The sequence below is a fragment of the Magallana gigas genome, chromosome 1 (assembly GCF_963853765.1).
Source record: "Magallana gigas chromosome 1, xbMagGiga1.1, whole genome shotgun sequence".
In the NCBI taxonomy this organism is placed as follows: Eukaryota; Metazoa; Mollusca; class Bivalvia; order Ostreida; family Ostreidae; genus Magallana; species Magallana gigas.
The window spans coordinates 11076803-11333030 of NC_088853.1; the positions used below are offsets into that span (position 1 = coordinate 11076803).

The 256228-nt window shown below is 32.5% G+C and overlaps 7 protein-coding genes, 4 long non-coding RNA genes and 1 pseudogene across 15 annotated transcripts; 8 read left to right on the plus strand and 4 right to left on the minus strand.

Annotated features, from left to right (window-relative positions):
- The first annotated feature begins 2410 nt into the window (after positions 1–2410).
- LOC105348378 (protein draper) lies at positions 2411–6671 on the plus strand. 2 transcript variants are annotated; one of them, XM_066082676.1, is made up of 5 exons: positions 2411–2466; positions 3153–3290; positions 4803–4935; positions 5748–5885; positions 6180–6671. In XM_066082676.1, exons 1-5 carry the CDS (start codon positions 2419–2421, stop codon positions 6398–6400), a joined length of 678 nt encoding a protein of 225 aa, XP_065938748.1. In that variant the 5' UTR covers positions 2411–2418; the 3' UTR covers positions 6401–6671. The 2 variants fall into 2 exon arrangements, with proteins under 2 accessions (XP_065938748.1, XP_065938751.1); XM_066082679.1 differs by lacking the exon at positions 3153–3290.
- A 385-nt stretch (positions 6672–7056) lies between these two features.
- On the minus strand, positions 7057–26051 carry LOC105348381 (uncharacterized). The gene is made up of 6 exons (XM_034463877.2): positions 25694–26051; positions 18395–18485; positions 16296–16481; positions 12622–12704; positions 11772–11853; positions 7057–9899 (listed from the first exon to the last, which is right to left on the minus strand). The coding sequence occupies exons 1-6, from the start codon at positions 25985–25987 to the stop codon at positions 9676–9678; spliced, it is 960 nt and encodes a 319-aa protein (XP_034319768.2). The 5' UTR covers positions 25988–26051; the 3' UTR covers positions 7057–9675.
- Positions 18762–23185, plus strand: LOC136269769 (uncharacterized; annotated as a pseudogene).
- A 19253-nt stretch (positions 26052–45304) lies between the features above and the next one.
- Positions 45305–119172, plus strand: LOC105332267 (receptor-type tyrosine-protein phosphatase alpha). Of its 3 annotated transcripts, none has more exons than XM_066082629.1 (23): positions 45305–45425; positions 46809–47027; positions 49645–49869; positions 50213–50362; positions 51471–51608; positions 52035–52161; positions 52616–52677; positions 52762–52916; positions 53873–53966; positions 54060–54127; positions 54219–54255; positions 54352–54449; positions 55990–56121; positions 56378–56526; positions 57059–57194; positions 57545–57694; positions 58032–58125; positions 58217–58290; positions 58406–58540; positions 58874–58984; positions 59538–59677; positions 118773–118908; positions 119014–119172. In XM_066082629.1, exons 1-23 carry the CDS (start codon positions 45365–45367, stop codon positions 119155–119157), a joined length of 2835 nt encoding a protein of 944 aa, XP_065938701.1. In that variant the 5' UTR covers positions 45305–45364; the 3' UTR covers positions 119158–119172. The 3 variants fall into 3 exon arrangements, with proteins under 3 accessions (XP_065938701.1, XP_065938713.1, XP_065938709.1); XM_066082641.1 differs by having other exon boundaries at positions 58250–58290; XM_066082637.1 differs by lacking the exons at positions 118773–118908; positions 119014–119172 and adding exons at positions 60738–60873; positions 63453–65563 and having other exon boundaries at positions 45306–45425.
- Positions 67784–69981, minus strand: LOC136274887 (uncharacterized). Its single transcript, XR_010713340.1, has 3 exons — positions 69683–69981; positions 69191–69290; positions 67784–68789 (listed from the first exon to the last, which is right to left on the minus strand). It is a non-coding gene; the product is annotated as an uncharacterized lncRNA (long non-coding RNA).
- On the minus strand, positions 83788–85654 carry LOC105334275 (uncharacterized). The gene is made up of 2 exons (XR_004600233.2): positions 84954–85654; positions 83788–84419 (listed from the first exon to the last, which is right to left on the minus strand). It is a non-coding gene; the product is annotated as an uncharacterized lncRNA (long non-coding RNA).
- LOC136274892 (uncharacterized) lies at positions 94005–95853 on the plus strand. The gene is made up of 3 exons (XR_010713343.1): positions 94005–95107; positions 95277–95414; positions 95565–95853. It is a non-coding gene; the product is annotated as an uncharacterized lncRNA (long non-coding RNA).
- Positions 98059–98460, plus strand: LOC136274895 (uncharacterized). The gene is made up of 3 exons (XR_010713351.1): positions 98059–98126; positions 98229–98265; positions 98368–98460. It is a non-coding gene; the product is annotated as an uncharacterized lncRNA (long non-coding RNA).
- Positions 119173–125836: 6664 nt separating the features above from the next.
- Positions 125837–167843, minus strand: LOC136274858 (uncharacterized). 2 transcript variants are annotated; one of them, XM_066082610.1, is made up of 4 exons: positions 167760–167843; positions 131250–131878; positions 130479–130526; positions 125837–130167 (listed from the first exon to the last, which is right to left on the minus strand). In XM_066082610.1, the coding sequence occupies exons 2-4, from the start codon at positions 131842–131844 to the stop codon at positions 126689–126691; spliced, it is 4122 nt and encodes a 1373-aa protein (XP_065938682.1). In that variant the 5' UTR covers positions 131845–131878; positions 167760–167843; the 3' UTR covers positions 125837–126688. The 2 variants fall into 2 exon arrangements, with proteins under 2 accessions (XP_065938682.1, XP_065938686.1); XM_066082614.1 differs by lacking the exon at positions 167760–167843 and adding an exon at positions 163823–164809.
- Positions 167844–170797: 2954 nt separating this feature from the next.
- LOC105332268 (receptor-type tyrosine-protein phosphatase epsilon) lies at positions 170798–201242 on the plus strand. Its single transcript, XM_066082806.1, has 26 exons — positions 170798–170935; positions 176379–176500; positions 177070–177282; positions 179592–179816; positions 180032–180169; positions 180614–180751; positions 180929–181066; positions 182902–183039; positions 183272–183392; positions 185933–185994; positions 186165–186316; positions 186559–186652; positions 186914–186984; positions 189013–189049; positions 189192–189289; positions 189541–189672; positions 191942–192090; positions 192519–192654; positions 195675–195824; positions 195934–196027; positions 196329–196402; positions 198045–198179; positions 198504–198629; positions 198768–198922; positions 199670–199805; positions 200083–201242. Exons 2-26 carry the CDS (start codon positions 176440–176442, stop codon positions 200155–200157), a joined length of 3048 nt encoding a protein of 1015 aa, XP_065938878.1. The 5' UTR covers positions 170798–170935; positions 176379–176439; the 3' UTR covers positions 200158–201242.
- Positions 201243–208755: 7513 nt separating this feature from the next.
- LOC109619279 (multiple epidermal growth factor-like domains protein 10) lies at positions 208756–228114 on the plus strand. Its single transcript, XM_066085121.1, has 13 exons — positions 208756–208793; positions 209092–209131; positions 210322–210423; positions 211083–211295; positions 212744–212962; positions 213140–213277; positions 215009–215146; positions 215371–215508; positions 216132–216269; positions 216409–216549; positions 216983–217120; positions 227790–227913; positions 228045–228114. Exons 3-13 carry the CDS (start codon positions 210366–210368, stop codon positions 228112–228114), a joined length of 1515 nt encoding a protein of 504 aa, XP_065941193.1. The 5' UTR covers positions 208756–208793; positions 209092–209131; positions 210322–210365.
- A 659-nt stretch (positions 228115–228773) lies between these two features.
- On the plus strand, positions 228774–239079 carry LOC105332547 (receptor-type tyrosine-protein phosphatase C). The gene is made up of 14 exons (XM_066082819.1): positions 228774–228824; positions 230213–230249; positions 230354–230451; positions 230703–230834; positions 231220–231368; positions 231916–232051; positions 232158–232307; positions 232422–232515; positions 233215–233288; positions 233495–233629; positions 234013–234138; positions 234552–234706; positions 234916–235051; positions 235251–239079. Exons 3-14 carry the CDS (start codon positions 230389–230391, stop codon positions 235365–235367), a joined length of 1467 nt encoding a protein of 488 aa, XP_065938891.1. The 5' UTR covers positions 228774–228824; positions 230213–230249; positions 230354–230388; the 3' UTR covers positions 235368–239079.
- The last annotated feature ends 17149 nt before the right edge of the window (positions 239080–256228 follow it).

The window sequence follows — 256228 nt, forward strand, 5'->3', positions numbered from 1 at the left end:
TAGTATTGAAAACAAACGAAAGTATAAACCCCCCCCCCCCCCCCCCGAAATTCTTGAACACAAACGTAAGTATTGAACACGCACATTAGTATTGAACACAAAGGTAGGCATTTAACACGAAAGTATTAAACATACGTGTTAGTATTAAACGCTAAAGTAAGCATTAAACACTGGCATTTATTGTTTAACATCATACTGATTATTTTTACTTAGAGCATGGGTAAGGACCAATGCATCTGGTCAGTTAAAAAATAAAGTATGTCTATGGGAACGCGTTTTGTATGAACAGTTTTATTAAGAGGTTTTTATTTCTTATTTTGAATGAATATTGATGATCAAGAAAATTCATTGACAAAAAATTGTCTACTTCCTCATGGATGATATTATATCTTTGCCACACGATGTTCCAAGCAAAACAACGCATCTTTTTGCAACTTTGACCGATCTGTCAAAATAAATATTTCTCATACACAGTTACATCAATGATTTAACTATTACTTGCTGATAAAAATTTGTACATATGATGATATTATAATGCAATATTTCATATTTTTCTAATCCTTTATATCTTTTTCTTATACATTTTTTCCTTTACATTGCTTTGACTGTCTGTAAATGTTGTTATAAAAAAATTTTAAAATTATATTTAAGGCAAAAGTCTAGGAAACAATTGGAACAAATCATGTTTGTTATAGTATCGCCATTGCCAAACCTTACTGAAAAAAAACATGGTCTGCTTTCTGTGTCCGGTCATTCGTCTCTTTTGGGCTGCTATGGCGGACCAGATCCCACCCAAAGCCGACCCTAGGCCAATCCAAAGTAGACTCAAAACGGACATAGAAAGCATTTTCCGATTTAAAAAGCAGACCCTCAAAGCGTTACTAAAAATGACCAAATGTATCAACATGTGTGCTTGGTATAAACAAAGGGCTGGTTTACATTCGATAAATTAACAAATCTAGTTTAATTAAAGGAGAACAGTTTTACAATAACACAGCACTACTTCATTTACTACTTAGGTGGATCAAATTATAAGAACACTGTCTGACTCCTTAATCATAAAACTTAAATACTTCTCATAAAATCATTACATAGGGGGATCACCTTACAAGAACACTGTCCGACTCCGTGGTTACTCTCTCCGTGTGTCCAATGATACCTCTGTACCTCCTCCAGAGTCCTCGTGTTACAATGACACAGGAATCGTCACACTACCCACCATTGTAGAGGAGGACTGTGAAAGAACAGCTCGATACATCTGGATTCATCAGACAAATAAAGGAAATAAAGATGAATGGTGTCCGATGCTAGAAATATGCGAAGTGCAAGTTTTCGGTGCGTAACCATGTACAACGATGAAAAACTGATAATATGCACATAGTATTTTGAAACAATAGAAAATCTGTCAATTATACAGCAAACCGGGTTTTGTTTTGTGTGAACAGTATTCATCTCTTTGCCAACCCTAAATTGATGAACACTACCCATCTAGAGAAATGGGGTACTCTATTTGGTTAATTTTGCCAAAAATGACTAAGTTCAACAGCTGGTATTTCTTTTTACTAATAAATTATCAGGAACCAGGCATCCTTGCAATATGCATATTTAAGATATTTGTATAATTGCTCTGCAAAACAACAACTTCCTATCTTGAAAACTTTAGGACGAATAATCCCGCCGGAATGACCAGCCCCCCCCCCCCCCCCCCCGGGCCTTTTTTCAACATTTCAATAACAGGATCTTTTCTTTTGAAAATCCGGGTATAACATATTTTGAGACACAAAATTGTTAACTTCTAAAACATTTACATTATAACACTGGGTAACGGAGAAGAAAAATAACTATACTTTGTTTTATACTAGCATAATAAGGTTTTATAACAAGAAAAATTATATAAAACATGTTACTTGTTTTACATTTAATTAAATCGCTCTCTATTGTAAAAATAGTCATATAATTGCATACAATCAAGTATAACATTAAAGCATTCAATCATTACAAAAGTGGTTGGCAGAAAAAATAGTGTATACTGAAAAACAATACTCTTTCCAGGTTTTAGTTAAAAGATATGGGAACACTCTCTCTTCAGTATACTTTAATATAATTAAACTTTCAATTTCACTGCTTACTACCTTATTTTCAAATCAATTTACATGGTCCTATAAAAGAGGGGGGGGGGGGGACTCCATGTTAATTCAATTTTTTCAATTTTATTTTGTACCTTAATTTTTGAAAAATCTTTAAATCTTTGCTGTGCTTAAAGGGGAAGGGGGAGGACACCCCCACCCCCCCCCACCCTCCCCGATGCTACGTGCCTGATACAGTATTAGTGTAAGTAATATTTGACTGCAATTCTTTACAGGATGTGATGTAGGATATTATGGTGAGAACTGCTCGGATAGATGCTCGGAGACTGTGATGACAGTGGATGTGTTAACCCCGGCAAACAACCTCCACGATGCAAAGGTTTGAAAAGGAATAGAGATGTAAAAGAAAATAAATTTTTCCTCATTACTATTCACCTCCTGTTATTTTCGACCTCGTCGTCAGGAATCGAATTCAATCATGAGCGAATTTAAATATCTCAAATACCTAAGTATATTTTCACACTTTGATGCGCAGACCGAAAATAACTCGTATAAAGCAATTCTTATGATTAATAACAGGAATTCTAATAAAGATTAATATTGCATTTTTTTGATCGTCTTGAAAAAAAAAAATGAAAAGAAGACGTATAAACTGAAAGTTGAATTTTAAAAAGCGTTAAAATACTGAATCTTTGATATATGATATATTTGGTCATAGTCTTAAATTAAGATAAGAAAAGACCCAAGTATTTTAGCTGTAAAGTTTCATCATTTTCTTGTTTCTTTTTTCAGAGCTTCATTTTTTCTATGATATTAAAATACCATACTCTCTAACAAATAACAAAGAAAACCGCTTATGTTTAAATTAATAATAAATATGTAACTTTACGCCTTAGAAAAATCATAAAATGACCATTCTATGAAATATTTTCTAGACTTTTGCACGATGCATAATTGGTTTGTATAGAAGTGTGAAAACTGCAGCTTGCATTTATCAACAAATGACTTTACTCCATACAAAAATCGTCAAATATATTCTATTAAATATCTACTGTACTTTTGAAGGATGTATCATTGGTATGTATGGGATTAATTGTGAGAACAACTGTAGCTTATATTGTGCGTACGGTGATTGTGACAAAACAACAGGCACTTGTTTGGACGGCTGTAAGAGTGGATTCATCGGACGTTTCTGTAACAAAAGTAATGCTTATATAATAAAACAAGTATAAACTTTCCAAATATGAACTATTCTAAAGTTTTTAAAGTCAACTGAGTCACTTACGTGTCCTTTTGCTATGGTTTTTTGTCCGTCGTTCGTCGTACGTCGTTCGTCGGTTGTAAACTTCTGAACTTTTTAAGTTTCTTCTCTGGAACCATCGGACCATTTTCAACTAAATTTAGCATATAGTATCTACGTGTAAGGGGATTAAAAATTGCGAAATACATTGCCACCGTCACCTTGGGGCCTGACGGATGGAGGTTAAACCATTAAATGTAACGCAATCTTAAAAATAATCTTCTCTACTCCTGGATATCAAGCAGTGAAACTGCTCGTATAATTGTAATAAACTTTGAGCTCTCTTTCGAAATCCTGAAATCCATTGCAGCTGGGTCAAGGATTCTGGTGTTAGGAAGGGGATCTAATGATTAAACAGTGAAAATACTTTAACTCTTTGAAAATTTTCTCCTCTGCTCCCGAGTTTTAAGCCCATGAACTAAGTATATAGTTATGAAGACGAAGTATGCCTCTTCCAAAACTGTGAATTTCTTGGCCCCTTAGGTCAGAAGTTATGGTGTTAGGGTGGGTTTATATGATTGAGAGAAATCTTTTCCTCTGCTAATGGATATCAAGCTCAATATCTAAGCATATAGTATTGATGAGGGAGAATGCCTCTTCCAAAATAGTGATTTAATGGTCCAAGGGCTTCTTGTGTGATGGTAGGGCTCTTATGATTATAAAGTGAAAATGCATTAATTCTTTTTAAATCTTCTCCTTTGCCCCTGAATATTTAGCAGATGACAAAGTACAGAGTTATGATAAGGAAGAGTGCCTCTTTAGAAATTAAAGTTCATGGCCCCTAGGGGTTCTGGTGTTAGCGTTGGGATCTAAGCGAATGCAGTTATTCTTTGAAAATCTTCTCTACTACTTATGTATATTAATCTGATCAATTAAGTACATGTATATAGTTATGATGAAGAAGCGTGCTTCTTCAAACATTATAAATCCTATGGTCCCTTGGTCAGGGGCTCTGCTGTTAGGACAGGGCTTTAATGCTTATATACGGTTAGGTACTATAATTTTGACCGATTAGTTTTTGTACTTAATTAAGTCAATTGATTTATGTCACTCTATGTTATGCTGCAATTTTTAAATATTTTTTAGAATACAGAATGTTTATTGGATTAAACAATCCCAGACTATTAATATGCTTTCAATAGCCCTGTAATTATAATGAACATAAATATACATTGAAATAACCATACTGCATTTACTCCGATGACTGACAGGCCTCTTGTTTAAAAGCATCTTATTTGTTTAATGATATTACTTATTGCGTTGTGAATAAAGCTTCAGATTCTTACTTCTAGCATGAATATATATAAAAAAAAATAAGTTTAATTTATAAATGATACTAGTATTTATGTGATTTTCCAGCCGTTATTGTTTATTGTTGAAATTATTTATGCAATTACGTGTATTATTTTTTTCAGCTTGTTCCGTTGGTAAATATGGCAGCCAGTGCAGTGAAAGTTGCGGACACTGTTAACTCCACTTGTTATCATGTTGATGGATCGTGTAAGGCCGGATGCGAAGCTGGTTATAAAGCATCTGCTTGTAAAACGCGTACGTTATTATTTCAACTCTAAACTTATAACACTTAAACAAACTAGATGTACTGTGAACAAGCTCACGAATGATACATGTACCCCCGCTGGAAAACATAAGAACTTCTCTATTGGAAAGAAATGGATTATTTTCATATAGGGACTTTAAACTTGAATAAAAGAACAATGCGCAGGATCATGAGATATTTACAAATCATAAGCAGTCTTTGAGCCAGATTTTAGATTGCAATTCTTTCCTATTATATGATATGGCTTAGAAGGATTTATGCATTTTTGACAATGACCTTGATCTTGCATGACTGAACCTGGATCAAATTCATGACACACCCTCAGGTCATAAGCAGTTTTTGATGTAAAGTAGGTACGTCCAATATTTTTCCAAAAGAAAGGTACAGACCTGACAAAATTCTCAACTTTTTCTTCCCAATGACCATGAACTTGCTCAATGACCTTCGGTCAAATTTATAAACCCATAGTCAAACAATGTACGTGAATAGTGGATATTTGTTATTTTTATCATCCTCAATAGTTTGCAATACCTATATTTTTTTTTGGTGACAATTGATTTAAATAAAAATAAATGCCGATGGATATATAAACATGTGTACGCGCGATTTTTGTATTTTGCTGTAGTTCATTTGATTTTTTGAAAAGCATAAAAGATTTTTGAGATCAAACATTTACTAGTTATAAAAATGATTTCATACTGGTATAAGGTTGATCTCTTAAAGCCCTAAGTGTAAAATTGACGTTGATGACTTTGCATGCTTTAAGTATGTTTTAGTTGCCTCTTCTGTTGTTCAATTTTAGCCTGTGACGACGGAGAATATGGACAAAATTGTCAGTATATGTGTACCGGGAACTGCATTAACGGGGAAGCGTGTGATAAAGCTAGCGGACACTGTCGATCCTGTGTAGAAGGGTATCAAGGTTTTAAGTGTGACAGAGGTATGACATTTTTCTTAGATACGAAGCATCGGTTTTGCATTTTGAATGGAAAGGGAGGAAGGGGGGGGGGCTTATCAATTTTAATAATCGAAAAAAAAAATTCGAATTCGTTTGACAAATACCAACTTTCTTAACTCTTAATTATTTGTGTAGGGTGTTAAAATGTATATGCTAACTTTATTTCATGTTAGTTAATGGTTTCATTTATAATATCAAAATAGCTCATTGCCATGTTGATCGTTCTGTTTATGTATTATCCTAGTATATATAACAAGAAGATAGTATATACTACAGATATCAGGCAATCTCCAACAAGTTCGGATACAAAGAAAAACGACGTTGATGATTTGAAGATGAATAAAATGATCCTGGAAAATGAGAAGACACAGAAAGAGATTCAGAAGTTGGAAGAAGAGATAGAGGTTCTACGTGTTAGAAAGAACGTTTTACTAAGACTGCAAGGAATACTAAGCGAACTCTCTCAAGTTGCAACTAAACTGCTGAAAGACAGTTAATTCTAACGAATGTGCTTCCGAACGATAAACGATCGTTAGGTTTTATCGTATAAGTTAACTTCTTAAATACTTATTTTTTCTCGATTTATTAAGTATATGTGTGAACCTTAACCATAAATGATCCGTACAATTAGATGTGCTAATGCCCACTATTTACATGGTTCGTGGATAAAGGTCAATATCTAGTAAATGAAAAAATACTAACAGGTGTATAAGATTCAGTTGTCCACTAGATCATAGCCCGCGCAAGTGCGGGAATTAACACTATATACATGATGTTGAACCATTTTTTTGTACATACTTTGCCCGATTTTTTTCTTATCTTATTTTTTGAAATTGTAATAAAAAACAAACTGAATTGTTGGATATTTAGAGAAGCGCGCAGTGATGAAAAATCTAAATTGAAAGGGGTAATATAAACATGTACGTGATCTTTTGTGAAGTCAAAAAAAACCAAAACTGAATTGTTGGATATTTAGAGGAGCAGGCAGTGATGAGAAATCTAAATTGAAAGGGGTAATATATATATATATATATATATATATATATATATATATATATATATATATATATATATATATATATATGTACGTGCCTGTTGTGAAGTCAACCTTTCGTTAATTCTATGGTCGATACAACGACCTCGTCAGCAAATATAATCTTCCACTAGATCGCATGCTGACTGACGTTTTTCAGCCTAATTGTTAGACCATAATTAATCATCTTTTTGTCTATGGACTTTTCCGTTTTCCCTGATTAGGACAAAGAGTACACGGCGGGTGTGACCGGTCAGCAGAGGATGCTCGCTCTTCCTGGTCACCTTATCCTACCTCTATCTTTTAATAGGTCCGTATTGCTCTGGTTTGAATTTGTATCTTGTTTAATGGATTGTTAAGATGGTTGACAGTTTGCTATTGTCATTTTTATTGAATATTCCAAAAGGGAAAATCGGTCCAGTGGATCAATTCATATTTTGATACTTTCTACGACAATATAAAAGTAAAATATAGGAGATGATGTTCATAAAAATTTATTAATCTAATATGAAACAGCTCTATTTGAAAAATTTATATAAAGAACATCCAGAAAACTGCGAAGAAATGTAGACCAAAGCATAAGAAGGCAAAATAAAGAAATTGTTTTCCAATATTTAACTCATTTACAATCGACAACATATAATACAATCAATTTAATGGAGTGTTTTTTCATGTACATATGGTAAATATAACTTTAAATGGTGTATAGAAACAAAAATTATTAACATACAATATAAAATATGACAAAGTTCTCATTTTAATCATGTACGTTGTAATTTCTGTGGAAAAATTAAAACGACGAACATACAACAAACTACCAATTAAGTGTAAACAACAATTGGTAAACCATAGGTAATGCAAGGCTATCAAAGCACAATTAAAACGTGATTCGCCTTTAATCGCAAGTGCATAATACCATTATTTACTATTAACAGGTTATATTTTCATTATGTCATTGGAATCAAAGTGGTTCCACAAAAAGGTGTTTTATTTCTATGGAGGATATAGAGAATTGATCGACACATTATATACATCTGCCATTAACTGATCATTATCTACCCTTTTTTCATCGGTAACTGTTGCTGATTGGTGTAACTTTATTTCACAACTCTAAGGGGCATGCATGCACATATATGTATATGTAATATTTTGCTATTAGATAATTAAATCACTTTCAATACATATTCATTGAATGTGAATATGAATTAACTTCAAGAGCAACTTGACATGTATATCCTTTGCCATCTCTTTTTTTTAATTTCACTTGCCCAAAAATCTTGCAATGTAACATGTGACATGTATATCCTTTGCCATCTCTTTTTTTTAATTTCACTTGCCCAAAAATCTTGCAATGTAACATTTATTTACAAGCACATTCTAAACTAATCTATTTCACTAATACGTTTCAAATTTGCTACCAACACCCTGTAATTAATGGTCTTGATATTAAGTTATCAGTTTATCTGTTAGTGGTCGAAGTTAAGGTCACTGTTTAAAAAACAGAAGTGTTAAAAACCGTTAGCATAAACAAAATTCCAAGCCATGAAACATTTAAATAAAAAATATTCATAAGCGTTTGGTAGAGGTTTGAATACACTGTATATGATTTGAAATAAAAGAACACAAACAAGAGGATGTAAGACGTATCTAGAAGGCAAAAGTATGCTAAACTGTTATTGTTTAAAGGTCTGAATGTTTTAAAATACCTGAATAGGGATGCTTAATCAAGATAACCAAAGAATGTTGGCGCTTAAGATGTAGATTCGGCAGGAATCTGGGCGCACAAGGAGAGTGAAAATGTTATCAATTAATTTTGAATATTTTTCGAATTAAAACCGTTATTTGGTTTCTGTTGGATGTGAAATGAGTGGAAAAATATTTGAAATGCAAAATGTTTCATTATAATATGGGTCTAAATATAGCAACACGATGCAATTCATGCAAAATCCTACTTATTTACAACTGTTTTTAAATGATTTTGTTGTCTCTGGGTCTTCTCTCCACAAATTTAAAACGTGTAAAGATATTTCAACATTAAAAATGTCGCTTTTTAACAAAAGATGGAGATATGACCCAGAGATGACTAATTTTGTACTTGTTCAATTTATTTTTTGAAGGATAAAAAACTTAGTCCATTGATATGACAGTGTTGTTTCAAACAGTACTTTATAGAGCATATATCATGTATATTGACAAGTCTCGCATGGCTCAGTGGTTTCGTCCTGGATTAGTGAATACAGACATTCAGAGTTGTTTTAAATGTTTGTTATTATAACATGATGTTGAATTATAATATACCGGTATATTTTAATTTGTTGTTATTGATTTCTAGATCTGCTGTATGAACACTATAAAAACATTATTTTCTTATTACTAGTTTTTTTAGGATATACACAATATAACTTCATTAAACAATTGTTTGCATTAACATTTCCAACTAGTTATCGGTTTACCTTTCATTGCCATTTTTTGAAAGCTTTGTGAGATTTTTAATAACCGGAATAGCCATGTACTTCGACTCTCAACATAATATATTTTTGTTGAAACCTGTACATAGCCTTTCAGGGTTATAGACATTTAAATCCCAATTGATTCGTGTCGAGGATTCCTGCAAACTTACAATCTTGTGCGCTCACTTTCTTTGCATAAAATTGCTTACAGTCTTGCATTTATGCACACAAAAATTAATGGTGTAAAGTATCTGAATTGTGAGTCAAACACCCTCTTTTCTTAATGACCTTAGTTGTGTATTACTTTTTCACAGATAGGGATAAGAGTTTGAGAGCATTTAAGGTCACTCCAACCATTGTAAGTCAACGCCACACAATTTTCAATGGTTCCCCCGTTCGGTTGTCCAGGATTCCACAGTGGATTTTGAGGGGCACTTCGCGAGTGAGACCAGAGCCACGTTCCTTCATTTTCCTGATCTGCCAAACCAATCCAATAGGCTCCATAATCTGGAACTGGTGTAATAAAGCATTGTTAACCTTCTTGAATTGAAACAATTTTGTCATTTATTCTTCGAGAAAAAAAATGCGCAGCGCTGTTAAGACGGTAAATAATTGCTAAATGAAAAGTGCTAATCAAAATGATTTTGATTGGAATCACTGGCTATACGTTTTTTTCTGTTATGTAGGAGTTACGGTCTGCATAAATTAACAAAACAGCTATGTTAGAAGCTTAATTTACTTTGATTAAAAATGCATTTAAATGTCTAAGAGACCGACTGTTGTTTTCAAACTCCATTATATTTTTTTTTGTGTTTCAACAACACTTGTGATTGGCGTTTATCATGAGTTTAATTGTTATTGATTGACAACTTACATGTATTCATATAAGTGAAATGTGTTCATTTAATGAAAAATATTCAAATACCTTGCAAATGAAGCGTTTGCAATAAAATTCGATCACAGGTTCTTCCTATGATGAATTACATTAAATACACACATACCCTCCTTTTAAATAGCTATTTTGTGTAATATTATTTTGAAAGTTTATCTGTGTTGTAATAACAGCTATACTGTTTCAGGAAGTTCAAAAGTACTGCATATCATATTTGCTGCATTTGATACTTAGCACTTCAAATTATGAGATAATATTAACATTCAATACTAAATTATTCAGTATAAAGTAAAGTATACCAATCGTAAAAAAATGTTGTAAATAAATTATAGCATGGACATGTAAGTAACAGGATTTCGCAAAAAAAAAAAAACTTAAACAATTCTGAAATATTCAGCCTTCCAAATTTTCATCATTTTTGTACCTACATATATTCTTTGTGTTGCATACTTGTAAGAGTTACGTATATTCTGCATTTTTGGGTCGTTATCTATGAATAATTCTCACATTAAAATGATCTTAACAAAAGGTTTAAAAGATTAATATCGGTATTGGTATGCATTAACGTGTACTAGTCGTTAGTTTTTATCAGAACTACGGAAAAATGTGGGGATGTGATGGTCATGGCCAGAGTTAAACAATATTTTCTCATTTAGAGTAAAGAGCTCTATACAAAAGACGAGATCAGAGGCGACATCACTCACCTGAACAACAATTGCAATAACTGTTTATATCATGTTTTAACATTTAATATCAAATTCAAAATATCTGGACAATAAAGTACACTTTTATCCACATATTTTATGGTAAACGTCAGATCCCTTTTGTTGATTTAGTATTAGTGAGAAGATCTTACTCTATTTTTAATCAACCCCACCCCACACCCATTTAGCCCCCACACTACTCAATAATACTCGGACTAATTTTTTTAACTAAATATTAATTTTCATATCCTGTGGTTTTCCACGAGTTTTGGCATTTTTGGCTGAATGGTTTTCAAATAGAAGAATTTTTCTATATATTCATACATTTATGTCTATCCTCTCCTCCACTTTATAGCCTGGTCCTATCCCCGAAGAGATTATGATTTGAATAAACATGAGTCTACACAACATGAGGATGCTTAAAAACAGGAAACAGCTTGGGGTTTTACACGATGTTTAATGATTTTTATCCTTTTTTTGATATTGGATCGATATTTTTCTTGGGGATCTTCATTTGAAAAAAAAAACCTAGAGCTTAAATTTACACTACCTGAGAATGTTTCCACACAGCTTAATTTGGAAAATGGTTTTTAGAAGAATATTTTAAACGGTTATTCTATCTTTTTATGTCAACATTCACCCCCCATTTAGGCCCTAGTCCTACCCATTTGAATAACTTAATAATGCTTTGTAATAAGTTTAGTTTATATTGGTCCAATGATTAATAGTAACAAGAGGAACTTAGAAGAAAAATATGAATGAAATAAAAGGAGAAAAAAGATAGATTACTTTTACTTAGTGAAATTATCCGACTTTGCTCCTCAGCACTTTCTATTTCCACCAAATGCCAAGTATGTCCATGACAATAGTCCTTTAAAAAGAAGAAACATTAAAATAACTGACCGTTGTATTTACAACATTAATTCTTAAGAAGCGAAGACTAAAAATGATATAGCGGTTGGCGTTAAAGTGATAAGAATATTCTTTCTCAACCGAAAATTTTTTTCGCAGCATAAAAGTTACTATAAAGGTCTAAACAGGATTTAAAAAAAAAAAATTATTGTACATACATGACCATATAAGTTTTTATTTTTATCGAATCATCGGAAGATTTATATTCTGCAATTCTTCCAATATGTCGTCTTTTTTAATGTAGAAAAGTTTACAGTAGGTGTTATATTCGTTAGTTTATTTGATAGTATAATACGTGTCAGGGATGACTCCACTGGAGGGTTGAGTGACAAAGTATCACTGTATATTTCCTAGTTTGTTGCACCAGTTTAAAAAAAAACAATATTCTTTAAATTTTCTATTCAGTCTTAGCTGGTTAGACTTATAGACATGGGGAAACACTTATTATCAAATAAATTTTAATATGTCGTTTATTTGTGAAACGCCAGAAAATCTGTAAGTTGAACAGTATTGTTTGTTTCATTTTCCTGAGTATTATGTTAATACAAGTATTAACATTCCACAGTCTTTGTATGTCTAAAACGTAAAACCGATACTCTAGTGCATTTGTTCGCTTCATTAATAATCCTGTATTAATCCTACATTGAGCGAAGAGACAAAACTACCATTATGATAAACAAATATACGCCCCTTTTTATATCTGTCAAATAAAATATCAAAAACAAACCTTTGCCGCTGTCCAGGTGATGTAATGCTCAACAAAACAGTACATTTTCCCACCGTAGCTGTGTATTCCTCCATAAACGCAATCTGAATTAACAATGTATTTCAAATTTGGAACACCTCAAAGACTGCTAGAGTTGGGTATTCTACAATATTACCATCATAAAATGATGATTTTAGAGTTAAAGAGAAACTGGGTACACATATTAACCTCCCCCCCCCCCCTTCCCTCCAACTTAAAGCTATCAAAGTGTCTATTATGAATTTCCTAAGAAACACATAGTACAATAAATCAAAGGTCTGTTAAAAAAATATAATATATATATATATTTATAACGGCTCATTGGGTTTTGTTGTTAGGCCAGTAACTGATACGCGCTGTTGTGAATAAACGCTGTTTACAGTGTTGAGTCCTTAGAGTGGACATTATCTCAGTTACACAGTGGCAGTAGACATTGGTTCGCTTAATGGTACATTTGTACTTCATCTAGTCTATGACTCATCCGCCAAGTTCAGTGGATTCAGAAGATAAGATAAAGCCATATGACTTTAATTAGAACTTAATTCTTCTGAAATAATTCTGTTTAATTTACATTATAATGCACACTTTCCCTCCCAAATAATACAATTGATAATAATATTAAATCTCTCAGTGTCACTAAAGGTTAATGAAATTAAAATTGTAAACAAAAAGCACTTCCTCATTTTAGTGGACTTAATTAGAAAGTACAATATTTTGTGTTGTTTACTCAAGGATTCAATTACAATTTTACACAATCACACAATGAACTGTAGTTTAGATTTTGCATGATTCCTTTCCTTGACCATGCTGTTATAGCTAATTGAACATTATACAGAATTTTTCTGGATTGAGTTTGAATTTTAGAATATTCCAGATTTCCGGATTCGCTTTTGTTGTATGGATTTTTCGCAGGGCACGAGCAGTTTAGATTTTTCCTCGTCCCTGTGCTGGTCTTGTGCTGAATACCATATTGATAATAATATTAGGTCTTTCTTACTAGGATTTCAGATGATTTTGTATTTCCCGTTTTAGACAATTAAAAGACAAAGTTCATTTTTTCGTACTGTCTTTCTGATACGGATGTAAACATTCTTTAAACTTGAGAGTTATCTTTCCTAAAAATGTTAAAAGTAATATTCCCATTTTATTATTACTCCTTTCCGATAATTCCAAATGAATTATATTAAATTGAATGAATTGCAACACACGTCAAAATCTGGAACTGCTCTCTTAAACTACCGATATTTGAAAACAGAAGATTGAAGGAGCGCCAAAATTTAACGATTTATAGAAATATTTCTCTATATTTGTGCGATTTGGTGAATCGTAAATGCAATTTAAAAGCGTATGACTAGGGCTTCGTTTCGAAAATCAATAAAATACAATTGTTGTGGTACCTTTTTTAAGGTAAATTATTAAACGCGCTAAATAAACTTTGTCAATGTAAATTATTCCGTGATATATAGGATCACTGGTATTTAACAAAAGAAATGAGCCATAGGTACGGTATTAGTTTCTATCTTTACAAAAAATATCGTTTTCTGTTCCACGTCTGAAATTTTAGCCCAAGCACAGTAAACTTTTAGGTTCTAGTTCTCATAATGTATAGTGATTAAAAGAAAGTTTTACAGTCGTTGTCCGAGCAGTATGGGTTAGGGACCCATTCATTACTTTATTTTTAAATTTTATTTCCAGTATACTTTCTATAATACGATATATGTTCTTTATATGCGTTTTTTTTTACAACCAGGGACATATTAGCCACTATCGAAAGTCGCGAGTGACGCGATTTCTGAGGTCGTTTTATGCACCAATTTTCCTTTGTTCTATTGAAAACATTGACACAATATGTTTTAAAAAATGATTAATGTGCTATTTTACTTTATTCCCGCACATGGTCAGAATTACAAAAATTAATTCTCACATATGCCGTATCCAAAATGACGTTAAAATCGATTAATTCCTAATATCTCATTCAGTTTTGAACATGATAATGAAAAAAAATATTCAACAGATTCGTATCAACACTAAATGTTACAAATGCACATGTTCTTTGCAAAGAACGAACTGCATCTACTTAGCAGTACTTCTCCCACAAGTGAACCATTTCCTATAGATGATCTGGAAAGGCAAACGCAACATGATTTGCTTTGTTTTTTTACGTGGCACCTGTCTCGAGTAACATAGAGTGAATGATTCTTTTCTTCAAACAAAGCGCGCTACATACACTAATGTATAGTTACGGTTGATTGCTTTCAGTTTAGTTCATAATTTTTCATAAACGACTTAAAGCTGACATGAATTCATAAATACGCATTATTTCCCTGTTATCTCCGACTACCGTCATATTAGTTGTCGATCTCTATTGTTCTGCTCATTGCTACACACCCCCTATATACGGCCGAGAGCATTATTCATGCTTCAACGCATTCAGGTATTTCATACACCCGAACACGTTATCTTGGACGAGTAGACGTGTAGAAACGCGTTTTGAATAAAAAAAAATATAACAACCACTGCACTGGCAAGGTATATCCAATAAACGACGAAATAATACAGACTAAAATCCATGCACAGATACTTAAGAAATTCCTCGAAAATTGTAGACCGGTGTTTTCAAAAAGATGCAGACGTTATGCACTCTGTATGAACAGCACACGTGTTCGATGTGCATGCCAAGTAATGCAGCACTGTCTGTGCAAAATAATACGGATTCGTTGGAAATTCTTTCAAAGAATAAATATATTTTGTATTTCATTAATTGTTGTTTCCATTATTCTCTATTGCAAACATTTTACTACAATGTGTAGTTCACACATTTAGAAGTCTGAATGCCTCGATCGGAAAACAACCGACCGTAACTTTCTCAACTGGTATATATACCCAAGTGGCGGTAGAGGAGCGATCGAAACTAATATGGCGACCAAATGCTTCTATGAATTCACGTCAGGTTTAAATTTGTAAAGCAAACGTGCATTAAAGCAAGAAAATCGAAGTAAAATACAAAATGCACAATAAAAAAGGGTGTTTATCCAAACCGATAACTTAAAAAAGAAGAAAAATCATGCCAGCAGTTTGAATCGAACCCAGAAACACCCCAAAAAACCGTTTGATATGCGGTAAGTAACAGCGGTGAAACCAATTGGGCTATTCAAACCTTACAGGTGTAACATATATATTTAGACTACTTTATCGAAACAAATAATTGTAAAACTTTTTGTAGGTTTTTGCATATTTCGACCTCAGGGCAGGGTGCCCCTAAACAATCTTAATTTATTCTTTTGATCAAAACCTATCAGAATATCTTGTGCTTTTTAGGAGCAAGCCTGCTTTGATGGGCTTTAGGCCAAAGTCATGCAGAAATAGACCGTTTTACTACAAAAATGATGTTCTAGCAAACTTTGATGGTTAATTTAGAAATTACAAGCGCAATGTGCTAGGTTCTAAATGAAAATTCGAAAAATTTATACATATGTACCGTAGAAAATATCTATTGAACTTTAATTTTGAAATTTGATTATTTCCGGGAAATCAATCTCCCCATTAGGTCAATTCTTTTGTTATATACAAGTGGTCCTTTTGACATCTGGTATTACGGATGGTTTGGCGAAGTGCTACGTCGAAATTAAAATCTCAAGTAACCATTTTAAAAAAACCTTTTGCAAAATCATCTGGTACACAGCTATAGACTGGTGTTTTCCACATCTTGCCAGGCACACAGATGGAAGTGTTGTTTCCTACTCCGGTGTATCCCGAACTACAGCCGTATGTCACTGATGGTGGGGAGAACGTCTTTTGAGCGATGTATGCATTTGGAATTTCTGGTACAGGGTCAACACAAACTTAAAAAAAGGAAAACAACAAAAGCTTAAGTAGAGAATATATAGTAAATTTTCACATTTTTCTAAACATATTCTGAAGATGAACGTTGAGCTCATTTCGTTGTTTTAGTTAAAAAGAAGATTTTACCGGTTTTTTTGCATTAATTCACTCCATTGTGGCCCCACTCTATCTCATCTCTGGGTTGATGATTCGAACAAACTTAGATTTACAACAAATTAGAATACCTCCACACAAGATTCGGCTTTTCTGGCCATGTGGTGTTAGAGTATAAGATTGTAGATGATTTGATTTTTTTTGCATTAATTCACTCCATTGTGGCCCCACCCTACCTCTGGGTTGATTATTTGAACAGACCTAGATTTACAGATTTTGAAAAGAAGGTTCTAAAAGATTGTCTCTATATATTCTTATGTAAAAATTCGACTCCCCAGAAGTGACCCTATTCCCCACCTGGGGATGTAGAATCGAACAAAATTGAATCTTCACTACCAGATGATGCTTAACCACAAGGTTCAATTTTTTGTTGCCAAATGGCATTAAAGATTTTTTTTAAAAAACTGATTTCAGTCATTTAAATTATCTCCCCTTTTTGAGGGAGTGGCCCTTAGTTATAACAAAATTGAATTTTTTAACCAAAAATGCGTTGTGCGAAGTTGAAATCGACCTAGGGGTTTTGGGAAAGAATATGAAAATTTATAAAGGTTTACAACAACTTTTGATCAGAGAAGCTGAGTTGAGCTCAAAAGTGTCAAAGCTCCGAATACTCCGTTACAAATGTTAAGGTATATCACTTTCTTTTGTCGTATCAATATTATCTCCAAAAGTATATTAGAAAAATAACATACTTCAAAATACATTAAGGGGGCATGCTCACGATTTCGGTCAAATTTTTTTTTTCCAATTTTAAAATTTTACAATGCTTCAGAAAGGCATTTTTAATAGGCAATCAAAATTTGAATAACATTTGTTGAGTTATAAGTGAGTTACTGAGCTTGAAATTCTTCGCTATGTAAACAAAGCGTTTGTTTACATTTAAACGTTGAAGTAAAAATTTCAGGTGTAAACCTAAAATAAATTTGCTAAACGTTAGAAACTGTTTATCTATGCTTAAAATAATAGAGAGACAAATAAGCTGGAAAAAGATTTTTACTGGTATATTGAACCTATGTAAACAAAAACAAGGCACGAACCTTGTTAACATGACAAAGAAATGTGAGGCCTGTATCTTGCTTATAACTCTACGAATGACTCTCAAATTTCATTTGATCATTAGAAATGCATTTCTAAAGCATTGTAAATAATAAAAACCTACAAATAGTATTTGACAAAATCGTGACCATGCCCCTTTTTATAAAAGTGTTTACCCTTCTGCCTAAAAGCGCGTGTAATGTGATCGTTTTAGCTCTTTAATGTTGATGACCTTCATTGCTACTATTTTTCACGAAGCATGTATCAAGTATTCTTTACAAAATTAGCACGTAAATAAAACAATAAGAAATTGAAATTAATTACACATTTTTAGTTTTTGTTTTTGATTTTGTGTCACTGGGCATTACATGAATGTAGGATATGAACCCTGAAGAGCAATCACGAATCTCCTGAACTAGATATAATTTTTGATTTTTATATGCGTTTGACCCATGTTATAATTAGTAGTCCTAACTTTGAATAATGGCATTGCACCATTTGGGAGACTTTACAATTGCATTTTTTTTTTCTGTGATCTATCCTTATTATGAAGTTAATGCCACCTTGGTCAAGGTTTTAAGGCAACAAAGCGGGGCTATTTGGCCTTATAGTTATAATGTGTTAAATTCTGAAGAACTATTTTTTCTACTCCAACAACAAGGGGAGATAACAATTTTAGTTATTAAAAGAATATTCGAGATTGGCATCCGAAAACGAAACTCACAGATAGGCATACACACAAACTGATCGAACGTTGTGCGGATACACTTGGATTGTAGATTACAGGTCACAGCAGTTCCACACGTTCTGTTTTTCTAGGTTGAATAAAAAACAAAAAAAGAAAGTTACAGTAGAATCAAGATTATTGATTTAATACTTTTTGAACGTAATTACTTTTTGCATAAACAAAATATAAAATAGTTATAACACACAAATTACTTTCTTTAGAAGTTGACGTGTTTGAATATAACAACGGGCTATAGATTACATTTATGGTAGCTAAATCAAGGCTTATACTTTTATTAACACAATACTAACATAAAATTCTCATAAAAGTGTAGAAAGTCACTGCAGTTATAACACTGTAACACATGCAGGGTACTAAAAAGGTAAATACAAAGTTTTATTATGACGTCACAAACGTTGAGCGATGTATAATGCAACGTCACAACCGAAAAAACAAAATTCACACTGGTTGCTGTTCCATTTATATGAAGTTACCCTTGGTATAAAATAATATTTTAAAGGTATAAATCACATCTGCAGACATCGCAAGAAGTAAGAAAAAATGTTTATATAAGCATTAAATCATTTTTTTTAAAGGTATAGTAGTTTTATAACTGCAACAGTCTTTGCATATAAATTGAGTAACGCGCGTTTTATCTTTAAAAAATGATTCAATGCTTAAAAGTCACGTAACGGCGATTCAAATAGTTTGCTAAAGTGTGTGTACGATTGATTTGTTTGAATACCACCGTATCATAATCGCTCAGTAGTAGCTCAGAGTATTTGGCTTCTGAAAGGCAGGTCTCGATGTGTTCATATTTTATAGTAAATTAAGGATGACGTTTACTCAGAATGAAAAAAAAAACCATTGATGATAAATAAAAACCATCTAGTGTATGTTATAGACCTTTGATTGTAGTATTATTTTTCACTTTCAAAAAAAGTCAATGACCTACTTTTTAGGTTAATGGGCATTGAATATTTTTTGAAAAACCAAGAAAAATCACATAAATTTTAAACAACAAATGAGAATGTCTAATTGTAAAAATATTACAACACTTTAAAAAATGAAATACAGTTTATGAATGGTAGTGGCACTAAATAGATAAAAGCATGAAGATTTCAGCAACAATTAAAAAAAATTCCCACTCCGAATTTCCTTTACCAGTTTTCAAATTTCTACCAATTTTTGACCCACTTTTCAAAAAAGAAAATGAATGATGAGGTCAATGATTTAAATTTTGAGATCTGGTGTCTTTTTAGTGGTTTTTAAGCATCTTTCAATATTTTTGCAACTCGTGCCATACGATTTGTTAATGAATAAATGAGGCAAAGCAACAGAAAATGTGTAACATTTTATAGACTAAATTATAAAATTTTAACTTTCGATAGTAGAGTACTGCCAAAAATGTTTAAGCGGAACACATAATCTGCAAAATTTAGTCCGAATTTTCTCTGTTTGGCTAAACGTCTATTTTTGTTTGAATCTATTTCCATAATAAAATTAAAGAAAATATCGAATGTTATGTCAAAAATTATTCATTTCATTTATACATTTTGTGTTTAGAACAAATTTTAGCGATTATATTGAACTTTATAACGATCCAAATTTGAAAACTAATACCCTGAGTAAATAACACCCTTAAATTTTGGAAATCATATTTTCCCTTCAGCTTCCTTCTTTCAGCTTATTTGATTGAATATTTCACATGAACTATTCTACCTTTTATACTCGAGTGATTTCCTGCTGGTTTGGAAAAAAAAATATGAAGAATTTAAATTAACCTTCCACATAACTGAAAGACAATTCATTGGCGACATATTTATGTAAATGCAAAACAGAATAAATGTTACTAATTCTTCAACTTTTAAGGTCATCTATAATATTACATCAAAAAAGGAAGGGAAGAAAATAGGAATTAAATAAGTTTAAAAAAGCAAACTTGTTATCACTCTTTGAGTAATACACTGTAAAACTCTCGTACCGGGTGTACAATTTCATTAATAATTTTTTTTTTATAAATTTCCTTAGTACCATCAAAGGGTGAAAAAACATACCATCAGAGATAGTCGCTGCAAATAACACCAGAGACCTTTAGGTCTCAGGTGATCACATGTAGTGTGATGTACCATAATTTATGATTATTATTTTAATCTTTTATATTTTGGTAAATTCATGCACACTACATTTGCCATTATAATCAACTAGTTGATTGTGGGCATTACAAGACAAAAGCAGAATCTTTCTTACTACATATTTTTTTTTATATTTTTTATAATACAACGGATATAGAAGAACATGGAGAAGATGTGAACTCAACAACAGAAACTGAAACATCAAACAACACCAGCAGTGGTAACAACATATCTATACAAACAGAAAAACCTTGTAAGCATTCAAAAATTTCCAAGTTACCTAACTTAATTTTGTACTGTTTGTTTAGCAAGAAACGGCTTTGCATAGGTTTTGAAAAAAACACACAATTTTTCCAGCATAGTGGTCAGAAACGGAAGGTCGGGCTGTATTCTCTCCACAAAGATATCTTTCTGTGTGAAAACAACAAAATTACAAAATTCACAACCTGTGATCATGAGTTGGCCCTGAATTTGTGCATAATGTGCATGATTTTTTTTCAATGTGATTTCATTGTTTTTACACAAAATGAATTCTCGCTCTTTCTCGCATGCTTCCGCAATTGTCATATTCCTAGCAGAATATGAACATTTTATTTCGATAAGACCGCAGTGACCATTGTCGCACACTTTACCATCGGGAGTTGCCCCTAAAGGGCAAACTCCTTGTTAATAACTAGCCCACAGGTGTGGATGTGCCTAGCTGGAAAGTCATTTAAGTATTTAGATTTTGCATCCCTTTCGTGGATTTTACCATATTCTAAGGAAGGAGCGGAAATCTTTTACATGTTTAATATGCTTCCCAGAAAGTTTTCATTAGGGGTCGACTTTCTTTGCAAAATTTTCCCAAAATTAGATGCAGTCAAACGATTCTTTCTTTCATTGAACCATTGTGCTGAATCACTATGTTCTCGTGTATGCTATTCAATTTTAATGGGATCACAATCTTTGTATTTCATATTCAAATCCATATACATGTACTCTTGTGGCAATGGTAAAGGGGCTGGGTGGAATACATCAGTATTGCCATAACCATATGAGATGGGTGGCTCAACCTCCTTAATGTTATTCGTCTGGAAAAAAAACTCCACTCTGTATAAAACTGAAATAAGTGTAAGTAAGTATCAGATTGAAATTAATCTTTTATTTTTTTAGGGATTTCTCCATTTGAGATGTTTGCAATGGCCACTGAGCTACACGTGTTAAGAGAGAAAGAGAAGCAGTACGAAGCTACAATCTGCACTCTGAAAGAGGAAATGAAGGATTTTAAAGACAAACTATCATCTGACGATCAAAAGCCATCGTTTGGAGTCGAAGAAGTGATAAGAAGAGAGGAAAAATTGAAAAATTTGTTCAAATATTACACTGGCATTGTATATAAAAGATTTGCTGGTCTTTTGGCATTTTTAGTCTCTGATGGATCATCAGTAAATTATGAAAAAGGTCGAAAAGACATTAAAATGTTGTCACTGCAAGATGGACTCTTTTTAACTTTATGTAGACTGAGACATAACTTTGGTTTGAAAGATTGGTCAGTTAGGTTCAACCTATCACTGCAGTCATCTTGAATTGTATTTAATACATGGATTTCATTGATGTATTATAAGTTGGCCTCATCGTGATGTAATTATTAATAACATGCCTTAAGATTTCAAAAATGATTACCCTACTACTTTGGTAATAATTGATGGTACTGAATTTAGAACACAAGCACCATGTGCACTTGGTTGGCAAAGTCAGCTTTACAGTGATTATAAATCTAGTACTACTTTGAAAGCTTTAATTGGTTGTGATCAAAATGGTTCAGTGATTTTTGCATCTGAATTGTTTACAGGATGTATATCAGATAAACAAAATTGTAAACAGTCTGGATTTAACAATGTTCTTGAATCACTTAAATTAGCAGGTTACGTAAAAGATGGGGATGCTATTATGGCTGTTAAAGGGTTTACTATTAGAGAGGAATTAAGTAATTTAAATTTGGTATTTAATATTCCACCAATGGCTTCATCTACATCCCAGATGTCAGTCTCAGACACTCTGCTTACTGAGAAGATTGAAAAACATCGTTTGCACATTGAAAGACTTATAGCAAAGGTTAAAACTTACAAAATGCTTTCTCTTCGCATTCCTACATCGTTATTTCAAAACAATAACAACATTTGGTCCGTATGTTGTCACTTGACTTTATTCCATGATGTGTTTGTCACAGACAGTAAAAATTGTAGTAAATAACATTATTTATTTATTGAAATCTTTACAGAAAAAAAATCAAATTGTGACCATCTTTCTGTTAGAAGTGTTGAAGAAACTGAATGCTTCATATGTATAAAGAGCAGTTTTTATCCAATGAGAAGAAGTCTGGGGTAGCTTATATATTATATAATACTGTATAATAACATGATATTGATAGTCTTGTACAGGTGATGCTCCAATTCTGTAATCTGTGTAATATGTCAATACATATGTTTATGTACTAATTTTTGTACCTGATATGACAATATTGAGCCTATCTGCACATCACCAAGGGGGATGTTTACAAGTGGGTGATCTGCTGATATTGTATACTCTAGAGGGGTTCCCTTTAACATACTCAGCTGCATTATGTCAGTTGTGGACACTTTGAGAAGTTTATTATTAAAATATAATAAATGAATCAATATTTGTTTGTTTTTTTATCTTATAATGAAAACTTATCATTCAACTTAATATGTATATATATTGTTTTACAATATCTTGAATTGTATCTACAGCAAAACTTATAACGAATTTCAAGGGACCATAGAAAAAACTTCGTTATAGCTGTAATTCGCTATAAGTTTATAACGACTTCGTAATAAATATTATAACGAATTCGTTATAAAATAATTAAGGGTTTTTTCCGGCTTACAGTTTTCTAAACTATCGTTTGTTATAAAATTAGTATTACCGTCATTTACAAAAAATGTCAATATAACCATTTCATTTCAATTTTTAAAAACATTCCGTATACTATTTGAATTTGAGTATTTTATATATGCATCTTTAAATTGCATGTTTCTTCAATGGAATTTGAAATGGAAAAAGTTCGTTATAAAACTGATAAAATAGGTTAAAATTTTACCAGCGGGGGTCTTTAAATTACTTCGTTATAGCCGCAAATTCGTTATAGCCGTGTTCGTTATATACATCAATTTTCTATAGGTTTATATAAGAATTTTGCCGGGACATGAATAATAATTCTTTATAGCCGTAAATTTGCTATATCCGTGTTCGTTATATTCGAGTTTTGCTGTACATGTAAACAAGTGTAAAATGCAATGGCCAAGAACAGAAAAAAAAATTATCTAGGATTTCACATACTCTTAATCTAAGTCAATCTGGCATGTGACAGGTTTTCTTTTTCGGGATTCTGTGGGCCTTGCCACCACTAAATGGTTAATTGGATCAGGCTTAATTTTAGAACCCCTGGGCACATGCCACTGCTGTGGTATACTTGTACAGCTTTGCTGTTCGGGTACATTGGAAAAGTTATGAAGTTTGAATCCCTGCAAACTTTTTATAAGGCAAATTATATGATAGCAGTGACCATTTAAGCTGTAAGAAAATATATCAGACTAGCATGAATATTTGTCAATGTCTATAAAAAATTATGCATGATTTGTCTACAAAAAATGCTTTGGCAACAATTAAAAAAAAACTGGATTAGTCAACTGTTTCTGTTTAAAATCATGACCTTATCACAATAAATTCGGTAATATATTTACTAAAAATTGCACACTCGAATCAGGAAATGAATTACGAAATGAGACAATAAATTGTTTTATTATGCTGTATTACATTAAATGAGTTTTTCATCCATAACTCTTGCAACATCTGTCGTAAAAGATTGCGTCACTACAGTAATGTTTACATTTTTTTCAATACACAACTGCCGTTTCATTTGCATAATGTCCTTGTGAAATACGTAAAAAGTGAGTAGTACTTGTAATTTTTATTGAACACATACCCAACTTTACAGGAACAATGTGACTTGTTGGTTGAATCATATTTGATTTCCAAATGAAGTCGATGCGGAAAAATCAATCCCTGCATCGATCTCCAGCATCGTGCTGCGGCTTGCACGGACTCATCGGAGTTAAAAATCTTATTACCATGAATGTACCCTTGCGTAAAGTAATTTAAACCCTTTTGCAAGACTTTTTCTGACAAATTTGAGCTATTTGGCAAATATTTCACACACAAATCATCTGGAATAGACTTCAGGCTGTCAGTCGCGACATTCGCTGATGTACCCGGCATCGCCATAATGTGGGACTTAGTAAGAGTTACTAAGGTGGGCGGGGCATCGGGAGACGAGTCGGACCTATGAATTAATCGTGCAGCCTTAACATAGCCGCGAAATCAAAATTCACGCTTGTGTTTGATACATTGGCTGTTCCATTTATATGAACTTACCCTTAGGATTAAATAATATTTTGAAAGTATAAATCACATCTGCATACAGCGCAAGAAGTAAGAAAAAAATAAAAGTATAAGCATTAAATCATTTTTTAAAAAAAATGAAGTAGTTTCATAACTGCAGCAGTCTCTGCATACAAATTAAGTAGCGCGCGTTATATCTTTAAAAATATTGATTTAAAGCTTAAATGTCACCTAACGGCGATTCAAATCTTTTGCGAAATTTTTCTGTACGATTGATTTGTTTGAACTCCACCATATCGAAATAGCTATGGGGTTAAAGTATTTGGCCTCTAAAAGGCGGACCAAGAGGTGTTCATATTTTATAGTTAATCAAATTTTAAAAAGCATATTCTCCCTACACCTTCTTTTTCCGGCTTATTTGATTACACGTTCCATATGCACCATTCTATCTTTCATAATCTAGTGATCTCTTGCTGATTTGAAACAAACATTCTATTTAAGTGTAAATTCATTTAGTTTTACAGTTTTTTCCTTTTCTGAAGATTTTAAATTAACCTTCCACGAATCTCGGAAAAATGCATTTGCAACACATTTATATAAATGCAAAACAGGATAAATATTGCTATTACTTTACCTATGAAGATCATCTATAACATTTTTTAAAAAAAGCGACCAAAAATAATTTGGAATTAAAAAGAAAAAAGCTGAAAAAGAAAGCAAACCTGTAGTCACTCTATGCATGAGTAAATACAATACATACCGGGTGAAATATCTCAGAATAAACATAATCTTGGTCGGTGATCAAGGAAAGGGATTCGTTCTGTCCAACGCTGTTTAATTCACATTTCAAAAGTTTACGATAAAAGTTTATGGAATAGCACAAAGAAATTGCTTCACATTCTTTGAGACACATCTTCATCCCGAAGTTGTCTAACACCATAAAAGGTACCACAGGTAACTTTTTCCCATGTTCAAAGGGACTTTCACCTGCTTTAGATTGGCAAATATGTGAATTTAAAATAAGAAGAAACCCTGTAATTTTCAGCAATTTCATCTTTCTTTTTTTACATTCAGTCGACCCTACATTGGTAGATAAGTATTTTAGTACTCCTCTATCGATAACGTTATCATCATTTGTCTGTTGTAACAAACATGAGTTTAAATATACATCTGTTATAAATAATTTACATTTCATGATAAAGCGTGAAACTTATCATCGATTTGCATCGGGCTCCATTGACTTTTTTGTACAACACTGCTTTTTCAGATTATAAATTCATGAAACAATTGTTTAATTAAAATAAAGAAAAACAAATAACCTTTTTCTCTTTATTTGTAAGACTGGAGCTTTTTATAGTTTTTTTTTCAAATACTGGTATTCATAGAACTTAAAAACAATGAAATTATAACTGTTTTCGACATTTTGGTATTATTTCGCAACTTTTGATTGACAAACATGTGCCATGATAAGAAGAAAGTTGACAATGTTTAGTAATCATTTTTAGTACTCGTTATTACAATGTGTCTTTTGTATCAAGTTTGAGTGTATAGGGGCATGGTCATAATTTTAACCCAATGTTATTTTTCTAATTTTTATGTTTACAATGCTTTTGTTCGGCATGTTTAATTGGAAACCGAGATTTTTAGTGCCATTCGTTGAGTTATTAGCGAGGTACAGAGCTTACTATTCTTTATTATGTAAACAAATGAATGATGATCAAATTCCAGTTTAACAAGGCCGGGTCTAATTTGTTCCTTTGCCCTAGATTTTTGAATAATTTTTTTTTACATGAATTTCTACTGATATAATTATCTTTTTAAGATAAATAAAATAAGACATTTACCACACCGTTTGTTTAAGGGGTCATTTCAAAGTTTGTTAATTTAACATAGGACCCTGTTGGATTTTGCTTGAACTGTATCAATTTTGGACATTTTATATATATATATTTTTTAATTTCTGCCCTAGGGATTTCTTTTCTGTTCTGCATATTAAAGTTATTGCTAAAAGGCATAAAATGGTCAAATAAAAAACGCTTTTACCTCCTGGTTTGTTCCAGGGGTCTTATCAAAGTTGTTGTTTTGTATGCTAAATTTCCCAGATATGTCAGATAGTGGATATTTTTTTATCTGACAAAGGTGGAAATGGTGATCTTTATAGTATTATTAAAACATTCAGACAAATTTAAGCAATATCAAATATATAACATCACATATTAAGGGTCATTAATATAAAATACATGGTTACTGTCTTGAAATATATGACTTAAGCTTTATTTAGTCAGGTTGCTAGGCTTGCTGAACCCTCTTCAAGTTTTCGACCCGAGCCCAAATATAGCTTATACTTCGAGACAATTATGTTTATTTCACAAAATAATATCAATTTACGCATCAAACGAGCTATTTTCAACCAATTTCGCTGAATATCTGCAGATGAAACTATCACATAATGGCGTCAACCAAGCAAAAACATGACGTCACAATTCAATAAAACGCTGCGCGAAAGCGTGCGTACTCGATCTGTACTCTGCTTTGTTAAGACACAAAATAAATGTGTCAAACGTAAGGAATTGTTTTTTGTGCTTAAAATGAATAAGAAAGAAAATTCAGTTTGAAAAGAATGTTTACTGGTATATTGAACCTATGTGAACCAAAAAAGGCACGAACATTGCTTACATGCGAAAAAATTGGGAGACCGGTATCTTGCATATAACTCTACGACTGTCTCCTAAATTTCATTTGATCATTAAAATGCATTTGAAAAGCACTGTGAATAGCAAAAACAGAAAAAAAAAACTTGATCGAAATAGTGAACATGGTCTTTAAAAGATGAAAAATTATGATTGTTAGCCATGTATCTTGCTTTAGTTATAACTCTACCAATGACTTTAACGTTTTATTTGATCATTAGAAATATATTCTGTAAGAATTGTAAATAATAAAAACAGAAAAGTAATATTTAACATAAATCGTGACCATGCCTCTTTAAATATATATGTGTTATACATATTTTCAAATGATAAGCAGAACAGTTGTCATGAAGTTGCATCAGCTTTATCGATTCCTTTGTTCATTTCTTTCTTTTAGATGATAAAAAATTCACAAAATTAATAATAAAAACAGACAAGTAATATTTGACAAAAATCGTGACCATGCCTCTTTAAATATATATGTGTGTTATAAATACTTTCAAATGTTAGCAAAACAGTTGTCATGAAGTTGCATCGGCTTTATCGATTCCTTTGTTCATTTCTTTCTTTTAGATGATAAAAAATTCCCAAAATTTATAATAAAAACAGACAAGTAATATTTGACAAAAATCGTGACCATGCCTCTTTAAATATATATGTGTGTTATAAATACTTTCAAATGTTAGCAAAACAGTTGTCATGAAGTTGCATCGGATTTATCGATTCCTTTGTACATTTCTTTCTTTTAGATGATAAATAATTCACAAAGTTACTGAACTAAATAATAGGGTTTTGTTTTCATGTGTATAGGCTGACATTTTTAAATGTTTATATTTTCGTTAAATATGCATACAACCCTTAATACATGATACGGTAATGACAAAGGACTTTTTTGATCAATTTAACTTATTGTTAAACATGTGGTCGACAACCTTAAGCCGTGACGGCTGACAATACCATAACCAGTACACTATGGTTCACTGATACACTATTTGAATCTCATGCATTTAATAAAGCTTTATACCTATCTATACCTTAGCCCCTACAAAAAAAACTTAAATATAAAATATGACAATGCATCCTTGCCCCAACCTCAAATCTTGCCTTTACTTATATTTCGACTGATATCTTCAATTTTAGTTAAGGGTGTAGTTTACTCAGAATGATGAAAAAGATCCACTGATGATAATAAAAAAAACCATCTATTGAATGGTATAGACCTTTGATTGTAGATTTTTTTTGGAATTTCAAACAAGAGGCCAATTGGCCTTAACGGTCACCTGAGGAGCATACAACACATACACAAACATGTCGAAGAGTCTCATATTATACAATTATTTAATGCTTGAGCAGTCAATAGACCCAAATATTTTTCCCGAGGTGCAGGGAACAGCTCAGTATGATCTATTGCCCGAGGCCAGCGGCCGAGGGCAATAGATCATACTGAGCTGTTCCCTGCACCAAGGGAAAAAATTCTGGTCTATTGACTGTTCAAGCATTAAATAATTGTTTTATTACCTATTTTCTTTTTTAGTTTTCGGGGTTTACAGTTTTGCAGATGGTTTTCGTGCCATTATGCAATATACTAAGATTTTTTTTTCATCTTTTATATGCAAAAAACCTGTTGCATGCATTACAACATGATTACATCTCAATTTAATATTAGTTTACACAAAGAAGGGGGAGTCTTCAACCCATTAGATTTTAAATACATGTAGTCTTTTACCTTATATGAGGCTTTAAAACTGTTGATTATTTGACACTCCATTTTAATAACTTTGAATTTGGTTTCACCAAATACATGTACTAAAAACAGAGTCTATGTAAAGGAATATACATTCCCTGAGAACTATCGAAAGGATGTAACATTAACATACCCGCGTTATGAAATACGTTGCCGGTCCAATAGATCGAAGTCTATTGACCGGCGGTCCGATAGATCGCAGTCTATTGACCGGCGGTCCGATAGATCGCAGTCTATTGACCGGCCGTCTAATAGATCGCAGTCTATTGACCGGCAGTTCAAAATAGACGCAAATATTTCATTTATAATAAAACAACAAAATCCCTTTGATTAGGTAATAAATGCAATTATTTAATTAGGTTTCATTCTGTAGTAGAAAAATTATAAATTTGTAAATGACGACCACCTCCCTGCCTGAAATCTTTCAAAAAGAACTATGAAACCTATAATTTTGGTGAGAAACTTTAAGATCTGGTCTACAAAATCATGAATTCAGTTTTCCATTCCGGTGTGTGGGAGTAGAGAAGATAATTTTTAAACAGTATGTGCATTAACACCAATACATCCATTTTGGCACTGCCCTAGAGTCAAAACCCATACTACAGGGGACATGAAATTTAAATTTTTTTAAAAATTTTTAAACATAATATGCATTAACACTATATTGCCCCCCCCCCCCCCCCCCCCCGGTCCTGAACACCTGACCCAGGAGCTATGAATTTCACAATTTTGGTAGAGGAGTAAGTGGACATCATAACAATGTATTCAGTTTTTTGCCAACATGTGTGGGTGTAAAGAAGAATGTTTTTTAAAGATTTAATACATTTTTACTATATGGCCATATTGGCCCCACCCTAGGGCCTGAGCCCCTGACGCAGGGGTCATGAATTTCACAATTTTGGTAGAGGGCTTCATGGACATCATAATTATGCATTTAGTTTTTAACAAATTTATATGGGTGTAGAGAAGAAGATTTTCTAAGATTCAATACATTTTTACTAAATAGTAATATTTGCCCCACCCCAAAGCCTGAACCCCTGGTCTGGAGGCCATGAATTTCACAATTTTGGTAGAGGGCTTCATGGACATCATGACCATGCAACCAGTTTTTTCCTCACATGTATGGGAGTAGAGAAGAAGATTTTTGAAAATTTGGCTTTTTTTCTTGCATATCTTGCCCCACCTGTGGTGCCCCGGGGGTGGTAGGGCCATGAATTTCACAATTAAGATTTCTCTAACCATGGAGATGCCTCTCACAAAAAATTGTTACAATTAGCCTTGTAGTTTTTAAGTAGAAGTTAAAAATGTAAAATTGTTAACGCACGTCGCTCGACAATGGACGAAAACGGATAGAAATTGGTCACCTGAGTCTACTCAGTATAGTATTGAACTACGTATATTGACCTTATTCTGTTGGCATAACATTTATATGAGGTGAATTATCAAAATTTTGAGATATGGTGTCTTTTATCGTTTTTAAGCATTTTTCAATATTTTTGCAATTCGTTCATACGATTATCTTAATGAATAAACAAGGTAAAATCAATAGAAAATATGCAAAATTATATAGAATAAAATATAAAATCTTCACTTTCATTATTATTATACTGCCAAAAATATTTTGGCGCAAAACAAAATCTACTAAACACAGTCCAAATTTTCTCTGTTTGGCTAGAAGGTCTATTTTTATTTGAGCCTAATTCCATATCGAATAATTTGTCAATAATAGTTCATTTCATATATGCTTTTTTTAAAACAAATTTTGTTCACTACGTTGAACTTTACAACAATCCGAATTCGAGAACTTAAAACCTGAGCAAACAACACCCTTAATAAAACTAGAGGTACTGTGAGCAAGCTCACAATTGATACCCCCCGCTAAGAAAAAAATCATAACGCGTGTATTTTTGCTATTATAGAAAATATTGTATGAATCTATTTCACTGTCCATTTTCTATAAATAAAAACTGCTTTATTTTTGAAAACTGTTAATTTTTAGCTTCTAATATTTCCATTTATACAAGACATGACACAGACAGAATTTAGCTTTTTTGAAACAATGACCTTGAACTTTCTCAATTGACCTTGGGTCAAGGTCATGACACACCCTTTAATCATAAGCAATCTTTGTGTAAAGTAAGAACTTCCAATGTTTCCCCTTAAGAAAGATATGGACCGGACACGAATTTTGCATTTTTTCTGCCAGTGACATTGACCTTGCCCAAATGACTTTGGGTCAAGGTCATGACACACCCTTAGGTCATAAGCAATCTTTGTGTGAAGTAAGAACTTCCAATGTTTCTCCATAAGAAAGATAGGGACCGGACACGAATTTTGCACTTTTTCTGCCAGTGACCTTGACCTTGCCCAAATGACCTTGGGTCAAGGTCATGAAACACCCTAAGGTCATAAGCAATCTTTGTGTGAAGTAAGAACTTCCAATGTTTCTCCATAAGAAAGATATGGACCGGACACGAATTTTGCACTTTTTCTGCCAGTGACCTTGACCTTGCCCGAATGACCTTGGGTCAAGGTCATGACACACCCTTAGGTCATAAGCAATCTTTGTGTGAAGTAAGAACTTCCAATGTTTCTCCATAAGAAAGATATGGACCGGACACGAATTTTGCACTTTTTCTGCCAGTGACCTTGACCTTGCCCAAATGACCTTGGGTCAAGGTCATGACACACCCTAAGGTCATAAGCAATCTTTGTGTGAAGTAAGAACTTCCAATGTTTCTCCATAAGAAAGATATGGACCGGACACGAATTTTGCACTTTTTCTGCCAGTGACCTTGACCTTGCCCAAATGACCTTGGGTCAAGGTCATGACACAACCTAAGGTCATTAGCAATCTTTGTGTGAAGTAAGAACTTCCAATGTTTCTCCATAAGAAAGATATGGACCGGACACGATTGCACAGACAGACGGACAGACAGACAGACGGACAGACGGACGGACGGACAAGGTGATTCCTATATACCCTTCCCCCCCCCCAAACTTTGTTTGGGGGGGGGTATAAATACGTCCACACTTCATTTCATAACAACACATATTAAAAACACCCTTTAATTGCTTTGCAGCGCACTTTAATATGCATTTGTCAATAAAAAATTGTAAATAATTTTGTTCAACGATGACATCTTTACATTTCAAGGAACTTAGTTCGTCAAATCTAAAAAACCCCGCAAAACTTATCAAAATCATAGCTTAATTTCGAAGCATAATAACACCCGTAGTATTTGTATGCAAAACGAACAGTGTCTGTAGCATCTGACGGTCGACGGAATCCTTTCTGCGCACTGGTCTACCCGTTAATCGTTTAGCCAACTCTTGTAGTCATTTCACAAAGGAATTATCTGTGGGATTTGGATAACGTCTGATTTCTCACTGTGTTCGTGGTCATTTATTAACATTTTTCCATCGTTGAAAACCATGTTTGTAGGTCTTGTTGGTACTGTCACTCTTTGATGATAAAAGGTACCCACACATGTGCTCGCTGAAAGTCCCTAATTTGCTGTCCAATGAAACGCCGCTATCGGTAACTGCTTTGTTTATATGTGACTGTACTCCTAGACCTTGAAAAAATTAGTCATCACCAAGATGAAAAACATTTTTTTAAAAATATTATGAACATGTTTTTATTTCTAAAACTGTATTCTCAATACCAACATCTTAAACTTTAGTGGAAATTTTGCAAAAACTGATTTTATACTCTTGCCATGCGTTATCAATTTTTTGTCACGTAAATAATAACAAAAAATTACAAAACTTTTAGAACATGATGACTTTCATTCCAGAATAATCAATGTACCTGTAGACTTCTCTGCTATCATTTTGTTAATAACTCTGGGTATATAACTGGGCGGAGGAACTAACCAGTTATTTTCACTTACCCAAACCTGGGTAAACGCATCAACTACCTTTGTACCAGGACACAAATATTTAGAATTAAACCTTTCACACTTTTTATTGTAATGTATAGCAAACCTATCAACAGTATGCATACCCCATAGTTTTTCGTAAATGTTTCACACATCATATTTTGGCTTCCATACATCACTTACTTGAGTGCTGTTTCGATGCAAGTTTCAAATATCTGGCTTGCAATGATTTGTAAATATGGTTTTCTGCTTCTAACTTGCATGATTTTTGCAACGTTTTTACTGTCTGATATACCATGTAAATTTGAATTTCTTATACTACTGACTTTACTTTTCATGACCCTGTTAACAGTTTCTGATTCTCTCCATGTTGAGCTCTGCATCGCTTCTTCTGCTGTCCAATTTCCTATTACACTCTCCATAAAAACATTTTCATTGTTATCATTGATACATTCAAAATAACCACCAAAGCCTACATCCGAGGCGTCACAATATAAGAATAAGCTGCATACATCTGTTGCACATACAAAATCAATGGAACAACCGTTTCTATTCAAAATATAAACACTTTTTCGCCAAAATTCAATTTTTCTCAAAGCATCTGCTGTTATTTTACCAGAGCTTCCCAGCGAGCCTTGCTTGATATGCAGTAATACAAAAATCTTGTTTTCATTTTAACAATATCACCCAAAACAACTTTCATGGAAATAATTTGATATACAATATATTTTTCTGTACCTCACCATGTATAGTATCTAAACACAAATTTAGACGATAATTTCTGTCGTTGCTGATGTGAATTTTACCTTTCTCTGTATTCCAATGCAGACTTAACCAATCACAGTTTTGACTTGGAATCCAATTACATTTGTCGTCTGAAAACAAGAAACCCAAATTTTGAAAAAGCATTTTTATTGAATAACTTACGTTTGATGTCACTTCGAATCTGCTACCTGCAGTTATACCGTCGTCTAAGAATGTTATAATGTTTATTCCGTCTAATCTTATATGCCTCACCGGTTCTCTAAGAACTTTTGAAAAAATGTACCCTGCTGTAGAAATTCCAAAAGATAAAACATTGTATATGAAATTTTGCCATTTTCTTCTCATGAGAAACCTAAATATTGTCGGTGTTCCTCGTTAATCTCTATATGTTGATAGGCTGATTTTAAGTCAAAGGTAAAAAAAATCTCCCATTTTAAGCATTTCTTTTGCAGTGACAGCATCTTCGTATCTAAACTTAAAACTTGCGCAAATGATGATTCACGTGCCTGCAATCCAGTACCAACCTTCGCTTACCGTTTCTATTTTTGGCCAACGTCAAAGGATTTACAACTGTTGGTTTTTCCCTTACCCGTGACACACATCCCTTTTCTATCAAATTCCTTATCTCACCTGTGACGAATTCTGGTTCATCTCTCGCTGACCAATTGTTGTTTAATTCAATAGAAGAAGGATTTGTTTTGAATGGAATTTTATATCCTGACTTTATAATATCTAATATTGTTTTACCTGTCCCAATTTTCTTCCATTCGTTGTAACGTTATCTTAAACGACCAACTGGAGATATGATATTACTTATATCATTAAAAAGCGCCAATTTTGAAATAGGCAAATTTTTTTTCTAAATTTTCACTTATCTTGTTTACTTTGTCATCTTTCTTCGTACTATACCGACTCCAATGTCCCTTAGCACTGCTCGTTGATCTTTCATGTCTCCATGTGGGTGACGGTCGCCGGTTTCTTCTGATAGGGTTCCAATCTCTGACGTTTTCTCCCGTTGAAAACATTGCGCTCGGCTCTAATCTGTGCTCTGTACATCTTCTCATCATCCGAATCGTCTGCTATGGGGTTGGCCTGATACTCTTGGACTGCTGAGACGAATCTTCCAACTTAATCACTTTCTAGCGATTTTTAACCATTTCAATACCTTTAGCGATGCTGCTCTTTGTCGACTCCACTCCATCGATGCTTCTGCAATTTAAATGTTTCCTGGCCTTCTCTAACTTCGTGAGCACTCGGGCTTCATTCTTATACTGATTCTTGTTTCCTTTTTTACGAAACACATTATGTTCATTCAAACTGTCCCCAATCTTGCTTATTTGAGACGCGGAAATTTGTTGAATATTTTGCTGAAAAACTGATAAACAACTGTCCATCATATTTTGCAAACTGCTTAACAATTCAGACTGCTGACGTGAAACAACTCTGTTTACTTCTTCTGAAATTGAGCTTTGTATCTGTCCGGCGTCCATGATGAAAAACACGACTTGCTCGGGACGGCGTGCGCTAGAAAGTGAACCTTAGTGACAACCCCTGAATCAATTCGAACACGTACAGTCAATACTGAAATTTCATTGGCTAAATACTCAACAACAATGTAAACTTGGTAACCCCACACTTTTGTAATTGTTTACCTGTCGTCAGGACAATTATTTTTCGCTATACTTCGTAACGCGAAGATATTTTATTATATAGTTATCTCTCTTTGCTTCTCTTCAGTGTTGGAGTTGAAAAGGGTACAGTTATGCCCTATTGTGTGAAGAAGGTCATGAAAGGCGAATATTGTGTAAGAAAGAAAATGTAGTATTTTGGAATTAATATATATTGAACGTGTAAATTAATATATTTCATAATTGGAGATATTCATAGAAAACAGTCTTAAATGCAGTTTTTCCTCATTTTTACCTATCGAAAATAAGTGTGCCACATTGCCTTATTTGCGGCACCTTTATACAGTTTGTTGATATGCTGCTCCTATTGACTCGGGTATTTATGTAATACAATATTATTTGTATATTGGAAGTTGCTGATGTCATGTAAAAAATAGGATAGATTTTACATAGTTGTTTAAAATGCAGACATAGCAATCTATGTATTAAATTTTTCACCCCTATATTATAAGAACTTATACATATGTTACATGTATGCAGTAGGTTATACAAAAATATTTTACATAATATATTGATTTAGATACGGAGCAATGCGTGTAAATTGTCTAAATGCATCACTCATGTATCTTTACTAAATGCTTGATTAAAAATAATTAAATCTATCCAGAAAACAATAAAAGAAAAATTAATTTAGCCTATAGATATATTTCTTTTATGATTAATTAAATAAAAAAATGTTTTAGGTTTATGAAGTAAATGAAAAAAAAAATAACTCGGGGAATGAAATTGTGCGAGCTAAGAAATGATATCTATGTTTTTAACACAAATTTATTATTGGACTCAGTACACGTAAGATAGACTAGTGTAAATTCCTTAATTTACGAAGGTACCTAATTCCGCGATTCACCCGTGTTTCAGTCAACCGCGAGAACATATCCATGTAATCGTGAATGCCGAATTCAATCATAGTTTCATGTAGTTTACATATGTCCAAAAAATAAAAGTGAGATTTTAAAATTCGCGAGACGTGCTTCTTGCGATTTTACGCGGATATTAATTCCTCACTTTTAATTTGGAATCTTCATTATGCCCGCTTTATGATCGTTGATTTTCTTCATTAATAAGACTTAAACAGAGAAAATTGTCTTTTGGTCATAATGCTCACCATGTTGACCCAAGTAACCCTAATAGCATGACCTAAGTAAAGTGTTTTTCGTCACAGCCAGCACATTTTTTTTTATAGATTTAGTACGCATTAAAGGTCATATGAAACGATTTTTAACACTATGGTTTTCTTTCATAAATATAAAGCTTGGTATAAACAAATGTTAAAATACGGGTTGTAAGATTTTTTTGCCTTTGCATTACTGAGAAATAACCGTGAAAACTGAGCACCTGAAAAAATTCTTCCCCGCTTATCGTTCTTGATTTTGTGGATTTATGACGTCACACAGACCCACCGATGTAAACAATGCATTAAAACTAGTGTAATTTTAAGGAAGTTTATCAATTAAATTTTAGTAATTTTTGCATATATGAACGTGTCTTTCTTTTCTCATGAGATCATTTGATTTCTTAGTAGCCTACAGATGACTTAGTTTTAATTGGTCGTTAATGAATAAATCTAATATCAGCTTCTCACCAGAGTAAAATCATGATGAAGATCCCGTACTGCAGTGGAAATTTAACGAAAGAAATGCTCCAATATTAACAGCTGATTAATGAATTATCCTTATCCTTTTGAAATAGAAACACCATTTTCTTCTTCGGTACGTTATATGATTGAGCAACATTTAAAGGGAATTAAAGCATTTTAATTGATTTGATTTATTTTATCACATAAAAAGTATAAGACAGGCCAATGAAAATATTTGAGGCATTGTGTACATAGTTTGTATTTAAGAGCTGCTATAAACTGCCACAAAATTATTCTTAAATTTTATTTTGAAATAATACAAATTTTTGACTTGTTGATACATACATGTAGCAATATCTTTATATCAGAAAATACTTTGTGTACACGTGTATTAACGTTTTATTAAATTACATCGCGGAAATATGGCATTTAAGGATTCAGAAATGTATCGGTAAAATAAATCGGTTGTTTGATAAAAATAGTTGTGAACGAATGTGAAGATAATCAAAAAAATTTTATTAAGTACAAGCATCAATAATGATAAAAAAACGAAAGAAAACATTGCAGAAGAAAGTGAGATAGAAGGGATCTGTGAGTAAACACCGCACATACACGTTGTAAAATCAAAACACCGCACATACAAGTACACGTTTCAAAAACAAAACATTTGAAGATATTTCTCTTAGACTAAAAATAATTAAATGGTAACATATTTGTGAATTTGAAAGCGAAACAAACAATATAACCGTGAAGCGAATGAGGCACCACGAGGCCTATAAGTTGTTTAGAAAAAAAATCCTAATGAATTGCATGAACGTGCAAATGGGAAAAAACGATCAGTTATTTTTTAATTTGTCAATTTCATTAAAAAGATCGAAATAAAAAATATATACACGCATATATTAAAATTATAATATTATACTTGCATGTGGATCTATGAAGAAAATCATTCATTCTCCGTGCAGTCTCGAAACTGAATATGTACACACTATTAAATATAAACGCACACGATTTCATTTCTTGAGAGAAAAAATACTGACATGGTTGATTATTGTAAAATTATACAAGTTTTTATATAAAATTGTATTTTTTTTCTTTTAAAATGCTGCAAAATGACATGGATATTTGTATTCACAACATAGCATTATAAGGCTATTGGGTCTTACTGACGTCATAAGCAAGGGAGGTAAGCCGCGTAAGTCAATGTTTCTTTTCCCAATTAAGTGATTTTGATCGACTGTGGCGCTCACATTTTGCATAAAATATCCACAAAAAAAAACAATGTCAGTCTTATTAAATAGGCACTTATGAACTCATTCCCGTATATAACTCAATATGGTCAGGATATCGTTTCATATGACCTTTAATTATGGAAAAATGTTTTTTTGTTATTGACTTAAACAGCGTAATTTAAGTGAAAGTCATATCTTTAGATAAAGGAATGAAGCAAATAATCAGATTCTTATATTATTAATCAGTAAAAATACGCCACATATACCTATAGTTTTACTTCCTAATCTTTACGGTGGTTTTGTTTCACCTGCAAATTAAAACATATTGATAAAATGTGAAGTCTTTTTATATTATATTACATATTTGATGTAACATGTAAGATACCTATAGCCTTTCATAAAACAGCGCGACATAGTAAACATCACAAAGAATCCTCCATAGTTGGCTGCTCGAACAAGAGGTAAACAAAGTTCAAAAATTAGTATTCTCGCTACATGTCGCGATTGTACACCCACATATATTTTGTCTATTATGTCTAAAGTGTATGTAGAACAAAGCTAGCTGCAGGTCTGTAGCTCCCAGTTTGAATAAACATTTGGATAGACGACCTGGGAGCTACAGTGCCACACACTAAAAAAATGTATTTATTGCGCGCAAAAACCTTCGTTAGTGAATATATAGTGGAGGGATTAACATTACTTACACGCAAATGCAGTGAAAACAAGTAGTACCTTAGATTCTTCATGCAATGTACTACTAATACGTCTTTTCTTGTCTCAAACTTTCTCAGGAACACGCTACCTTTATAGGAAAATCATGTCAAATTTACATCGAGATCGAGAGTCGCTATAATTTACTTGTAAACAAACTGGACAATTTTACCTTACGGAACTTGTGATGATGTTTAAAAGACTACCAGATCGGTTCATTAACTTGAAAATTGTCAGTGAAAAATGACCTTATTTACCCAATAAATGCATCCACATGGACATAACATACATATATTCGCTAAGTGAATAATTAACGGGCTACGATATGAGGTCATAGTTCTTACCGGTAGATGTAGTTGGATATAGTACATTTCAAGGAAAATACGAAGTCAGTAACCTTGTTGTAGTAATTGTTGTTGTAGTATATATAGGGGGGATTTGATTTTTCTAATGTTTCTTTGAAGTAATTTTGTGCAATGAATGTAGAATCATGTTTACATTATAGTTTAATTATGTACATGTAATAACGGATTTTATTAAACTTTCATGTTAAATACTAACTGGCTGGCTTAGACGCAGTTGATAATCTGTTCTATCACCCTCAGCGTTAGCAACGCACTTGGCAACACAACGAATTGTTACATGCGCGTAAATTATGCGCGTACGGTTCGCCGAAGAATTCATGTCATTTTTATTTAAAAGCAGGAAAATTTTCTCTAAAATTAAGTCATTCAGTATAATAAAATAATTAGTGCTTGTTTGGGAGGGTAACTGTTGAAATTGACACCCCTCGAAAACCATTGTCAACCTCTGCTTCGCGTCGGTTGACAATGGCTTTCTCGGGGTGTTTTTTATACTGGATATTCTAATGTTTATAATCTAGTCTATTTTCTAATAGGATGATTTTATATCTTTATCATCTGTTGAGCATTGCAGTTCTCAAAAAGATCCTAAACAATTGTTTATATATGGGATATTTACCTACATCAAACAATTGTAAAATTGGAATTCCAATGTGCCCCCACCCTACTCCTCAAGATTTTGATTTGAAAGAATTTATTTCTACATTATCTAAGGTTGCTTTCAGTAAAGGTACAGCTTTTTTAGGCATATGGTTTTTAGAAAAGATATTTTTTTTAAAAATGTTTTATCTATATTCCTATGTATATTTTGCCCCCCCCCCCCCTTGTTGTGACCCCATCCTACCCAATGATTTGAAGATATTTTAATCTACCTTACCTAAGGATGCTTCCACACAAGTTTCAGTTTTTCTGGCTTAGTTTTTGAGAAGATTTACTTTTTATATTCCTATGTAAAAGTTCAACCCCATTGTGGCCCCACCCTATCCCCGGGGTTATGATTTCACCAATTTGTATTTATACTCTATAAAAATGCTTCCAAACAAGTTTCAGCTTTCCTGGCTGATTAGTTTCTGAAAAGAAGATATTTACAAGTGAAAAGCTGTCAATGTGACAGCAAACCGGGTTTTCTTTTATGTAAACTGAATCCATGATCCATGTCAACCCTGAATTCTTAAACACTATCTACCGTATCCAGTGGAATGGATAAACCTAAATGCAATATTTTGCCAAAAAATGACTTAGTTTAAAAGCTAGAATTTTTTTTTTACAAATTATCAGAAATCAAAATCCTCGCAATATGCAACCTCTAATATGTGTACAATTGATCTGCAAAAGAACAACTTCTTTTCTTGAAAACTGTAAGAGTAGTTATCCGTACAATAAGGGTACCCTATTTGCAATATTTTGCCAAAAAAATTAATAAGTTCAAAAGCTAGTATTTTTTTTTTTTTAGAAAATATCAGAAATCAAAATCCTAACAATATGCACTCCTCTGATATATTTACAATCAATTTGCGAAAACACAACTTTTTATCTTAAAAACTGTAGGAGGAATTATCCGTACAATGAGGGTATCCTTTTGGCAGCCGCCCGCCCAACCGCTATTTTCACCATTTCAAAAACCGAATTTTTCCGTTTAAAAATTAACTCTTTGTAAAACTTCGACCCCCCCCTTCATTGTGGCCCTACATTACCCCCGGGGACCATGATTTGAACAATCTGGTTTCTACACTACCTGAGGATGCTTCCACACAAGTTTCAGCTTTCCTGGCAGATTAGTTTCTGAGATGAAGATCTTAAAAATTAACTCTGTAAATTTTTGACCCCACCCCCACCCCCGTGTGGCCCCACTTTACCCCCGGGGACTATGATTTGAACAAACTTGAATCTACACTACCTGAAGATGCTTCCACACAAGATTCAGCTTTCTGATTAGATTTACACTATATATTTATTCCTATGTTAAAGGTCAACCTGCCATTGTGGCCCAACCCTACCCTTGTGGGTCATGATTTTCTTAAACTTAAACTTAAAATTCACACTGCATGAGGATGGTTCCACACAAGTTCTAGCATTCCTGGCTGATTGGTTTCTGATAAGATTTTGAAAGATTTACTCAATGTATTTCTACCTTAGTTACCTTGTTTCAGAACAAATATGCTTATAGAATCCTTGTTGTCCTGTTATACTAAAGAAACCGGTTATGTACAGAATTTGAAGCATTGTTAAACTTTAAATTAGGGAGTATGATTATTACATTAGTCGGGTTTTATTTGTAACTTGTTTACAGGTTTACCGAACTCGTAAACGGAACTGTATTCTTGCCATATAGACTCAATAGAACTTGTAAGTGTTCACCCAGTATAATGTACTTCATATATAAAATAAGCACATTTGTTTGTCTTGCCGTCAGGGTGAGAGATTTCCACTTAATTTTCATATTGATAAGAACGATGCATTGACAATGCCCTCATGCTGCGACTAGAAATGTTTATCTTTGCTTAATTTCACACTTTTGTTTGAATTTTGCTTAGAGGTTTTAATCTGTTTTTAGTTGCCGATGAAAATGATATTACGCTTACGAAATTAAAAAAGTTATTTCAAAAAATCGTTTCCTTCGGATTGCTTAATATTTAAAACAATGTCGAGGTCAAAACCAACAGCAAATTTAAAGTGAGTACACTCTCTTTACTTAAAGACTGACTACAAGATTCACATCAAACGAAAAGATTAATTGCTCTCCACTGCTTACAATATGCACTGAGTGACCCCTCCCCCCCCCCCCCCCCCCAAATCAAGCCTTCGTAGTGTTTCATGGGACAATGAGCAAAACGTTATATATTTGGTGAAGCGTGACAGAAATTCCGGAGGTCATAACTCCATCAAAAAAGCAATAGATATTATTGCAATATTAAAAAAAAGTCCATTACCCGGGTAGAAGAACTGTGTACCAGGATGACGGACGTATGGTCATTCTGTGTGACCTGAAAGAGAACGACGTCTTAGTAATTTTAGACTGAACAATGAAGTACTTGCCACAGGTATATCATGAGAAAATGAAAGACTTTTTTGATCAGAAATGTATGTGCTGCAGTATTCAGAGATCAAAATAGAAGCTTGATTGAAAGCTGATGTATAAATAATGCTTTTGTACAAAATAATTAGCATAGGTCTGTCAAATAATTGTCAGTTTATTTGCCCACACTGCTGGATATATTTCGTGTGTATGACATTTAAAGGTTTTGTTGTTTATTTTTACTCTTTTTTACTTGTAACACAAGACTTTAACTCACATAACGAATTATGTATATCAAGAATTCTTTGCTGGTCCTTTATAACTAGAACATACACAAGTAGCTACTAAACAACATCTGCCATCCTATACACTAAAAATAGAAAAATGAACTATGACTAAAATAGTGATCTCGCCCCTTCTAAGTATGGAAAATATAATACCATTCATGCTTCCTCTAAATTTTTGGTATTTTAATTGACAATAAAAATATTTTAAAGAAATTATTACATTCCTACCCTTAGTATTTGCAGACAAGATTTTTCGAATTATCAAAGACTGTACTGAATAAGAACTGAAGAATTTTGATGAATATTTGAATAACATTGTAGCTCTTCCCCGCTAACATCGAAAAAAACCCTTATCATGCACTGAAATATGACGGCATTAAAATGTTATAACTTTTATCCTCAATTAAGCTGCAGAAGAATCCCCAAGAGAAAATGATAGAATCCCTCCAATATCCTTTCCATCGTCAGACACAACGATAGGTCTTAACGAGCTGTACCTCGCTTCATATGAAGGAACATATGTTTTCGCGCTTAAAATTTAATCATTTGAAGACGCTTGGCTAAAACGTGTACACTATATGTTTGCCAAAAATGCAAATGTCATAGGAACTACAGATGCAAGCGTCTTAGAAAGCAGGTCATCGACGCTGTTACAAAGGAGAAGCTAATCGCGATTGAAATGTTTTATAAACATTTAGAAGATCTGAAGAGACAACAAAGTCACTTAAAAACTTGCATTGAGAATTCAGTGAAAGAACTGTCGAACTGGAAAGAGTGGTGAACTAACCTTTAACTTTGCACAGCATTTCCAGTTGCCACATTACTCCCGTGAAATGGTTGAGGATCGAAAGAAAAATAAATGTAAGCCGCCTATAAATGAATTAATGTTCATCATAAAAATGTTATAACCAGTACATGCTAGCATATTTATGTTGGCGAGCGATGGCGGATTGACATTAATAAATTTGGTATTCCATGCAAATCCCTGGTCAAACAAGGTAAATGTTTTTTGACCTGCCATTTCCATGCAGTCAATGGAATCTGACGGTTTATCACTCTAAGTTTACGGTAGCTGGCCCCTAGCTGGGCCCTAGACAGTGCATTATATAACGCCCCGTCATGCCGGGGAGGAGAAACCGATGTCAATTGAGAAGAGAGAAGCAACTCCTTTTGATGCCATGGAATTTCTAGAAGAGGTTTCCCCAGTCCCCCTCCCCCTGAATTTACATTATAGCGGCAAAAATATATGTACCTGACTGTCCGTCCATATGTTAGACGTATAGAACAGGAAGAGTTTTGCCCAGCACCAGATTATAGATGGACTTTCCTAAAGTGATTTTCCGAAATAGTGGATTTATGGTACATTGCATTGTTTATTTTTTTATGTTTAGTCATCTTTTCAAATGTATATGCTGAAATAGTATTCGCAGTGTATAAGACAGATAATCGTCTTCATTTATATCATAACACGCCCGTAAATGGTTACATGTAGTAATGCATATCTATCATTATTAATGTTTTCAGGGCATATTGATTTCAAATCTAAAATAGTAATGTAGATTCCTTATTTTACGCGAATTCTTAATTCCGCGTTTGAACGGTTTTCCAACAAAGCGCGAGAACCAAAAATCGCAAATGTCGAGATATTATCATAATTTCATGTAGTTTACATGTGGCCGAAAATTAAAGGCGAGATTTTAAAATACGCAAGACAAGCTTCTCGCGATTTTACGCGGATATTAATTTCTCACTTAATTCGGAATTTACAGTAATCACAAAATGGCCATAGTGTGTAACACTGGTGTATATTATATCTATCATATTTTACTTTTTTGCTAACTTTTAAAATCTATCGCCCATCCCACCCGCCCACCCCCGAAAAAAAATGAAAAGTAAAACACATCAATCTGTCGTAAATTTTGTTATTTTTTACCTTTATGTAAATCATAACCAGATCTCTATATTCGTAATTCTGGTTAAACAACGTTCGTGAGAACCATACAAGTTTGCAGGGATTTATTAGGAATTCTGCGGGGGATTATACAAATCTTTGAATTTCGAAACATTCTTGTTCGTACTAAATGTACTTTACTTTCTTTAGAAGATTTTTACCTACCAGAGATGAAAAGCTAGAGCTACACGTCTATATTTAAGATACCTGAGTGTAAGTACAGATAAAACGAGTTTTATTCACTTGATAGCCAGACAATTTCTCATTTCAAGCAATTTTTTATAACAACACCAAAGAATGGAAACGGAAGTTGTTACGATACACTTAAGTGTAAGTATGTGTACTGTTTAATAACGCAATAGATATGCTATACAAGTAGAAACATCTCCAACGTATCACTTAGGACGAAGTGTTTTTAAGATAATGTTGTACGCCTTTGATGAAAACCCGGAAGAATTTGCCGAATGGTAGAAATGCAGTGAAAAGGAAATGTCATCGTCTGCAGTATATTCGAATGGATAAAATATGATCGGTATATTTTCTCTGTGTGTTTTATTGCATTTTTTTCGCGGAAATCTGGCTTTTAGTAAGTATTTAGTTTACTTAAATATCAAAGAAATAAGCAGCCAAGTATGGTAAATTAATAATTTAATAGGAACCATAGAAGACATATATTTATTTTTTATGTTTTTTTTTTACCATTTCAGTGGAATAAATTAACAACTTTTAAAAACTTTCAAACCGACCCTCTAAAAATCGCTAAAACGTCAATATCTCACGAACGGAAATAACGTCATTAAAATAAAAAAGAATATATACGGCTTTAATCAATATCTACAAGATCTGAAATTTTCACGAAAACCGGTCGAGTCGTTTTCAAAAAATAATAATAATAAATAATAAATAAAAAATAACAATAATAAGGTCGCTGTTATTGCTTTAGTAAACAAGCATTCTGAGAGTATTGCATAAGCAATACACGTCCCCTACCGGTTTGTATTATTCTATGAAAGCTTCCAAGCACACAACTATTTCAGAGCTATTGTAAACGAGATGTCATGCTTTAATCCGAGATAAAAGAACAGAGGAAATTAAAACTATAAAGCTGATATAGAAATAAAATACAAAATAGGTAAAATAATACTCTTTATTTCATCTCCTGTAATTTCGCCAAGTCTATTCTGTATTTGCTGGTAAAAAATTTACCGTCTTCTGTACCCCGAATCAAACCAAACAGTTAAACAGCCCAACCCGAAAACGAACCCGATTGAAATAATACAAAAAAACCCTGCCGATTAAATTTACAACACAATGCTTGTCGCTATTTTACAGAATTCATTTGTTTGTTACAAATTATAAAAGGAACGGTGCAAGTAACGCACGATATCATTACTGACTACATACTAGCCTCGTTTATTTAATACACACCAAACTTGACAACGAACCCGTCTGTCTATCCCACCTCAGATTTCCACACTTTTTTTCTTTATGCGTTTGAGGAATAATATGAAGTTTGCTGAACAGCTTCAAAATGTCAAACTACAGATCAAGTTTACACTTTTGTAGCGTCTGGTTGACATATTTTCGAGAAAATTAATTTTTTATATTCCAATTTTTTAATGTTCGGTTTCGATATTCTGCATAACAGTGCATTGTTTTCACAAGTTCCACAAACCGGTAGGGGACGTGTATTGCTTATGCAATACTCTCAGAATGCTTGTTTAATAAGAAATACTTGTGACTATTCAAGAATGTCGTGACAATTAAAGAAAGTCATCATTGCTTTTTTGAAAGAAAAAAAAAGAAAAATCGAGATATCGATCATCCGTGAAATTAAAATCACGTTGAAAGGTACCAACGCATCAAATTTTAATTTTTCGACTTGTAAAATTGAAGACGTTTACAATATGATGACAGTAAATAGCTATGTTTCATAAATACATTCCAAACTGTTTTTTTTTTATTTCAGCCCAATTAGTGGGCGACACGACAGTAGCAATCAGCAGCACAACATACTCTAAGCCTAAAGCACATAAAGCATCGCGAGCTGTGGACGGTAATACCGACCAGGATATATCACGTTGTTTTCACAGTGATGTGAGGAGTGATATTACAGAGGCGTGGCTACGTATAGACCTTGGAGAAGTTTACAGTGTCAAGTCAGTCAAGTTCTGGTACAGGAGGGATAGTATGTATCATTAAATATAAATAATTCAATAAGTATGCATGCACCTTATTCGGCCTTACAGTTTTATTCGATCGCATGAAAATTAGCATTTATTAGGATTTGATTAAAAAAATATTTAATTGTGTCTTGTTATGTAGTTAAAGCTGTTTGGTCCGATTTTATATCAAATTTTATGCACGCCTTTAAACGAAGGTTATGCTGAGCATATCTATAATAATAAACATTGCAGTAGTGTTCCTAGTCAATTAAGCCAAATGAAGAAACATACGCACAAAATTTGCCAACAAAACAAACGACAAAAAAAGATACCGCATTATTTCGCTTCATGTTAAATTTAATCCCTGACGACGAGACGGGTATGGTTGTATAACGACTTTGTCATCGCTTTGAAAAAAGGTCAAAATGATCAGACAAATTTCAAATTAACATGTGTACGTTTTGTTCGCTAATATTTCTGAAGTTTGCTTTCTTTACAATCGATGCATAGCATGAGGTTAAATAATCCCGATCATTCGGGGGACAAAACCAAACGGTTTCTTTTTCTAAACATTCCCATGATGCATTTTGGTTTGTTTTTTTCGTTTGCCCAAAAAAGAAATTATTTTTATTTACATTGAATATTTCTAACTTTGAAAGGAGACTGGTTCAGCTGGTGTAAATAGGAGAAAGTCCACAACTTTCTTAAATGAATGGTTTGTTTGGAAAAACTTTTGATACTGTAATAAGCAAAAAAAAAAATGGACCAAGCAGCTTTAAACATTAGTACATATACATTGTTAAAAAAGACATTTGTAAGACTTGATAATGACGGCAAACAATATTCAAACGTTTCTTAACAGTGTTTGTTTAAGAAATAAGGTATCATTTTTGAATGTATATCGAGATATAAATACGGGTTCGGCACGTGATCAAATCCCCAAAAAACCCGAAAGGCTTTATGGAAGATTTGATCATGTACCAACCCGCATTTATATCCCGATATACATCAACAAATGATATCTGCGTTTGTTGCAAATTATGACAATAACAATGCTCCATACTTCCTTTTTTCTGATGACCTAGAAAGCCGCTTTGAATAAGATAACGTCACAAAAAATAGTACAACAATGTTGCAAGTGTTTGATTATCATGATAAATATGACACTACTTTTGACAAGACAACACTTTGATTATAATAAAGTGAAACAGGAAAGAAAATTCACTTGTACAATAAAAAAAAAACGATTGAAGCTTGGCGGATAAATACCACTTCTGTTGAAGTCGCAAAGCAGATAGAAATTTGAAAACGAAGCGAATGAAAGTTGAGTTAGAGCCTACTTAGGAATTTTTAAGGGGACACATTATCGCAGAATCAGATTCAAGAGCATAATGGTTTTCCTTCGACATTATAGAGGAAAGCAATTTTAACTTCTAAGATATTTTCACGGAACAAAACGGACAGAGAAGCACAAAAGAGTTGACCGTGATTAGTGAATCGACTAAACACGAAAGGTCGGTGACATTGCGTTTCCGATATTGATTGAAGCTTGTCATAAAATCAGAATTGAATTCTAAATAAATTCACTACTTGACAAATTGAGATTGTGATTTTCAAGAACGCCTTGTTACAATGTCGATCCATAAACATTATTCTGTTCACAGGCCTATTTTACATGATCATTTATCCCCCGCAATTAACGTTAGATTTTTTAAGAAAATGAATGAATGAAACTTCTTATAAAAAATTCAGATACGTTTTTTTTTGAATTCCTATATCATGTTTTCATTAGGATATATGATAGGTGTTTCAGCACAAGTCGGTTAGTTTGGGAACATAGAAAAAGTAGTGACCTTTATTATTCATGAGCTACTTTGACCTCTTGACCCGTAATTTTGTTATGCAGAATATCAAATCACTGCGCAAACAGTGTCAAATAAGAGAACACATTTGCAAGTGTAAATATTTAACAATAACTAAATAATTGAGCTAATTTTAAATCAACTCATTACTTAGTTGTTGGTATGGCTGATGATGCTAAGACAACGAAAACACCAGTGCATTAGATAGAAATGGACAAATCGTTGCTTATTTTTAACAATCCAACTAGAAAAAATATAATATCAACTTAAAACTGTAAATAAGATTTTGAAAAAAAAATAAAAACCAAAAACAACGCCTTTTATGTTTAAAAACAGCAAGATTAATCTAAACTTTTTGTTTTGAAAGCAACATAATTTCCATTTTAATTCTATGTATCTATTGAACTTCTTATTTTCTTTGCTGTGTTAAATTCTAGTATAACAAATCACCGGTAGCGAAGAAATCAATGTGACCCATTTCTAGAAATTCAATTAACATATGAGGATCAACTAACTACAATACATTACGACTCATAAGTCACTCTCTCCATGTCTATTATAACACAGCTGAACCATCAGAGCGCTTATATTAAACAGGTCCAGGGAATATATCCCAGCTCCATTATACTTTGAGAAAATAGATCAATTCGTCTTAATTTATTATTCCAATAACTATGATAATGAATAAAACCAAATTAAAGAAATGTGAAGTTCAAATTTTTTATATGTTTATATGTTCTCAGTTTTCAACAACTTTCAATGATTTGTTTCTTTTAAGGAACAGCGACAAGACTCCGTGGTCACTCTCTCCGTGTGTCCAATGATACCAATGTACCCCCAGAGTCCTCGTGTTATACAGACCCAGGAAACGTCACATTACCCACCATTATAGAGGAGGACTGTAAAAGAACAACTAGATACGTCTGGATTTATCAGACTAATAAATCTGGGGATGAAGGAGACGTGTGTCCAATTCTAGAGATATGTGAAGTCCAGGTGTTAGGTATGTTAGATTCTAAATCTTTTATACTATTTATTCAAAAGAAACTATTTTGAATGTTAATGTATTTAGCATAATGTTGTTGAACATAGGCAATTTTCAGAGGAAAGACAAAGTATAGTGTTCTAAATAATTAAATTTGCAAATAGTATAATGAAGTGACATCAGCTTAATCTTGTTTTGTATATTGTTTTTTATTTCTTTATCAAATATAAGGATGTATTATTTTAATTTACATTTAGCATGTTGAAATTGTTTCAAATAGCACTATGTATATTAAGATGTGATAAAGACTTTCGGGCCTAAAAACAGCATGATTTTTTTTTTTTAATTTGTCCTTTTTTAGGATGTGAAGTTGGATATTATGGTGAGAACTGCTCAAGGACATGTGATCATTGTAAAAACAACGCTACTTGTGAGGTAGAGAGTGGAGAATGTGACAAATTTGGTTGTGCAACTGGATACATAAAGACGAGTCCATCTGAAACCTGTGAACGTAAGACAATATAAATACTTGTAGGATAAACTATTCAAATAGTTCAAATTTAGCCTGATGTCCTTTACTGACATACCGCGACCAAACCACTGTGTGACCACTGGTGTCTGAAATCAGATACCCTGATACATGTAGCTGATAAGGGAAAACCCCTTAAGTTTTGAATTCACAAAGATCTAGACTGGATCCTTATTTTCCATAGGCTGACTTGACGGGACCTTGCATTTACAAATATTTTCTTTAAAAAAAAACCCCACTACTTTTTAAAAAATAAATGATGTCTAAATATACTCTGTACGGCCTGAAAGTAGCCAGATATTTGTCAACTGACGAATATCAGGATGTTGTTAGGTTAAATAGACAGGAATTTTCTCAGGGCTTGTAAATGTGAACTCAGGTTGTTCAAGAGTACATGTAATTGTGTTTGTGCACTGAATAGGTTAACTTATAATACAAAAAAAAGATTTTTTTTAAAAATTACCATTTGCTGTTTGTTTAGTAACATTTTGATTAAAAAGCAAGGAAAAAGTATGGAAAAGTATTCTGTTTAAAGTGCACCGATATATTCAATGAATTGAACTGAAATACATCATTAATTACGAACCCTAATAAGTTGCATAAACTAAAATTTAAAAAAAAATTACTTAATGTTTCCTATACAGCCTTATCCTCGATTCTCGTAAATTTATTAGAACGTTGTTAGGTAGATATGGTAGACAGACTCAATGGTATAATCAGGGTTTGTAAGTGTAAACTAATGATGTTCTGGACTACATTGAATTGTGTTGGGACACAGTATTGTTAACTAACAATATAAAACATACATTAAATCCCATGGATGATTTATAATTTAAATGCATCGAAAAGCCAAAAACTTCAGGTGAAGTCTATTCCTTGGTTTATATTCTTATAAAAAAAACCTGTGCACCAAGAAATTCAAGGAACTGAACTTAAATATATCATATTAGTGATATATATTGCCTCTTGCAAAACAAACAGTTAGAACGGTATGTTAATATTTGTTTTTATAATTGTCATAATACATTTATAAATAGCCTAGAATAATGCAATGCTATGTATAACACTTTAACATAAATCGTGTGTGTAGGTTGCAAACCCGATTGGTATGGAGAAGGCTGTAAATTAATGTGTGGTCATTGTCTGGGGTCAGAACCTTGTCATCACGTAAATGGCAGCTGTCCTCGGGGCTGTCAGGATGATTATATAACAGACAGGTGTTCCACGTGTAAGGAATATATATTATTTTTTTTTTATATATTGATGATTTACCTAAATACATTTTTCCGGTTTTACTGTATATTAAATTTACTTATTGAAATATTGCTATTCAAAAATATGTCTATCATATCAAATTTTCTTTCTGTTGCGGAGGATCTGTAAAAATGACGAAGGTTATACATGTACATGTAATTGCTGTTTGATAACATATCTAATGAAATGTCTTAAATGCATGCTGCTATTAACAAAGACATATTTTTGTAAAACAGTTTTTGGACCTTAATGAGACCCACTTTAAAGTGTATTTTTTTTAATTTCTAGAATGACTTTAAATACAATTGACTACAAATCAGATATCTTAGTATGTTCTTTAAAATTTTTAAATTGCAACCTGGAAGCTATGATTTAAAATAACTTCACGTGTGTGTTGTAGATTTACTTAATGTTGAGGTCTATAATGGCAATACACCAGATCTCACCATTGTGTTCCTGATAGTGGGTCCTTTCGCTGGTCTATTGGTCATTGTGCTCTGTGTCCTTACTCTGACGTGTTTATTGAGGTAACAGCTCATTCTATTAATTGCAATCTAAATGTCTGTCATACAGAAGTTAAAAAAACAGATTCCATTCTCAGGCGGGATCATAAAAGAATTTTACATTTAAGTGTTAGGTTTTTTTGTTGACATAAATGCTTCATAATAGCAAAATGAAGTTCGGATTTGCAATAAAAGTTTTGCGGTGTCGCGTAAAGTAGCTTTATGTCAGTCTCAATCTATACTAGAATATAAAGCAAATGATGAATAAATAAATATTGAACTTAAAATTTAGAACCTATTCTGGTTTTTGACCTCATATTGTTTATGCTATCTTAAAAAGCAGTTCGAGTACATGACTACGTTATAGGGTCATGTATGGTTATTTCGTGTGACTTCATGGTTATTGATTTATTGCATCGAAAAAAATAATTACTCTTAGCATGTCACCAAATTTTATAATATACTTTCTCATTTGTAGGCAATCAGGCAGGAAAGGAGGAAAACAAAATAATGACATTTGTCAAGATCTTATAGAGCAAGGTTGAATGCTTTCAGTTCCGTCAATTAGTGAAAAAATCGTGAAAAATCTGAATTTAATATTTTAAAATGTTTTTGTTAACACAGACCCAGATGATGACGAGTCTCCAGAAACTTTAGATGACACCATACTTTACACAACAGTACAAATCCGCTCTAAAAGCGTAAAGACAACTGATCTTCCCTCTGTCATCAAAACGTTAGAAAAGGATACCGATAAAGGCTTTACTGAAGAATTCAACGTATGACATAGTGCTCTATTTTTTCAGTATGATTTCTTTTAAAAAATGATACGATCAGAAAAACTGTTAAAAAAATAAGATTAAATTAAATCCTATGGCTTACTTTACATTATTTTATTGAGTGTGTTTTTGATAAAGTTTGTAAAATATTATCACTTTTGAACACATTTTACCCTGAGATTGATTTCCGTTATAAAAAAAAAGAAGAAAAGTAAAAATAGATCATAGCAAAAAAATACTCTTACTAACAAACATGCCAAAATTCTGTGATTTGCGATTTTACTATGCAAACATCCTAATTCAGTGTAGATTCTAATTTGTAAAAACTGCGGTAATTTGATTGATTCTTCAAAACTCATGTTCTACTAAAACCTTTATTTAACAATCTAGTATATTATTTTTAAAACATAATAATGTGAAATGTTTTTTGGCAATTCTTTTATTAGTCTGAATGTTAGGACTCAATTAGAGGTCCAGGTTTTTACATCGGATTGTATTAGGGGGAAATAAATATAATCTTTGAAACAACAATACACAGTGAAAATTAAATAATATTATCTTGATGAAGATTGAAATTTAACATAATTTTTTTTTTTACACTAAAAATTTGCTGTTACGGTGCAGGTATAGTTTATGTGTATTACGTGGCTGTCATAATTGAACGTGACGTAATTGAAAAAAGTCAACCAACACGATTTAAATGTATATATATATGACAAATGATAAAAAAAGTCTTTTAACATTTTTTTCAATTGTAATATTTTCAAATATCGAGTATGTAATAAATGTACACATTTAAAGGGTAGATTTTAATTTTGTTCTCCAATCTATGCAAATGACAATCATCCAACCCTGCGCCGTTTTCGCAGCTAAAGTTTCACTTTAGAAATAAAAAAAATTAGAGCTGTTGCTTATCTGAGCCAATGGGCCTCATGTTTATTTGGATTTTTTTGTAGTCTATACCTTATGGGGAGCAATCTGACATCAACTGCACAGTAGGCAAACTTCTACAAAATATTCCAAAGAATAGGTTCAAGACAACCTTTCCGTGTAAGTATACCTTATGGCAAATAACATCTAAAATCTTTAAATATTAATGCAGTTATTTTTCTTCTGATGAGCAATTAACATTTGTTTTTTTAGATGACCACTCTCGAGTTGTTCTCCAGTCATCAACAGATGGAGATTATATCAATGCCAATTACATAAAGGTTTTAAACTTACCCTATTACTGTGATTTGTCATAGTTATTTTTTTTTAAAGTATAACAATCTGTACATTAAAAAAAACCTATTGTTTCAGAATACTGACGACGATGTAGCTTACATTGCATCTCAAGGTCAGTTGAAACCAATATATGTGTTAGATCACTGATATTAAAAGTAAAAAAAATGGATATGTATTAAAATAAAATGACGAAACATAATAATAACAGGACCAAAACCTAAGACAGTTGGAGACTTTTGGCAAATGGTATGGCAGGAAAATGTGTTTGTCATTGCCATGGTTACCAACCTAAAAGAGGGAAAGAAAGTGAGGAAACGCAAATATGTGAAATAAAAAAAATGTCATAATTCATTTGTATTATGCTGATTATTCAAGTTGCTCTTGGTGGATCCATGCACATATTTTACATCAAATACCATAAATATGCATTAATTATGTAAGCTCACAATACACATTTTATATAATTATACTGCAAAACAAAGCATTTGATTGTGCATTATCTATACCATTACTAAACTGAGCATGTAGTATTTTTTTCAATCGGGATCAAATGTCAGTTGATTCTTATTTCAGATATAATGTCAATCTTTTTAATAATTTCTGTTAAATTGATGTATTATTCGGCATTTAAAAAAAGGATCCCAATGACGAGAACAATTTACATAACAGTTCTATATCATTGCACCTTTAAGCTGAACACCGCTCGTAAATAGGCACCGTCACTCGGGTACCTGATTTATAAACCTTTCGATTTCCGCACAACCGATTGCACACCTGAAACTCGCGGTCGACGTGTAGTATTCTTTTCGTCTTTGGATTTTATGCATTTAATTCTTCTTCTATATGCATATTATCGTTGTAAATGTTATGTTGACCAGTTTATTTGATGTTAGTATTCTCCTGGCTTGAAAAGAATGTGTAAAACTTGATAATTTCATTGCAAACGATGTATGTCCGCACAGGTGAGACCACTAGAGCAAAATACTTTAAACTGCTAAGAGGTCTACAGGTTATCTAGGGGTTGTAGGGATAGTGGTGATAAAAAAAAAATGGCGGACAGTGCCTATTTACGAGCAGTGTTCAGCTTTAACAAAGTAAACACGTTTTGTTAAAAGTTTTCATCTGTATGAAGAAAAAAAAAATGATTAAAAAAAAAAATAACTACTTACTTCATTGATATTAGTGTTTATATTAATGTTATACAATGCCATAGTACACAATAGCATAAGGAATGTGTTTGAATTTCTTATATCCTAGCATATAAATGCTACAAATTATTACGTATCTATTATAAATAAAAACATTGAACAGCATATACTATCATAACATATCACAACATTGCACAATGTATGCTTTGTATATATTTTTAACTGTAGGAATGTTACCAATTACGGCTTGTGCTAGTGTATCACTACCAAGTTCCGAGTTTTTGTTTTGAGGATCTATTGTTTTATTAAATTGTTCATTTAGAAAACCTACAGGTGAGCTTTTTCACAACGAGCTTGCATTACGGATCACTTTCTTCTAGCATAAATAAAATTGTTAAAGCATCGTCTAACATATGTCTAATTAAAGTAGATATTATACTGCAAACTTATATCTTAACATGATTAACATTGTTTGACTCAGTTCTTTGTTAATAAGTGATAATTTGAAAATATACATACAGTGGTTTTAGCTCGATGATAGTATGACCTGATGTAAAATTGTTAAAATGAAGGTAAAACATTGGAAGTCGACCTATAATTTACGAAAATAAGACCCTTTCCAGAAGGATTCAAAATAAGAATGGCATCATGCATAACTCCGATTAAAATTTAGTCAAATCATATGCATCTTATTTCAGATCAAATGTGAGAGATACTGGCCACTTTCTGGAAACAACAAAATGCTGCTAGAAACATTTACAATCCAAATGCTGTCTGAGAAAGCATATGCCAATTTTGCAATCCACCATCTTAAACTGATTAACAGAAAAGTAAAGTATTGAGGGGAAAATGGATTAATATTTAATTTGTTTTAAATAATGCATCATTGTTCGTATCAAATGTTTATTCAGCAACTGTTTTTTTTATTGATTTGAAGGTTTTGTGTAAAAGTAAGGTGTAAAAAATTGATAAAAGAAAATTATAGACTTTATAAAGAATAACAAACATGATGTCAGTAATAAACGCTTCGTATTTGCTTAAAATGCATTCATTTGACAAAAAACAGTGATCGTATTTTTACTTTAGACCCATGAAATCCGCCTAATAACACATCTACAGTACACGTCATGGCCTGACCATGGTACTCCTAACCCTCTGGAACTGCTTGATTTTTATCGTTATGTATCAAAGGCTATGGAACAAAATTCCAAAGAGAAACTGATTGTGCATTGCAGGTTTGATTTTGCCTATATATTTTGTTTCACTGTATTCTTGCCATGGTATCGGCCATTTTATTATATTAAACATGAATAAATTGTCAATCTATGATCACATGTGTTAATGTGTTTCATACATTGTTTTCAAACGTCAGACATCAAGTTGTTACTTGTAACATGTACTTAAATAAATGTACATGCAGGATAAGATGTCTTTGATGTTTAAATAAATAAAATATTTTAAAATTTGTTAATAAAGCACTTAACAGTTTAACGATTGTCTACAATTCAACATATTTAAGGCAAACATTTTTAACTAGAAACAAAACAGTTGATGCTACATGAATTGTGGTTTCATGTAGTTCGTCGATGATAATGCTGTTAACTATCAATTACAAAAACCCAATCTATGCCATGCCGTTATAAATAGTTGAAACTTATCGTTCAAAAAGTTTCAAATCAAAACAATCAAAAATTACAAATGCTGTTTTTTTAATAAATTTTAATCGGCATCATACTAACATATACATTATCTTTTCTGTAATTTTAGCGCTGGTATAGGACGTACCGGGACATTTATAGCCCTTGATGCTCTACACAGACAAGGGGTCAAGAAAGGCAAAATAAACATTGTGGAGTATGTGCATACCATGAGAGAAGACCGAATGAACATGATTCAAAACCAGGTACACTGTATATAAACTTCTGTTATGATCTAGCCTATTTTTTCCCATGAACTATATGAGGCTTGAGACTTAGCTCATCCTTGTGATTTTTACTATTTGCCTAGTCTGTACATTTTCATACTAGCCTTTAACGTTTGAACAAATGAATAAACCGCTAGGTTTTTAACACTCTCAATATATTGAATTATATAGTTTTAAGATAATGCATTTGTCAAACCTATTGTAATCTATTACGTACATAGTGTTTTGTTTAGTGTTTGATAACTGATAAAAATGATTTATAATATTGATATTCCAGAACATTGATACATCAACATATACTTGGATAAATTTTTTTTTACATTTTAAAGAGCCAATACAAATTCCTTTATCGTGTTCTGTACGAAAGCTTCCGAACTGGAAGTCACCTATGGCCGAGAAATAACTTTGTTCAAGAAGTCGGAACTGAGATGCAAACAGATAAAGCTGTAAACTTATCCAACTTACGAAGAGAATTTAAAGTAGTTACAAAGCTTGCATATGTTTTAACATTCTTTGTTACACAATCAATTAAATTATATGCATCACCTATTGTCCATTATGAAATAAATCAACTAATAATCAATTATTCTTGCTTCATTTAGACACATCTATATTGATTTTCATGTAAAAATTTTATGAATATATTTTTCGTGCGTTAAACAGAAATTGTATTGATAAAAGAGGTACAAATTTTGTATAAAATTCGCTTTCAAATTTTTAAAATTTTAATTTTAAATTCACAAAATAACAAATTAAAGACGGTTATATTTTATGGCCAAAAAATTGATATTTCATTTATTTATTTATTTCATACAGGATTTGGAATCTTTGAAAAAGACATTTGATGAAACAGAAACACAGATTGGACTCCAAAACTCTTATTTAAATATGACTCAAAATGTGCTACCAGGTAAGAATTTCGATGACCAGAAATATCACACATGCTGTTGAACAGGACTTTTACAATCTTATACTAATAAAAATTTACTGATTGATTTAAGCCGACAATATGAGAACCATTTTATCTTCCCCAGCAACAGGTCGAGGTTCCTACTACAATGCTGTTCCATTTTCGGTAGGTTTCTATGACATCAGTCATGAGCTTAAAACATTTAACGAAGTTAATTTATTGTGAGCTATTGATAAACGTTGTTCACAAGAACACTTATGTTCATAATCATTCATTTAAGAGCTTTACAACAAAAGGCTGCATCATAGCCGGTCAGTACCCGGTCCAAGGGGCGGGGATTGATTTGATCCGCCTCCTTGTTGACCAAGACTGCAGTTCTCTGGTCTTAACATACCCACTGTCTGAAATACCACACGTAAGATGATACTCTTTTAATGATTAAATAAGCAAATAATGTACAAAATAATAACATCTTCCGAGGTTTAATTATCTGATTCAAAATAAATGATAGTGATACATGTAAAAATTCCTAAAAAAAAATCTTTGTTTACCTTTTTTTGATTTTGAAAACTTGCAGCAAATCATATATATACTAATTTGGAAGCATTAACTGATCATAATTTTAGCTTATATGTTATATTGGGTAGTTATTTGATTTTGACCCAAAACAATTTGACTTTTTTTAATGAATTACTTATGACAATGAACATGGTTTAACATGACGCATTCTTTATCATTTCTAAATTAGAGTGCTGAATGGTTTCCTAAATCATCGATAAATTATCGGGTGGAAATAAGTCCTTCAACGAAACTGACTGTTGATGTTAACAAACAAACAATCAAAATAAAGGACCAGTCCGTACGTATTGTGTTACACTTTATTTAATTTACAATGGTACGTAAATATTTACATACACATTTAACTAATCCTATTTCAAATCTAGATAAGTTGTAATAAATCTTTGATATTTGAAACTGAAAAGTTTAGAACGAATCTTAATAGTATTTTATGTGATAAAAAGAATACAATTTCATTGAGTTTCTAAGTCTCATGACCATTGTTACCAATCCCATATTCATATTTTTACAAAGAAAGTTGTCTTCCGCTCCTTATTTGTAACGTCACAAATTCAATAATAACGAAATGCTTCTGATTGTTCAATTTAATAAAATTATACTAAATATTTAAAAAAGTACTCTTGCTAAAAAACCGTGTAAAATTTGCACTGTCTTTAATTGTTCAACATGAACAGCTATGAAGACATAATATATGACTAGCTGCTCGTATTGTTGTGTAAACAATTCTTTTTATCTTATTTATGTCATACTTTATTTGTCACTGATATTTTGATTCATAAAACATAATACACTCGTGCAATATTTACTAATTTGATTACATCTGTTTTTTAAAGAATGACAGTTGGCGCAAAATTTCAATGTACGAAATAAAAGCTTGGAATGAAAACCTACCACACGTGTTACTGTACACCATCGGAAGTGTACGATCGAGGGACCATGTCGACCAAAATAACAAACTAGTCGTTTTATCCAGGTACTCAATGCATATATATATATATATATATATATATATATATATATATATATATATATATATATATATATATATATAGTGGCATCATGTTTTTTGTTCCCCATGTTTCAAAAATTGTACTAGCCTTGTCTAATGCCATCTTGATAATAGCAATATTATTTTTGATATTTAATATTTCAATAATAAATAATATTCGACTCCGTTTATGAATGAATGATTTCATAAAACTATGTTCACATGGAATGAATACACACCTAAATAGACAATAAAGACATTTTATAAACATATCAAACATGTTCTTATCCACTTCAGGCATCAAAACTATGACAAAAACCGCTTAAATGCTTTGTAACTTAAATTCTAATAGAGTTATGGCCGATATCAAAGGTCATTATTCTCCGATTTCTTTGAACGTCATCAGTACATCATACGATCAGTAAAATCATTTAAGTACAGATTTAAAACGTGACAAACTTTAAAGAAAAAATTAAACCAGGTCGATCTTACGTCTTAGTGCGAACAAAAGCGATTTGTATTGCGTTAAATGTTTAATTCTATGAGCTTACTACTGATGTTCCAAGGAGCTCACCAGCATATTTTGATACGATTAAAAAGAATCATTTATTATATAATATACGTATTAAATAACTTTTTTAAATTTTGAGGAATATGATTTGAAGATATTTCATCAATTATAAAGGTGTTTATGTGATCAAAGAAGAAATATGTCACTTTTTTATATCAGTTTTATCAATAGCTGTACTATAGCAAAACATTTAAAGTTAGGAGGAACAGTAGTCTAAATAACAAAGTCTCTCTTTAGGAAAAACGATCAGTGTAAAATCAAAGTTTTAAGCTGAATACAAATAAAGTTCTTGTAATCGTGAATGTTGAAAAACTAAACCTTTAGTAAAATGAAAAGTTTAAATTGGTTTTAATACAAATAACTTAATTTTTGCTTTCTACTCTTATTTAATTTTTTTATTCTTCTACATGTAAGGAATATACACAAATATGAAAAAATTAACAAATTCAAAACACTTTTGTTTGTTTTCTTCAGGGATGGTGCGTCCAGATGTGGGGAGTTTTGTGCTGTGTATAACGCCATACAACAACTACAACAGGATCAGGAGGTGGACATGTTCACCATTGTCAGACAGCTACAGAGTCGACGTCCGGAAATGATTTCTGATGTGGTATAATTTTTTCTTTTTTTTTTCAAACTTTCATGTACAGATTATTCACATCTTCTTATATGTTTAGTTGACAGTGCATAGACATCACATATTCACTTCATTTGAGATTTAGAATATAAGTATAATATAGACACAGTCACATACCGAAGATAAAAAGCACATGTACAAACAAGTGTATACACCGACAGACAGACATATATATGCACAAACAATCTCGAAAACTTGCTTTTATCACCTATGAATTGGGGGTGGGGGGTGGGGGATGAAAGGGGGTGGAGAAAGAGTGGGGAACACCATAACTTTTAATATGTTGATCATAAAGTATGAATTCAACATAAAAAGCAACAGAAACATTCGAAAGAAACTAAATTTTAGATAAGCTAATTCGCACCAGTTTAAATGTAGATGTTATTTTTTTTTAAATATTAAATTGATAAAATTTATATAAATGCTAAAAACTTTTTGAAAAGTTAGTGTAATCTTGAACTCTAACCTATTTACATCCTATATATATATATACGTTTTTGTAATTTATAGCATTTAATGTTCAATATGAACCATTTGAAGTGTTACTTAAAGTGTATTTTCAGTGGAAAATAAGTAATATCTTATCATCTGTAATAAAAATGAGGTCTTACTTGCTAGTACACAGCAAAGAAGTACGAAATTGTCATATGGTATTGACTTTTAAACAGACCGTCAACGTATGTAAAAAATAGATCTTTGTATCGATGTTGCATGTCTATATTACAACGGTACCGCTAATGGGTGTATTTACATACAACATTTATTTTATTAGGTCTTTCCACCTTTCAGGTGAAAGACCTTTTGTATTTCTTATGTTTTTAGGTCTTTCCACCTTTCAGGTGAAAGACCTTTTGTATTTCTTAAGTTTTTTTATTTTTTTTCTTCTCTTTTTTTCCAGGGACAGCTTTTTTATTTCAAGAGCTATTGAAACAATTTTTTCTTTATGTTATTGGCCATTAAAAGTTATGGTACCAAATGACCCTTTGCTTGATAACTCCCAGAACTTATAAAGTTATTGCCCTTGTGTACGAAAAGCTTGTTATCGCTACTCCTCTGAAACCATAAGAGATAGAGACTTGGAACTTTTACCAATGTCTTCATTACACTTAGAGGGTTCTTCAATCTACTAATACCGAAAGGATCCGAGACCCCCTTCTATCAGTTATTGCCCCTGGAAGTATTTGAATTTCCATAGAATCACTTCCTACTTTTTTATTATTTATCATAGAGACCACTTGGGATGGAAGCGTCTACATTGGCCGAACAAAATAACATAAAGGTCAAAGGTCAAGGTCAATTAGAAATCTGTTAATTCATGAGTTTTTAGATCTCTTTTGTTAAGAGTGGTAGAGAAAAACTTTTTCATGGATGTATAAGGACATCTTAAAACATTTTAAAATATAGCCCCTCGGCTCATACCTTTGAATAAATACAAAGTTATTAAAAGTTATGGTACCAAATGACCCTTTGCTTGATAACTCCCAGAACTTATAAAGTTATTGTCCTTGTGTACGAAAAGCTTGTTATCGCTACTCCTCTGAAACCATAAGAGATAGAGACTTGGAACTTTTACCAATGTCTTCATTACACTTAGAGGGTTCTTCAATCTACTCATACCGAAAGGATCTGAGGTCCCCATCTAGAAGTTATTGCCCCTGAAAGTATTTACATTTCCATAAAATCACTTCATACGTTTTTATTACTTATCATAGAATTTTCGGACCACTTGGGATGGAAGCATCTACCTTATCCGAACAAAATAACATAAAGGTCAAAGGTCAAGGTCATTTGGAAATCTCTAAATTAATAAGTTTTTAGATCTCTTTTGTTTAGGGTGGCAGAGAAAAACTTTTTTTAATGTATTTAAAAGGACATCATAAGACATTTCAAAATGTAACCCATTGACCCTTGCCATGTAACAATTATAGAGTTATTGCCCCTATTGTACAAAATGCTTGTTATCGCTACTCCTCATTAACCGTTAGAGATAGAGACTTGAAACGTTTACTAATGTATTCAGTACACTTAGACACTCCTTCAATTTATTCATACCGAAAGGGTCCAAAGTCCCTTTTTAGCAGTTATTGCCCCTGAAAGTTTCAAACATTCATTAAAAACACAAATAATTTCTGAATCAATAATCATAGATACATCGGACCACTTCGTATTGAAGCGTCTACCTTGTCAGATCAAAATGACATAAAGGTCAAAGGTCAAGGTCAAGCAAAAATGCAAACTTAATCGTTTGACACTTTTTTATGAAGTAACGCAGAAAAGATACTTTATTCTATTAAAGCAATCTTATTTCAAACATAAAAAACAATAAGGTGGAAAGACCTCTAATTGTTCGAGAACAATTAGTACACTAGTTGTTTTATTTCTTTTTAATGTAAATTAACCTTAACTGTGCTTATATATATATATATATATATATATATATATATATATATATATATATATATATATATATATATATATATATACGGGGTAAATATATATTTATTGTACATGTAAGATGATTTTAGTGTTGATTCATTTTCTGGTTGTTTCAGAACGAGTACTTGCGATGCTGTCAGATTGTCGCTGACTATATAAAATCAGAACCAGAGGACACCGAGTGTAGATCAACAATGAAAGAAGAAAATGTATATGCAAACACTTGATTGTATTTACTTGTGTAACAGCCACAACAAATTAAGAAAAGAGTGGTTGAAAATGGATCTCTTGTGTTCCGTTTTTTAAGATTTCAGTACTGATTGTTATATATTACAATTTAACTCTTAAGATTTTCTTTTAGCACCAAAATATACACATAAATATTATATGTATTCTGAAAATAATAGATAGCATTTTGTGTATTATTATGATAATCATAGTACCGTATATCAGTTTTTTTCCGTGTGTATCCAATTTTCGCTTTGTTCGCGACGATTTTCGAATCCCGAAAAATATATCAGCGTAAATTTGATGCAAAGTGTTGTTCTTATAGTATTATATAAAAGTTCTCTCTTTCTTTATGAAGTAATCAGGTATGTAAAAGTACAATGAACTGTGTTCAGTAAGTTTAGAGGTAGAAATTGCGAGATATGAAGACAAGCGCCAGATAACAGGAATGTAAGCATCGTAGTATATTTAATAATCAAGTGACAAGCTTATTAAAACGGTCACTTCATTTCTGTAAACCAGTCTAATTATACCTGAGCTACTGGTATATGTAACGGTACATGATCTATTTATTTATGACTGTTTGCGTCTCTGAAAATAATAATTGGTAATCATTTAACATTAAGGAAATCGTGTTTAATTGTCCAACTATTTCATTATAAAGAACAGGAATTCAAATACGATTACCTTCTTACTTCACAGGTTTAAACAATCTTGAATTATATTTTCACTATGACTTTAAAATCGTGAAAATTTGATTCGCGTAAATCTTATATACCGTTCTTGGTTCCGAATCGCGAAAAAAAACATGAAACCCCTGATATACGGTAATTCAATTTTCTTTAGCAATATTGCGTCTGTATCTTTGATATACTAATATTAACATACATATGCTCAAAACTGTAATTACTTAATTTACTCTATTTAAAATTGTATACATTGTATGATATACCACAATTGTAGCAAATCCTTGGTATTAGGTCAAAAAGAGTACTATAATTTTCTTTTAATGGTACGAAGTGCTATATTTTAAATCATTAAATTCAATGTAAATTATAAATTTAAGGTATTCAAAGTATTAAAAGTAATTGATTAAATTTATATTACATAAAGATCCGATGAATATTACTTAATAAATGAACATTAGTAGGCTAACATTTAATCCTCAGAAAACATAATGTACGGTTATTGGTATGGAACATGTGTCTAAAAATTGTGGGAATATTTCTTAACAAACATTACAAACAGTGTATACCTCTACATCAGAATTGCTTCAGCAACTGAATGGAATGCCACTGGCAAAATATTTTGGTACAAGACATTATTTCTTGTTTTCAAAATTTTACATGGATTAACTCTAAACTATCTAAACGTTTTAAATCAATGAAATATACACAAGATCAATAGATTAAGCCAAACTAATGCCTGTACATCGCCAATAACCCCCTCCCTTTAAAAAAAAAAAAAAAAAAAAAACATACAAGCAAAACAAAAACAAAAACACAACCCCCCCCAAAAAAAAACAAAAAAAAAACAAACAAACAAACAAACAAAACAAATGAACAAAACAAAACCAAATACAAACAGAAACAAACTTACACAAATTGTTTAGATCATGTATCATATACGGCGCTTATTTGTAGATAAAATAAACGCTGTTTTTTTTTTTTTCTCAAAACTGGAAATTTTTAAATATGCTTATTTTAGATATTATTTTTATTTGATAATCTTTGTATTTTACTTTAACTGAGGTTTTTGTTTTGCATGTTTATTTTTAGGCACATAGTTTAACTAACGATAAATGAATATTTATCTCTTAAAAATGCTTATATGTTCTCTCGGTTTCTTTTAGAAATTGTAATTATTACCTTCAGGACCACAAGTTGAACTAGATTAGTGACTAATTGTCTTACTCAGTACAGATGAAGGACATACTACTTCATTTTTATGTCGACCACATTCTATACCTTGTAAATAAATGACCCAGTTTTTTTACTTATTTTATCATGCTTTTTTTTTTAAGGTCGTATGTAATAAAAGTACTCACCCAAAAGAATTTTTATTTTTTTTGTTATTGTCCAATTAATTGCACATTGCATGAAATACAAAGCGTAGCGAGAGGCAGGCTAAGCTTAAGCCCGCCTCGTGATGCGAGGATTAATGGTAACTTGTTATTATGTAAGAAATTCAGTGAAAAATGAAAGTTGAACATGGGTACTAAGGCTAAAAAAATTCTTCCAGCCCTTGGCGCCGCCAAATTGGCAGCCCTGTTGTTTTTTAAAAGTTATTTCGGTCATTGATTTACGGGTACTTATCGATGTTTATTGTCCCTAAACTCGCTTAAAAGTTCCAGTGTTTTATCAAAAGGTAATTTGAATTAAAAGATATTAAAAAGGAAACCAGAAAAGTTTCAGTAGTGCTTCAATCAAGAAACACGACTTGTTTTATGTATGATGAGAATGAGAATTATCAAATTCTCAGATGGAAAAGTAAAAACATTAACATCAAGGAGCCGATCTTTAGATACTGAATAAAGTATTCAGTTTTATAACAGTGGCATTCATTTAAATGAAATTCATGAACAATAAGGGAAAACATAAAAAAAAAAAATCAGAATCACGTAACTCTCTTCAGCTTTTTCCAGAGACAAAACTTATAATGTAGACTGAGCACACGGCATTTAGTTTAACTTTGACGAATGATTTGATCGAGTAGGCAACCAGGCGGATCCTATCGTGTGCGTTTCAAATAGATTTTGTTATACAAAGATCAAACTGCACTGTGTTAAATCTGCGCTCTGTGCAACGGTCACACCGTTTAAATATTATTTTAGACCAGAGACAGTGCCTGTTTTATAACGATAATATAAACATATTCTAACACTGGATGAAATATCTGGTTTCAGCGCTGCGGAAACCCTTTGGAAACTCTGCGGAAACTTAAGGTTACTTTAAGTTTCCGACAGGTTTCAGCACGGAAACTTCAAGTTTCATTAAGTTTCCGCAGTGCTGAAACTTAGGCTGTCCATGAATCCAAATGGTTTCCGCAACGGAAACTTACTGAAACTTGAAGTTTCTGCATAGTTTCAATCTCCATATACGTTTGGGATACATATTGTTTACAAATGGTTTCCGCGACGGAAACTTACTGAAACTTGAAGTTTCTGCATAGTTTCAACCTCCATATACAATTGGGAAACATATTGTTTACAAAGGGTTTCCGCAACTGAAACTTACTGAAACTTTTTATATTTTTGCTTTCACAAAAGCTGAGCAAGGTTTCTACTTTATGTAAAAACAAAACAATTTCAAACAGTTCCAAATTTATTTTGTTCAAAAATCTGAAATTGTTTCCAATAATAAATAAAATACAGTCAAGATACAATAATGGAGAAACATCCATATGGCAATTCCCTTATTAGGGACTTTTATTTAAAAAATGATAAAATTGCACAAGAAAAAAAACTCCCATAGAAATCTTTACATTTGTATTTTTTTTCATCTCGATTAAATGCCTATCAGATCTCCCTTTAAAAATGCAACAAAGATCTTACTTTTTAAAAAATATGAATGCAATTTACAAAATAACTGCACTTACATGAATAAACAAAGAAAACTTCACTGTTACATGAACATGATACACTTGTCTCAATTTGTTTTGAACTACAATGAATATGTACACCATAAAATATTTTTCAAAAGTCTAAAGTATCCATCTTTAAAAAAAAAAAAATACACTACAAGATAGTAGTTGACTATAGAGGTATGACCCAGATTTGATTTGAATATGTCAATAAATTCCAAAATGAGGTCAAAGTGACCCACTTACAAGTTGGGATAAACCTTTTCTTTGTTAGTAATATAATCTAATGTTTTACAATAGAACAGGATTTGATATCATTTTTTTGATAATCCATTAAGTCCAAAGTGAACTTTTCATTTCCACCCATGATGTACCAACTGATCAGATTTTAATATCATAAGCCTGTCAGTATTTAATAGATGACCCAGAGGGGGATATGAAAAGCTTGTTAGCCAATAAAAAGCTAACAATGGAGCAGTCTGTCAAATCGTGTGCAAAAATATGATATACACATTTAATTAATTATGCTGATTGCAACACACTTCATTCCTGATGAATATTCTTCTTTACACATGGTTTACCTTCCTACATTTCACTACTTTACCTACATTAATATTTTTAAATCCAAGACATGAAGTAAAATATACATTGTTTATATATGACAAGTATTACTACATGTACATGTACTTGCTTTTTGTAGCATGAATGTATAAAATACAAAGTATCACACAGATCATTCACCTTACAATTCTCATCAATACCAGCATTTTACTTATGATATAAAAGCTAATTCCAATTATATATTAGTTACATAACACAGATTAGAATAAAACCCACATGGAAACAACTTTCCATCCAAGTTATTTTGTTATATAAAAATTGTAATACATGGGGTATATGTTGTCTTTATATATTTTCATATACGACATAATTGAATATTGTTTGGTGTATTTTATCATTTCTATGACCCATGCATTCATCTCCTAATGCAGTGTTTTTACATTTAAGATTGGTTTCTTAATTTTTCATATATTACTGCAAATAAAAACTAAGTTATCAATAAATGTTTAAACAAAGAAAATGGAAAAAAAAGTAGTTAACACTTATCAACTTGCAGGTGTGAGGATATATGTTACATGGAGTCTAATATTTTATGCAATATTTGCAAATATAACAAATTATTTAAGAAAATGAAAGTTAATATCTGCAAGGTCTAATCAATCATTTAATAAGTCAAAACCATGTGATTTTCTAAGATTCTAGCTTACAGACAGACATTGTAATATACTGGTATTTGATCATATAAAAAAAGTACTTTTATAGTTTATAGGTTTTTTGAAATGAGAATACTTTACAGTTAAAAAGTCTTGTTCTGCAGAGGTTTAGTCGGGTCGTAGAGATGTGTCCATTCGAATCAATAAGGAGTGTCCTTGGCTGTTGTTGATGTAACCCGAGTCGTAGTTTATGGAAATAGGCCTTTTTTGGGGACTTTCGAGCATTGTCCAGACCGATGAAGCACTCATATGATCACATCATGGCTACAGCAGACTTAGTAGTTCTGGACAGTGGTAGCATTAAAATTCTTCTTCTTGCGATGAACTTGTTCCTTTCACTGGGCTGTACTTTATGTCTGTTTTATTTATCTTAAACATGAATAATAAAGTTTCATTTAGATTTTTAAGCAATAAACATAAGTCATTCAGCCTAACATGTAATAAAAGCATTCTGAATAAAATTCTGAATACAGAAGCTACTATGCAGATGCCAGTTGCTGTTTAAACTATGTCATATAATGACTACAGTAGTATCTGGTCTAAAATGTTTCATTTTATGTTTGAAGCTATGTTATTTTCATTTTGATTCAATTATTGTTTGTTGAACAATGGAAAAACTTATCAACAATAAGTGTGTTTCACCCCCCCCCCCCCATCAACCTCCTTTTCAAGAACTTAGACCTGGATTTCCCAAAAATTACTACAGTAAATTATAAACATCCAACACATGTATAAGTTAATGGTGAAAATAATCAATTTCAAACCAATACCTTGCGTTCACATCGTCCAGCTGGTCAAAACATTCACCCGAATCACCAAACAGAGGATGCAACTAATCACCGGAAACATTGACTTTGTATGCTGTCAATGCTGAAAAAGAAAAACGTGAAAGATTTCATTTTCCGGATTTAATTAATAAATTTTTGTCGTTACATTTAGAGTTTGTAAATTGTATAATGTGCGAAAGATTCATTGTTCGTCTTGTTTACCAACCAAGCATTCATATATTAGGGACGTTTATATAATTATGTATGTGTATACCCTGGATAATCTTGATTATCATGCATATAAAGTTGGTTAATGGTTAACTTGGTCATAACGTATATTTGAAAGAGATACGGTAATAAAAATTAAAACGCCAAACCAAGTTTGAAAAAATGACGCCATCTTGATTTGATGGCGCGAGATCTCGTTTACAAATGAGAGATAAATTATAGCCTTGAAAATGTTATTGGGAGTATCTATATTGTGAATTAAGTTACCTTGACATGAGTTCTTCGTTCCTGCATTATCTCCTTATTGTAGAGGCTATTAATGCTTCTCAGTTCTCCATTTTACAACAGCACCTTCTTGTCCATTGTAACCTTCGCTCGGAATCATAAAGTGCGCCAATACTGACCAATCAGAACCCGCTAAATCTTGGAAAAGTGCATCTTGGGATAGTTTAAAATGAATAATGTTTAATCAAAATTATCATTTTTTACCGAATAGTATACTTTTACATGTATATTTATTTTAAATAAGAATTGTCGGAGTCAGTATTTCCTGGTTAAATACGACAAAGTATTGGCGTGTGTTTGTTACACTATTGTATTTGTAACACGTGATTAACCAAAAAAAATAAATGGCCGACCGTTTGTTTACAAATGTCTAATGAAATTAAACAAGTTTTAATGAGACATATGTATCAGATTTTGTCTTTAACTATATTGTATTTTCATGTACTGATGATTTTGCCAAACTAAATATGATAGAGCCATATATAGTTTACTGACAAGTTAGTCTTGACTTGTCCAATTTTCACCGCGATTCTAAGCACGATCATATTCTTATTCAAATTATAGAGGTGTGAAAATATTATGTTCATCACAGAGCAGGTTCTGCATGAACACACAGAAATCACAAATATAATTAGATGCCGATCAATTAACGGGGTCCGGTTAACAGCGTTTACCCGTACGGTGAATTTACAACTACGATGAATTGATGGCAATTATTTTACAGTTACACATGTGCACTTATTGGTCATGCGATGAACAGTACGTTAAGAATACTTACGAAATTAAAATACAAACGCGTTAAACAAGCCGGGAAGTAAGACGTACACGTCGGACTGATATATAAACAAAATATAATCTTAATTATTTGGTATACTTTCTACATCAAATGTATACGAATGTATAATCAAATTTTAAAAATGGGATTAAAATCACGTGCACCACATGGCTAGTGCTGGATTTTAAACTGATTTTGTAATATAACGTATAACTTCAGTAAAATTATAAATAATGCTTATTATATCTTATAACAGAAACATGTGCATGTTTCATAAACATGTATCAATATCTGTGTTTACAGTACAGAAAGAAAATACAAAGTATAGAAATGCACGAATCACATAGGCGTCGAACCGGGGGGGGGGGGGGGGGGGGGGGGGGGGCTTAGTGCAAAGTTAGACTATAGCCCCCCCCCCCCCCACTTTTTCTCGCCGGAAATGTAATTGTTCCTAAATTTACCTTGAAAGATTGAGAAGTTGGAGTAATAGGCATACTAGCCCCCCCCCCCCCCCCGACTCGAGTTAGAAATTTCATGATTTTGGGGGGAAAAATTTGGGTAGGGAAATATATTTTCGGAAGTATATAGTATAGGTATACCCCTCCACCTCCCCCCACGGATTAGGATTTCCATGATTTTGGGAATTAGGGTTTTTTAGGGTATTTCCTCAATATTTCTGAGGATTAGTCTAGCCCCCCCCCCCCCCCCCCCCCCGCTTTCAATTTGCTTCCGACGCCAGTGAATCATGATACAGTCATACATGCAGTAAAGTCTGAAATGCATGTAAATAATTATACAATTATTATATTAGACTCAAACTCCAAGTGGGTTTTACTTGTTATTATCAACTGTAGAATTTTTAAAAAAAATTCCTGTGTACATGTGTTGGCGTGGTACATGTATTAAAAAAGAAATGAATTAGCTCTAAACTTCAGGTTGTACGAATATTTGGTACGATTTGTAAAAATTTACAACGACTTTACCTTAATTTGTTTGCTTAATTAGTTAATGTACCTCAAGGTTCATTCAAATGATAACTAAATGATTTAAGAAGGAGTCTTACAAAATAGGTATATTAATTTATTTTACTAAATAATTATAATTTACTTATCAGTTTTACTAACTCAGGTACACACAAATTGAAAAAAAATTCCCGCCGGGCTCCAGTTATAAACTCACGCTTCGTACTGTGTATATGTTATGTAACAGTCTTTTGTTCACTCCTGACAGAAAAAACCCTGCAATCCACACAGAATATACAGGCAAATCACAGAGGAGGTCACCTGGACAAAGAATGTATACACATGTATACACGTGCCCGAGTACCTATAATTAATGATTTCATCATATGCATTAAACAAGATCAGACATCAGTTTTTCTTTTAAAATTCAATTAATTACTTATATAGTAAGGTTCTTAATCGCCTTATTTGCCACATTTGAAGATAGTTACATGTATACATATAGTTTCAGTCACGCTGAAACCTTACTATACATTTTAGTATGTACGGATTCATTATCATTAGTCTAGAATTAAACTTAAACCTGTTGAAAATAAATGATATCACTATTAAACTCAAATCAATTTTAGTAATAGTTTCAGCAATGCGTAAACCATTTGGAATCTTAACTTAAAGTTTCAGCATACTGAAACTTAGCGGAAATGTTCTGAAACTGATTGATATTTCCATAATAATTTACACAACTTTTCACATGATTCAAATTTAGTTTCCGCATTGCGGAAACCATCAGGACTCTTAACTTAAAGTTTCAGCATACTGAAACCTAGCGGAAATGTTCTGAAACTGATTGATATTTCCATAATAACTTACACAACTATTCACATGATTCACATTTAGTTTCCGCATTGCGGAAACCATCAGGAATCTTATACTAAAGTTTCTGCTGACTGAAACCTAACGGATACTTGCTGAATCGATATAATGGTTTCCGCATTGCGGAAACTATACATGAAACTTCAACTTCAAGTTTCAGCAAGGTTTCCATATAGTTTCAGTTTTGCTGAAACTTGATTTTTCATCCAGTGTAAACTTCATAAAAATCGTTTGTTATATATATACTAGCATATATATATATATATATATATATATATATATATATATATATATATATATATATTTATATATATATATATATATATATATATATATATATATATATATATATATATATATATATATATATATATATATATATATATATATATATATATATATATATATATATATATTAAATTTTATAAGAAAGCAGGAAGGCTTCAAAAAATTTGATTGCGTTCAACCGACCAATTTCATATCTCAATCAATTTCATCTTGCTGATTATTGCTTTCTTTTTATAAAAGTCTTTAAAAAAATATATTTGCTGATAGAAGTAATTTAGAATGGAAACAACAAGATCACACATATGGAAAATTTTGTATACCGTAATCGAATATCCCATTATCTTTAACTTTCATAGATCATTGACGCTATCTATTTTAAAACATTGATTCAATTTAGGAAACATATTTTTGTATAATAGCTGAATTTGTTTTATGAATAAATTCCAATGTTTCAGACTCATGTTCATTGCATCGAATAGAAAGGATGTTCATGATAAAAGACAAAATACTGCATCTGAAACTTATACTCTATATGTGAATAAGTAGCATCGTTTGATAGCACATTAAGGCGAATTGCTGACTTTATCTAAAGTAGGCACCCTTTAATGTTTCGTTACGAAACCTCATAGGAAGAATGCTACATATTTTGATTATCATAGCTTGCTAAGACAAACTTCCGCAAGTTTGGTTTCTCTCTTCAAAATACTTTCAGACGTTCATGGCTGAATTGAGGAAACAAAAATAATATGCAATCTTAAAACTATATTTTACATGGATATTTATTTGATGTATCATAAAGTGTCCAATAAAAAAAATAAACTGAAAGTCTATTTACATGAACATGCAAACCCAGAAGAATTTGAAAAAATGTAAGGATCTTGATATAAAAAATTAAACTGAAAAAAGTCTCATAACGATGGAAATGACAGCCTTACAATTTCTTTGTTTTCAATGCTTTTCTTTGCCCGAACGTTGACGTACGGTAAGACAACTGTTCTTGAACAAATCTTTGACTATATCCCAGCTAACAGCAAGCTAATTATACGTATCTTGTCTTAAATACGTTCACTTCGATATTGCTTACATCACACCATGTTTCGCCTTGACGTTGATTGTATATTACCAACATGCGTGTGATGACATCCATAAATATAATACATTTTACAGTAACATTAACAATATTTTCATTTAGAAAAGCTTCAAGTAATAGTTAAAACATGTTGTTATATTCTGTTTATAATTATAATTAGGGTTTTTTCATGTTAACGATTCTTTTGATTTTTTCAAAACCAAAAACGAAGAGCAATAAAATATAATTATAATAAACACTATTTTTTTTGGTACATATTAAGCGTTATTTAGAAGACAAAGCTTAACAAAAATACAAAGCGGATCAACAAAATGTAAACCCGAAAATCTACCATTTTGTCATTGTAAACAAACGTAATACAACGTAACGTAATATAACTTGTATTATTAAAACACTCTCGTATGAAAATCTGATAACAATAAATAAGTAAAGCTTGAAAGATAAATGGAAAAATATGCACTAACAAAACAGTAACAGTCATTTTGCGATTTCAACTGCTTTACGGTCAATTTGTATTTTCTTGTTTTCGACTTTTGTGAGATATAATGTTTCAAAATCTGTAACTTAGACATAATAATTTTAACGGTGAAAAGAATCAAGTAGAATAGGCTTGCAAAATCGGTCAGTGCCAGCCCAGCCTCTGCCGATTTTTACAAGGAGCGGATGTGACGAGTAAGTATCACATTTATCAGCAGATTTCAACATTGCCAAAAGTTAAAAATATTTACTCATTATTGTTAACACGTCGACCAGCTTCACTAACGTTCTATCCCTTAGTAGTGTCTAATGTTTTATCTGTGTACGATGCTTTCAGGTGTCAATTTTCAACTACATTGGAGAGTCGTACTCTTAATCTACACCGCATTAATTACCCAATCTCTTGATCATTCATCTATATTTTTTAGCCTGTGTCGGTCTCAAGGAATTACCGTAACAATTGTAGACGTTTTAAGTAATGTTTTATCCTTCAAATCACACGGGCTTGCTTAATCTAACTTTTCTTGATATTTTTTGTGTTTTCTTTGTTTGTGCACTTCAAATCACAATATCTGGTGGGTCATTTCATAGATATATGTCAATAGCACTCAACTTCATGATATTGTTTTCAAAAATGGCATGGCGTCTGCGTTTCACGGTATTTGAAACATCAGTATTGATTTTGCATCGAAAAGTGGGGGGGGGGGGATAAAAATATGCATCAATTGAAACACGAGTTTTTATATGAGTAAAAATTCCATTTAAATAGAGAGTATGACATCTTTTAAATTGAATTAATTTTCTAAAAACAATGAACAGCTAACATTTAAGGATAACAAAATATATGCGTAAAATATAATTTCCACCAGGCACCACGTGTGCCGACGGAAGAGGACCTGACACCTGAATCGGTGTTTCGGGCACATTTTGGGAATGTTCCAGGGTCTGCTGCTAGTCAGAGGTCCAACCCTAATGAAGTTTAAATGTAGTTATACAAATATCTAAATATGTTGTTTCATGCTTTCTATCTGCATATTAATTATGCAGCCTCCTTGTTCTTTAATTTGCTATTAATGATGAAGACACTCATTTTGTTGTCAGAGAGAATTATTATTCTCTATATTGCGAGCTCTTGGAGATAAGCTCATGTTACATTTTTGCAAAGGTGGTTATGTTGAGTTTGCTGATAGAACTGCAGTCGATGTTCGTTGGCATCGGGCGGGGCAGTCTATCACGTCATTGTGCTGGGGGGGGGGGGGGGGGGGAGAGAGGGGGGGGGGGTTACAGCGCATAGTGTGAAGTCACTCTGGCTGCCCCGGAAGACCGCGTGTTGGGTTATTGGCAACCACGTGTTTATGTTTATATTTGCTCTTTATATTCCTTGAAGTGTTAAGTGTAAAGCAATAATATTGAAATTAAAATTTGTATAATTTTTTAATTTCAAAGTCAGAGCAATAAACGATATTGATATCGGTATTTTAAGACAACGTAGGGACCGGTAAAAACCAAAATTGAATGGCAAAACAGTGGTTCCGTTATAAAAAAAAAAAGAAAAAAAAAGAGGTATATACATTTGTTTACAATTTTTGGTAAAACACGAATTTGGATTATTTCGACATATATTTTGTTACAATATATAAGATTTAAAGATTATTTGCAATTTCTCCCCAAAATGTATCTATGTTGGACGTTTTCTTGTATATAACCCATATATATTCATCATCCTCTGCTTCTATCGATGTGACTTGCTATTACTTGACACATAAAACTAACTGACTTCGATGATTGCAGTTCGAACAAATCATTGTAAATCCCGGTCGATTCTGATCATTAGTCAAAATATTTTATGAACAACTTGGCTTATGAATAGTTCAAAGGTCGCAACTTTATGATAATTTCTGATGAAAATCCTGCCTTACTCAATACGGTTAATCATTTTAATGAATAGTGTCTAAACAATACTCGGAAGTGCAGAAATAAATTCAATTTAAATTCAAATAATCGTTAAAAAACACTACGAAATTTTTACACTTCTGGCTTTAAAACCCCTGTCCGTAAGAAAATCTCTGTTTCCCCTGTCACCATCTGTGTTTTCACTGTCACCCCCTGTACATCCCCTGTCTGCCCCTGTATACCTGCCATCCTCTGTGCGCCCATGTACACATCCCCTGTGTGCAACTATAAGCCCCTGTAACCCCCTATACGCTCCTGTCATCCCCTGTAAGCCACTGTTTACCCTTGTATTTGCCACTGACATTCTCAGTACGGTTTTTGACAGTTTTTGTTTTCAATATTTTTTTTTATTTAACTATTCAAATCACATGTGTTATATTTTGAGTTGTAAATCAATTTTTGCACTCAACTGCGCCGAATCACAAGACACTATTATCGCGAAATTAGAAATCACAATGTTAGTTAATAATTTATTTATACCTAAATAATCATCAATGCTTAAATGCTAACAACTAAAAATTGAGATTCACCGGGTGGTAAACCTCAGGTGAGGGCGAGGATTATTTTTTGATATTAGGTGTGAACGCCCATAGGGCATGTAGTCCTTTAGAGTTCGGAAACATCGCTCTTCCCTTGTGTTTGAAAAACAGACATAAAAAATAGAACATATAGTGTGTGAACTAGACATAAAAACACAACAGAGTGATTTTTTTTTCATGGTCTACATATATATTTACACTTTACTTATAAATATCTTAATCCTATAAATCGTATGGTTCATGATAACAAACAATACAATAGAAACTAAGATCAAGTGCGGCACATGGTTTTTAATTTTGTATAAATCTAAACATAGAGCTGCGCACTAAAACCAATAAAACAGTCAGAATGTAGAATTTATAAGCAGTCGTGTTACGATAGAGTACACTTTTCTTCTTTTTTAACCCAGTTCTTGGTTATATCTTTATTAATTACCCGTGAATAGCAAAAAAAAGCTTCAATAGCTGTTATGAATTTGCCTAAGAAATTTCTTTAGTATATTTGTTTAAATTTTTTTTCTGACTAGCCTATTGGACTCTTGAATTGAATTTAAACTGAGGATTTATTCTCATAATCAACTTCAAAAAATTAATTCCATATCTTTTTTTTCTGCAAAGTGGAAGATATCAAAGATAATTTAATAAATTGCAAGTGAACAGAAATCTGATGTCAAGGTCAGAACATGTAAATGTGTGTTTCTATACATGTATGAGGTAATATAGATGTTCAGAAATTAAAAAGAAACTGATTAATCATAAGAGAGAGAGAGAGAGAGAGAGAGAGAGAGAGAGAGAGAGAGAGAGAGAGAAAGAGTTTGCATTGATTTTTAATTAAAAGTTACTCAAAGTTTACCCCAGAATTAATTTCCTTATAAGTATTCAAACAATCTTAATTTATTTTTATAACCAATTTTTTTTAGACTAACTTAGAGCTGTCAAATTGATTTTTAATTTATTAATGTTTTATTCTACACCAGATCAATTGATCAAAAAACTTAAAAAAAACATGATTAACAACTAGCTGATTGAAGCTACAGTTTTCAAAGGAGAGGATGTTGACAAAAATGTTGGAAAAAGAGGTGATAGGCACACGTGTACATGTATATATAAACGCACTTCCTAAGATCTTAATGGTCGGTCAGTGATTATATAATTATATACTGTATAAAGCCCTTCTTGACAATTTGCAGTATACGGTAACGAGATTGGGAAAAATGAGGTGACAGACACACGTGTACCTGTATATACACACATGTCCTCGGTTCTGGATGCTCGGTAATGGTACACAATAATGCAATATGTTGTTTAAACAGCCTTTATGACTTTTTCCCAGTTTGTAAAGTAGAGAATCAAGGAATTGAAAATTTCAATTTTTCAGTTCTGAGAATTTCAAGCATGAAAAGAAAGAGCTTTAAATTCAGAACATTACTTTACGGAAGCCCGTTGGTGCCATGTAGGAAAATTATTTTATCTGGCGGCCGCCACTTATTATCTATCGGCCGCCACATAATTATCTGGCGGCGGCCACATAATTATCTGGCGGCCGCCAGATAATTATGTGGCGGCCGCCAGATAAAACCTGGCTTCCTGATGCGTGCGCATTTATAATGGGAGCTTTTTAGGGAGTTGTGGATACACTCTTATTTATTAGTTTTATTAATTATTTCTGAAACTTGACATTAAATATCAATTGCAGAGCTTAGGATTTTGAAAAACTGGTTGAGTTGAATGTATAGAAGACTTTGTTGTTACAATCTAGAATGAATTTTATATTACTTTGTGCCTTGTATTATACATGTATGTTGTAAAACATGGTATTTTAGAGTTGATTCTGAACTTTTAAAACTGAACTTAACACCAGTTCAGGAAATCTTAACATTAAAAAACCTTAACTTGAGAGGAATGTTATGTAAACATGTATAAGTAAAGGAACGCACTGCCTTCTATATGTTTTAATTTTGGTATAAGAATTTACCAACGCAGATTAAAGTTAGCTTTATTGACCACGACAACTAGTACAGCCAATATTATCACGAGAGCAGATCCATCTATGACTTTACAAGGATAAACTAGGATAATTGTGTACTAGCATCCGTGGCCATAAAAATGAAACTATTTAATTGATTGTGGTGTTAAACTCTTATTCTAAATCACATGAAAGGCAGTACAATAAAAAGACCGTGATCGGCCACAGTCTCTCTGGGTAAATCAAAGTACTGAGAGTACTAAAAGGCGGGGTCTTGAAAGTTTGAATTTGTAATTGTTCACGTTTTCCTCCATTATGTTCCAAAAATTATGAGTTTGAATTAGTTTTTTCAATCTATATGTAGTATGCTAAAGTTCGGCTTTTTGAATTGCCTGATACTTTGTAATAATTTTGCTAAATCCCGACCGCGACTGTTCTTCATAATTGTAGAAAATTGACACAACAGTATAGTATTATGTAAAATAAGACCCCAAGAAAAATTAAAAAAAAAAATTACAACTAACCGGGAAAATTAAAACAAATATATTTAGGTATATAATTTAAATCGTTATATTTAATTATTTTGTGATCAAAGGGAAAATCTATAAGTCGGACGGTATCTGTTACACAAGGTTTATGGAAACTCCGAAAACTCTCAAACTGCCCCTGTACAGAGCCTCTGTACACCCTAAAAAAAATTACCGAACAAAGTTAACATTTGTATACCGATAACAAACACAGGCATCTAACATTAGAAATATTTCTCTTTTACAATAAATTTATTCCAAGTACTGTAACAATAAAAAAATGTTATCGCAGTAGCCATTTTGATTTTTTAGACCTTCTTACCTGTCATGATTTTTTTTTTTTTTTGCAGCGATTCATATAAAATTAATAGGTAAAAAAAAAATTCGTTCGCCACTTACTACTTTTTGTGTAAACTCGTGCATCATTAACACGAATCACGATACAACCGTTTCTGAAATTTCATTAAAAATCATACTCCAAATTCAGTCATCTGCTTTTCAAATCGATAAAACAAGAAAATGGAGACCAACAGTGAATGAATCACGTCATATTTTGAGGAAGACCTTTCCTGATTGGCTGTTATATATGATAACTGTAGATTGTTAATTTTAGCTAATAATTCAGATTTATTTAATATTTAAATTTTTAAAATATGCAAAGTTAACGCTTTTAACAGTAAAATTAACAGATGTTGTAGGACATTGTCATTTCAGGGATCTTTGTCCTTTAAATACACCCTCGTTTATTAAACGCCCAATTTAATGCGTGTCTTGGAAAAATGAACTTAATTTCGAAAGCTATTTAATTTCAAATTTTTCGAGGAGCTACAATTAAGGATTTGTAAATCAGATTTTAAAACTATGATAAAAACTTACTTTTTATCTTTTTAAAATTGAAATAAATCCTATTCATTTACATGTACTACCACACAATAAATTAAAAATTTAAAACATAACAACCATGCGTTATCTCTGAATTCATAGGTCTAATATTGGTGCGAGATATTTATCAATGGGAGAGAGATCAGCTGAGTTTCTGATGAGAGGCATTAAGATATTGATGAAGAATTCTTTTAAATCATGAATATGACTGGTTTTGTCCGTTATAAAGTATAGAAAATGTCTCATAACATTAAAACAAATTACATGATTTGTATATTCCAACTAAGCCGGACAATATGAAGATTAACATTTAACTTGGTTCTTCAATCGATAAGATTGTATATATCAATTAATCTATTGGTCATCCAAAATGTATAATCTATATAAATTTTGCTTACAATGTATTGTTCAAAATCTAAATTCAGTTTAATTAACTAAAGAGTCAATGAACGAGAAGGCAAATTCAGACTTGTTTTTATTTTCTATGTACAAATTGTTTTTAGAGATGAACAACAGTCATAACGCGTGTTAACTGGATACCAATGAAACACCTATTTAATATGTAGGACACCTGTGTATTTTAACCTCGGCTCGCGCATGAAGTTCGGTTATGGTGGCATATTTCTGCCCCTAGTGTGCAAGTTATTTTTCTATCAAATATGTCGACATGCAAGATAAATATGTTGACATGCAAGATAGTTATGTCAACAGGCAACATAACTATGTTGACATGCAAGAAATTGCAATCTTCTGATATGAATTATACAAAATCTCAAAAAATCGACAACCTGTGACATCCAAGATACTAGATGCTATCTTTCTATGTCGACATGCAACTTATTTATGTTAACATGCAAGATAAATATGCTGAAATGCAACTTATTTATGTCAACATGCAATTTATTTATGTCGATATGCAAGTTATTTATGTCGACATGCGAGATGAATATGTCAACATGCAACTTAGTTATGTTTACATGCGAGATAAAAATGTTGACATGCAACTTATAAGTTGCATGTCAACATAACTAAGTTGCATGTTGACATAAATATGTTGCATGTCAACATATTTATCTTGCATGTTAACATAACTAAATTGCATGTTGACATAAATAAGTTGCATGTCGACATAAAGAAGTTGCATGTTAACATAAATAAGTTGCATGTTGACAAAAATACGTATCTAGCATCTTGGACGTCACATGTTAGCGATATTTGAGATTTTTTATAACTCTTATTTGATTGCAGTTTTCTTGCATGTCAACATAGTTATGTTGCATGTTGACATAACTATCTTGCATGTCAACATATTTATCTTGCATGTCAACATAATTAAGAGTAAAAATCAACAAGCATCAAGCATTCCATGGAAAGTGGAAAAATTATTTTTTGAAAAGCTGCTTGTATATTATTGATTTTGGTCTCCTTAACACAAACACCCTGATAAACAATGATTTTTGTCATACTAAGGGACTGGTATCCAAGGAAATTTATTTCCTTAGTTACGGGTGCACAAATCTTTGAAAATAAAACAATGATTTTAGCTAAACATCTACGTAAATTATTCCTTTACATGATATCATATAGTATTTTGGTTTTTGTATTTATTATAAGATTGAGTTTTCCCATTTTTAGGAAAAAATAAATTTTTAAAATATTTCATTGTAATTGTTGCCATGACAACAGGAAGAGAACATGCATTTAGACGCTTATCAATTTTCAAAAATTGCACATCTTTATCACTTTATATGCAAAATCTACAACCACTGCTGAAAAAATGAATTATGTATTTCTGTTAGTGATCATCTGTACTATATATATGCAAAATAAAATCCATAGGCAACGTTGAGGGGGAAAAGTTGTACAAGGTTTAAAAGTATATCAAATTTGCATTTTAAGCTTTTACACAGGGGTAAAGGTAACATAAAAACCAAGTATTATTAAATTGAATACATCATATTGTACCTTATTTTTAAAATATTCCATGGTTAAAGATGCACAATAAGTCACATTTTCTATTTTATAAAGTTGTTTTTTTTAAATGACATTTAAAGATCATTCATTTTATCTAAAATTAGAAAACATGCACACACGGACGTAAGGGCAATTATAAGGTGAAATACTAATTTCATTTATAAATGAGGTATTTTACTCCTCAATGTGGTTGAATCATAAATTTAGTGAACATCTGTGTACAAAACAATCATTTAAAATATTATGTACCAAGAAAAACAAGGGAAGGAGGTCAGGCTTTACCCTCTGTGTTCATTTTATTTGACCTTTTTGTACTTAAAGTGCAATTCCCAACATAATGAAATATGACTTAGATATTCTTGACAAAAAAGTAAACAATAACATCATATACCAATATTGTTCTTCATTATATAAGTACTATAATGATGGTCAGAATGAATATATAAAATATATATATGATATATATTTTGTTTAAGTTGCATCTTTCCTGACCTTTTTGTACTTAAAATTATCCAACGTTTAATAATATTAAGTGTGATTTGAAATAAAAGCTTTCTTAATGTTTAGATTTCTTATGATTTCAATGCAGTTTTCTAGATATTTTTTTTTCAATTCATAAATAAGATATCATATATCAATGTTTAGAAAGAGAGCTTTAAATGTAAAATTCTTACAAAAATGGCTTAAAATATTCCAGGTTTTTTCTTTGTATTTGAAGCAGTTAACACTAAAAGTCTATTACCATTAAAGCTCTCTGAAGGGTGCATAATTATTTTAAATGACCTCAGTTTAGAAGAAAGACATGCTCTTCATCTCTATATGTAATATTGAATCTCCAGTCTACTCTAACATGTCTAGGAGATTTCAAGTTGTTCTGATAAAATCAAACACCAATAATATTATTTGGGGGGGGGGGGGGGGGTGGGGTGGGGGGTGGAATGGAAGTCCATCATAATTCATTTTTCAATATGTATATTTAAGAAAAAACATTGCTGCATGAAAAAGTATGTGCAGAGATGTTATTCAAAAAGTGAAGGTCAGAAAAAGAAATCAAGGAGGTAACTTATTCCTCAGAAGGCGAAATATCCAATTTAAATGTTCATCTGATTATCATAAAGATTTTATAGTTGAACACAGTCACCAATAGTTTCCTTCTTTCAGTGATATCAGCCCAAATCGTATTTGATGTAACTATAACAAATAAATGACAATAATTATTTCAGTTAAATTGGTCATATCCGCCCCCTCCCAGCACCCACGCATGCAGGAATTTCACATAAGAAAATTTGTCTCAAAAGAATAATTCAATCAACAATATATGTTTATGCTTCCTTTAAGAACTGATGTACTAAGCCATATTTAAAACGTGTTCTCTCCATCTCCCTTATCGATCAGTAATTAAACTTTTTTGTCCTTAAGATGGGGAAATATTTTTTCTTCAAAATCTAATAATCAATTATTTTACATAAAATTGAATTGGTCTGCAAAAAATTTAAATGATTTAATTTGTATTTAAAATCCAGGTAATTCAGAAAAATATTTTGACAGTCAGATGATATAGATAGTACAGTAGTCTTAATATCAATATGTGAATTGTTGGTTTATATTCATATGCATGAATTTATTTCCTTTTTAGTCTTGGTTTTGTCAATGTGATCAGGGCAGTTCAAATAGCTTGACATAAACCTGTATTACTGCTTTCACTGCAGAACTTGCTGAATGCTCTATCTAACATGGATTTCCTTCTTTATTTAACAATATAAAGTAAACACAAATAAAAAAAAATCTTATGAATATCAACTTTAATTTTTACCATCATTAATTTTCTTGTACATTTATTCAAGATGTAATAATTTTCACTGAAAATAATTCAACAACTCAAATGATCAAGTGGTAATAAATCATTATGCATCAGCATTGATATATGAATACATTTTATTTTCAAAAGTAGACAGAGTATAAGTCAGGCACACATTTGCTTTGAAATAGTTCAGAAAATACTTGTTTGTACCTTTGTATTTAACCCAAATTTCCCTATATATAATTATATACAATTTTGAATTCTATTTGATACGATTTTCAGTTTTATTTGAAAGCCAGCTCTTCTTTTCTGTGGAACAAAGAGGCCAACATAGCTGTTTATCTTCAAGGATGAAAGAAATTCTGCTAAAGAAAATCATCCCTTGTCAACTTTAGTTTTAATTTGTTGCATTTGTTGGTCTGTTTTTTCATAATTGCACTTTCACCCTCTTCTTTTGCAAAATTTAAATATTTCATGCATTGTCTCTGAACTGTCTGGTGTGAATATTTCAATTTTTATGTAGACATGGTAGATTTTAGTGTCCATCCTCGTTTAAGTTGATTCATTTGGCTTGAATGTGACACATTTTCTGTTTATAACCCACTAAGTTATCTGTAATAAAACAAAGAACCTGTTACAACTAATACACCTTTCCATTCCCTATTTAATTAAACTGTCTTGAAAACCCATACAGTAAAGTATTTTACTGTTATTATTCATTAAATATAGGTGAAAAATCTTGCCTTTTTCAAGCAATATGGTACAAATAGTTGATTTTATGTGAATACAACATTGATTATCAACATATAGAATAATAAGAAGACTGATCAATTATTCACACAAGATACATTCAAACATGTACTTGTATACTACATGTACCAAAATACATGAAGCTACCATAGTCTATACATGTATGTTGATATATTTTTCATTAAAAGCTTGTTATTGTCCTTGATGCACAAACACTATGTATACTAAGCAATCACGTATAAATTTTCTTTGTCATGTTTAAACTATTATTTATAATGTTGTGTGCATTGACATGTTAATCCGAATTTTCACGAAGATCTACAGCATCCACTATTTCTCCCGTTAAAGAAATGTTTGCTAGTAGAAAATAAGAAACCAGTAAAAGTTGTCACTTACCATGATAATGAACTAAATTAACACTTCTATAATCCAGAAACTAAAATAATCCATAGTCGTCTCATTTCAGCTCCGTAGAAATATTGGATGTAAACAATGTAAACAAAATACCGTTTTTACCTCTTTCGTAAGAGAGTCTTATCAAAGGGAGGTAATTAGAGTAAAACTTGCACGTTTCCAGGTGTATACAATCGGTATTTATTTATAAACGGGTGACTTGCCTAAAGATTTTTTAATTGATTCTTCTAGAACAAATCTCCTACTATAAATATGTGGTGTTAGTTAACCTTGACATGGTTGTAGAATTTTATAAAAGAGCACTGAATTGACTGGTGTTTGCATGCAAAATTAACAAGATAAAACGGGTATAAATATCAAAGGATGAAGTAAATGTAAATTCTTAATGATGTTTAAATTACAGCAAAGTGTTTTGTAGTATAAAAAATTATTGATAGAGTTTTAAGATGATTTAACATAATATTGTATTTGTATATACAAAAATTTTCATGTTAAAATGAAGTACAAATCAGTCAGTCTAAAAGCACGTGGTTTCCATAGTAACAACACGAATAAAAAAAAATTACCCAAATATTTTTAATACAATCTTCATTCTGATTATCTTAATATGTGTTTTTATCATTATTGTTTTTATGTCACTTTCCATATTTTTCACAAAATGCTTGATGCTTGTTGATTTTTACTCTTAAGAGAAAAATAACTTGCACACAGGGGGCAGAGATATGCCACCATATACTTGGAATAATCTTATTGTAAAAAAGAAATATTTCTAACGTTACATGCTTGTGTTTGTTATCGGTATACAAATGTTAACTTTGTTCGGTAATTCAACAGTTTGAGAGTTTGACAAAGTATCAGGCAATTGCAAAAAGCCGAACTTTAGCACACTACATGTAGATTGAAAGAACTAATTCAAACTCATAATTTTTGGAACATAATGGAGGAAAACGTGAACAATTACAAACTCAAACTTTCAAGACCCCGCCTTTCAGTACTCTCAGTACTTTGATTTACCCAGAGAGATTGTGGCCGATCACGGTTTTCTCATGTGATTTAGAATAAGAGTTTAACAACACAGTCTGTTAAATAGTTTCATTTTTATGGTCACGAATGCTAGTACACAATTATCCTAGTTCATCCTTATAAAGTCATAGATGGATCTGCTCTCGTGATAATATTGGCTGTACTAGTTGTCGTGGTCAATAAAGCTGACTTTAATCTGCGTTGGTAAATTCTTATACCAAAATTAAAACATATAGAAGGCAGTGCGTTCCTTTACTTATACATGTTTACATAAAATTCCTCTCAAGTTAAGGTTTTTAATGTTAAGATTTCCTGAACGGGTGTCTAGTTCAGTTTTAAAAGTTCAGAATCAACTCTAAAATACCATGTTTTACAACATACGTGTATAAAAAAGGCACAAAGTAATATAAAATTCATTGTAGATTGTAACAACAGTCTTCTATACATTCAACTCAACCAGTCTTTGAAAAATCCTAAGCTCTGCAATTGATATTTAATGTCAAGTTTCAGAAATAATTAATAAAACTAATAAATAAGAGTGTATCCACAACTCCCTAAAAAGCTCCCACTAAAACATGCACGCGCATCAGGAAGCAAGGTTTTATCTGGCGGCCGCCAAATGATTATGTGGTAGCCGCCAGAAAATTATGTGACGGCCGCCAGAAAATTATATGGCGGCCGCCAGAAAATTATGTGGCGGCCGCCAGATAATAAGTGGCGGCCGCCAAATAATTATCTGGCGGCCGCCAGATAATTATATGGCGGCCGCCAGAAAATTATGTGGCGGCCGCCAAATAATTATCTGGCGGCCGCCAGATAAAATATTTTTCCTACGTGGTACCAACGGGCTTCCGTATTATTTGGCACAATGATATAAATTAAAACTGTATATAGCTCTCTTATAGGTTTTATTTTTCAAATCAAATCAAACTTAAATAAATGTATAATATTTTTCAAATCCAAAACCCGGAACATTGTTTAAGATTGCATGTTTGTATATAAAATTATGTTTCCCCGTTACCAGCATTTGTATACATGCATTAAATTGTTCATTAACTGTAACATCGGTCAATATGCATGAGGACAATTCTATACAATAATGCATATACATAACTTAACTTGAAAATGCACACTGATAAATGCTAAAAGTGTCAATGGACTGGTGTAATCCCCCTTCCGTAAAAAATCAATTCTCTGTCTCTCTGTCTCTCTCTCATGATTATTTACATACAAAAACAATGCTGACAACAAATATCAGCGATTTAAAGTAAATATACCCTCCTGTGACGTCATACATTTTACATAAACCATGAAATCATTAAAATTCTTACAAGTAGATTTGTAATTTCTATGTTATTATAGGTGCGCATCAAAAACTCAAATCATTGTTTACTTGGAAATATTTAATAAGCGTTTTTCATCCTTATATTCGACATAATTCAATAATGACAAAGGGAAATAACTCTTTTCTATTTTCCTCCAAGTGATATATCTAAAAGCTATATTTTTTCTAATGTAAACAATTTTTTCTTTTTTCTTAAATTAATTTTAGTTTTCTGGCATAGTAAGCAATGAAATTTAAATAGAAAAAACAAGTATCCATCCACTTATATTTAATTTTTAAACAAAAAAAGTGTGATTTTCAGATGATAATTTCAGCATTTGGTTTTTATTACCTTACATCTTAAATAGTATGGATACATATTTATTTTATTTATTTTTTTATGAAATTCAAGTCCAGTAAGTTAAAAAAAGTTAAGTTTTTTAACTTTGAACCCATAATTTTATAGGTACGGAGTTACCTTAAATGACTTTCATAAAGACTATTTAATTCTATGCATCATTATACTGGGCTAAACAGTCAAAATATAGGTGATCATTTCATCACTTCGATCGGTGTGTGGTTATTTGCACGTGCTGATCATGTTGTGTTATTATGTGCTTTAGCTCAGGCAGTTTACATGGCACAGAACATTGCAGATTTCACGAACTCCTCTACTCATTTTTTTTACAGTTTACAGAACACGGTCAAGTGTTTAAATGCATGTAATAAAATAAGCTGTTCATCAGTATACAAAAATATCTTGGTTTGTGTCAATGTGAAGTCAAAATTTTCACTATAATATTGCACTCTATGAAATGCAAAGAAAAACAAGCACCGTCTTTAAAAATATGAGTGCTAAATATAAATGTTTATGAAATCCGAATTGAGCAAAGCTATTTATATACTTTAGCAAGCAGTAGAAGACCGTACATGGGATGTCAGGGGCATGCAAAGGTATATGCAGTGGCTTACAGGGGATGACAGGGGCATACAAGGGGTAACAGGGGCGTACAGTGGCACACTGGGGATGTGTACAGGGGCACACAGGGGATGGCAGGGTGTACAGAGGCTCTGTACAGGGGCAGACAGGGGATATACATGGTATGACAGTGAAAACACGGGGATGACAGGGGAAGACGGAATGTTCATACGGACAGGGGTATTTAGAGCCAGTTGTGATGTTCGCTAACTATTTCTGTGAAACTGTATGCAATTCTTGTTTATAATATTTTCGAGGAAAATATAATAAACAAGTATTCCTTTTAAAGGAATGATCGGCAATAATGATATATAGATAGCTAGAAGCAATCAACATGATCAGTTTGATGTAAAATAATTAAAAAAGTACTGTATTTTTCCTAAATATAGAATATTTTGAATCATAATTTCATCATTATAAACCCTCAACAAATTTAGTTTTGAAATAAATTTGGGCAAATCCGTTTGTAAACTCCTTATCTAGTTTTATATTTTTAACGTAATTATTAAATGATAATGTTTCTTCTTCTTCAGAATACTGAGTAGGGCTCTTCAAAGAGCATCTACACGTATACAAAGAAAGAGTTGTATTAAAATAATTTAATGCAACTGAAAAACATTTAATGCTATCATAACTTGCTATTGAGGTCGCATTATAACGTAACCTTGTTTATAAATCAAGCCGTCTTCCTAGCTACTATTATGCAACATCAATAGTTCGAGGTCAGTTCGTGGAGCATCTCCTTAAGATCGAGGTCAGTTCATCGAGGTCAACTGCATTACTGAATGAATCTTTCGATCGAAATTCTTACGCGTGAGACAAAATGTGCATTCTTGAATTAACAGGTCGAAGTGTATATAATGTATGTTTGCATCTCTTAAGGTAAATGAATTGAAATAAAACTGAGTAAAATGTTATATAAACTTCAAGTTTTTATAAGAACTACTTATCCAAGCGGAATATGTGCGCACGTGGAAGCATTTGCCGGATGCCTCATATGGACACAACAGTGACCGGCCGAAGCCGATCACAAAAAAAAATGAAATAAACAGCAATGTTAGAAAGTTCACCGAGATATGAACTTGGTTGGTCACGTGATCAAATCCTGTGAGGACCAAAGGGGCTCTCAGCAGATTTAATAATATCCCAGATATCCTTTTTGCGTTGCTGTTAATTATATTTACGCTTAGAAAATGTCTGCCGTTTAGAATAATACAAAAAACCACGTGATTACGTATATTTTAACGCTACCATAAGAGATGATGATTGCGTCAAATAAATGAACTCTTCCTCCATGAATAAGTAAACCCAGATTTGAATATGTTTGTCTTTTTATAGATTTATATAAGGACTTGTATGTTTATATTTGAGAATATAAAAATTGAAGATTTCTAAGACAAAAATTTATTAATATTAAACCCTTTCCACCCCTAAACATATAAAATAAAAAAAAAGTTAAAACAAAACAAATCCTATGTAACCCTTGTTTACTTAGCCTTTATCAATCATATATAAAAGTTATTGATTCAATTTTAGAAACATACTTAATCATAACTGCCAATCCAAAATCTTGTTATAATTGCTTTTTATGCTTTGATGAATGGATTTCAATGTTACTCATGTTCAGTGTACTGAATGAGTTTATGGTTATTGGTTTGAAAAAATGCATCGGAAATAATTACTAAGTATGTATTAGTGGCATCGTCTGATTGCACACAAAGAGGATTTGTAGACTTATTCTTAAGTGCACATACTTTACTTTATGTACGTATAAGTGGCATCGTGTGACTGCACATAAAAGCAATTACAGACTTCTAAAGTACAGGCTTTCTAATGTTTCGTAATGAAGCCTCATAGGATGAATGATAGAGATAAGGATTATCTTAACTGGTTAAAGACAAACTTCCGCAATTTCAACTTTTTTCTTCAGACGCTCATAGCTAAATTTAGGGGACAAATTAATGGGCAATCTAATTATTGCTCTTGAAATCATCTTTTACATGGATATTCATTTAATGCATCATAAAGTGTCTACTAAAAAGGAACATTTCTAATGAATTTTTCAACGTCTTTTTCCGTGAACATCCAAACCCTGAAATTTTTTTAATAATGCAAGGATTTCTTGAAATAAAAACATAAACTGCAGAGAGTCTCATAAAGTTGGAAATGGCAACACTAAAAATTCTTAGTTTTCTTGTAATTTTCATTGCCCGGACCTTATCGTATTGTAAGTATGCTGTTCTTGATCCTATCAGCGAAAAAAAAAGATTGATAAACATTCATATATTCAGTGTTTTATTGCGTGTATTCGTTAAAAATTATGACGCACTTCAAATGTTCGATTTGAAATGCAATTGTTGTGTCTATTGTGTTGTGTCTATTTCTATTCAACAGCTTTTTTTTGAAAAAAAAAATAATTGTTTCTTGCCGTTATTCATTATAACTGAACGACACCCGTTAAATGATTGTTTACGGTTTTTTAAAAACCTGTACATATCAAAACTCCTATAACGTTATGTATGCTTATTATATTTGTTTACGTATTATGCGTCTAGTATCTTTGTTTTTTAACGTTCATGAAATGGTGTTATTTAATACACTTATTATAAAACCATCCATCTTGAAAATATCTATAGCAAATGTGTTATAAGAAAAACAGAAAACAACCAAGGAGCATTTAAGAAACATTTTTTAATGTACTGTTGCAGATTTTTAATGGCCAAACCATCCATCCGAAAGAGTAAAGCTATTGTTTTTTTAAGAATATACATTATTTTTTTTTTGCTTCTGGTTATATTATGAAATGAATAGTGTAAAACACAGATGAAGCTTTACCATAAAATACAGCGAATGTTAAAAAAGTAAGAAAGGTGACTGAAAGGCATACTCTCCTCTCAGTTGACTGAATGGCAGAGTTTATTCCGGAGAGAAATATTGTGCACAATGATTTATAATTCTAATCTTTATAGATGATCCAAGAAATTTAGAATACTTTTGTTGTAATCTCACTTCAATTTCAGTCCAATTTGTCGATAAAAATACAGACGCAGTCAGCAGCTCCACATACTACAGTCACGATGCATCGAGAGCTGTAGACGGCCATTTTGATCAAAACATCGAAAACTGCTCACACACGGATGATATTTGTAGAAATGACGAACATGCATGGCTCCGTATCGACTTGAAGCAAGAATACAGTATCAAATCAGTCAAGATTTGGTACAGAGCTGACAGCAAGTATCATATTTTTTATAACTCTTATCCATAATGATTTAAGTCAGCTAGGTTTGTTTTGTTATACGCGTTATGCACGGCACATTAAGGTTGACCAAGAAGAAAACAATGCTCTGCATCTATTGGGAGTCATTGTGCAAGAGTGATATATTCATCATTGAAACTTTGCCACGAAATTAATGATTTTCTAAGCTGTTAATATATCAGTCACTCGTTAGTCAACTGCTTGGCAACGTATTTAAATAATATTTTGTCAGATTTAATGTATGAAACTAGATGAATGCTTTTAAGAAAACAATGCTTTATTTCAAAACAAACATTTTTTAGTCATGGGAATTAAAGTTAGGACTTAGTCAAATAAAATCAAAGTACTGAAGTACTGAAAGCCGAACTCTTTTGATGTGTCTTTATGCATGTTGTGTAGTTAAGACTGAAAATCTCTCTCTCTCTCTCTCTCTCTCTCTCTCTCTCTCTCTCTCTCTCTCTCTCTCTCTCTCTCTCTCAAAATCAGCTTCACTTCATATGAAATACACAAAACTGTACTATTAAGTAGAAATAGTATAAAGACTATGTAATATGTTTATATAAACGTTCAAATCATTATTATGTTACATATGTACATATGTTGTGAAATGAAAAAACCAATAAAAAAATGATAACCGTAAAAGGGAGGGAAAAAAAAGAAAGAAAGAAAGAAAGAAAGAAAGAATGAAAGAAAGAAAGACACACAGAGAAAGAAAGAGAGAAAGAGATATGTCTAATATTTATAACTAATTTAAACACATTTTTTATAGGAGGACATTCGTATTACAATACGGAGCGACTTAGAGGTTTCTCGATCCGTGTGTCGTCTGATACTAATGAACCACTTCCTCAGTCGACCTGTTACACAGACTCAGGAAATGTCCAACTTAACATCACTACAGAAGCAGACTGTGAAGGAATAGCCCGATACATCTGGATTTTTCAGTCAAACAAAGCAGATCGCGACAGCTGTCCGATGTTAGAAATCTGTGAAGTACAGATTTTTGGTATGTAAGAAATCAACGCTCGATTATAATAATGAACAGATACATTTGGTACAACAAACGAATCGATCGAGTACTATAATCGATTATATATGAAACTAATTAAAGTTGAAATACACTTAAATGAATTTCTAACAAAAAAAAACATATACTTTGTGACATATGTTTGACATACAAATTAAAGATGGAAGAATATGGGTATTTACTTGAGTTAAAGTGTTAGATCTGAGTAGCTGAAAATAAAAATTAATAAAACCACCCCATCAAACAAATAAGAACCCTTTACTTTTTTTATGATTTTATATGAAATATCAAAATATGACAGAATGTTGAAGTCTTTATTTATACAGAAAAAATATTATTTTAACGAAAATAGGAAAGAGAGAAAAATTTGTTTTTTACTAGGTTTCTAGAATTTTACTAGTGCACATGTGTTTTTCCTAGTTTTGATTTTAATACTGTGTTTTAGGGTGTGAAAAAGGATATTATGGCGAAAGCTGTTCCAATAAATGTGAGCACTGTATAAACGACGCTACATGTAGGATTCAATCCGGACTTTGTGATAATCTCGGCTGTGCTCAAGGATACAAAGCCACGAAAAAATCTCCGTACTGCAAATGTAAGACAAATGATATCATAGTCAATCGATTTTAGATATGAGAGAATTGGTAAGGAATAAAAACTTTGAGGTTAAGATTAATAAATCAAAGAGCTTTTATTGAATTTTGAGGTATTATTCTTTTGAATGAAATTCCTTTGGAATTGCATAGTTTTGTCAAGTGCACCTGGATTAATTCAAAGACAAACACAGTATCGAGATTACTTCCCATATCACTTCAAATGGAATGTTTAGAAAATGTTTTATTTTGTACTTTATTTTCTTAAAGTCATAAAAAACAGGAATAGATATATTAGATTAATAATGACGTTTACATATCTAACCGAAAAAAGATACGTTTAATCTATTTACTAGATTTTGGCATTTTAATGCTTTATAAGCAAAATATATCAACCTCAAATTTAAACATACAGTACCAATCAGACCCAACCTAACAGAAAGTAAACCCCAACTAAACCCCGGGTTTACTTTCTGGGTTTACTCTGGGTTTACTCCGGGTTTACTAGAGTTGACCCAGAGTAAACACAGAGTGGACAGAGAGAGAGTAAACCCGGTCAGAGGTATACCACTGATAGCTAACTGTATATTAGGAATGCACAAGGGACAAGAATTACAGGCAGTAGGTTGGGAAGATAAAAGACAGGTATGCTTCAAACTTCAGTGCGTACAGTTGTTCGTAAAAGGAATTTCCAAGGAAACCCCGAGTAAACCCGAAGTAAACCCCGAGTGGAGCCATATTTTCAAACAGTAAACCAAGAGTAAACCCCAAGTAAACTCCAAAAGTAAACCCGGGGTTTAGTCGCGCTTTATACTGGTGTTCGGTTAGGTCTGATTGGTACTGTAACTTCAAAAATTATGCTATATTTATAACCAAATAATTATTGACGCTATAACTAATGTTTCAGTTTTTTAGGCGGGCTCTGCTAAAAGCAGAGTCCTGGCTGTAAGCAGGCAAGTCACCATTGTTACTATAAATAGCACAATTTCAAAAGTAAACAAAAACCGAACAGTGTCAAAGAAAAAGCTTCCGCTATTACAAATAGTTACACACGGAGCCACGTTTTGTCAAAAGTGATTTTTTTTTAATTTCAAGACTATTGTGTATCTTTTTTTAGTTTTCTTATTTAATACGTTTTAAAAACAAGACTATGCGTTTTGGACACATACAGTGCGCACGAATTTTAATTACCTACCTTGCTGCGCATTGAAGAAATGGGGATTGAATTCATAACGCTTGTTGCAAAATTCAAAGCAGCAACTGTTGAATTTATACTACTAGACAGACATATTTTTGTTTATAGCCGCTTACAAAATTTGGTCGCTCTCTGACGCTTTGCCGATATTAAAGCATGAGAGAGAGAGAGAGAAAGAGAGAGAGAGAGAGAGAGAGAAAGAGAGGGAGAGAGAAAATTTTCAGTCTTTACCACACAATATGCATAAAGACACATCAAAAGAGTCCGTCTTTCATTACTTCAGTACATTGATTTCTAAAAGCACGCATGACGTTTTCTCTTTGAAAATTTGAAAGAGAATAAATATATAACACTTTATCAAAGATATTTTTTATATTTTGTGAATAATCTTAAATACATAAGATTATGTGTTAAGTATATAGGATTATTTCAGGAAAAAAAAAACGTTCTTTCATTTCCAAAGTAAATAATGTGCATGTAATAAGATACTGTTGTCATTTTCAATGATTATTTAATGGAGAGTAATGGATCTTTTTTCAGATCATTGTTTTCACTAAGAGTTCAAATAATATATAACATTTGACATTTATCAATGAAGCTTGCAAAGAAGGTTGGTATGGAAAAGACTGTGCATTTAGGTGTGGTCATTGTCTTAGGAAAGAACCTTGTCATCACATCAATGGTAGCTGTCCTCGGGGCTGTCAAGAAGGTTATACAGAAGAAAACTGCTCTACTTGTAAGAAGATTTTTTTCAACAAATGTTATTGCTGTTTTGAGGTTGAATAAACATATTTAACCATTTAAATAATATGTACTGTAATACGTGTTGATTTTATCAATATACATACATGTAAAAAGAATAATAGAATTTTACAACATCATCAAATAGAGTGTTATCTATGTAGCTTGCGAATCCAATCAGAATGGAACAAACTGCTCGTTAACCTGTGGTCATTGTTTGGGATCAGGATCCTGTCATCATGCCAATGGGAGCTGCCCAATGGGCTGCCAGGAAGGCTATGAAGGAGACATGTGCAACACTTGTAAGAATTTTTGTATACTTTAACTGTTTGTTAGGTTCATTCAACAATATCTTCTTTATTATTCTAGAGACCGGTAGAACTGCTGATAACGTTTTGGAAATTTTTTAAAACAATGTTATCACATTTTCACAAAAAGCATTTTATATGAAGCTTGCAGAAACGGTCAATATGGAGAAGACTGTGCATTAACCTGTGGTCATTGCCTTGGGTCTGAACCTTGTCATCACATTAATGGTAGCTGTCCTCGGGGCTGTCAGAAAGGTTTTATTGGAGACAAGTGTTTGAAGGGTATTTTTAAAAAAATATTGTTTTGAGTATTACCGATCAGTAAATATAGTAACTATGTCTTTACTCTTTACTCGATTGCTATTCACGCCTAGATATAAATTGATTGCTATATTTCCCCAGTTGAGTGTTTTTGGATTTGTCGTTCACAGGATGAACCTCTGCCATTCAGTCAACTGAATGTTAATGGAATGGTCTAAAAAAGTGATTGAATAGCATAGCTATGCCATTCAGTCACCTTTTAGTTACCAATCTGTCACATTTCAGTTAACTGAACGGCAGAGGTTCATTCTGGGGTTCTTTTTTTTTCATTTAAGGGTCATACTAGTTTTTTTATGACGTTATAAAGATTGTAAAGAACAAGAAATAAATATATTTGTATTCGATATAGCTTTGCTGCATATATGAAAGTTAACAAAATGTATTATTTTTCTATATTGATTTTTTCGTAAGTGGTCGCAAAAACTAAAATCACAACACCGAACTTATTACCGAACTAATGATTATTTCAATATAACGTTTATAGTTAACCCTTAATTGAATTTCCTTTGAAAATACCAAACAAATCATTAAATCCATCTACATACAAAATCATGTTGTAATTGATAATGTTTGGTTTTGTTTACGTTGTTAAATATTGTGCTTATGTTTAAAGATCGTTCTGCTATGGATGTAGTCAACGACAATTTGCAGCGTTTCACCATCATTCTTTTCATCTTGTGTCCTGTTGTTGGACTAATGGTTATTTCGCTGTGTGTTCTCACCAATGTTTACATATCAAGGTATTTAATTTATCTTATAGCTCAACTGAACTTAAAGCTAAAATTCATTATTTTTTTCTGATTTATGTTTGTCAGTTAAGATTGTCAAGTACATAGAGAAATAACATGGCAAAATATGTTACATTCTATAGCTTCTCAATATCATATATCATTACAAATATATAGTACATGTATTTTTTTTTTATCTCTATATTAGATAAAAATAAATATACAGAACGACTAATTTGTATTCATTATCACAGACATGTTTGACTACTTTGACTACTTTTACTTTTGCTTGCTTCAATTACTTTAAAAGTTAAAAGATCGTTATTTGATATTTTGAACGTATACAAAAATTAATTCTGCTTAAAGATATTTGATTTCTATTGAAAAGACCAGATATGTTTAACAGATTCACATTTAAAATGATATTTGATATTATTTTCTGAAATTAAGAATATGGATTGAACCTAAATTAGTAAACAAAAAAATAAGATCATAATTGATGGTTTTCGCGTGGTTTTTGTCTTTATAGAAAACGGAAAAGAAAATCAGAGAGAGAAGTTCAATCCAAGTGTCAAGATACAGAAGAACATGGTTTGGTGTATTCACTCATTGTTTCTTTTTTCTTCCAGTGTTTGAATATTCTTGATTTTAGCCGTCAATGTTATATTCGCTTTAGTAAACACTGATATTGAAGACGAAGAATCTAGGCAATCTTTAGCCGAGAACTCGCTCTACGCTACAGTACAAAGGAGTGCAAAAAACATAAAAACAAATGATCTTTTAGCTGTTATCAAATCAATGGAAAACAATAAAGACAAAGGCTTCAGTGAAGAATATTACGTAAGAAGTACTTTGTTTAAAATTGTTTTTTTTAAACATTAAAAGAAAGTAAATTTAAAAATGAGATTGATATTTAATTCCAGCCTTAAAAATGTCGTAGTGGTAATATAATTTTTGTAATCGACAATTTCCAAATCCTATTCTTATTGAACTTCACTTCTTTTCATTATTTTTTCAGTCTATTCCCTATGGAGAACAATCTTTCATCATTTGCAATGTTGGCAAACGTCAAGAAAATATTCCTAAAAATAGATTCAAGACAATATACCCATGTAAGAATATTTCATGAACGTGCCTAGTGAATCCTTCGAGTAAATTTCAATGATGGCACATATCTGCTCCTTGTGTGCAAGTTCTTTTTTTTCTATCAAATATGTCGTAATGCAAGATAAGTATGTTAACATGCAAGAGAGCTATGTCAACACGCAACATAACTATGTTGACATGCATGAAAATTGCAATCAAATAAGAACTGTAAAATAATTCTCAAAAAAAATTCAAATATCGCCAACGTGTGACATCCAAGATGCTAGATTCTTCTTATTTATGCAAACATAGTTATGTTGGATGTTAAGATAACGCTCTTGCATGCCAACATATCTATCTTGCATGTCGACATAATTGATAGATAAATTACTCGCACACAAGGAGCAGAGGTACTAGTATGCCATTAAATATTAGATCATCCTTTTGAATTACTTTTCTAATAGTCAATGAGCGATAACATTGTAACATTATCATTATTTCAGACGACCACTCAAGGGTTGTGTTGCAATCATCAACAAATGGAGATTATATTAACGCAGATTTCATAAAGGTTAAAAACTTACAAGTACAGTATGACTTTAATTTCATTTTGTCATAGAACCGAAAACCGTTCGAATATTTTGTATTAGAATTTAAATTGTTATTGTTTCAGAATACTAACGGCGATACGGCGTACATTGCATCTCAAGGTGAAAATAATACATTTATCAGATTTCTATTAGTCGATGCATGGTATTGTATACACTTTAAACTTCAATTGGGGAAAATTGTAATAAAATTGCATAACACAGGTCCTAAACCTAAGACAGTCGGGGACTTTTGGCAAATGGTTTGGCAGGAAAACGTGTTTGTTATTGCCATGGTAACTAACCTGAAAGAAGGGGATAAAGTAAGTAAACATTCTTTTTAAAAAAGTGTTTTTAAAAGGATTCCATTTTTCTTTAATGTAGGTATTCAGTCAGAGAAACTGTTATCATATACTTTGGAAACATTGTTTTTACTTTGCAAAGCAGATATTTCTGTTTTCAAAAAATACAAATTGTTTGTTTTTACGCAAAACTTCAGATACATGAAACTATATGTCTCTCGATCAGGCAAAAAAGTATAAATTGGTGAAATGTTCCTGTTTTTTTTTATGAATTGGATGTATTTTGTATTTTTTCTGATATTAAGATAAACCCTTTAAGGCATTTTATCACATTAAAAAAAAATTTCACAAATCTAACAACATTTCAATGAACAATCATTTTAAATGAAAAATCGGCATTTTTTTAAATTGCATTTCAGTTTAAAACGGAAAGATAGAATTATTGTAAAAAACGAAGGTACATTTTTAACCGGGTTTTCCAACGGAAAAATCCGGTTATTAAAATGGTGAAAATGGCGGGCGGGCAGCCGGGCGGGCGGCTGCCAAAAGGGTACCCTCATTGTACGGATAACCCCTTCTACAGTTTTCAAGATAGGAAGTTGTTCTTTTGCAGATCAATTGTTCATATATCAGAGGTGTGCATGATGCTAGGATTTTGATTTCCGTTATATATCGAAAAAATACCAGCTTTTGAACTTAGTCATTTTTTGGCAAAATATTGCATATAGGGTACCCTCATTGTACGGATAACTCCTCCTACAGTTTTCAAGATAGGAAGTTGTTTTTTTTTTTTTGCAGATCAATTGTACTTATATTAGAGGTGTGCATATTGCTAGGATTTTGATTTCCGATAACTTATGAAAAAATACTAGCTTTTGAACTTAGTCGTTTTTTGGCAAAATGCTGCATATAGGGTTCTCCATTTCAGTGGATACGGGTGACATGGATTATGGATACAGTTCGCATTAAAGAAAATCCGGTTTGCTGTCCCATTAACAGCTTTTCATTTGTTTTCACTATGTGCCCTAAAACTCAAAAGTTGTTCAAATCTCATAAAAACACATATACCATCTTGAACATGTGTGTATATAAACTACCTTGTAATGCACTTTCATCTTGTTCAAAAAATTACTACGACTTTTTGGTTAATTGCTAGGATTTGGTAACAAAATGAAAATGGCACATTTTCTAATAGTTTTTTTAAAAGAGAAATATGTGTCAGCAGCCGTCTCCCACAACGAATTTAATATATTTTGTGTAATGTCACATGATAAAGTTACAATGCAAGATTCATTATGGGCAAAAGCTGCGGATATATTTTGCTTTTTAAACAAACTATAAGGAACTGGTGTCTTTTGCTCAGTTTTATTAAAATTACGGGAAAATGCACTGTTTATGACGTCAAAATTAACCTTCTGAAAGTTTAATAACGTAACTATTTATAGGTTCCTAATGTATGAGTATTTTTGTTAAACTAAACCTTGCTATTCCATTGATTTTGATATTTTTAAAAATCACTATTAAACATGGCAAAATATGACTAAAATTAAACCTTGTTCATTATTTGTTTAAACATGTAAAGTATCATAAAATATCATGTAGCATTTGTTTGAAATAAATCCTTTTTTATGAAAACAAAACAGTAAAGAAGTGTGGATAAACTTTAAATTTAGTTGAAAACAAAATACAAACCCTTCAAGTTTAAATATTGAAGCTCTTTTATTATATTCCAGCGGTCAATATTATTCAAAGATATACATACAATTGGCCTATTGAAATAAAAATATGACTGTATTGAAAAAAAATATGATATTGCAAAAAAGAAATACCTTGAATATAATGAATAACAACAAACATATATTTTACATACCTAGGTATGTATATTGGAATTCCTTTTCTCTATCCTTTTTTTCTAATTTTCAGAAAAAATGCCAAAGATATTGGCCTCTTGCTGAAGAAAATGAAATGCTAATGGGTACATTTTCCATTCAATTGTTCTCTGAGAAAACATATGCCAATTTTGAAGTTCATCACCTGAAAGTAACTAACAAAAAGGTAATATGATGATAGAAAAAAAATGTTTATATTTAACAAGTACAGACAGAACATGCTCTGCAATTTCGGCAACTTTTTAGACGTTTTTTTAATTTTTTAATATATTTATATTATGATAATTGAAAAATTAAACATCAATAAAACTGATATAATTTTAAGAACGATTGTCAAGTTTTTAAAAGTCGTTTCAGGAATATTTTGTAGCTTATTTACTTGATTTTAAGATCCAGGAAATCCGCCAAATAACACATCTACAGTACACATCATGGCCAGACCATGATTCACCTAGCCCTCTGGAACTACTTGAATATTATCGTTATGTGTCAAGGGCGATGCAACAACACCCCGAACAGAAACTTTTAGTGCATTGCAGGTTAAATTTTTTTTGGATATATATTACTAAATGAACTGCTATGCACTTTAACTTTGTGCTATCTTATTTGCTTTAAGAAATGATTTGTGTGAATTTTCTGAAAATTCGGCTATGTTAAGGCTGTCCGAGGCTAAATATATATCGAAAAATGATACTATTTTAATTATCGAAAAATACTTAAACTGAGCGAGTTTCTTTAAACTTTTATTACATAAATTAACAGTAACATTCAACACTATATTTGATGTATTTTTGTGACGTCATATATTTTTTTAAGCACGTGACGGGTGTATTCTAACACGGTAAATAATCTATAAAAATCGCATCGGCGCAAGTAAATGATGACATTAAATCAAAAATATTTTTTTATGAATAATCCTTCGATAAGTAATGCGTTTTGCAGTTCTTGCTTGGGGTTCATATCAATATTTCGTTCATTTGAAATATTGTCAAAACATTTCGCAACGCCATCGAAATTCGGCACATTTGTACCTTTTAGGCTCGATTTACACAAAATCGGGTCAATCGGTATGTTCCCCCCAGCAAGATTCACATTGGTTCTTATTTTCTTTCCTTATTTCACGTAAAATATACTAAGATTTTTTTTTATCTTTCACTTGCGCCAAACCGCTTTTTTAAATGCCTATACATATCACCATTCATTAGATTACACGTAGCAGGGGGAGTCTCAAAACCTTGAGTTTATAGATAGTTATTTACCAATTACCAAGCTTTAAAACTGTTGATTTTTTTATACTCCATATCAGTGATATGAATTTCGTATCACTAGTATTTACAACAGTAGCTATGTAAAGGAATGAAGCGGTTTTATTATGCACAATGAATATCACTTATTACGTTACGATACATTTCCTAAGAACGATCGAAAGGAATGCAGATCGTGAGGTCAAAGTTAACTATGACGTCATATCTTATGAAGTACAGACAAGTGACTTTCTACATATCGCTGTGCAATTAATTGGACAGCCTTAACATAGCCGTGAAGTTGTGTATTTTAATAATGTCAAATCGTCTATTCAAATATGTATAATACAAAGAAAAGTAAGATAAATGATGTATCTGGTATAGGTTTAGTCAGTATCAATAACAACTTTATAATGGTTGTGAGAGGAACATTTTCGCGATGATAATGTACTAGATGTAACTGATATTTTTTGAACTAAAATACAAAGAAGCCTTGTAGATTTTGCCAATATTACAGAAAAAATGTAAATGAAAAGTTGTCTAGGTTAGCAGCAATCTTAGTATATTAAAACGTGTGGTAGAGAAACAAACCATCTTAATGCATTATATAAAAATGATGTGTTTGCTCACAAAAATAAATGATTTCTATTTGTAAAGTGTCAATATCTAATACTTTCCAAAGTTGGAAACTAATACACCTAAATGCTGTTACCGTTGTATGTGTATATACACCTTGAAAGTATGATGTTTAAAACACAATATGATGATTGCCATTTTATCAATTTATTCATTTTATATAATAAACCGTAGCGCTGGTATAGGACGCACTGGGACTTTCATAGCTCTAGACGCACTACACAGACAAGGCGTGGAGAAAGGCAGAATTAACATTGTAGAGTATATCCACACGATGAGGATGGACAGAATGAACATGATTCAAAATCTGGTGATCTGTTTTTTATATACAGTCAAATTTCGTTATCTCGAACTATATGGGACTGTTTAAAAACTTCGAGATATTCGGGTATTCGAGATATCAAGGGTAAAATACTTAAACATTAAGTGGTTTGGATTTACAAATAACTTCGACAAATCCATTTTATTTTATTTGTGATATAAGTGTTCGAGATATCATATATGTATATGTTTTGATATTTTATCATACCTAACTGTTAGATTTGTTAGCTCACCTGAGCTGAAAGCTCAAGTGAGCTATTCTGATCACATTTTGTCCGTCGTCCGTCTGTCCGTCTGTCCGTCCGTCCGTCTGTCCGTCTGTAAACTTTTTACATTTTGAACTTCTTCTCTGAAACTGCTTATCCAATTTCAACCAAATTTGGCACAAAGCATCCTTATGGGAGGGCAAATATAAATTGCAAAAATTAAAGTCCGATCTGTATTCAAAGCGGAGAAAACCTTGAAACTGTAGAAAAAGGGGGGTGCATTTTTAAAAATCTTCTTCTCAAGAACTACCGAGGCAAATTCAACGTAGTTTAGCATAAATTATCCTTATGGGAAGGAAAATATAAATTGCAAAAATTAAGGGGTAATTTTGTTTCAAATCGAAGTTATTACGAAAATAATAATAAAGGAAAGGCGTGTTTCAATCGGGCTCGGCATCCGGTAAAATGGGTAGGCAAGACTTGGTCTGGGCAAAACAAAAGATTGGCAGTTACTAATCTGCTAATCTCATTAAAATATCAGGATATTTGATGGACTAGTATATTTGTATTCGCTGTAGATATTGCTGCAAAATAATGCGTATTTGGAATTGACGATTGCCGATCTGCCCCGGCATTTATTTTGCCACGGCCCGGGTTTGCATACCCATTTTACCAAGACTCGTATTCCATACTTCTAAAACGAGGTTCTTTGTTTAAAGCAGCCATGACATTATACGAAAAAGTGTCGATCTGACTATGATGAATTTGCTTGTTGTGCAACAGTTCGCGTATGAAGGGAAGTTTTGAAACATGAAAAATATATTGGTGCCGATTTTGTGAAGTAAATTGAGGTTAAATATTTCAATGCGTTGACAGTTTTCACACATGACGTTGGTGTTAGCTTTTTCTGATTTTCGTTTCGTTTTCATTATTTATGCTTTGTAACCTGGAAACTATCGTCTGTATTTCGTGATTTTTACGTACCAAATCAATCAGAGACTTCGGTAAATCAAACAGTTACGTTAACTGTTTACCTGCGCAAATTAAGCAAAATCTGATGTAGGGGTACTGAAATACATTTTCATTCTATCGTTAATTCGGCATTATCTTTTGCGTAATGGTAGATTCATGCAATAGGTTTTGTTGAGATGCTCGGCATTTTCTCTAGTTTATTCAGTTTAAATAGAGTTTGATATCGCTTACGGAAATATGTAGGTATATCCATGTATATATATATATATGATTCATTTCGAAAAAATAAATTGTGTTCTTTATTTGTTATACATGTAGTGCATGTTGTTTACAATTTCTATTTACTAACCATATTTGAGTGTTAAGCTTCGAATTATAAGCAAGATACAGAGATTTGCTCACAATTCTATGTTTGTACACAGATCTTAAAAGCTAAAGATTAAAAAAGTATAAAAAATTGTCAATATTTATTACGAAAATTTTCAAAATCTGTTCTTCCAGAAACCCACTTATTGAATTGTAAACTTAACCTTTTTAGCTCACCTGAGGATGGGGCCACAATGGGGGGTCGAAGTTTAACATGAATATATAGAGTAACTCTTTAGAAATCTTCTTCTCAGAAACTAATCGGCCAGGAAAGCTGACACTTGTGTGGAAGCATCCTCAGGTAGTGTAGAATCAAAGATGTGAAAATCATGACCCCTGGGGGTAGGGTGGGGCCATAATGGAGGGTCGAAGTTTAACATGAATATAAAAAGTAAATCTTTAAAAATCTTCTCAGAAACTAAACGGCCAGGAAAGCTGACATTTGTGTGGATGCATCCTTAGGTAGTGAAGATTCAAATTTGTGAAAATCATGACCCCCGAGGGTAGGGTGGGGCCACATTAGGGGATCGACGTTTTACATAGGAATATATACAGTAAATCTTTAAAAATCTTCTTCTCAGAAACTAATCAGACAGGAAAGCTGACACTTGTGTGGATGCATCCTCAGGTAGTGTAAATTTTAAAGTTGTGAAAATCATGACCCATGGGGGTAGGGTGGGGCCACAATAGGGGATCGAAGTTTAACATAGGAATATATACAGTAAATCTTTAAAAATCTTGTTCTTAGAAACTAATTCGCCGGCAAAGCTGGAACTTATGTTGAAGCATCCTCAGGTAGTATAGATTCAAAGTTGTGAAAATCATGACCCCTGGGGGTAGGTTGGGGCCACAATGGGGGATCGAAGTTTAACATATGATTATATACAGTAAATCTTTAAAAATCTTGTTCTTAGAAACTAATTAGCCAGGAAAGCTAAAACTTGTGTGGAAGCATACTCAGGTAGTGTAGATTCAAATTTGTGAAAATCATGACCCCTGGGGGTAGGTTTGGGACACAATGGGAGGTCGATGCTTTACATAGGAATAAACAGAGTTATTCTTTGAAAATCTTCTTCTCAGAAACTAATCAGCCAGGAAAGCTGAAACTTGTGTGAAAGCATCCTCAGGTAGTGTAGATTCAAAATTGTGAAAATAATGATCCCCAGGGGTAGGGTGGGGCCACAATGGGGGGGTCAAAGTTTAACAAAGGAATATATAGGGTAAATCTTTAAAAATCTTCTCAGAAACTAATCAGCCAGATGATTCAATTCTTTGGCCTCACGAGAAGGTTCGGAGTTTGATGAACGTTTATATCCCATATATAAACTATTGTTAGGGATCTTTTTTAGATCTGCAATACTCAACATATGATATGACTATAAAATCATCCTGTTAGAAAAGGGACTAATGATTATAAACAGAAGAATATCCAGGGGAAAATGGATTTTATTTATACAGGATTTACATGAATTATTGAACATTGTCCAGATAGTTTGTATTATGACTCCATTGAGCTGATTTTATTATACCGCTTGTTCCTCAGGTGAGCGATGTGGCCCATGGGCCTCTTGTTAACATATGTATGGTTTTTTTTTAATTTTCACAGGATGGATGACTATCTTTAAGTTCTCCTTAAAGATAGCTTAAAGTTGCTTAAAGGTAGCTTAAAGACAGTCTTTAAGCCACCTTTAAGCTATATGTATTGCTTAAAGGTGGTTTAAAGAACGCGAGGGTGTTAAGGAAGCCTATGGGCAATTTAGCGTATTTTGACTGTTATATTTAAAATCGTGAAATTAAATAACTATTTTGAATAAGATCAAAAACTGAGTATTATCCTATAAAAAAGATGTCAGGCAATAAAATCGGGTAGTGCATTACTGTCACATTGGTGCATTATCACGTAACAACTATAAATAGCTTACGTATATTCCTTAATATAAAATGATATAGAACAACACTACCCGGCGGTTTCCAAAATAAAATAAACATACTAAGTAAAGGCAAAACATCTCAGTTTAATTAAAACCGCTGCTAGAATTCTATGTCCTTCTTGATTAAATAGTTATTCACCCGGCTCTCGTAAAACCTATTCAACTTCTATAAAGGTTGCACGGAAAACGGTATCAAAAGACAACACACGACTCTAGCAGCACTTTTAAATTTAAGCATTTATCATCTTAACGATATGTATAAAATTTCAAGTTCAATATTTACGGGGTAGGGTTGTTCTTGTCGGATTTTTATATCGTAAACAAAGACAGAGGAGAACCTGGCCGAGAAATACAAGCAAACTGACATACCTTTTAGCGAATAATTGAAAAATCTATCATCTTTCCCAGTATTCTTATGTTCAATTACCAATAAATCACACCACAATACTTTATAAGAGTTCTTAGATTAGTTATATTTTAAATATGTATACAATGCCTTCCGAACAAATTCACACGTCATTAAACTTTTATTCATGAAGTCATCAATGTGTAAATCTACGTAATACAAATTAATTTCTGCCAAAAAATGGTCTTCAATACTTTTTCTTTGTTTTTTGGTCTACGTTTCGTTGCTTAGATATTTGAATATGTACATAATAACTAAGATTTGTGATTTTACGGAATTACAAGTAACTCAGATTCCATATGCTTCCTTAACACCCCCGCGAAAGCGTAAAGATGGCTTAAAGGCAGCTTAAAGACTATCTTTAAGCCACCTTTAAACCACCTTTAAGGACAACTTATAGGCCCTTAATGTCAAAACTTCTTTAATCCACCTTTAAGCTACCTTTAAGCCACCTTTAAGCAACCTTTAAGCCATTTAAAAATGTTTAATTCAATGTTGTGCTGAATTTACCAACAAAATATATTAACTTTATGACAGAAAAGGTATTAAAAACGGTGTTTGTTCTAGAACATAAAATGAAAAAAAATAATAATCAAAAGGCCCAGGACGAGAATCGAACCCGTGACCCTTTGTTTACCAACATCACCTCACTTCCTCTGCACCACAGTAACTTACATATTTGCAGGTGGTTTTTATATCCTATATATCAGTGGATATTTAATCAATATATTGAATGTGTATGTTTTACTTGAAAAGATTTTAACAAACCATTCAGTATGTAACAATAAATTATATCTAATTTATAAATTACATGCATGCATGTAATATTATTTACAAAATGAAATACGGAACTTGGTATTCAGTGAAAACAAATATTATATCTAAATGGAAATCGTTAGGTTCACTAGTAGACCTTCTGAGTTAATACATTTAAACCGAGTAGATTTACGTTCATCTAATTCATAGCTATAAAAATGCAAGAAAGAAAATGAAATCATTTCTTTTATTAAATGCATTTAAGGTATCCGATGTACAATTGAGCCAGAGAGCTCGGGATTTTCCGTGATGAGCTCGGTAGATTACGGAGCTTGAAATAAATTTTCAAAAGGTTGCACTATTTTTGATCTAACATAATAAACAATAAAGAATAAACAATTGATGCATAAAGTCAAGCAAAATTTTTATCTTTATTTTAAAACGAGTTATTTTAACGTTCCCCCTTTACGCTGATTGTGACGTTGTAGCAGATTTACGTCATTTGCCGTTGTATGACGTAATTTTTTTTTCCGCGGCGCTCTTGCAAGAACGTAAAGAAAAAAATCCTAAATTATAGAGGAAAGTTTGCAGTGCACAAGCAACGTATTTCGTCGGAAAATACTGAGTAAGTCGTTTTAATCATCGATTTCGTAGATATTGTGACTGTGCATAACTTAAATTGGGGTAATCTGGCAATTGTATGGCCCTATTTAATTTGTTCAATTTTTTGTATACATTATTTCATTATACATACAGAGTGTTTCGGACCTAACGTTTGTATAACGGCGTATTTGCTACTAACTATTTTTAATAAGAACCATGCATACGGATTTCGTGGTTCAAATGCTTGTAAACGTTAATTGTAGTTATTGTGTTTAAACATCTCCTTGTTATTTTTTGTAAATCAAGTTAACAAGAGTCAAATAATGAAATTTCTAATCATTGATGTATTTTGTCATCGGGATTCCAAACAATTTTCTTCTCTCGCATTTCATATTACATGTATGTACATGAACGGTACATTTTTTACTCTTTTTCAAATCGCTGGATTTTATATCATTCAAATAATACTATTAAATACTGATTCCGACTGCTTTAAAGTCATTCGATCGTTTCATTTTGCTGTTAACATAAACGAGGCGCTTCACCATCCAATGAAATCAAAACTCAAAATTTGATTGACAGGTTCAGCCAAATAGTCTATGTCCGATGTTATGTGTGGTATTTGTACACAATCTTCCACAACGTCATTTATTGTTGATTCATATTTTGTTATATAACTGTGTAAAGCATGTTGATGTATTGTGCTTTATTGGTAGTCTCCATTTTAAAACTGACTTAATTTTTTTTTGTTGAAAAAGAATAGAGTTTTGAGTAAGAAATAATACAATGTATATTGTTTTCTAAGAATTAAAGGTTTGGAATGAATTCTTATAAAACAGTTCTATCGGTTCTCGCACGCTTTGTTCGTAAAGCTTCACACACCTGATGTGACCCGCAATTCACGACTGCGTTGTATTAGTAACAATATTATGTGCAAACATTTTGCTGAATGAAAAAAAAACTCAACAATTTCGATTTTTAATTCTAAAAATACAAGTTCTCAATCGTAAAGGAATAGAAAACAGGAGAATTACCAGGTAACGGAATTATGCGTTGGATTATAAATGCGACGGCTGACGTGGGGGGGGGGGAGGGGGTAAAATCGCGTGACTTCGTCATGGTCATTGAAAAAAAAAATTTGCAAAAATAAAAAAAAATATATTTATAAAGGTAATCAATCTATTTCAAAACTCTATTTTTATTAAAATATGTTGGCAATTTTTATTTGATGAATATTATTAATGATTACGATTGTTTTTGTCAAAGAAAAGTAGTATTTTACCTTGCGTGATTTGCAGCGCTAGAGTTACTTCCCCATAGTGATTTGGCGGGGGGAAAATCTATTTTTAGAAACTACATACCATTACCTATCTAACGAGTACATAGAATATATACCTTACCAGGCATCATTTTTTGGTCAATTGTACATCGGATACCTTAAACTATTAAGGTATTAGATCTACGTAATTTCCTGTTTTCATGATCACGGTGCAGTTTCAGTATGTTTGAATATTAAATTGTATACATGATTTTTAGACAATCAATTCTATAACAAACAATATTACCAATAACCGGTGACGTATTTACTGCATGTGGCAATTGCAAATGATGTATACATATACTTGTACATACAATTGTTTGATTACCAGGACGGGTATATGACATATTTACCCTTATACAAATATTTAAATAATTAATCCCTATTTATATTCACGGGTATATTATTTAATTAGCCTCAATATTTAACTCTTACATCCATGTATCTTTAATTTGTAGACGTAACATTTTTAAAACCCAGAGTTATGAAATAATACTTTGATAATGAATTACAAATGTACACCATGCTTATCATGTACACGTACATACTAAGATTTCAACGCCTTTAGAAACCCTAACGTGCACCTGGGCACACGACGCACATGTTATGTATATCTTGTATATTCTGTTTTAGTTCCAGGGGTTTCTTAAGTAGGACAAACAATAGACTCTAATTAGATATACACCAACGAACAAAACTGTAATATTCTGTAATGTTCTATAAAAGAGCTTTTGCATTTAATAAATGCTTTTATTGTTCAGCTTGATCAAACTTGACTTAAAGAGAAATTAAAGATAGTTTGAAGATAACTTAAAGGGAACGTAAATGCAACTTAAAGATGCTTAAAGGTGGCTTAGTGGCTTAAAAATTATATATCCTTTAAGCCACATTTACGCCACCTTTAAGGGCTTGCTTAAAGATTAATTTTCGCCCTGTGTTTTATACCGAGCTACAATTTAAGACATAACAATTTAACAACGTAAAGGTGTTTTTAGTAAAATATTTTATTTTTCAACAGAGCCAATACAAATTTCTGTATTATGCTTTGTATGAAAGTTTTCAAACCGGAAACCACAATTTGTCGAAAAGGAGTTTCGTTCAAGAAGTGGACAGTCAGAGGCAGTTGGTTGAATACACCGGCTTGCCCAATTTTCGAATGGAATATAATGTATTATTTCAAATATATCATATATTATTATCTTATTTTTAAAAAACTGTAAAATTCAGTTACAGCAAAAACATAATGAGTGATCTTTTGAAAACGTTAAATTACGCATTTAGGTAAAATTTTAAAAGCTTTTTAAACTTTAAACTCACTATATTACAAAAGAATTGAGCACTGTTGTACGTTTCTGGGAGTATAAGATTTGTTGTTTTCATTTATTCTTTATTTTATATTTCAAACAGGATCTTGAATCATTAAAAAGGACATTTAATGAAAGTGAAAAACAGACTGCAATTCAAAACTTTCATTTAAATATGACCAAAAACGTTTTACCAGGTAAATACATCTTCAACTTAAACGCTTTGTCACAAAACCTGCTTACCATTTTCTTACGATAAAAAATGATTTAAATGTCGTTTAGCTGACAATAAGAGGATCATTCTATCTTCATACGTGCCTGGACGTGGTACCTATTATAACGCTGTTCCTATATCGGTAAGTTTTATTCGACGTGAATTAGTTTAATATCGTAGTCGGTAACAAAAAATATTGATACGTTTAACATAATGTCATAAAAAAACAATTCCATATCAATATAATTAATGATGATCATTATAATTATTCTTTTTAAATTGTAGAGCTTTACAACAAAAGACTGCATCATAGCCGGTCAGTACCCGGTCCAAGGGGCGGGGGTTGATTTGATCCGCCTCCTTGTTGACCAAGACTGCAGCTCTCTGGTCTTAACACATCCACTGTCTGAGATACCTCACGTAAGACTGTGTTTATGTTGCTAAATGGAACAAAAAGAGGGGTTCCCTGATAATATTACATTAAATATTGTTTGCTAGCAAACGCAAAAAATCATAAAATTGAAATAAATTTCTGAAATATTACAATGTTATAAAATTTTGATCTTATTTAACATGATGATATTTCATTTGCAAGTTTATTTGCGTCTTTAACATCACCATGATACGATATGTCGAAAATAGGTCCGAATTTAACAATAATTGTCGTCCTACGTGTCATCTAAAACCTTTTTAAGTTCTCAAATAAATATGAGTAGTCTTAAAAAAATGGAACAAATATTTGTTGGATTATGTCAATCACTTTAAATCAAAGCTGATATTTATCATGCTTGTATATTTGTAAATATAACTAGATGCTGTCATTAGACAGTAATACCCGCACCATGTGTTTGCCCCTAAATAACACTGTTTTGTACCAGTTTAATTAAAAATGAAGGCTATATGCAAGCTCCGGTGATACAATTAAAATTTATAATTTTCATAACTGAAGGATGAGATCCCTTCCCATATGATAATACACATCGTGAGATGAGCAGCACTTTATGCGCAATTTGGGGTAGAACTGTTTGCCGTGAATTTTCAGTTAATCAATAATCTTAACATTTTATGTCATAGAAAGTATAATGGTCTACATAATTATTACAAACAAAATTAAAAATTAAATTATGCCCCCTCCCCGTGGCAGTTGCCGGTTTTAGATTTGCTTCTGTGTGCCTACATTAACATCATCGTGTGCACAGATTTAGAGAAGGGGTGGGAGTGAGGGGTCCAGACCCCCCCCCCCCCCCATGAAAATTCATTTATATCAATTGTAAAATTACCAAAAATACACCTTGGACCCCAATGCTCTTACAGACATGTAAACGTTTAAACCCATTGCGCTTCAATGTTGGGTAAAATTATTTGGGGGGTAAATATTCAATCAATATTTAATATACTTTATTGTTTATCTCAATAGAAAGTATACATGTACATTACAATATGCAGGTGTCCTACACCACCTTAAAGCTGTTATTGACCTAATAAAATAGTGCAAGTGGATTTGAAAAATAGGTCATAAAAATACATGCATGTTACAAATGAATGATATTTGTCTGAAGTTACGTACACAACACAGGTCTGCATGTCTCATTAGCGGGTACTAGTTTTACCCAGCTCTTCGATTAGATGGGTTCACGTGTATATATACATGGGTGTTGCTAAAACGCGGAACGGAAAATGGAACGGAAAGCGGAACGGAAGGGAAAAAGGAAAATCTTATCTAATGTTATTTACCTCATAGATTTGTTAATCATGCTAAACGATATACTTTAAGTACCTTTTTAATTTTTTTTGAAAGATTAGCAATATTAGATTATTTATTCAAGAATATTTATTTCCTCAAAATTAACAGTACATGCATTGACCACTATATTCTGTCCCAAAATATCCTCGATTCACTTTTTGCTGTATATTTATATATACCTCAGGGTTCAAGCAATTCTCTTTTAGAAGCATTAAACATTCTCATTATTCTTTCTTTAAAACGTCCTCTCTAGCTTATCAGCTGGTATAAATACACGGCTAAAAATAAAGAAGTCTACGGGGTTTTGCATTTCAACAGACCCGGATGATAGTGTTGAAAAATTGTGCAAGGTCTTCTGAGTGACTTCCAAATGGAGAAAAGATGTCAACATTTTCCATTATAAATCGTCCAAATGTGCTGCATGAATATTTTGGGATCGACAGACTATAGTCCCAATATATAATCGGAAAATCAAACCAGGCAACTTCTAGAGCTCTCTATTCGGATCATATGTATATAGCTGCTGGAATAAACAACTGCTTAGTAATGCAAACGTAAACAAAATTGCATTGCTAAAAATACTAGTTTCACAAATTACTAGTCTCACAAATTACCGGGTATTTTAATGTTAACTGTATTTTAATTTTTAATGTCGTCAGTCGCACGGTTTTTTTTTCCTCCATCTCAATGATACTGTATCGTCTGTATGATAAAAGATCGTCTAGAACACCGAAAATTCAATTTTGATGTAAGTATATACATGTATATCATATTTGAAATATAAAAATACTCAAAACACGCATAAAACGCTTTCACTAACTGCGTACGTTACGCTGTTATGCCAGCAATACCATATAAGAAAAATAAGTAAAAAGTGATAGCTTATTTGCTCGTTTAATCATGTTAATGTTTCACAATTCGTATACATTTGATTTTTCCGTTTCCGTACTCAACTAAAGCCGAATGAATACAATGCTATAATTGATAGACATTCATATGAATATTAATAAGATAACAACGTGTTGATAATCATTCATTTGATATAAATAAAAGATACAAAGTAAATCGTTTCTGGCCAGTCTATACCCTTTTTAAGCAATAAACGTGATGCTATTTTCCATTCCGTTCCGCTTTCCGTTCCGTTTTCCGTTCCGCGTTTTAGCAACACCCATACATGCATGTCTGTGTTTTTCGTATGCAGAAAAGGATTAATTAAGATCAGCTAAAGGAATTCATTATTGTGTTTTAATTGGATTATCATTATGATGTTGACCAATTTAGGTAAGCATATTACATGTAGTAGCAGTAGCATAATATAATGAGATGCCAGCATACATATATAAGTTCTACTTTCACTTTCTAAATGTGATCTCCCTTTGACAGCATACTGTATCATCATCTTTTAATATTTAAATAAGCTTATCATCGTCTTATCCTATCGCATTTGTAAAGTTTCTGTCATTTTAGTTGCAAAAGTTATTTTTTTCATTTGTCAGACTGCATGCAGTATTGAGTTGACCCCATATTGACCCTGTATAAACAATTTCTTATTAAATTTGTGTATTACATGTAAGTAGGTGTAGACCCTTATCATTTTTATATGAGTTATAATAGGAAGGAAGGAGTATTTCTTTCTTAATGTATTATAATGCATTTAAAACAATGTAGGTTATGACCTTAGGGACTGTTCTGACCCCACGAAACAGGAAGATACAAACTATCTTCTAATGTCATTATGATGCATCAAATGGTGTAAAGTACATTAATGACCCCCAGGTGTTGTCTTTAACCCCCCCCCCCCCCGCTTTTATGAAATAGGAAATGATATGATACACTGTATATTTTGTTAACTTCTGAGATCTGAGATCCTCATCCCTAAACCATATAATTTATTTTTGCTCTTTGTGTCATTGCGCATAAAATTGTATGTAGATTATGCCCCCTTGGAGACACCCTGACATTTTAGAACTAGAAATAATGATGTATTTTATCTTATTCATATGTTATACAGTAGTGTTTGATCCATGTGGGTAAATCCTAGCCTAATGATGTCACTGCTTTGTTTAGGAGACTTTACAATTGCCCAAAATAGGCGAATACACATGGAAGTGATGCATATAACATTTTGTTTATAAATCTTAAAAATTGAATTAAGCAATTTCCAAAATGTAAATGTGAATCACGAGAGAAAAAGCAATCAAGAAATGATTTAAAATTTGCTACTGTACACATGTAAGAATGTATTAAGAAGACTGAATCTTTATAACCAGGTTAGATTGGGGGGGGGGGTGAATGTGGAGTATAAACATTTATAATTTGAATCGTTTATTGTTATTAATTTTAACTTGTCAATGAATACTACTTATTGATCCCTAGGTAGAAATATGACCTCTGATCATATCTCAATAGATCATTTGTCAATTATGCAAGGTGTAATATAATTTTTTTTAAGAATAACATTTTTACCAGTTTATTAAAGCGTTTAGACACCCAAATAATATTTTGATTTTAATAGATCATTCGACAAGGGATGGGGGGGGGGGGGGAGAACAGTTTATACTTGAGTTTGTTTGGGAGTGGGGGTTTCAAGTCATATATTTGACAATTTTTTAATGTAATTTAAAATAAGACTAAGCCATACTACAGTCATGAACATGAACAGTATAGAACAAAACACAAACTTTAAATACATGTACATGTATATATACATAGGAAGTATTACAAAACAGATGATTGATCTATATAAGGTTCTTAAATTGAATCATATATCATGAACATATTATATTATTGTTTCTTTGTTCAAGGCATTTAAGATGGTATGTAGGTCATGATCCCAAGTGCTCTTCCTGAAATTATTAAATATCATAAAAACCATTGAGATCCCCACCTTAATCCAAAGATATTATTCCTCCTTAGGTCATGCAGGCGCATCAGATCATTATGGCATGTAAGTCATGACCCTAAGGGGTCATCCTGACCCCCTTAGAATCAGAAATTGTCAATTATCTTTACATTATTGATGTTTGATGATCCTATCTCTATTCAATCTTTATTATTAAGTCTCCCGAATGAAATTTGGAGACTTATTGTTTTTGTACGGTTCTTAATACGGTACATGTATTATTATTCATCTTCTTTTTCTTCTTTCCTGCTCTGAACTTGTTTCTCAGAGATGGCTAAACAGAATTTTACAAAACTCTATTATATGATAGGCCTGCATATCTAGTTGTGCACCCTGGTTTGATTTTTCTCATTTTGGGTTAGACAACCACTTTTCGGGGGAGGGGGGAGGGGGGTGTCAAAAAGGTGGGGGGTCTAACATTGAACCTTGTAGGAAGAATCGTAGACTCTATTGTAAATGGTTACTTGAAAACGGACAAAGATAATAATATAGGGTTTTCATAATCATATATTGGCTGTTACTTGCAATATATAATAGGGTTTATTAGATCTGACCCCTGGGGTCATCCCCACCCCCCAGGAATTTGAAATTACCATATATCTCAGAAACTGTTATAATCATGACCCCGAAACCATATATATTCATGTTTCTGATGTCAAGGAGCATCACATGTTATGTAGGTCATGGGCCCTGTGGTTGGTCCTGACCCCCTCAAACAGCAAGTCCCTTAATATCTTCAAAACAGTTGAGATCCCCACCCTTAAACCACATATATTCTTGTTCATTGTGTCAAGGGGCATCAAACGGTATGTAGGTCATGGGCCCCGGGGGTGGTCATGACCCCCTTGAACAGGAAGTGCACGAATATCTCGAAAACGGTTGAGATCCCCACCCCTTAACCATATATATTCTTGATCCTTAAAGGGCATCAAAAGGTATGTACCGGTAGGTAATGGGTCTCAGGGTTAAATTTAATTTTTCAAAACTGTAATGCACATCTATGGAACAGTTCCTATCATATCCCAAGATATGATGTGTCTATCCATTAAATCATAAAAGGAGTTCTAGGATCTATGTTTTTTTTAAGGGATAAACGTCAATTTTCTGCTACTTTTTGACTCCCTGGATGAAATTTAAATTTTGAAAACCTTACTGCACATCTATAGAACAGTCCCTATCATATCCCAAGATATGATTGTCTATTCATTAAATCATAAGAGGAGCTCTTGGATCAATGTTTGTTTTTTAGTGATAAACGTCAATTTTCTGCTACTATTTGACTCCCTGGATGAAATTTAAATTTTTAAAACCTTATTGCACATCTATAGGACAACCCCAATTATATCCCAAGAGATGACGTAGCTACTCCAAAAGTTGTAAGAGGAGTTCTGGGAACCATATTTTTTTTGCCAAAAAACGTCATTTTTTGTTGCCCACTGATCCCCTTAATAAAAAAAAAATTCTGGAACTTGATCACGCCTCAATATGACACCCCCAATCATATTCTAGAAGATCATTTGGCTACTGCCAAAAAAAAAAATGACGTTTTTGAAACCAGTTTTTTGTTAAAAAAAAAAAACGTCATTTTTTAGCCATTTTATGACCCCCAGGACAAAATTGAAAATTCCGAAACCTTATTGTGCATCTATAGGATACCCTTAAACACATTCCAAAAGATGATTTGTCTACTGTTGAAAATGTAGGAGGAGTTCGAGGAAGAAGGTTTTTTGTGAAAAAACGTCATTTTTTACCAATAATTTGACCCCCAGGACTAACAGAGAATTTTTGAAACCTTTTTACAAAACAACATGATACCCCAAATCAAACTGCAAGAGTTCAGTTTGCTGGTTTATAAGATGTAGGAGCAGTTTGAGAAAGTAAAACGTGACAGACGGACGGACGGACGGACGGACAGACGGACGGATGGACAGACGGACGGACGGACGGAACGGGGTAACAACAATATACCCGAACTTTCTTTAGAAAGTGCGGGTATAAAAAAGGTAAACGTATATGCTTAAATATTTTAAATGGTAAAGAACTCGGTAAGGGTTTGGCTTATTTCTGCCCAGTCTTGAAATTTAATAAAACTGCATCAAGTAATCAATGGATTTCGATTTTGAAAGAAAAATTAAGGAAAAAAGAAATATTCTAATCCTTTAAAGCATAAAGTTGAAACCCTTGAAAATATATGATAAAAACTTATAAATTTTATGAACAAGATTACCTTGGTTAATTTATAGTCCTTTAGTTATGGTAATGTTTATGGTCATTATATACTTTATGAACATAATAATGACTAATATCACTAGCTGCAATATATTGAACTTGATTACTAGTGGTTTTTAATTATTGTTCTGCTGCATTGTTGATGTTTTATATATATTTTACATGTGAAGCATAACCAACTTCAATTATCTTATCAACTCTAAATGATGTTCACCTTTTCCCTTTCATAAATCAGAGTAGGGAGTGGTTTTCCGATTCATTGCTGAATTATCGAGTAGAAGTTCATCCTCAATCCAAACTGACTGCTTGTATAAATAAATCAGCTGTCAAAATAGAGCAGCTATCGGCAAGTATTGCATCACATTATTACTTCTTAAGTACGCTGTAGATATTTTCATGCTAAAAAAGATGACGAACACCAATCACCAGTCCCTAACCACCACACAAAGCAATACAAATGCAAAGCAATACAAACAAAAGGTGATAATATTTTGAAATTTAACTAGATATAATGAGAGAAGTTGGTTATTGGCATAACTGTAGATTCAAAGTGGAAAATTAACAGATATTATAAATCCAAATTCATCATACCATATGAAAATAAACCTGGTTTTCCTTTAGAGATCCCATATTCAGATATACACTCAGATGTAACTTTTGTCTGTCATTTGTAATATCAGCAATGGTAAAAATAACATCAGAATATTTGTTCATTTTGTCTTCTTCTAACTCTATGACAATTACTGCATTTTGTGAAAAACGCTGTAAAAATTTCCACTTTACCAAACGCTCGTATTGGCAAACTGGTTGCACTTTTTAAAAAAGTGTGTAATGAAGGCACCACTGCTGACATGCTACTAGCTATATAGTTTCTAATTACCCTAGCAATGTAGCTCATCCGTTTGTCTTGCACATGTTTGTCCAAGTAATTTTTTTAAAACACTATACAAGCATGTAACATAATATCATGTAATTGCATTTGTTCCTTTTTAGAATAAAAGTTGGCATAAAATGTCAATATACGAAATAACAACTTGGAATGAAAACTTCCCTAAAGTGTTACTGGACATTATCAGATGTGTACGTATAGAAGAGCATATAGATCAACAAAACAAGCTAGTCGTTTTATCTAGGTACGCAGAACATATATATGATTAATTTGTAAATTATATTGTAAAATTTCTGTAGTTTTTGTAGGCGAAGAAGACGACGTATTGTTTTTTCTTTCATGAAAATAGTTCAAGTAGAGTAAGCAATCATTTTATGACCAGTTTTCGTATTTTCCAGGGATGGTGCGTCCAGATGTGGAGTGTTTTGTGCTGTGTATAACGCCATACAACAACTACAACAGGATCAGGAGGTGGACATGTTCACCATTGTCAGACAGCTACAGAGTCGACGACCGGAAATGATTTCCCACCTGGTATATTTTAACATGTTGATCAAGGAGCATTAATTGAAAGTTGTAAAACAATTATCATGTTTTGTGTTTGTATTGATACCATGAATCAATTCATGTTTGTTTCAGAACGAGTACTTGCTTTGCTGTCACACTGTCGCTGAATTTATTAAATCAGAACCAAAAGACACGTACCAAAACGTCCCGTGTAAAAAAGACGAAAATGTATATGCGAATACTTTTAAATGCAGCAACATTCAAATAACGCAATGACTTATATTAATTGAATTGTTTCGTTTCTCTTGAATTTTTTTACAAGTTTTGTTTCATTTCAGTCATAGTTTGGCAATTCTTATCATTAATTAATTTTTATCATGATACAATATTTGTGTATTGCTGATATATTATAAACGTCTGCATTTAGAGAAAAAAATTCCATTGGAATATTTCATACTTTGATATTCATTGTAAGAAAAATTGTATACAAATATATAATGCTTCAATTCGGTATTGCAAGAAACCTCTAGTTAACACCTAACTTTTTGTAGCTAACAGAAAATAGTTGTTGGATGTAGTGTATTATATATTAGTTCTAAACCTGCCTTAAATCAGGACTTTCAATTGGAATAAAGTTTCGGAATTTCATAATACCTTTCATATTAGAGATCACATTATTTCTTAACCTTGTTTTATTGAATCCATAGAAATGATAACTTTTTTAATGCACTTCATGAATTAACGCACAGCAAATATTATGGCAGTTGAAATTTAATAAAAGAGTTTTCTTCACTCTTAACGTAATTATTCTATGATACTTCATTCAAATAATATAACATATTATTGCCTGTTCCTCTTATTAAATTGTCATTTTATTGGAATAAAAAAAAATAAAGAAAATCAGACACCGTTCTTACCAAAGAAAAAAATTAAAACCTAGTTCAAGATACAAAGTTTATCAATGTATTAGGTAAAGTTGTTTTTCTTGTGCAAATCATCTTTTGATTTCATAAAAAAAAGGATAATTAGAAACAAATTTCAATTAAGGAGAAGATCAATGCAAATGTTATAAATGTTATTTCAAAAATGTTGGCTTTTATATGTATGTACATATTGTTCATCTGGAAACAACATTCGCTGCAGTATGCTATTCATACGTATTGCGTCGTCTTATTCATGGTATTTTTCTGGTTCAATGACATGACTCAGTTTTAGAGGAAAAACCGAGGGAAGTAGTTGCTGCCGAGAAAAACAATAAAATTGTGCTATTCTAAACATATGTTGAAAATAGTTATGTTAATTTACAAAGCAAATTAATCTTAACTTGTCATTGTTAAAATTGTTCTTGAAATATAATTAGTCTTATTGTACTATTTTGTGAGTTAACGTAGTGACTCAACCTATTGCAAGTGTTATCCGAAATAAAACAAAAACCTAATAGAAGTAAATGATGTTGTTGTTGACAATAAAACTGCGGCGCCAACGAGGTTAAATAAGGTATACTTTTTCTAATGATTTTTCGCAGAAGTTATCTAATAATTTTTCACAGAGGTTAAACAAGCTATTTTCTCCAATGATTTTTCGCAGAGTTTGAATATGTTTTAGCTCACCTGAGCTGAAAGCTCAAGTCAGCTATTCTTATCACATTTTGTCCGTCGTCCGTCTGTCTGTCTGTCCGTCTGTCCGTCTGTAAACTTTTCACATTTTGAACTTCTTCTCTAAAGCCACTTAACCAAATTTAACCAAATTTGGCTCAAAGCATTCTCATGGAAAGATGAATATAAATTGCAGAAATGAAAGACAGGTCTTCATTCAAAGCTGAGAAAACATCGAAACTGTAGAAAAAGGGGGGCGCATTTTAAAAAATCTTCTTCTCAAGAACTACTGAGGCAAATTCAACGTAATTTAGCATGAATAATCCTTTGGGAAGGGAAATATAAATTGCAAATATTATGGGCTAATTCGGTTTCAAATCTGAGTTATTTCGAAAATAATGAGAAAGAAAAGGCGTGTTTCAAGCAATTTATAGCATCCATGAGTCTTGGTGAAATGGGTACGCATGACCGGGCCAGGGCAAAACAAAAGATTGATAGTTATTAATCTGCTAATCTCATTAAAATTCCAAGATATTTACTGACCATTATATTTGTATTCGATGTAAATATTGCTGCAAAATAATGCGTAATTGGAATTGACGATTGCCGATCTGCCCCGGCTTTTATTTTGCCCCGGCTCGGTTTTGCTTTCCCATTTTACCAAGACTCGTATTCCATAATTCTAAAACGAGGTTCTTTGTTTAAAGCAGCCATGACACTATATGATAAATTTAAATGGGTCAATCTGACAATGATGAATTTGTATGTTGTGCAACAGTTCGTGTACGAAGGAAATCTTTGAAACATGCAAAATACATTGGTGCCGATTTTGTGAAGTAAATTGAGGCTAAAAATTTCAATGCGTTGACAGTTTTCACATTTAACGGTGGTGTTAGCTTGTTGTGATTTTCGTTTCGTTTTTCATTTATGCTTTGCGTTAACCTGGGAACTGTCGCTTGTATTTCTTGATTTTTACGTATCAAATCAAACAGAGAGTTCGGTAAATCAAACAGTTTAGTGTTAACCTGCGCAAATTAAGCAACATCTGATGTATTAAGAAAAAACTAAAATGCAATTCATTCAGGCTATCGGTAATTCGGTATCATCTTTTGCGTAATGGTAGAATAATGCAATATGTTTTGTTGAGATGCTCGGCATTTTCTCGAGTTTATTCAGTTTAAATAGAGTTTAATATCGCTGACGGAAATATGTAGGTATATACATGTATATGATTCATTTTGAAAAATAAATTGTGTTCTTTATTTGTTATAGTGCATGTTTCTTGTGTTTAATTGTTTACAATTTCTATTTACTTACCATATTTCAGTGTTAAGCTTCAAATTAAAAGCAAGATACAGAGATTTGCTCACAATTCTATGTTTGTACACAGATCTGAGGCCTTTGTTCCATTTTAAATGCCGAATAGGAAATACCAAGTTAAAAATCTTAAGCTGAATGTAATAAACTCATGTGAACAAAATATGACTCAAAACTAGCAACATTTTGAGCTCATCTTGCTTATTATTCTACGATTGACGCTGAAATTTTGGTTGATCATTAGAAATTCTATATCAATTATAGTATGTTTAATACTTGTAGAGAAAAGAATTAAAGAATGATATGCTGTATATAACTACTCTCTGGGGCCCCCTCTTTATACAATGAATAATGTGAAATGTGAGTAAATAAAAACGACATCGTTAAAACAGTTTCCATAGTTCTGACACATTTCTGTTGCGGGGATAAAAGAATTATAGCTATTCCTAAGAAAATATTACAGCGGAAATTATCCTGGTTTGTAGCCATTTGTTATTTTTGAATAAAAATGGAAATATTGGGTGGGCCATAGTAAATTAGAGTGATGTGCCTGTCAATACGGTAACATTGATTTTTATAGCTCTTTAACTTGTCACGTGACAACATTTTTCATTCCAGTGTAATCAATCAATCAAGTGTGAGTAAAGTTATAAAAGTCACAACTTTACGCGAGGTAAACAACAGTCATTTAATTATAATGGAGAAGACAAATTAAATTGTTAAATATTTTTAATTTGAGAAAGTGAGCGCATTTAGAAGCAATTTTCTTCTTCACATATATTCATGTAGGATTTTTTTGATAAAATGCAATAAATATTATATTTTTTTTTTTAAATACAATAACTTGTAAATAGTTGAGGAAGAAAATGTACTTATATGCTCTCGTATATTTTGATCGCTTTATTAAGTGGGGGAGGGGGGCAGAACGAAAATACACAAGGTTAAAATAGCAATATTTTTCTAATATTTTGTTCACAGTTCTAGAAAAACTAACAGACAGAAAACAGCACTCTAATTAAGGTGGAAGGCTACATCGTCATAATATGTCTGACATCCGTTAGAAACGCCATTTTGTTCCGGATTGATAGCATTATATCGTGGTACAAAATAGCTATACACCGTTCAATTGAACTCTTCTAATGAGGGAGATGAGATAAGAATGAAATCACCAAAACGCTTAGAAAATATGTCAATTCCCTTCGTGATTAAAGCTTTCAACTAACATTGATTATCAGCTGTTATGTAGAGAAAACGTGAAATCGAAATGAAATACTGTTTCCCTGCTAATGACAATACAGATTTGGCATGTCATCTGCAACAGAAGATCATAAATATGTGACGGATTATCGATAAAGGTGAGCAGATAATTTTCACATGAAACCTTTATGCATGATTAATATAAAACTAAAGTTCCGTAGTACCATCTCTTGTATTAATCGATTCCAACTTCCCAAATTTAAAACATTTGCAGTATAAAACTTGCATTGAAAGTTTGAAACTTAACTCATGTATTTTAATTAAAATAGATATAGCTAGGTAGGCTAGCAATAGCAGTGGAAGCCGGATTTGCAAGCCAAATGAGGGAACGACAGAATCTTAAAAAAGAGCATGTTTTTAATTACCACACGTACATGTGTATCACTATGGACATCTAATGTATGTATAAATTATGCATATGGTTGTTTATAATTTGTACTGTATATAAAAATTAATGTAACTACTAACATTTTGTTTTAAGGAGTTAAATATAAATATAATGCATTCATCAAGAATAAAATTTTTCAGATTCAAACATTATCATAAGCACTACTGACCTTATTCCTACATTTAAGCATATACTTTTACATTTTTTAATTTTTTCTTCATTTTTTTTTTCAATTAGAAAATTGGTCCCAAGATATTTGAGACCAAGTAAAATCAAGAAAGACAACTCTTAAATAGGATCTTTCAAACCAAGATTTTTGCAATAAAACAGTATTTCTTTTAATTTTCAATTTCATTCAATTTCTTTTTTCCATCTCATTAACCAACGAATATTTTTTCTATTTTCAGATTATTGTGGGTTTTCATCCAGCAGTTTGCCTTTAAAGAATTTTAAAATATTTTAGTTTCATATTTATGTGGATTCCAATAAAAATCATTCAAACTTCATTCATGATTATTTTGTTTTTCATTTTCAAACTTTATAACATTTCACTTTCATTAGAGTTTTAAAACAGAAATGTTTAAAATTTTGACATATAAGGGGTTATCTGGAAGCAGACTGATATTTTAAAAATTCTCTTACAAATAGAGTAGTGTACTTTGAGGTCTATTATTGTTGAATACTGTGCCTATTATTAGTTACAAATGCATGCAACAAAAATCTGCTACACTTATTTGGTGTAGACACCCCCCTTAAGTAACCTAGCGGTTTAAATATTATCAAAAGTAACACCGATTTATCAAAGGTTTGAAAGTACTGACGAAAGTTAAATTTTATTTAGGAATGAAAAAATACTGGCTCAAGCGATGATTATTTATTGTACAAATAAGGTGGTAAATAACACGCAAACAAAGTAATAATGAACAGTTTTCAATAAATTTGATTTATTCTACAAACTATATAATTTTTGTGATTTAATAGGAAACATAATGTCCAGATAAATTAATCCTTAATATATCAACAAAAACTTAGATGTCAAAAAGACATCTTTTTTCTCTGCTATTGTATATTTGTTTATGTAAATTAGGAAATTATTTTCAACGAATGTGACATTAAATATAATTACATGAAAACTCAACTCAAATAACAAGAATATTTAAAAGTCAATGACAAAATATGTGTTTTGTCCAAAAATTGTTACTAGTTTTATTTTGAATTCTTTCCTTGAAATTTTCTTTTTGAATTCCGACAAAAAGTTTGAGCTATAGAAAGGTATCAGGGAATACTTTAATTATTGATTCGCAATTTATGGTTTTGATCATAAGAGTCGGCAATTCTATTAATTTTAGGTAAAAAAAAAATCACATTCTGTACTTTATAATACACATGTAAATGTATTAAATGTAAATAACAGACAAATTTTCCTCGCTAAGCTTACAAAATTCGTAGGATTTTAATTGCCTGGTTCTAATTTATTTACAACAAAAAGATAAAATTGCCGACTCTTATGATTAAATTTACCATGAATTGTGTATCAATAATTTAAGTATTTCCGATGATGGATACTTAATCTATTACACGTTTAAAGATTCTATCTAAAGAGTTATTTTATACAAAGTAGATAAACATATTTCAGAAACACTACACCAGGTTCTTTATTGAGGTTAAATATCATTGTCCTGATTCTAAACGGTACAACTGTCGTAATCAATGGCAGTGTGCCAGAATGCTTTTTTTTTAATAACAGGGATCCAGCCTATTGATGCACTTATGTGGTTGGAATATATATGCATCTACAAAAAAACAAAAACAAAAATGTTTAGACAATTGTACCGTATTGAATTTTTAAAAGATATTCATTATTCATTGATAAGTATCCTTGAAAACAATACGTCTGAACGCATAACCTCGAATTTATGAACCATTGTTCAGTACTATAGTTTAGCTCCGGGTATGAGATGATAAGGTCAGCACAGTGTTTACTTGCGGTTTACCAGAGTAACTACATAGAGGATCTAAAAAACGCTTAAAATGTGTTTATTAAGAAGTCCTATCTTCTGTTCTAATATTGATAATTGCATGGGGTTTTCTTCCAGTCAAATATTCAACAAACTAAGTGATGGTATCGGAAAGCTACGTTCATGACTTCTTGAAGAGACCTCGACAAACTGATCGCACATTAAATAATCAAATTTGACCATATTTATTCTGTAGCCAGGTTAGGTCAACGTTACTATCTTTTTACTCAACTTAAGGATAAGAGATAATAGATGTAGCTTCATATGTAATTACACTACATCATTATTACTACAGATTATTGCATGCATATTATTTTATATTCACTCTCGTAGTAAATATGTTTATTTAAAGGTTATATAAATTGGGGTTTTTGATGCTATCAATTCAATATGTCATGTATTTTTAAAAAAAAAACAAAAAAAAAAACAAACACAAGCAAAGAAGATATGACACAGTCTTGAAGTGAAGTTTGTTCAATCCAGGATTCACACAAAGTAACATTTGAAAACAGCATCTTTATACCAAGTATTTTATTTCAAAACAAATTTTACTTATCTGAAACATATGCAAGATACAATACATAGCAGAGGACGAGAGGAAAAACTTACTAATTTTAAACATCTGCATGTTACAATCCAAGCAAATGACAAGTGAAATAGACTTATAGGACTGCACTAAACATAATCGTTTAACTTGTAAAAATAAACTGTCACAGCCAATAGAAAAATATATACACAACAAGTCTTTTAGAAGCATTGATAATTGGAATACATTTGTTTTTGTAACATGTACAACCTATACGTTTATGTTGAATATCACATTTGCCAAAAAACTAATAACTACTCACATGGGATATTTTATTTGCAAAACTACATTATTTCAAGTAAAACATAATATACGTATGACGGATTATGTCCTAATAAACACTAAGCCACGTTTTTATTGAAGTTAGTAAAATGCATGTAAATGTCTATCAAACGTAAATTTGTTTAATAAATGAGCATACTTTTATTTACGACTGACAGTGATATCCAATCGCCAAGTGTTTCTGATAGCTAACTACTAAACGATGTTTTTTCGGAAATTATAATGACTTCTAAGATTTCTGTTAGGTCGAGCACAGTTTTAGCTGTTTTTTGTATTTAATTCAAATATTCAGTAATGATACTAACATGTTTTTTGGGTTGAAATCTAAATAATATCAGCAGTTGTTAAATTCGTTTTATTCCTTTTACAAACTGACATAAGCACCTGCATCTATCAAATGCTGAACGATTCTATAATGTTTGGTACAGCATGGGACAGAATTTGCTTTCTCATCTTTGAAATTGATATCGCATTTCATATCATTACCGGAATGTAATTCTTTATTGCAACTTGCAGCTGATATTGGTGTTTTTTCCTCGTCTTTACAGTTGACATTTGCCCCCGCTTTTATAAGCTCTTGAACTACATACACATGTCCATTCTTACACGCAGTTGTAAGTGGTTTCATATGTTCATTTCTTAGATTTACATCAGCACCAGCTAGTATCAACTCTTTAACTATGTCCACATATCCTATTTCGCACGCAGTTGTTAGTGGTGTCACATGTCCTTTTCTAAGATTAACATCAGCACCAGCTAGTATCAATTCCTTCACAATGTCCACGTACCTTTGTTCACATGTAACTATTAGTGGTGTTTTACTTCCATTACTTAGATTAACATCAGCACCGGCTAATATCAAAGCTTTAACTAAACTCAACCGTCCGTTCAAACACACCTCTGTTAGTGGTGTTTTGTTTTTAATTATTTGATTTACATTAGCTCCTGATTGAATTAATTTTTTAATTACACTCAGATTTCCATTGTAACACGCAGCTGTTAGTGGTGTATTGTTTGAATCTGGTAGATTCACTTCCGCACTTACTTTCAACAACTCGTCTATTACATCCAACTGTCCCATAAAACATGCAGTCGTCAGTGGCGTTTCGTTTCCATTGCTTTGATTAACTTGAGCCCCATTTTCTAACAGCTTCATAACTACGTTGACATGACCTTTCTCACATGCTGCTGTTAGTGGAGTTCGATTCCCATCGCTTAAATTAACATCTGCTTCTGCTTCTAGTAATGTTTCAACTACACATAATTGCCCAACGTAACATGCAGTTGTTAGTGGCGTGCTATCTCCATTGCTTCGATTGACGTCTGCTTGCATGTTAAGCAATTTCTTTACTACGTCTAGATGTCCATTTAAGCACGCAGCAATCAGTGGCGTTCTATTCCCATCATTAATGTTCACATCAGCATTGTTTTTAATCAACTCTTCCACAATGCTTATATTTCCTCTTAAACACGCAGATGTTAAAGGTGTTCTATTTTTATCTATAAGATTTATATCAGCTTCTTTTTCGATCAACTTTTTAACAACACTCAAATATCCACCTAAGCATGCAGCAATCAACGGTGTTCTATTGCCATCGCTTAAATTCACCTTTGCTCCTGCTGTTAAAAACTGCTCTACTAAACATAATTGTCCTTCCTCACACAAAAGTGTAAGTGTTGTATTATCAGAGGGATCGATTTTAGTTTTTGCCTCGACCAACTCTTTAACAATACTAAAATGCCCTTTACTTAATGCAGATAATATTGGGGTATGATGTCCAAGGGAAAAATTGACATCCGCACCATGACTTATTAGTTCTTTTACTAGATTCAAATATCCTTTTTCACAAGCAACAAATATTGGCGTATGGAACCCGGCACAAAAATCAGCATTGGCACCAGCATTTAACAATTCTCTCACAATATCTAAGTAACCCAGTTCACATGCAATTATCAAAGGTTCAGTATCCCTGTAACACTGATCTGGTATTGACATCGTGTTTGTTAGGAAAATATCTTGACTTATGTGTCTCAGTAAAAGCTGCACAATTGTTAAATCCCCGGAACAACACGCAAGATAAAGAAGGCGACGCTGTTCTACGGTAACTTGTTCTTTATTCATGTCAGTATCAGCAATGCGGGTTTTATCTGAACGGAGCGCACTTTTACATTTGTCAGACAATTCATACACTGTACTATTGATAGATCTGCCTTGAACGTTTAAATCCGAGTCTAAACACGGACACCATCTAAACGAAAGCATACGACGTTGCTCCAGAGTCATAACTTCAGTATTAATGTCAGAACAGAGGCGAGGACCATGTTTGTAGGAAGTTTGAAACAAATCATCAACCTGTCCTTTTTCTTCAATGATACGATTCAGTAATGAATTTAATATTTCGAAATGTCCAAAATATATAACCCAGCTAACTGCTTTCGCACTGTATTGATTATGCCCTGCTTTGCCAAATATTTGATTCATTTGGTGAGAATAAGCGTATTTTACACGATGATAACTTCTGACAATTCTTGATGTTTCTTTCACTTCGGATAGAAATATAGAATGTAGTTGGTCATACTCTTTTTTTTCAATTTCTGAAATAAATGTATCACGAACAGATGGATGTCTCAGAGCATCATTCATAAATACATGGTAAAATTCCCCGTTTTCTACATCTAGAAGCAAACGTTCAGCAAAAAAATTATAATGTTCCTCTGGCAATGGTATGCACAGATTAATTTTACCAACAGCTTCAGCTGGTGTTTTGATATGTTTATTATCTACACGTGCTTCTAATCCTCTATTTCCGCCTGTATTGTTTGTGTCCACTTGGATGCAATTGGCAATGTATTCGCTACTCATGTATTGCAATATAAGCTTCGGAAACTGACAACCAATATGGTATGCAACAATTTCAATCATTGAGTCGTGAATGAATGCAAACTCTTGTCCGGCTGTACGTGTGTAGGTACCGTCCATAGCAGATAATGCATTGAGGAATTTGTTGTTCTCCGTGTTGGGGGGCATATTAAACATCATAAGAATGTTATTTTTAATCTCATTAAAATCATCGTTAGTAGTGTTTTCATTTCTTAATTTATTTTCCGTCAGTGTGTTTCCATGCATCATTAATAAAACTAATGATACATAATAAGTAATGTCAATTGTTTTCATTTTGTCTAATAGTTTTAAGATACAAGGAACAGGGGAAAGAAAAAACTTTATTCCATCACCTGTAAAATCCTTCTTTTTGGAAAACAGCTTGCAAAGAAACGGGAACATTTCGGAAGTAAGTGACATATCTCGAAAAACAAGCATACTTTCATTTACTTTGTACTTTGCCAGCAAATGACGTTTGTCTTCATAAGTAAGGGCATTATCATCACTATTCAAATGCACTACATGGTTAGTCTTTGTTAAAAAGTGTTTGCCACCCGACAGTTTTTCATTCTGAAATACCACCTGTCGACATGTCATCAACGTTTTTGTTTTTGCCATTTTTGGATTTATAATTCTTTTCTTATACTTATATAAGATTTGTAATTCTATTGCATTGAATCCGAACACACCTAACACATCATCAATAACAAACACTTGTGGATATTGGAGGTCGCAGTAATCAACAAGCTTGTTTTTGTCAGTTATTGGTATAATTTCATATCCTTCTGCCTGTAATTTTAAAGCAATGTGACGCACCGTAGCTGTTTTTCCTGAGCCTGGCACGCCAACAATTGTAACGAACGTTTGATTTTTGACTTGTTGAAACATTTTTTGAAAGTTGTGAGTTTCAAAATAGTAGTTGTCATCTATTTTCCATTCGGAAATCGTTTCTTCAAACTGTTCTATAATAAAGGCAAACAATAAAAACTATAGTTTCACGGATTTCACTTTATGCTGAATTTATACAATAAAACAATTGAAGATGTTTTTGAAAATCAGTAACTAAAAACTGGAGAAAAAATGAAGCAATTTAGGAATTTTCAGATTTGGAAAAAAATTGTGTTTACCCATGTTGATATCATACCCAATATCAACATATCTTTAAAAGAAACAATCTTACAATTTTGAAAACAATTCTTGCATATACTAGATTGTGTTATCGTTTCTACTAGTACAATATTTTTCTTGACTAAAAACGGAAAACTTAAATTACCTTTCACATTCTTCGGAATTCTTTGACATTTCGTTCCTTCAATATCATCTGTTTAAAAAGTTTTGGATAAAGGTCAGATTGCAGAAATGTACAGAATTTTTGTAAAAACATATATTCTTCTTATGTGAATATTATCAGATTTAAATATACTATATTTCAAAATTGAATTAAATGTAACAAAAGTCAATACATAACAATTTTGTTTTTTAAAACCTTTTCAAATCTCCTTATTTCAAGGGAAAAAATCACATTTAAATATTTGCCATCTGGTATTTTTTAAACACTTTTGAAGAAAATATGTTGCGGTTTTTTTTGTGTTTTTGTTAAAATTATCAAAATGCTCGTGACCTATTACTGTTTAAATAGAATAAAAAAAGAAAGAAATAAAATCAACTACCGAAAATTTCTAATTAAACGCGAGGAATTAAAATCCGCGTAAATTCGCGAAAAGCATCCATCGCGGATTTTATAATCTCGCCATTATTTTCTGAGAGTTGAAAGCAAAAAGAACTAAGGAGAACGTTCTGCATTCACGATTTTTATATTCTCGCGATCTGATACAAACCAGCATTTAGGGTTTTTTTTAACATTAAATGATCTAACAATAATAACAATGTTAAAATATTTTTTTTCTTTAAATATAAACCCAGTTTCGAGTATACAATGATAAAACAGTCTGAGCGGTTTTGTTTAAAAAGTTATATTCATTTGACAGCTAGTGTTTAGATACTGACGCAAAAGCAAAGGCTACTTCATAAGATTCAGACTTACCTGATAAACTTTCTAATCTGGATTTTAAATCTTGTAAATCTTGGGCTAACCTAGGAATCTCATCGTAAGTTACATCGCGCGTAGTTAAATGCAACACTTCCTTCTGGTACAAAGTAGATGTACCTAAATACTTTTCTAATTCTTGAACAATCTGGAAAAGCTCATCGCATGCTTGCGTAAAGTCCGAGTCTGTGATTTTACTGCTAGGATTGTGACCTAAATATTTGTTTCTCATCAAACGGAGTCTTTCAATGTTTGCTGACAGACATCTATCGTTTGGTTTTGGTTTATTTCCCCAATTTTCTGTATGTGGTTGAATGCTGCATATGTTACGAAACAAAATATAAAGCAAAGTGATATCAAACTTTAAGTAATCTCCATTATATATCAACCTTTCTTGTTGGTTGCTAATCGGTGACTTGGTGTTCATCGGTAGATTTCTGACATATGTTTTTACGTTGTGTGACAGGGCAGTCGGAATCATCTCTTTTGTGAGGATATCGCGCAGGATATTTGAGCATGGTCCTAGAATAATTTGGGTTACACGAATGAAATTGATGGTTTCAGTGGTTGAATCATACTTTGATAAAGCCATTATTGTCTCGCTCGACGTATAACTTATTAAAGCTCTGTAACGAAAAAAAAAAGGATTTAGATAGATGTTACCAGCCTTACTCTGGATTAATCCGGATTAATTAAAAAGCTGTTACAATACAAATGGTATTGCAAGTATCATTAAGCCGTATTATATATATATATATATATATATATATATATATATATATATATATATATATATATATATATATATATATATATATATATATATATATATATATATATATATATATATATATATATAATTTCCCCTATTTTTTGTGTTTAGTTATAAAAAAAATAATTTTGAACAGTTGAACATAGCACAAAAATATTTAATAAAAAAGTTAATAAAATAGATGCTGTCATTAGACAGTAACACCTGCACTAAGTGTTTGCCTCTAAATAAGTTGTGCAAGTTTATCAATATGTTAAAATAAAGGCCACATGCAAATTCCGGTAGTATATTTAAAAATTATAATTTTCAGATAGAATGAAATTCCTTATATTATGAAAATACACATTAGCGGCATTTCATGTACAATTTTGGGTTGAAGTGTTTGCTTGTGAATTTTAGGTTAATCAATAATCTTAATTAACATTTCATGTCATAGAAAGTATAATGGTGTATATGATTATCATAAACAAAATTAGATTATGCCCCCTCCCCTCGGCGGTTGTCAGCTTTAGATTTGCTTCTGTGTGTCTACATGTTTACTCTCGTGCGCACAGATTTAGAGAAGGGGTGGGAATGAGGTGTCCAGACCCGACCTCCATGAAAATTCATTTATATCAATATAGTAGAATTAGCCAAAAAAACCCACTTCTGATCCCAATGCCCTCACAGACATATAAACCCTCTAACATATTGCTTACACTGTAACATTATTTTGGGGGAAAATATCATATTTATACTTTATGGTTTATTTAAATAGAGAGAATACATCACCATTCCCCTGGCTATCATTATCACATAAACTGGTACAAAACAGTGTTATTCAGGGGAAAACATTTGGTGCTGGTGTTACTGTCTAAAGACAATATCTAGTTTTAATTGCAAAAAGGTGTCACACTAACACAATTGCGTTCACTTCCTATTGACTCTGTGACAATTTTGTATTTAATTTGTGAATTATAATAGGAAGAAAGGGGTCTTTCTTTTTTAATGTATTATAATGCATCAAATACATGTACAATGTAGGTCATGACCTTTTTGGCTTGTTCTGACCCCATGAAACAGAAAAATGTAAAAAATCTGTTAATGTCATTATGATGCATAAAATTATGTAAAGTATATGGCCCCAGGTGTTGTCTTTAAACCACCCCTCCCCCTTCTGAAACAGAAAATGATGATACAATATATATTTTGATAACTTTTGAGATCCCCATCCCTAAACTGTATCTATTGCTCTTTAAATTGTGCCATTGAATATCAAATAGTATATAGGTAAGGCCCCCTTGGATACATCCTGATATTTTAAAACTGGAAATAATAAAGTTTTTATCGTATTCATATGTACTAGCGTGCAACCAGTTCTTGCCAAGTACCTCTTCTCGCCAGTGCTTTATTACGTCATTTTATCAACACATTTTATCCGAAAAATGACGTAACAATCCACTGGCGAGAAAAAGTACATGGCGAGAACTGGTCGCACGCCAGTGTTTGACCCATGTGGGTAATTCCTGACACTGCTTTGTTTAGGAGACCGTACAATTGTTCTAAATAGGTGAATACACATGCATAATACATTTTGTTTATTTAAGAAATTAAATTTAGCAATTTCCTAAATTTAAATGTGCATTGGGAGAAAAAAAAACAATCAAGAAATGATTTAATATTTGCTACTGTACACATGTAAGAATGTGAGAAGACTGAATCTTTAGAGCCACGTCTTATTTGGTGGTGGGGGTTGATGTGGAGTGTATGTGGATGTAGGTTTTTTTAGAGTTATAAACGTCAATTTACTGCTACTATCATACTCCCTGAATGAAAAATCCTTATTGTATATCTATAGGACAGCCCCTATCATATCCCTAGAGATAACGTAGCAACCTTAAAAGTAAGAGAAGTTCTGTGAACCATAATTTTGTCAAGAAAAAAAACCACCATTTTTTTGTATAAAAACAATACGATATTCCGTTAAAAACCGAGTACATGTACCGTTTTAATACTGATATTAAGAAGAAACAGAAGGAGTGGAGCATTTTTTCTTCGGAAGCGTAGGAGTTTAATGATGTATTCATAATATTTTTTTAGTTTCACCATATAAGTAACGTTTTATCAAATATGATCAATGACAAAAATGTTAACATGGCGGAATAATGTTTTATATTGAATATTGTTAAAATAGATTTTTGCTTTTTCAAATTATGCAAGGTGGTTTCTATGATTTTTTAAATCGTGTAGTTCAGTGGGTTGCAAGGCAAACCTTAAATGGGCACAATGAGAGGCAGAGGTTGAACATTTAAGTAAAATTAAAGATATAAATGCAAATAGAAACAATAAAAACAAATAGCAGTGACACATCTTGTTATAACCTTAGTAGCTATATTTTCAATATAAATATAATTACAGGTACTTAAACATGTGTGTCCAATAAATAACAGCAAACTTACATCAAGCTTGCTACAATTTCTTCATATACCTACAATTATAGCAAAATTACTATGCTACCTCTAAATCTTCCCACAAGCTATACGGCCTTATTCTGATCAAGTAATACATATTGATCTTCAATACGATTGAAAGGTTAAAGCATTGATCTAAAAAATACGCCAAGAAAACACAAAGATTATACTGAATGATAAACCTACATATTAACAACATTATCTTTTTGTCCAAGATGTTATCTACTGAAATTTTTCACGAAAAGTTGTTCGTATTTAATTTAGTTACATATTTTTCGCCAAAATGTTTCTTAACATTATTCATGTTTAACTTAATTAGAAGATTTGTAGGTTGAAAAAAAAAACAACAACAATTTATTTTTGATATTAAATCTGAATAAAATGTTTTAAGTTAGTAAAAACAAAACAAACATAATAAACCAATCAACAATTTCTCAATGGTTTTAATGTTTATAACAAAGCACTTATAAACAACGATGCTTTACATAGTTTCTGTTATCGCTGTCTTGTTATGAGCATTATTAAATGAAAAACATACCAAAAAATGTCCCTCTCTAATACTGTACACATTTACCTATATATTCAAAAAATGTAACAAAACTATGTATAGCATCATTTTTTATACGTGCAACGAAACGGATATTTATGTCGACAAGTGTGCTATTAATCATAGTTTGTTTCCCTTTATATGTCAATTACGTTTTAGTATTTTCCGGAAATGTTTGATTTTCCGTATCTGGATCCGAAATTACATATAGTGTATGTTTAGTGCTGCCATGCGAATGGTGTTACTTCGCATTTGTGTTTGTCTGCATATCCTTATTACTGTTCTTCTGTGGAACTACATTGCTACAGGCTACTGTTGCCTTTCTTGTTCCTGAATAAATATTGAGATTACCATGATGTTATTCTATACACTCGGTTACGATGGGAGACGTTGAAGAACTGAAGAGGGAGCTGCAGTACCGAAAGTTATAGATGGCCGATATAAAGAGGGACGAGGAGCCAAAGTTTCTGTTTAGTCCGAAACAGCGAACGATTGAGAAGTTTTCTGGTAAAAGTGATGATAAGACTGTATATGACATTATCGATGATGTTAGTCGAGTATTAGATACCAGGCCTACGTCAGCAGAGGAGAAGGTCGACTTCCTCATCAGCCACCTTGAGGGCCCAGCCCGGGAAGAAATTAAATACCGTCATCCAGCAGCAAAAAATACCTCAAAACAGATTCTGGATATTCTCAGAGAAACTTTTGGTGAACGGGCAACTCCTTCGGAACTAACTGCAGATTTCTGTGGACCAAAGCAAGAAGACGGACAGTCGCTTAAGGAATAGAATCGTAAAAGTGAACAATTCATTTGTGACTGAGTCTGAGAAGATACTAAGGAACGAATTTGCAGAAAACGTTAACGACACATGGCTACGCAGGGAGCTGAAGAAGCTGGTCAGGGCTAAGTCAGCAATACCCTTTACAGAAACTTCGTGAAGAGGCAATAGTTCTCTCTATGGACCGGGATGAAAAGGAGGTCAACTCGCGGAAGAAACGAGAAGTCCCTATTTATGCAAAGGCCGCTTCAACTGAAATGGCAGACTTCATGAAAGAAATGAAGGAGGGACTTTTATCGCTGCGGTCAGAAATTAGAAGCATAAAGGAGGAGAGGAGTGTGGAAAGAAGAAAACGTAGATTTTATGGCTGTCGTGAGACAGGACGCATCAGGAAGAATTGTCCTAAGACGCATTTAAACTCCAAAGGCCTATTGTCGGGAGCAAGCCAAAAGGTAGCGATTTGTATGATAACGGCTCCCTGATTGGGAACTGTCCAACTGTCGAAATTGAAATTGCTGATTCAGTGATTCCTTGTTTGTTGGACACTGGGTCAATGGTTAGTACGATCAGTGAGTCATTTTACAACAAACAGTTGCGCAACATCTCCATTGCTCGATAGAAACTTATCACACTTCGTGCGAACAATGGACTGGAAATCCCGTATGTTGGATACAAAGAGTGCGAAATATTTATGCGATCCATTACGCAGCAATGTTAAGGCGTCCCGATACTAAAATACGGCTGGAAAACGATATTATTTGAATCATCGCAAAAATACTTTGACCGGGAGTATTTCTTAAAATTTATGTTACGTTTATTGACACCGATGTTAAACATTATCATTTGATGCATTTTGTGACATCATATGTTATTTGTAATCACGTGACGGGCGAATCGTAGTATTGCAAATGATCTTTTTGAATCGCATCGGCGCAGGTGATTAATGACATTAAATCTAACATATTTTTAAGAAAAATTATTTTTTAAGTCATATATTTTGAAGTTATTGCTCGGGAAAGAAATAGATATCTCGTTTATCGAAGATATTGTTAAAACATTCCAGAAAATCATCAAAATAATGCACATTTTTACTAATCAAAAGCGATTTACTAAAAAGTGTGGTTAATTCGTAGGTTTCCGTAGCACGAAACACATTCGTACTTATATTATCTACCATTTTTACGTAAAATATTCTAAAATTATGTTGATCTTTCACCTGCGCCAAGCTGTTTTTACATGCATTATATGTTCTTCATTCAGTTGTTTACACGTAGCAGGGATAGTCTCCAAACCATTAGTTTATAAATTGTCTTTTACTTATAACGAAGCTTTACAACTGCCGATTATTTGATACTGGTTTTTAATATGAATGAATTCTGTACGTCCAGCATTAACGGCAGCATCTTTGTAAAGGAAACATGCGGTTTTATAGTGGTTTGATGTAATTCACGTTTAACGTTGAGATACATTCCCTGGGAACTATCGACAGGAATGCAGATCGTGACGTCAAAGTTAATTATGACGTCATATCGCATGAAGTACAGACAGGTGACTTTCTACACATCGCTGTAAAATCCATCGGAAAGCCTTAACATGCCCGCGTAACAAAAGGCTGGATTGGATCGAAATTCCTATTGTCAAAGATACTCAGGATAAGCGGGATGTCCCCGGTACAATGTATACTGGGCATGAACATTATACAAGAGTGTCGATAACTTTTAAAGGAAAATATTGGCCCCTCTTATCTTAGGAGTGCTGAAAAGAATACAGCTGTACAGAGTTGGATCAAAGCATTTAAGAAGAGTAGCAGTCCAGAAGTGAAGGGATTCGCTAGACTGACAGGAAGGGAACATGTTTGTGTGCCAGCCAACTCTATTTCCGTGGTTAAAGTCGATGGACCGCTTCAAGATGTAGTAGGCGCTGACCTCAATGACGTTTGTATTGAACCGTTATCGCACAGACAAGATGTTATTTTGATTAATGGTGTTACTTCCGCCTCAAAGTCTGGATTCTATCCTGTACAAGTTGCGAACTTGGTAAACAAGGACGTCTGGTTGAACTTGGAACTATAAGTGAATGTATGGTCGAACCGGATCCAAGTTTCAGAGTTGACCTCCTACAGACGGGAGCGAAAGAAGAGACGGTTGTGCCGAAAAGTGATATAGAGACCAGAGAAACGTCGTCTCCGTTGGATTTATCGTCACTTATCCCCAGTGATTTAGTGTGTACTGATTCTCAGCGTCAGAAGATTAATGATCTGTTCCAACGACATTCTAATGTGTTCATCCAAAATGACTTATATATGGGATATACAACAACAATCACTCACAAAATTAACACAACAGACGATATACCCGTTTCTTACCCCTTTCGCCGTATTCCTCCGACCCAGTTCCGAGAGGTAAAGAGACACATACAAGAGCTGTTGGATACAGATATCATCCGCAAGAGTTCAAGTCCATACGCCTCCCAAGTGGTCATTGTGAGGAAAAAGGATGGCTCTATTAGGCTGTGTATAGACTATCGCCGGCTTAATTTAAAGACTGTCAGGGACGCCTTCCCATTGCCCAGGATCGATGAATCCCTCGATGCTCTACATGGAGCCAAACTATTCAGTACATGTGATCTGCCAAACGGATTCAATCAGATCGCCATGGATCCTGATCATCAGCACAAAACAGCCTTCGCAACCCTATTTGGTCAGTATAAATATACTAGGATGCCATTTGGGTTCTGCAATGCGCCGGCATCATTTCAGAGCCTCATGCAGCAGATATTCAATGATGCTGTTTTTCAAATTTTACTTGTGTACCTTGATAACATTGTCATTTACTCGGAAACAGTTGACGAGCATCTGGAGCGATTAGACTTTGTATTCACTCGATTACAAGAGCATGGATTGAAGTTGAGTCCAAAGAAGTGCCATTTCTTCAAACAGTGCGAAGCTTGGGGCAACGGAACAACTTGCCCAGTACAACTTCACAGTGAAATACAGGCCAAGGAAGCTAACTAAGCTGCTGATGCATTGTCTAGGATGCCTATGTGTAATTCTAATCTTGCGGATATAATAGACTCTGGCCCCGGAATCGACCCTGCCATCCAAATGGTAGCATTACAGTCTGCAATTAGATGCATAAAAGAATGGGTTCCTCATTTTGGTGTGAATTGTGATTCCTTGTATACATTTCCCAAGTACGACAGTGAAGAAGTAGCACGTATGCAACGGGAAGACCCTATCATCAGCAGGTTCTTGCACTACTTCACCAGAAATAAGAAGCCGCCAAGAAAGAAAGAGCTTTGGAAGAGAGGGCAGTTATAAACATGCTACGTCAGAGAGACAGAATGTTTCTAGATGACCAACAAGTGTTATACCTGTTATACAGGCTGGAGGCTTGAAGCAACTTGTTCTACCAAAATGTCTACAAGAGCGTGCCATGACAAGACTACAGCCCCCAAGCAGGGCACCAAGGAATCGAGCGTACAATACGACTGATTCATTCCAGATTCTATTGGACTTGAATGCAAACAGATATTACTAACGTTTGCAAGGCATGTGAACGCTGCTGCATTTCTAAGCTACCTCAGCCTAAAGTTAGAGTTCCTCTGGATCATCTACTTGCCTCCAAGCCAAAAATTGTTAGCTATGGATTTCACAATTTTTATAAAAAGCTTCAGATGGAAGAGAGAATGTCCTTGTAATCACTGACGTACTCTCGAAGTTCACAGTCGCAGTCCCAACCAGGGACCAAACGGCAAGTACTACTGCTAAAGTCTTGGTCCGTGAGTGGTTCATGAAGTATGGGATACCGGAACGCCTGCACTCAGACCAAGGGAGGAACTTTAATGGAAACCTGATTCAGGAGTTATGCAAAATATACCAGATTAAGAAAAGTCGTACCACACCCTATCACTCGGAGGGCAATGGCCAGTGTGAGCGCTTAATAGGACACTACATGACCTGTAGAGAACACTCACCCCTAAGCAAAAGCGTAGATGGCCTCATCATTTGCCAGAGCTCTTATTCCGTTATAACTCCACAGTGCATGCCTCAACAGGATTCGCTCCTTTTTTCCTTATGACGGGCAGACATCCAAGATTACCAGTTTATACTATACTCAAACTTCAGGAGGGCACACCCAATGGTTCATTGAATGATTACGTAGAACAGCACATTTAACGTTTGAGGGATGCATACTGAAAAGCAGGGGAACAACTCAAACAGGCGGCTCGCAACAGGGAGAGAACAGTTGAAGCAAACAGTGGAGCAGACAACTTAAAACCTGGAACACTTGTATTGATTCGAAATCGTGTCACAGGGAGAAACAAATCCAGGATGCATGGTGTGAACATTACTATGAAGTCATTAGACAAATTGACCCTGAGAAGTACGTTAATGAGATTCGTACGGAAGGACAATTCAGATGATGTCCGGATAGTCAACCGTGTTCACCTGAGAGTTAAAGCAATGCAGATGAAAAACTCGAATGGTAAAGTGGATGAATACAACTTCACTAACGACCTCACACGTGGAAAAGAACCAACAACTGTGGTCCATAAATCTGACGCAAGTGACAGCAGCGACAGCTCATCAGATGAAGAACTGTATTATCGGCGCGTCACCGTTACTGGCGGCCTTCGTAGAAGCAAGCGTACAACGGCAGGGCGACATGGCAATGTCCACCACTTACCGCAGGGTGTTCTGCAGCATACATAAATGAAAGCGGACATATTGGTTAATTGTCGGTTTTGGCTGCAATGTTAGCAGTTGTCAATTGATATGAATTGTTGTGTTTTTTTAATCATTTTTAGGGAAACATAAGCATGTATTTTGTCGTAGAATAGTGTTATTCAATTTTGTGCATGTACCTGTATATGTACCTTTATATACTAAATTGAAGTCAATTGATTCTAGTCATCGTAACAAGGGACGTTACTCTATAGCAGGGGAGAATGTGGACAAGTGTGCTATTAATCATAGTTAGTTCCCCTTTATATGTTAATTATGTTTTAGTATTTTCCGGAAATGTTTGATTTTCCGTATCTGGATCCGAAATTACATATAGTGTATGTTTAGTGCTGTCATGCGAATGGTGTAACTTCGCATTTGTGGAACATTGTCTGCATATCCTCATTACTGTTCTTCTGTGCAACTACATTGTTACAGGCTACTGTTGCCTTTCTTGTTCCTGAATAAATATTGAGATTACCATGATGTTATTCTATACACTCGGTTACATTGAGGAAGAGGTTAAAAAGAAAAAGACATAGGTAAATTGGTGTGTGTGTGTGTGGGGGGGGGGGGGGTGTTAACGGTTTTATGTTTGTGTTAAAAAATTCTATGGACATTCTTGTTGTAATTTTTTTTTCCGTTATCAAATCCGTCCATAACTAATTTCTTTTCACAACCATAGTACAGAGATGTCGTTTGTTTGTATTTAAATGTAAAACACACTGCTTAAATAGGAGAATAAGTAAATTATTAAGTCCATGAAGTTTTAGATTTTTGATTTTCAAAATTCAGTATGACGAGATATTCATTTGTTGGAACTATTCTATTGCACATTTGGGATTGAACTTTAAAAGAAAGTTCAACCATTCAAACTATATTCAAACTTTTCAAAACAAAAATCTTGCAATTCTGTAATAACGTTTATACTATTATGAACCAGTAACTGATACATCTTTGCATCCTTTTCATTTTTAAAAATATTAGATGATACGCGGGAATTAATACTTTACATATTATTATGACATACTGTTTAATATGTTGAATCATATTTTTGTTCATATTTGTATATACGTTGTCCGATTTTTTTCTTTATCTTATGCATGCATGCAATCTTCATCAGTGCAGTATACTAGACAACATTAATACCCAAACCAAAATACGAAAACTGCATGCATTTTAATGACACGATTATACTCATTTTATAAATACTATAAAAATATTGAAGTCTCTTTTTTAAACCCCCTCCCCTATTCTTTTTTTAAGTATTTCTACTTCGATATTCCGATTTTTCAGTTATCTTGAAAAAAATTTATGTTCCTTTGAGTTCGAGATAACAGGGTTTGGCTAGAATGTCAGTATAAGCGACATCATTTAAATATGCCTAGTGGGTGTGACTATTTGGCATTACAGAATTGCAACAGGAATGTCAAAATTGAATTGTTGCAAAGCTACTAAATTTATATAATATACATTATTCAATTAGGGTTTTTAAGTATAATTTTCTGCTTTTATCTTTTTTGATGATTTTCTTTAATATTTTGTATCCATTTTATCATTTTGTTTTGAAAATTTTAAAGACATACATTACGGAATAATGTCAGACAAACGAGTCAGGAATGAACTCCCTTACAGATTTGTGGAAGAAATGTCAAGAGGGCTGGCTAGTCATGGCCATTTATAGACTTAGTTATCTCCTTTAGAAGAGAAGCTGTCGATAAAAAAACAGGAAAAGGTAAATTTGAAAGCTTATGTTATAAAAAGTACTTGATTGTTTTTAAATTAATAGTATGGCCTTTAAGAAACACCTCCCAAAACTGAATTAGATGGGTGAATTGTTGCCTTATTTTCGACTTGTCAACGTAAATTTGATTAAAGTTTCATTAAATCAAGATGAAAGAAAATTAAAATTGCATATTTTTCTTTCTTTTTTTTACTTTCATACACAACTTGGCAGAGAAAAGTAATCGATGTTTAGAATCTAACAAGGACTATATTTTTGGTATAATATTGGCATAAGAAAATATCACATGTTTCGCAATTCAGAATTCCTGCAGAATAATGAGTCTGTTTTAGCATTTTAAACACAATAACATTTATGTTGGATTTTTTTTACTAATGTGAACTAATGATATGATACTTGGGTTTCAAAAAATGTTTTTAATATATATGATTTGCCTGTCAAATTACATTTTTATAAGCTTTTTAAAGCTTTATAAAATAGCTTAATGATTTTTGTGCTGAAATCACTAAAACCACGCGGCTATGTTAAGGCTGTTCGAAGCTAAATATATATCGAAACATGATACTATTCTAAATATCGCAAAATCGGTAGGTTTCCCCTAGCAGAATTCACATTGGTACTTCTCTCCCGATTTCACGTACAATATACTAAGATTTGTTTTATCTTTCACTTGCGCCAAGTCGTTTTTTATAGGCATATATACATATCACCATTCATTAGATAACACGTAGCAGGGGTAGTCTCAAAACTATTAGTTTATGAATAGTTATTTACCTATTACGAAGCTTTAAAACTGTTGATTTTTTTATACTCAATATCGGTGATATTGACTTTAGTATCACTAGTATTTACAGCAGTGTCTATGTAAAGGAATGAAGCGGATTTGTTATGCACAATGAATATCACTTATTACGTTACGATACATTTCTTAAGAACAATCGAAAGGAATGCAGATCGTGACGTCAAAGTTAACTATGACGTTATATCTTATGAAGTACAGACAAGTGACTTTCTACATATTGCTGTGAAATTAATCGGACAGTCTTAACAAAGCCGCGCAGTTTTTCTCTCTTATTAAATGGTCAATATATTAGCTTTATATGAAGTATTCATAATACATAAAAATCAGAAATATTTCATCATTGGAAGCATAAAACATTTCTTCAAAGAAAATTAGAGGAAATGCCGGCTAAGCAATTTCAAATCTAGTATAAATATTTATTCCAATTTAGAAGTATAAGCTGATATACTTTCATATATTCTATCATTTCATTGAAGAATATAATCTTTAAATATTCTTCAAATAAACAAATGTCTACATAACTACAAAGAGTTAGACTTTTTTATCATCCTTTCTGTTGGGAAAGAAATGTAGTGCCCTTGACCTGACCTTTACGTGAAAACAAAATGGTCAAATTTGATTAAACTAATAGAATCATTTGGTAATATGATTCGTTTGACTGTGTCGAAATTCATGAATTACTTATCATAAAAAGTATGTTTGATAACGAGAAGACTCCTTCCTTAAAATAGCTACAATTTTCATACTTCCGAAAGGACTAAACATACATTTAAATTTAATGGTGAGGTTAAAGACATGTATAAACAAATTATCTATCTGGGTATTTTATTTCCAAAACCGGGATCATTCTGCAAGGCAAATTTTTTTTTTTGGCCAAGCACAAAAGGTCATGTATAATTTTAGTAAAAACGATTTTATAATTTACTTTTTGACTGTCACATGATTTTTTCGACAAAGTTGTTACTTCTGTCCTGTTATATGGATGTAAAAAGAGCTCTATGGGGGTTTGACATATTGAATAATAAATTATATAATATAATTGAACGTTTACATTTACGTTTTTTTAAGATATTTCAAACCTTATGTCTAGTACCCCAAATATAATAGTTTACAGAGAAAGGGGATTCTTTTACCTTTTTATACGTATTTTTTACGGGAATAATGTCGTTTGGGGGAAGATTTATATATGAAAATTAAAACAAATTGTGTAGAATTGTTTATAAGTATTTGTACATTAGATATACTAAAAACCAGTCCACTACCGGTAATCCATATATTTCATTTGATTATGTATACATAATATATTTAACACAACAGGAATGGGTAATATTTTGAGGGATCAAATGTTTTACCGTTCTAAGCAATTAAGTGTTTCAATTAATCAAAAGCGTAAAGACCAGTTTTTACAAAAATGGTACATTGGTATCATCACCTCTACTAAACGAAACGAATTAAAAAAAAAACTACCTAAAAAATTTAGAATCTGCAATCTTTGTAATAATGGCTAATACGGGGACGAATTTCGTTATCTATTAGAATGAAACGAAGTAAGTTCAATAAGAAAATATTTTTTAGCGGAAAAATACTATGTTCAACCATAGTTATGAAATATATTGACGAATACCAACTCTTTATTTTAAAAAAAAAACCCAAAAAACTATGTATTTTCATAACCTAAAGGACTATGTGCGGTATTATGCATTTTTCATCCCAAAAATTAAAGTTTTATAAAGAGCTTTAAAGATAAGGTGGAAGATAGTTAAAATCATATTAAATATAAGGGTGTAAAATGTTTTCACCACAGGGACGTCATAATGTAGAAATGATGTCATACAGATTGCCTTAATTTTATAAGTTGATGTTTTGTACTAAAAAATGAGTGTTTTCCGATGGTTTTCCAACTGGAAAAGATCGAGCGCAGGCTTGCTTAAGTACCATTTTTAAGTATAATGTGTATAATTATTTGAAGAAAAACATATGTAAAAATCCTACTTGAGCAGACCTGCGCTCTATTTCCGAATGCAAAATATAAAGCAAATATGAGAATAGTTTCATTTGTTTGCAAATTTGCAGAAATAAGGTCATTTAGCTGACGTCGTAGATAAACAGCGAATGAGCAATAGTGATTAAAATCAACATAAATGTGATAGACGTCCATTGTACAATGACGAATGAAGTTTTGATTTTTATATGACAATATTAAAACATTGGTTAACATTGGGGGCAGATATTTGACCATACCGCACACAGTCCTTTATCCTGTTTTCCACACGCAAAATGAAGTAGATTTGCTCAGGAATAACAGACACTTGATTTTTAAGAGATATTTAAACATCAGGTGCATGTGAGCGCGATTCAAGGAAAACGCACGTGAGCGCACAGTCAGCGCACGCTAAATAATACATACGGTGAGCGAATTTAAGCAAAATCAAACATAGGAAAATATAAGACGGTTTAATGATTGTTATTCAAATGGGGTTGAATAATTACTAGTACATTGATAATTATATTAAGAATTGATATTTTCAATATTTTTCGTAAGCATAAAGTGCGAATACTACATGTATATGGATTAAGCAGATTTTTTTAAGTATTTAATCAACATGGCAACAATTGATTATCACTACAAATGGATATGCCGCTACACTTGACTAGAAAAAATTATATAATTATAAAGCACAAAAAGCAAAAAATTCATTTGTTACAATTGCCAAAAAATAAAGATTGATACTTGGCGGAATATAATCTCTTTTGTTGAAGTCACAGAGGTGACAGAGCGGTTGAAAATTTGAAAACAAAGCGATTTAAAGCTGAATTTGAGCCTGCTAAGACATTTTCAACTTATTTCAACGGGAAGTTATATCACAGAATCAGATACAAGAGCAAAATGATATTCTTCGGACGTTAAAAAAGCAAGCTATTCAAATATCTTTTACGCGGGGGTGTTAAGGAAGCATATGGACAATTTCGCGTCTTATTTTGACTGTTATATTCAAAATCGTGAAATTAAATAAATATTTTGAATAAGATCAAAAACTTGGTATTATCCTTTAAAACAGATGTCCGTGCAATAAAATCGGGTAGTACATTACTGCCACATTGGTGCATTATCACGTGACAACTATAAATAGCTTACGTATATTCCTTAACATAAAATGTGATAGAACAACACTACCCCGCGGTTTCTAAAATAAAATAAACAAACCAAGTAAAGACAAATCATCTCAGTTTAATCAAAACCGCTGCTAGAATTCTATGTTCTTCTTGATTAAATAGTTATTCATCCGGCTCTCGTAAAACCTTCCCAACTTTTATAAGGTTTGCACGGAAAACGGTATGTTCCATCAAAACAACACAAAACATGGGATTCTAGCAGCACTTTTCAAATAAAGCATTGATCAAACTAACGATACGTATAAAATTTCAAGTTCAATATATACGGGGTAGTGTTGTTCTAGGCGGATTTTTATATCGTAAACAACGACAGAGGAAAGCCTGGCCGATAAATAAAAGCAAATTTACATACCTTTTAGCGAATGAATGATAAAACTAACTTCTTTCCCAGTATTCTTAGGTTCAATTCTCAATAAACCACACCACAATACTTTATTAGAGTTCTTAAATTAGTTGTATTTTGACTATGTTTACAATGCTTTCCGATCAAATTCACACGACATTCAACTTTTAGTCATGACGTCATCAATGTGTAAATCTACGTAATACAAACTAATTTCTGAAAAAAAATTGTCTTCAGTATTCTAAATTAGTTTTTGGTCTACGTTTCGTTGCTTAGATATTTGAATATGTACATAATTAGTAAGATTTGTGATTTCACGGAATTACATGTAACTCAGATTCCATATGCTTCCTTAACACCCCCGCGTAGTAAACAAAACGAATAGAGAAGCAGAAGGAGTTTAATTTAACCAATAATGGACTAAACACGAAATGTCGGTGATATTGCGTTTGCAATATTGAACGAGACTTATTATAAGAGTAAGACATGAACTTTAACTGGGTTTTAACATCTTCTACAACTTGCACAAAATGAATCTCTGTCATTCAGTTAACTCAAACATGATTGAACGGTAACAGAAAGGTGACTTAATGGCATAGCTGTGCCATTCAGTCACTTTTCTAGATCTTTCAGTTAACATTCAGTTGATTGAATGGCAGAGGTTCATCCTGTATTGCGAATGATTGTTTTTTGAGAATGCATTGTTACAATGTTGATCCATTAACATTATCTTACGTGAATCGTAGGTCATTTCCATTAATCCCCGCATAACTAATGTTATGTATTGTAAATAATAATAATAACTAGACACGATCTCGTTGCGAGCAACGAGGAGGTCTTCCGTTCGATTTTTAGAATGAAATATGACATCATCGAGTTTGATTTTCGACAGCAAACATGTTATGGAAAAGGAGTGAAGTACTAATGCTTTATTGTATTGTTTTTGTATAAGTTCTCTTGCTTTTTTAACCTAATCTAGCTTTAATATCCTTTCACAAAATGGCTCTCATTATAGGGCTAGAGATAAAAGATTTTAGAGCTCTTTGATCCCCTAATTTAAGGGGCAAGTCCCTTTTTCTTGGATTCAAATGAAAGGACATTTAATTCTGAACACATTTTGTCAGCAAGTTTTTAGAAAATTTTTGGCCCCTAAAAACCCTTAATAACGTAACACATGATAAAATCATTACATTGCTTGAATATATAACTATAAGATAAACACATTTGCTTCTATAACATTTCACAAAATATTTCTCAGTAAAGGGCTACAGATTAACGATTTTAGAGCCCTTTGGTCCCCTTTTATTAGGGCCCAGCCCCTTTTTCTTGATATGGAATGAAAGGTCATTAAATTCTAAACAAATTTTGTTCAACACATGTTTAGTAATTCGTTACCGTTTTGGAGATAGATGAGAAAGAAGGTTTTAGGGGCCGGTCCCTTATCTCCTTTTAGGGGGCGTTCAACAAAATTTTGACGGTTGCAATTTGTTGAGAACATCATTTTGAACAACTTTTCTTTTATACTGCATAACAAAATATTTTTCCTTTCTGAGATAAGGGTGATCAAATTTTTTGACTTTTGGCCCCTAAAAACCCTTAATTACGTAACACATGATAAAATCATTACATTGCTTGAATACAGAACTATAAAATCAACACATTTGCTTCTATAATATTTCACAAAATATCTCTCAGTAAAGGGCTACAGATTAAAAATTTTAGAGCCCTTTGGTCCCCTAATTTGAAGGGCCAGCCCCTTTTTCTTGATATCAAATAGAAGGTCATTTAATTCTAAACAAATTTTGTTCAACAAGTGTTTAGAATTTCGTTACCGTTTTGGAGATATATGAGAAAGAAGGTTTTAGGGGCCGGTCCCTTATCTTCTTTTAGGGGCCGTTCAACGACATTTTGACAGTTGCAATTTGTTGAGAAAATCATTTTGAACAACTTTTCTTTTTTACTGCATTACAAAATATTTTTCCTTTTTGAGATATGGGTGATCGAAATTTTGGACTTTTGGCCCCTAAAAACCTTTAATTACGTAACACATGATAAAATCATTACATTGCTTGAATACGGAACTATAAGATCAACACATTTGCTTCTATAATATTTCACAAAATATCTCTCAGTAAAGGGCTACAGATTAAAGATTTTAGAGCCCTTTGGTCCCCTAATTTGAGGGGCCAGCCCCTTTTTCTTGATATCAAATAAAAGGTCATTTAATTCTACACAAATTTTAATCAACAAGTGTTTAGAAATTCGTTACCGTTTTGGAGATAAATGAGAAAGAAGGTTTTAGGGGCCGGTCCCTTTTCTCCTTTTAGGGGCCGTTTAACGAAATTTTGACGGTTGCATTTCGTTAGGAACATAATTTTGAACAACTTTTCTTCTGTACTGCATTACAAAATATTTTTCCTTTGTGAGACATGGGTGATCGAAATATTGGACTTTTGGCCCCTAAAAACCCCTAATTACGTAACATATGAGAAAATCCTTATACTGCTTGGCTTCATAACTGTATAATAAACATATTTGCTTCTATAATTTATTACAAAATATCCCTCGGTAAAGAGTTATGGTTAAAAGACTTTAGAGCCCTCTAGGTCCCTTATTGGAGGGGACAGCCCCTTTTTCTTGATATCAGCTGAAAGGTCTTGTAAATATAAACTTTTTTTACATTACATGTTTTAACAAAATATTTTCCAGAAAAGAGATAAAGAGAGAAAAGCACAAAAATTCACGACGCTTTTTTAATGTCAATTTTCGAGCCGTAGCGAGCTTTGGCGCCAGTAGTGCTAAACATACAAAACAACAATCATGCAAAACTTCAATCTTTCCTTTACCTACCGTAGAAATTTGAGCTTAATATCTCTTATAGTTTAGGAGAACAACAGAAGACAAAATACCCATATAAAAATTAGAAAAATCTCAATATCTCAAAAACGGATGTGACGTCATCAAGACAAATTTTTTTTAATCAGGTTCAGACCAATATCTATCATATCTGAAATTTTCATGAAGATCGGCCGAGCCGTTTCTGAGAAATCGCGTGCACAAAAATAGGAAGAAAAAAAATAATAATAACTAGACACGATCTCGTTGCGAGCAACGAGGAGGTCTTCCGTTCGATTTTTAGAATGAAATATGACATCATCGACTTTGATTTTCGACAACAAAACATGTTATGGAAAAAGGAGTGAAGTACTAATGCTTTATTGCATCGCTTTTTTTAAGTTCTCTTGCTTTTTTAAATACTTGCATTTCTTTCAATTAAGATAGAAAAGATCAAACTTGTTTACCTCTGGTCCCTCAAAAACCCTAATTGGGTAACGCAAGAGAAAATCATTATATTGTTGGGATATATAAACGTATTATACCTAATCTAGCTTTAATAACCTTTCACAAAATATCCCTCAATAAAGGGCTATAGATAAAATTTTTTAGAGCTCTTTGATCCCAAAAATTGAGAGGCAGTCCCCTTTTCTTGGATTCAAATGAAAGGACATTTAATTCTGAACACATTTTGTCAACAAGTGTTTAGAAATTCGTTACCGTTTTGGAGATATATGAGAAAGAAGGTTTTAGGGGCCGATCCCTTATCTCCTTTTAGGGGCCGTTTAACGAAATTTTGAAGATTGCATTTTGCTGAGAACATCATTTTGAACAACTTTTCTTCGTACTGTATTACAAAAAATATTTCCTTTCTGGGATATGGGTGATCAAAATTTTGGACTTTTGGCCCCTAAAAACCCTTAATTACGTAAAAAATGATAAAATCATTACATTTCTTTGATACATAACTATAAGATAAACACATTTGCTTCTATAACATTTCACAAAATATCCTGCAATAAAGGGTAATAGATAAAAGACCTTAGACCCCTTTTGCATCATTTGGAACAACTTTTCTTCTGTACTGCATTTCAAAATATTTTACCTTTCTGGGATATGGGTGATCAAAACTTGGGACTTTTGGCCTCTAAAAACCCCAAATTACAAAACACATGACAAAACCAATACATTGCGTTGATATATAACTGCAGGATAAACACATTTGCTTCTATAACATTTCACAAAATATCCCTCAATAAAGGGTTATAGATAAAATACTTTCGAGCCGTTCGGTCCCCTAATTTTAGGGGCTAGTCCCTTTTTCTTGATATTAAATGAAAGGTTATTTAATTCTAAACAAATTTTGTTCAACAAGTGTTTAGAAATTCGTTACCGTTCTGGAGATATATGAGAAAGAAGGTTTTAGGGGCCAATCCCATAACTCCTTATAGGGGCCGTTTAACGAAATTGTGAAGGTAGCATTTTGTTGAGAACATCATTTTGAACAACTTTTCTTCTGTATTGCATTACAAAATATATTTCCTTTCTAAGATATGGGTGATCAAAATTTTGGAGTTTTGGCCCCTAAAAACCCTTAATTACGTAACACATGATAAAATCATTACATTGCTTGAATACATAACTATAAGATAAACACATTTGCTTCTATAACATTTCACAAAATCTCTCTCAGTAAAGGGCTACAGATTAAAGACTTTAGAGCCCTTTGGTCCCCTAAATTAAGGGGCCAGCCCCTTTTTCATGATATCAAATAAAAGGTCATTTAATTCTACACAAATTTTGTTCAACAAGTGTTTAGAAATTGGTTACCGATCTAGAGATATATGAGAAAGAAGGTTTTAGGGGCCGGTCCCTTATCTCATTTTAGGGGGCGTTTAACGAAATTTTGAAGGTTGCATTTTGTTAAGAACATCATTTTGAGCAACTTTTCTTCTGTACTGCATTACACAATATTTTTCCTTTCTGAGATATGGGTGATCGAAATTTTGGAGTTTTGGCCCTTAAAAACCCTTAATTACGTAACACATGATAAAATCATTACATTGCTTGAATACATAACTGTAAGATTAACATATTTGCTTCTATAATCTATTACAAAATATCCCTCGGTAAAGAGTTATGGGTAAAAGACTATAGAGCCCTTTAGGTCCCTAATATTAGGGGCCAGTCCCTTTTTCTTGGTATCAAATGAAAGGTCATTTGATTATAAAGACATTTTGTTCAAGAAGTGTTCAGAAATTCGTTACCATTCTTGAGATATCTGAGACAGAATGTTTTAGGGGCCGGTCCCTTATCTCCTTATTGGGGCCGCTGAACCAAATTTTTTAGGTTGCATGTTGTTAAGTACATCATTTTGAGCATTTTTTCTTTTATACTGCATTTCAAAATATTTTTCCTTTTTGAGATATAGGTCATCAAAGTTTTGGACTTTTGACCCCTAAAAACCCCTAATTACGTAACATATGAGAAAATCGTTTTACTGCTTGGCTTCATAACTGTAACATAAACATATTTGATTCTATCATTTATTACAAAATATCCCTCGGTTAAGAGTTATCGGTAAAAGACTTTAGAGCCTTCTAGGTCCCTAATTTGAGGGGCCAGCCCCTTTTTCTTGATATCAGCAGAAAGGTCTTGAAAAAATAAACCTTTTTTACATTACATGTTTTAACAACATATTTTCCAGAAAAGAAATAAAGAGAGAAAAGCACAAAAATTCACGACGCTTTTTTAATGTCAATTTTCGAGCCATAGCGAGCTTTGGCGCCAGTAGTGCTAAACATGCAAAACAACAATCATGCAAAACTTCAATCTTTCTTTTACCTACCCTATAAATTTGAGCTTAATATCTCTTATAGTTTAGGAGAACAACAGAAGACAAAATACCCATATAAAAATTAGAAAAATCTCAATATCTCAAAAACGGATATGACGTCATCAACACAAAAAATTTCCAATCAAGTTCAGACAACTATCTATCACATCCTAAAATTTGATTGAAATCGGCCGAGCCGTTTCTGAGAAATCGCGTGCACAAAAAAAGGCAGAAAAATAATAATAACTAGATACGATCTCGTTGCGAGCAACGAGGAGGTCTTCCATCCGATTTTTAGAAAAAAATATGACATCATCAACTATGATTTTTGACAACAAAACATGATATGGGAAAAGGAGTGAACTACTAATGCTTTATTGTATCGCTTTTTATAAGTTCTATTACATTGCTTTTTAAAATACTTGCATTTCTTCCAATGAAGATTGAAAAGATTAAACTTGTTGACATCTGGTCCCAGAAAACCCTAATTGGGTAACACAAGAGAAAAGCATTATATTTTAAGGATATATAAACGTATTATACCGAATCTAGCTTTAATAACCTTTCACAAGATGGCTCTCATTAAAGGGCTATAGATAATTTTTTTAGAGCCCTTTGATCCCCTAATTTAAGGGACCTTTCATTTAATATCAAGAAAAATATTTCTTATAAATGAAAGGTCATTTAATTCTGAACACATTTTGTCAACAAGTGTTTAAAAATTCGTTACCGTTCTGGAGATACATGAGAAAGAAGTTTTAAGGGGCTGATTCTTTATCTCCTTATAGGGACCGTTTACGAAAATTTGAAGGTTGCAATATTGTTAAGAAAATCATTTTGAACAATTTTTTTTTTGTATTACATTTCAAAATATTTTTCCTTTCTGAGATATGGGTGATCGAAATTCTGGATTTTTGATCCCTAAAAACCCATAATTAAGTAACATATGATAAAATCATTACATTGCTTAAATACATAACTGTGAGATAAACATATTTGCTTCTGTAACCTTTCACAAAATAACTCTCAGAAAAGGGCTACAGATTAAAGACTTATAGCCCTTTGGTCCCCTTATTTGAGGGGCCAGCCCCTTTTTTCTTGATATTAAATGACAGGTCATTTAATTCTAAACAAATTTTGTTCAACAAGTGTTTAGAAAACCGATACCGTTCTGGAGATATATGAAAAAGGTTTTAGGGGCCGATCCCTTATCTCCTTATAAGGGCCGTTTAACGAAATTTTGAAGGTTGCATATTGTTTAAAACATTTATTTAAACAACTTTTCTTCTGTATTGCATTACAAAATATTTTTCCTTTCTGAGATATGGGGGACAGAAATTTTTTTGACTTTTGGCCTCTAAAAACCCTTCATTACGTAACACATAATAAAATCATTACATTGCTTGGATACATAACTGTGAGATAAACATTTTTGCTTCTATAACCTTTCACATAATATGTTACAGTAAAGGGCTACAAATTAAAGTCTTTAGAGCCCTTTGGTCCCCTAATTTTTGGGGCCAGCCCCCTTTTCTTGATATTAAATGAAGGGTTATTTAATTCTAAACAAATTTTGTTCAACAAGTGTTCAGAAAATCGTTACCGTTCTGGAGATATATTAGAAAGAAGGTTTTAGGGGCCGATCCCTTATCTCCTTATAGGGGTCCTTTAACGAAATTTTGAAGGTTGCATATTGTTAAGAACATCATTTTGAACAACTTTTCTTCTATACTGCATTTCAAAATATTTTTCCTTTCCGAGATATAGGTGATCGAAATTTTGGACTTTCGGCCCCTAAAAACCCTTAATTACGTAACACACGGAAAATCATTACATTGCTTGGATACATAACTGTAAGATGAACATATTTGCTTCTATAAGATTTCACAAAATATCGTTCAGTAAAGGGCTACAGATTAAAGACTTTCGAGCCCTTTGGTCCCCTTATTTGAGGGGCCAGCCCCTTTTTCTTGATTTTAAAAGAAAGGTCATGTAAGTAGAAACTATTTTTACATTACATGTCTTAACAAAATATTTTTCAGAAAAGAGATAATTAAAAAAACCACGAAAAATTACGACGTTTTTTCCATCTCAATTTTCGGGTCCAGGCGAGCTTCGGCGCCTTTAAACCTAGATCAAAATGAAAATAAAATTGCAAATCTACAATCTTTCGTCTACTATCCCTGAAAGTTTGAACTCGATATCTTTTATAGTTTAGGAGAACTTAGAAGGACAAGCCACCCCTCGGAAAATCGCTAAAACGTCAGTTTCTCAAAAACGGAAGTGACGTCATCAATAAAATCAAAAACCTATAAGGTTCAGATCAGTATCTATCAGATCTGAAAGATTCATGAAAATCGGTCGAGCCGTTTCTGAGAAATCGCGTGCACAAAATTTGTAAGAAAAAAAAAGAAAAATAATAACTAGAGCAAAGCTCGTTGCAAAGCAACGAGTGGGTTTTCCGCTAATGTCGAAAGTAATGCTAGAAGTACCTCTAAGAAGCAGTGTTCTTAATCTAATGACAAAAGTAACTTAGGTACAAAAAAGATTTTAAAAATCGAATGATTCTTGGTATGACTTAACAAAATCCGAATGGTTTTAAGTACGACTTAACAAATTTGACTTCATTTTAGGTAAAAGTTAACTTTACCTGGAACTAACATCTAATTTCTTAACCCAGAATGCAAAATTAAAATGTCAGTAAAAAATCAATTTTGTTTAAAACATAATTCTGAGCAACATTTCCTCTACACTGCTTTTCAAAGGGTTGACCTTTCGTACTATGTGCTTGTTGCATCATCAATTGTCAGAAACTTATCGATGTATAGTTTACTTAATTTTATGATTCCTCTGTGAATATTTTTATTTAAAATTACTATTGATGGTGAACATTTCAAAGGGCCCCGCTGATGTTATTTTAGAGAATTTTGCTTTGACCTTGACCTATAACTTGAAATTTTTCCAGCTGGCATTTAGCTGTTTCATTGCCCCTAACATATAGGCATTTTTGTTGAATCTGACCAAGATTAAGCATATCCGGGAAATAATCTACTGTCTAAAACTAATTTTATTAAGATCTGCTATGACCTTCACATTGACATGGTTCAAGGTCACTGCACGCCATTAACCAATAAGCTCTGTTTAGGCAAAATATTAGCCAATTAGGGGCTAAAAGGAGAGTATATATATGCTCTTAAAATATGGATTTTTGTGTGATCTGATATGACCTTGACACTTGATCTACAAATATCATTCGAGGTCATTGCATATCCTTTGATCAAAGGCATCATGTGGGTGAAGTATGAGCCTGATTGGAGCAAAGGGAGAGAAGATGTACTCCAGACAAGGATTTTTTAAATATAATTCTGCTATGACCTTCACAGTTTACCTTGAAAATAGATTCAAGGTCACTACACACCCTTTACTCAAAAGCTCTGCTTATGTGAAGTCTGAGCCCTATAGGGGTTAGTAGAAAGTATATATGCTCTGAAAAAAGGATTTTTGCATGATCCGATATGATATTTCACCCTTTACCTAGAAATTTCATGCAAGGTCACTGCACATCGATTAACGATAGAGACAGTCTGTGAGTATTAGCCAGATTGGACCAAAGGGAGAGAAGATATGCCCCAGACAAGGATGTTATATATGTAATTCTACTATGACCTTAACCTTATACCTAACAACATGGTTCAAGGTCACAGCACATCCTTAACCCAAAGGAACCCTGTGGATGAGGTATGAGCCAGATTGGGCCAAGGGGAGAGAAGCTATGCTCCGGTCAAGCGATCTCGGATGGACAGACGGACAAACTGATCACTAGAAGCCCACACAAACTTGCTTTCTATCTTATTTGAAATAGTATCCATGCTATCTGCCCATGGTGAATAGTCATCAAAACCATTCATCAGCAGAATTTGATTTCCCTCCTTTTTAAACTCGGAACACCTCTGACCTAATTAGATCACCGCATTAAATACAAAGTTTGATAACTCTAATTTGTTTATCATCAAGAAATTCTGCATCGCTGACAAATAAAGTTTTATTCGGTACAATAATATACCAATTAACTGACTATCTGGACAATAGCAAGTTTATTGTCCCACCCCTCAGCAACTATTTCCCTTGGCTTTGCCTCATGAAATAGTTGCTGTCTTGGGGGACAATAAACTTGCTATTGTCCTCATACCCAGTACATACTAAATAGGCATATAAAATCCCATCCATCTCCATTTCATGTTATATAACCTCCAGTTTGTAACCTTCAATTTCACTGTGTAAAGGCAACACAACAGTCAAAGCCGCAAGTTTCACAATTTATTACTGCTTCTCATGTACTTAAAATTAGGGGCCTTAATATTGCTTAGGCCTAAAAAAAAAAAGTTGTGGGTTTCGGGTAACCCGACCTAACCTACAAAATGGCCCGATCCTACCATTATTAGATGCCTGATTTTATCCGACTGTGAATTTCATCTTATTTCCAATAAAAAATACGTTTTTAAATATGAAACAAACAAACATTCTTAGGATTCAGGCCAAAAAAAAATAGATAAAATAAAAAAAAATCCCCACCTACCTAACCTAATTTTTTCATCAGTGTTACCCTAAACACACTATTTTTTTTTTAGGCCTTACCAATTCCAACAAGAGACATCCCATTAACTATTGATAAACATTAAAATTCATTTCATGAATCTACGCAACACTGGTAAATCTTCACGTACAGTCACTATCAATTTTACAAAAATATTGACGGTTCTTTATCCGAAACTATTCCTTGTACATGTACCTTTAACTGCAATTAGTACACTAACATTTTATGAAAAGACGGTTTGTCTTAGAATAAGAAAGCTAATGCAATTCTGAGAAAAAGAATACTACATATTGCAAATTCCATTGAGGTTTAATAAAAATATGGCCATTTAAGTGAACCCCCCATTTCCAATTTCCATTAATAAACACAGATTTACAGGGTTCTCCATAGTAAAACATCTTTACCTGACCTTTTAGAGGTCAATTGTTGTTCAACCACCTTTGAAAAGAAACCTTATTCAATACAACATGCATCTACATTATATAATCATGATAAAAGCTTCACATCACTTAGAAATATCCTTACATGTATACCCCCCCCCCCCCATCTTTTGATTTTCATAAAAAGTCATGGTTAAAAATGTTTAACCTAATTTTATGAAACTTATGGCAATTTCCTTGAGTCATTTCTCACACATATTTGAAAACAATCATCAATGATTCTAAAATTTGATCCTAATTATTTGTTTATTTTATGATTTACACCATTTTAATTAACAAATAGACAGCTGTCCTGCTTGTGATTTCTTGTTTTTATGAAAAAAAGTAAGCTAACAATCATATTTAGTGAATATCTAATCTATTTTGATTTCTAGTCTCCTTCTAACCATGCTAAAATAGTAAGATACAACCTACAAGTTAGACATCTGCCTTAAATTAAAATAAACTTCAAACACCCAGGTAGCTGGAGACAGAGTTGATTTCCATGAAAAATGTTCAAATTTGACATGTTTTTCTACTTTTTTTCTGCATATATACCTTAGAAAGGTAGAAATAGGTTGTTTCTTGTTCATTTCAAAAGTAATTATCATAGCAGATGTTATTTCAAAGTCAAATGTACATTTACATATCCTACATGTAATCTTCATGCAGACAATTAAATAGAGGGGAGGGGGGGGGATTTTTCAATTATGTAAACACATCTAAATATCTTTATGAAATAAAAAATAAAGGAAACATAATTGCATACTTTTATTGAAAAACAAATTTTCACAGCAATTATGAATTTCTTTAAACAGCCTTAATTTTGTTTTCATAATTTCTTATCAAACACAAACCACAACATGGCATGATGCTTTCTTCAAGTTCCATTATTGTTCATGCATTATCGGATTTAATTTGAATTACCGGTAAATAGTCTGTAGAACACAAGGAATATGCATGTGGATAGAGGTGACAGGTTAATCTCAGGAGCTGACCCACAAGAATCAACAGGTACCGGTAAAAGCCATGTGGTAACAAGAGGCTGTTTTGAGCTGAAATAAAAAAAAAAATAATTAGCTCAAAGTACATGTTTTTCCTTCTGGTATACCATGTTTTATCAATTCTACCGTTTTTTTTTTTTTGCAAATAAATTTGGCGAGGGTTTTGGTTTCTTTTCTTTTAAATTACATTTTTTAAAAACAATACTATGTGTAATAAGCATAAAACATGTATGAGTAAACTTAATGAAGAATTTTTAATAGATTATTTTTCACAGAATGTGTTACATTACATGTATGTCAATCTTTATAAAAGTAGCGTATATTTCGTGCGCCATAAATTGCAATTTTTTTGTAAATATCATTTACTTGCATGATAGGTATATATGGTCTAACCAAAATTTTCTTCATAAAGCTACAGCTGTATGTACCACATAATCATATGTTTTGTCACAAGTATACATTTTTAAAAAATACCCAAATTCCAACAGTTGAAAGTAACTCGATGAATTTTTCATTCTCTGATAAGTTCATTGTGTTTTGTGCGTGCATATATTATAAGTCTGCTGCAACAGCAGCCAATCAGCAGTAAGCTGAATCCACTAATAAGAAAGTTTGTGGTTTAGGAGCGGGTAAAATTGTTTATGCATAATGTAGCTGACACTGACTTGAAAAGATCTGATATATATGTACAAGATGGGAGAAATAATGACAGAACAGACTGGGATTCGAACCTTGCCCTCTGAATCTCTAGTCAAGTGCTCTACCAACTGAGCTACATGTATCTGGCACCGGTATTCAAACCAGTCTGACCATCACATCCCCCCCCTTAAATGATCTTCACCCTCAAAGATCACCCCTGGCTCTTCCCCTGGCAGGAGCTAACCTGTCAGTTCCAGGGGTTGGTTACAACACCAATATTGTATGGGGATGGAACGATCCACCGATGCACCGGTGCATCACGGTATTTATTTTGACGATATTTGGATTGTTACATTTACCATTAATACATTACGATACCTATGCGGACTTTGTTTTATTTTCCATAAATATCTGAGCTTCATATATCGGCTATTTTTTAGTCTGCGCGCCTAATATGAAAGTACAAAGATGGCGGAAAACCTCGTAAAGTTGTCAAACCTGTAGGAAGCTAAATCTGGAGTGTGGACAACTTTTGGATTACTTGTTAATGAAAAAGTAGTGTATATGAGACTTAAGTAATTTGTAAATTGTGCAACGCTCATTTTAAATATATCAAAATAACTTTGGACATGCGGTAATACATCGACAGATTGAATAAATTTTTAACCCTTATTCATGTTTTCATTTAGTTGCAATGTATCGTGATATGTATCGTATCGCATCTCATGTATAGTGATATGTACCGAATCGGCTAAGTACAGAAACGTCCAAGCCTTAATATTGTAACAGGATGGGAGAAATAATGAAGGACCAAACCAGGAATTAAACCTGGGCCCCCTGAATCTCTAGTCATGTGCTCTACCAACTGAACACTGGTATTTAAACCGGTCTGACCGTCACATATATAAAAAGTTATTTTAAACAATGGTGTTCAATAAAAAATAACACTTGCAACCTTCAGTTTTTGTCTGTAATTAATCAATATTGGCATGCGATCAGTTATCGTTGAGTACTATTTTTCATCAGTGCATTGTTACGTCATTTTATCAACACATAAAATTATATACGAAAATATGATGTAACATTGCACCAGCGAGAAATGGTCCTCGACAAGAACTGCTGGCATGCCAGTACTGCCAGTAGTCAGATTAAAAAAAGAGAATATAAATGAAAAATTACATTTTAAACATCAACAAGGACAATTCAAGTACACATCAAAACTGCTAATTTAAACAAGAAAAATTATGTGAACTGGTAGAGTGGTACGCATAGTTCTAACTTGTAAACTACATGTACAAGTACATGTACCGGGTACCCGTTGGTCTGCTAAACCTCTCTAATGATACATTGATCGGCATCATAAAAATATTAAAGACTTTTTAGTCATGTTTTAACTCTGAAGTCTGAAGTATACAATTTTATTTACTTGATGTTACATGTATGTCTACAGGGTATTTATGTCTACATTTGGAGTCTTCCGCACAAGAATATGATCAATGACATATGTTTCTAATTAGACCCTGCTTTGAATTTTGAGTTGAAAATTCACAATCTGATTTTTTTTTAAATAGATAAATTCGGTCATCCTTTCCAGTCACCAATGAACCTCGAGCAAGTCTAAACATCCAGTAAACAATGTAAAAAGTACACGTTAGTAAACAAACACCCACACCATAACAAAACATCTAACTCTGTAATTCTTATAAAATTCTTAACCCAGCAGATGTTAAATCATCAAGATATATTTGTAAATTCATACGCGATGGACATATCATAAGAAAATCTATGTACAGTACCAACTACATGTATATTTGTATACTGTATGTATGACTTTCGCCACATGTGGATTTTGTCAATAAATTGAATTGTAATTTACACAAAATTCTGGTAAAAAGGAGAAAAAAAACAAGTGAAAGGTACAACATTTGGGATTCAATTCAGTTAAAAGGATTTATATTGTCTGGACTAGAAAAATAACATACATCAGTGACAGTGTGCACGTACTTACATGTACATCTATAGACTAAATGTTAACCAGTTAACATGCTGACATTTTAACCACTATAGACAAGAAACTTTAAAAGGAATAAAAAGCCTCACCTTCTTCAGTAACATCCAAATAGATCACACACTTTAATGTCCATCTTTTCCCCTTTATTACTCGTAGCTTATCAACGGCTGATCAATGGAAACATACACATCCGTCGACATGGTCGACAGAAGTGTGGCTGTCAGAATTTCCTCGTAAACGATTCACACGAGAATATGTCCCTCCTTATACAAATATGTAGTATTGTTCCCTGTGCATGTTCATATGTTTCACAGTAACTTGAAAATGCATGTGTACACCGAAAAATGCACAACTTATCTTCTGCATTACGCTCTCTCTTTTCTACAATGCCGTTCGTTACTGTTTACATTCGCGGGTCCGCGACAAACATTGCAAACATTTGTTCTGCGTGGCCGATTAGAACGTGTTAAATAAGTAGTTGAATTCATAAATGATATAGCCTAGATGAAAAAAAAAATGAAATTGAATCACAACAATTTATCTAAGACGCAACACAATGTAATGCAGTAAATGCCTGGGCCTTAAAACGGCATTTGTTCGCTTGTGTGTCTATGTAGACAAATTAACTCGTTCATGTACGATTCACACATATTTGTTTTATGAAATTTGAAAAAAATAGGGCACAGAACTTTTTTAATTTGACACCAAATGACATTATCTAATATATTAACAATAACTGAATTAATTTTTTTTCATAAAATGATAACGATTTTTGCTATCAGAAAAATACGTGTATGAGCTGCTGACCCCTAATTATAGGGGCCAGCCCTTTTTTCTTAATTTTAAATGAAAGCTCTCGTTATTCTAAACAACTTTTGCTCTATATGTATTAACAAAATATTTTTAGTTTAAAGGTTATTATACAAAGAACAACAAAATTTCAGACCCCCCAAAACCTTATACTTTACCGGCAAATAGCTTAAAAACTAAAAAACATTTTGCCAAACTTTTCATGCCAGCAAAACTATAAAATGTTACCAACAATTCTGCTAAATTTCATGCAACTATCTTTTGTAGTTTCCGAGATCAACTCTGGACAAAAGACCCCCCAATTTTCAATTAAAGGGCAATAACTCATAACCGGAAGTGAATTTTAAAAATTTGAAAAAAACGTCTCGAGATATTAACATTGTCTGCATACCCTGAAAGTTTCATAACAATCAGACAACAAATGTACGAGAAATGGCCTACACAAAATTTGCGGATAAAAAAAAAAAATAATAATAAGAAACAGTAGAATAACAGAAGGGTTTTCCGTTGAAAAACGGAAAACCCTAATAATAATAGGGAAAAAGAAACCGAACGAAAACAATAAGGTCTTCCGTTGGAGACGGAAGACCTTAATAATAGGGAAAAAGAAACAAAGCAATAACAATAAGGTCTTCCGTTGGAAACGGAAGACCTTAATAAGAATAGGGAAAAAGAAACAAAGCAATAACAATAAGGTCTTCCGTTGGAAACGGAAGACCTTAATAATAATACATTAAAACTTTGTAAAGCAAAATGCAGATATTTCTTCTTCATGCTTTAGATATTTTTAAAATTAAAAAAATATATTTCAAGTATTTAGAAGCATATATCAGGCATAGATTTTCATTGGGTACCTGTTGACCTAATGTTTATGAATCAGGAATTATATAATGCGACATAATTGTAGAGATGATAGAGATGAGGGGTTTTTTAAAATTATTTGTCAGGCCCCTTTGATTGATGGACTGTTTTATGCTTTTAATACGACTTTGTTCTCGATTTGTAGAAATGAGACTTTAAATCACGAGTTTTACAATTCACTTCACTAGGAACGAGGACTATGAACCTTAATATGTATATAGGTTTTTAAAAAGCGGTAATGATATAGTTCCCACAAAATTAAACATTGTTTAACGATTTAAGGTTCACACTAAATATGATGTTATATTATAAGTTATATCTTTTAGTTATAAAGGTATGTAAGCTTAAAACCACATTGTACAGGTTCAATTGATATTAAACAAAAAAAATTAAGTTCAAAGAACAAATTGAGTAAAAGGGTTTGTATGTTTATGATGTTTATCAATCAAAAATAATGTAAGTTGACATATCTGTTGAGGTGACGCAATTTTAGTATTAGTTTTCAAGTCCCTTTAAAAGACTGTTTTAATACTAATGCGTTGCTTCTCCCGGTTTGCAGAAATGGAACTTTAAACTTCGCTTTACAGTTCACTGAACAAGAAACAAGAACTACAAACATCTGTATGTACGTGGGTTTTACGAAAGTGGTATTAATATGGTTCACACACAATTACAGAGAGTTTAGCGATTTACATTTACATTTAATTTATATTTCCATTGATGAATGTATTTGAAATCTGCAAAGTTCAATTTTACTTTGAATTCACTTAGTAAACGTATGCGCCCTTAGCACAAATATAACAAGGTATTTTTTTCTGCAAAAAGGTTCGTTTCACTATATGTTAAAAGTTGCGAAGCGAACCTAAAAACATCAATGTATGTTTCATATCCCTGACTTAGAGCGTATATAATGGTTTTAAAGCTATGGTACACAAATATTTTATACAATTAGGCAATAGTATGAATATAAATATAAGCAATGCTTAAAGGGTTTACATAATTGACGCATGGATTACCATGCGTTGAGGCAAGAAAGCATATAATAACAATAAAATTCTTTTGGACCTTTTGCTTTTACAGCTCTTTTTTAATCAAAATCTCTCGTTTGTAAGGAATATTAGGGTCTTATCTAAGAGAAAGTGGCATTTATTTTTAAGTTAGTCTTTTTTTTTTTTTTAGAACTGTTTTACAGCTAACCAATTGCAAAATATTTATAGAACTTACCTGAATTTCAACAACCGTTAAAATCTGTAGCATTGTGTATCGTTCAACCTGACGTTTGTGAATCAGGAAGAATGTAGTTCGACATCTGAAGAGGTGACGTGGTTTTAATATTAGTTTTCCGATCCCTTTAATGTTTTTTATGTCTTTAATACATATGCGACACTTCTCGCAGTTTGTAAACAGAAAATTTAAACCTCGTGTTTTCCAATTCACTGAACAAGGAAAGAGGACTGTAAGCAATTACATGTATCTAGGATTTACAAAAAGGGTAATGATATGGTTCCCAAAAAAATAAACATTGGTTAACGATTTAGAGTTCACACATGAATGTTGGTTCGTGACTTTACGGATAACATTGTTTTTAATGGTCCTACTGTTGCGGATATCGAGGAGTATATTACTAAACTATCTTATTCACTGGTGCACGCAGCAGAACTTGCGCTACCAAGGAAGCGTTTTCGACCGTTCCTGAAACCTTACTGGAAGAGTGGACATGTAAAAGAATTGCACGCTGTTAATAGGCAGACAAGAAATACTTGAATACTCGATGGTAAATCTAGAGGCATGCAGTATGCGTCATACAGAGATTATAAGCGGGCCAAACGTGAGTTCACAAATGCTCTGAAACGAGCACAAAGACAATTCGAACAAGAAGAATTCATTCGACTCAAAGAAACAGCTGAACTGGACTTACGGCTATTTTATCGCTCTTTAAAAAGACTCAATAAAAAATCGTGGACATCAAATGAACTTCGTGTCGATGGTAAAATTGTTCGTGATCCTGATATCATCAGGCACGCCTGGTACGAACATTACAAAGGTCTAGCCCAAATAAAGCAAGACCCCTCATTTGATGTAGAGTTTGAGAATGCATTTTGTCATGAAGTCTCCAAAATGCACTCGCTCTCAATGGGAAACTGATGAAATCAGTAAAACACACATTAACGAAAATGAAGTTGTAGCTGCTCTACAAAAAATGAAGAATGGAAAAGCTCCAGGCTTCGATGGAATTGTAACAGAACACATCAAGATCACTCAAGATATCTTACTTATCCATCTAGTAAAATGGTTTAATGCAATTATGGATGCAGAATGTTATCCACAACAATTCAAAAGAGGAGTTACCATAACACTCTTCAAAGGAGGCAATAAAGACAAACTAGATATGAACAGCTATCGCGACATAACTCTTATGTCCATCCTGCAGAAACTCTTTGAAAATATATTGTACACTAGATTGCAGAACTACAGCAGTGAAATAGCATTTCCGCACCCTCTACAGCAAGGGTTTAGACCAGGGTGTGGCAGTATAACGGCAGCGTTTGTCTTATCTGAAACTGTTAATCATTATCTAGAAAGAGACTCGGATGTTTATGTAGCTTTTTTAGATAACGAAAAAGCTTTTAACAGTGTGTGGCACGCCGGCTTATTCTACAAACTGTTTCATATTGGGATAAATGGAAAAGGATGGCGCTTGCTTGTTGACTCATTTCAGAATATGACTTCCTGTATTTTTTACGAGGGGAAAATGTCAAGCAATTATACCATGAGACAAGCAGTTGGACAAGGCAGGGTTCTTTCCTCTTGGTTCTTTCTCTTAATGATAGATGGCCTCATTCTTGAGCTAGATCGTCTCAACATTGGTCCACATATTTGCGATCTACATGTTCCTTGTGTTATTCTCGCCGATGACACATCACTTATCTCAAATACTCAAACTACAATGCAAAAGCAACTAAATGTCGTAGTTGATTTTGCGTCAAAATGGCGGTTGAAATATAACCCTTTGAAAAGCTGCATTATATATTTTACGCCCAAACGCAACCGTAGAAAACCTGCCACTGAAAACATATTCCTCTTAGGGAACAAAAACTCGCCTATTGATATCACAGACGAAAACATTTACGCCGGGTGACAATTACTAACAAACTTTCATGTGCAAGTGCCATTTCGCGTTCATGCTAAAAAGGGCGAAAAATAATGAACTCTCTTATAAACATAGGAGTGCACAAGCATGGCATGAACCCGATCCTGAGCTGCAAAATGTGGAAAACTGTTGTTGCACCAGCAGTCCTTTATGGCTGTGAATTATGGACAGATATATCTAAAAAATCTTTGGAAAACCTTGAAATCTTACAAAGATTTGCTGCACGCAGGATTCAAGGTTTTGATCAGCAATCTCCCTCTGCGTGCACTATTTACTCACTATGTCTTATCAAAATGGAAAAGACGGTTCAAAAACTTCAACTACTCTTCTGGAATCGGCTCTGCAGATCTAGTTACTCGTTGTTTTTTTAAAAATTGTTCATTGCAAGATTGTGTACATACTCGGTAGGCACGCCCCAAAAGAAACGGGGGTTCGTTAATTGTATCTATAGAACCATGAAAAACTATAAAACTGATTACTTCTTCAATGATTATCTCCGTAACAGGGAAACACATTCAAAGTCAAGTTGGAACCAATACATCGACACTTTCATTGGTATTTCTTCTCAGGACGAATGGAGAGAATCTTTAAAAAGTCGACCAGAACTTAGTCGCTTTGCCGAAGTGCATAAATATATTGAACCTCATCCACTCTGGTCATTGAGCCTTCAGCATCCGGAATACACCTGGAAATTATTTGAATTAATCAATTTTTCTTTTACATATGAAACAGAGGAAGTGTCGTGTAAGCTCTGTGAAAGGAAAGTAAACGATATAGTACAGCATTTTATTCTAGACTGTTCTGTCCTATATAAAAGTCGCGAGTATCTTATGCATTTTATAGTAAATTCGTTGACTGTAAATACATATGTCAAGTTGACATACAACTCGGACAGCGTAATAGTTGGTACTATTCTCGGATCGAAGGACGACGACGTCATTCCAGAGGAGGAGTGGGCAAGCTATATGCTTTCAGTTTCGGAAGGCATCACAGTGATGATAAAGGACATGCGAGCACTCTTGTAACGTTTTTTTGTTTAAAATATGTGTGATTCAAGATGAACACTCCATGATATTTGAACATTGATTGTGTTCTGTATATAAGTAATTGTATATATGTGTTCGTGATAATTTTATGCTTGAAATTTCAGCACTATTTATTGTAAACACATTGCACCAAACCTTTGTTTGATGGATTTAATCTCTAACTTATAGAGGAAATAAAGAATGTCTGTCTGTCTGTCTGTCTGTCTGTTGAGGTGACGCAATTTTAGTATTAGTTTTCAAGTCCCTTTAAAAGACTGTTTTAATACTAATGCGTTGCTTCTCCCGGTTTGCAGAAATGAAACTTTAAACTTCGCTTCACAGTTCACTGAACAAGAAACAAGAACAACAAACATCTGTATGTACGTGGGTTTTACGAAAGTGGTATTAATATGGTTCACACACAATTACAGAAAGTTTAGCGATTTATATTTACATTTGATTTATATTTCCTTTGATGATTGTATTTGAAATCTGAAAAGTTCAATTTTACTTTGAATTCACTAAGTCAACGTATGCGCCCTAAGCACAAATATAACAAGGTTTTTTTTTCTGCAAAAAGGTTCGTTTCACTATATGTTAAAAGTTGCGAAGCGAACCTTAAAACATCAATGCATGTTTCATATTCCTGACTTAGAGCGTATATAATGGTTTTAAAGCTATGGTACACAAATATTTTATACAATTAGGCAATAGTATGAATATAAATATAAGCAATGCTTAAAGGGTTTACATAATTGACGCATGGATTACCATGCGTTAAGGCAAGAAAGCATATAAGAACAATAGTAAGATTCTTTTGGACCTTTTGCTTTTACAGCTCTTTTTTAATCAAAATCTCTCGTTTGTAAGGAATATTAGGGTCTTATCTAAGAGAAAGTGGCATTTATTTCTGAGTTATTTTTTTTTTTTTTGAGTTTAGAACTGTTTTACAGCTAACCAATTGCAAAATATTTATAGAACTTACCTGAATTTCAACAACAGTTAAAATCTGTAGCATTGTGTATCGTTCAACCTGACGTTTGTGAATCAGGAAGAATGTAGTTCGACATCTGAAGAGGTGACGTGGTTTTAATATTAGTTTTCCGGTCCCTTTAATGTTTTTTATGTCTTTAATACACATGCGACACTTCTCGCAGTTTGTAAACAGAAAATTTAAACCTCGTGTTTTCCAATTCACTGAACAAGGAAAGAGGACTGTAAGCAGTTACATGTATCTAGGATTTACAAAAAGGGTAATGATATGGTTCCCAAAAAAATAAACATTGGTTAACGATTTAGAGTTTACACATGAATGGCTTAGGCAAGCGTTAACGCAAGAAATTCTACAATACCAAATATATGTATTTTATATTGATTTAAGACCTGTTTTAAAACATATATTTTTTGTCTGTGTGAATAAATGAACATGTCGTAAACATTAATCGGATTTCATTTTAAAACCTTTAAACATTGAGTACGCTAGTTATTGATTTTACACATGCATATATTTATGAATTTTAAAATAACTAACTGTAAATATAAACAGTTTTTAAACTTTGAATTGGCGAAATAAAAAAAGGGAAAACACAACGCAGAATAACCAATGTTATGTCTATAATTATTTATTATAATTATTTTGCAGGAACGATATACATAATTTTCTTCAAAACCAATCTTAAAAAATCGTTATGCATTACTTACACTGAAATATTGAAAATGTATCCAAAACAAAGCCATGTTCGCATTTCTAAAAAGGATTCCTTATAATTTTATAATCAATAGTTTCATTTGTTTATGATTGAACACTACCTCAAAATTGAACAGCATAACATTATTATCGGTGAATTAGAACAAAATTATTTTTTTAGTGAAAACGCCAACGAGTAAGAGGCGGTGCCTAAAATTCTTTCGGTAAGTCGTGTTCGAATTGTATTAATTCTGGCGTTCAAACTTTGCACAGGAAAGTTTAGAGTTTATGATTGTGGTAATCAGTACTTGATAAGTTTTTTAGAGTACCGCTCTAATGGTAATGTGCTCTTGTGAATATATTACAAGCTGCTTGTCAAAATGAGATCATTGGAAGTTTTCAGATATGGTGAATATTGCAGAATATTGATGTTTGATATTGCATATTCTGTGGGAGTGACTCTTTGTAATACAAGAGCGCAAATGCAAAAAAAGAAGAAGTTTCTTTTTCTTTTTAGTGTTTATAGTTCTTATGAGGTGCAAGAACAAAGAAAAACAACATGGTACATGTACTATGGATATTAAAGAATAATCAAGTTTAAAGAACAACCGGAGTTAAATGGTATGTAAGTTTTAACAAATTCGGTACCGTAATAATGTGGTTCCCACAAGGTTTACACCATATATATGAATGCATTAGGCAAATGTCAAAGTAATTCACACACTGTACTATTGATAGAATTGCCCCAAACATCTAGATTCGAGTCTTAATACGGACAACATCTAAACAAAAGCAAACGATCTTGTTCCAGAGGTAATGGACATTTTTGTAGAAAGCTTGAAACCAATCATCAATGATTTCTTTTTCTTTAACGATACAGTTTAATAATGAATATAAGATTTTGAAATGTCCAAAATATATGACTCAGCTAACTGCGTTTCCACGGTATTGATTATGTTTTACAATAATAACAATGACAATTTTTGATGTTTCTTTTACTTTTGAGAGAAATATAGAATGCAGTTTTTTCATACTGCTTCTTTACAATTGCAAAAATAAAGGCACGTAGGACAAATGGGTGTCTGAGAGCATCAATCATAAATGCATTGTAGAACTCTTCGTTTTCCACATCTCGAAGCGTTTCTAATCCTTATTTCGCTTGTGTTGTCTGTGTCCACTTTGATGTAATTGGTATGGTAGTCGCTACTCATGTATTGCAATATAAGCCCGGGAAACTGACAACCAACATTTTCAATCATTAAGTCGTGAATAAATGCAAACGCGTCTCCAGCTGTACGTGTGTAGGTACCTACCATAACAGATAAAACATTAAGGAATTTGTTGTTCTCCGTGTTTAAAGGCATTTTGAAATACTATTGTGTGTGAAAGAGGACTCTTTATGTTTATTTCATTTCGGAATTGTAATTACTTTTTTTTTCCTGTAGATATTTATTTTACCGTGAATAAACTTAACATTTTATTCTTGGTGTAATTTTTTAAGAGAATGCATTAAGTAAAAAACAGATTAACTGAGAGTTAATTACCTTAGAACCTTGGAGGAAAACGTTAAATATATATTTAAAATATTCTAATAACAATAGTAGAACATTTTTTTCGAACTTATAACGAAGTCTCATTTCTACTTTAAAATCGAGGTTATTTAACCCTTATGTGCGCAGAAATAAAAATATAGAAATAAATTGATTATAATATACGTTTTGCATTTTAATTTATAATAAATATCATTGCGCTTATGTCAGAAAGTAAACGCAAATATAATTGAAAAAGTAATAATTTAAAGATATTTATTAATGAAAGTTCGAGTTGCCTATTAGTTGATCATCTAATTTTAAGTCAATAGATTTTAGGATGTGCACATAGACTTATGTTACTCCCTGTATAGACGCTTCTTAAAAGACCAGTTACCTTATGGGCAATATATTGTCACCGTGTGAAAAATACTTATTTCGAGTGACATCTTGTTCCTTGATTTAGTACTAATTATTTCTAATTAGACCTTCACCGCCGGACATTAAGATTTCACCTGTTATTGAACTTATTATAAATCTTGAGTAATCCTTTAAATTAATTATTGCATGTGTCAAGAATAACTCTATTTATTTACACCTGTATATATGTTTTACCTATAAATTAGTCGTTATCCACAATGATCATCAGTTGGAGACTGGACCTTGTATTGTCCATGCCGGCTGCATAAATCGTGTAAAAACGACAAGTTTGGATTGTTAATAAATTGTTATTCGATATACCGACTTGTGTATTTCTTCCGGTCATAATATAATGAAACACGCACTAACCGGAAGAATGAGTGAAGTAGAGGGAAAGTTAAATGGAGATTTCCTTTTTACTTGATACAGGGCATGTATACCTTTCATAGTGGATCTCAGTGTTGTTACCAGTCAACCGACACATATCCATCACTAGATTGTTCAAGGCCGGGAAGTGTTAATGTAGTAAGTTTTGATTTATGTTTCTTCTGATAATGGGGAATAGTTCGTTAATCATGAAGGATAATCTACTTTCACTAAATATTTTATTAAGGAAGTTACTGACAAGAAATGTGTATGCTTATACCTGTAATATACATGAACTAATTTTAAATGAAATTAAAAGTTAAACGCTTTTTTATTAGACATATGTTGATAATACCTTAAATATATCGCAATTGGTCTAAAATGCTGGAAATATTGAAGTGATTCTGTTTGTTACATGATTTAATCAATTTAGACGAATTATTTAGCAAACCAGAAAAAAATTAAGAGATTAAATTGCATTTGATATTTGAAGAGAAAAGACTAGAGAAATTTACACATGTATTATCTACTTTGGCTTAACTCCCCCTGATTCTCGACAGAAATAAACAGAAACATCTCTTCTCAATTCTTAATGTTCGTAAATACTCAAACATCTCAAATGATAAGCATGCGTTAAAGAGATGAAAGAATACGTAAACTTTTAAAACTAATCCAAAACACCCCCCAAAAAATAACATTTCAGTCACACTATGATGCGAATAGATTACATTGCAAATATATCATAAATTAGTATACAAGAATATCCATCATGCTAATTGCCAGAAGTTAAAAAGCAAGAATATTAAAAAGTAGTCGAATTATGTAAACGTATATTTGCATATTCAAACGAAATAAAGAACTTTACCACGTTTTCATGTTGCAGTAGTCTTTGCTGATAACGGATGATCTGACTGCTAGACGTAGAATTATCAATAACATTTTTTTAAAAAGTTGATTATGTAAATTTATACTCTAAAAATGATGCGTCACATTGACAAAACGAAAACTGATTAGTTTACATACACCATTATGTTATTATGATTAACAGTGATGATTGTTTTCATGGAAATATACTTACATATTTACAAATGCAATAGATTTGATTTTATCGTGACGCATGTTTCATTACATTCGTTAATAAAATGCATTACATTTCACACGGTTTTTATCTCAATGTTAATTGCAAATAGGCTTTTTTTAAAACTTAGATTAGATACAGGTAAATGAATTCACGATCAAGGATGTGTAACTAAACATATGTTATACCAGTTCAAAGTTATCAGAGAATAAATTTAACCGAGTCTATTAACAGAACATAAATACAACTTACATGCATAACTAATACAACATACGCTACGCGGATGAATAAGTTAAGTAGAGAAACTACAGAAGTTGTAAAAAAATATATTAAAACAGGTCATGCGACGAAAGGAAATAAGCACTCTCTTGTTATATTTCAACTTCCTTGTTCAATAGAGGGCTTACTAATTGAAGCAAGATTTTGGTTGTTGCTTAAATATTAACTTGGTTCACAATTCACCAATAAGAATACATGTATAATTTACTTAGGTTCAAAAACTAGCTGATACATGTAATTGATGAAAATGTCTTTATTGTTGTTAACCATTGCACCTGTATACCATCAAACAAAAATTCGTACGCCCAATAGTGTATGCTTTGGAAGATTAATTTAGGCACAAACTTTCAGATAGTCATAATTACAATATTTCAAATATAACTATAATTATCATTTAAATAACTAACAGAAATCTACCTGCGCAGAAGATAACACTGTAATCAGTATATATATATATATATATATATATATATATATATATATATATATATATATATATATATATATATATATATATATATATATAACACCATATTTCTGGTATTTTAATAGCAAGAATCACGCAACTTGATTACATTTGTAATTTTTTTCCTTCCTTCTTTTCTAAAAATATCTTTTGAGATAGTTCTGACACAATCTAACCAATACAAACCATTTGATAGACAAACTACGAATGCAGGTAAACAATGTAGTTATTGATTTCAATGTTAAATGGAACATTTTAACTGTGTGTTCTATCTCTCGGATCAATTCATTTCTTTAGCAAAAAAAATCGTATGGCTTTTAGAGTATAGTATAAATAGGATTTACAATGACTTAATTCCGAGGCTCACGCTAAAGGCCGATGATCTACGCCAAATTTTAAAAAGTTAGGAAGAAACAGAAACACAAGAGACAGACCAAAACAGTTTTGAAAAATGAGAATGGGATAAAATTATGGGGAATATTGTATTCGTAAACTTGAATCTATTCATAATTTTCCTAATCAAAATCCTAATTTGAAGTAAATTTTTTATTAAATTTCGTTGAACACTTAACAATATATTGATGTTTAAAGCATGACATATACGTGACATCGCGGCGTCATGAATTTACGTCTTTTTAAAGGTTTTTTTTTTAAATTACATGCTTCAAAATTTTAAAAGACCCAATCGACACGATAATTTGAAACAGATATATCATAGACTTGTTCTAACTGTTTTTAAAACTTAGGGTACGTTACCGTCCATTTCTGATATCTATGCAATGTCTTTTGTTTGATCAAGGAATAAAAATACTGGACGTGCGATTCGTAATACAAGGCATTTTTTGCTTCGATGGATGGAAATCACTACAAAATGTACTAAAATGGAAAATCTAGGCAGCTTTAAAAACGCAGTGTTAAAGTTTCAGTGAAAAGTTCCTTGTCAAAACAAACGACACAAAAGCAGTTGTGTCGGAAGCAAATTGAAATCGGCGGGGGGGGGGGGGGGGGGGGCTAGACTAATCATTGGAGAAAAAACCTTTCCCAAAATCATGAAAATCCTAATCCCTGGGGTTCGGGGGGGGGGGATAATCTTACCTAACAAAAAAAATCCCAACTCCATTCAAAATCCGTTGGGGGGGGGGGGGACAAATGGACCTATGACTATTAGGAATTAGGGATCATTCTTTTAGTATTATAAGGTGATAATTTTGGTCAGAGCGTGCTCAAATTCAATAAAGCTAGAGCGAAATTATCATCTCATAATATCTTAAGAATGATTCCTTATTACTTATATTTATATAACTTTAAGCCATCGTACGATTAAATATTTAAATATAAATAAGCAAACCCCGCTGGTGCCTCAATTTGCCGTCATTTGAAGTTATGGGATATATAGTACAAAATCACTACGTAGTGTTATCACAGGCAAAGACACTGGAAAATATAAATATATGTCAATATTTCGTTCTTTTAAATGTTAATATATGTTTGCTGCGAAAAACATTACGGGGGGGGGGGGGGGCTGGATTCTCTCTGCTGCTATGTGCCTAATGGTTAGGTCTAACATTGCAAAAAAAGAACATTCCAAAAAAAAAACCACGGTTTCGACGCGTTTGAACAGAATGTCGCGTTATTTCGCCCCATATTAAAACTCGTCCCTAGCGTCAAGGCGGCTATGATCGATTACGACTTCGAGATTGCTAAAAATAAAGGTCATACTATTTTGCCAAATCAAAAATAAACTTGTGTACATTTTGTTCACTAATATATTTCAAAGTTTTCTTTCGGTGCAAAACATGGGCGTTGAATAAAGCTAAAGCCTCCGGGGGACGAAATCAAATTGTTCTCTCCTTATCAAACCAATGATGCAGTTTGTTTTCTATATTTTTTCGTTTTTCTTTTGTTTTTGTTTTTTTGCGTGTCCATTCAGAAATTACATGTATTTTAATTACTTTGAATATTTCTAACTTTGAAAGGAGGCCGATTCCGCTGATGTAAGAATTCGAAATTCTATGATTGTCTAAGATACATGTAATTGGTTTGTGTGGAAAATAAATTGATACTTAAATAAAAATCAGACCATGCAGCTTTAATTCAGAACAATCGGATTTTACATTAAAAAATCATTGCAGTTTGGCAAAGTAGTGTGAGACCATACGCTTTGGATAATCATAACTTTTGACTTTGGCAAATCCACATGAATAATTGGAGCGCGTCAAAACTCTAGTTATGTGGGACAATTTTGAAAACAAGAGGCCAACAGGCCTTAACAGTCAACTTAGTGTCATAGCCCAAACACAACATTGTGGAGGAGTCTCATAAAAGTATTTAATAGACTTTCATCTCTGCCTGAATGATTTTGGAAAGGACTCTTAATCCTACATTTTAGCACAATACCTATCGTTCGTATCACACTGTATGGCCTACTACTGAAAAGGTTCCATACATGGTATTTTTTTCCCAGATATGTAAATTTTCATAACAGGTTTTATGTTTATATGTTTTCATAGATAAACTAAAACAAGGTGGCTAGTATACTACATATTACTTTACTATTAACAAGTATACTTGTTTATCTTAGGAAATTTTAAAACTATTTTTGTTTCAATTGATATAAAATACTTACATCGCTATTTTGATCATACAACTTCTTAATTACTTTATCTTAAATGATTTATTACTTAATATGAACAAGCGAAGGAAGATCACTCCATTTTGAAAAAGCAAGAGAATCCTCTTTCCTGAACTCCTTTTAAATGCTTTCACAATATCATATCGATAACTTTGATGGACAGTTTCAATATTTTTCTTTTCTAAACGTGATTTAATTCATTTCTTTCATTCACATTCCTGGGCAGAATAAATTAAGACACAAACACCCCCTTTTCCCACCCATAACCCTTGCCGTACATGCGGGTGACAAGAAATGTTATTAAAGATGACAGGATAGTTTTTTTTTAACTAAATATGCAATTAATTTCAGATTGTCCTCTACAAGTGCCCTTTCTTTTTCTTCTTCTTTTGCTGTGCGTGCTGCCAACTTCATCTCTAAATGTCTCTCCCGATACATATTTGGCTTACATGCAGGTGACACGAAATATTAAAGATGACAGGATAATTTTTCTTTTGAGTATGCAGTTAGTTTTTATTTCGTGTTCTGTGTCTGTAGAGAGGAAGATTTTTATACATAATGTGCATTAACACTATATGGCCATATTGTCCACCCCTACCCCACCCCTACAACCTGAGCGCCAAGGGCCATGAATTTCACAATTTAAGAAGAGGAGTTTGTGGACATCATAACCATGCATTGGTCCCGCCATAGAGCCTAAAGCCCTCTCCCAGGGGTCATGAATTTCCCAATTTAGGTAGAGGAGTCCGTGGACATCATAACCTTGCACTCAGATTTATTCAAATATATATGGGGGTAGAGTAAAGGATTTTCTTAGATTTCATACATTTTCACTATATTACCAAAGTGTCCCCACCATATAGCCTGAACCTCAGACCCAGGGGAGGTTGAGCCTTGATTTTCATGATTTAGATTCCACTTACCATAGAGATGCTTCACACCAAAAATGGTAACAATTGACTTTGTAGTTTTCAAGAAGTTAAACATGTAAAATTGTTAACGACGACAGACGATGACCAATTGCTATCGGTCACCTGAGTGACTCAGGTGATCTAAAAACAAGCGTAAGCTGTCTCATTTTGCTGATTGCTAAAACGTGTTTTATAAGTTATTGATATGAAAATCTACGCTATTTTGTTATTTATAGGCAGTATCGAAGGCGAAGAGATCACACTGTATACCAAAAAAAAATCCACAGTGTGTTCGAGATGTTCATCATCCTGGGTTTTTTCCTGATTTACCTCTTTGTACAAAATACTTATTCATACGGTAAGTATTTTTAAAAAATTGAATATAACTTCAAAATAAAGATATTCAGAACATTGATGCCTATAACGAACTTGTTTAACAATCTATGCAACATTGGAAGTGTACTTATGGTGTAAACTATGATGCCCGTTCGTCATTACCATGCATCAAACTTGACTCATCTGTATCATATCCTTACTTTTCAAATTATTTTATGAAGAAAAATGACAATAACAAACTGTGCACCATCTCAAAAATCCATAAAGCGAATAAGAATTTAAAGCAGAGCAACACGGACCTCTAATCATTTATGCTATTAATCTTTACGATGTCTAAAATATTTCTCAACACTTGGGTTTGCAGTATGTGAAATAAAGTTTTAACCGTAAATGTCAAATATTTATATACTGTTTAAGTATTTTATGATAGTTTTATATGACCATACTTCTATTAGGCTATACAACAATATCTTTATATATTTATAAAACACTCTCAGTTAGATGCAAATATTCTGGTTACATGCAGATGTAGGATAGTTTTGGAAAAGGTCTAATTTCAAAGGTTTATATTCTTTTTCTTTGTTTGAACAGATCAGTTGGTTAAAAGTGGCGTTACAATAGCCACCAGTAGCTCAACACTAGCAGGTTACCCACCATCACGTGCAGTAGATGAAAACAACAATCAACATATTCGATCTTGTTCCCATACCAGCAATCAATGCAACATAAAAGAGGCTTGGCTTCTAATAGATCTTACACGTGTGTTCAGCATCAAATATGTCAAATTTTGGTACAGGACAGACAGTAAGTGTTGTTTTGGTTTGGTAAATCATTTCATTAAATATAATATTTAACCACTGTATATTTCTTTGTTTTTGCTATTTTTCGGGCCTGCTAGAAGAAAGAGTGCAATAAAATATGTATATAATAACGGAAGACAAAGGTAATTTAATCATTAGTTTTGTAAGTCATTAAAAGGTTTAAAAATAAATTACCGCCAATTATCTCAGTTCAACATTAGTTGAAGAAATCCTTCAAACATTGTCTAATCACACCACAGTATGATTAATTATACTAGATAATTTTTATCTGGTTTTTATCTTATAAACAACTAATTTGGCGTCCGTTAATTATCGTTTTTGAAGAAAAAAAAACTACCCTGTCACGACCTTCTCAACTTATAAAAAATACAGTGTATAGAAATTGTAGAATTACCGACTCTATATTTTTCATGAATGATTATTTAAAAATAAAAATAAATTAGTCGATTTACAACTTCTATTTCATTCTATCAATTTATGATGTTTTCAATGTTCCAATGTATGATGTTTTAAATTTACTGCGCATATGATTAAGGACGACGAACTTAATTTATTTTTACAATTGTGATTTCCGTGAAAATTTTACATGAGTTAGAGTTACTAAAGGTATAGTAAAATCAATAAAAAAATAACATAAAACTCGAATTGGATTTTTAAAAATTAATTGGTATCATTTTTCTCTTCTGAGCATAATGGATTAAAGCCTTCTCGTGAGAGAAAAAATAATTTATAAAACATTTCTCAAAAAAAAAATCTACAAATTAAATATGATACTTATTAATGATTGATTATCATTTAAAAAAAAACGACCATGGACTTCTTATATACGGGGACACATGCCAAAATGCGGTATGCCGTTATTTTTATTCATTTTTCCATGAAAGCTCTAAGAAATATGTCATGTACAATTTCAAGGTTGATGTATAAAACAAAGATACCTATTAAATTGTGCTAAACGTCTTTTATGAGAAATACTTCAAAACCTTAGCATATTGATGGTTTTACGCATTTTTATTTCGAGTTTTGATGCGGTTCAGAATGTATATGACTTGTTCACTAACTCAAACTCTGTAAAGTAATCAATGTAGAAAGATATAAACAACTTGTACAAATATAAGACTCACTACAGAACTTTGTTGTCCCTTAAAGAAATTGTACATGTATCATAACCTTAAAAAGCGTATTTTAGCATATTAAATTATAATGTCAACAACTTCTTGCACTATAATATAAATTGTGTGTTGATGACGTAGAACAGTTATATATTGCATAATAGGCAATGTTTCATTGAAATTTAATGACTGTAACGTAATAGTGAGTTTTTACGCTTTGTGCTTGGTGTCCGGAAAAATACTAATACAACTATGTTGTATTTCGAGACTGGGCGTGTACCCTTATATCTTATTCGTATATATATCGAATGTTTAAGTTCTGGTTTAAATTATTACAGACAGAAAATTGTATATTAAGAGCTGCTTATAGCTGGTCATATTGTAAAGCAAAATTATCAAAGCTGGGCAAAATTTATTAAGGACCAATTATATAATCTGGGACTTGGCTACATGTGGAATGGTCAAAGTAATTTAAACAGTCGTATTTGTTTACCAATTATTCAGAAAAGACTTAAAGACAACTTTATTCAAACGCTGCATGGCAAGATGCAAATAGAAACAAAATGTTTTATTTACAAGCACCTAGTTGATAATTTTTGCTTACAATATTATTTAGAAAAATCAATACCAAGGTTGTATAAAAAATGTATTTCAAAAATGAGGTATTCCTCACATAATTTGCTTATTAAACAGGTGGACATAAAAATATACCAAGAGACAAAAGATTTTGTAAAACTTGTATAACAGACATTGAAGACGAATATCATTTTATACTACTTAGCAATACGATCAAAGCTTATAAAAAGTATTACTGGTGTAAACCATCCATGTACAAATTAATACAGTTACTAAGTGTTAACAATATCAAAGAATTGTGTAATTTAGGAAAATTCATTTACAAAGCCCTCACACTCAGAATGGTTTGACAATATCAAGTGTCATTTGCTGATTTCAATTGTTATTACTATCAATATATATATATATATATATATATATAATATATGTGTCATTTCATTCTCCAAATACAAATTATTCTAAAGATTTGTAAGGACTGACCGTCCATTATTATTGCGTGAGTGATTTATCTGCGCAAAGCGAATTAGGTCCGTCGTCCTTAAGTAAAGATAATTTTTTAATTAGTTTTATTTTGATATTTGCATCTGTGTTCATCTCGTTAAAGGAAGAGATGGTAAAAACATGATTCGACTACCAGGATATTCCATTCTTTTCTCCAATGCGTCATGGCCAAACTTGTCGTGTTACAAGGATCCAAAAAGCCAAAATCTTTCATCAATTATTGAAAATGAATGTAGGGCTACGACTCAATATATCTGGTTCTATCAGCCATACAAATCACCTGATGACTGTGCTCCCATGCTAGAGATATGCGAAGTACAAGTATATGGTATTAAACTTTTCTTTCTGTTAAAAAATACCATTTGTAACGTAGAAACAGACATATATTTATACATTCTGTATTTGTATGCCTTCATCAAATACGAAATCAATGTATCTTTAGTGAACTCTGATTTTAAAAATACGTCCCTTCATAGTTGATATATTTAATATAAAAACTGTAAATTGTTTTTTATCTGGTCATTGTAATTGTAATGAATTCAGGATGCAGAGTGGGTAACTATGGTGAGGGCTGCTTGAAGACATGCGGTGTGTGTAAAAGTAGAACATGTGATATAGTTACCGGTCAATGTGATCGGTTTGGGTGCATACACGCTGGATTTCAGGCTCCAATGTGCTTTGGTATATTGATTTCTAAAAAAAAACCTTGACTTGTTTTTCTTTATATTCATTTCTTGAATTAAAAATGTTGACAGAGGATTTTTTCTGATAAATCTTATTGTTTACAACTGTTCTGTTACTGCAGATATTTCAAATTGAAATAACATACTCTCACATATTAAAATTCCGTAAGATTTTCTTACTTTTAAAATTTAGTTTTTTTCTCAGGAAATGTCATATATTTGACAAAGTAGTACCCTGGTGAAACAAATACTGTCAATAGAAATCAAACATAAAAAAGCATGCGTTTCCTTTAAACACCGTTAAAGGAATTTAATTGCCCTTTGCTTTTTACGAAACTTTTTTGCAATTTTTTTTTTAAAGATTTTGAATCTAATCATACTTATTCTGTTGTTATACATCGAAATGCGATTACTTTTGAATAATTGTTTTTTTCAATTACAGAGTGTGACACTGGCTTTTATGGCTTTAACTGTACAGCGCAATGCAGCAAGTATTGTAAGAACAATACTTGTGATCGGACTACGGGCACCTGCTTGGGAGGTTGTGTTAAAGGCTTTACAGGATTTAATTGTAATACAAGTAAGTGATAACTAATATTACTATGATAATTGGCCCTATTACATTCAATTAATATCAATGAATTTAAAACCAAATTCATTTATTTTATATCCTTTTCTTTTAACCTTCATCAAAACAAACAATACATTTAAAAATCAATTTACAGATTACACACACAGTTCGTCCAATATTTTTTAGCTTGTCCACCTTTAAAGTACGGAGAAAACTGTTCAGAATTGTGTGGAAACTGTTTTGAGAATCTACCATGCAATCACATCGATGGAACGTGTATGAAAGGTTGTCAGGAAGGATTCAGAGGTCAACGTTGTCGAACCAGTAAGTCAGCAGTGTAGATCAAAGCCAATTAGAGAAAGTGAAAAAAAAGTCCTGTGCTGTTAACAAAATTACAGTATTGAAATAATTTAAAACCTGAATCATCGCAATTTACCTTATTGTTATGGTACCCATACTAGGTGCAGGCACCATTACGTTTTTCCATTGGACATAAACGGGGAAAAAAATCATGCTTCATGACACAAGCACGTGAAATAGTGTATATTAATAGATTTATTTTGCCATAACACCTAAACAAATGCGGAAATTACATTTAATAATCGAACGGTGATTTCTTGTTGCGGCCTTGGACTAAATATTAATAATACACATTTAGTAAAAATGTGTAAATTTAATGATATTTTACCAGAACTTAACACATATGCTTTCAAATTTAAATTGATTTTTTTTTTTTTGTATTTGCATGATTGATTCATTTTTGTTTATTGTACATGTAGACTGCATGGCTAGGACTTTTGGGAAAGACTAACAGATAAATCATACTTAAATTTAAAATCTTTTTAAATGTTTTTGATTTTGCATAATTGATTCTTTTTATGGCGTCGAGCGAAGCTCGAAAGCCATATAGGGATCGTACGTCCACCGGAAGGTAAAGGAGCTGAACAGCGCATGCTATCAATAAATCCGCGAAAATGAGTGCAAAGTTTTCTTTTGTATTTTAGGAATAAAAGAAGACTTGCTTCCATTTAGAACAGAACTGTACGTCAATATAACAAGTTGGCAGATAAAAAAATAGTTGATGTCTTTGACGATGTTCATATTTTATTGTAAACAATATGTCTTGATTTTAGCGGATGAATATACTTCACATACTTGCGATAGTTAGCCATACATACTCAATTTGTTTATAAAATATACCTGCCTGCAAAACAGATTATTTTGAATCCATATCGAATGTTGACTATGTACAAAAAATTAATGCTTGATCTTTTAAAAACAAAAAACTTCCTGCACAGAACTATATCTACAAAAAAAGTAACTTTAAACCAACTAGCCTACTTTCACTTTTAACTGTAAACGATATGAATTGGTGCCTTCTTGTATCTACCCCTGATCTTTTCGGTCCGGTCATTTGAACCCATGTGATTTTAAATCAATTGATAATAAGAGACAGAGTTTTTATCAGCAATGTGCAATATATCGAATTTAATACAATCATACTTTTAATACTTATTAATTATATTTGAATAGAAAAAAAAATATCTACAATATTTTAACTCCAAGGATATTTCTATTAAAAATTTTAAGTAACATTCAAAACTTTTTAGGAATAATGTGAGTCAATTTGTAATGAATTGAAATTTGATTAATTTTGTGATAAAAACATAATTTTTATTTATCTGAAAGTAGTCGACATGTATTTTGTCTAATATATTTGTTTTTAAAAAGGAAGTATAATTGATACTAATTTTTAAATGAATGGTCAATATTAAACCAAATTAAAATGGTTTTTGATAATAAAAGAAAATTGCAGTTCATTTTGATATTTTTATTATTTTTGTTGACTGCATAGAATCTGTATTAAATTTTATTTGTGTTAAATTGGCCGCCCGACTCAATTTTATTAAAAAAAAATTTAATCTCCAGCAAAACAATAAGAATAGTTGGTCTCATGTTATTGTACGTACATTTCATAATAAGAGTTACAGAATCATAATTTGTTTAAGGATTTTTTTAATCAAGTATATGTGTGATCAATGATGAAAACCATAAATTATTTTGCCTTTTTAAAATAGTTGTTCAGGTTTGTACTCTTCAAATTAACTTCAACTCGACGCCATTGTGGCCCTTCAGGCCTTTGATTTTGTATATTGTAGCCTGCATGACAGGCACTTTCGGGAAAGACTGTATGCAAAACTGTAGTGGAAACTGTTTTGACAATCTACCATGCAACACGACAAACGGAATATGTACTGAGTGTTTACCTGGATGGATGAATGATTTTTGTACCGAAAGTAAGATATTTGGAGTGAACATCCATGTATTTGATATAATTGTCAACACTATGATAAAATACCTATTTGTAGTGCTATCTTTTTTTTTTTACTTTTTTGTTTATGCGTTCAGTCTTCATAAAATATTTAATTTCTCAATAATTACTGTAGATTTGGTATAAAAATAGGTAGAGTAATATAGTTATAATGTTTTCCTCAACCACTTATATGATTAAAACGTGATTCATTGTAGGAATTGTCTCCCTTAAACAACCCGAAAAAGACGGAAGTACAAGCTTAGCTGTCATTGTGGGACCAGCAACCGGTCTAGTTGTGGTCATAGTCACTTTGGTTGTGTTCATAGCTATCTTAAGGTTTACTTGCGTATTTAAAAGCTATTCTCGTTTGTGGGTTATCATCTAGGATACTGCTTTAATGCTCACCTGAGACTTTGCTGATCCATGTTTGTCCGATGTCTGTCTGTTTCTACCTGTCTATCTGTCTGTAAGCTGTTTACATTTTCGACTTCTTCTCCAGAGCCAATGGACTTATTTTTAGCAAACTTAGTCAAGGCATTATTGAGTGAAGGGAATTCACGTTAACTAAACTGAAGGGTCAGAACTTTTTCAATGGAAGTTAATAAAGATTATAACTATTGAAATTTTTTATACTGTTATCAAACATCTTTTTTTTAAAAAAATTGGCCAAAAAGATAAAATGTATGTGGTAGCATCTTCAGGTAGTTTAAATTTAAGTTTGTTCAAATCATTATCATCTAGGGATAAATGGGGAAACAATAGAAATATGAACTTTTATGTTGGAATATATAGACAATTTTTTTTTTTAAAAACCCCTTCTTCTCAAAATCCAAGAGCCCAGAAAGATAAAATTTGTATGGAAGCATCACCAGATAAGATAGATTAAAATTTGTTAAAATCATGAACGCAGCCTATTGGATGGGGTCACAATTCCAGTTTGTATTTTTGAGCAGAAGTCGATTGGGAAAAAAACTTTTTGACAAAACACCATTTGGGCAAAAAAGCTGTAACCTGAATGAAAGCATCCTCCAATAGGTTAAATTTAAGTTTGTTAAAATCATGATCTTAAGGGATGGGGGGAACAACAAAAAAGGAGGGGTAAATAGGAATATATAGAGAAATATCTTCATATTTATTGCCCCTGGATAAAAATAGGGCCCCACAAGGGAACAAATGCTGATGTAAATGCAAACATTTAAGAGTAATTGTTTAAGATCTTTTTAGACGGGGTCACGCGTAGAACACATGAATTGAGTCTACCCGAAAGAAAATAGTGCAGAAAGTTTTCATGCATTTCAGTAAATATGTATTATAAAACACGCAATAAATCTTTTTAAGTCCTCCGTGTATAAACAAAATTCTATTTAGGAAAGAAACAAATAGTTTTATTGATCAAAATATTCTTGCTCTGGTTCAAATGTGGAATGAGTTACGTAACTGAATGCACAGCGCCGGTGACGATTCAGTTGGTGTACGAGCTCATGAATCAATAGAAGAGGTTCATAATGGAATCGAAATTAAAGTTCCCAAACGCAATGTGCCATTTTTGAAAAATTGTGAATTTTATTTTAACAATCTTTCACCTTAATACTACCAGACTTCATGCGCAAGCCGAAGTTTAAATCGGGACGTGTTATACACATATGTTTTACAAAATTTACAAAAGTTAAATGTTAAGGTTCATGTTTTCCAGCTCAGTTGGAATCAGGCTTGGGGTGAATTACATTGTAAAACAATGCATTACATTACCATAACATGAGTAAAGTAATGCATTATATTACTTTGTAAAAAGTAAATAAGTTTTAAAAAAGTAATTTAAAGACTAAATAAAGAGGTTTTGTAAATATTTCATAAATAAAACATGCTTAAAATATTTACAGGTTCATGTTCACTATCAGGTTTAAATCTAATGACTTATACAAGATTGCTGTTGCACTTGTAGTTCTCAAAGTAAGGTTGGTCCCGTAACATTTACACGCTAATGGCGGAGTTGACAATCTCTGTTATTTATGTCTCTGATTTTCGGATTATGAGTTTTAATGAAAGGAACGGTTGTATCGTAATTCGTGCAGGTGATGCACGAGTTTACACAAAAAAGTAGTTAGTGGCGAACGGATTTATTTTTACCGATTAATTTTGCATGAATCGCAAATGAAGAAAATCATGTCAGATAAGTTGGTCTTAAGAATCAAAATGGCGACCGTGACTAATCTTTTTATTGTCAAAGTTCTTGGTATCTTATTGTAAAAAAATATTTCTAACGTCAGGTGCCTGTGTTTTTCATCGGTATACAAATGTTCACTTTGTTTGTTAATTCAGCAGTTTAAGAGTTTTCGGGGTTTTCATAAACATTTTTATTACGGATACCGTCCGACTTGGATCACAAAATTGAATAAATTTAATGATTAAAATTATCTACTTCGCTATAGTTTGATTTTCCCGGTTAGTAGTAATTTTAAAAAAAATTTCCTTGGGGTCTTATTTTACATAATATACCGTTGTGTCAATTTTCTATAATTATGAAGGTCGGGATTGAGTAAAATTTAAACAAAGTATCAGACAATTGCAAAAAAGCCGAATTAACATAGATTTTAACAACTAATTCAAACTCATAAATTTTGGAAGCATATTCATGGAAATCCAGGACAATTACAAATTCAAACTTTCACGACTCCATTTTTCAGTACTCTCAGTACTTTGATTAAGAACTGCGATACTTAATATATGATACTACTATGAGATCATTCTGTTAAAGAAGGTGCTCAATACTTGATATTTAGAATATCTAGAGGAGAAAAAATTTAGTATTACTGTTGTTGCTAAGGTAGGCAAATTGGCCCATTAGTCCCTTGTTACAGGTGTTTTTTAATCTTTAGAAGACGCCATAATGGAAGCAAAAGAAATTCAGAGGTCAATCTGCAGGAGATCAGTGAACCAGGTACCTATTTTGAAGTATTTTTTTATGTATCATGCCTTTAACATTGTTCGTTACTTAAGAACTATAGAAAGACACAAATAAATGTCGGTGTTTATTAATTCTAAACTTTTGATTTGAGGTTTTTTGTGCAGTTCTAACATGTAAATTGTTTTCAACATGTAATTAAATAGATGATGATGAAGTGTTGGAGGAAAGTAAGACTAAGAATGTATATTACAACAAAGCCCAGATTTGCCATAAAGAGATCAAAACCTTGGACATCTTTGCTACTATTCAATGGTTGGAAAAAGATTTAAATAAAGAATTCCATAATGAGTTTAAAGTAAGATACTAAGCATAAAAATCTTTCAATATTCCTGACCAAAATTACAACAATAAAAGTTTTCTTTAACAACACTTTTTATGAAAAAAAAATGTCATAATGTTTTTAAAGAATACACTATCTTATAACAAATTATACTTAGCTCATTAACAGTTATGTGTAATTTTATAATTGGTTTTTCGTTAAAATGAAGGTTTTAATCGCATAGGAGGCATTGAAAGTACTTTTTTATATGTTAACAGTCTATTCCATATGGCGAACAGCCCGATAAACTTTGTACAGCTGGGAAACTGCCGGAAAATATTCCAAAGAACAGATTCAAAACAACCTTTCCTTGTAAGACATCAATTGATAATTATATGTATTAAAACCAACTTATGATCGTAGCAACAGCATCAAAAAGGAAATATAGCTACATGTAGATATATAGAGACAGACAGATAGAGAGATAGATAGATGTTTTTGTATGAATGCATGTATTAAAGGTAGTGTTTAATAGTGTTCACATGAAAACAACTTATTATAAAATGATTAAGTTCATTGTTTTTTGGTGGGATGCAATATATTTCACTTTATGAATATCAATTTTGATTCAAGATGACCATTCAAGAATTTTTTTACGATACCAGGACAAATCACAGGATTACATCAACGCAAATTTCATCAAGGTTTGAAAAATTTATATGAGTAAACAAATATATACTATATACTATACTTTATGCTATAATTTTAAGCTAAGCATTGTCAAAGAACACGATTATGATTACGTATCAGTGAAGCTGTTTAAAAAATAATTTTAAGGTCGTTGGATCCTGCGATCAAAAGACTTTAAGGTTTTTTTTCTGAAGTATTTTAAAAAAATTTACACCCATAGCTAACCAAAACTCAAAACATTTTTTGGGGTCTATATGCTTGCTTTGATGTCACGGTGTTATTAATTTGACTTTTTTGCACTGATTGTGCAAGTTGCACATAAATTGCTTTTCCCTCCATATTTTTTTTAATTGAATTAACCATGGCATCAACTACAAATTAATTCTATTCAAAATGAATAAAATTTTAAAAAACATAAAACATTGCAATTTTTTCATTTAATTGATATTCTGACCTTTTTGCACTGACAAGATGCCATTTTTAGCGATTAACCATTTAACATGCAATTAATTTTTTTAAAAGTCTCAAAACTTTTTAACAAATTATAATAGACTTGTTAGAAAAATCTTATAAATTTAGAAAATAAAGCCCAAAGTACTGGTCTATGATGTAAATTTGATATATGGCAAGAAATGAGTTAATTTTAAGTAGAAATTGATGTTCCTTTTTTCTTGACTTTCATCAAATATCAGTTTAAAGTAGTCCAAGTATCGCACTACGTCATAATACGGATTTTACAGTATTGGTTAGACTTTTACAAAGCGTTTTAGATACCTGGTATTGATTTTGCTCTACATCGCTGTTGTAAACAATGGCAATAATAAGCAATTAAAACGGTAATATATGTATTCTATGATAGACATAAATGATTAATGTTGAGAAACTCGATTCTGTTAAAGTAAAATGAAAAAACGAAGTTTCTGATTAACCAGGAACTCAGGTATGCTAATATCTTCTTTGTTTTGATGCCCCCCCCCCCTGAATTTTTCTTTTTCTTTTACTTAAACCGGTTTAAATCTAGAGACAGAAGCTATTTCGAATTTAATAGATCGTCAATTAATTAACGTTTAAATGATATCTAACATTGTTGACAGATCTAGGCAAAAAACTGTAGCAAAATGTGATTTTTACGGATTTTTTCGTCTGGGTCTACTTAGTTTAGAGCTTATAGCGTGAAAAGTAATTCGTCAACATATAATTTATTTTACCAAATCTTTTTTCTAAGAAGCCAATCTATAGAATAAACACCATGAATTTAAGTTTGAGTCCATAAAATAGTAAAAAAAAAAAAACCAATTGTTTGTATTCTATTTTGATACATCAGGTCCATAAAGCGTACTTACTTACAAAAATTTGCGCAAAATTATTGATGAGATATGGCTTAAATAAATATTTATACTCTTTGTTGTATGTTAAGTTCTAATTTTCACAAAATTGGTAATTATTTTTTGGTAAAACGGATGACTGACAAATTTCTTAACTGTCAATAATTTTCGCAAGGGGGTACATCCGTCTGAGACGTGATAACAAACAAACTAGCATGTTAACATACATATTTTCTTTAGTATATGTATTGCTAGAATGTATATTTATCATTTAAAGCTAAGCTTTTAATGATTGAGCCCATTTATAGGACTACCTTAATATGCCAATATATGTCGGTAAAAACTTTAAAAAAAATTGTTAAATGAAACAACTTGAAGATATCACAAATGCACAAACTATCTGAAAAATTTGGTCTGCACGGAAAATAAGGAAGGTAAAATTTTGGTACTCTAAAGCAACAGAGTTATGAAAGCTGATCATTTTCCTCTTAAAAACCTTCCGCTTCAAAGCTGTAAATGTGTAATTTTCCTTAAATTATTATATTCAATGTAGTTTACATGTATTTGGCATTGTAAAATATGAATTAACAAATACAATTAATATATGATGCATATTTTCCAGACTAGAAGTGACCCAAAATGGCTACCCTAAAACAGAGAAATTAACATTTTCAATTATAAATCTGATATCTGACATCGTTTTCCCTTTTATTACAGAATACGCACAAAACACTAGCTTATATTGCGTCCCAAGGTAACATTAAAGCTTTTATACTATTGTTCTGTTATCATTAAACATTCAATTCTTTACGTGACTTCATGTTATTGCATTGCTACTAATAAATACATTTACGTATAAAAAAACCCTGATAATTACCTCTGAATTTGGTTTACAGGCCCTAAGTCAAACACAATTGATGATTTCTGGCAAATGGTCTGGCAGGAAGATGTCTATGTAATTGCTATGGTAACCAGTCTGTTAGAAGGAGAAAAAGTACGTTTTTGTTTTAACTTTTCTTTAGTTTTATTATCATTAATTTTTATCAATAATTTTGTATCAGGTAAACTAATTCAATTTCGTAGACCAGTTGATTTATCAAATGTATACAACCTATGAAATGTATTGAGGCGTTAAAAAATCATTGGTTTTATCAATTTCTGAAACATCATTTTCTTTTAAAATGTGAATCTTTTTATTAAATTTCATTTTTGATTGGAATCTAAAACTTTTTATACATTTATCAGGTAAAATGTGAAAAATATTGGCCGGAAATCATCGGAAGTCAAACCAAAGCAAACAAAATGTGTATTCTACTTGAATCTGAGAAAACCTACTCTAGTTTTTTAATTCATCAACTTCGACTTAGAAACGAAAAGGTATAAGACCAACATGTTTACATGCAGAGTCGTATTATAGCAATATAAAATTTTCACCATTGAAAACCGATGCCAAATAGAAATATCTAACCATAACCCCGAAACGTTGCGGTCTTCCGTCTATTATCAAAAACGTGATGTGACCATGCTTTCGGTAAATGACAAAACAGGACAATTTTTATTGATGCAACTTTTTAAAGTAAATTAATTGAATGTGGGCCAATATAGATTATTACATATTTCATAAAATTCAATTTGTTTTTCCAAATATCATTTAGTAAGTCAGGTTTACACAGAATTGACATTTATTTATATTTTACAAGTCTCTTGTGTATGATGGATAATTTCTTGGGATTTTGTTTTCAAAATGGAGCCATGCATATTTTTATAACTTTATTTTATTGATTAGATAACATGTGAAATCAATAGAGGATATCTATATTGTGTGATTTTATATTTGCTTTAACCAACAAGTTGAGGTTATGTATATACTCAAGGCTATATTTAAGAATAAATATTCATTTCAACGAGTTGGATGAAGCAAATGTAAAAACACACAATTGTAGATGTTCTATTTATCTCATATGTTTTGATCTATATCATGAAGCTTTTGAGACATCCAAATTTATTTAACCCTAATCAATGATGCATCGTTGTGTTATGCGGTTATTGTGACCTTGCACAATACAATTTAGTACGTCATTTCGGAGGTAAATTCATATGTTTAAATTTAAAATTTCTCTTGACTTGAATAGCCAACTGTGTTGACATATCCAAAGTTGCGAATGTTCACCTAGTTTGAATTGACTCGAACAAAGAATTGATGCTTTATAAAACAAAAAAAATTATGATTCGAAGTTGAAAATATTTAGTGAGGATGCTTACTGGAGGTGAAATAAAAGTCTTGGGAGGCATTATTTCGGCAAGTTCTTGTAAAGAAACACAACCAAAGCGTTCTATTTTCATCACGTCGTCAGAATGAAGTCCGTGATAGCAAACGTTGTTTGGAGTTTCATCAACAACAAATTTATACGTTTTTCTTCACATTTATAACTTAAATCTTCGACAAATTCAATTTTTGATAGTAGAAATAGTAGATGTAGTATATACAGGAAAATCTTTAAAAAAATAGATTACTCAAGCGTTGAAACGAAGGTCTGTGTCAAAAATAGTTCGGATCGGAAGTATTTGATAAGACTTCACCCGTCTAATAAAGACAGGGTTTATCACATAGGCTGTATACACCACACGTATTAGATTAATAATAATCGTGAGTAGTTTTCTGGTAAGATAAAAGCAATGTATTTCTCTTAGGGAAGGAGTCTTCTCGTTATCAAACAAACTTCTTATAATAAGAAATTCATGAAATTTTGACAGTCAAACGGATCATATTTCCAAATGATTCTATCAGTTAAATCAAATTTGACATTTTTGTTTTTACATAAAAGTCAGGTCAAGGTCACAACCTTTTCCCTCAACGTAAAGGATGATAAAAATAAGTGTAGATCTTTCTAGTTCTGTAGACATTTGTTTTAATTTGATGATTCTATTCTTCAATGAAATGATAGAATATTGAAATATCTATTAGCTTAAACTACTTAATTGGAATAAATATTTATACTAAAATTAATATTGCATTGCCTGTACGTATTTCCTCTAATTTTCTTAAATTTTGATTATTTTTTTTTTATGCTTCTAATAATGAAATATTTCTGATTTTTATGTATAAAGAAGACTTTATATAAAAATATAAATTGACAGAAAAGCTAATATATCGACCATTTAATAAGAGAGAAAAATGATTTTAGTGATTGTTTCCACAAAAATCCATGTATAGAATGGGCGCTTTAAAATGGCTATAAATATGTAATTTGATAGGCAAATCATATTCTAAAAACATATTCTTAAACCCAAATATCATATCATGAGTTCACATTAGTAAACAAAATCCAACATCAATGTTATTGTTTTTAAAATGCGAAAACAGTCTCATTAATCTGCAGCAATTCTGAATTGCGAAACATGTGATATTTTTACGCCAAAAAGATAGTTCTTGTTAGATTGTAAACATTTATTACTTTTATTACTTTTTCTATGCCAAGTTGTATGATCATAAAAAAGAAAGAAAAATATACTTTTTTAAATTCCTTTCATCTTAGTTTAATAAACAATGAATCAAATTAACGTTTGACAAGTCGAAAACCAGAAAAGACTCCTTCCTTAAGCCTTTTTTTGTGATTCTACAATATTTTTGCGATTCTAATTGCAGACCAAAGAAAATCGCCAGGTTACTCACCTACAGTACACAGCGTGGCCGGATCATGGCACACCTAACCCTGTGGAACTCCTTGTGTATTATCAGTATGTGACAAAGGCAATGGAAGAAAAACCCGAACATAAACTACTTGTTCATTGCAGGTAAAATAAGATATTATTATAAGTGGTATATAACGAATATTGAAGTATACACCCCAAATATTCATCAACAAATATATTTGTTCACTTTAACAAATATATTTTTTTTTTTATAAATTAACAACACTATCGCATGCCCATACCTATAAAATAGGGCAAAGAAAGACTTTATGATTAAGATTTTGTATTAAATGCTAAATGATTCTGAAATTATATCTACAGATATTGAGATAGAAATAATATAATGAATATAATGCAAAAATACATTTGTTTTAAAATTGTGCTCTTAAAATTTTGGCAATGATCATGAGGTCAATTAGTGACCTTTTTATTATTTTTAATTCGGTAATAATTTTGCTCTTTCCATTGTTTCTTATAAAAAAGTAACCGTTTGCATCATTTATGCCTATTATCTATTACAATATTTTTAGCGCTGGTATAGGACGTACCGGGACATTTATAGCCTTAGATGCTTTATACCGACATGGAATAAAGGAAGGCAGTATAAACATTGTGGAGTATGTCCACACGATGAGGGAAGACCGAATGAACATGATCCAAAACCTGGTAAGTTTTAATGAAAACAAGAGGCCCATGGGCCACATCGCTCACCTGAGGAACAATAGGTATGATTAAATCAGCTTAATGTAGTCATAATACGAACTATCTGGACAATGTACAATAATACATGTAGATCCTGTATAAATAAAATCCATTTTCCCCTGGATATTCTTATGTTTATAATCATTAGTCCCTTTTCTAACAGGGTGATTTTATAGTCATATCATATGTTGAGTATTGCAGTTCTCAAAAAGATCCCTAACAATAGTTTATATATGGGATATAAACGTACATCAAACTCTGAACCTTCTCGTGAGGCCAAAGAATTGTCCTGGGGCCAAAGTCTTAACAATAATAAAGAATCATCTGGCTGATTAGTTTCTGAGAAGATTTTTAAAGATTGACCCTATATATTCCTTTGTTAAACTTTGACCCCCGCCTCCCCCCCATTGTGGCCCCACCCTACCCCTGGGGATCATTATTTTCACAAATTTGAATCTACACTACCTGAGGATGCTTTCACACAAGTTTCAGCTTTCCTGGCTGATTAGTTTCTGAGAAGAAGATTTTTAAAGATTTACTCTGTTTATTCCTATGTAAAACATCGACCTCCCATTGTGGCCCAAACCTACCCCCAGGGGTCATGATTTTCACAAATTTGAATCTACACTACTTGAGGATGCTTAAACACAAGTTTCAGCTTTCCTGGCTAATTAGTTTCTGAGAAGAAGATTTTTAAAGATTTACTCTATATAATCATATGTTAAACTTCGACCCCCCATTGTGGCCCCAACCTACCCCCAGGGCTTATTTTTTTCACAACTTTAAATCTACACTACCTGAGGATGCTTCCACACAAGTTCCAGCTTTGCCGGCGGATTAGTTTCTGAGAAGAAGATTTTTAAAGATTTACTCTGTTTATTCCTATGTAAAACATCGATCCCCCATTGTGGCCCCACCCTACCCCCGGGGGTCATGATTTTCACAACTTTGAATTTACACTACCTGAGGATGCATCCACACAAGTGTCAGCTTTCCTGGCTAATTAGTTTCTGAGAAGAAGATTTTTAAAGATTTACTGTATATATTCCTATGTAAAATGTCGACCTCCAATTGTGACCCCATCCTATCCCCGGGGGTCATGATTTTCACAAATTTGATTCTTCACTACCTGAGGATGCTTCCACACAAGTGTCAGCTTTCCTGGCCGATGAGTTTCTGAGAAGAAGATTTTTAAAGATTTACTTTTTATATTCATATGTTAAACTTCGACCCCCCCCCCCCATTGTGGCCCCACCCTACCCCCAGGGGTCATGATTTTCGAAACTTTGAATCTACACTACCTGAGGATGCTTCCAAACAAGTTTCAGCTTTCCTGGCCGATAAGTTTCTGAGAAGAAGATTTTTAAAGATTTACTCTATATATTCATTTGTTAAACTTCGACCCCCCATTGTGGCCCCACCCTCAGGTGAGCTAAAAAGGTTAAGTTTACAATTCAATAAGTTGGTTTCTAGAAGAACAGATTTTGGAAATTTTTGTAATAAATATTGACAATTTTTTTTACTTTTTTTATCTTTAGCTTTTAAGATCTGTGTATAAACATAGAATTGTGAGCAAATCTCTGTATCTTGCTTAGAATTCGAAGCTTAACACTCAAATATGGTAAGTAAATAGAAATTGTAAAAAATTAAACACAATAAACATGCACTACATGTATAACAAATAAAGAACACAATTTATTTTTTCGAAATGAATCATATACATGTATATACCTACATATTTCCGTCAGCGATATCAAACTCTATTTAAACTGAATAAACTCGAGAAAATGACGAGCATCTCAACAAAACCTATTGCATTAATCTACCATTACGCAAAAGATAATGCCGAATTACCGATAGAATGAATTGTATTTCAGTACCCCTACATCAGATTTTGCTTAATTTGCGCAGGTAAACAGTTCACGTAACTGTCTGATTTACCGAAGTCTCTGTTTGATTTGATACGTAAAAATCACGAAATACAGACGATAGTTTCCAGGTTACAAAGCATAAATAATGAAAAGGAAACGAAAATCAGAACAAGCTAACACCAACGTCATGTGTGAAAACTGTCAACGCATTGACATATTTAGCCTCAATTTACTTCACCAAATCGGCACCAATATATTTTTCATGTTTCAAAATTTCCCTTCATACGCGAAATGTTGCACAACAAGCAAATTCATCATAGTCAGATCGACCCTTTTTCGTATAATGTCATGGCTGCTTTAAACAAAGAACCTCGTTTTAGAAGTATGGAATACGAGTCTTGGTAAAATTGGTATGCAAACCCGGGCCGTGTGCAAAATAAAAGCCGGGGCAGATCGGCAATCGTCAATTCCAAATACGCATTATTTTGCAGCAATATTTACAGCGAATACAAATATACTAGTCCATCAAATATCCTGAAATTTTAATGAGATTGGCAGATTAATAACTGCCAATCTTTTGATTTGCCCAGGCCAAATCTTGCCTACCCATTTTACCGGATGCCGAACTCGAAGCTATTAAACTGATTGAAACACGCCTTTCCTTTATTATTATTTTCGTAATAACTCAGATTTGAAACAGAATTACCCCTTAATTTTTGCAATTTATATTTTCCTTCCCATAAGGATAATTTATGCTAAACTACGTTGAATTTGCCTCGGTAGTTCTTGAGAAGAAGATTTTTAAAAATGCACCCCCCTTTTTCTACAGTTTCAAGGTTTTCTCCGCTTTGAATACAGACCGGACTTTTATTTTTGCAATTTATATTTGCCCTCCCATAAGGATGCTTTGTGTCAAATTTGGTTGAAATTGGATAAGCAGTTTTAGAGAAGAAGTTCAAAATGTAAAAAAGTTTACAGACGGACAGACGGACGACGGACAAAATGTGATCAGAATAGCTCACTTGAGCTTTCAGCATGAAGATTCATAACATTTTTTTTAACGCAAACAAATAATCTACATGAAGTGTCTGTTATATCTTATGTTTTTAACAGGACCAGTACAAATTCCTTTATCGTGTGTTATATGAGTCGTTCCGGGTCAAAAGCTATCTACTTACGAAGGAGAATTTCGTCCTTGAAGTTGAATCCCTGATGTCATCAAATAAAGCTGTCAATTTTTCGAGATTAAGAACGCAATTTAATGTAAGACCACTGTGATTTTTTATTCTCGGGAAAATCGGAAGCGAAATATCATATGCTATACAATGATATGCTAAAATATGCTTGACCTACACACTTGTGAATATTTCAGGAACTAGAATCTTTAAAGCTAGTATTTCATGAAAATGAGAAGTCCTGTGGACATGAAAATATTTCTCTGAACATGAACAGCAGCGTTTTGCCAGGTAGGTACATTTTCCAAAACTTTTGATTTGAAAATATAGAATAGAATTACTTTACAAATAAATAAAATTATAAATTATATTTTAAGTTGGGCACAAATTGGAAAAGTGCTTTTTGTTAAATAAGCAATATTTTTTATAAAAATAATGCTGCTATTAAGTAATAGATATGGCAAGGAAAAATTTATTAGAAATCATTTGTTTTAAAAACAGAATTCGAAACAACAAAAATATGTCTCAGCCTGTAATTATTGACATCTTGCTATTATTGATTAAGCTAATACAATGTATGCCTGTCTTTCAGCTGACAAGATAAGAATCATTCTTTCATCACACGTAAAAGGCCGAGGGACATACTACAACGCTGTCCCGGTATCGGTAAGACTCCTGGCATTATATATGAACTTAAAATAACATTTGGACCGCATTCTGCAAACATTGAATTAATAAAGAACATATTTTTGTGGTGTAACATTTAAAGGGGCATGGTCACGATTATGGTCAAATTCTATTTTTATGTTTTTATTATTAACAATGCTTTAGAGATGCATTTCTAATGTTCAAATAAAATTTAAGAGTCATTCGTAGAGTTATAAGCAAGATAAAGAGCTCACAATTTTGTGTCATGTAAACAAGGCTCGTGCCCTGTTTTTGTTTACATATGTTCAATATACCAATAAAAATCGTCTTCCAGCTTATTTGTCTATCTTTTAATTGTAGTTTAAGCATAGATTAACAGTTCCTAGCGTTAAACACCTTCGTTTAGGATAAAACTGAAATTTTTACTTCAACGTTTTAAATGTCAACAAACGCTTTGTTTACAAAACGAAGAATTTCAAGCTCTGTGACTCACTTATAACTCAACAAAGAACACTCAAATTTCGGCTGCTTATTAAAAATACCATTCTGAAGCATTGTAAATATTAAAATCGGAAAAATAATGTTTGACCAAAATCATGACTATGCCCCTTTAAATAGTAGTATTATACATGTACTAATCAACCTGACTTCTTTTTAGGAATAGTAGAAAAATAACAACGCTGTTGTTATCATTATGCTGACTGCTCTGTATTTATGTTTTTCAAGAAAAGTAACGATCACATCAAACCTAACACCAGAGCAGACCCAAAATTTACCCCAAGTTTAATTGGGATTTACTGTTTTTGAAAATTTGCGTTAACTCAGGGTTTACTTTTGGTCTACTCTGGGTTTGCATCTGGAGCCCACTTTACCTACTGAAGTGTGAAGCAGACCCGTCTTTTGTCTTACCATTTTATTGCCTGTAATTCCCGCTTTCTGCTCTCAGTGTACACTTCTTGGTGTAAACCCTAAAAGAAAAGCAAGGTTCATGTGGGTGTACTTCGTGTTATGTTGGGTCTGATCGCTGCTGTAGCTTTGACGTTTGTGTGTTGTCTATAGTCCTTGAACTAATCATAGAAAGAATTGAGTAAGTTCTTATTATTTTTATAAACAAGTTGCTGCAAAACGGTAAACAACCCAACCATTTGTTTCCTACATGCATCATAGGTTTGATAGTCACCAACGGGTTTCATGTATATTTTAAAAGCAATTATTTGTAGACAAAATTATACTTTGTTGTGACCTCAAACTTTTACCTTTAAATCTTTCACGTTACAATTATGATAAAGGTTCCGTAATGAAATTTATACGACCTCTTTTACAACCGCCATCTTTGAACAGTTAATCTTCCTCTTTTTCTCAGTTTATCAAAAAAGTTTCTTTCTCACAGTCCAATTCTGCTATTTTTTTAATTACAATGTAACGTAGTCCTGAAGTAACGTTACAAACGTTGTTAGTTCGTCACAGTTTGAATAGCGTCTGTGTTGGCGACATACCATCGCACTTTGGCAAAGATCTTTACTATAGCTTGACCGCTGTACCTTGCTGACACACTGACTGAAAGTATAAAACTAGTGAATAGTGCAAATCCATGTGAGGAAATATCTTTGATGCAAACGTTATTCAAAGTAAATGAATGTCATGTAAAACATTTTTACAGACCTTCACGATGAGGGACTGTATCATAACAGCTCAATACGCTGTCCCGGGGGCGGCGGTTGACCTGATTCGACTCCTTGTTGACCAGGAATGTAGTACTTTGATTTCGACAAGTCCACTATCGGAAGTACCATCGGTAGGTTTTCGTCCAAAAAATAATCCTTTTCAAACTAGCTTTTCATTAAAAAATGTATTACTTTTAACCTTATATCAGTGTCCAAGTTCACTTTATGATAATAAGATCTTTCAACAATTTGGATAATATTTGAAAGGGTGTTTATAAATATGATGCTAATAATTTTCTTACATTTATTCACGCATAAAAAACTTTCTATTTTTATTTTCGTATCAAATATCGCAATAAATTTATTAGAAATAAAGAGATTTATGTTGTTTGATTGTAATAAATTACATTCATGTATCAATATAGGCATTGAACGCTGCATATAATGAATTTCAGAGTAACGAGTGGTTTTGTTCTCCCTCTGGAGGCCGTACTATTTTCCAATATGAAATTCAAGTTGATAATAGTGTCCGAGTAACAGATAATATCATAAAATCAAATATCAGAATAAAGCCACCAGTGGTATGGATCTGTTTTTGCTTTTTTCTTTCCTTCATTTTGCATGTAGAAGAATGGTTTTCATTAACAAAAAATATTTAATTTCAAGAAAACATCCTTTTCATCTATTGTTTTTGTTTAATAATTTATTCATTTATATAGGCTAACTGCTGGCACGATGTGACCTTATACGAAATGACGTCATGGAATATAAAAGACGACCTCCCACGTAATTTTCAAACATTGTTAGATCTCACTGCAGTCTTGCAGCGCAATGAAAACGTAGATGCTGAAAACAAAATTGCTATTCTATCCAGGTATGCATAATTTGTTAACTTTTATTTTTAACAATTTAAATCTTAATATGTGTGGAAGAATTCCCTATAAATTATTGTGACATTGCCAGTATTTATTATAAAAACTCAAAAAAACCTTCCTAGTTTCCTTTTCGAATGTCTTAAAGGGGCATGGTCACGATTTTGGTCAAACATTATTTTTTCTGATTGTAATGTTTACGTTATCTCAGTTTGGTAGTTTTAATAGGCAACCAAAATATGTGTCATTTGTAGAGTTATAACCAACTAACATAGCCTAAGACTCTTTGCTATGTCAACCAAGCGTTTGTTTACATCTGGAATTTTGAAGTGAACATTTCAGTTTTAGACCTAAAAAAAATATGTATTAAACGTTCAAAATTTTTATATTAAAACGAATCAAAAGATGGACAAATTAGCTTGAACCAAATACTTTTTAATCTTAAACTTTTGTAAACAAAAATAGGACACGAGCCTTGTTTACATAACAAGGATATTTGAACTCTTTTATCTTGCTAACAACTCTATGGCTAATTTTAAGATTTCAATTGATCATAAGAAATGCATACTTTAAGAATTGTAAATGATATAATAAAAATATAATTTGACTAAAATCGTACGTATGCCCAATAAAACTATAACACAAGGCTAATTTCTTTTCAAGCTCCAACGAGGTTAAAGGGGATTCCAAAGTAATTTTTTATCTTCAACAAGTATGTTTTTATCGGGTTTATATAATCTTTGTTGAAGAGATGGAGCATCCAGATGTGGAGAGTTATGTGCTGTTTATAACGCCATACAACAACTACAACAGGACCAGGAGGTGGACATGTTCACCATTGTCAGACAGCTACAGAGTCGTCGTCCGGAAATGATCTCGCATTGGGTACAGATTATTTAGTTTTAAAGTATTGCTATATAAAAACCCTGAGAAAAATAACATATATATACGTAAAATATTGACTTTATAGCAATCTTAGTAAAATTAGACATAAAATTCCGCTCCTCTACGAAAAGATTTAATATATAGAAACGTAGAGGGGCGAATTAACAAATCCAAATTTAATTAGGTTGGACTTGGAGCTTTTTTTTTATATAAACATAGATAATGATATCTTTGGGGGAACAAACTGATATTATTGTTGATCAACACTTCATTTAAGGAGGACTATATGTTCTGCTGTCAAGCTGTCCTGCAATTCATCAAACAGACCCCAGAAGAAGTATACATGAACTAGCAGAAGACGGAAGAAAATGTTTATGCCAACACATGATGTTTTGTATTGTGTGTCAGAAATATCATGTAATCTAGTGGGTTTTTTTCTTTTTATGTACATTTATATTTCTTTTAAAAATGTTTTTTTTTTAATTTCTTTGCAACTAATACATTATACATTTCTTTTTCTTTTTAAAACTTGAGAAAACTAGGCAGATAGTACCTTCGAGTTAAACGATTCAAATGAATATATGTATGGTTTTTTATGCAATTAAACCATTCTAAAAAAATAATCACCGGAAAATTGAGTCTTAAACACCTTAACCTTCTAAAACACTATAAGAAAATGGTAATTAGGTTTAAATACGAATGATACCTGTCAAGTCAATTTACTTTTACACAAATAGAACACACGTTTTAGGACTAACTATTTGAGTTTCGGTTTTTATACACAAATCAGGACATATTTTCCCAGTTTAAGTTAACAATTAGAATTAATGTAAAAGCTGGCCCAATATTTTAATAATCTATGTCTAGGATATTTTGCTGCATTGAAAAGAAAATGCTGTGTGATTTATGTGATATGCGAAATATATGTACACCTCATCACAACTGTTACCAATGCAAAATGTACTTGTATTCCATTATAAATTTTATTGTACATGTTGTGTAATTGTTAGTTATATTATATTATATGTTTTTAGATATAAACAGCAATCTGTAATCTGTATATCTAATCCCAATTGTAAATTAAAAAAAAAATTAAAAAAAATATGTTCAAATCAAATCAACACTTACAGTATCATTTTTAAAGCTAAAAGAATTCAATACAATGAAGTAAGATAAAACTTCATAAGATTTTGTCAACACAAAATGACGAAAATCTGTATATACAGGTGTCCCATAAAATCGCAGTACTTATTTTTTCCCTTGAAAAAAATATACCAAGTTGTCATTTTCACATGTCATTAAAAGTTCAATTGTATCGCGGCATTTAAAATCTGGAAGCCTAGTTCAGTTACAATGGACGGTTTTATTTTTTCAAAAAAATTAAATTATGATTCATTATGAAACTTAAACTTGTTCGGGAATGAAATTTGAATTATATTTTACTTTTTTATTTATTTATTTTTTTACATAATAATGCACTGTGGACTTTGAATTTGCTTTCTCTCCGTTAAAACATTTACTTGTAAGAACTTTGACACAATTGACAACCTTTTTTGCACTCATCCTGAAGTTGATGCATTAAATATATGTAGAAAATTGCGATATACATTGTAAAACAGGAATGCTATTTTTTTAACATACCGCGATACAACCGAACCCGCGATACAAATAAAGGAGAGATTGATTTTTTTTTTCACTTGAAATAAAAAAAATAATACCTGCTTATAAATATAATGTGAGTTTAAATACGTTTTGCAGTCTTATTAAACATAACAAAGAAATAAATTTAGAAATACGCACACCACTGTTTCTAAATCAGTATGTAGGTTTGATAACGTATCTTTCAGCGATCGACTGAGTAAAAATTCCTCTGATTAATATGATTTCACAATAAGCAGCATGATGTCGTACTTACTGAAGAAACATGCCAATTTATTCTATATTTCTGGTCCAAATTATAAAACCTACAGGCATAAAATGTCACAACAAACTCTTCAAACTGACTATCTCGAATTCTCTGTATTACGTATCATTATTATTGTTGGCGTCACAAGTATGTTTAAGGAAGATCAATATCTGGAGACTAGTCATCGGAATGCAGTTAAACAATGCGGAAATAAGACTTATTTAATACAGATACCCATGTATTGGTTGAGTTTCAGTTAGAATAAAATCAGGATAATACAAATATGGATATTTTTACCTTATCAGAGAGCGTTATAAGGTATGCAAATAGACTGTTATATGGTTTGACCTGCCTTTCCTCTGTCAGTGTGAACACAAAAGGCAAAAGTGTAACACAACCCCGAATTAATTCGTTTTTTATATTGCTAAACTTATATTTACATGCATATATAAAAAAAAACTTTTTCATTTAATCACATATTTAAAACACGAACAGTAGCTGCAAAGGGAAACAGCGCAACAAGAGCAACGTTTGCGCGCTAAAGTAAGGCATTGACACTAGGTTGCGTTTTTAGAGTTATTACGGCGTTGTAAATATTATGGAATCACCATAGGATCGCTAACTATTTAAAAAAGGTCCAATTTTAATAGATTTATAAGAAGAAAAATCTTTATGGCGCCCTGTTGCTGACCAAAGCGTTTCATTTTAACGCACAAAATTGCGGTAAAGATGCAGTTATAAGTCTATTACGCTTGCACAGAGACATATCTGAGTCCTTTATGGCACTGTGTCACAACTGCGCTCTTACTGCTCATCCACAGCGTTTGAATGTGTTGCTTTTCATTCGTTGCATTTACATAGCGACCTCAATAACTTGTTGCAGCGGTTATCGCGCTTTCCTTGCGTTTCTCCTGCGTTCATTAGCTTCTAAAACGCGCCTCCATGGTGTGTCCAGTGCGTTGTCAGCCAGACAACAAACACTTTAACACTGGCTTTTATACAAAAGCAAGCGATATAGTATTATCAAACTTGATATTGTAGAACATATAAAAAGAATAAGACTTACGATTATTCTAGGACCTATTCAATGACTTATAATCATACACAAAACAAACCAAATTTTTGTAAGACTTTATTAGCAGTGAAAAAAATATAAAAAACCTCGATTTTGTTTATGTTAATGATATACATGTACATGAATAAAACCTCGATTTTGTTTATGTTAATGATATACATGTACATATTATACATGTACATATTCATGTACATGTATATCATTAACATAAACAAAATCGAGGGTTTTTTTTAATATTTTTTTCACTGCTAATAAAGTCTTACAAAAATTTGGTTTGTTTTGCGTATGATTATACAAATTAAAACTGATATCCCTGTAAGAAGAGGACGTCTTGTGCACGCAATCGGCGCACTGAGCACACCGTTTTTTGAGTCTGACGGATACGCAGCTAGAACGCAGGCAATCGCCAAGTAGAACTCTGTGGAATGACTTCGCCGAAGCGCCTCGGTCGCTGCCAGCATCTTATTTAAATTTCAAATAAAACTGCACATTTTTTAATGCGATTTTGCGATCCTACGGCGATTTCATGAGTATTACTACGCCGTGAACACTCTCGGGGAATGTAACTTCGTTTGGCAAGGCCTTTACTAAAAGATTTTCAGTTATTTTTCGGCCACATAAATACAGTTTATTAGTGCTACTTATATCTAAAACAATTATTCTTTATTTGGTATATCAGATGCGACAGGACTAAAGTTTCACTAAAAGGCGTACGCCCGGCGTAAGCTTACGCCTGTCGTAAGTTCGGACTTAAGTCAAATATATGGACTAAGGTCCGTTTCACTAAAAGGCGTAACTTTGCGCCCGCCTTGAGTTAAGCCCAAAATATACGCCTAGCCAAGGGTAGTCGTAACTTATGGCGTAAATAGGAATTTCACTGCTAATTCTGTTGCAGAGAATATCAGTGCTGACTGTAATGATAAATTGTACAATTTGTCATGTAAATTTTATTAATTTCATATGAATTTAAGAAAATAGAGAGTTTTGATAGGTGGTACCAATGCTCGAAAAGAAATTGTCTTACCATGTTTTATACACATTCTTTATATTTGCACTTGCCGTTTACATGTTAAAACGACATATTTAGACAATCGATATATAGTTTTCATTCGATTATTTTTATTCAATAATTTGATTTACGTTTCATATATTTTAGTAGATTTGGCAATTAATAATGCAGAAAAATATACATACACGATGCACATGAGTACGAAGGTGTATTTGTTAAAGAAATGTGTAGCATTTCAGGCATTTCATTTCCCCCCAACTTCCACGCAAAATATGTGTGAGCAGGATATTTTGCAATTCAAAACTCTATTAGTGAATTATTGACTTTTATTTTTTCCTCTTTTTTATGTCACTTTTGGTAAGTAAAAGGTGTCATGCTTAGGTAGTTAAAATCAGGTTACAGCAAAACTCGGTTATAACGAAGTCCCTGGGACCTAAGAAATTACTTCGTTATATCCGTAATTCGTTATAACCGTATAAGAAATTCATTAAAGTTACATAGCTAGGGATCCAAAATGACTTCGCTATATCCATGAATTCGCAATATCCGTGTTCGTACTAAACGAGTTTTACTGTATTCACAAAAGTATCTCTAGTATTGTAAAAATGTAAATACTAAAATATGATGAAAGCTCCAACTGTGTTTTAGAGTCGTCAAAAATCCTTAATTTTTTTTTTTAAATATATCATACAACCGATGCAAAACACCGACTCCAGGTTAAATAGATTTTTTTCGTAGGTTACATACACCTACTCTATATTAACTTAAAATTTATATGGAGCCTCGTTCAATATACTAATTACACTTGTACGTGTACTTGGTTAGTTTATGATGAGTTCATCATATATCGCACACATACATCTTTACCTTGGATCGGATAACTTTGGATAAACATTTACAAATTAAAGAATGCATGTACTTATGGTTTGTTTAATTTTTCCTGAATTAGAGCTGATGAACTTAATTATCACGAATTTGACTATCACATTGTCAAAGAAATAGCAATAAAGGCATTGTAAAATACGCCACCATTAGAAACTTTGTAACACACATTTTACACAAAGGTTATTTGAATATTCGGCATCTGAAAGAACCAAGTAAAAATGTATCCTTTCACTTAAATAATTCGAATAAAACTAACTTCTGAAACAAATTGTGTAAAAAAAAATTAGCCTTTGAATTCATCAATTATTTCCTCGGTCACTTTTTGCTCCACATTTTACACTGACACAAATCTAAATATGAAAGTACTAAATATATTAATCCGAAACTCTTGGGGGTTTTTTTAATGAAAATTTCGTTATTTTTAATATCTACTGTATGGTTGTCCAATGCTTGCTTAGTATTGTCCGATCCATGGATAAAAAGCTCATTACTGCATTAATTCGCTGTATTTTCAATGTTTAAACAAATTCACTAAATTGTTTTTTCAATGATTAAGCAAGAAAAAACCAGAAAATTTAATGAAACATATTTTTTCGCTGGCCATAACTGATGCATGATCAAAAGAAAAATTCCAAGGGTGTTGGAAGTATTATCACCGGGGAAAAAATGTGTTTCTATATATCCGGCGACAATAAAACTAAAATGCTATAGATGGTAAAAAGCACTTTATTAGAATTTTAGGTCGGTATGGGTGATTTCTGGGAATCTAAAAACTACACCCGAACAATCCGAAACCTAATTCCTCTCTCATGACAATGGTGTATAACACAATATAAATAAGAATTGAAAACAATAGAAATAAGCACTTAAGCACGAGTGACATATGTCATAGAGTAAAACTTCAATATGAGTGAGTCAATTAAATCAAAGGTGAGGTGTAAGTGTTAATAAAATGATTAAGCAATTATAACTGAAGTGCATTATTGTCTTGTCCAAAGGGAAAGGTATATTTATTGATAGATGAAAGTTACTCAAATTTCACACCATGATAATTCCCTCGCGCTTCGAAAAATGAGACGTCCTCGTCTAGAAGATCACCGGAATGATTTGTAGGGAATGTGCGGTCTGTATCTCAGCGTCGTTTGCTTAGGTCTTGGCCGGAATATGCAAAATTTCGAGAATGCGTGGATTAATTATAAAACAAATGTCATATTCGGAAGTCTTGAGAGCGTCCCTTTACATAAAAACATTAAAAAAAATCAAGTCAAAAAAAATTAAAAATAAAGGTTTTTCATTTCCCTCCAGTGACGACTGGAAGTGACGGCAGACGTTCGGATATGCAAACGGCACTGAGGCCGTAAACTATATACAATCTCTGAAAAATTGAACTTTATGAGAAAAAAAGCACAAGCAAAAACATAAAATCGTTAATATCTCGAGATCGGAAGTGACGATTAAAAATATCTCGTGTAATTTTAAAGTAATAATAATGTATTAATTTTTCTATAAATTTACTTACCAAAAATTGAATTGAGTTGCTCCCCATCCACTTTTATATAACCATGTAAGAAATATAAGATTGAAGACAAAAACATATCATAGCACAACTTGTTTGTGTTTTTTGAGAGTGTTCCTCTTGGTTCAAAGCTTGTTTAAACAAAACTAACAATATGAGACAAATTTTACTATGCAATGAACAAAATAGGTTAGCGTGTTCAAAACAAGAAGTTCTATCACGCAAAAAATGTCCGCATTGCTTCAAATTAATCGTTTTTAGAAATTTAATGCATAAGTCAGAAGAAAATATATATATATATATATATATATATATATATATATATATATATATATATATATATATATATATATATATATATGTGTGTGTGTGTGTGTGTGTGTGTGCAATTTATCTTTAGATTAATTCAAAACTTTAAAAATGTACAATTCAATTTGTCAAAAGAAAGTTTAAACTCATTTTCTGTTAAGAACAGCGTAAAAAAAAACTTTCCACTTTTAATAAAACTTTCATTTGTCTGAAACAGTAAGTGTTTTAAGTAGTTACATCTATGTAGGCCTAGGACACAATACTTACGATATTTAGATGCTTTATGTTGTGAAGAGTCGTTTGTAGGCACGTGTTGTATATCTTGATCTAAAGTGGGTGTCTGAACAATCTTTAACTTTCTTATTGGTTTATTTAAAGAGGAGATGATTAGCAAAGGATAAGAAGTGTAGTGTTGATCCTATGAAACTGAAGACTTGTAAGAATTTGTGCAAACGGGTTTACCAAATTAAACGACTAATAACTCTTTTAAAAAACATGTGTAGCCGTTGTACTGAATTTTATTTCCCTGCACGTTATAGAAAAAAAACGTGATTAATGGCTGATATTTATATGGCATAAATTGTAGTGTTATTCTCTGTAAATAACTTTTGTTTTACATGTCATTAAGCATAAATGGACATTGAACAATTGATGACTTAATACGTTTTTCAGAGCCGGTGAACTGAAATCCAATTTAATAATCCTTAAAGCGTTGTCAGTGGTGTGTCAATCTTTGGCTTAGTGTTAGTGACAAAACACAATCATGTCATTTCTAACAAAAAGAATTTTGCCTTTTTGGCAATCAAATCCGGCCCTCATATGAAGATTAGGTTTAGAAGAAAATTGAAATGAAAAGTTTGCTGTCTTTCTTGTTTGTTTTGGGTTTTTTTAATGGCGAGATATGAGAGAATGTTTTGCTTAAAATAATCTCACATAATCAAAAACAATATAAACTTTATTTTTCTTAAGAGAGTCTAAACTTTATTTACGTCTAAGAACACTTACGCTCTTCATATAACTTCTATTTACCGGAAGATAGTATTTGGTTAAGGAGTTACAATAAATGATGCACACCTATCCCGGAACGTGAACGTTTGAAAATGTATGAAATTGTCAAGATTCATTCGCTTAACATCTGAATGGTCATGCGCTTTTATATTGGCTGAGAAGGTAAAAAGAGGTTAAAATCAAAAGAACACGGAAGATTTATTTAATTTGAGCAAAAGATTTCACAAAATTACATGACTGATAACTTTTTTCTAAAAATATGATATTTGTAGCCATTGTCATTTAGTATGACTTTTTTACTGGCCATTGACGAAAAAGGAAAAAAAAAATAACGAGTGCGAGTTTTATATCTGTCTGTAACATTATAAGCAGAAGAACAGTAGTGTTGGTCGTATGTAACAGAAAAATTGTAAAATTCGAGCAAATCGGTTTATGAACTTATATGATTAGTGTTTTTAAGAAGTTCAATTGTTCTCATTACATACTTTAAACATATTTATTCAATTAATTCAATCACAGGAGGAGACTGTGCCATTCAGTCAACTGAAAATATGACTGAAAGGTAACTGAAATGTGACTGAATGGCATAGCTATGCCATTCAGTAACATTTCCAGACAATTCAGTTTAGATTCATGTGACTGAATGGCAGAGATTCATCCTGTGAATAGGATTGGAGAACAGACATAACCTACGTATACCATCTCCTTGTATAATAGGTTATGTTATATAAAGTTCTCATAGAAGAAAGTGCGTTTATTCTTTACTTCGACTTACGTTAATACAAAGGACAAAACAAATATAGCAAAATAAATTTATATCTGTAAAAACAAGTTTATCTTCGGCTGATTTTTTTAATATTAAAATTTCTTTTGTTCTCTTTCTCTGGATAATATTATTACATTTTTATTTACAAGTTTTACAAGTCACGAAACTTAATAATCAGTATGGTTTTTTGAAAGCTCATTTACCTAGCTCGATTCCGTTCTTATTAAAAAAAAAGGCTCTAAGAAGAAAGACACATTAAAGGTTTGATGGAATGAGTTTAACTACTTTCTTTTACATTAATTAACGGACCATTATTTATCAAATCTGCAAATACCAACAAGAGTCCTCATTACATCTAAATACATGATGAATTAACCAGGAAGTTTGAATTAAAGGAAAACTAACATCAAATTAAAAAAAAAAATAAGAAACTTAAATGTGACACAAGTAGAAAATAAGTACTCCTTTTTTATTAATACCACTTCCTTGTTAGAGCCTCCAGCGCTAACGTTGAGTAAGTATTTTCTTTATATATTTCTATTCAACATCTAAATGATGCATTAAATAGATACAAAGAAAGATAGCCGGCCTTGGATTAAAAAGTACTAGCATAACGATTTTTAAATGATTTGAAGGTTTGTTCATTTTTTCTTGCACAAAATGTTTGTTTTTTTTTCAATTTGTCGAGCGTTTTCTGTCATCATTTCACGGATTGATAGTTTGTAAACGATGAACATAAAACATATAACCAGCAAAATATCGGATATTAGATTGAAAAGCTGTTTTAATAAAGTTGTTTTTGTCTACTTGAGGAAGACGATTAACGAAAACTTTAAGCGGAAAAGAAAATAGGTAAATGATGAAAATGAAATATAAAAAGACATCTTTCTTAAACAAGAGATAGTCGTCTCCTTATTTTGATGTTATCGTGTAACATATCATTAAGCTTCCCTTCAAATAAAAGTTTTTGAAACAATGAATTTAGAATATAAGACAATCTTTGTTTCTTAAGGCGGTGTTACTCGAAGACATACGACATTGAATGTTGTTCATGCATTTGAGGCTATAACAATATTTGTGTATTTTTTAAATAATTATTTCATATCAATTTGATTGACCTTTAACATTAACTATAACATTGAAGAACCTTAACAATTTTCAAGATATGGATAACATTGAAATGCTATTTGGCTTTAATCCTAAAAAAAACCAATGATGCATCCTGCGAAAAATCATAACGTTCGATACTTTGTTATGATAAATTTAAGAATCTTAACAATTTTCAAGATGTAGATAAAATTGAATAGTTATTTGGCATTAGTCCTAAAAAAAAAACCTTGCCAATGATGTATCCTTTGAAAATTCATGATGTTCGATACTTTGTTAATGACAAATGAAGTATTGAAGCTTACTTTCTTATTTGGACGTGTTTCAAATTTATCTGTTAGGTATGTGGCGTATATTTTTTTGTTCTAATCTACATGTTTTTATTATTCATAATTTAAACGAACAAAGAAGATGTAAATTTTATATTCATTTGACATTTAACAAATATAGCATCAAAAGCAAAGTGTAGGTGTTATTAATCAAAAATATGACACTGGAATTTGAACTTCATATATGTACACACATATGTTTTTTTTTTTTTTTTTTTTTTTTTTTTTTTTTAAACTTCCTTACAAATTGGTAAAAAGAGTTAAGATTTGTTTATGTCTGTCACAAAAGTGTGACCGGATGTACAATATGGAAGTAAAAAGTTTTTGCGGTGCTAAACTCAACCAGGCGCTTTCTCTATGAAACGCGCCTTGAAACGCACCTTGCTCTGAGATAGTGAACGCAACCATTTATGACAATAATATTAAAAGAAATAAAAAAGTAAATAACGTAAATTAATAGTTTGGTGTTTCTTCGCATCGTAATCATTTTTAAAATTAATTGGCTGATGTACACAACTTTTTCTATATGTCTGAGAGTTGATTTGTTCTTATTTTTAGAGCATTTGGATGATTAGATGTATATTAATGCAGTATTATTCCACACAGTGTCGACAAAAGCAAGGCTCATCTGCTGTTAATATACGTTCATTATGGGTGTATTCCTCGCAGTTATGGTTTACTTGGTAGTAGGACAAGTCACTGCCTACAGTAAGTATTCAAAAATCTTAATTCGTACAACTATAAAACGAGATAATGATACAATATTTAACAATCACTTCATAATAAAAAAATATACATGTATTAATGAATTGTCTTTGCTCTCAATTTTTCTGATTACCAACGATTTCTTTGAATCAATATAAGAAAAGGTATCGTTATGCTGCACTACGCTAATAATTATACAAGTATTAGTCCTCATTGTTAAAACACCGTAAAAAGCAGATATTTACACAAGTCTTAGATGCATGCCTTATCTTTAAACGATATCCGTATTTTCATTACTAGTACATAACCTTCTAAAAGCTTATTAGCAATTATCAATTTTACTTAACACGTATCCAATCAATTGAACTAATTAGTTTTGCTTAATGTCATGGGCCAGACATTATTGTCAAGTATAAATTTGATAAAAACCTAGAAATAATGGTATTTTTACAAAGCCATAACAAATAGTATATTGCTTTAAAAAACACACACATATATAGTGTACTATTTATATAAGATATTATTTGCTATTTAAATACAACCAGTTTGTCTAAAATTGTCTAAAAATAGAAATGTATGAAATTTAATTTTTATTGACAAATCAGCATTTAAGTGCTTTTTTAGTTTACATTCTTATGTTCAAATTTTCTTTATTTTAATAGAGCAGCTTGTTCAAAAGAGATTGACATTAGCAACAAGCAGCTCAACATACGGAACTTTTGACGCATCACGCGCAGTTGACAAAAATATCAGCCAGGATATTAACCATTGTTCACACACAGATGATCTATGTCATATTAAAGAAGCTTGGCTTCGTATTGACCTGCGAAAGGTGTATAGCATCGAATCTGTCAAGTTTTGGTACAGGAAAGATGGTAGGCTTTGCATTTATTTTTTATTAGTACATTTCTGATTTCGATTTCCAATTCCTAACAAGACATTCAATAGATTAAATTGTCAATATTTAAAAGAATGCATAAAAATGATAAGGACACATATATATGTTAATATCAAAATGGTTATCTTTATTTGTGACTGAATATCCACACTTTAAATTAATCAAAGGACGAGTGCATTTATGGGACCTGGTAAAAAGTGAAAAAATGAAGATTGAAATTAAGTATATTTCTCCCCTAATATTATCTATTGATATCTATTCCATAAGAATTAACAAGTTTTAGCGCTTAATTTATTGTATAAAAAAAGCACGAAGCTTTACAACATAGCAGGGGTCAGCCGACATTCGTAATTTTGTATAGTAAATTGAGGACGGGCATTCATTTCAAAGCCTTTGTTTACTGTCAGCCTAACCGAGTACAAACTTGTTGAAAAGACAAACTACGCATTATACATTTAGAAAACTCCTGTGAAAATAAGAAGTTTGTACTACACTAGGCTGGTATACCTAAAAATTGAAAAACGTATGAAAATTTCAAGGTTTTTCCTTTAGCAAGCCAAAGCCATTACCTGCGTGACCGATGTTTGAACCCACGCATGGAATGAATTATTTCAAACAATCACGTCTGTTCTATACAGGTAAACGTTTGTCAAATGTGCTCACTGTAAAACATTGACACGTTTCTAATCGCTTTACATCATCTCTGTGTGTCAGGAAAGCTTGTTTGGTCACTATGGTATTTTGCAACTTCAATGCTTTATTCGGTTTTCATTTCAGACGTAAAAAAATGCATAAAGTGTAAATCAGCTAACGCGCCAATCGATCCACAAACAGAGCAATGTTGATTTAAATGTCTCCTCCTTCTGATTTAAATAGACACAACTCAAGCAGGTTCGGTTCATTTTTTTCGGATTTAGAGTATTTATAGGCATTTAAAATCCTCAATTTTTTAAACTGTATGCTAATTTTGGTAAATTTAAGCGTGGATATAAATTAGAAGTATCCATCAGTGCTTAACTATTACGAGAAAAAAAAGCTGATATTTTCCACATAAAAACGGCACTGAAAAAGGGCCCATTCTTTTTAGCTAAAGTGCACGTGTTCTTTACATACTCAAGTACTCAAATTTTACAAGATGTAATTTTCACACTGTAACTACAGTGAGAATGTCTATGCCCTTTAAAAGGCTACGGTGTTTTTATCTTGCATAACAATCTCTGTGAATTCTGTAATCAACGTTTCTTATAGTACTAGAATAAACATATGATAGTAGTGACAAACTGAAATGACGAGATGAAGATGAAATGATGAGAGAAGTGAGATAACTCGTGCCATTGTACTTCTCAAATCAGCTTCAGTAGTGTGTAACTAAGACACACTGCTTAAATATTTGTGCAATTCATATATTGTTTTACATGTTTTAAGAAACCCAGCATATTAAACGACTGCCAGGTTATTCCATCCTTTTCTCAAATGAGTCCTGGCCAAATTCCTCCTGCTATAGAAATCAAAATAGCAGTGGTATTAAGACTGTCAACTTTAAAAAATGTAGGGCAATAACTCAGTATTTATGGTTCTACCAGCAATACAAACCAAACAATGATTGTGCCCCTATCCTGGAGATATGTGAAGTAGAAGTTTTTGGTATGTATCTTTTCTTCTCTTCGTTGTTTTTTGTTTTTTTGTTTTTGGCTAATTGACCAATTCCAAGAAATATTTTAAAAGATAAATGTGATATATGTTTTCTCTTCGTTGACATTATATGTCTATATAAAAAGTATGTCTATTAATACTTCATTATCTTATTTAAAATCAACCTAGGGTGTGATGTTGGTTGTTATGATGAAAACTGCTCAAAAAAATGTGGCCTGTGTAAAAGTGGGTCATGTGATATAGTGACTGGTCAGTGTGATCAGTCAGGATGCGCTCTCCCTGGATTGCAGACTCCAAGTTGCAAAGGTACACTATTTTCTAACCTATGCATTTCTATAAATAATATCTGTTGACAAAAAATATATTTGAATTTTGAGTACAATCTTTATTTTAAACACATTAGGCTTTCCTAATCAATTTTGTAGGTTTATTTTATACCCCCCCCCACCCCAATCGGTATAAGGGGTATATAGGAATCACCTTGTCCATCTGTCTGTCTGTCTGTCTGCTCGTCTGTTAATGCAAAATTTGTGTGCGGTCCATATCTTTCTTACAGAAAAACATCGGAAGATCTTACTTCACATAAAGATTGTTTATGACCTGGGGGTGTGTCATGACTTTGAGCTAAGGTCATTTGGGTAAAGTCAAAATCACAGACAGAAAAACTGTAAAATTGTGGTCTGGTTTTATATCTTTTTAATTAGAAACATTAGAAGTTTCTACTTCACACAAAGATTGAGCACTGAAGGTGTGTCATGACCTTGACCCAAGGTCATTTAGGGAAGTTCAAGGTCAATTTTTAAAAAAATGCTTAATTCCTGTCCGTGTCATACATGTATCTTGTATCAGTGGGAATGATTAGAGGTAAAATTTGACACCAATCTTGCTTGTGTTAGGCATAATATTATTATTTTTTATATTCCAATCCTCACCCGTCCCTCTATAAAAAGCCCGCCGCAATGTATTTTTTGGGGAAAATGAGTGGAAAAATTTCGGAAAAAAATTGGGCTTGGTTTACTAACAATTCAAAACATTTAATGGCTGCTTGACATGTGGTTTATTGTTTGATTCCAGTCATGTTTGTTATCATAAGGATGCACATGTATTCATGCATTAACAGTAAATTAAAAAATAAAATGAAATTCAAGGAATAGAAATGAGTTTTTGTACCCATCTTAGCATTAATATATTTAACAATTTGAAAAAGAGCAGTTGATCTTGTTAGAGTATGGACTTTTAAAAAATAGCGAACATCATTTTCTCTAAAAAAAAAATACTTGCGTTACGATTTTTGTTCTTAGCGGGGTATCATTTGTTAACTTGCTCAAAGTACCTACAGTTTAATGTTTAATTAAATACTATCTCATGAACTAAATAAACATGCTATCGATTTAAAGCCCACGACGGTATTGTCCGCATATAAAATATGTAAATAAATTATCTTTTTTATGTATATAATAATTGGATTATGATTTTAACAATAATGAAAGATTTTTTTAAATCATTCAGTTAATGTTCATTTACACATTTTATTAGCAAATGTCCCTGATCAGGCTGAATCCACTTCTCCCACAAAAACATTTAAAAAATACATCAAATTGTAATACGTTGACTTTACTGAGTTGCAAACATTGTAGAATTTAAAGCTGAACATACTCAGTCGCGATGAAATTATCAAATTTTACGTACTTTTTCCTGGCCAGGGTAATTCTAAAATGAAATGAAATTCATTTTTACAAACATAATATGCACTTAAACTGTACAAAATATACACGTCAGCTACAAGCAACAGGTGTACAACGGGCTGTAACGACACCGAAGGGTTTGTATACCTGTGTGACGGTGTCTATCTACGAGCGAAGTTCAGCCTTAAAAAAAATCGTAACTTGTTTTTTCGTAGACTTAATGTTTCATGCACTTGATTTGTTACATAATGAAAAGTGTAATATGTACATATATTGCAATTTTTTTGGAAAGAATTAATGATAAAAACTAAAATATTTTGATCCAAATTGTACTCTTTGTTTCCGTTTTAAGATTGTTTACGTGGTTTTTATGCTGAAAACTGCAGCAGAACATGCAGCGAGTTTTGTAAGAACAATGCATGCCATCAAACTTCGGGCACTTGTTTAGAAGGATGTTTGAAAGGATATATTGGCGAACACTGCAATAAAAGTAAGATATATAATGACTGTCATCCAAATCAATACAGATAATACTCTGGTATATCCATATCTACATCTACTGTTCATCAATACAATAAAAGAATGAAACAGTCTCTCTTTGTTTCACGGTTTGATTTAAATAGAACCACATTTTTTTATAATCAAGTTCTTAGAAATTATTGATAAAAAATAAATAGCATACTTAACTCATGTTATGAAAATCCCTAATTGTAGCATGTCCAAGTGGACACTATGGGGAGAAGTGCTCTGAAACGTGTGGGCACTGTTCACAAAACCTGACTTGCAATCACATAAATGGAACTTGCAATGGCGGTTGTGTGAAAGGATTAAAAGGTCAATTTTGTAAAACAGGTAAGTTGTATTCATTGACGAGGTCTTATTTAATGACAAGACGCACATTGATAAAGAATTCACTAAAATATTAGTGTTTTTAAAAATATTATTATTATATTTATAATATAACTTCTCTATCAAACGTTTGTTAAAACTTTGAAGTAGTAACCTAACAGTGAACTTTTGATGGATTATTAATATCTTAATCTTTAAAATTGTTTCAAATGTCTTTAAACTAACTCATGCCAATATTTTGATGATCAGTTTTGTTAAGTAAAGAAAAATAAAAAGAATTTTTGAGGTTATAAGAAATTGCTTAAAGATATAATTTTATGATAGTAAGCATCATGAAAACAAGGCGAATTTAGATTTAACATTAACGTTATTCATTTTAAAAAGTGCCAACATGTTAAGAAACCATATATACAGATTAACTCTCCATCAAAACTTTTTTTTCATCAATTAAAGTTGGGTTAGATTTTTAATGAAAGCATTCTTCTTCTTTTTTTAAATATAATGTGCTGAGAGCAAATTTGGAGAAAACTGCCAATATAAAGATTAACTCTCCATCAAAACAAAATTTTTTATCACTTTAAGTTCTGTTAGATTTTTAATGAAAGCATACTTCTTTTTTTAAATAGAATGTGCTGAGGGCGAATTCGGAGAAAACTGCCAAAACAAATGTAGCGGTCATTGTATCAATAGATACAAGTGCGACAAGTTTAGCGGTTATTGTAGCCCATGCTCACCTGGGTTTGAAGGCTCGAGATGCAACTTAAGTAGGTTACTTTATTGATGTCCAATTAGTTTGATCGCTAACTGTAAATTCATTATCCTTTTAGTCAAACACCTATACATCTTAAAGTAATGTTCAAAAGGAGAAATAATTTAATGTGAAGGATGTTTCCTATGAACTAGAATGTGCAAATAAGACCTATGGAGAGAATTGTTCAAATACATGTGGAAGATGTCGAAACTCCGTACCCTGTAACAACATTAATGGTGTATGCCAAGATGGATGTGATCCGGGCTGGCAACCAACTGATAAATGTGATGTCGGTATGTAGTTCATAAAACGTGATTCATTTTCTCCAACATGTGTTTCAAGAGTTTGTCTAAGATATGTTTGATTTAGATCAGAAATATGTAGATACATGATATTTAAACAACACGTTATAGATTTCTTGTAAAAATTATTTGCAAAAAAGGTTTGTAGCTTATTTTTATAAAATTTCTTTTGTTACAGACAGTCTGGCACAAAGTTCTAAATTATATCTAATTTTTGAATCATACTCCAAAGCTAATGGTGACATTCTTATCTGAAGTCAGTTCAAATAGTCAAACTTTTAGGTGACAACTAAATAGTTAATTCGAATGATGAATACAATTTGCAATATGACATTTTGTTTCAGAAAAATTTTCTACATCAAATTATATCTACTCTCTTTTTTGTAAATCTGTTTGACAAAACTCATTTTGTTGCGGTTTGTAGCTTGCAGAGATGGAACGTATGGGGAAGACTGTTTAAAGAATTGTAGCAGTAACTGTTTAGACAATCTTCCTTGTAACAAAAGGAGTGGAATGTGCGTTCAGTGTATACCGGGATGGAGAAATGATTTTTGTACAGAAAGTAAGATCGACAAAACGTATAGCAACATCTCGATAAAAATGTCTTATGACAAATCCGTTAGAAAAACGAGTCGTTTAAAAGTAATATTTCATTATCTGTTGATCTATTATAAAACTCGATAGCGATCTGTAGTTTCCTAATAGGGCGCCTTAGTCACTCAGGTGACCTATTGATATTAGTTTTGAACCGCCGTCGTTCGTCGTCGTGCGTCCTAGGTAGTGTGTTAACAATTGAACATTTTTGACTTCTTAAAAATTACATGGCTATTTCTTTTCAAGTTATAAATGATACATCTTTAGGGTAAGGAGAACACGAATTGTAAATTTCATGACTCTTAAACCAATGGGGGCTCTAGGGGCAGGGCAAAAATGGTCAAAATTTAAACATTTATCAAACATTTTCTCCTCGTACTCGCATACATTTGTAAGACAAAATAAATTCATAATTATGTAGACCAGTAAGCCCCCAACCAAAAAGTTTAATGTCGCCAAAAGTAAGGATTTTGCTCTAGGGCGGAGCCAAAATTGGGATATTGTGTTAATGTATACATTGTTTAAAAATCATGTTCTCTACTCCCACTCTCTTCTATGAAAAAAAAGGAATGCAAAATTATGTAGACCATATTTTAAGTTCCATGTCCCATGCTGAGAGAGTTTTGACGCTAGTGGTCATATAGTGTTAGTCCATATTATGGTGGCTTGGGATGGGCTGTATAATATGTTTAAATATATTATTTTATTCTGCACTGAAGAAATGAAAACATATTTAGGAAAGAAAATGAATGAAGCTGTCTATCAAGGTTTGATAGGAAAGCCTTTGGCAGGAGTTCGGTTTAGGGGTTGGGGATGGGGATGGGGGGGGGGGGGGGGTAACAGTTAAATGATTTATCTTCGCTTGTTCTTTCTCATTTAATAAATAATCATTGTAAAAAATGTAGATAAAAAGTTAAATGATTAAAAGAGTTATACAAATATTTTATTTCATAAAATAGAGCAACAAAACCAATCTTTGAATTTTCTTTATAAAAAAACTTGTTCATAGTAAAAATTATAGCAACGAATACTTGCTGATATCCAGTACACGAACAACGATTTTTGGATAAATGCTAGATATCTTTGTTTAAAATAAATAATTGAATAAGGTGAAATATGAGTCGCGAGAAAATGAAGCGAATTACCTTTTTTCAGTTTAAATGCCCTACGGTAAGAGCTTCAATATGGCCCTTGTGTGTGTGTGTGTGTGTGTGTGTGTGTGTGTGTTGGGGGGGGGGGGGGGGGGGTTGCGAGGGTTGTTTTGAATAAAACATGTGTCACGGGGTCGTTATTCCTCGTACAAAATAAATAAATAAATAAAACGATGGTCCAGTTTCCAACATTACTTTATTATGGCATTGGTGAATAATAATGATGATAAGAAGGTGACCTGAAATGAAAACACTCATACAATTGACGCATACATTTTTATAATATTTAGATATTTTAATTTTAAGATAAAAACAATTAAAGAAAGTATTTCTCACCAAATTCGCCTTCAGTAAAACTTAATAGTAATAGTTTGAAACTAGTGACAATCTCAAACTATTAAGTCAGACCAGTTGTAAAACTGTCGCTGTCTGCTGGCAAACGAGTTATGTTCTAAAATCATGGTGCAAAGCATTATAAATTAAGTGTTATCACTCACACTTGCGCACTGACCATACACACCCATGAAAACCTGTTTTTCCACTACCAAATATAGACATACAGTAGCTATTACCGTATTTGGTAAATCACAACCCAAAATAACACAATCACGTGACAGAACACGAATACCACTCAAACACGAGTAAACTATGAATGAGTTAATAATGAAATGTATGGATGAATGAATGAGTAAATAAATGAATTACTAAATACTAAATTATACTCAATTGTAGCCCTGTGACATTCTCCCCCACTTAAATAAAATGTCTCCTGACATTTCTTAAGGGAGAATACTGAAAAGAATAATAACCTCTCCAAATCATATAACTTAACACTGTTACTAAATATTTAAAATATATATCATTCATATTAGAATAATATCATGTTCTACCGTCTATGACATATTCTATCGACACAATCTAACTAAATCATCTTATCAACACTAAAATAATCATACCACATTCTACTTATACTACAAAATTAAAAACAAATATTCAGGAAAATATGTAATTAAAATACAACACAATATGCGATTCTGTCTGCAGAATTTCACTATTCTGTCTGCAGAATTCCACTAATCTACCTGTGACATTCTCTCCTTGTCATACATACCAGACCTGAGTTTGTTGGGGAGATACCCAGGTACCATACCTTTCTGGGGGTTTTCTAACCCTTTCAGACCTCCTTGGTTCCGTTATTTCCGGTGTTGGCGATTCAAACGTTGTTGTTGAATTCCTTGTGATAGATGACCGACCAGTTGAATGAGATGATCCCATTGTGGAGTACTGCCGAGAACTATCATATGAATCTGCCGTTGATTTTCTTTCTGAAATACTCAAATTTCGTTTAGTTTTACCTTTCCTTTTTCTAATGATAGTTCCTTCATCACTGGATTCTGATTCTGAAATATCTGATTTCTCTGTTGATTCTTTATTTGAACTAGAAGATTCAGTTATGCACATAAAAGGCAATAAAAGATTTCTATGTAACGTTCTTATTTTCCCAGACACCTCATTTTTGACTCTATAAACTGGAATGTTTGAAACAGGCTGTTCTACTACAACATACGGGTCTCTCTCCCACTTATCTGAGAGTTTGGCTTTCTCGAAAACACTAACATTTTTACTAACACTCTATCACCAATATCTAGTTTCTCAAACCTAACACCGTGATCATAATTCTCTTTATACCTGTTCGAGTTCCTTCCGATGTTACCCCTTGCCATCTTGTAGGCGTAGTGTAATCGTTTCTTTAACTTCTGGGCATAGTTTTCTCTACTTCTTACCTTTTCTTGTGAATCCTCTAATCCAAGATAGGCATCGATGGCTAATCGTGGATTCCAACCAAACATAAGGTAGTGCGGGGAAAAGCCTGTAGTCTCGTGCTTTGTCGCGTTATAAGCGTGAACTAATGGTAAAACGTAAGTTTTCCAATCTTTCTTCTGCTCATCGTCGAGTGTCCCCATCATTTTGAGAAGCGTCTGATTAAATCTTTCTACCTGACCGTTACCCATTGGGTGATACGGCGTCGTTCTACTCTTCTTTACTCCGGCAATCTTGCAGAGCTCCCTAATAACACTACTCTCAAAGTTTCTCCCTTGGTCGGAATGTATACGCTCTGGGAAACTATAGTGGCAGATAAATTGCTCATACAGTACCTTTGCTGTTGTTGATGCCAGTTGATTCCTGGTCGGAACAGCCATTGCGTATCTCGTAAAGTGGTCTGTTATTACAAGTATATTTTCATACCCACCTTTTGACTTCTCCAGAGTAAGAAAATCAATACAAACAAGTTCCAGGGGTCTTGTTGTATGAATGGACACCAATCCAGTTTTTGGTATATCTCTTGTCTTGCTTCTTACACACCTCTCACACTTTTCTACCTTGTCAACCACATCTGCATACATATTGGGCTAGAAGAATCGCTGTTGAACTAACCAGTAGGTTCGATCTCGCCCTTGATGACCCATGTCATCATGCAGTCCTATGAGTACACTACTCCTATATTTACCAGGAAGGACTAGCTGACGAACTTCCTCTCCTGCAATCACCGCCTTTCTTACCAAGATTCCTCTCTCAACCACCAGTTGTCTCCATTCCCTTAAAAGTAACCTGACTGGTTCTGATTCCTGTTGCAGATTATTACCAGATGGTTTGACCCCACCGTTTAACAGATCCTTGACTCTACTTATAACTTTATCCTTACCTTGTTCCTCTCGCCAATCGATGTTGCTAAGCTTCTGCGGTGTTTCATCGACTTACTCTGACTTCGGCTTCATTGACTTTCCAATTACACAGCTCTCCGCTAAAGGGTTAACCTTTACCAATGCAGCTAGAGAAATAGCTTTAACCACATCCGAAAACAGTTCTTGTTGTGGTGGATTTCTTGATAACCCATCTGCATCTCTATTGAGCTTACCTGATCTATATGTAATATTAAAATCGTAAGCTGACAATGATGCCAACCAACGATGAGAAGTAGCATCCAGCTTGGCTGTTGTAGTAACATAGGTTAGAGGATTATTATCAGTCCTTACCTCAAAGTGATTACCATACAAATAATCGTGGAATTTGTCTACTACAGCCCATTTCAAACATAAAAACTCCAGTTTATGAGCTGGGTAATGTTTCTCTGGTTGTCTTAAACCCCTACTTGCATAAGCAATAACTCGCTCAATACCATCATGTACTTGATATAAAACAGCCCCCAAACCATCTGAACTCGCATCTACGTTCAAGACAAATGGTTGGGTAAAATTGGCATAAGCAAGAATAGGAGGATTTGTAAGTTTCTGTATGATCAAATCAAAAGAATCCTGTTCTAACTCACCCCATTTCCACTCTGTCTTCTTTCTCTTCCTTGCGTTTTTCTTTGCTGCTTTGTGTGTTGGTTGTCCAATCAGTAGGTCATTCAAGGGCTTGACTATTCTGGCATAGTCCTTGATGAATCTGCGATAATATCCTGTGAAACCTAAGAAAGATCTTAATGACTTCACATTACACGGAATCGGCCAATTCTTTAAAGCAGATGTTTTATCAGGATCAGTCATAATCCCCCTTTCAGACACTACATGACCTAAGTACCGTACTTGACTTTTAAAAAATTCGCATTTCTTTGGATTTAATTTCAACTTATAGTCATGCAATCTCTGAAAAACAGACTGTAACCTCTCAAGATGTTCCGTGAATGTACTGGAAAATATAAGGATATCATCAAGAAAAAGTAAACACTCTTTGAGATTCATGTCCCCCATGCAAGTTTCCATAAGTCTTTGGAATGTTGCAGGAGCGTTGGTCAGACCAAACGGCATCCTGTTACATTCAAAGAACCCTAATGGACCTACCGTGAACGCCGTCTTTTTCTTGTCCTCCTCTCGGATCTCCACCTGCCAGTAGCCTGACTTTAAGTCTAACTTACTGAAATAAGTAGCCCCGTCTAACCTGTCTAGCGTGTCCTCAATCCTAGGTAAAGTGTAGGCGTCCTTGATTGTCCTGTTATTTAACTTACGCAAATCGATACAAAACCTTAAGGACCCATCCGCCTTACGGCACAAAACAACATTGGAGCAATATGGACTACTGGACTTTCTAATAGCGCCAGCCTCTAACATCTCACGTAAATTTTGTCTTACCTCTTCAATCATTCCCGGGGGAATTCGCCTGTATGGTTCTCTGAAGGGTACATCTGTCGTTAAGTGTATCTCGTGTTTCACCACATCCGTCCGCCCGAGATCGGTCGGGGATGTAGAAAACAACCCACGCCATTTCTCTAAAACACCATATACCTCCTTACACTGCTCTGTAGAAAGATTATCTGTATTTACCTTCACTCCTAAATCTGTTAAGGGTTTGTGATCTTTCGTCTTGTCAGTAGTCGGTGTTTCCGGATTTCAAGTATCCATTACTCTAACCTGACTTACCTGACACAAATTTGTTTTCGGCAGAATCTTTATAGCACTTGCCGATATGTTACATACCTTAACGTTGACCCTTTTGTTTCTACCTGCATTCTTCATGGATAATAACCCTGGACAACTATCACTCCTTGTTGCCCATTTTCAGACTGTTCTGTTAACACTGACTCTATAGAGGAATCTACATTACGAACAATACCTCTAATGTACTTAACTTCATTAGGTTCTAACTTAATAGGAAATCTGTTCGTAGTTTTTACAGGTAAACAACAGTTCAAATTCAAATTTTCAATTGCACTTTTCCAAGCACTGTCGGACATATCTGAAAATTCTTTACAATATCGAATTACATTGGTACCCACAATGACAGGGATCTTAGAACTGTAGTCTGAAGTCTTTGTCACTAGAACTGGGACAAAAAGTGGTTCTTGGAGAAATGGTAGCTTAACAGAAGCCTCAATATAACCAAGAAATGGTAACTCACTACCATTTGCGCCGTATACATTCAGCTGAAATTCTGAAATGTTATGTAATTCAGGCTTGTTAGTCAGAGAATTATAAAACTCATCTGATACCGTAGTAACCATAGATCCACTATCTATGAGACCAATAACCTCTTTTTCACAAATATTAACAGCACTTGTATTTGATGGACCAACCATTCTCTGTTCTAAAGTTGTAGGGCACTTACTTTTCTCTTCCATTTGCCCTGCAGTGGAAGAGACTACTCTTTTGGGTCACTCCTGATTTTGTCTTCAAATGGTTTCTTGAAATACCTACCTCTGTTGTTTCCTCTGTTGTACGAATGCCCCCTCCGAAATGCTCGTCCTCTGCAATAAAACTGAGTGTTTGGAGGAGATAATTCATTACTTTGATTATGCATTAGTTCTACTTTCTCTAACCTTTTTTCAATACTTTGTAGTGTCTTGAGTAACTCCTCGTTAGTTGTAGACTCTTTCTCTACTCTTGCTGTACCAAGGTTCTGATGAGCTGTCGACTTTTCGCTGGCCTTACTGCTGCATAGTTCCTCCTGTTCAATCTTTCTGATTTCTTTAAGTAAACTCTGAAAATCTTTCACAGAATCAAAAAGATACCTAGTTGCACTTCTCAAAGGTTTGCTTTTAAGACCTGTCCAAAATTTACTACACAAGATAGATTCTTTTGCAGCATCACTGATATGACCTTGTTTGATAGCTTTACACAACGTTGACTCTAATCTTGAACCATATTGAACAATAGACTCTGTGTCCTTTTGACAATCATTATAAAAGCCCTGCATTAAAGTTTCACTGCTACTTACTAAGCCGTAAAAACCTTCAAGTTTAGCTAAGACCTTATCTACCGTAGTTGATTCCCCAAGGGATACCAACATTGACCTTGCTTCACCCCTTAAAGAATTTCTGATAGTCTGAAGCAATAAAGCCTCAGGAATAGCATGCGAATTCTGTAAACATTTCACTTCAAAACTCCAAACATCGTAGCTAATTTCACTCTTGTTTGGTTCAAGACTACCACTGAATATAGGTAATTTAGGTGTTACATCAAAATTACTTTGCAGTAATGATGCATTCGAACCAGGGAAATTGAATGGTCCAGCATTTCCTATGATAGGAGTGCTAGCTTTCAATGCCATAAGATCGTCATATTCTTGGTTACTTATTACCTTATATCCGGGTTGCTTTATACCTGGGTCTACCAAAGATGTATTTGTTTTTGACAATCCTCGGCCACGCCCCTTCTTTGGCTTCGCTCCCGCTTCTTGATCAACACCTGTTAGGTTTTCACCTCCTTCTGCCATATCAACAATTCAAAATCTGACAAAAACAAACTGCAAACTGATGAATTTAAAGCTGAAAATAAATCGGCACTAGAGTAAATACTTAAATTGCTCTATTGTTTTCGACCGACACTCTAGATACTTTTAAGCAACACTTAATGCAAACTAGTCTACTCACTACTGCACTAACTAATCACTACAGTTATTAATTAATCTAAGCTATATGATAAGTATAAAATCATGCAAATGAATGATAATGATAGTTGTATTAAGAACAAAAAACAGATGACAAAGAATTTGGGTTCAGTACAAACACTTCAGAACTAGTAAACCGACTGAAAAATCAACTCAAACTTGAAACCAAAATTCAAAATGAATTTCACCGATTTTCTGCAAGATTCTCACATTCTGTAAACAATTAGTGCTTGATATGCTCAAGTAAGTGCAGTTAAGGGTTAGTAACAAATCTGATTGTCTTTGTCTGGATCTGTCAACTGTCAATGGCCCTGAAATTTAAGTAAAAGTTATTTAGTTTACGCGAGGTTACTCAAACTCACTAACTAAACACGCAAGCTCTATCACACATGAAATGATGAATGGTACAATAGCAACATGAGAAATGAAAGAAATGATAAACAGTACAATGATAGAAATGAGAATAAACACATAAAATATATTCAGTGTAAAATTATATCACTCGCAGTCGGTCACAATAAGTTCACTGAAGTCACTCAAGCGAAACTGAGTGTTCGACTTTCCTCGCCGTCCTAGATGTTGACCCGATAACAGTCAATCACGCACGGATCCTGTATATACGGTCGCTATCTTCCGGAATTCCAATGGCCTGGCCAGAATATTCAATACATGAAGTAGAAATAACAGGAAACACAGTGATGTATTTCACACACAATCAAATAGTTGAGCGCTCACATGGATATATATACCGGTATTTCTGTTTTCCGGATGACGGTTTTATATTTGGAATTCGGTCACCCGAGTCGACTTTGTCGTACGCACGTGCCAGATGAAACTCCCAGTGTTTTCCACAAGTAAGGCCTATATGCTGGGACAGAAGTTGGAATTTACGTTGGAATATTCGTTGTTGGATACGTTGGATACGTTGGCCGCCATTTGTCACGGGGTCGTTATTCCTCGTACAAAATAAATAAATAAATAAAACGATGGTCCAGTTTCCAACATTACCTTATTATGGCATTGGTGAATAATAATGATGATAAGAAGGTGACCTGAAATGAAAACACTCATACAATTGACGCATACATTTTTATAATATTTAGATATTTTAATTTTAAGATAAAAACAATTAAAGAAAGTATTTCTCACCAAATTCGCCTTCAGTAAAACTTAATAGTAATAGTTTGAAACTAGTGACAATCTCAAACTATTAAGTCAGACCAGTTGTAAAACTGTCGCTGTCTGCTGGCAAACTAGTTATGTTCTAAAATCATGGTGCAAAGCATTATAAATTAAGTGTTATCACTCACACTTGCGCACTGACCATACACACCCATGAAAACCTGTTTTTCCACTACCAAATATAGACATACAGTAGCCATTACCGTATTTGGTAAATCACAACCCAAAATAACACAATCACGTGACAGAACACGAATACCACTCAAACACGAGTAAACTATGAATGAGTTAATAATGAAATGTATGGATGAATGAATGAGTAAATAAATGAATTACTAAATACTAAATTATACTCAATTGTAGCCCTGTGACACATGTATTCTAGCCATCTTTAGTTTATCTATTTAAACATATACACGTAAAATCGTTTTTGGAAGTTAACAACTTATGGTAAAAATATTCCCTATAAGAGTCTTCCACTTTTTAAATATTTAGTCATGCACTTTTATTCCAGAATGAAATCTAATTAAATGAATATATGAGAATTCTCGACAGATCTGCGCATGGGCTAAGGTGACTGGTTATGTCTGTTGGCCTCTTGTTTTTTCTCATTTTCAGCTATACGTTAATGTTAATGTTAATGCTCAAAACCACAGGGGCCAAGCCCGTTTTAACATTAATTTCAATGTAACCATAAATAAAGAAAGGGTAATGGCTCAATTATTTTTACAACACTTGCAATATGCGTGTATTTTTCAGAAAAATAATGTCTGAGATACACTCATGCCGAATTTCAAGTTGATGGGTCTTAAAATAGCGAAGATATACGTCATTATTCTCTCGAATTTGCCAGTTTATTTTTACTAGGACATTTACCGGTCCAGGGCACACGATGGGATTTTGCCTCTGACAACAGCAGTATTGCAACAAGTCGAGAAACATTCGCACTAATCTTTTAAAATCTCACATCAAACGCACGCTACTTACTTACTTAAATTCCGATAAAATTCCGTAAATACTCTCCAAACTTAACTTTTATTCTGCAGCCACATCAACTTCTGACCAGACCGGCCATTGTGATAGAAAATGTTAAACTCAATTTCATTGGTTAATATTCCTGATGGTCCAATCAGAATCAGTATTTCTCGAAGACGTCAAAATGGCTGGCCCTAGAATAAAAGTTAAGTTTGGAGAGAATTTACGGAATTTTATCGGAATTTTAGGAAGTAAGTAGCGTGCATTTGATGTGAGATTTTAAAAGATTAGTGCGAATGTTTCTCGACTTGTTGCAATACTGCTGTTGTCAGAGGCAAAATCCCATCGTGTGCCCTGGACCGGTAAATGTCCTAGTAAAAAAAAAAAACTGGTGAATTCGAGAGAATAATGACGTATATCTTCGCTATTTTAAGACCCATCAACTTGAAATTCGGCATGAGTGTATCTTAGACATTATTTTTCTGAAAAAATACACGCATATTGCAAGTGTTGTAAAAAATAATTGATTTATTAGGCTTTTGAAGCGAGCTGGTAGTTTTTTATCTGGGTCAGAGTTCGACCCCTTTCTTTATTTATGGTTACATTGAAATTAATGTTAAAACGGGCTTGGTCCCTGTGCTCAAAACCATTACAAATAGAGTCGGTAAACAACGTTATCACAGAATGACTGGCACGCAGTGATAGAGCATATAGCCCCCGCCCCCTCTCCTTCCGGTATCACTAAATGAGACTAATAGGATCTTATTACCGTTACCACAATATTACTTACATCATTTATATCTGTGTGTTTATTGTTGTTAATATTCTTAAATTTAGAAAAGGAAATATTTATAAATGGATGCATGTTTAATATTTGAATTCTATTGAATAAAAGAGAAATGGAAAATAAAACTTTTCTATGTAATAATATATGGTTTGTTTCAGAATACGTCCCTTCAAAACCATTTGATACATCTGAGGGTTTAAACCCAATATTAATTATCGCACCATCGGCCGGCTTTTTTGCAGTTCTCTGTATCCTTGTGGTGGTCTTATTTGCTATATTAAGGTATACTATTTTTATGCATTTTTATGAATAGCAAAATGTTATACACTTGTTTGTCGTTTTTAAAACAAATGGGGTTTAATTACTTTGTGTAACTTACAAATGACTTACATTCACTGTAATTTGTCAACAAGACGCCGAAAACTTCGCAAAAGAAAAGATGACGTGAGCCATCAAGAGATAAATAATCTAGGTATGATATAAATTTTTTTGACTGTTTTAACTTTATATATTGCTGACCCATCAAATTTTCTGGAAAAAGAGAGCAATGAAAGGAAAATAAATAGAGATACTGTACAGATTTGACATGTAATAGATTAACTTTTGAATTGATGACAATCGAATTGGTGTACTAAATTTAGCATATTTAGATGATGATCTAGATACGGAAAAAAAAGTAATGCAACTAAGAATGAATATAGCAACACAGGCAATAGTAATTATGCAGGCATCTACGTTTCAAAACTTATTGTCGCAATCCACTGTCTGGAAAGGGATTCGGACAAGGGATTTCTGAAGGAGTTTCAAGTAAGAGACTGGACTTTAAAAACACACTCATGGATTTAAAAAAAACGAGACCCGATTTAGTCACATAATATTTAAACAAACATTAATTAAACATTTTATAACATACTTGATATTGATGCTGTGTTAATTTGTTTTAAAACAAACATATGATTAAATAACAATTCATTGACAATTCACACATTTTTTTAAAATAAAAAATGGCATAATTTTATTCATTGGAAATTTTAACAAGAATGTCTTTTTTAAAAATCAAATATGCATTATTTGTTTGATATATTGTACCTACTTGTAGTCAATTCCCTATGGAGAACAGTTAGACAAACCATGTACGGTTGGCAAACTGCCAGAAAATATCCCGAAGAATAGATTTAAAACAACTTTTCCATGTAAGACAAACGTTCATTCAATTAAGATACTAGATTAAATTCCAATGACTAAATGATCCTGCTGGTTAGATAATCATTAAATTGATACGAGCTTTGTCACAAAATAGCGTAGACAGATTGCGTTATTCAGATAATCAAAGACAGGAAGATTAAACTTGTGCCACAAAGGGTTCAAGTAATTTGCATTTTAACTAGGTTTTGAAATTAAATAACAAGATTAAATTAGGGAAATAAGAGCATGGTAGATCATAAATTTGACATGCGATGCAATGTTAAAAATGTAAGTTAAATTCAACATATGAAAATTGCAAGGAAAAATACTTTTCAAAATAAAAAAAAAATCTAAAAAAAAGGTTTAAATTTGTTAATTATTCTATTATTTACCCAATAAAATGATTTTGGCTATAACAAAACTTTTAAGGATTTTATAACGCGTTTTGTGACAAGTGGAAATGTTAACAAAAATGACGACGTAAGCGTTTAAGGCGGTAACTGATAAAATTTTGTAAAGACATTGTGATATTTCCTCTAAAGATTTTTTTAAATTTTTGATAAATAGATTAAAACATATACTATTTGAAGGTATTGTTCCTTGACAACAGGTAAGCGTCTCGTACATCTTGATATATTTTTAATGTAATTGGAAATGTATTAATCTAATTCAAGATGACCATTCAAGAGTTATTTTACGGTACGAAGAAAAGACAAAAGATTACATAAATGCTAATTTCATAAAGGTAATTATTCATTTGTATATGTAATTACACAATCAAATATCTATTATATTTATATTCGTCATCGCATAAAATATGACAACAATAGTATATAGAAATATAAAAAATAGCAATTACAATCAAAAAGTTTGAATATCTAAACATTCTATATACAGCATGCATTTCCATAAAATGAACAAAATTCATTTAAGTGTATTTGTCCATAGAAGCTGACAGAAGTATTTGTATTGTTTTTACAAAAGTATTCAATGATTATGTTCAGTGCAAACCATGTAAATAACTGAGTTGTATAATTATAGTTTAATGTTAAGCTTAACAGAAAAAAAAGTTTTAAGTCTAGTAGATTTTTCTCACAAAAAGGCAAGGGTATGGTATGAAAGTTGTTTAACAAAATATAACTCTGTATCGAAGACTTATATCAAGATTAATTTTCACAACAAAACAAATGTAATCCAGTTCATAACAACTCAACGCTGTGGAAGGCGGTCATTCAAATATTAAATGCTCATCATCAGTAAATGAAAACATGATACTTAACATGGTATTAAAAATGTCATTGGTACAGCCTTATTGCCTTTATTAAACAATTGTGGCACTCGTAGTTGTTCAATTATATGACTTTTCACTTATTTTTATCGGTCTCTAATTTAACAGAATACCTATAGACAACCGGCTTATATTGCGGCCCAAGGTAAAAACGGACTTGCTGTATTTATATTTATACTTATCAATTTGTGCAACTACTGCTTCATCCACATAATATTACATATCATATAATTCTGAACTGGGTTACAGGTCCCATAGTAAGCACGATTGAGGATTTCTGGCAAATGGTTTGGCAAGAGGATGTTTATGTAATTGCTATGGTTACCAATCTTTCGGAAGGAGGAACAGTATGTTTTTTTTAGAATCTAAATCCTTATCATTGTTTTCCCTATTTTAGTTTCAATAATTGCGAAACGGCTAGTTTCAATATGCCAAATATGATAACTTACTTGCTAATAATTCAATATTTTCTAATTAAAAACATTACGTAAACATCGTCAAAACCTTAGACATTTCGAAAGATTGTATAACAAAACCTAGTTTGCTTTTTTTTTTTTTTTAGTTTTGATCTGAATCTAACATTTATCTTTGATATTAGATAAAATGTGCAAAATATTGGCCGGATAACACAGGAGATAAAATCAAGATAGACATATTTGGTATTCAACTTGATTCGGAGAAAACCTACTCCAGCTTTTTAATACATCAACTTCAACTTACTAACTTGAAGGTAACGTAATGGAACGTAACTATATGTATGTTATATTTCTTTTTTGACATGAAACGAATAATTAGTTCAGACAAACACCAAAAAAACGAGATGCAATGTAACATGATATCGTTTTGAGCAAATAGAAAATATTCCGCCCAAATCTGAAATAGGAACTGATCTTGATTAAGGAATTTGTCAAAAATACAGTAGATTTCTATGAAAAACGGAAGAGGAAAAAGTTCTTAATATTTTGTTCTTGATTGTTGTTGTAAAGAAATAGATCCGAAGGCTCTCAGAAGGCAAAGCTATGATCATATATAAATAATGAAATATAAAAAAAAAAATATGCATTTCTTATCTTATTTCTATTTCGATACTTAAAAATTCATAACATCAATTTAAGACCAAAGCAAGTCGCCAGATCACTCACCTACAGTACACATCGTGGCCGGATCATGGCACACCTGATCCTTTGGAACTCCTCATGTACCATCAGTATGTGACAAAGGCAATGAGAAAACATCCCGAAAATAAACTTCTAGTTCATTGCAGGTAAGGGAGAAGTGTGATGAATAAACAAAACACACTACCATAACTTATATGTACACAAACGGAGAAGAAAAAGAAATTGCCAATTTTGTTCTGAATGTCTTTACTCTCTTTAATAATATATTAGCCTGAGTACTACTGACATATGAGAGCCTTTTGGGTATATTTAGTGGTTATTGAACGTTTTTTTATGTTTTTTGTAAAGAAAAGTGGTAAATTAATATTTCGATTAGCCATTAATAGGATAGTCAATATGTTACATTAGTTGCATCATATTTTACATAAAACATACATTTCACTGTGTGAATTGATCATATTAATGACTTTTTATCAATGACTGGCTTTTGTAGTACGTATTCATGTTAAGCATATTTTGAGCAAGGAAACAGTTCGAAATTATTGAATCTACTATTTCTGCATACAATTGATGACTCTGCAGTACGTTTTTTTTTATACAAATTAAGCGCTGGTATAGAGCGTAATGGGATATTTTTAGCCTTAGATGCTTTATTGTGTCATTAATGCCTATTATGTATTACACTATTTTTAGTGCTGGTATAGGGCGTACCGGGACATTTATAGCCTTAGACGCTTTATACCGACATGGAATAAAGGAAGGCAGTATAAACATTGTAGAGTATGTTCACACAATGAGGGAAGACCGAATGAACATTATCCAAAACCTGGTTAGTATTAAATGATTATTTTCACGTTGTTCATTTAGCTGTACGTAATAAACGCATTAAGATTAAAGTGAACGTTGTTTAGTTTTTAGTTTTTTTTATTCTACAGGATCAATACAAGTTCCTTTACCGTGCATTATATGAATCTTTCCGGGCCACAATTCATCCTTTTTCAAAAGAAAAGTTCATTGATGAAGTTAAATCGGTTTTGTCATCCGATAACACAGTTAACTTATCGAATCTGAGAATTCAATTCAAAGTAAGGCTCTCAAGATAACTGTATTAGAGTTACGAAATATCGCATTGTATTATAAAAAAAACTGTCACACAATGATCAGCTGCAGTGTGTTTGAACCATATACTTGCATTTCAGGAGCTTGACTCTTTGAAACCAGTGTTTCAAGAAAATGAAAAGTCAAGTGGATTTGAAAACATGACCCTGAATATGACCGGAAGTGTTTTGCCTGGTATGTGAAAAAAAAGTTTGATAATTCCAAAATTAAAAGAAATCAAAACAGAATACATATTTCTTAATTTTTTTTTTACGTTTCATATCCAATGAAAGTGAAGTTTATGTGGGTGGTTATTAGCCTTTATGGTCGTTTTACTGGGTTGACTATTATTTTTTATATTGTATCAATAAATAAAGTTATTACTCACTGCGTTTACTTTTTGTTCAACAGATTAGTCTCCAATGATTTTAAAAATCAATGAAGTATATACCCCTGCCTCTAAGTTCTTTATCCGATGCTGTTAAGAATAGTACATAATACTGAATTTATTTTACGAGGTCAACAAAAAATATTACGTTCAGGGACTATATAAAGAAGACACTAAGTAAAATATATTGATGCAACATTATGTTAATCCATATATGTATATATATATATATATATATATATATATATATATATATATATATATATATATATATATATATATATATATATATGAAATCTTGGGTACGTATCCTTAACATAGTCTTCATTCCCTTGTATCCCTTTAAATGCTTGAATATATTTTACAATCAGAATGAATTACCATTTCTATTGGACTGATAACATTCTATTAATAATTTATGTTGACATGAACAAATAATGTGTTGTAGTTAATTATATAATAATAATATTGATTAATTTACCTAAAACTATGCTTGTTTTATTTAGCTGACAGAATTAGGATCATTCTATCGTCGCATGTAAAAGGCCGAGGTACATACTACAACGCTGCCCCAGTATCGGTAAGATTCGTGTTATTTAAGATGAACTTAGATTAACAATTCTGCGTATTCTACAAGCACATTTTACTACTAATAAGAAGATGGACGCTTCGAAGATGTGAATGAATATGGTATGCAGATATATATTCACAATGTATGGTTGTACCATATAACTTATTATTAAATGTTATGCAGTCATGCTTAAATAACGTTAAATCTTATATCAGACCTTCACGATGAGAGACTGCGTCATTACTGGTCAATACCCTGTCCCAGGGGCGGCGGTTGACCTGATTCGACTCCTTGTTGACCAGGAATGTAGTACTTTGATTTCGACAAGTCCACTATCGGAAGTACCATCGGTAGGTCTTTGTTTATAAATGATAAACCTTGAAGTTGAGAATTAAAATATTTTTTTAAGATATGGCCTAGAGATTTTATCCATGTTTATTTTAAAATCAGCCGTGAATGAGCTCAAATTTTCAACTGAATGAAAATTTCAAGTTAAAAGAGTCAATAATTTTTTTTCGACGCAAACGGCATACTTGAAATTCACTACGGTATTCTCCTTAATTAACAAATAAACAACAGTCTGGTTATTTCAAAACAGAAATGGCACATGTTACAAATCGTTACGTTATTTTTTTTTGTATTTTTTTCCCCAAAATTTAAGTTTACAGACGATTACAACTTTGCCGCAATATTTAATAATGTAGACATTTTCGGTATTGACTTTCGTTTTTAGAGCATAGAGTGGTTTTATCCATCCCCTAGAGGGAATATGATCTTCCAATATAGGGTCCAAATAGATGAAGGTGTCAAAATAACAGATTATGTCATCAAATCTACCATCCGAATAAAGGCATCTGCGGTATGTACAAGTTTCAAACAGTAGTAAGCTTTCTACCCTAGTTTTGGTTACAAAAGCTTGTCACTGTTCATATCTTTCGAAAATATTCGGTTTGGTAGGCTACCACCGTGAACTTTTTTCCCTGACAAATACTCTACTAAACGTTGTTTTTCTGTAAACATAGAAATTTTGCTAGGCGGAACATCGTGATTAAACACAAGTATAGTATAAAAGGATCGTTACTTTGAAAATCTTGTGAATAAAATAAATATTTAGGTTTTTCAAAATACATTTTATTCTGTTCATCTGTGTCGTCCGAGATGAAATGCTATAATTATATCATGTTTATGTCATTTTCAAATGTCTTAAAGCACAATTGTCGTATCGTAATGTGAAGGGAACAGACATGTGATGTGATTTGAAAACCGTTTTAGGCCAGTGACTGGCAAGACGTGACATTGTATGAAATGAATACATGGCATACAAATGACAAGCTTCCACTGGAATATCGACCAATATTAGATGTCGTTTCACTTTTACATTTAAATGAAAATGTGGATGCTGAAAATAAAATTGCTGTTCTTTCAAGGTATTTGGCGTATTTTATGATTTTTTAAAATACTTCTATTTTACAGTAAAATTCTTTACAAATGAGGCGACCTAAACTGAAAATAGAAAAATAAGTTAAAAGCTATTAAAAACTGCGCTATTGATGGAATAGATGTAACGGCTTCAAAAATGAAAAATAAATGAACTCATATAATTTTTTTTTTACTTTCGTAATGATATTTTTTCAAGGGATGGTTCGTCCAGATGTGGAGAGTTTTGTGCTGTGTATAACGCCATACAACAACTACAACAGGATCAGGAGGTGGACATGTTCACCATTGTCAGACAGCTACAGAGGCGTCGACCAGAAATGATATCAGTTTTTGTAAATATATATCTATATATATTCCTACACTGCCTAAAACACCTAATCAATGATTTATGCTCGCTGCTAACAATAAGAAAACACACCACAAAACTGTTCAATGTAACTCAAGGCTTTAAAAATAAACAGCTGCTTTTTGTATTAGTGACCATGTATTTGTTTTTAAAAAATGATAATCAACTTCTTTACTTGCTTTTAGGAAGAGTTTATGTTCTCTTGTCAAACTGTTTCCCAGTTCATTGAACAGAATCCAGATGAAGTTAACATCAATTACAACCATGCTTTAGTGGGTGAAAATATTTATGCCAACGCGTGATGACAGTTATAATTTTTGACATGAACATCAACAAACTTTTTTCTTTTAGCATTTACAAATTAAGTCATTGGTTGTATAAATTATTTATTTATAAATTGGTGTATTATTTATTATTTCTAATGTTATTTTTCTCGTGTATAATAATATGGTCCATCCGCTGATTGTTTACCATATTGTGGTGGGATAACCACCATACTTAACAGTTAACGCTTGTAAATTGATACGATCAAATGTACTGGTACATGTAGTGAATGAATAACATGTCATTAGGGCCCAGCAAGGATTTGCGGGTGCCCTATATTAATCACTCTGTCCGTCCGTTCTTCTGTCTGTCCGTCTGTCACTCTTCCGTCCACAAATTTTGTTTTTTTCTAATAACTTTTTTTTTATGGTTGCCCAATCAAGTTCAAATTTGGTATGGTAGTTCAGTAGGCAGAAATACATATTTTGATGCTAAGTTTGGTTCTTTATGTCTTCTGGTTTGGAGCTGGGGTATTGGGGTAGATTCCTTAACTATGCATAAGAATGAATGGGCAAAGAGAGATAACTGCTGAGAATGTTACCATTGTATACTAGGAAGGCTGTGCAATATTTGTCCTTTGGGATTAATTAACCTTCCACAGGAAGAAAATCCTAAGCTTTATCTTTATCTGTCACATTGAGATTAATTACTGCACTGCCTGTGTCTGCAAATGAACTTTGTTTTGAAGTTGAGGTCAATTTTGAATGATGTGTAGTATTGTGTACATTCTTTGAAATATGGATTTAAAATTTAATATTCATACTTTATTTTGGTTAAAATACCGTACACAATGATTTATGATAATTTTATTGAATTCTAAAATCAGGATATATTTTAAGATATCCTTTTTCACTATTTTATTTTTTAATTATTTATTTTATTTTTTTCTGCATTAATGCTGTTAATTTTAACAGGTAATCAGATAATAACCCCATTCTGTCATTTCTGAAAAAAACAAAACAAATCTTATTGTAAATTTAAAGGAAAGGATGAAAGAGCAGAACAATTAATCCCCTGGGCTTAATTATCTTGCCTGCTGCAGAAAATTTAGAGGATTATCTCTATCTGTCATATGAAGATTAATGAACACCTTTGTCTGCAACTGATGTTTGTTTTGAAGTTGAGGACAACCCTGGGTGATACAATGTATTTGCATTCACTGAAGGCTTGCATTTTATAAAACACCTGTTTATTAAATACACATTTAATAAAACACCTGTTTTTTAAATAAACATTTAATTTAGGTTTTTTTATAAGACATGAGGTTATCTCTGTTTTATGCAGATATAAGGTTACTGTTTACAGTTTTTGGACAGTAATTATCTTGAAATTTTAAAAATACAGTTGTTACATATAATGTTCATATTTTTTTTTTAAATGTAATCAAATTAAACTCTCATTCCATGAGCTGCACCCTTATATTTTTACCCCTCAGTTCAACACTTTAATTGTTGGATGAAAATCATATCCAACTACAAATCATGAGATTCTATATATTGCAGTTCTTTACATCTTATGCCGGGCATTTATTTTTCATCATTGTTAATATAAAGAGGGTGGAATTAAAAGTTTTTTTCACTTCTGTATATTAATTGTCATAGCGGGGCCCTTCCTGACTGGTCAGTTTTCTAGTTTATATTATGTACATTTAACTTATTATCAGTTCGCTTTAAATGCAATGCTATATTAAACACTACTTTTTTTTTTATAATTTACAAACATGTCATACTTTCCTTTTTGATTTCTGTTAGGTGCCATTTTTCCGAAAGCATGGGAGGATTATTATAATCGTTTATCATAGCAAAAATGCTTAGTTACTAAACAAATAAATATACAGCATATACGGGATCGAATCGTTTAATCAGCCAGAAAGAGTAGTCGTCATTTTAAACTTGTTTTCACGAAATAAAAACACACCATAATTTTACCCTACGAAAGCCCAATGTCTACTGAAAGTGGTTCTAGTTTTCATCATAATAACGATTTGCTCCTACCATTTTAAAAGGACAAGTTTTTGTTTAAAACTTATTTTATGCCTTCATAAGAGTAACCGCTTACAAATTTGTTATTTCAATGATTGTGATATGGTATCCGCAAACTGTAAATACATTTTATCTGATAAGTAATGATTGTTTAATTAATTTTAAAATAACCTTCATTTTCGACTTTCAAGCCCGAAATAGTAAAACTGAGACCAAGATGCAAGACACAATCTGGTGGATCCAAGTCAGTGCAAGTTTAAGTGCAGATTGGCACTTGCAATGAAAGGAAACATAAATAACGAGGCAGAACAGCGTTAATAGTTTTACTAAAAATAAAACTTAAATTTCACACACATATGAAGTAAGTGTTACAGCGATGGTGGTTGCAACATAACGAAAGGCAGTTGGTGAATCTGATCTAAACCAAAGCAAATTAGCAATGGGAACATTTCCATTTTCGACAGTTGAAGGCAGGTTAGGTAGTGGGTTGCCATCATCTCCGACCCAAGGCGAGGATATACTTGCTCTGGAGCCTTGTATGAATGTCCAAGGTTGAATTATGCCCCCATTCTCTGTTAGAAAAGAATGTATACATACGTTAGAACAATGATTCTGTAGTAACGCCTATGCAAGGGGGAATCTGTGCTATTCAGTGAACTGAGATATGACTGAATGGCAGAGCTATGTCATTCAATCACATTTCCAGACCATTCGGTTAGCATTCAGTAGACAGTATGGCCCAGATTTACTCTGAGTATATTTAGACAACATTCATCTTCTAAAAAAAAAGCTCTCTTATATCGTAATAATAAATGTTTAAATTTTAAAGCTAAACACTGATGGTATAATTTGTTTTAAATGTGACAGAATCTTGCTTTCAAAGTATTATCTTAAAAAAGAGTTATATCCAATTCCTAATCTGTTTTTTTTTATTTATCCCCCTTGGAACCATTTTAAGAGGAGCTTGGACTTTGAGTAGTTGTGTCAGACAGCATTGTAGGCCTGTAATTCGTGTTTGTTTGAAATCTACATTCTCTTGTAAGTATTCATATTATAACGATTATAACAAGTTTATAGTTAAAAGATAAATGTTTACATGCGTAAGTTTAACCGCTCACAAGTTTATCTTCTTTTTGAATGATCCCTATATATTTTCAAATTGTTGGTAATAGTGTATACAAATCTTTACTTTTTTTTTTAAATGTGGCCCTGGACATTGAATATCGAAATGCTCACATAAAGAAACATAGTCCCCATTCCTAAGATCTCTTTTTTCTACTTTAGTCAATCTCAGCTTACAAGCATATGATATGCATTTCTCAATTTAGTACATTTTAAAGGGCACACACAAATTAAAAAAGCCATATAGTATGGTATGAAGAAGAAGGTGACATTTCTATAAAATAGAATTAAGTTTTCTTTGACCTATTAATATTGCTGTTTCAGGTTTGCTCTAAAGACGGTAAGCTTTTTTGAAAAAGCTAAACTTGTATTGTGGAAACATCAAATAAAGAGCCTCTCGTTATTTAGTGTGAATGTAATGCGCATGCGCAAGATTGTAAAATCCAAAATATTCAGATGATTTCTGGAATTTTTTAAGGAATTTTCGTTAATTATTAATTAGCGAAGCTTGATTGAGAAAATATAAAAACAAATTGGTAATCTTCAAGTACCAATGGTGTTTAAAATATATAAAACAAAACACAAAACTCTTCCGATTTATTGGTATTAAAGCTAAAAATTGTTAGTCTATAATGTTAATATAGATTTTAATTTTAATATAGTGCATGTAGTATAGATTTATATATAGCCATGTTTGTGAGAGAATATTAAGTTAGAATATTACAGTGTCAATAAAGACATTTTCAGAACACATGGGAAAGTCTATATAAAAAGGAATCATTAAGCTGAACGGATGTTACCTTGAATATATTTACCTGTGTACGACAGAATCCCTAGGATGCGTGGACCCTGGGCTCTTACGCACACACATAATTCGGCACTGGTCGTGTTCATCTGCCATATACAGGTACTTGTTATTATTAATTTTCTTATAATGAAATTTAACATCCCGTATTTATGTACACCTGAAACATTTACCAGTATTACACATTGCATGCCCCAACGGTCAAGGAAAATGGTGTGAAGGTGTAGTGGAATTGGTCTTCCGAAAATAGGTATTTCAGTATGGGTTTGCCTGCCAAATTTTGGTATTTATAGCCATTGCTTAAGATGTCTACAATTCTTAAATTTTCTTTGAGTTATTTGAATAAACCTAAACCTATACTTGGAAGAAAACCATCACACCTCCTCTGTGGTTGCTTTTCTTTAGTAAAGTAAAAAATCCTTTTAATAAAAAATCTCCATACATGTATTTTTTTCATATTTTACAAACAATCATCAATAAGAAATAAACGTTTATTTTTTTTAAGCGGATGGCAACTAATATCGTTATAATTCTGCTACATATACAACATTGTTTATTTGTACTTGCTTATGATATCATTGATAATTTGTATCCTAGTAAAATTTGTTGAAAATATGCCAAATGTCCATTTTTCATGATATTTTTATGCAAGCTGAAATGATTTCATTTGTTGTGAGATAATATAAATGTGAATGGAAATTTGTTAAAAAGTAATTAAGTGATTAGATTTCGAGAACAATCGACATTCCCGCTATACCTGTATGATACGTACGACTGTAAAAATCATACTCATTTCAGCATTTATTTATTTTTTATTAATTAGATCCTAATTTAATTTATGGAAATCCATGCACCTATTCAAGATAAGTTTAAAATTTAGAGTTCATTTTTCCTCAGAAAAAAAAATGCAAAAACGTATTATCATATTTATTAAAGTACTGTAATGTCAATCGAGAGGAGTATTACTGAGATCGGGTTCAGGGTTTAAAAATAGTCATGTGATCTGTTGCGCAAAATCGACAGTTATATGACAATAGGACTCCGCATGAAGTGTAATATTTATTCACTAATAAGGTACTTTGCATGCTTTAAAATATTGCCATGAGCGACAAAATTACTTATTAGGTTTGTTACTGACTGTTTAATGAAATTTGTGGGGTCGGTAAAGTCCATAGAAGGCAAGGCGGAGCCGAGCCTTCTATGGACTTTTCCGATCCCACAAATTTCTTTAAACAGTCAGTAACAAACCTAATAAGTGTTTTGTTTTGTCGAGGACCTAAAGTTTGATATGTAAACAAACGTTTGTGTAGAAAATCAGTTCAAATAACGTTACGTCCGCCATGTTGCGCTATAAATTTTGACGCTTGCCTTTTAAAGAAATTTGTAAGCCACGTGACGCGTTTCATCCAATGACGTCGCGACATTCTAGTCCGAGGCAAAACAAAACAAGATATTCGGACAAAGAACCAGGGTCAGAAAATACTACAAATGACCTAGGTGAAAAATATTTATTTTAAGTTTGCTTTTTTGGATAAATAAGAACTCTACTCGGTAATGCTAACTGCCGAATCCTATTTCGGTTTTTTATTTTTCCGGAAATGTCCTTTAATTTTGCAAACGTCTACTCCTGATTTGAAATGGGGCGCATTCCTCTCGGAAACAAGTATTAAATAGAAAATTAAATATTACTACCAAAGGTACGTTTTTACATAAGTTTTATTTTCCGACACGAATTAACCCCACGCAAAAAGTATATATTGATTAAAATAATAAATTTTTGTCTGATCACCTGGAGCGTGCAGAGTTCGAAGATAACAGCGCTGATTAAATTTTTGGCAATATTTTGATCTGCTTGATTACAACATTCAGTATAACTTCAAGGTATGACAATTTTTTGTTAGTCACTTTAAAAGAAATTATTTTGTGCAGTAAGCAATGTTTAACATTACAAAAGACTGTCGAACTATGACATAAAACATATGTTATAATGTGTACTGTAATAATATTATCACCGTGTAAAATGTTCCCCTCGAACGTGACAACTTTCCCCCTGTCACTGGCGTTCAGTGTCTTTGATCTGACACTCTAAATTGACACAGTTTATTACAGTCATCTATTTATTGAAATAACTCGCTACATTTACTTTTTTTTATTATTCACTATTGTAAATTGTAAGAACTACATATGCTCTCAAAAACCTCCTTTATATGTATCTATTCGTGTGCGTGTCCGTGAGATCAACTCACTCACGTCTTGTCTGAACCGCATTATAGTGCAGTAATGCAGCGATCCGTGTTCTCGAAAACGGTGTCCTAAATCTTATGTAGACTTATATAGACCTATGTCTATTTGTACAAATGCAAATCATTACAAACTAGCATTAAAGTGAATTACTATAACTGTATAATGTCTGAAATGAACACGTCAAAACTTCTTGAGAAAAGTCCCTCAATCATATATGGTCAGCCAACAGGAAATATTCAGGGAGATGTGACTTTGAAATATGTACATACCCTCTTACTCCATATGAACACAAAACTTATCGTTAAAAAACGATAATCTAGAAAATCGTTTGAACACGATTGAGGGAAAATGTTTGTCTTTAAGAGAAATTCCAGGTTATACTGACGCAATGGAATCCCGCGCAAAAAAGTTAGATGATGATGTGAATAGTGTTAATTTCGAATTAAAAAATATCTAGAATCCAATGTGAGCTCTTTTAGAAGTCTTCGATTTAGTTAAGGCAACGGCAGAAGCAAACAGGACCGTAATAAATAACAACAGGAAAAGCCGATAATGGCTTTAGAGTTGCAAAAATCTTTCTGTATAAAACATAATCCAATATGTATCAGAACCACAAACACCAACATATCGACGTTAAATTAATCCCCGTATGGAACAGACGAAATCTAATGGGTAACCAGATGTGTTTTGCAACAGATATATTGTGCATTTATATCAAGTTATAATAATAATATGCTTTTAAATTGAAATAAGTTCATACAATGCAAAAATTCGTAAGCTTTTTTTTTACAGTGAATTTAACACCTAAGTCATGCTGCCTTTGCAAAAGACCAGGCCGTAAGCTTGTGGTGGTGCCTGTTGTTGTGAGGCATAAACTAGTCATATCACACGAAATAATGATATTGAGGATGTAAACCTGACTTCAACAATAACAACATGGAGCAGGTACTCAATTACTCAGCTGATCAGGTTTCTACACTCAGAGGTATTTCGAAATGAGAGAATAAGACTTTACTTTGAAAGCCAGCCACCTTCAAAACAAAGATTATATTGATATTCTAGGCATTTCAAGGTCAAGGTCACAGCAATGGAGAAGGCCACACTTTTCAGCTCTCCCCTAAACCAGGCTGATAATGTGATATATACCATTCCCAATTAATTATAAATGGATTGTGTAGGGAGTATTAGGGTGACTGGTATGTGCTGTATAATCTTGAATTAAAATTTAGTGATAAATTGATGAAATTCTTTGAAAAACAATGAACTCTGAGCATTCAGGTATGTGAATACTTTTCACCAACCTAACTGTTAATGTAAACAAAGAGATACCAGTGTGATCTATCAGTGTCTATACATGTATCTGTGCTAATCCTCAAAAACTTGTTACCAAACCAGCTGCAACTTACTTATCTAATGATGTCAAACTATAAACCCGCCACTAAAACCATCAAAGCTGCAGTCAAATCATCTGTAACAAACAGATCCACTGATAGTGCTAAACTTGGTGAGGAAGCCGCAAGGCCAGCAACTACACCAAACAAACCTCCATTAAAGAGGGGGAAGAGTTGAGAGCTCAACCTCTGACACCACCATTAATGATTCAACAACTTCATTTAATGACCCCAAACTCAACCAACTAAGTTCCTTGCTTGATGACCTCACCAAGGATCAACGAGGCACCAAACAGGTTATCGATTTGATAATGCAGAAACCTTTCATCAAAAACTGTATAAGTGAACTCTTCATGCCCCAAATTAAATCACTTCAAAACGAGACAAAATTACTAAAAGATCGGATCAACGAGATGGAAAGTATTCCCGCAGAACTTGCCTAAAATTCTCAGGAATTCCTGAAGAAGGAACCAGTGAAAATACTGACAAGCTAGCAATGAATGTCATCAACCTGATATTACCCAAGGAATCATCCAAAATTGGGTTGGACCGAATAGAGAGAACCCATCGAGTCGGCCCACGCAAGAGGAATGGTAAACCAAGGGATATCATTGTACGGTTTCTTAGTTACAGAGATCGTGCCAAAGTTTTTTATCACAAGCGCAATCTTAAAAACTACAACCATAATTCGAGTACGTCATCAAAAGTCTTTATTAACGAGGCACTGACTAAACAAAGATCGAATATCTTGTTTCAAGCTCGCAAGCTTGCTCGTAGCAGACTTGTCGATAGTGTGTGGACGTATGATGGTCGCATCATTGTAAAAATGGACGAAAATCGTGTAACACTTACCACAGAGGACGACCTCGAAAAACAAAAAAAAAACGCGTTTGGAGCATCATGATGATGAACGTAACCTGACCACTTCTACCCCTGTCACTGAAAGAGACTAAGTCGTTGTTCGTGACTAACTTTGGCTACTAGAGCTGTTGCTCTGTAGCCACCCACGTTCCTTAGTTCATTTTCAGACTGGTCAACTATATTATTTAATTCGCAAAAATCCAAGAAACGCTATGTACTTTCAATTATTAATAAGTCTTAACCCACATATGTGTATTCTTGATCAATGTCGTTAAGAAGCATAATAATCTTTGTCTCTTGTATCCGTTAAAAATAAGGGATCCAACTAATTTCAGGAAACATGTTTAACTTACCACATTAGATGGGGTAAATAGCTCTCATTATGATCTGTACAATCTATTTCCTCTTAATTTATTTACCTTGTATTGAATTTCCCTCATGTAACCAAATCGACATTTCTACTGTTCGGAAATGCCTTGTAAAAAAGTTTTCTGTTTATTTGTCACCTCGACAATACCCATGTGTTAATAAGTTATTTATTTCATTTTTTTTCTACTGTAGTGGAAAATCATATTACCCATTATTGCTTTTTTATAAATCACAACTATTAGCCTAAAGAAGTGAAAAAAAATCGCTTATACTATGTTACGTGATTATCTTTGTTCACTCGAGAGTACATTACTATAAATGTGTGCCATTTTGGTTATTAGCATACACTCTGTGCAATACGAAAGTAAAAGTAGATTTGTTTACATTTTTTGGGATGACAGCTGTGCATAAAGGTTTATTCTACATTTTTGATACTTATGACTAATATTTTCATATAGAGTATTTATTATGAAATACAGCCGACTCATCCAATTCCTAAAGGTACGTTATTGTCTTACGCTTTATTGGTACTTACTGTTTTACTATTAATTGGTGGGATAGAACTCAATCCTGGTCCCGTCCAAGGTTCATTATTGTCAAATGTCAAAATAGTACATAATAATGTTTGTAGTCTTAAGTCGAAGGTAGATATTATTTTTAGCGAACTTTGTGATTTTGATGTAATAGGAATATCTGAGAGTCATCTAGATAGAACCATTTCTGATGAGGAAATTGAATTTGAGGGATTTCACGAGCCTGTCAGATTAGACCGTAATAGATTTGGAGGTGGAGTTATAATTTATGTTAAGAACAACTTGCAGTTTTTTATACGCAACGACCTTAGTAATCCAAATATTGAAATTATATGGTTAGAAATTCATTGTGTTAATAACAAATTTTTAACTGGGGTCATGTATAGACCTCCAAATTCCAGGGCTGATGTACTTGTCAATTTAGCAATATCACTAGAAAATGCTATAGACACTGGCTTACCCGTATTTTTGATTGGTGATTTTAACATTGATATGTTAGTTGATGGCAACAATGTATTTAAGCATATGCTCCAAACTTTTTCCTTTACAAATGTTATAACCCAACCAACTAATTATACCACCACAAGGGGTACTTGTATAGATCTTATTATTACTAACGCTGTAGAAAGAATAGAGAACATAGATATATTAACCCCATTTTTGTAGTACACACAGTCCAGTAACCATTGAAATTCACTTTAAAACATACAAACAAAGGGCATACAGAAGAATACTTACAGACTACGCACATGCTGACTACACCTCACTAAATAGTGATCTACTACAGGTCAATTGGGACAGGGATGTATTTAACTCTACAAATATTTATGATGTCTATAAAAACTTCACAGATGTATTCACACAGCATGTGAACCAACACATTCCTAAAAAAGTAGTCGTCATTCGCCCTTCTTATAAACCATTTATGACCAATGCCATCAGACGTAAAATGCGCCAACGTAATAGGATCCATTAAAAAGCCAAAAAAAAAAACAAAAACAAAAACAAATAGTGATTACCAATGGAATAAATATCGTTGCTTCAGAAATCAGGTTATTGACATGGTTCGTACTGAAAAAAAACAAATACAAGCAGAAACTTACATCACAAATACTAGATAAGTCAATTCCTCCTGGTAAATGGTGGCGAATAGTTCAATCTTTATCAAAGTGTAACAATAAAAAAAAAGTACCACCTCCAATAAAATCAAATGGTAAAATATATATACACCCAGTAGATAAAGCATCAGAACTTAACAAACATTTTGCAAGCATATCACATATAGAAACAACTAATGAACCCAGGCTTCCACCTCAGGGCCGAGGGCCCCCTCACAGCATAGAAAGAATTAACATCACAGCCCAAGATGTTGTTGATCAATTATCAAATCTAAATATCACCAAACCTTCAGGCCCAGACGGTATCTCACCTAAGATTCTTAAAAATATCATACCTTCAATCAAGCATCCAATCTCTAAATTATCTAACCTTACACTTCAAAATCAATAATTACCTTTTATATGGAAATTGTCACATATTACACCTGTATATAAGAACAAGGGCAACCCAGAGGACCCCTCAAACTATAGACCAATTGCACTCACATGCACCTTATGCAAAATACTGGAAAAAATTCTTTTCAAAAACCTGCACAATTATATGAAGGACCACAATCTTTTATTTAAAAACCAATCAGGATTTCAGCCCTCTGATTCCACTATTAATCAGCTTACTGAAACTCATAATATTTTAATAACTAACCTTGATAAAGGTAAAGATATTATGTTCATAGTTTGTGACATATCAAAAGCTTTTGGTAAGGTCTGGCATAAAGGTCTCATCTATTAATTACAAAAATATGGAATCAAAGGAGAAATCCTTGGATGGATAGAAAACTATATTACTGATAAAACACAAAAGGTTGTCATCGAGGGCTATTCCTCAGGAATTGAAACCACTAATGCAGGAGTACCGTATGGGTCAGTGTTAAAACCCTTCCTCTTTCTTATTTACATAAATGATATTGTTGAAAATATATGCAACCAAATAAGACTCTTTGCAGATGACATCACTTTTTGTAGTAGCTGATGATAATAATAATAATTCAGCTAAATCATTAACAGCTGATCTTGAAAAAATCAAACAGTGGTTTTATCAATGGCTGGTGGATTTTAATCCAAACAAAACAATAAATGTTAACTTTTCTAGAAAGAAAAAAAACCATCCCAAGGTCTCTTTTGGTAACACTTTAAACAATATTATCAAAAAAAATAACCATTGTTACTTAGGACTTTCTTTGCAATCAAATGGGGGATGGTCACATCATATATCAAATATCTATGAAAAAGCATGCCAAAGATTAAACATGCTACGCATTCTTAAATATAAAATAAATAGGGAATCATTGATTAAAATTTACTTTGCATTTATTCGCCCTGTGTTAGAGTATGGTGATGTATGGGACAATTGTAGAGATGAACAAAGTAATTTATAGGAAAGTATACAAATTGAAGCTGCACGAATAATTACTGGTCTTAGACGAAACTCATCTAAACAATAACTATATCAGGAATTAGGCTGGGAAACACTTAAGAAACGTAGAAATAACCATAAATTAATATTATTGTTCAAAATATTAAACAATATCTAATATTGTTGGTGAATGTTTCCCCCAACATAATACCTACAATCTTCGTAACAATTCCAACTATCGCACTCCTGTTGCAAGAACATCTTACTTTAATAGTTTTATACCATCTATAATTATATTGTGGAACAATCTACCTCAAAATACAAAAAACATATCTACAGTTTCAGAATTTAAGAACAGCCTCAAAAATATAAATAGTAAAAAATTGAATATGCATAAATTATTTAACCATGGCAAAAGATTAGAAAATATTTGGCATTGTCAGTTGAGAAGTAACAGTAGTAACTTAAATGCTGACCTTCACTCACACCACCTAATTGCTTCTCCACTATGTCAGAAGTCCTTTCTTGGAAGTGGAAGCCTCTAAACATTATTGCTTACACTGTCCATCATATGCCTCCCATAGAACAACTCTATTTGATTATATGAATGACAATTCCATACCAATAACAATTAAGAATCTACTTTTTGGAAGTGATAAGCTTACATTTCAAAACTAGAGGTACTGTGAACAAGCTCACAATTGATACCCCCCGCTAAGAAAAATATCATAACGCGTGTATTTTTGCTATTATAGAAAATATTGGATGAATCTATTTCACTGTCCATTTTCCATAAATAACAACTGCTTTATTTTTGAAAACTGTTAATTTTTAGCTTCTAATATTTCCAATACAAGACATGACACAGACAGAATTTAGCTTTTTTGAATTGAAACAATCACCTTGAACTTTCTCAATTGACCTTGGGTCAAGGTCATGACACACCCTTTAATCATAAGCAATCTTTGTGTGAAGTAAGAACTTCCAATGTTTCCCCATAAGAAATATATGGACCGGACACGAATTTTGCATTTTTTTCTGCCAGTGACCTTGACCTTGCCAAAATGACCTTGGGTTAAGGTCATGACACACCCTTAGGTCATAAGAAATCTTTGTCTAAAGTAAGAACTTCCAATGTTTCCCCATAAAAAAGATATGGACCGGACACGAATTTTGCACTTTTTCTGCAAGTGACCTTGACCCTGCCCGAATGACCTTGGGTTAAGGTCATGACACACCCTTAGGTCATAAGCAATCTTTTTGTGAAGTAGGAACTTCCAATGTTTCTCCATAAGAAAGATATGGACCGGACACGAATTTTGCACTTTTTTTTCTGCCAGTGACCTTGACCTTGTCCGAATGACCTTGGGTCAATGTCATGACACACCCTTAGGTCATAAGCAATCTTTTTGTGAAGTTAGAATTTCCAATGATTCTCCAAAGGAAGATATGGACCGGACACGAATTTTGCATTTTTTCTGCCAGTGACCTTGACCTTGCCTTAATGACCTTGGGTCAAGGTCATGACACACCCGTAGGTCATAAGCAATCTTTGTGTGAAGTAAGAACTTCCAATGTTTCTCCGTAAGAAAGATATGGACCGGACACGATTGCACAGACAGACAGACAGACAGACAGACGGACAGACGGACGGACGGACGGACGGATGGACGGACAAGGTGATTCCTATATACCCCCCCCCCCCCCCAAAAACTTTGTTTGCGGGGGGTATAATAACTTACTATTATGTGATAAAATTCATTTTTACATAAAAAGTACAAACAGATTTTAGTAAAATAATAGGTTAAAATATACACATTGTATAAAAAATGTATCAAAATTGGTCCACTGACATTCCTTACACTCCCTTCTTTTCATTTTTTTATTGCTTATTTGTTCTCCCCCTCCCCCTCCTCCCAAACTTTTCATTTTTTTCTACTCTGTTATCAATTTTTGTATTGTTTTTATGACATGTTTTTTTTGCTTTTCCTTCTCATTTTTTCTCTACACTACATATACTTTTTTCATTTTCAACCTTAACAATTAACCAGTATTTTTTTCTTTTTTTTTTTTTAATTTTCATTTTCCTGTCATAAGCTATTTGTTTTCTTTTTTAAAATTTTTTTGCACTGTACCTCCTTCCAATACTATTTATAATATTAATCTATAATACAAAATTCAGTTGCAATATATATGTATATCTAATATAAACTTATATAATTACTCATATTATACATTGACTACAGGAGAGAACATAAATAGGCATTATGCCTGCTGTTCAATCCATTTCAATTTATCTGTATCTATATACTTGAATAAAATACTTCTTAAATTAAGATTTCAAGGGCAACTTTTGATGACATGATGTAGCATGTAGAGGGAAGGGTGAAGCCAACCCCATCAAGGACAGTGAGGAAAGTATGGCCATATTTCTGATGAAACTGAGAGGAGGACGGTCAAACAGAATATTGTCTACCTTGTTCAACATCTCCAAATCTGGTATCTGCAGAAGTATCAGATATACTGATATAGAAGTAACCTGGTACACTTTCTATGGTAGTAGGTAAAAGTATAATATTTTTTATTTACTATTAAAATCTTAAAAATCAGAGTTGTTGTGTTTGAAGCTACATATATAAACCCGTGTGTGCATTACAGCAAGACGAAAATCTTGTGTATTAGATAACGGCAGGCAGATCGCTCGCTAGTCCAGCCGCGACCTATTTCCTTGGCCGCGGGCAAGGGTGTTCAACAGCTCCGAATCCATCTACATTTTAAATGCGACTCAAAGGCATTGCAAAGAATTAGTTCTTTTATCCATAATGGGTTTCACTAGAAAATACCTTTTTTTTTTTAAATGGCGAAAAGGGGTTTAAGAATTATGTATACAAAACACAAGGGCGATTATAACTTGTAGGAGATAAAACATATTTAATCTATGTTTGCCATAAATAAAAAATTTTACCATAAGAATATTTTAACATTTAGATTTGCTGAGTATATCCATTTCTCTTCATTGTTTGGTGACTGATTTGAGATTACAACTTTTCGAGGTACATGTATAATGAGGGGATGACAAACGATATCAGCAGTCTTACTCCCGCAGTATGCTGGATCACGGCCTGAAAATTAAATAATCTAATTATGGCAAAAGATGCATATTTATGTATAACCAGACTCAACGGTATGAACTGAAATAAGTTGCTAGTTTGGGCCTAAGTTTTGGCCTATATTCACAGTTGTTTAAATCAATAGCAACGACAGAAAGATTGGTCGATAATTGAGCATTAATTACCGATCGATTGATAACTGGCCGGACTACGGGAGATAACTCTCACTAATTATAAGCAGTCGGGGTTTTTTCATCGCGGCGGTTTACAGAATAAACAGGATTCGGATTGCACAACATTTTTTAAACAAAAATGATAAGAATATGTCAAGGGGCTGGATAATGTCGTCGGATTTGACAGCATGCCGGAATACACAACATCTGGAATCAACAAGTTTCATCGTGTACATTATTTTTCATTGAAATATGGCTTAATTGACCGGGAAACTACTGCAACGTAAATTATTGCACACATACTTAGCATAACCATTGTTTTAAAGCGTACAATTGTTTTATTGAAAATCGGACGAAGCAGCTTTAAAATTATGATTTACTTGTACAAGACACTTTATTTGTCATATGCATCATGATCCTAGGCATGAATTACCTGTTTATTCTCCAAAATGATCTCCAATTCCATTCACAACTGGTGTTATTCAAAATCACGTTAAACAAAATTTCAAATTTTTAGTCGATCTCAACTGTTTTAAGGTCCAAAACTTTGATCATCCATATATCATTTGATATTTAATCTTTTATTCGATATCAAGAAAAGAGTGCCTGCCTCTAAAAATATAATTAGGGGACCAGAGGGCTCTAAAGTCTTTACTGAGAGATATTTTGTGAAAGGTCATAAAAGCAGATATATTATCTAACAGTTATGTATCCAAGCAATATAACGATTTTACCATGCAGTACATAATAAGAGGTTTTCAGAGGACAAATGTCCGGAAAAAAATTATCACACATATATCAGAAAGGAAAAATCTTTGGAAATGCACTATAGAAGCAAAGATGCTCAAAATGATGCACTCAACAATATTCAACCTTTAAAATGTCGTTAAACGGTCCTTATAAGGATATATTTACATCTACTAAGTATTAATCCCTTTATTTCTTACGGAAACATATTATTAATTCATAGCTCTATAGAAACAGTCAGATTGAAATCTACACACCCCGTTTATTGATTAGTTGAAATCTACAGCGGCTGAAACTGACAAGAAAGTGACAAGACCAAACTTGACACGCCCAGTTTATCGATTGGTCAAGACCTACTACCACCTAGGAAATATCACGAACTGCACGAAATAATCATGACGACGTCAGACTCAAAGTCTCACAGGAGACGATTTGGCTGTTTCTTTGAGTTAACGTACTTACGTACATTAACAGTAATTTAGTGAATTTTACTTATTTTTCATAATCAATTTATCAGTTGGCTAAAAGAAAGAAGTTAATATAAACAATAAAATGCTTTCTTTGATGATTCATTCGGGTAATGAAGGTAGCAGAAAAAAAATACATAACCCGCGTTAGCGGGTTATGTAGTTTGTCTGTAATGTCGCTACCTTCATATCCCGAATGAATCACCAAAAAAGCATTTTCTTGTTTAAATAAGGGATCGGCCCAAAAACCTCCTTCACATTTATCTCAGGAACAGTGATGAATTTCTAAACACTTCTTGAATAAAATTTGTTTAAAATTAAACGACCTTTCATTTGATATTAAGAAAAAGGGACTGACTCCTCAAAATAGGAATCGTGATGGGCCTAAAGTCTTTTATCTATATAGTCATTTACTGAGTGACGTTTTGTAATAGGTTAGAAAAGCAAAATAAGGTATAATACGTTTATATATCCTTACAAAATAATGATTTTTTCATGCCCTACATAACTAGGGATTTTAGGTGCCAGGGGTGAAAAAGTTTAATCTTTACTATCTCAATTGGATGAAATGCAAGTCATTAAATAACAACTTGTGAGAACTTATAAAAAGCATTACAGGAAAGCATTAGTACTCAACTCCTATGTCCAGATCATGATTGTTGTCGAAAATTAAAGTCGATGACGTAATATCACCTTCTAAAAAATCGGACGGAAGACCTCCTCGATGCTTGCAACGAGATCGTTTCTAGTTTTTATTAATATTATATTATCTTTTTTATGATATATTTCTAATCTAATTTATACATTCATTGGACAAAATTACCTTAAACAAACATTTTTTTTTAAAATCAGACCCCCTACCTATATGATACAGGAAGGTCGCTAACTTCGTCTGCCAGCCAAGAGACATTGCCGATTAATATTTGTTGAAATATACATAATGTACTATCAAACTACATCTACCAGTAAAAACGGTGACCTCATGTCGAAGCCCGATAATTGGATTTTAACTCATCGAAGTTAAATAGGTTGATCAAAGCTAAATATTTCCACCATAATAATAACCCTCCAACCCTTGGGGACCTTTACGCATATTAGCTGGTCATCGCATGCACTTTGGGATATTAGCTTGAAAATTCCAGTGCACATAAACGACACCCAACTAAGACAGTCAGCCATATCGGCGGGCATAGACAGAGGCGCCACACAATCAAGTTCTACGGAGCCTGATCTCACCTTCGATGAAAATGTAGGTAATAGAATTTTAGATTTCCCTCTGTCAGGTTCAGCGGCAGGCCAAGTGGTCAGCTACAGTTGTGAGTTTGGCTATAATGTGCCCAACAAAATTAAACTTCAGATATCAAATGGGCAGTATGTCAACTTAGCTAAGTTACGACCAAATGCTTCAAATCCCGACGATGAAACCAAATTTCTTTCAGTAAGAGATGGCAGCTTCGCTATGGCCAGAAAACCAAAGGCCAAACTTGTTAATGATATCCAAACCTGGACAGATTTATATCTCATATTTTCATCCATTTATGTTGCAGCTCACCCTGAATGCACCACTGCGTTATTTAAGTACATTGATACTGTCCGCTTATGTGCTAGCAGGTCACAAGGCCTTGGGTGGCGCCACTATGTTCTGTTTCGCTTAAAAAAGGAGCAAATCCTCAATATGTCTTTCGCAATGGTTGACCAAGAGTTATGGTTGTTGTACATGGAAGCCCCACCTCTTTCCCCTAGAAATAACCCGAGCAAATTGGCAAGTGTTATGATTTTAATTACGGGGGGGGGGGGGGTCTGTCAAAGAAGGCCTTGCCCCTATAAACACCAATGTTTCCGCTGCTCACTCAAGCACCCCTCCATCAAATATCAGCTTTTAAAGCCTCCCACTGTAGTCTGCCCCAAGTTATTTCTTCCATCAGTTTTTGATGATTTTTTTTAAAAAAAATACACATACCTGTGAAAGAAATACAACTGAAATCGATAAAAGGGAATATATCCAAGATATCTTCATTGAACAATTATCCCTTTTCACTCCTTAAATTTCACAGGAACGAAGACCATTTTCTTACGGAGATTTGTAATGGGAAATGTTTACATCTTTTCTCCATTCGGAATACATCTCGCAATTTTTTAACACTATCATCCGGGCTTATTAATTGCTAATGCAATGCAAAATCTCCGTAGACTTTCATATTTGGGATGTGTATTGAAACCTGAAGCGGTAGAGGGGGCGTTTCAAAACAGATAATCTGGACATTTTTTATATTAGTGGATGAACGTAGTTTGAGCACAAAGGTATTTACTATTATTGAAATATCAAGCAAAAGTGGTGGAAGCAAAAACTCGGGACAGAGTATAACTATTTTGCTTCGAGGTCAAACATAAAATAGTCATTGAGCAGAGTCTTCTCACCACCTGCCACCAACACCCCAAAACCAATCAAGTCATTTAGACGTCAATAAAATAGCATATACTGCCATTAATGTATCACAGCTATAAAATTATTTACAATTTTATCCTGACCAAAACATAGCAGCTGAATTAATACATGGGTTCTCGCAAGGGTTTTATCTATCTTATGACGGTCCAAGACATGCAACAGATTGTCGTAATCTTGAGTCATCATTGGGCTTTAATATGTAGCAATTGAACTAATAACTAAAGTAAACCTAGGTAGGGTGGCCGGCCCATTCACCACTAGTTCCTTACCTTAGCTTAGATTGTCACCAATTGGGTTATTATCCAAAGAAATGGTTCGTTTAGGCTAATCCATCATCTATCTTATCCAGCAGGATTAAGTGCTAATGACTTCATCAGCATAAATTATTTTTCAGTAAATTACGTCTTTCGAGACTGCACTCGATATGCTAGCTAAGTTGGGAAGGGGGGCTTTAGTAGCACGCCTGGACGTAAAAAGTGCGTTTAGAATTTTACCATTAAACTCCTCTAATTTGGACATGTTAGGTTTCAAAGTTCTGGATAAAGTTTACTTAGATATGTGTCTACCATTTTAATGTGCTAGCAACATGCTTAGTTTTAGAAAGTTTCATCCTTTTTTAGAATGGGCACTTAGAGAACAGTCGGGAAGTAACAATGTTATACATTGGCAGGCCAAGGATATTGGATTGTAAAACTTGCAGACTTGGGGGTTCCTTTAGCTTCGGAGAAAACAATAGGCCCCACAACAATTTTGATTATTTTTGGGTTATAAATTAATACTAAAACATGACTGTTCAGATTCCTCTTGACAAATTATGTCAGTTCAAGGCGGAGTTGGTATCTATGTTGAGTATAAACAAAGTAACACTCAAGCAATTGCAAAAACTTACAGGGTTGTTATATTTTTGTATTAGGGCTATTCCTTCAGGTAGGGCATGTGTTCGCCGACTTTAAGACGCCACACACGGCCTAACGAAACCACATCATCATCGTAGAGTATTAGTCGAGATGAAGGAAGACATTCACTTTTATCTCTTGTTTTTAGATTTCTTTAAACGATGACGTCATACCAGATAGTTGACTGGACAAGAGACTTTGACTTGCAGTTACTTACTGACAGTGCAGGTTGTTCAGACATGGGTTGTGGTGTAATATTTCAATCTCATTGGGCTTACATTTTATGGTCACAAGAATGGAGATATTCCAATTTTTTTAAACAGGTTACATTTTTGGAGTTAGTACCTACTGTTATGGCTTTCTAAATTTTCTAATTTGTGGCAATGAATTTCAAGGTAAAAAAGTTATATTGCACACTAACAAAACGTCTTTAGTATTAATTATGAATTCAAAAACATCCAGATCAAAGTAAATTATGCATTTACTTAGACCTTTAGTCCTGCAATCTCTATTACATTATGTATTCATCAGGGGGGATCACATGGAGGGCATTAAAAATGTTAAAGCAGCAATGGTCAATGTTCAAAGAGTCATTTCCCGGGGCCGACGAGCAGCCGACAAAGGTGCCCATTTCATTTCACAAGATGATCTGCAAGGATTAGTCTAGCCCCCCCCCCCCCCCCCCCCCCCACACACACTTTTAATTGCTTCCAATGCCATTGATATGTTTTCAGATGACAAGGATCATTCTCCAAAGTACTTCCTTATTAATAACCAGAATATAATGGAATTCTCTTGATGCTGAGTAAACAAATTAAAAGATTTGAGTACATGTACACCATTTTGGCTGAGGATGCACGAACTCCTTGCCTTTGAACTTTCTATTTTTTGACTACTTTCTATTGCGTTTTATCAGTCGTCTGTTTTTACTCATTAACCTTGAAAAATATATATTGCATGTGTTATTGTAAAATCTTATTTTATGTTTACAATAAACCAACGCTTTTAACGTTTAATAGCTTTTTTTTGCAACCAAATTTCAATGTTGATTGGAAGAGTACATTTTATTTGACAACTTTTCAAATTTGCTGTTCCTTTTTATCTTTCTTCAGAATGATAAAGGATAAAGTAAATCGTGCTTTTGTAGAGACATAGTTTCAAATACATCAACATCTTTATCATTGCTTTATTTGCATTTTTTTTTTACTTTGCTTCAATATT

Bases quoted from the DNA above. Each gene is read 5' to 3' on its own strand.
- LOC105348378 (XM_066082676.1), top strand. From the start codon at position 2,419: ATGACAGTGGATGTGTTAACCCCGGCAAACAACCTCCACGATGCAAAG. The intron at 4,936-5,747 runs GTACGTTATTAT...GTTCAATTTTAG, and splicing joins AGCATCTGCTTGTAAAACGC to CCTGTGACGACGGAGAATAT. The intron at 5,886-6,179 runs GTATGACATTTT...TATATACTACAG, and splicing joins AGGTTTTAAGTGTGACAGAG to ATATCAGGCAATCTCCAACA.
- LOC105348381 (XM_034463877.2), bottom strand. From the start codon at position 25,987: ATGAAATTGCTGAAAATTACAGGGTTTCTTCTTATTTTAAATTCACAT. The intron at 16,482-18,394 runs GTGAGTTTCGTT...CCTTTTTTTAAG, and splicing joins GTTTGTGTGTATGCCTATCT to TTTGTGTTGACCCTGTACCA. The intron at 11,854-12,621 runs GTTTGTTTTTGA...TTCTTTTTAAAG, and splicing joins TCACCTGGACAGCGGCAAAG to GACTATTGTCATGGACATAC.
- LOC105332267 (XM_066082629.1), top strand. From the start codon at position 45,365: ATGATCGGTATATTTTCTCTGTGTGTTTTATTGCATTTTTTTCGCGGA. The intron at 45,426-46,808 runs GTAAGTATTTAG...TTTTTATTTCAG, and splicing joins TCGCGGAAATCTGGCTTTTA to CCCAATTAGTGGGCGACACG. The intron at 53,967-54,059 runs GTAAGTATACCT...TTGTTTTTTTAG, and splicing joins GTTCAAGACAACCTTTCCGT to ATGACCACTCTCGAGTTGTT.
- LOC136274858 (XM_066082610.1), bottom strand. From the start codon at position 131,844: ATGGCTTTATCAAAGTATGATTCAACCACTGAAACCATCAATTTCATT. The intron at 130,527-131,249 runs GTAAGTCTGAAT...CTTTTTAAACAG, and splicing joins CAGATTAGAAAGTTTATCAG to ATGATATTGAAGGAACGAAA. The intron at 130,168-130,478 runs GTAATTTAAGTT...CCTTTATTATAG, and splicing joins AATTCCGAAGAATGTGAAAG to AACAGTTTGAAGAAACGATT.
- LOC105332268 (XM_066082806.1), top strand. From the start codon at position 176,440: ATGTTCATCATCCTGGGTTTTTTCCTGATTTACCTCTTTGTACAAAAT. The intron at 180,752-180,928 runs GTAAGTGATAAC...AATATTTTTTAG, and splicing joins AGGATTTAATTGTAATACAA to CTTGTCCACCTTTAAAGTAC. The intron at 192,091-192,518 runs GTAAAATAAGAT...CAATATTTTTAG, and splicing joins AAACTACTTGTTCATTGCAG to CGCTGGTATAGGACGTACCG.
- LOC109619279 (XM_066085121.1), top strand. From the start codon at position 210,366: ATGGGTGTATTCCTCGCAGTTATGGTTTACTTGGTAGTAGGACAAGTC. The intron at 212,963-213,139 runs GTATGTATCTTT...AAATCAACCTAG, and splicing joins ATGTGAAGTAGAAGTTTTTG to GGTGTGATGTTGGTTGTTAT. The intron at 227,914-228,044 runs GTATACTATTTT...TTTGTCAACAAG, and splicing joins GTCTTATTTGCTATATTAAG to ACGCCGAAAACTTCGCAAAA.
- LOC105332547 (XM_066082819.1), top strand. From the start codon at position 230,389: ATGGTTTGGCAAGAGGATGTTTATGTAATTGCTATGGTTACCAATCTT. The intron at 232,052-232,157 runs GTTAGTATTAAA...TTTATTCTACAG, and splicing joins TGAACATTATCCAAAACCTG to GATCAATACAAGTTCCTTTA. The intron at 232,308-232,421 runs GTAAGGCTCTCA...CTTGCATTTCAG, and splicing joins ATCTGAGAATTCAATTCAAA to GAGCTTGACTCTTTGAAACC.